Below are 288358 nucleotides of genomic sequence, written 5' to 3'. Positions count from 1 at the left end.
GAGAAGAAGGAGGCGGTAGTTAGAGGTGACTGGAATGAGATGATGTGGGATCAAAAGAGGAGAGAGCAAGCTAGTCAGTAGTCACTTCCTTGTGTGCACTCCTCAGTCTGAACCCCTCAGAGGTGTTCATGGAGTTATACAGGGAAGAGGAGAGGGAGGAAGTAGACAGATGTGGCCAGGAGGATAAAAGAGGGAAATGAAAGGAGAGAGACAGATCCAGCCAGTAACCAGTTCCCTAAGTGTTCTCCATCGTCTGGAACACACAGAGATTCACAGAGTTGGATAGAGAAGAGAAGGGGGTGGGAAAAGACAGAGGCCACCTGATGGAGAAAAAGGAGAGTCCAAAGGAGGAGAGTGTGGTCAAGCCAGTAATCTTGCTCTCAGGTAAACTTGGGTACTGAAGACTAGGTTTTTAAATGTACAAAATTGACAACAAATACCAAAAAGCAAAGATTAAAAATCTAGAGTAGAGGTTGGATTTTCAAAAATACAATATTAAAGAAAAGAAGAAGAACAAGAAAGAAAAAAAGAAAGTCATGAGAATTATTAAACAACAACAACAACCACACAAAAAAATATATATGGCGTTTGCTTTAAAAATAGGGTCTTTTTTTTTGAAAAGTGATAGTAGGTTATTAAAAATTAAAATTAAAGGAGAAATAGAGGACTTAAAATTTTTTTAAAGTTAAAAAAAGGAGAAGAAAAAGAAAAGAAGAAAAAACAATCAAACAACAACATCAACAACAACAACAACAACAACAAAAGAGAGAATGGTCATAAATATAGTAAAGATATTTCTGAGACTTTCTCTGGTGTTGTGGGCAGTGTGGGGTCATTTCCAAGGCGGTTCCCTCTGTTTAGCTTCTTCTGTTTGCTGACCTCTTCAGTGTATGATTTTCGCCCTGACACAAGGGGGGCAGAAGTGGACACTTTTTTTTTTTTTTTTTTTAGGCTCACTTGTTCAGTTGTGCTGTGGGGAGGGAGGGATGCTGCAAACAAATAACACTGGCGTGTGCTCACAGCATCTCAGCCACACTGGGCATGCCCCTGCACATGGTGCACACCATTCAGGCTCTACGTTGCTCCACCGGAAACCGTCTGAGGCCAGCCCTAGGCTGCATGCATCTCCCTGGTCTAAGCTGCTCAGGCTTGGCTCTCAGGTAGCCCTCAGAGGCACAGATTTGGTTGGGCCTGTGTTTTATGCCCTTTCCAGGACTGAGTAGCTCAGGTGTTTGGCGAGTGCGGTCGCTGCGACTTATCACCTTTCCTTGCTGCTTAGTTTTCTGGGTGTACCACTGGCGCCCCTTGTCAGGCAGATGGTGACTGTCCAGAACCCCAAGAAGTCTTAGTTAGCAAAGAAGCCTGCTTGCAGTTTGGTAGGTAAAGTCTCTCCAGGGCTGTGATTACCCCCTTCCAGCCCTTACGGCTCTGGCTGCCTGTCACTGGCAGGGGATGGTCTGCAGCTGGCTATTTCTGTTCCATTCTTTGTTCTGTCCATGGTCCTAGCAGTGTCTTATGTTAGAGCTTTTCACGTGGTAGCTATCCCACAGTCTGGTATGCTAGCCCAAGTTAGTTTGCTCTGGTTACATTCGGGGCATTCCAGCCCGATTCTTAAAAAGCACTGCCTTCCATGCCTCCCGGCTCAGCCCCCACTTGCTAGTGATAGATGCAGGCATCTGCGCTGCTTCTCTGCTGGGGGAGTTACCGTTGGGCTCGTAATCTGTTGGTTTTAATTATTTATTTGTTTTTCTTCCCTGTTATGTTGCCCTCTGTGCTTCAAGGCTCACCACAGACTCGGCAGTGAGAGTGTTTCCTGGTGTTTGGAAACTTCTCTCTTTTTAAGACTCCCTTCCCGGGACGGGACTCCCTTCCCAGGACGGAGCTCCCTCCCTACCTCCTTTGTCTCTTTTTTTGTCTTTTATATTTTCCCTACCTGTTTTTGAAGACAATGATCTGCTTTTCTGGGTGCCTGATGTCCTCTGCCAACATTCAGAAGTTGTTCTGTAGAATTTACTCAGCATTGAAATGTTCTTTTGATGAATTTGTTGGGGAGAAAGTGGTCTCCCTGTCCTATTCCTCCACCATCTTAGGACCGCTCCCTGGGTGTTCTTTGGAAGGAATGATGCTAAAGCTGAAACTCCAGTACTTTGGCCACCTCATGGGAAGAGTTGACTCATTGGAAAAGCCTCTGATGCTGGGAGGGATTGAGGGCAAGAGGAGAAGGGATGACAGAGGATGAGATGGCTGGATGGCATCACTGACTCAATGGACATGAATTTGAGTGAACTCCAGGAGTTGGTGATGGACAGGGAGGCCTGACATGCTGCAATTCATGGGGTCGCAAAGAGTCGGACACAACTGAGCAACTGAACTGAACTGACGTTTACTCAAACTCATGTTCATTGAATTGGAGATACCATCCAAGCATCTCATCCTCTGTCGTCCCCTTCTACTGCCTTCAGTCTTTCACAGCATCAGGGTCTTTTCTAATGAGTCAGCTCTTCACATTGAGGGACCAAAGTATTGGAACTTTAGCTTCAGCACTGGTCCTTCCAGTGAATATTCAAGGTTGTTTTCCTTTAGGATTGACTGGTTTGATATCCTTGAGAGTCCAAGGGACTCTCAAGAGTCTTCTTCAGCCCCAGAGTTTGAAAGCATCAATTATGGTCCAACTCTTGCATTAATACATGACTGCTGCAAAAACCATAGCTTTTAGTATATGGACCTTTATCGGCCAAGTGATGTCTTTGGTTTGTAATATGCTGTCTAGGTTAGTCATAGGTTTTCTTCCAAGAAGCAAATGCCTTTTAATTTGTAGCTGCAGTGTCACTGTCTGCAGTGATTTTGGAGCCAAAGAAAATTAAATCTGTCACTGTTTCCCCTTTTCCCAGATCTATCTGCATGAAATGATGGGATCAGATGCCATGATCTTCATCTTTTGAATGCTGAGTTTTAAGCCAGCTTTTTCATTCTCCTCTTTCACCTTCATCAAGAGGCTCTATAGTTCCTCTTTCCTTTCTTCCATTAAAGTGATATCATTTGCATACCTGAGGTTGTTTATATTTCTCCCAGCAATCTTAATTCCAGCTTGTGAGTCATCCAGCCTGGAATTTTTCATGATGTACTCTTGGAGAAAAATAAAAAGTCTTCAATGGAAGAAACATCATTGTGTTTCTGAAACATGGGCAGATAAACTAAATATAAACAAGAAGGTCATGAATAAAACATAGCTTTTATGAATTCAATAATTTCAGTGTTTCAAATTAAATTAATGAGTAATAATCCAGTTATTTTAAATGTAATTATACCTATATTAATTTATGACATCTATTTTTTTGGAGTTCAAACATCTGACATTTGTCCTATTTCTGAACAAGTCAATCTTTCAATGACCAAAGGGAGGGGGAAAAAACTGATTTTAGTAAAATAAAAATCACTAATGCAACAATTTTATTCTAGTTATGACCATTGAAGAATTTTTTGTTGTTATTGTTTTAAAATGCTTTATTTTTTAGAGCAACAACACGTAGAGGAAGGTACAGAGATTTCCCATATGTCCCCTGTCTTGTACATTCATAGCCTCCCCCACGATCAACATCACTCACCAGAATGGTACATTTGTTGTCAAAGATGAACCTACATTGATTGATACATAATAGTCACCCAAAGTCTTTAGTTTACTTTAGGATTTATTTTCGGTAAATTCTGTGGGTTTGGGCAAATATATAATGACATATATCCATCAGTACTGTGTTGAAAATGAGTGGTGAAAATACACATGCTTGCCTTGCCCCTGAACTTAGTGTGAAAGTTTCAAGTTTCTCACCACTAAATATGATGTTAGCGATAGGGCTTTTGTATTTTGTAGTCTTTATCAAGCTGAGAAAGATTTCCCCAATTCCTATTTTACTGGGAGTCTTTGCCTTCTGACTGTGAAGTTGTGAATAAGGAAAAAGAAACATGTGCTGGTTTTGCTGTTGTACCTCAAACTGCAAACTTACGAACAGTGTGTGGTAAATGCTTAGTTAAAATGGAAGAAGTATTAAATTTGTACAAGAAGAATTTTTTTAATTGTCGAATAATTGCTTAACAATGTTGCGTTGGTTTCTGCTCTTAAGCAGCACAAATCAGCCATGATTATACAGACAATGTCCCCTTCTTCCTGAGCCTCCTCTCCTCAATCACATCCCTCCAGGTCTTCACAGATACCAGGCTGGCCTCCTTGTGTTACATGGCAGCTTCCCACTAGCTGTCTGTTTTACACGTGGTAGTGTATATATGTCAATGCTACTTTCTCAGTTCGTCTTCTCCCCTCCTTCCCGCACTGTGTCCGCAGGCCCGTTTTCTATAGCTGTTTCCATTCACTAAGATATTTTAACAGAGAAAGAGAGAGAGGCCATATTTACATAACTTTTGTCACAATATGTTGTTATCATTGTTCTATGTTATTATTAGTTGTTGTTAATCTCTTATTGTACCCAAATTCTAAATTAATTTTTGCCATAGGTATGCATGTATATAAAAGATATAGCATGTAGTCGGTACTATACTCAGTATCAGGCATCTGCCAGGGGATCCAGGAGGAACACATCACTCACAAAGGGGTGATGTGGCATTCAGTGGCACAGATTTCCCCCTAAGCACTGCTATCATTGAGTTCCACAAATTTTGATGCTGCATTTTCATTTAGTTCAAAATATATTTAAATTTTTCTTGACATTTCTTCTTAGAAGTGTGTTGCTTATTTTCCACATATTTTTGGATTTCCCAGTTATCCATCTGTCATTGATTTCTAGTTTAATTACACTGTGATCTGAGAGCAGACATTGTCTACTTTCTATTGTTTTCAACTTGTTAGAGTGTGTTTTCTGTCCCCAAATGTGGTCTGTCTAAGCAAATATTTCATGGCCTCTTGAGAAAAATGTGTAATTTGCTGTTGGATGATGTATTCCATAGATATTAATTCTACAGTTGATTGACAGTGTTGTTATGTCCAGCTACATCCTTCCTAATTTTCTGCTTGCTGGTATGTCCATTTCTGAGAGACTGGTTCTGAAGTCTCTAACTATGATAGCAAATTCATCTATTTCTCCTTTCAGGTCTATCAGTATTTTTGCCACAGGTAGTTTGAGGCTCTGTTGTTAATTACATACACATTAAGAGTTATTATGCCTTCTTAATAGGTGGTGAATCACGGCCTTTATAATTATACAATGCTCTTTCCTAAAATTCCTTATAACTTTCCTTAGTTTGAAGTCAGCTCTGTCTACAGTTAATTTTGCTCTTCTTGGTTTCTTTTTATTAGTGTTAGCATGGTATATTTAACTTATATACAGAATACATCACAAGAAACGCTGGGCTGGAAGAAGCACAAGCTGGAATCAAGATTGCCAGGAGAAATATCAATAACCTCAGATATGTAGATGACACCACCTTTATGGCAGGAAGTGAAGAGGAACTAAAAATCCTCTTGATGAAAGTGAAAGAGGAGAGTGAAAAAGTTGGCTTAAAGCTCAACATTCAGAAAACTAAGATCATGGCATCTGGTTCCATCACTTCATGGGAAATAGATGGGTAAACAGTAAAAACAGTGTCACACTTTATTTTGGGGGGCTCCAAAATCACTGCAGATGGTGACTGCAGCCATGAAATTAAAAGACTCTTACTCCTTGGAAGAAAAGTTATGACCAACCTAGATAGATTAAAAAGCAGAGATATTACTTTGCCAACAGAGGTCCATCTAGTCAAGGCTATGGTTTTTCCTGTGGTCATGTATGGATGTTAGAGCTGGACTGTGAAGAAGGCTGAGAGCCAAAGAATTGATGCTTTTGAACTATGGGGTTAGAGAAGACTCTTGTGAGCCCCTTGGACTGCAAGGAGATCCAACCAGTCCATCCTAAAGGAGATCATTCCTGGGTATTCATTGGAAGGACTGATGCTGAAGCTGAAACTCCAGTACTTTGGCCACCTCATTTGAAGAGTTGACTCATTGGAAAAGACCCTGGTGCTGGGAGGGATTGGGGGCAGGAGGAGATGGGGACAACAGAGGATGAGATGGCTGGATGGCGTCACTGACTCGATGGACATGAGTTTGAGTAAACTCCAAGAGTTGGTGATGGACAAGGAGGCCTGGTGTGCTGCAATTCATGGGGTCTCAAAGAGTTGGATGTGACTGAGCGACTGAACTGAACTGAGCATGGTATATTTTCCTCTATCCACTTACTTTTTTGTAGAAATATAATTTTATTGATTATTTGTCAGTTCAAAGAATAGATCTTAAACCAATTAGCAGGAAAATATATTATGGCTTCACATAAGAGAGGTTTTTAAAGATTAACAAAACTTACTTCACTTAAACAATTTCTATCCATTTACTCTTAATGTATTATATGTATATGTCCTAATATTTAAAGTAGGCTTTGTGTAGACAACATATAGTTGTGCCTTGGTTTTGACCACTGTGACAATCTCTGCCTTTTAATTGGTGCATTTATACCATTGAGGTTCAAAGTGATTATTAACATAATTAGATCAATAGTTACAACCCTATATGTGAGACAGCAAAAGAGACACAGATGTAAAGAACAGACTTTTGGACTCTGTGGGAGAAGGCAAGGGTGTGGGATGATTTGAAAGAAGAGCATTTAAACATGTATATTACCCTATATGAAATAGATCACCAGTCCAAGTTCGATGCATGAAACAGGGCACTCAAAGCCAGAGCACTGGGACAATGCTGAGGGATGGGATGGGGAGGAAGTTAGGAGGGGGATTCAGGATGTGGACTCATGTACACCCATGGCTGATTGATGTCAATGTATGGCAAAAAACACTATAGAGCTGTAAAGTAATTAGCCTCCAATTAAAATAAATTAATTTATCTGAAAAAATTATCTGTTTCCTACCACCAAGCTCCAGTTGTGGGAAGATTGATTAGTTTACTGCTATAGCCCTAATTTTTCAGAACACAAGTGCTATATAGTGGGTCAGCTGTGCTGCGCTTAGTTGCTTAGTCATACCCGACTCTTTGCAACCCTATGGACTGTAGCCCACAGGCTCCTCTGCCCAGTGGGATTCACCAGGTAAGAATACTGGAGTGGGTTTCCTTACCCTCCTCCAGGGGATCTTCCCAACCCAGGGATTGAACCCAGGTCTCCCTTATTGCAGGTGGATTCTTTACTGTCTGAGCCACCAGGGAAGCCCATATAGTGGGGAGCCAATAAATATTTAACGAATGAATTTATCTCCATTCCCAGATTGCTAGAACTCAGTAGTTATCCATATTGAATTTGCTGCATCTTGATCTGGGTGGAATTACCTCCTATTCCTGAGGTTTGGGCGTGATTCTTCTCTACTTCTGCTTTACTGCAGGATCATTTCACTCCAGATGCTCTGTCCTCCTGGTAGGCTCATCAGCCCAGCCCTGTCAGCTATTTCTCCAAGACATGTATGGACTTTTTGACATTTCCATGCCACTCAAGAGTGTGTGTACATACAGGGATTGGCGGGGGGAGGGGGTTAGGAAATAATCATATGTTCTCCATCTGCTCAACCATGTCAAATATTAATTTTACTCAGATTTTCCTATTCCAGTTAATAAACACAGAATCCTGCAAGACAGATTCCCCTTCGAGTCCCAAGTGGGAAACCTTGCTTTTGACTCACCCCTTGACCTTTCCTAGGTCCAACTCTAGGATTCTAGACAGCAAATGAGGCACATAGGAGTCCAGTTTCATGGTTCATGTATGTATCCTCTCTCTGCCTCTGCTTCCATTTGTGGTCCCCTTTTCTGCCCTATAATTACCTTTGACTGGACATTTGGGATTTTCATATTCCTTCATATCAAAAGCTGATTTCTCTCTTGTATAGTAGGCTTCCTCCCCAGCTTTTGATATGTTAAATAGAACACAAATAATATATATTTTTAAAATCCATTATCTTTTCAATGAAACCTGGAAACTATTTTCATTTTGTAGTCTCTAGAAAGTCATTTTGGGATGCCAAGCTGATCATTGACCACCCCCCCTTCCCATGTGAGACCATTCTACTTTTCTCAGCAAATAAAATGCTTAGATCAGACTTGATAATCAAAGGCCATGAAAGGATATCAATCATGAAGAAGAGAAAGTGTATTTTTCCCCTCATTATATGTATTTAATAGCAGGGTAAAAATTCTAACCAATAGTCCCTTCCCTTACTTGTTTTATGAAGTTTACACACCTGACATCCATACAAATTAGTGATCTGAAGAATCATCTCAGATGATGACTGCAAAAATACAGTTGGGATAAAATGTACAAATTTCAATCCTTTGCAATCTAGGAAATAAGCTAATATTTATTTAGTATCCCTTTCCTTTCAGTAAATTTTGGATGTGGTATAACATGCATAGTAAAATATTCTCACTAACATGATAGAATAAGATCCTTCAAACTTTTATCTGTTGTAAGTCTTCTCGCTGCATCGCTAACCAGCTCTTGTAAAAACCAACCTTCTTTCTCTGTGTTGTCTCTTAACCAGTGACACAGTTGTACCCTCTTTGTCTTCAGCATTTGTATCCCTCTTTTTCTTGAATACTTCTCCCTTATATTGCCCATCTTTGATGGACTGTTTGCTCATAGCTTCATTCTAATCATTCCCCATTTGATAGGACTGGTTTTCCAGACATTACTCCCTCTCTCTGAATTTTCACTAACCTCCATGTCAAAAGAGTTGTCTATATTGCTACTGGCTCAAAGTCCAGTTGCTTCTTGGAATTGTGTTGATGTTTCTCCTCTCCCTGTCTAGCTCAGACATTCGGGTGCACTGGTTCTTCAAAGTTGTGTAATGAATTGTTTGGAGAGCCAATTAAGAACACAGAGGCACAGGCTTCTTCAAGAAGCATAGAATTCTGTGCCTGCTTAAGTCTCTCACATAGTTCTGTAATACATCAAAATTTAAGAATCATTGTTCTAGTGATTTTTAGGATCAGAACTTCATAGTCTCCAGTGTACGTCATTTTTGTGGCCTTTCCTACCTCAGAACTGGCTCCCCTTTCTTCCCTTCTCTTCTGTAGGACTCTCCTGGATCTGAAACCATTTGGGCAGTCTTACCCACAGTAGAATCTCAGGAAATGTTTGTTGAAATGAATTGCGTAAACAAAGACCTTATGAAAAATCTGGTTTTTGGTCTGCTTCATTCTAACTCAAATTTCATTTCCTTTAAAAGTTAGTCAAACATTATTACTTTTTCAGAGTAACAACCCTGATTTTATTCTATAAGCAAATCATTTAAAATCAAACCTATAAGCAAATCAATTAAAAATAAAAATCCAAATACTACTATAGTTCTTTTCCATACTAGGCCGCGTTCATATTGGCATATATGAATAGGAATTTAAACAATGACAAATTTGTCCAAAGAAAATTTATTTAATATAAGTTTATAAGGCTCTATTGCTACTTGGCTGGTGACCGGATAAAGAACGTGGCATGTGGCTCTGATTCACAAGTTAGACGTTTCTAATTCAGAGACATATTCAACCAATGAAATATAGTTTTTAGGTTAAATTTCAGAACGTATTGAAATATCTGATAGAAAATTGAGTTTTGGGGGCCTATAGCTCTGTTCCCCTCAGAGGGTCCTAATTGAAGCCAAATTCTAATGAAGCTAATAAAAATTTAGTAGATTGACAGTTGATTGCAAGAATACATTTGTTGCCAACTTACTAAAATTAATCTGTTCCATATGTAAAAACAGCCTACGAGACTATTCTTCTGTTTGACTCATGTTATTTTAGCTTTAATACCCACCTTAGGACCCGAGGACTCTTACCAGACTACCTCCCCTGCAATTGCTTGTGATAATCCACACATGGATTTCCATGGCTGTGCAGGACTGTGTGTGTGTATTTGAGGGCTCCTGTAGATGTGAGCACACACCTATGTATTCATATGCACATACTGCCATTAACAGATCACATGCATATAAGTCTAAATGTAACAAAGTTATACCAGCGTTAGGCTGAGATGTTGAAGCCTACATAAATCAGAAGATTCAGAAGTTAGGTTCTCATAGCAACTTGAAACTAGCACTGGTGTTATGCACTGTGACAGGGTTTTTCCATTACACAATGAGATAACCCTGTATAATGTGACATAAATATTTGGCAGATCTTCACTTTGCAAACATACATTTACTGTGTCATGTTGTATAACAGGCTTCTATAATGTGGATGATACTAAAAATGAAAGTTCTTGGTTTTATACATTATGTGTAAATATTTTGCTTATGAGACATGCATTAATTTTGAAGGCATAACAATATAAATAATTGCTCTTTAAAAGACAGTATTTTGTTTTAACAATGCATTGCTAATATCAACAAAAAGAACAAACATTGAAAGATTAATTAATAATCACAAATGATACATGAAGCATACATTTGGTAAATATAAGGTAAACAATATCACTTTGCTCATGAAGTTTTACTTTTAGTTTATAATCTCGTAAAAAAGCTAGAGACTTGGTCATACAATAAGGCAAAGGAAAAGATTTTAAGTGTGGGGGATAAAAATACAATATTAAATCTTAGTCATAAGCTTATTAAACCTAGATTTTTATAAACCTAACATATAATCAAGTTCTGTGAAACTATGAGTAAAAAGATCTTTTTCATGGATGGGAAATTATCTAAACTGTAAGAAAACAAAGAATAGAAATAAACAAGAACATGTTTTGATATATAGCCCTCCAATATCTCCTACGGTGGATACTGAATCTGGTGTTATAAGAGATTTTTATAAGTAATCTGGAAGAAAGAGGCTGCCATAAAATCTATACATCTGTAGAAGGTGCATTTCCAGAACTTTTAAATGCATATCAATGTAAAGAAATTACAGAGTTTCATCAAATGAGTGATTTCTGTAGCTATGCTCTGCCCTTTCACTTGTCAATGCGTGTTTCTACCAAGCAAAGTTGCTATAAAATAAGATGGTAGTATGACAAATTATGCATATATAGTTGTTGTTGTTCAGTTGCTAAGTTGTGTCCAACTCTTTGTGACCCCATGGACTTCAGCCCGCCAGGTCTCCCTGTCCCAGATATCCCAGGATATCCCAGAGTTTGCCCAAGTTCATGTCCATTGAATCGGTGATGCCATCAAACTTTCTCATCCTTTGATGCCCTCTTTTCCTTCTGTCTTCAATCTTTCCCAGCATCAGGGTCTTTTCCAATGAGCTGGCTCTTCACATCAGGTGGCCAAATTATTGGAGCTTTAGCATCACTCCTCTCAATGAATATTCAAGGTTGATTTCCTTTCAGATTAACTCCTTGATCTCCTTGCTGTCCAAGGGCTTCTCAAAAGTCTTCTCCAGCACCACAGTTTGAAAGCATCAATTCTTCAGCACTCAGCTTTCTTTATGGTCCAACTCTCACATCCGTACATAACTACTGGAAAGACCACAGCTTTGGCTATATGGATCATTGTTGTCATATATTTATTAAATATTGTTTTAAAGTAATTATTGAATAATATTTATCAACTGTTATGTGCTACTTTACATTATAATAAGATTATACAAAAAATGAGACGCAATCTTTACCCTGAAGAAGTATGTAGTCTAGATAGGTAATATCACTAGAAGAGAGAGGGTCATAACATTACAAGCAGTTTTAAAACTGTGATCAGGGCTTTTAAGATTTCAGAGAAAATGCCTCAGGGGCTATTATTGGCAAAAGTAGGAAGATCTGAAGGAAAGGAGAGGATGCTCTAAGGACACTACCATACTTTAACCCAAAGGATGAGGCAGCTAACTGAAAACTGATGGAATACTTTGATAAGTAGAAGGAAGTTTTGGAATATTATAGCTGGACTGTTTGAACTCAAAATACTAGAAATGAAGGTGAGTATAGTGAGTTTGCTACTGTTAACTGCTACTACTACTATTATTATTATTATATAATTTAAAAGTTTATGTAAATGTCTGTATAGTCCTTACTATATTATAACAGGAAAATAATTGTAAACTCCTTAAAAGTCAGAGTTAGTGGGTTTGTGTTTATATCAATAAAATTGGCCAGCTGTTAGGTTGTTTCAAACAGAGAACTGTAAAATTTCCCTAAAAAAGAGATTAATCTATAAGATTTGAGTAACACAAATTAAAATTGGGAGAAAGTAAGAGAGAGACTAGTTAGTCACTTTTTGCAGTAAATAATCATGTATCCTAAAGCTGTTGTTGACAGTCACAATAAAACAGATGTAATATATGTGAGAAACACTGGAATTAATATCTGTAATATCTGACAGTAAATTACATGTGGGAATATGTAAGCAAAGACAGGATTCTTTCACTTCTCTGAGTTTTCGTGCCTGAGATGTGGGAAAGATGGAGTCAGGATAGAGCAGATTCTGGAGGAAACATAATTCTTTTAGATTCACTTTTGAAAACTAAAACTTTTGTAATGCTTAAAGCTATGGCATTGCATGATTCTATGAGGTAGCTAATTTGGATAGCAAAAAAGGAAAGATGAAAACTTGACCATTGCCTAACTTCAGGATATAAGACAGAAACAAAAGCCAAATGTTATGGAGAGCAAATGAGCTTTTAGAAGAATTCAGCAAAAATTGTGTTTTTTTTTTTTTGTTTTTTTTTTTTACTTCTGAAAGAGCCAGTTCATTTGCCAGAGGGAGAAGTCCTTATAAGGCAGTAGAAATAATAATAGGCATTCCCCAAACATTCAGAATTTCCTATATGCTCTGAAACCCAAACTTCTTCCGTATTTAGAACTTCATTATGTAGACTTAAAATGAACATCCATAATAATCTACAACCATTCTCAAGTATTACACAAGCATGACTACTGTAAATTTCCCCAAACTGTCTATCAATAATCTATGAAATACCTTTCCTCAATGTGTTGTTTAATGAACTTCCCTGGTGGCTCAGAGGTTAAAGCATCTGCCTGGATGCTGGAGACCCTGGTTCGATCCCTGGGTTGGGAAGATCCCCTGGAGAAGGAAACGGCAACCCACTCCAGTACTCTTGCCTGGAGAATCCCATGGAGGGAGGAGCCTGGTAGGCTACAGCCCATGGGGTCGCAAAGAGGCGGACATGACTGAGCAGCTTCACTCATAAAGTGAATAGATCTGGTATGATACCATTTTAATCATAAAAATATCAACAAGGATCTTTAATGGACATGATATTTTTAAGATTATGTTGTTATTGTTCAGTTGTGCCTGGCACTTTGCAACCCAATGGACTGCAGCACACCAGGCCTCCTTGTCCCTCACTATCTCCTAGAGTTTGCCCAAGTTCATATTCATTGCGCTGGTGATGCCAACCAGCCTCTGACACCCTCTTCTTCTGCCCTTAATCTTTCTCAGCATGAGGGACTTTTCCAATGAGTCATCTGTTTGCATCAGATGACCAAAAATACTGTAATGTCAGCTTCAGCATCAGTTTTTCCAGTGAATATTCAGGGTTGATCTCCCTTAAGATTGCTGGTTTGATCTCCTTGCTGTCCAAGGGACTTTCCAGAGTCTTCTCCAGCACCACAGTTTGAAGGCATCAATTCTTTGGTGTTCTGCCTTCTTTACAGTCCAGCTCTCACAGCCACACATGACAATTGGAAGACCATAGTCTTGACTAAATGGATCTTTGTTAGCAGAGGAATGTCTCTGTTTTTCAACATACTGTCTGGGTTTGTCATCAATTTCCTAACAAGAAGCAATTGTCTTCTGATTCAGTGGCTGCAGATGTTAACCATCAAAATTAAGATTGGTCCCTCAATATTATCAATATGGATATTCTGTTTTTATTATTTTTTTCACAACCATGTCAAAAATATCTTTGTAGAGTAATATTTTTTTAATTATAATCTCAGTTTGGGCCTTCTCAGGTGGTGCTAGTGTTAAAGAACCTACCTGCCAATGCAGAAGATGAAAGAGAAACAGGTTTAGCCCTGGGTTTGGAAGATCCCCTGGAGGAGGGCATGGCAACTCACTCCAGTATTCTTGCCTGGAGAATCCCATGGACAGAGGAGCCTGGCACGCAACAGTCCATAGGATTGCAAAGAGTTGGACATGACTGAAGTGACTTAGTATGTAGCAAAGTCCATTTTCCAATTGCTTGGTGTAGCTCTGAAACCAGTTTTGATGATAAGTTTTGGTTTTGTAACTGCATCATTTGGTCTGGAGATTTTCAGCATTCTGCATTTGGCTGAATGTGTCCCCCTGGTGTCATTTAACCTGTTGTCATTTCCCATCCCATGTATTTCCTGCATACTGGCAGTTAGCTCTAAAGCCTTGACTATACTGAAATCTTTTTCTTTTTCTGGAAAGACTATCCCAAAGGTCATGCTGTGTACTTCCTCTTATGTTTCCATCAGGAAGAATATATCTGTCTGAGTCACTTCAAATCACTTTTTTGAGGCCCAGTCATTTTACCACTTTAAGACACATTCCTGAATGCTTCCACCACTCCTCTGAACACACATGGCCTCTTATCAATACCTCTTCTTACCAATTAGAACTATTTTCTGTGCATATTCTGCCATCTTGGTTGTAAAATTTTCCATCTTAGTGATCATGCATTCACCATCTTTGTATCTTCAGTGTCTAACATTGGGTATTGCATACTACAAGGCATGATCATTTGAGATGAAAAAATGGGATTGTATGCATATAATGCTTAACACTTTTTTTTTAGTCTGATCAATGCTAATAATTGTGTACCAGTTACATTAAATATACTTATGTGATTCGTTCACTCTTCACCATCTAACTTGCCAATATTATACTTCCTTATAGAGGAAATATAGCCTGAAATAGTCTATAGTAGTCCCCTGTTAGGTAGTCTGTTAGGGAGTTAGTCTCCTGTTAGTCTCTTGACCTTTGCAATGATTTTCCTATTGCTGCTGTGATAAATGACCACAACTTAGTGGCTTAAAGCAGTCTCATTTACCTCACACTTTCCATTGGTCAGGAGTGCAGGTACAGTTTAGCTGGATGCTCTGCTCAGGTCTCATAGGCTGACATCAAGGTGGCCACCAGGACTGCGATCCTCACCTGAGGCTAATGATCCTTTCCCAGGCTCACTGATGGCTGGCTAAATTCACTCCCCAGTGATGGTAGAGAGGAGCCACCCTGTACCCTTGCTTGCTGTGGATGACAGTTTGCTCGCAATTCTAGAGCCCTCCCTTCTTCACCAGCAGTCCAGAACTTGTTTGTGCTTCCTTTCTCAAGGCCAGCAGTCTCATCCCTCTGACTTCTGCCAGCAACCAGAGAAAACGTCAGCTTTGAAAGGGCTCTCCTAGACTATGTCCATATTTTGAGCTCAGTTTGGTGCTCTGTAATGACCTAGAGGGATGGGGGTGGGGAGCAAGGCTCGAGGGAGAGAGGGATATATGTACGCATATAGCTGATTCACTTTGTTGTAGAGCAGAAACTAACACAACATTGTAAAGCAACTATACTCCTATTAAAAAAAAAAAAAGATTAAATGACTTGGAACTTTCATTACATCTGAGAATCCCATTCCCAGCGGCACCCAGTGCGCATGCTGTTGCTTCAGCTGTGTCCGACTGTGCAACCTTATGGGCTGTAGCCCTCCAGGCTCCTCTGTCCATGAGATTCTCCAGGCAAGGATGCTGGAGTGGGTTGCCATGCCTCCCTCCAGGGGACTTTTCTGATTCAAGGATCAAACCCACATCTCTTATGTCTTCTGCATTGGCAGGTGGGCTCTTTACCACTAGCGCCACCTGGGAAGACCCAGGGGGACCTAGATTAGTGTTCAGTTGTATAAACAGGGGACAGGGATTTTGTCTTCTGATTTTGCCACCACAAGCTTGTTAAAGAAAATCTTTTCCCTAGGTCTCCTTTGTCTATTTGTCCCATCTCATTGAGCTCTCACCAAGCTTTTATCACACTTGTTTCTTTCTCTTCCTTCAAGTCCCAGTATAAACATCGCTTCTTCAGAGACATGTTTCTTGATCACCTTATTTAAGTAACTACCCAAACGCAACCTTCATTTTCTCATCACAACTTCCTTCTTCCTTTCATCAAATTAATCACAATTTTGATTATTTCACTGATATATCCATTTACTTCTTTGTCTCTCTCCCCCACTGGAATATAGAACCTGTGAGGCAGGGAAATATATATATATATCTTAATGTAATTCTCAAGCCTAGCTGAGCATATAGCATCTTTGCAACCCTATGGACTATGTAGCCTGCCTGGCCCCTTTGTCCAGGGGATTCTCCAGGCAAGAATACTGGAGTGGGTTGCCATTTCCTTCTCCAGGTGATCTTCCTGAACCAGGGATCAAACCCACGTCTCCTGGGTCTCCTGCATTGGCAGGCAGATTCTTTACCACTGCGTCACCTAGGAAGTCCATTTAGCATCTAGTATGTGCTTATAAATTATCTTTTATTGACTGAATAAAGTCTCTGAATATGTACATAAACGTAAAATAAAATTTATGCTCTGAAAAATAATCAATTGCTGCTCACAATGTAAAAACAAACAAAAAAAACTGAAATAATTGGAATTATAAAGTCCTTGAAATTGAATATCTGTTTATCTCAAAAGCATCAAACTTGGCATTAACTTGTAACTATAAAAGCAAACTTGCCACTTCATAAAAGAAAAAAATAAACTAAAAAAGGAAAAAGTACTGAGTGGTATTATGAGCTCTTGATAAACTGCCAGGTTAATCTCTTCTGCTCACACACATACAACTTGTGAGGCTTTCTTTTGCTTGGAAAAGGTGATGCATGAAAACAGCACACTGGTTATAGAGTGGGAAACTAGGGGAGGAAGTCATAATTTTTCAAAGCTGGTGACACTAATTCATTTCCATTTTCGATCAAGAGAGCGGGATTTTTCACACCCCCATAATCTTGTTCTTTAAAAATGCTTTCAGCATTTTGCATTTATCAGTGTAGAATGTTGGGACCAAGCACCCCTCTGTGCTTTTTTGGTCTTCTAACTGAGGAAGTGGGCAAATTAAGGGACCAGCTTTTGGCGGTTTACTGTGTACTGTTCCATTTGTCTCCTCCTCTTCAGAGAATTATGCTTAAGTGATTGTTAACACTTCACAGTGAACACTAAAGCTTACTTTGCTCTATGCAATTTTGTGTTTATTTAACAAATCATATCTTCACTATAACTCAAAGGAGTTAAGGGATACAAGGCATGCATTTCTGGCCTTTTTACCCTTGCTCTTCATCATCGGATCCCTGAAGCTTACAAATCTTTTATTTAATCCTTCCTTTTATCAAGATATTTGAAAGGGAAGCTGTGTTATACCCCAACCCACCCACACTGCCCGGGCTTCCTGTGTGGCTCTCGCAGCCCAGTTTCCTTCTGAGACAAACTTCTTCCATCTCCCTCTGGCAGTGGGAGGCCCCATAGCTTAGACGACTGCCCTGTGCCTTTCACCAACCATCAATAAACTGCAGTATTTATAATAACCAAGTCTACTCCAAGGATTTTGCCCTCTTTGTCTTATTAAATTATTTTAATCTGTGTGACCTCCAAAATTTCACATCTAATTCTTCTTTCTCCCATATTCTATAAGATTATTTTCCCTCATTCCTTGTCCTTTTCTTGAAATGAGAGATATAAATTTCCTGTTTGATGTAGATAATTTTCTCTGAGTTTCTTGCTAGCTTGCATTCCCTTTCTGCAGTGGCGTGGAGTAACCCTGTGCTCAGAATAAAAGTGCTGAGTACAATGTTGTACACCTGAAACTAATGTAACATTGTAAATCAACTATAATTCAATAAAAAATTAATAAAAGTGACCATAGAGAGCAGGAAAGTATGGAAACTATAGGCTAGAATTTTGCGGATGTAGAAGTAGCGCTTTTTGTTTCTTTGTTTTAATTCATGGCTCTTTCAACATCTTAAGTTTCATTGTTTTCATTAAGGAAAAATACATGTATCATATGTAACATAGGTATTTTAAATTATGTGCTCATAGTTGTGATAAAATTATCACAATATATCCATTTATAGGTTAGGTGTTTAAAAGAAAAAATATATAAGAAAAGCCATATATTATTTCAAGATTTCATGATCATTCAATCATAATGAGTATGACTGAAGATAAAAAGAGAATGATTATCCTTAGTGATGAGGATAATTTTATATTTAATTCTTTAGGTTTCAGAAGAATTCATCACAAATCTTAACCCTTGCAAAAGTTCCTTATCTCTCAACACACAGAATCCGTTAAGGTAATTTAAATTTTGATGAAGACCTTTTCCCACTGTACAAATGTCAAATAGTCAATTAATATTCCACATTAGTACCATCGATTACCTTCTGCTGCTGCTGCTAAGTCGCTTCAGTCGTGTCCGACTCTACACGACCCCATAGACAGCAGCCCACCAGGCTCCCCCGTCCCTGGGATTCTCCAGGCAAGAACACTGTGGTGGGTTGCCATTTCCTCCTCCAAAGCAGGAAAGTGAAAAGTGAAAGTGAAGTCACTCAGTCATGTCCGACTCTTAGTGACCCCATGGACTCTAGCCCACCAGGCCCCTCCATCCATGGGATTTTTCAGGCAAGAGTACTGGAGTGGGGTTCCATTGCCTTCTCCATCGACTGCTTTAGTCAGCTCATAAAATTAGAAGACTCTTCATATTCCCAGGCTTGGGTAATATTCCTAAACTAGCATGAGATCCAGAATAATTAAATTAACATATAGATATTAGAACATTAAAATTAAAATTAAAAATTCTGGAATGGAGAAAGAAAATCTTCAAAATTATTAAACAATGTTTCAGAGAAGGAAATGGCAACCTACTCCACTATTCTTGCCTGGGAAATCCCATGGACAGAGAAGCCTGGCCAGTTATAGTCCATGAGGTTTCAAAGAGTTGGACATGACTGAGCGACTGAGCTCAAGCAACATTTAGAACTTCTTTATGCTGAAGTAAATTATTGGTATATAATTTAAGTCTGTACAAAGTTCCAAGCACTTTATAAATGGATTATAATTATATACTGCTTTATCAACAAAACAGTTCCAAGAAATATGTTTTATAATTATAACCATTTTTCAAAGAATAAAACTAAAGAATGGAGAAGTGAAATAATTTGTCCAATGTTATTAATCCATAAAGCAGTAATCCCAGAAATTGAACATAGAGGATTTGATTCCAAAGCCCCAAATCAGCCATGGTGTTCTGCACACTGCCTCTAATTTGTATGTTTCCCTTCTTCCAAAATACACACACATCTCTCTCTCTCTCTCTCTCTGTCTTTCTCTTTCTCTCTCTCACACACACAACATATTCAGTTGTTTTTTAAAATGTTTGCCACTATGCTTGCTGCTATATTATATACTGTATTTTTACCTTCCCAGTAACACTGTAAAATGAGTATTATTTTCTTCCTATTTTATAATTTAAAAAGCTAAAATTTAAAAAGGTTAATTAATTTGTGTAGAATCACAGAATAGAGAGCCCAGAAATAAACCCATGCATAATATATAGTCAGTTAATTTATGAGTAAGGAACCAATTTTATACAGTGGGGATATGTGTGTGTGTGTGTATATATATATATACATATATATATAATATATATGTATATATATATATACATATATATATAATATATATGTATATATAAACAATGGAATTTTATTCAGCCAGAAGAAAGAATGAAATCTTGCCATTTGAGACAATATGAATGAACCTCAAGTTCATTATGGTAAGTGAAATAGTCAAACAAAGACAAATACCATATGATCTATCTTACATGTGGAATCTAAAAACCCAAAACAAGCAGAGAACAGAGAACAAATTTGTGATTGCCAGAAATGTAATATGGGGAGGCGGTCTGGTAGGTGAAACTGGTGAAGGGGGTCAAAAGGCAAACAAAAAAAAAGGTAAATAGCCCCAGGATTTAGAAGGGTCAGTTAATTTGTCTAGAATCATAGGTGAGTAAATAGCTGAATCAGGATCTGCAAAGCACCTTCTGACTCCAAAGCTTGGCTTTTTAACTTGATGCTACTGTTTCATTCTTAAGCAAACTCTAAGGCTGTCTCTGAATTGTTTAAAATGAAGATCTCTGCAGGACTCTACCTAAGGGATTTTATAAACCAGAGGGCTGAAATATAATTGTATAATTCTAATCCATTCTCTCAGTTACTTGTGGCAGATGCAACAAATTACCAAACACTTCGAGTCTTAAGACAAAAGAAATTTGTCCTATCAGGGTTCTGAACAAGGGAATCAACATCAAGGTGTTGGCAGGGCTGCATTTCCCTTGAAGGCTCTGCGAGAGAATCTTCGCCTTGCCTCTTCCAGCTTCTGGTGGCCATTTGCATTCCTTGACTTGTGGCTTCATCCATCCAGTCTTCAAGGCCAGCATATTCAAATCTCTCTCTCTCTCCGTCTTCATATGGTCCACTCTTCTGGGTGTAATAAAGTCACACTGTGTCTCCCTTTTATAAGGATACATTTGATTGCATTTAGGGCCCACCTAGATGATTGAGGGTAATCTCATCTCAAAAATCCTTAATTTAATCACATCTTTTGAGACTCTTTTGCCATATAAAGTAACATTCACAAGATCCAAGAATTAGAAAATGAATATATAGTTTTTCAGTCATCATATACTCCAATTCAAACTTATTAATATCAATATTATTTAATATTTTATTATTAATTTTGGCCCTGGTTACCACATCCTTTTGGACTCCAGGAAAAGAACAAGCCTTCTTTTTTCAAGAATAATCCTAATACTTGTTCTAGTGATCAAATTTCCTCTGGTTTCACCTCCAATCTTGTCCCATCAATTATCCTCTTATTCTAAGTGTCAATCTATTTCTCCGAAATAGGGGTGTTAATTCCTTTACAAATCTCCCACCACATACACGTGCACACCCACACACACACACACACACACACACTCCTTTAATCTAGATAGGCTCTATGATGGTTCTCACCAGTGAAAAATGATGCAATAACACTATGCCAGTGTCCAGGCTCGGAGAAGGCAATGGCAGCCCACTCCAGTACTCTTGCCTGGAAAATCCCACAGGCAGAGGAGCCTGGTAGGCTACAGTCCATGGGGTTGCAAATAGTCAGACACGACTGAGCGACTTCACTTTCACTTTTCACTTGAACGCATTGGAGAAGGAAATGGCAACCCACTCCAGTGTTCTTGCCTGGAGAGTCCCAGGGATGGGGGAGCCTGGTGGGCTGCCGTCTATGGGGTCACACAGAGTCAGACACGACTGAAGCGACTTAGCAGCAGCAGTGTCCAAGTTCAGGTCTTTACAGACTGGCAGCTTCCATGTCTCCCTCTGGAAATGTTCCCTCCAGGAGCCCTCATCTGCCACATAAGAAGTCTGATTATCTTGACAACCATGCTTGGGGTCCGTGCGCAGTTACTGTTGTTAATAGTCAAAGCTGAGTCTATCTTTCCTGTCCTCCTTGACAAAGTGTCAGACATGTAAGTGAAACTGCTCTGGTCCCCCCCGGACTGGCCCATCCACCAGCTGGTTACTATTGAGTGGCCTCAATTAATACCACATGGAGCAGGAGATTTGGCCAGATGATCCCAACTTGAATTTCTGCCCCACAAAATCATGAGATAAAATAAAATTCTTATAGTTTTAAGCCTCTAATTTTGGAGGTAATTTGTTGAGCAACAAAAGATGGAATTTGAAAATAGCACTGACTTTTGGACTAGGTGGTAAGCAGTTGGATGGGCCTAGAGGAGATTCTTAATACAATCTGGAAGTATCTCAATGAGATTATTGGTGAGGGCTGAAAGGACACAGTGGAATTTGTAGCTGGTGGTTAGAGAAAATGATATCCTCATAATGTGTAGCAGAAAATCTGGCATTAATGTGGAAAGTAAAAAGAGTACCTAATTAACTTACGGATCTCTCTCTAAAGATTTTTAAGCAGAAGGTAAAATGTGCCAGTTCACTTCTCTTGGTTCTTGTGAGAAAATATGAAAGGCAATAGGAACTGGGGAAGGACCTGCTCAGCTGTCGAGCATAGTATACAGGAAATATAAAGGAGAAAATTCTTTCTGGGTTGGAAAACAAGTCATCTGTTTCTTATCCATGCTCTCTTCTAGCAAAACAATTTTAAGTTTAAAAAAAAATAATGGCATCAGGACAAATATCACATCCAGCATGGAACCGTAAAGTTCTTTGTTAAGACCTCAGGAAGATCTAAAGAGGAGGAGAAAAGGGTGACAGAGGATGAGAAGGTTGGACGGCATCACCAAGTCAATGGACATGAATTTAAGCAAACTCTAGGAAATAGTGAAGGACAGAGGGGCCTGACATGTTGTAGGCCATGGGGTTGCAAAGAGTTGGATACGACTTAGTGACTGAACAACTACAGAAAGATCTGTGGCAGTACAACATGCTTCCAGCTAGTCAGAAGCCAAAGGGATTAGTTGATTAATCCTCTAAGTCCAGAAGGCTTCTAAGAATCCTAAAGACATCATTTCACAGATGCCTTACAGGCTGTCTTTCACAAGATTGAAAGGGTCTGTTATATAATCTAGTGACCTAAGAATAGTCATTGAAAACCTGTAATGTTTTTAAAGAGAATTATATCATCAGAAGCAACAATAGCTTAGACTAAAAGGGATGGAGAAAATACAAAATGAAAAGAGATCTTATGCCCCCTTACTTTTCCAAACAGGCATAGAAGGCCATATGGTTGCAAACATGTGCCGAGAAGGATAATTCAGAGGGCAAAACCATGAGTCCATGAGATAGAACCAGGAACCGCAGAAAATTTTCAGGGAGAAGGATTCAGAACTAATTGAGGATTGGGTAATATTTTCCAGGTGGAATCTCAGAGCTTCTATCAAACAGTGACTGCCATGTGCTAAGGTTTTTTTTCTTTTTTTGAATAGGAATGTCAATTGTAGTTTTCCTGTCTCATTCTTATCACTATGGAATAGGATTTTTGTTGAGAAGGGAAGAAAGGGTGTGGAAAACTTATCAATTGAGTTCACCCAATTTTAGAGTGAGAAGAACCATACTCAAGAAAAAGATACCTAAGGAGCATCGTAACATCTGGATCTAACTTAGGTGATAAGATCCAGAACTTTGAGCTAATAATGCTGTATTGGAATGAAACTTTAAGGATCTTGGGATGGAGTGAATGTATATTTTTAGGGGAAGGAGGCCAGAATGTAAATAATATATGACTAGAGAGAGAACTATGGTGAATTAAAGATGGCCAAGGGTTCTTTGAGATTTCCCTCATCAAGAGACATGGCTTGCTTCCCATTGCTTTGACTACTGGAGGAATCTCTGAGTACTTTAACCAGCAGAGTAAGACAGAAATGAAACTGTGCTAAATTTTTGTCTCAGGCCTTATGGCACTGGCAGTATATACTCCTATCCCGTGAAAGATTTGATTTTAGATCCTAGATAGCATGTTCTGAGAAGCTGAAGCCACACAGAAACGCTGAATAAAGGCACCCTGGTAGACAGGACTCAGTTCCTAAATAGCAGTAAGAATTAACTTCAGCTCTGTGAGTGAGTAGATATTCAGCCCAGCTGAGCCTTCAGATGATTTCTTCCCCAGTCACTAATTGACTGTAATCCCCTGAGAGACTCTGATAAGACCCACCCAATCTGCTCCAAGTCAAACCTCAGTACCATGAGCAATAACTACAAATTCTGGTGGTAAGGCACTGTGTTTTTATGAGGTATGTCACACAGCAGTAAACAAATAGAAAAAGGAACGATTTTACTTTGTTGCTGTCCAGCAATTTCCATAGTCTCTGTAAAACTATGTCATTTTTGCTGGAAATAGCTGTGCAGCCATGAGCTATATTTTGTGGGTATTTTTTTTTTTTTTTTTTTTGGATTCGGCAGTCCATGAGATGATTTTGACTATCTGAGTGTGAGCAGAAGCACATTACCCACTCGATCCATACTGTCTCTATTCTAAACTTAATTCTTGCCTGAAATAGCTCAATGTCATTTCCCCCCCCATCTCCCCCACAAAATTCATTTCTTAGGATCATTTGACATCTCACGTGGCTCAGTAGTAAAGTATTTGTCTGCCAATGCAGGAGACATAGGTTCGATCCCTGGATCTGCAAGATTCCCTGGAGAAAGAAATGACAAGCCAGTCCAATATTTTTGTCTAGGAAATTTCATGGACAGAGGAGCCTGGTGGGCTACAGTCCATGGGGTCACAAAGAGTTGGACATAACTTAATGACTGAACAACAACAAAATCTCACCCCCTTCTAGAAGACCCCTTCTCCCACACATGCAGATTCTTATCATCTCTTCTGCCTGTAGGAATCAGTACTTCTCTGTGTTCCCAACACACTTTAAAATCATTATTTTTATTTACCTCACAAAAATAATTGCATGAATTTCCTCATTTATTACTGTTTTATTCTTCTCAGACTACAGCAACAAAGTACCACTGACTGGGTGGCTTATAAACAACAGAAAGTTATTTTTCACAGTTCTGGAGGCTGGAAGACCAACATGGATATCGATGAAGGCCCCAGCTCGTATATTCACATTCCAAAAGGGGTTTGGGAGCCCCATGGTATCTCTTTCATGAGAGCACTAATCCCACTCCTGAGGATGGAGCCTCTCAAAGACCCCACCTACTAATACCATTGCCTTTGGAGATTAAGAGTTCAGTATGAATTTGGGTGGGGGACATAAACATTCCGATCTAGCAAATATGGTAACATCAAAGAACTAAATCTCTAGTGCTTACCAATCCCAAATACATCCTGAAGATTTTATGTTGAATAGAAGAATACATTAATTAGCTACAGTTTTCATTTAAATTCCTTAGAATCTATTAAGTTTAAAAAGCCAGGTTTTAGATACTATATTTTATCTTTTGTTACTCAAATAAGTAAAAACTTCTACTTTACATTTTATAAAGAAAACTTGGGTGTTTTCTTTATAAATTGAGGTCTGAAACAAATTTATACATTATAGTTTTGAATAGATTCAGTGAAAGACATGAAAAAGTATTGAGAAATTTACTTGGAAATAAATTCACTTTAATTATCTCCCCCTACATTGTCTTCAAATTGCAAAACAATTAAGACCATACCAAGAAACTAGATAAATTATTATATATCTATTCATATTGTTATTTCAGTCATAATACTATGAGCTTAGAATTTTTTTTAAAAAAAATTAAGGTTTTAACTCTGTCAGCAACAGTATATCCATTTTATTATTATAACTTTGGCTGAATAAATTTCACTTCTTTAAAGCTAATTATGTCTTCTCTTTCATATACTTTGAGAACAATCAGTATATTTTTAGATAGAAAACAGAGAAAGACAATTTGAAGCTTGAAGGAAATTATGCATTTTATATTTATTGTACAGTAATATTCATCAGGATATGTACTTAAAGCTTCTGTGAAAGAAAACACAGACTATTTCAAAATGTATCTTCCTGAAAGCCATATGTAATTAGCATAGGTATGGAGAAAACTCGGTATTGTTAGGATAATAAGTTCATATGAGAGACAAAAATTGTTTAATCTCGTTACTATAATGCTTTACTATTTGACTGTACCTTGGAATGTGGACACAGATTATCATTATTTTGCAGGAAAGTAGACTGATAGAGTTTTAGACCTTTCAGTTTGGATGGTTATCATGTATCATTTCAAATTAACTCTTGGAATCAAAGCTAGGAAGGAAGATCATGTCAGCACCATGAGCTTGAATTTGAACGAGATAAAACAGTTTCAAAAAGTTATTTGCATTTTCTTTTTCCAAAGCTTTAGAAGTTCTTTACATTCCAACAATTTTATATTTGAGGAAAACAGTATTACACTCTGACCTTTTAAGGATAAAGTATTACTCTTTTGACTGCCAGCAAGGCAATATTTTCTTAAACAGATAATATTAAAAGAAGTATATATGAATAGAGTTATGAAATACAGAAGTATATGTGAATATATACCTAATTATTTTTCAACTAGGATATGAAAGATGCTTTGACCCATGAAGTGATTAAATAGTAATGTGCTGAGAGATAGAGCTGACCCTTTCATAGTTCCAATTTTTAGAAATCTTATTTAGGTAGATGTAACTAATTCTACTTTGAAATTCTCTCCTTCCTATGAGAATCTAGTTTGTTATTGTTTATATACAGAGCTAAAAAACTCTAAACTCATTTCCTTGTACTTTATCCTAGGAAGCATATTTTTCTTTCTTTTATTCTCAAGTCTTAAAGTGTTCTTAACATGTAATTCAATTCCCAATATTTTTATATATGTATTAGATATACATTTACTTTCACTTATTTGAGAATTAAAAAGTTATGCTTCTCCTATGGCTTATAAGATACATTCAGCTAAGTTCAGTTCAGTCACTCAGTCGTGTCCCACTCTTTGTGACTCCATGGACTGGAGCATGCCAGGCTTCCCTGTCCATCATCAACTCCTGAAGCTTACTCAAACTCATGTCCATCGAGTCGATATGCCATCCAACCATCTCATCCTCTGTCGTCCCCTTCTCCTCCAGCCTTCAGTCTTTCCCAGCATCAAAGTCTTTTCCAATGAGTCAGTTCTTCACATCAGGTAGACAAAGTATTGGAGTTTCAGCTTCAGCATCAGTTCTTCCAAGGAATATTCAGGACTGATTTCCTTTAGGATTGACTGGTTGGATCTCCTTGCAGTCCAAGGGACTCTCAAGAGTCTTCTCCAACACCACAGTTCAAAAGCATCAATTCTTCAGTACTCAGCTTTCTTTATGGTCCAACTCTCACATCCACACATGACTATTGGGAAAACCATAGGTTTGACTAGCTGGAACTTTGTTGGTAAAGTAATGTCTCTGTTTTTTAATATGCTATCTAGGTTTATCATAGCTTTTCTTCCAAGGCACAAGCGTCTTTTAATTTCATGGCTGCAATCACCATCTGCAGTGATTTTGCAGCCCAAGAAAATAAAGTCTGTCACTGTTTCCACTGTTTCCCCATCTATTTGCCATGAAGTAATGGGACCAGATGCCATGATGTTAGTTTTCTGAATGCTGAGTTTTAAGCCAACTTTTTCATTCTCCTCTTTCACACTCAAGAGGCTCTTTAGTTCCTCTTCAATTTCCGCCATAAGGGTGGTTTCATATGCATGTCTGAGATTATTGATATTTCTCCCTGCAACCTTGATTCCAGTTTGTGCTTCATCCAGTCCAGCATTTCTCATGATGTACTCTGCATATAATTTAAATAAGCAGGGTGACAATATACAGCCTTGATGTACTCCTCTCCCAATTTGGAACCAGTCCATTATTCCATGACTGGAGGTTTACAGCAAAGGCATTTAGTTATATGCATACATATTTCCATTCTTTTCCCATGTAGGGAATTATATAGTATTGAGTAGATTTCTCTGTGCTATACAGTCAGTCCTTGTTGTTTATATGTTTAATAAACATATCCCAAGCTCCTAATTTGTCCCTCTCCCTTCCACCTCTCCCCTTTGGTAACTGTAAGTTGTTTTTCTTAAATCTTTGAGTCTGTTTCTATTTTGTACATAAGTTCATTTCTGTCCATTTTTTTCACATAAAAGTGGTATTACGTGGTATTTGTCTTTCTCCATCTGACTTACTTCACTTTGTAGGATAATCTCTGGGTGTATCCAAGTTGCTTCACATAGTATTATTTCATTCTATTTTGTGGCTGAATAATATTCCGTTATATACATATATTTATACCACATGTCCTTTATCCATTCTTCTATTGATGCTCATTTAGGTTGCTTCCATGTCATGGCTATTATAAACTGCTGCAGTGAACACTGGGATGCAGTTTATCCAATTATGGTATTCTTTGGATATATGCGAGGAATGGGATTACTGAACCATATGGTAGTTCTATTTTTAATTTTTTAAGGAACCTTCACTCTGTTCTCAACAGTGGTTGGAAAAATGGGAGAAAATATTTGTAAATGAAGTGACTGACAGGGGATTAATCTCCAAAATATACAAAGAACTCATACAACTCAGTATCAAAAAAAAAAAAAAAAAAACAGCTGAATTAAAAAAAAAAATGGGCAGAAGATCTAAATAGATATTTCGTCAAAGACATACTGATGACCAAAATGCATATAAGATCCTGAACATTGCTCATCATTATAGAAATGAAAATCAAAACTACAATGAGGTACCACCCCATACCACTCAGAATACCTATCATCAAAAAGTTTATGAACAGTTAATGCTGGAGGTGTGGAGAAAAGAGAAACCTCCAAAAATGTTGGTGAGAATGTTAATTGGTACTATCCTCTTAAATTTTTAAGTAATTAATGCTAAGAATATTTTCATTCCATTTCAGATAGATAAGAAGAAACAATCTTTAGAGAAATCAAACTTAATACATAATATCAGGGTATAATTCTTCAGTAAAGAATAATAATTATATGGCTGTCTTTTCTGACCACATTAGTTTGATTATAATTGTATTTCATGTTCCACTGTTGTATTTTTTAAAGAATAATGAAAAGATTCTTTTAAATTTTGCTTTTATAAAATGAGAATTACAAAATACATTTTCTGGAATGATAATTAAATTTAATTTTCTACAAATTATTTTCTCTGTCCATATTAACTTCTAATTCATTGATTTCCTTTGTTATATCCAGCTGAAACTTCTATTTAGGATACTCTTGTCTCATATAGATCAGAAATAGTCATTTCTTGTGTTAAGATTTCAATACTAATTGCATTTCATTGCAGCTTTGTGCTCAAAATGCCAGGCTTGTTTTGATTATTATCTAGAAATTTTATTCCTTATTATTCTTATTGCTGACACTTATTCTCTTTTTTTTTCTGTTTTCTGAGCCCATTTAAGTGTTGGTAAGGGGCCTAATATAGTATTTCTTTTTATTGGAAGAGAAGTTTCCAGACTGAAAGGAAGAATTGCTGCTTCTTCCATAATACTCTTAAATTTCCTTTCTCCTGATGAAGATAATTAAGCAAATGGACAATGATTTGAATGACAGCTTGAAATGCCAGAAGAATCATAAATGCAGTGAACTCAAGGCTGGAATTATATATCATGTGCTAGATACCAACTGATAGAAAAGAGGAACATTTCTATGGTGTTCTTTAAATGCTTTTAAGAAATGTGGTTTGAATAGAAAAATGGTGCATTCATATGTAGATCATTTCCATCATCTTTGGCTTCTAACAGAAAGGTTAATATGCAAACAGTTGTTGCTTTGGAAGTATATCAACTTTCACATCTTTCACATCTTGCTAGAACTGTGTAGAACTGTGGAACAGTTCCCAGAACCTCAAGCAAAACAAAACAAAAACAGAACAAAACAAAAAGCAAAGAAGAACCAATTTATTTATGAAGACAGTTGTTAAATATTATTTCAGAGTTCAAGAGCAGTTTGACTGAGCATCTAGAATGCTTTTTCTTTCTGTAAACAATCAAATTATGCAAGGCTTTAAAGTATAAAATGAACACAGGATATTTATTTGACTCCTAAAAAAATTGTCAAGTTTTATTCAACTTAAAATCCAAGTGTTCTTTATTATACACTGAGAAATAATATAGTTTGAAACAGTTATTCCCCACAGTACAGTCTTGAATCAGCAGGCCTTGATTACTCACTCAGTAGGATGTCTTTGAATTGGTTAAATCAAATAACTGTCATGTTGGACAATTCATGAAGGATTAATGAAGTGGATGGAAACTGGAAAAAAGCCAAAATAGACTTTTGAAAAGGAAAACGATGACCATGGAAATTATATATCATCCAGTTTAGGTGTAAACATCCATCTGTCCCTATTATGTTATAATAGTTTATTATTCAAATACATACTGTAAAGGAAGATTCTCAACTGATAAGCAATTGTTTTAGATTCTAAAAAACACCAAAAAAAAAAAAATAGGATAAAAAATTTAGTTTAGTACAAACCATCTGTGTTTGATTAACCTGAAAAACTAGAGTGAAGAAACTTATGAGAGTAAGTTTCTGTTAAATTTTTCCATTTATAATAAAGAAATCACCAGTATCTGAAACACAAGTGCGTTTTACATTTATTTCTTTGCTACTGGCAATAAACACGAATTAAAAGTAAAATTTTACAATATTTTGAACATTATAAAATGTTTATACACAAAAGAGATACTTATTTATATTAAATATTTATGGCTATTAAAAAAGGAGAATACTTTCTTTATGACAGGGAAACCATTTCTGGATTTAATTAGTAAACTCAAAAATTCAATTTAGTTTCTCAAAATCAAACTCATGGTTGGATTCAATTGAATACTCCATAAAACATAAATTTTGAAGTTATTTTATTTATTATAACTTTTAAAATTTGCATTGAATTAATGAAATTTTCTGAAAGACCTACAGGATTTTTGTTGTTAGGCTTTTTATTATATGCCCTTATTAAGAAAATGTTGATCTTTGCAATCCCTTCTAGTTAAAGGTGACTCAAAGTTTCTGTAAAGAAGAAGCAGTTAAATATGCTTAATGTTTTAAGTTTACTGATATTGAAATATAGAAAGTAAAAAATAAATAAATATTGAATTTTGATGAATTCTTCTTTTATAATATTTTTCAAATTTTTCACTTTCAAACACTTTCATTATCCCTAGCTCAATACCATTTTACTAAATACTTGGACAGTTGCTATAAATTCTTAACAGGTTCTTTGTTTATTCAGTGTGCCTTTTTACAAATACAGATACATTGTTTAATACATTATCCTATGAGGAAAAACCTGTAAAAAAATTACAATAACTATTATCTAGCAGATCAAACCATAGCTGTTAGTCACAATGAAAACTACTCCTCTGATATTAGTTTATGTTACAAAATTTATTTTGAAATTTTTTCTCAACAAATTCTCCATTCTTAGACTTTATCTGATCCCTATATATATGTTCTACAGTTTTAAGACTCTTGATACCTGTGGCCACATTTTTCCTGAAATATTGTAGACATTATGGAGATGATTGTGAGTAAGGAATGAAAGGATGCGAAAGATCCAGTCATATGACTTTCTTTGGATAGAATATTTTCAGTTCAGTTCAGTTGCTCAGTTGTGTCCGACTCTTTGCAACCCCATGAATCGCAGCACGCCAGGCCCCCCTGTCCATCACCATCTCCCGGAGTTCACTCAGACTCACGTCCATCGAGTCGGTGATGCCATCCAGCCATCTCATCCTTTGCATCCCCTTTTCCTCCTGTCCCCAGTCCCTTCCAGCATCAGGGTCTTTACCAATGAGTCAACTCTTCACATGAGGTAGCCAAAGTAATGGAGTTTCAGCATTAGCATCATTTCTTCCAAAGAACACCCAGGGCTGATCTCCTTTAGAATGGACTGGTTGGATCTCCTTGCAGTCCAATGGACTCTCAACAGTCTTCTCCAACACCACAGTTCAAAAGCATCACTTCTTTGGCACTCAGCCTTCTTCACAGTCCAACTCTCGCATCCATACATGACTACTAGAAAAACCATAGCCTTGACTAGATGGACCTTTGTTGGCAAAGTAATGTCTCTGCTTTTCAATATGCTGTCTAGGTTGTTCATAACTTCCCTTCCAAGGAGTAAGCATCTTGAGAAAAAGAAATCCTAAAGATGATGGCAGTGTATGCCTAGAATATTCAAGAGACAGTAAGAGTAGTGAAAGTGAGAAAAGGGGAGACCAGGTACAGGACATGAGCAGTGAGGTGGGAAGCTGATGTAGGGTTTTGACTAATAAAATCTTCTGATGTGTCTAAACAAGCTCTCTCTCTCTCTGCCTGTTCTACTGAGAAAATATTTAAGGGGGAAGGAATAAAGAAGGGAGAACCATCGAAATGTCATTTTAATGATATAGGTAAAAACATAATAGGAGCATAGATCCAAAAGGTGGCAGAAGAGTTGGGTGGAAGAGAATGATATAAAGGTAGACTGTTGAGATTCATCAATGAGTATAAGCTGTTAGAGAAAGACAAGAATCAAGGATGATTTAAGGGTATTTGAAGAAAACAACTGAAAGAATGGAGTCCTCATTAACTGAGACAGAAAAGATTGGTAAAGGAGTAATTAGGAGGACAGGCCAGTGGGAGATATATGAGGAGTTCAGCTCCAGGCATTGAAGCTGAAAGCAGAAAAGTCTGCTAGAATCCAGTCACTTGCCATGCCTTCCTACAGTAACAGCTAGTTCAGGCCAACCTCACCTCTCTAGACTACTGCAATAACTCCTGACTAATGTTTTCCTTCTGTACTTGCCTCCTACAATCAATTCTGTCAGCTCTTGGTGGCAACTAATGTGAAAATTATAGAGTGAGTCAAATCATGTCATGCCTGCTGCTCAAAACCTTCCTATGGTCTCTTTTATTTGGCCTGTAACATCCTCTCTGGTCTCCTCTCTACCATTCTCTCCCTTTGTACTGGGCTGTGGACATTCTGAATCCAACTTGCTTAGGCCACTCTTCAGCCACATATCCAGGGCCTTTGGGTCTGCTATTTCCATTGCCTGGAATGTTCTTCACCAATACCTCAAGACTCAATTCATCAATTTTTTGTTATGTCTCTACTCACATTAAACCTTTATTAGAGACACCTTTCCTGATCATTTTTTCCTAAAATACCAAGTTCCCCACTCCCTAATTACCCTAATACCTAATTTCTTTACTCTCACTTATTTTAAAGCATTTAATAACATACTTAAAAAAATATCTAACATGCACTTTGGTAGTGCTTATTTTGGCACCAGGTTCAGTTCTAAGATCATTATAAATATTCATTCATTTAGTTTTCATAACATTTCAGTGAGATATATACTATGATTCTCTACCTTTTACAGAAAAGATAAAATAAGTGAGAGAAATTGAGTAATTTTCCCAAGAAAACCACATCTAGAAAATGATGGAGCCAGTACTGCCTACCATGTTCATTTACTTATTGATCCTGTATACACCATACTGTTTATCATATTTATTTACTTATTTTTTATCTTCCTATTCTACTAAAATGTAAGCTCATTGAGAGGAAGAATTTTTTCTTCACTGCTATATCGCCAGGGCCTAGAAGAGAGTTCCATACGTATAAATATTTAAACAGATATACTTTATCACAGGAGAATATAATAATAGGAATAATTATTACACTATTTAAAAACATGAAAAATTTTCAGAGATAGCTGTTACTTCCACTGAGGTCCCAGTGCCTCCAGGACTTCAGTTTAGGAACCATTGAATTATACATACACAAACCATTTTTATTGTTTGCAACAGTATAGAATAATCTTGAACAGCCCAGATTTAGCTTCAGTCTAACCCCAGCTCTGATATCTACTGGTTTTGTGAACTTTGTAACTTGAAGTTACTTCATACTTATTTTTGTAATTTATAATTGAAGATAATACTAATAACTTACCTTAGGAGCCATTGAGAGGAACAGTGGGTTTATACTCCTAAAGAACTTAAACAGTGCTTAGCAAATAATAAGCACTCAGTAATTGTTGCCAGTGAGATTATTTTTACTTTATTTTGTTATTTTAAAAAAATCTATAGTCCCATTTGTTCAGCAGAGGCTTACCTTAAAAAAAAGTAATGGAGATTCCCCCTTCCAATTGGCATCCTAATTAGACACTCTTGAACTATTTCTCATTTCCCACACCACACTGGCTGTTTTTCACTACATAATGTAAATAAAATGAAAATGCACAAATAAATATTTTCTTTTCCATGTATTTAGTTATATCTATGTCCAAAAGTGGGCTTCCCTGGTGGCTCAGATGGTAAAGAATCCACCTGCAATGCAGGAGACCTGGGTTCAATCCCTGGGCTAGGACTATCTGCTGGAGGGGGGCATGGCAACCCACTTCTGTATTCTTACAGCCCATTGGGTCATGAAGAGTCAGACACAACTGAGCAACTAAGCACAGCACATATCCAAAAATATTTCCTGAGGCTGAATTTTAATTTTGCTTGTTCTAATAAAAAAGCTCTTATTATTTGTAAGAAAAGACCAAATATTGAGTATTGACATAAAACACCTTAACTTTCTTTATAGTTATATAACTTATACATATCTATACATGTGTGAGTGTCTACATGCATGTCAAATATGTCAAGAGGGCCATGGCATAATCTTATTTATCTAATTTGTTAGCTTGTTTCAAATATCTTTTATGCTATTCTTATTTTTTTATTGCTATAAATTCATACAGTTCTAATTATTATTGACTTTTTATGTTGTAAAAAATTTCATTTCCTCCCCTCTCCAAAAAAGAAGTCCCATCAACCCATTTCTGATATAGAATAGTATAGAACATGTGAACTCATGGATATGCCCATTTTTGGCATAAAATTAAGACACAGAAATATAAATATGTATATGTATATTTATATGCATAAATTCATATTCATGACACAATTGGAATTTGGAGCCATGTAAAGTGAGATGTGTTTTGTACTGGTGATGCAAATAAAGGGGATAATAAGAATAAAAAGCAAAAGACACAATGATAAATATCAGTGATGAATGGGAGAGAATACTACAAATCACTCACATGAAAATGATATTATATTATTTTAATTATATTATTGTATCATTGATATATACATTAGACATAATGTATAATAATAATATAGATGATCTTATGCAAGTTAATTTGCAAATTTAGATGAAATTGAACAATTCAAAAACAAAACTAACAATATTGACAAAGTAAAAAATGAAAATCTGAATGTTTTCATTAAAATAAAAATAATTATAAACATTAAATTTCACAAAGGAAACCCTGTGCCTAGATGATTTCACCCACATTTACTACTAAAATCTTAAAAAAATAAGTAATGCCATTTTTCCAGAAACTCTTCCCAAAAATAGAAGAAAGAACACTTGACACATTGTTTTTATGAAGTCAGGCTTTGATGTCAAAACATGAAAAATATTTTTAAAAGTTCACACAGCAATCTCTTCATCAACTGGATGCAAACATTTAAACAAATATGTTAAACCAAACCCAGCAAATATTTTAACGGATAATACTGTTTTACTATTTGGAGTTTAGTTCATAATTATAAGCTTATTTTAATATTTGAAAAATCTGGGAAATTCATCATGTTAACATAACAGGAGAGAAAATTATGTAATCAACAAAAGATACAGAAAAGCATTTGATATATTCAAGAATAGCTTATGATAATGAAAAAGATTACAAAAATTATACATAGGAATTTCCTTATAATAAAGAATATAACAATATTTTACAAGTATCATACTTGATAAGTTGATCTAAAATGATATATAGCAAAGCACTAGGAAAATACTTTTTTTTAATTGGAAGTAGTCCAGTCAATTTTATGAATTTATAGTAATTAAGAGATTGTACTATAAGAATAGACAAATAATATAACAATATATAAAAGAAGAAGCTCAGGCATAGATTAAACAGATATAAGGACAGGACATAAAATAAATTTGGCACTACACAGTAGTAGGGAAAAGATGAAGTTTTCAATAAATGGTGATGGCACAATTGGAAATTCATGTGGAAGAAACCTGACCACAACTTCACACCAAACACAGAAATCAATTTGAGGTAAATTATAGATCAATGTGATTTAAAAAAACAATACAGTTTCTAAAATATACTATACAAGAATCTCTTCACACTATTAGAGTAAGGATATCTCAAACAGGACCCAAAAAGCAGTCACGATAAAGAAATAGACCTATAAACTGAAATCAAAATTTTAAATTTCTGTTCATTACAAGAGAGTACAAAGAGAATAAAAAGGCAAGTCAAGGAGAGGAAGGAGTCATGTGTTACATGGATGGACAAGGGGCCTATGTGCATAATATAAAGGGAACTCCTAGAAAAAAAAAAAAACAACAAAAAGAAAAACAAGTCCAAAGAAATTGAGAAAAATACTTGAATAGTCACTGGGTTTATGAGGTTAGGGTCATAAGGAAAATTCTGGGTTCTGGCCATTATTGATTTCTTGACCTGAGTGATGGTCCCACAGACGTTGACTTTGTGATATCATTCATTAAGCTACACAATTATCTTGAACATTCTTCTGTATTGTTCCATTTCATGTATTCATTGGAAATGTTTTAAAAGCAAGATTATTCAGATTCCAGTGTGAAAATAAGCACTGCAGAGTGTCTTCAAAAATGAAAAAGAAACTAGCAACGGAGAACAAATTTCATGAATGCCTAAGAGAGGGAATGAGAACATAACAAAGATAGTGGAAGTAGACACTGAGAAGAAGGAAATCATCATCGAGCTAGTTAGGAGGGAGTTGTAAATACGCCTTGATGACTTACTGAAAAGGGGAAGATGAGACAGAGCGAAAGATTTATTTAGAGTGATGCGTAAGTCTTCAGTGCATGCAAGGACAATGATTATTAATTGCTAGAAGTAGTAATAGATTATATTTATGTCCTGATATGAATACAGAGAGAGAACTAGAGATGCAGATAGAAATTCAGTAATCTTACATTTTATTTGCAAACTGTTGAAACTGAACTTCAAGCTGAAGTCATGAGAATAGAATTCCTAAACCCAAAATACCCATATAGACTGGCTTGGAGTAAGCTAAAGAAATGGTTTCATTATTGTACAATGACGTTCCCATTCAGCTTGCAACGGGGATCTTATCAATAATCAAGTTTCTTTACAGTATAAATTAAAAAAAAGAACACAAAATGAGTAAAGATGATTCTTTTTGGAAGCAATGGTGTTTAATTAGCTCTTTATAAGTGGTGTAATAATTGGCAGCATTCAAATTGCTGACAGCTTCACTTTCTCAGTCCTTTCTTTCCCTCCCTTCTTTTCTCCCCCTAGCTTCTTTTAAAGGAAGATCAAAGCCTTTATAGCTGAGTGAATGCTAATGGTGCATACATTTATTTGAAAAGCTTTAAGCCCTTGAAAATCTGCAAATAACATTTTTTTTTTTATTCTCACATGTCTGCCTGTCAGTGTATTTGATACTATTAGAGGAATTATCTCCACTTTTTTCTCCTTCCTGTTCTTTTAAAAAGAAAACAAGCCTACTTTAACATTTTGCAAATGTTGATGAAAATGAGAGTTACATAACCTTTTTTGACCCTCCATAAAATAGATACTTTGAACCACAGACTTGCCATAGAGTTAATGAGTTTCTTCCTTATGCATATGGACTTCCCTCCACATTGTACCCGGGATAAGGAGGGGCCTGAGCCTACCACACAAGCTTGGGAAAATGATTAAGTCCTCTTGTTGGTGTATATATAACTCTGACAGGTGGGAGGTGTTGCTGCCGCAGTTTGTAAAGAAAGAATGGGATATTTTCAACTGAACAAAAACATTTTACAGATTCTTACAAGAACAGAATGCCTTTCCACTCTTTTAAAAATAATAATAATTACCCATGGTAACTTTACAAAACTGGCCCAGAGTTCTTTCAGAAAACTGAAGCTGATAAATACTACTGCTGATGGAATGGTTTCAGAGGAACTAATTTCCTGAAGTACTGGCTAAAATGTTTAATGATTGATTTTGGGGTTTCAGTCTCTGGATATACATTATAAGGGGATATTTCGTGTTGCTGAGTATTAAGCTTAGCCAAATTTCAAGGAACACTGTCTATATCTGGATACTTTGCCCAAGACACAGAAAGTCTTAAGTTACTAGTAGTTCTTGTTGTTTTTGTTAAAGGAGAAAGAGGAGGAGAGAGGGAGGAAGTAGAAGATTTAAAATACCTACAGTACAGTACTCAGTGATTTAGGGAAGCTGTATTAATTTTCCTGGTTGCACCTCACGTTTTCTGCTAACATCACTGAGTGAAGAATAACTGTGTTATATTAAATGACACTTCCCTGGTGGCTCAGATGGTAAAGAATCTGCCTGCAGTGCAGGAGACCCAGGTTCAATCCCTGTGTCAGGAAGATCCCCTAGAGATGGAAATGGTTACCTACTCCATTATTCTTGCTTAGAGAATTCCATGGACAAAGGAACCTGGCAGGCTATAGTCCATGAGGCAGCAAAGAGTCGGACATGACTGAGCAACTAACACTTCACCAATTAGAAAACATACAAATTGATCTAGTTTGGCTAAAGTGAACACTTCAGTAGTTCAAGAACTGGGGAAAAATGCCATAAAATATCTGGCCCTTGTCGTATCTAAGAAGATCTACCTTCTAGAATATCAGTTTATACAAGAGTATTCAAAAGGAAAGAATTTCAACCAAGGCCTTCAAACATTAAACACTAACTTGTTCTAAAGTCCATAAAGAGATTCAAGAACATCTGTGGTAGACTCTCTAGGAAAGGGAGTGAATGCCTTTATGGTACTTGGCTCTTAATCATCACCTTTCTAGAATATAAAGGAGGATAAAATGAAAAGGACAGGAGGGCTGCGAATTGGGAGGATTTCTTTAGAGTAAAATTATTGTGTGTCTCACTCACTCCAACCTGTAAACACACCCAAAGCTAGTAGTTCAGTTCAGTTTCTCAGTTGTGTCTGACTCTTTGTGACCCCATCGACTGCAGTAGAGTCCAGGAGATAAAGCTAGTAGAGTCCAGGAGATTTTCTTTTGAAAAGAGTACATAATTTTCACAAATTTATAGTACTAAACATATTAACATGAAAAAAGAATATTATAAAGTGAGACTGGTTAGAGGATTAAAGTCAACAAAATGTATTTATTTTCTGAGAATATCCAGAAAATTTTCTTTTTTTTAATAGTATCAAAAATCTAAAATTTATTAGCCTTAAATGCAACTCAATTTTATGACAAAACTAAGACAATTTGAAGAAAAAATATATTTTTTAGAAGTTATACCATTGATACATTAGAGACAGATTCAATGAAATTGATTAAATAAGTATATTTTTGTCTTGTTTGCTGTTTAGATGAGGTATTTGACAAAGGGTGCTACTGGTGGTTGGTTTATGCTGCGTCTTGTATTCAAGTGGTTTCCTTTGTGTGAGTTCTCACTATCTGATGCTCCCTAGGGTTAGATCTCTGGTAGTCTAGGGTCTTGGAGTCAGTGTTCCCACTCCAAAGGCTCAGGGCTTGATCTCTGATCAGGAACGAAGATTCTACAAGTGGTTTGTTATGGCATTAAGTGAGATTTAAAAAAATACCCAAAAATGAGAAACGAAAAATGAACCCCAGACAAATGGCAGTTACAAAATCAGGCAAATAATAATTAAAATAATAGAATATACACATACACACATAAGCAAAATCAAAACAGTCCAACAAAATTAAAGTACAGTAGGTTGACATAGTGAGCAAAAGAAATAAAAAATTATATTTACCAGTTAAGAACAAAACTAACTAAAACATAAACTGGAACACAAAACTAAAGCAAGGTGCCAAGTGGGTAATAAAGCAATGAAAACGAAACTAACAAATATGTTGAGAGGAAAGGAAAGAAAGAAAAGAAAGAAAGACTAGGTATGCGAAGTTAAATAGAGGTAGAGGAAGAAGATTCATATACATTAACGATTAGCTGCAAGGGGAAAAGAACGGTAGGAAAGGGAAACAAAGGAATAAGTAAAAATAAGTAATAGTTTTTAAAAAATTAAAAATTAAAATTAGAAAAAGAAAAGAGAAAAAAAAAAGAAGAAAGAAGAAAAAAAGGAAAACTCCACAGAACTACAAAAGCATAACGTAGAGGCAGAGGTTTATAATAACAATTAAAAATGTGACAGGGGAAAAAAAAGTTCAAAAGCTTAATTAGATTTCATAGTGCAAACAAAATTGACAACTACATAAGTATAAAATAAGAATATTTATCCTGCTTATGTTTATGTTAGTTTAATTTTTAGATTATGACTTTGAAGGGTCTTTTATTGTTTTAGTATATACAGATATACTTTTTAGAAAGAACCTTACTATAAGAAGTGGTTTCTGAGAGGGAAGTGGGAAGGGGTACTGGGAAGTTCAGAAAAATTTCTTAATTGTGTTTTAAAAGGTAGGCAAGTATCACCCCTGTACAGAATAGCTAGGTAGAGGGATCATTATAGAAGAAAGTATAATTTCTGGTTACACCCGATGAGACCAACTTATTCAGCGTACTGACTTTACTATATTGCAAATACCAAAATTTGCTTTATAATTAAACTTGCAGAATCCTCCATAAATTCAAATCAAATCTCCTTCATGGTCATTTTCTGGCAAAAAGAAATCTAATTCAGAAATTTAAAGAGGAGTGTTTCATTCTAACTTCTATTCTTGTTGAGCAGAATAGAAGAATTCTATTATTGTTTGTTATTTAATATACGAATATCTCTATGGGTCTCTATGGTAACAAAGAAGTGTTTTGGTGGTGATTGGAGTGGCTCAGATGATTGAAAAGGTGATAAGAATCATTATTTTTAAAAAATTCCAGGCCCCCTGCCAATATTTCAGAAACCTATCTCTCTCCAAGCTTATGATTTTACTTAACTGCAAAACTTTTTAAAGGAAGAGCTCCCTTACTGGAGAACACTGCTTTGTAATGAGGACAGTTCTAAAACATTTCATAACATGTTGGCCAAGAATTTATGTCAAGGTGTTTACTCATTTGCTGAACTAAGATTGTGAACTGATTAATTAAAAACATAATAATTGTTATTAAGTATTAAATATGTTCAAAGCTCTGAGCTTTGCTTTTTACATGGATCATCTCATTTAACCTTCGCAGCAACCAACCTTTTTTTTCTGGATTGAGGAAACTAGGGTGTAAGAAGTTAGGTAATTTCCTCAAGGGCATGCAGAATTAAAATTCTCTTTAGTCTGACTCTAGACCCCATATCCTCAACTATTTTGCTATCTTATTGCTCTTCCTCTTCTGTTTCAAACATGGCTTGTTTGGAACATCCCAGAAGTCTAATAAAATAAATGTGTACCTTTTCTGTGAGATGTTGAAGGTGTGGTGTGTGTTTTGTTGAAGGTGTGGTGTGTGTTTTGTTGTCGTTGTGTGTGTGTTTCTATACATCCTGCAGTCTTCTAGGTATCTAACCTAATCTTTTCTGTCAGAACCCTGTAGGATCACTTTTCTGCTTTATGAGTTTACCGAGAGCAAAATTAATTATCCCCAACATCTGTCTCTTAAACATGAAATTTATTACTCATATATCAAAGGATAATTATTACAGCCATAGCCCTCATGATGGGATCAAGTCTTGGCTTATACTGTCTCTGAAGACCGAGAGTTTCCTTGAGTGCCTTTGTTTTCTCTTTTGATTTATTTATTTTTAATTGGAAGATAATTGCTTTACAGTGTTGGGTTGGTTTCTGCCATATATTAACATGAATCAGCCATAGATATACGTATGTCCTATCCCTCCTGAAGCTCCCTCCAGCCTTCCACCCCTTCCCAACCCTCTAGGTTGTCACAGAGCACTGGATTTGAGTGCCTTTCTTCTCTTGCTTTGACTGCACAGTTCTTGTTCTGCCTTACGTATGGCTTCTGGGTCCAGTGGAATATGGCTGCTGAATGGGAGTCCAATGTCAGGCTGGATCTGCTATTCTCTTTGGGGCTGCTCCTTCCTCTCTTGAAGCTGTCTATAGATTGGTGAAGGGCATGGTCTCCCAGCTAACCCAATCATCTAATATCCAACATGAATCTTCCATCTCTTCCAGCACTGCCACTATCCTGGGCAGCACCTTTGTATTTATTAGGAAAAGGTTGCTCTTCCTGCGTTAGGTAGGACTCCCTGCAGAAGGGAGCACAGGCTAGGTTTCATCACCAGGTATGTGTCCTTGTGCATAAAACCTCTTGTGGAACATACAGCAGCTATAGCTGCAGACAAAAGCACCTACACCTAATGAAGACCTCATGTCTCAGAGACTTTCATTCCTTGTTTGCAATTCAATGGGAATGCTTTATAATTAGAAGGGTCCCAGGTGGAAAGAAAATATAAACCCAGGCTGCTTGATGGAAATATTTGAGGAAAAAAATAAAATTTGCTTCCTTCTATTCTTTCTGCCCATTTCTGACAAGGGCATTCCACTTTTAGATCTTTTATTCTTCCTTTAGGGGCTTCCCTGCTAACTCAGTGGGAAAGAATCTGCCTGCCAGTACAGGAGACCCAGGTTTGATCCTTGAACTAGGAAGATCCCCTGGAGAAGGAAATGGCAACCCACGCCAGTATTCTTGCTTGGGAAGAACCCATGGACAGAGGAACTGGGTGGGCTCCAATCCACAAGATCTCAAAGAGCTGGACACGACGTTGGCAACTAAACAATAAAACAGCATTCTTCCAGTAGCCTAATGGTTCTTAACTTTGGCTGGATATTAGGATCACCGGAATAACCTGGACAACAATTGATCCTCAGACTTAACTTTGGACCAGTTAGATGAAACACGGTAAGGGTAGGACCTAGACATGTATATTAAAGTGCTTCAGGCAATTCCAGGGAGCTAAGTTGAGAATCACTGCAGATATAAATCACTGAGCTTGAGGTGGTGTAAGGATAAAAACCATGCACTCTGCTCCCTTCCTTCAGATCACACCTCCTTGTAATGAGTTTGTGTGACTTTATTTATAACATAAAGGCTGCATTTTATTACTTCAAATTTCTTAACTACAGAATTCAACTCAACCTATTATTTGCAATTTCGTATCAAAATGGCTAAATCTATGTTGTTACTAATCAATTAAAATGTATTATAAACATTACAATTTTCTCTCTAGAAAATTCTATTAGAGTGGCAGCAAATAAACATTACTCAAGTGTAAAAGAGCAGCTTCTTACAACATGAATGTTCCTGAAAAAATAGCCCTTTTTAAAAACCTTAGAGTATAATAATTACCAAAAAAAGAAAAAAGAAAGTCTAGCAACAAGTCAATAATCCCCTTTGAGAAATAGCTGTTTAAATAATTTATAAAATATCCATCTGTGGAAGATGTAATGGTGCAATGCCATCACTGGATTCTGAACTATCATACCATATCAGAAATCCACAGTTAACAGAACAAATACTTTTGACTGAAGAGAGGTAGGCTCTCCAAACACAAATTAATCTCTTTAATGGATTTTCCTTACCTTCATGAAAAATACATTATGGGCTCTTAAGTCACACTCAACACATTGTTAGGGTTTTATATGATGTGGGGTTGGCACAGAGATGATTTTTCTTTCACACTGTGGGTAAAAAAAACAATGAGCTGGGTGGTTGGAGCCAGACTATTTAATCACTAGGTAGAGACTGGTGACCAAGAGAAGCTGAGTAATTCTTACCACCCCTCTTCCTGCGTGAGCTCCTTAAACTTTGTTGAGAAGTAAAAGTAAATTATATTAATAGGTTTAATATTTGTGAAATTTTAAAGGTGTCAAAAAATGAGTCCTAGTTGGCCTTTTAACTAACTGTTCTGATTTTCTTAAAAGTTGATGAAAGAAAGATTGTCCTAGCACACTCAAAATGCTCACGTTCATACCTAGATTTCTTTTTGTAATTAAGTTGTTGTTAAGTCTCTCAGTCATGTCTGACTTTGTAACCCCATAGACTGCAATACACCAGACTTCCCTATCCTTCACTATCTCGTGGAGTTTGCTCAAACTCATGCTCATGAGTCAGTGATGCCATCCAACCATGTCATCCTCTGCAATCCGCTTCTCCTCCTGCTCTCAATCTTTCCTAGCAACAGGGTCTTTTCCAATGAATTGGCTCTTCCACATCAGGTGGCCACAGAATTGTAGCTTCAGCTTCAGCATCAGTCTTTCCAATGAATATTCAGGGTTGATTTCTTTTAGGATCGACTGGTTTGATCTCCTTGCTGTCCAAGGGACTCTCAAAAGTCTTCTGCAGCACCAGAGTTCGGGCACATCAATTCTTCAGTGTTAATCTTCTTTATGTTCTTTTTAAATATTGTTTAGATTTGCCTGTATTTACTTATGGACATAGATGTACTATGTGAATGCACACTCATTGCGGAACGAATGCCCACATTAACCAGGTCACGTGCAGTACATAATGAAGTATATACTGCTTCAGATACATCAAGATTCACAGAAGAATTTTGTTGTCATGGTCCTTTGTTGCCAGAATTGTTGCAGGTGTGCAGAGATGCTGGCTTGAAATAACAGGAGCCACACTGAGTTTGTAACACAAGATCTGCCTAGTGGGGCTATTTCTAAGGATCTGGATCATTGAGAATATCAAGGATTCATAGGATGTCCAAATTTCAGGCCAAGTACCTTCCAAAGATATCCCAGGAAGAAATTACATGACCTAGATATTTGGGATTGTCAACCTGTGGTATGACTATATTTCATCACAAAACCAAGTGAAGTATTAGGAGGGCATTTCAAACTTTCATAAGCATTCAAGTAAGTCATGAGAGTGGAACAATATTCAAATTAAAGAGGTAATTTTAATGATGGTGGAGAGCTACTGCTGTGACTATGATATCTTAGAGTAATTGCTTTGAGTTACATAACGTTGGAACTTTTTTTTTTCAATTAACTGTGTGCAGCAACCCATGCATTTTCGGTGAGTTTATCACTAAACTCTAAGCTCACATAAAATCTAATGTGTAGTATGCCCTTAATTTCCCAAATTTCACAGTTAATAACTTTTCTAGTATAGAGGCTAAAAGTCAATGCCCCTTTTTACAGTGAACTAAGTTTGTAAAATATTTTACCTCACAAACACCAGTTTAATTGCTACTTATTTCATTTCCAAAAGCATATACGAAAATAGAGAAAACAAGTAAGCCTTTATGTTTATTCTTGCTTCACTCCGATCCATTGTCCACAGAACAGGTGACATACATTAGGCGACATAAATTTCTTGATTAAAAAGAAAAACTTCAAGTACTCCTCATGTTGTTAATAATAAATCCACACTTTATACAGGAGTCCAGTTTAGAAGAACTGATCCTCCTCAGTCACCAACCTCTATTTGCACCACTGTCCACTCCTCAATCTCAGGTCATTGGTCACTGAAGAGTGGTCCCCAAAGATGTCTACATTCTATCCTGGGAAACTGGGAGTACATTACCTTACATACAAATTTTACAAACATGGTCAAGTTAAGAATCCAGAGATAGGAGAATGGGTGTGTCTGTTAAGTCACTTGAGTCATGTCTGACTCATTACAGCCCCATAGACTGTGGCCCACCAGGCTCCTCTGTCCATGGAATTCTCCAGGCAAGAGTACTGGAGTGGGTTGCCATGCCCTCCTTCCCAATTCAGGGATTGAACCCAAGTCTCTTGCATCTCCAGCATTGGCAGGCAGGTTCTTTACATTTGTGCCACCTAAGAAGCCCAAGTAGGAGGTTATTTTACATTATGCAGTTGGCAATGTAATCACATATATCCTTATAGGAAGGAGGCGGGAGAATCAAGTCAGGGGGAAAAGATGTAAAGTTGGATACAGGGGCCAGAGAGGAGAGAAGATGCCAAGATGCCGGATATACAGATGGCAGAAAGAGCTACAAGCCAAGGATTCTGAGGTCTCTAGGGACTGGAAAAAGCAAGGAAATGGATTCTCCCTCAAAACTTACAACAGTAACACAGGCCAGCTGCCGTCTTGATTTCAGCCGAAGGAAACTGATTATGGATTTCTGATGCCCATTAATTGTATGATAATAAACTTATGTTATGTTAGACCCCTATTTTTATGGTTATTTGTTGCAGCAGCAATAGGAAACAATGCTAGCACAGGGCCTATTTATTATAGCAGCAATAGGAAACAAATGCTGTGTCCTCTTTCATTTTTTTCATATGCCCAAAACTCTTCCTTGACTCAGAGATTTGCAGCATCTCTAGTCTCTGAGACATACAGAGGAGAATCTCTCTCTTCTTCATCTTTGTGTCCTTCATAGACAAGGTGCTGAATAGAAGTGTGTTAAATAAATGAATGATTGACATAGAATGAAAGTGGGACTTCCCTGATGGTCCGATGGTTAAGAATTCACTTTGCAGTGCAAGGGACCCGGTTCCAATCTGTGGGCAGGGAACTAAGATCCCATATGTTGCAGAGCAGCTAAGCCTGTGCAGCATGACTAGAGAATCCATGTACCACAAAGATCCTACAAGATGCAATGAAAACCCCACGTGCTGCATCTAAGACTTGAAACAAACAAATATTTTTTTAAAAGAATGTCAGAAGGTAAACATATACATTTGGAAACTGATTCAGGAGTGTGATTTTTCTTATTCCACACAGGATCCTAGGAAAGTAACAGGAAACTACTAAGAACCTGGTGCATGTAATTCCCTGGAAACTTCTCAGTTTTGATTCCCTTCACTCCATCCATACAGAATGTCCATTGTTGAAAGTACATAGAAAGGGAATGATGAAAGCAATGGGATACGAATTACTCATCTTTCTTCGAAAGTGACAAGTTAATTCCTGATGGCTACAAACACAAGCAACCCACCCCTCTTCCAAACCCTGATATCCCTAACTGCTGAATTCTCAGAGGACTTGGTATCCCTTGATGAAGAAAAATATTACAAGGAGGAATTACTTCATGTTTTCAGAAATGTTGTAAATTAATCCTAATTGTTTTAAGACCAACTGACCAACTTGTGCTAAGACCTTCTCTTGTGCCTCCTCCTCCTGTCGTGGTGGTTGTTTTTCAGTCTCTATGTCCAACTCTTTGTGACCTCATGGACTGTGGTCAGCCAGGCTCCATGGGGTTCTCTTGGAAAGAATACTGGAGAAGGTTGCTGTTTCCTGCTCCAGGGGATCTTCCTGGACCAGGGATGGAACCTGAGTCTTCCTCATTGACAGGTGGATTCTTTACCATTGAGTCACCAGCGAACACCACACCTCCTCCTACAATCTTTTTTTATCTGATAAAATAACTTCTCAGTGTTCAGTTAGTTTCATCAGACAACATACTGTCCTTCTCTATTATTGTTTACATGAAACTCTTTTTAGAAGCATTGCTGGCATATACTATTTATGAAAAGGTGAGCTTGAGCTTTTCTTATTTAACAAATTATAATTTAACATATCTAAGTATGAGTACCTATATGAAAATGTTTGTACTATTCTTTTTTATGCAATATGTTAAGAAGGATATTAGATTTGGATCTTAACTATAACACATGAAATATCTTGACATATAATATTAATTTGCTGTTACTTTTTAAATGATGGTTTTAGAGAGTCATTTGGCTATTTAAAAATGGGAACTACACTTTTTGTGCAAAAAAACAACTTTCATACTTAGCTATGTTTCAAGCTATGCATGAATATAGTGTGAAGCCACACTATTTTACATGATGAGTAACACTTATGCCAGGTTTGAAAGTGTTGGGCTTTTTCCTTTCACAGTGATGTATGAAAACTATTTCTTATTTTGAAAGCAATGCTTTTCATTAAAATTTCACAAAAAATACTATTCAGTTTTGTCTAGTTTTAAAATCTTTTACATTCATTGAAGTCATACTATTTCTTATTAATGAACTAAAAGTTAGGAATTATGTTCTTCAGGATTATTTATGAAAATTGTCATAAAATCTGAGATCCTCTTTTTGCTTGATCTAGTCTTACTGAAATAATATTTTCCCAGAAATTCTCCATCTAAAGCAAGATATTATAATATTTTTAAAAACTCTAGCAAGAGTTCATGGGGATTTATGATGACTTCTTGACTATGGAAAATGACTATAAAATAAACAAACAAACAAAACCCCTTAAATCCAGACTTTTCTGCCTAAGGAGGATAAAGACAGTGAATAAGTGTTTTCTCTGAGTATCTTAATGAGAGTCACAGGAACACAAAGAACTATTTTACTATTAAGATAAAATACTCATCCCTAAAAAATTGTAATGGAAAATCTGTTGAGCATTCAAGACTAGCCATTGTTATCCTCTGGGACACAGAACATTTAATGGATTTTCAGTTCTCTTCTAAACTTTTTTTTTTTTTCCTGTACTCCATTAGTGTTGTGCAAAATATCAGGTTTTCTTCAGTTTTCTTTTCTTTTTCCTTGGAAACCTTTGGCCTTTGTAATTGTTTGGAGGGAGAAAAGATTTCATCTCTCTACAGGAAGTCCAGCTGAGTGTAAGGTACTGGGATCCAAAACCTTCAAAGATCATAACAAATGTACAAGTATGCATTTAAAATTTATCTAGTTTGCTACCAAACTATAAAACTTCAGCTGACTCAAATTATATTTGTGCCTTGAAAATAAAATAGTCAGGAGGTTAATTTACCACTAAATGAGGGGGAAAAAAGATTAGCTGGCAACAGGATTAAATTTTGCCTTTTGTTCCAAGTACTATCTTTTTTAAAAACCAGGCAGAGACTAGTTAATCAAAATATTTTGAAATCATTGGAGAAACTTTGTTCTGGGCCTTTTAGTTTTGATGCCTAATGTCCCTGACTTTTAAGTAACAACATTAATTAGTGAATTGAAATTCTGTTTTATTAAAATAGCAAAATCTGCTATTAGATTTTCTGGACCATTGTTGATTTTTCTGTCCCTTCACTAAGAGCCATTGGAGAAATTTCTATCTCAGCCAAAGAAAATTATGTAGTTGTATTCTGTTATCAATTAGAAGGCTGAGAAATAGAGTTAGGAGAAAACAAAAATATCTACAAGGGGCTGTATGTCTCTTGGTTGTCTGAATTAGCTGTTAAGACAATCAAGTTTGTTTTACTCTAGACTGAGTTTGCCTACCTAATTTTGAAGTAGTTTCAAGCATTATTAGTGCGTATATAACAGAGAAGGCTAATTATCCTCTGCTGAATGTTTTAATGTGTTGCTCTGCAATGCAGTTCTTAATGATAGAGAATAAATTAAACTTATATTACAGGAGGAAAGAGAACCTACAAACTGGTGTTTCTTAATTGTCACCAAAGGAAAAGAAGCAGCAACACACTGATTCAGTGGGCGTATTAATAATTCAATCAACAGATGGCTAAGTGTACCTCTGAAAAATGCAAACAAATTAATTCTCACTTGCTCTCATCTATTGGGAGATAAAAGTAGAATTATGACTTTCTATCTTAATACTTTTACATTATCTATACGTCAAGATATTTCAGTGAAATAATCTAAGTGATAAAAGAGTATAAAGGGTTATTCTGAAATTTCTATATCGCATAATATCCTCATTGCAATTAGTTCTAATAATATCTTACCTTATTAAACTTGAAGTTCAGAACTATTCACATCTTTGTTTCCTGAGCTTATCTGTATCCATTTGCTTTCAATATGCTACACTACAATAACATATCACCCCAACATCTCAATGGCTACAACAAAGGAAGGTTTTTCTCTTTCTCATTAACACTCATTGCAGCTCTGCTCCAAGCGCTCACCATTCTGCTATCTAGGGGAAGGCTCAGCTTCTGTCTTGAATAAGCTGTCCTCATGGCAGAAAAAAGAAATGATGGTGGATCTGCTGCTGCTGCTAAGTCGCTTCAGTCGTGTCCGACTCTGTGCGACCCCATAGATGGCAGCCCACCAGGCTCCGCCGTCCCTGGGATTCTCCAGGCAAGAACACTGGAGTGGGCTGCCATTTCCTTCTCCAGTGCATGAAAGTGAAAAGTGAAAGTGAAGTTGCTAAGTCGTGTCCGACTCTTAGCAACCCCATGGACTGCAGCCTACCAGGCTCCTCTGTCAATGGGATTTTCCAGGCAAGAGTACTGGAGTGGGGTGCCATTGCCTTCTAGGAGATGCCTTCAAAACATTCGCTCAGAAGGGTCATTGTTTCCATTCACGTTTAATTGGCAAAAGTAATTCCCATGGCCAAATGTGATGTCAATAAGATGAGAAAAGTTTCCTGCAGAGATCGTCCTTGCAAGAAGATGCAACCACAATTCTGAGATCACACAATCAATCTCATGATTATCTTTTTCCAAAATAAATTTATAAAACTTTTCACCTGTCCTAAAACTAAGTCCTTAAGGCTGACAGAACAACTTTGAGTAGACATGGCAGAAATGAGGAAATATTACAGCTGATTCCAAAATATGCTGCCATGGATTTACATGTTTCCTGGTCTGGCTTCCATGTAGATAAACTTGATATTATCATACAAGTATCTTCCATTAAAGGAAAGATATTTTTATTAGACTCTTCTGGTTGTAGTTCTTTTTTAGTCTAAGATTTATATGGCTATATCAACAGATTTTAATGAGTCAGTTCACTTCCTATACTGAAATTTAATCAGTAATATGGATTAATGCATGGATAAAAACACAAATAAATTTATGTATCTTGTACCAGTGGGATAAAAAGTTTTAGAAATAGGGTCAATGAAATGGCTCTCCTGTTAATGTAAATAAAGAAATTGTGATAAAAATGCTTATATTAAACCCATATTTTAATCTTAGCTCTAGGCTTCTTTAGAATCATTGGCAATATTTTAAGAACAGCTCACAGTTTACTAAATACCAAAGCACTGTCAGAGCAAAAAGATACTGCTCCAACTATGAAGTCATCCATAGAGTCTACCAATTCATCACCCAAAGCAATCAAGACTAGCTTCAAGCCAAAGAAGTGGGATTGCAATTGGCTATTGCTAAAGTCAGAACATGACCCCAGGAGCTCACTTCCAATGCCTGAAAGCAATGTTTTCTGTCTTTAAACTTAAAAGAAGAAGAATAACATTTATTAATGTTTTAATTAATATCCCATCGTGTACAATAAAGTTACTTTAAAACCCCAGAAAATCTTATGTCCTTTCTCCACCTACTTCATCTCTTGTCCAAGGACAGACACTATACCCTAATCATCTATATTCTTTAGTCAAAAAGAAAAAAAATACAGTAACTACATCTCAAAATATCTTCTTTCTCTTCTACTTAGGGGCCACATATTATATCATGAAATGAAGAATTCAATAAGAATTAGGTTGTATATTTTCTATAGTAGACTGTGTCCTTACAACTAATTCAAAATAGGAAAGTGTAATGCATTACTTTGAAGTGAATTCTAATTAGATGTTTTAAACCATTCCCTTTTCTATTGAAAAATGATTTATCTAGTCTTTAGAAAGATTTAAAAGAAAGTATCCATCCATCCAAGAATCAAGTGTTGAAAATAAGGTATTTGTGAAAAATGAATGTTAGTCACTCAGTTATGTCCCTGACTCTTTGAAAGTCCATGGACTGTAGCCCTCCAGGCTCCTATGTCCATGGAATTCTCCAGGCCGGAATACTGGAGTGGGTTGCCATTTCCTTCTCCAGGGGACTTTCTGGACCCAGGGATTGAATCCAGGTCTCCGGCATTGCAGGCAGATTCTTTACTGTCTGAGCCACAAGCCCCATTTGTGAGGCAATCCTAAATATATTTGTTTTTTGCTTTACAGTGTACATTTGTCTTTTCATATATTCTGTTTGCACGGGTGGCATTTCCTTGGTGGCTCAGGTGGTAAAGAATCTGCCTGCTTGCAATGTGAGAGATCTGGGTTCAATCCCTGGTTCAGGAAGACCCTCTGGAGAAGGGAATGGCAACCCACTTCAGTATTTTTGCCTGGAGAATTCCATGGGCAGGAGAGCCTGTGGGCCAAAGTCCATGGACTTGGGAAGAGTCGGACACAACTGAGTGACTAACATATTCATTCATATATTCTCTTTAAGTTTTTCAATCACTGGGAGCGTTAAAGACACTATCATTCAGAAACCTTGAGTAACTGATAGAGTGGCAAAGGGATTTTTAAAGGAAGATACGAGATGAGAGCAGACATCAAGCTGAGAGGTTGCTCTACAACCTGAACCCCCAAGAGGTTGTGTTGGGTGAAAAAGGAGTCCAATGGGCAGCGTCAAGGGAGCAGACCCCTAGTCCTCAGCTTCCCAAATCCCCTTGTACTGTCACCTACACCCAGGAGAGAAGCTTCAACAAGAGATACAGCCGTAATTATTATGAAACATCAATCGGCTAACCTTCTCCCAGGAGAAAATAAGAACAAAATAAGTTACCAAGAGAGAACACAGGCAATCAAACAATGAAGACAGAGAAATGAGAATTCCAGTGCAAGATTGAAACAGCATTAAAAAATCCATGGAAGGTAAATGCTGCTTTGCGTTTACAAACCCCAGTTTCTGCTGAAGTTAGTATTCAATGACATTTCCAATTTGTAGACAACTGGGCACAAGGAAACTCAGGATTTTATAGCAATACAGTTCCCTAAGTAACTGTTCTCTGTAATAAATTAAAGCTCTTTTTTTTTTCTTTCTAGGCCACAGTTATTTTCACTGTAACATCTTTTGACCCCTAAGAGAAAGAAGACTACTCAAGGTAGATCATAGAACTCAGAGAAACAGAAAAAAAAATTAATTTATGTACAATAGCAGTCAGCTAATGCTAATTTAGTATTCAATTCCAGTAAATATGGATAATGTAGCTTTTGAATAGTAGTTACTAAGGTGGGCTTCATACTATAATTTAGCATTACTTAAGTAAGAACAAAACTCAGACAAGAACTTTTGAACAATGTGTGAAAAATGGTTAATCCTTATTAGCTTTTCTTTTTGTGATTTGCTTGAAAATGCTCCTTTGTTCACCACATTTTTATTATTTAGAACTTATTTGTAAAATCTGAAATGTTATAAGAGGCAAACCATTAGAGAGAATGTAAGTTAACTTTCCTAAGGCCTTGTTATTTATCTAATTATTGTAGATAACTTCAAAGAAGTTTAACAGCCTTGAGAGTGCCACTACCTTATTTAATGTATTCTTATAGCAAAAGTTTTTTAAAAAGTCAGCATGCTTAGATTTTAAAGTTTAAATTAAAAAGTAAAATTGTGAGTGATGTCTGTGTTCACATAAAATATCTTAAGGAAAAGGTGAAACATTTATACCTTTATGAATAATTGATTCTTTTATAGTTTTTTATATCTAGAAAAAGGCCTAAGAAACCATCTGGGGCTTTAAATTTGTAGGTTTTGTTGTTGTTGTTGAGTCTCTCAGTCATGTCCAACTCTTTGCCACCCCATAAAGGTTTTGTAGAGTTTATATTATTTTTTTCTCAGCTGCATTTAAATGCAATTGACATACAGCATTGTTTTATTTTTATTTTTATTTTTTTTAGAAACGAATCACCAGTCTAGGTTCGATGCAGCATTGTTTTAATTTAAAGTGTACAAAATAATGCTTTCTAAAAATATGTATAAATAAAACTGTATATAGAGTGACATGATTACCACAAAAATGTTTAGTTAATGCTTACCGTCTTACATAATAACACATTTTTTATTGTGATAAGAACTTTTATGATTTACTCTTTTAGCATCTTTCAAATATGTAAGGCAGTATTGTCAACTATAGTCACCCTGCTGCACATTTTGTTTCCAGAACTTCCCTATCTTTAAACTGGAAATTTGTACCTTTTGACCACATTCACTCATTTCCCTCACCCCCATACCCCTTGTCTCTGGCTACCACCAATCTGTTCTTTGTTTCCATGAGTTCACTTATTTTTTAGATTCCACATATGTGAGATCATATAGTATTTGTCTTTCTCTGCCTGACTTATTTCATTTGAATCTTTTTAAAGTATTCTATTATTTCACAATAAAAATTGAGGAGCAATATTATATACACATGGCTCCCCTTCACAAGAGCAATGATTCTTCCAGGGACCATGTGATGATTTTTAACTTTAGTGCTTGAGAAAGATAATAATTTGGCTGCTCTAGAAATCATTATGTTTACTGAATGAGCTTGCTATTTATTCTTGGCGTGTGACTTATCAGGTGGCACACTGTTAAGGGCAAACAATTTCATCTCAGTATAAGAGAAACCTTAGATTTAGCAATGTAAAACAAAGCATCAACAGTAGCTTCCTGAAAAAAAATACATTTTTGACAAGGTGTGGCTCAGCTGGTAAAGAATCCACCTGTAATACATGCAGGAGACCTTGGGTCAGGAATATCTCCTAGAGAAGTGAGTGACTACCCACTCCAGTATTCTTGCCTGAGAATTTCATGAACAGAGAAGCTGATCTTCTCCAGCACTACAATAGGAAAGCATCAATTCTTCAGTGCTCAGCCTTCTTTATGATCCAGCTCTCACATCCGTACACAACTACTAGAAACACAGTTGCTAGGTCGTGTCCAACTCTTTGCAACCCCATGGACCGGAGCACATCAGGCTTTTCTGCCCATCACCAGCTCCTGGAGTGTGCTCAAACTCATGTCCATTTAGTTGGTGATGCCGCCCAACCATCTCATCCTCTGTTGTACCCTTCTCCTCCCGCCTGCATTCTTTCCCAGCATCAGGATCTTTTCCAATGAGTCAGTTCTTTGCATCAGGTGACCAAAATATTGACGCTTCAGCTTCAGCATTAGGCCTTCCAATGAACATTCAGTACTGATTTCTTCTAGGATTGACTAGATTGATCTCCTTGTAGTCCAAGGGACTCTCAAGAGTCTTCTCCAACACCACAGTTCAAAAGCATCAATAATTAGGGGCTCAGCTTTCTTTATAGTCCAACTGTCACATCCATACATGACTACTGGAAAAACCAAAGTTTGACTAGACAGCTTTTGTCGGCAAACTAACGTCTCTGCTTTTTAATATGCTGTCTAGGTTTATCATAGCTTTTCTTCCAAGTAGCAAGTGACTTTTAATTTCATGGCTGCAGTCACCATCTGCAGTGATTTTGGAGCCCAAGAAAATAAAGTCCCTTACTGTTTCCATTGTTTCTCCATCTGTTTGCCATGAAGTGATGGGACCAGATGCCATGATCTTCGTTTTCTGAATGTTGAGTTTTAAGCCAACTTTTTCACTCTCTTCTTTCACTTTCATCAAGAGCCTCTTTAGTTCTTCTTCACTTTCTGCCATAAGGGTGGTGTCATCTGCATATCTGAGGTTATTGATATTTCTTCCAGCAATCTTCATTCCAGTTTTTGCTTCATTCAGCCCAGCATTTCACATGATGTACTCTTCATATAAGTTAAATAACCAGAGTGACAATATATACAGCCTTGAAATACTCCTTTCCCAATTTGGAATCAGGCTGTTGTTCCATGTCTGTTTCTAACTGTTGCTTCTTGACTTGAATACAGATTTCTCAGGAGGCAGGTGAGGTAGTCTGGTATTTGCATCTCTTGAAGAATTTTAGACAGTTTGTTGTGATTACACAGTCAAAGGCTTTGGCATAACCAATAAAGCAGAAGTAGGTGGTTTTCTGGAATGCTCTTGCTTTTTCTATGAGCCAACAGATGTTGGTAATTTGATATCTTATTCCTCTGTCTTTTCTAAATCCAGCTCGAACACCTGGAAGTTCATGGTTCACATACTGTTGAAGCCTGGCTTGGAGAATATTGAGCATTACTTTGCTAGCGTGTGAGATGAGTGCAATTGTGTGGTAGTTTGAGCATTCTTTGGCATTGCTTTGGAATTGGAATGAAAATTGACCTTTTCCAGTCCTGTCACCACTGCTGAGTTTTCCAAATATGCTGGCATATTGAGTGCAACACTTTCACAGCATCATCTTTTAGGATTTGAAATAGCTCAACTGGAATTCCATCACCTCCACTAGCTTTGTTTTATAGTGATACTTCCTGAAGCCCATTTGACTTCTCATTCCAGGATGTCTGGCTCTGTGAGAGTGATCACACCATTGTGGTTATCTAGGTCATGAAGATCTTTTTTGTATAGTTCTTCTGTGTATTGTTGCCACCTCTTCTTAATATCTTCTGCTTCTGTTAGGTCCATACCATTTCTGTCCTTTATTGAGCCCATCTTTGTGTGAAATGTTCCCTTAATATCTCTAATTTTCTTGAAGAGATCTCTAGTCCTTCCTATTCTATTGTTTTCCTCTATTTCTTGCATTGATCACTGAGGAAGGCTTTCTTATCTCTCCTTGCTTTTCTTTGCAACTCTTCTTTCAAATGGGAATATCTTTCCTTTTCTCCTTTGCCTTTTGCTTCTCTTCTCACAGATATTTGTTAAGGTCTCCTCAGATAACCATTTTGCCTTTTGCATTTATTTCTCTTGGGGATGGTCTTGATCCCTACCACCTGTAGTGTCACAAACCTCTGTCATAGTTCTTCAGGCACTCTGTCTATCAGATCTAATCCCTTGAATCTGTTTGTCATTTCCACTGTATAATCATAAAAGATTTGATTTAGGTCATACCTGAATGGTCTGGTGGTTTTCCCCACTTTATTCAATTTAAGTCTGAATTTTGCAATAAGGAGTTCATGATCTGAGCCACAGTCAGCTCCTGGTCTGGTTTTTGCTGACTGCATAGAGCGTCTCCATCTTTGGCTGCAAAGAATATAATCAATGTGATTTCAGTATTAACCATCTGATGATGTCCATGAGTAAAGTCTTCTCTTGTGTATTTGGAAGAGGGTGTTTTTGGAAGAGGGTGTTTTCTGTGACTAGTGCATCCTCTTGGCAAAACTGTATTAGCCTTTGCCCTGCTTCATTCCACATTCCAAGGCCAAATTTGCCTGTTACTCCAGTCATCTCTTGACTTTCTACTTTTGCATTCCAGTCCCCTATGATGAAAAGGACATCTTTTTTGGGTATTAGTTCTAGAAGGTCTTGTAGGTCTTCATAGAAATGTTCAACTTCACCTTTTCAGTGTTACTGGTCAGGGCATAGACTTGGATTACTGTGATATTGAATGGTTTGCCCTGGCAACAAAGAGATCATGCTGTCATTTTTGAGATTTCAAAAACCATACCTTTCACTATATGGACCTTTGTTGGCAAAGTAGGTTTCTCATAGCTTTCCTTCCAAGGATCAAGCATCTTTTAATTTTGTGGCTGCAGTCACCATGCCCAGTGATCTTTGTAACCTAAGAAAAGAAAACTCTGTCATTGCTTCCACTTTTCTTCATTCTATTTGCCCTGAAGGGATGTGACAAGATGCTGTGATCTTTGTTTTTTGAATATTGACTTTTAAGCCAGTTATTTCACTCTCTTCTTTCACCTTCAAGAGGGCCTTTAGTTGCTCTTCACTTTCTGCCATTAGGTTGGTGTCATCTGCATATCTGAGGTTGTTGATATATCTCTTGGCAATCTTGATTCCAGCTTATGATTCATCTAGCCTGACATTTCACATGATGTACCCTGGCAATCCACTCCAGTACTTATGTCTGGAAAATTCCATGGATGGAGAAGCCTGATGGGCTACAGTCCATGGGGTCGCAAAGAGTCAGACACGACTGAGCGAATTCACTTGCTCTGAATTTAAGTTAAATAAGCAGGGTGATGATAAACACACTTGTACTCTTTTCCCAATTGAACCAGTCCACTGTTCCACGTCCAGTTTTAACTGTTGCTTCTTGACCCACATAAGATTTCTCAGGAGAAAGGTAAGGTGGTCTGATGCTCCTATCTCTTTAAGAATTTTTAACAATTTGTTGCCATCCACACAGTCAAAGGCTTTCACATAGTAAATGAAGCAGAAATAGATGTTTTTCTGGAATTCCTTTGCTTTCTCTATGATCCAACGAATGTTGGCAATTTGATCTCTGGTTCCTCTGCCTTTTCTAAATCCATCTTGCACGTGTGTTATTCCTCAGTTCATATACTGTTGAAGCCTAGCTTGAAGGATTTTGAGCATAAACTTGCTATCATGGAAAATGAGGGAAATTGTACAGTAGTTTGAACATTCTTTGGCATTGCCCTTCTTTGGGATTGGAATGAAATCTGGCCTTTTCTAGTCCTGTGGCTTCTGCTGAGTTTTCCAAATTTGCTGACATATTGAGTGCAGCACTTCAATAGCATCTTTTGGGATTTGAATAGCTCAGCTAGAATTTCATCACTTCCACTAGCTTTGTTTATAGTAATGCTTCCTAAGGCCCACTTAATTTCATAGTCTGGTGAGTGACCACACCATCATGGTTATCTGGGTCACTAAGACATTTTTTGAACAGCTCTTCTATGTATCCTTGTCACTTCTTTATCTCGTCAGAATCTGTTTGATCCTTATAGTTTTTGTCCTTTATTTTGTCCATCCTTGCATGAAATGTTCCCTTGATATGTCCAATTTTCTTTTCTTTCCTATTCTGTTGTTCTCCTCTATTTTTTTAAATTTTTATTTTTACTTTATTTTACTTTACAATACTGTATTGGTTTTGCCATACATTGACATGAATCTGCCACAGGTGTACATGAGTTCCCAATCATGAACCCCCCTCCCACCTCCCACCCCATATCATCTCTCTGGATCATCCCCATGCACCAGCCCCAAGCATCCTGTATCCTGTGTCGAACATAGACTAGTGATTCATTTCTTACATGATAGTATACATGTTTCAATGCTATTCTCCCAAATCATCCCACCCTCTCCCTCTCCCTCAGAGTCCAAAAGTCCGTTCTACACATCTGTGTCTCTTTTGCTGTCTCGCATACAGGGTTATCATTACCATCTTTCTAAATTCCACATATATGCATTAATATACTGTATTGGTGTTTTTCTTTCTGGCTTGCTTCACTCTGTATAATCGGCTCCAGTTTCATCCATCTCATTAGAACTGATTCAAATGTATTTTTTTAACGGCTGAGTAATACTCCATTGTGTATATGTACCACAGCTTTCTCATCCATTCATCTGCTCATGGATATCTAGGTTGTTTCCATGTCCTGGCTATTATAAACAGTGCAGAAGGTCTTCTGTCTCTCCTTGCTATTCTCTGGAACTCTGCATTCTATTGGGTATATCTCTCCCTCTGTCCTTTGTCTTTTGCTTCTGTGAATTTAAATTGCAATTCTACTCTTAATCAGTTATATGACTTTGAATACAGCCCTAATCCTCAATATCCTTGTATGTCAATCAGAGAATGAAATCACTGCTTCATATGGTAGTTGTGAGAAATAAAATCAATTCAATTAAATAGAATAAGGTGCATAAAGTGCTTAGCATGTTATGATGACTTCTGTATATTGCTCTGTATTTTTAACTTCTTAATGTCATATTTTGTTTATAGATTCTTTAATAAAGTTTCCTAATTTCCAATAACATTCACTATTGCCAGACTCATACACCAACACTGTTATTTGAATATGATAATTGCTGGCTCAGTGTTTCTTAAATAGTTGAAGTTTAATGTCAAACATATCATGCCACTGTTTTATTCTGTCTATGACTGTGTGGATCACAATAAACTGTGGAAAATTCTGAAAGAGATGGGAATACCAGACCACCTAACCTGCCTCTTGAGAAATCTGTATGCAGGTCAGGAAGCAACAGTTAGAACTGGACATGGAACAACAGACTGGTTCCAAATAGGAAAAGGTGTACGTCAAGGCTGTATATTGTCACCCTGCTTATTTAACTTATATGCAGAGTACATCATGAGAAATGCTGGACTGGAAGAAACACAAGCTGGAATCAAGACTGCCAGGAGAAATATCGATAACCTCAGATATGCAGACACCACCCTTATGGCAGAAAGTGAAGAGGAGCTAAAAAGCCTCTTGATGAAAGTGAAAGAGGAGAGTGAAATAGTTGACTTCAAGCTCAACATTCAGAAAACTAAGATCATGGCATCCGGTCCCATCACTTCATGGGAAATAGATGGGAAAACAGTGGAAACAATGTCAGACTTTATTTTGGGGGGCTCCAAAATCACTTTATTTTGGGGGGCTCCAAAATGACTGCAGCCATGAAATTAAAAGACGCTTACTCCTTGGAAGAAAAGTTATGACCAACCTAGATAGCATATTCAAAAGCAGGGACATTACTTTGCCACCTAAGGTCCGTCTAGACAAGGCTATGGTTTTTCCTTTGGTCATGAGTGGATGTGAGAGTTGGACTGTGAAGAAGGCTGAGCACCGAAGAATTGATGCTTTTGAACTGTGGTGTTGGAGAAGACTCTTGAGAGTCCCTTGGACCGCAAGGAGATCCAACCAGTCCATTCTGAAGGAGATCAGCCCTGGGATTTCTTTGAAAGGAATGATGCTAAAGCTGAAATGCCAGTACTTTGGCCACCTCATGAGAAGAGTTGACTCATTGGAAAAGACTCTGATGCTGGGAGGGATTGGGGGCAGGAGGAGAAGGGGACGACCGAGGATGGGATGGCTGGATGGCATCACGGACTCGATGGACATGAGTCTGAGTGAACTCCGGGAGTTGGTGATGGACAGGGAGGCCTGGCGTGCTGCAATTCATGGGGTCACAAAGAGTCAGACATGACTGAGCAACTGAACTGAACTGATACTTTATAATATACTGGTGAAAATACACAAATGGGGCTAATATGTCTATTTGCAAACAAGTGTTAACTTTGTCAGTTATTAACTGTGATCTGAGCAAGTCTCTTTAAGTCTTTGTTTTCTTCTCAGTTAATTGTGATAATTATTATTGTCTAGTCAACCCCACAGGTGTGATATAATGCTCACATTCAATAACTCATTTGAAAATCCTTTAAAATCTGAAAAGATATATGTGAGTGTTTGGTAATAGTGTAAAAAGAAGTAACTTTGAAATCTAGTTCAAATTCTAGCTCTAACCCATATTAACTTTGTGGGGATTTGATCCTTTGATCCTTAGTATTTATAAATATTACTGGGAATAATAATCTCTACTCTCAAAGAAATATCTTATTGCCAAATATTGTAGGGTTATTAAATTTTTGAGATAAGTATGTCTTATCACATTTTCCCTCAGGCTTAGCCGTTGATTTGTACCATTCACACATGCTCCCCTATGATCAGCACAAGACAACATACAGCAAATGCAAAACAAAAATAACAAGCAAAAGAAAAACCCCTGATAGTCTAAGAGATGATTATTCTCCAAAGTGTGAGCCAGAGCCTACCCTGATTCTAATAGGTTCCTGACTCCAAAGGAAGGAAATTCACTGGAGTCGTAAATAAAAAAGAAAGGGGGATTCTTTTGTAGTCCATGACGTTTTAATTATGCAGCACAACTATAAAGAGTGAAATTTGTTTACCATGACATGATTTCATTGCATTCGAATGGTGTAGAGAAAGGCTATCAGTAAGGCCTAGACAGCTGTCATAAAACGGATGAAATGGGTTGGCTGCCGGCAGTGAGGGCAAGCATCAAACACTGGCTTAGCCAAATAAAAAGAGTTGACAAGCCAGCCTGCTTTGAAGCAGGAAGGCATTAGTTTACCATTCAAAAACGAAGAATCCCTCATGATGCTGAACGCAAAAGGCAGGGTTGCAGAGGATGATGATCGTGACAGTAATATGACAAGCTTGAAGAGCTGTGGCTCACAGTTGCATATCAAAAAAACATCTTAAGGTAAATTGTGTGTGAAAGTTGTTTACTGTTTAAACTATCACAGCCGTGCACCTATGGCAATTATTGAGAAGAGATTTATTCCAACTAGTGACAGCACTAAACTACAAAAGCCAATTAAGAGTTAAATGTAACTTAGAGAAACATTTTAATTTCATGGATCTTAAAGATTTTGTAATAGGAATCAAGTGCTGGATAATCAGTCTTGATGTAGACGGATGATGCTGTGGCTTACACAAAAGAAGGATCCGTGAATATTCAGTGAGTGGTGTGGAGGAAAGACACTCGCAATGAGTTCTTAATGCTCATTCTTCAAGAAAGATAGACATAAATAACTCAGATTCATGTACTGCCTGTGTGTCACTTTTTTTTTTTTTTGTAAAACTAATGCCAGAAGCCTCCATTATTAAAATGTTATGTGTAGCTTCTAAGACTCAGATGAAGGGAACAGACTTGTGGACACGGGGGCTGGCAAGGGGAGGAGGAGACGAATTGGAAGAGTAGGATTGACATATATACACTAGCTGCTTAATATAACACAGGGATGGTCAGCTTGATGCTCTATGATGCTTAGAGGAGTGGGATAGGGGTTGGGGAAGGGAGGTCCAAGAGGGAGGGGAGATATGTGTATACCTATAGCCGGCTAAGTTGTACAGCGGAAACTAACACAACATTGTAAAACAATTATTAATTCATGTAAGCTGCTCAGTTGCGTCCAGCTCTTTGTGATCCCATGGATTGTAGCCCATCAGGTTCCTCTGTCCATGGGGTTTGCCATGCAAGAATACTGGAGTGGGTTGCCATTTCCTTCTCCAGGGGATCTTCCTGACCCAGGGATTGAATCTGGGTCTCCTGCATTGCAGGTGGATTCTTTACCATCTGAGCCACCAGGGAAGCCCTAAAACAATTATATTCTAATTTTAAAAATGTGACTTTGAGCAACTAAAAATATAATTGAGAGTAACCAGACTGTTTTATCAAGAATGTTTAAGAGAGTTTAGAATAAGAAGCAAATCATCAGCCCAGGCTCTGTGTGATTTGAAGGCCACTTCTCCTTACCCCTGGATGGAGCATCCCCTCACCCCTGGAATAACTTTGTTCATTGCACACACTCTGTGTGAGATGATCTGCCTTCACCTGGTAAACATCTGTTCTGAACCTTAGCTTCAGTAGTTTCTGAGCAGGGGCCTTCCCTAATCACCCCTGTTTGTAGCTTTTTTAAAAAACATCACAGCTTTTTAGAATTAAGAGAATGGTTGGTATATTTACTGAAAATTTATGGTTTTTAAATCCTTGTTTGAGAAGATGAGAATATTTCCTCATCTCTCAAAAGTATCAAATTGGCAAAACTACTCAAGAAGCTTCGATTTAAAAAAAAAGTCTCAAGTGACTTTATTAAGTGTGTGTGAACATGTGTCTGTATCGGTGTGCATTCACAAGATATTATATCTCAACTGTTAGATTTACTGCCATCTTTCACTTTATTAACCAATCTTATCTGTATGCTGATATTTTAAAACCAATTTTAATATTAGGGGAAATATTAAAGAAGTCATCTTAGCTTCAGTTCAGTTCAGTTCAGCTCAGTCACTCAGTCGTGTCCGACTCTTCCCAACCCCATGAATCACAGCACGCCAGGCCTCCCTGTCCATCACCAACTCCCAGAGTTCACTCAGACTCACGTCCATCGAGTCAGTGATGCCATCCAGCCATCTCATCCTCTGTCGTCCCCTTCTCCTCCTGCCCCCAATCCCTCCCAGCATCAGAGTCTTTTCCAATGAGTCAACTCTTCACATGAGGTGGCCAAAGTACTGGAGCTTCAGCTTTAGCATCATTCCCTCCAAAGAAATCCTAGGGCTGATCTCCTTCAGAATAGACTGGTTGGATCTCCTTGCAGTCCAAGGGACTCTCAAGAGTCTTCTCCAACACCACACTTCAAAAGCATCAATTCTTCGGTGCTCAGCTTTCTTCACAGTCCAACTCTCACATCCATACATGACCAAAGGAAAAAGCATAGCCTTGACTAGACGGTCCTTAGTCAGCAAAATAATGTCTCTGCTTTTGAATATACTATCTAGGATGGTCATAACTTTTCTTCCAAGGAGTAAGCGTCTTTTAATTTCATGGCTTGCAGTCACCATCTGCAGTGATTTTGGAGCCCCAAAAAGTAAAGTCTGACACTGTTTCCACATCTATTTCCCATGAAGTGATGGGACCGGATGCCATGATCTTAGTTTTCTGAATGTTGAGGTTTAAGCCAACTTTTTCACTCTTCTCTTTGACTTCCATCAAGAGGCTTTTTAGTTCCTCTTCACTTTCTGCCATAAGGGTGGTGTCATCTGCGTATCTGAGGTTATTGATATTTCTCCCAACAATCTTGATTCCAGCTTGATGAAACCCAGAATTAATATTCTTGTACTTATATCTGAAATTGCTCCAAAATTACCCATTATCCTCAAAGGTAAAGGACTTTACTAAAACACATCAGGGTTCTGAGGTGGTGCTAGTGGAAAAGAACCTGCCTGCCAAGGCAAGAGGTGTAAGACACAGAGGTTGGATCCCTAGGTCAAGATTATCCCCTGAGGAGGGCATGGCAACCCAGTCCAGTATTCTTTCCTGGAGAATTCCATGGACAGAAAAGCCTGGGAGGTTATGGTCCTTAGGGCTGCAAAGAGTCAGACATGACTGAAGTGATTCAGCATGCATGCAGAGCACATTATGAAAGCCAATATTTTAGACACTTCAAAAAATTTTTCTATGTTTGATACTGTAGACAATTTTTTTTTTTACATCAGGTTGCCCCATTCATTATTCTTCATATTGTCTTTGTTACAGAGTACTACCATTAATGTTATCAGCCTTTGTTTTGTGTTAAGTCACTTCAGTGAAAGTGAAGTCACTCAGTCGTGTCTGACTCTTCGCGACCCCATGGACTGCAGCCTACCAGGCTCCTCTGCCCATGGGATTTTCCAGGCAAGAGTACTGGAGTGGGGTGCCATTGCCTTCTACATTGGCCTTTACTAGTACTTATTAAATAAAGTGTAACTGATGTTGATAGGATTATAAAGTAAAATGAAGTTTTCTGACTAATACTATAAAAATGCAGCAACGGATTATCTAAATTGCTTTCAGAGTGTAATTCAGTGTATAATGATATATTTCTTGTTTTATGATATTAATGCTGATGATATTATTTATCTCTGACAACATTAGATTCTATTTTTCAAGTTATCTCATGATGATGACAGAGAAGGCAATGGCACCCGACTCCAGTACTCTTGCCTGGAAAACCCCATGGATGGAGGAGCCTAGTGGGCTACAATCCATGGGGTCACTAAGAGTCGGACACGATTGAGAGACTTCACTTTCACTTTTCACTTTCATGCATTGGAAGAGGAAATGGCAACCGACTCCAGGGTTCTTGCCTGGAGAATCCCAGGGATGGGGAGCCTAGTGGACTGCAGGCCATGGGGTTGCACAGAGTCAGACACGACTGAAGTGACTTAGTAGCAGCAGCAGCAGCAGCAGCAACAGCATGATGATGAATGACCCTATAAAAATATTTTTGCCAGTTATTTCATGCAATACCTTTTAGGAGATATGCAATTTGCTAAAATGAAATTTTTTTAATGTAACATGAAATTATATTGAATACTCCAGAGGAAATTTACAGATGAAACAAAAACACATAGAGGTATTTTATTCAGTTTCTTAAGAATAATTAGAAAAAATATATGGTTGTAAAATCAAAAATGTCAGGAAAAAAAACAGGAACCATTTGATTATTCTTTTTTTCTTCACAGTTTTGAATGTTTCCTTTCCACAGAATGCAGCCAAAAATGGATTGTATGACAATTTGAATAGGGTACAGAGAAATTAAAATGAAAAATTAAAAGCACTGGAATTGGAAGGCAAATGGAAGTTTGAGATAGTTAGACAACTTATCAGAGGTAACTATTCAGTCATTTTACCCAGATTATACTTCAGCCTTATTTGCCATAAACTCAGCAAAACATGGTGAATCTAGATAACCTACTTTTTGCTGAGGATGGATGACACCAAATTCTGTGAAAAAGTATAATCCTGAAACTAAATGAACCAGTTTCAAAATAAGTGGTAAAAGATAAGACAAAGCTGATAATGGTTAGTTCAGAGCAAAAGCTTTCAAAGGCCAGGAATTTTAACTAAGTCTTACATAATTAGACAATGAAGGAACTGCTGAAAGATGTTAGCAAATTTCCTTAGTTCAAGAACTGGTGTTCTTAAAAACTCAGTAAACTATTATTTTGTTACTTTTGAAAATGCAGATCACCAAAGTTTAGGTTATTTTTAAAACAATTTTATGATTTTTTTTGATATGGACCATTTGTAAACTATTTATTGAATATGTTACAATATTGTTTCTGTTTTATGTTCTGTTTATTTTGTTGCTTTTTTTGGCTGGGAGGCTGTGTGGGATCTTAGTTCCCTGACTAGGGATCTAACCTGTGTACCCTGTATTGGAGGGCAAAAGTCTTAACCACTGGACCAACAAGGAAGTCCCTAGAAGGTTACTGATGATCAATTGTCCAAAAAAATGTATGTAAAGCACACCTGAGTACAAATGGAAATGTTTTTGGAAATATTGAAATAATTCTTTGAAAACAGAATTGGTTCTTTGAAAGGATAAATAAAATTGACAAACCATTAGCCAGACTCATCAAGAAACAAAGGGAGAAAAATCAAATCATAAAATTAGAAATGAAAATGGAGAGATCACAACAGACAACACAGAAATACAAAGGATCATAAGAGACTACTATCAGCAATTATATGCCAATAAAATGGACAACGTGGAAAAAAATGGACAAATTCTTAGAAAAGTACAACTTTCCAAAACTGAACCAGGAAGAAATAGAAAATCTTAACAGACCCATCACTAGCACGGAAATTGAAACTGTAATCAGAAATCTTCCAGCAAACAAAAGCCCAGGTCCAGACGGCTTCACAGCTGAATTCTACCAAAAATTTCGAGAAGAGCTAACACCTATCCTACTCAAACTCTTCCAGAAAATTGCAGAGGAAGGTAAACTTCCCAACTCATTCTATGAGGCCACCATCACCCTAATACCAAAACCTGACAAAGATGCCACAAAAAAAGAAAACTACAGGCCAATATCACTGATGAACATAGATGCAAAAATCCTTAACAAAATTCTAGCAATCAGAATCCAACAACACATTAAAAAGATCATACACCATGACCAAGCGGGCTTTATCCCAGGGATGCAAGGATTCTTCAATATCCGCAAATCAATCAGTGTAATTCACCACATTAACAAATTGAAAAATAAAAACCATATGATTACCTCAATAGATGCAGAGAAAGCCTTTGACAAAATTCAACATCCATTTATGATAAAAACTCTCCAGAAAGCAGGAATAGAAGGAACATACCTCAACATAATAAAAGCTATATATGACAAACCCACAGCAAACATTATCCTCAATGGTGAAAAGTTGAAAGCATTTCCCCTAAAGTCAGGAACAAGACAAGGATGCCCACTTTCACTGCTACTATTCAACATAGTTCTGGAAGTTTTGGCCACAGCAATCAGAGCAGAAAAAGAAACAAAAGGAATCCAAATTGGAAAAGAAGAAGTAAAACTCTCACTGTTTGCAGATGACATGATCCTCTACAGAGAAAACCCTAAAGACTCCACCAGAAAATTACTAGAGCTAATCAGTGAATATAGTAAAGTTGCAGGATATAAAATCAACACACAGAAATCCCTTGCATTCCTATACACTAATAATGAGAAAGTAGAAAAAGAAATTAAGGAAACAATTCCATTCACTATTGCAACGAAAAGAATAAAATACTTAGGAATATACCTACCTAAAAAAACTAAAGACCTATATATAGAAAACTATAAAACGCTGATGAAAGAAATCCAAGAGGATACTAATAGATGGAGAAATATACCATGTTCATGGATCAGAAGAATCATTATACTGCAAATGGGTATACCCCTCAAAGCAATCTACAGATTCATTGCAATCCCTATCAAGCTACCGGCGCTATTTTTCACAGAGCTAGAACAAATAATTTCACAATTTGTATGGAAATACAAAAAACCTCGAATAGCCAAAGCAATCCTGAGAAAGAAGAATGGAACTGGAGGAATCAACCTGCCTGACTTCAGGCTCTACTACAAAGCCACAGTCATCAAGACAGTATGGTACTGGCACAAAGACAGAAATATAGATCAATGGAACAAAATAGAAAGCCCAGAGATAAGTCCACACACCTATGGACACCTTATCTTCGACAAAGGAGGCAAGAATATACAATGGATTAAAGACAATCTCTTTAACAAGCGGTGCTGGGAAAACTGGTCAACCACTTGTAAAAGAATGAAACTAGAAAACTTTCTAACACTATACACAAAAATAAGCTCAAAATGGATTAAAGATCTAAACGTAATACCAGAAACTATAAAACTCCTAGAGGAGAACGTAGGCAGAACACTCTCCTGAACATAACATCACAGCAGGATCCTCTATGACCCACCTCACAGAATACTGGAAATAAAAGCAAAAATGAACAAATAGGATCTAATTAAAATTAAAAGCTTCTTCACAACAAAGGAAAATATAAGCAAGGTGAAAATACAGCCTTCTGAGTGGGAGAAAATAATAGCAAATGAAGCAACTGACAAACAACTAATCTCAAATATATACAAGCAACTTATGCAGCTCAAGTCCAGAAAAATAAATGACCCAATCAAAAAATGGGCCAAAGAACTAAACAGACATTTCTCCAAAGAAAACATACGGATGGCTAACAAACACATGAAAAGATGCTCAACATCACTCATTATCAGAGAAATGCAAATCAAGACCACAATGAGGTACCATTTGACACCAGTCAGAATGGCTGTGATCCAAATGTCTACAAGCAATAAATGCTGGAGAGGGTGTGGAGAAAAGGGAACCCTCCTACACTGTTGGTGGGAATGCAAACTAATACAGCCACTATGGAGAACAGTGTGGAGATTCCTTCAAAAAAGTGGAAATAGAACTGCTTTATGACCCAGCAATCCCACTGCTGTGCATACACACTCAGGAAACCAGAATTGAAAGAGACACATGTACCCCAATGTTCATTGCAGCACTGTTAATAATGGCCAGGACATGGAAACAACCTAGATGTCCATCAGCAGATGAATGGATAAGAAAGCTGTGTTACACATACACAATGGAGTATTACTCAGCCATTAAAAAGAATATATTTGAATCAGTTCTAATGAGGTGGATGAAACTGGAGCCGATTATACAGAGTGAAGTAAGCCAGAAAGAAAAACACCAATACAGTATACTAATGCATATATATGGAATTTAGAAAGATGGTAATGATAACCCTGTATGCGAGACAGCAAAAGAGACAGAGATATATAGAACAGACTGTTGGACTCTGTGGGAGAGGGAGAGGGTGGAATGATTTGGGAGAATGGTATTGAAAGATGTATACTATCATGTAAGAAATGAATCGCCAGTCTATGTTCGATACAGGATACAGGATGCTTGGGGCTGGTGCACTGGGATGACCCAGAGAGATGCTATGGGGAGGGAGGTGAGAGGGGGGTTCAGGATTGGGAACTCATGTACACCTGTGGCAGATTCATGTCAATGTATGGCAAAAACCAATACAGTATGGTAAAGTAAAAAATAATAATAATAATAAAATAAAATAAAAAATAATAAAAAATAAAAGAAAACAGAACTATGCAAATTTTAAAGTATTTTGGGAAAGGAGAGTAGAGTGACCAAAAATCACAAGCCTCTTGAAGGCAAAAGTCATCATTATTCACCAATTTCTTTCCAGCACTTGGCATACAATACTGAACAAAGTTTTGAAAATATGCATTAGTAAGACCCACTTACTGACTAATTTATAGGGAGTAGTTATACTTTAATTTGAGGTCCCACAAATATCTATTTAGAAGGGCCCATTACATTCAGAGTGGCCAAGAACTATGCTTTAATTTGGATAAAAAGCTGCCTATAAATTATGGATAATTGACTTTGCCACTTCAAAATTTCTTGAACATTTTTTGGACTCATTCTGTTCTTGATCTGAAGCTGCATAAATTAAGACAGCTTTAAATGTGAATGTACTTTTCCTGTCTTATAATACTGACAGTCCAAACCACTCTCTTGCATGAAACACTATTCTATAATTGCTATCTATAAAACTTAAAAGAAAAAAAAAAGATCCTGGTTTTGATTCACTCTCCAGATACATGTATCAGTGTGTGCAGCACGTGCAATCATAAGCCTTTTGCATCTGTTGGAAGAAATATGTTAAAGACATGAATGGTTTCCTGTTAGTAGAGATCATCAAATCAAGCTTCATGATGACAGTTCTCCCAAAGCCAAAGAGGGCAGCCATTTTTTCCATTCTCTGGTTACCCAAAGCCATGTTCCATAGAGAGTCCACCTTATCTTCTGACTTTCTGATGAGCATTACCCCAGATTCAGTACATGACATCTTCAGACTCATAGCTCTAAAAGAATTAACACATTTTTTGGAGTAAGCTATGCGGCACTTATTGTCTTATACTGTTTCCTAAAGGGATATCTCCCTGGTGACTCAGACGGTAAAGTGTCTGCCTACAATGCCAGAGACCAGGGTTTGATCCCTGGGTCAGGAAGATCCCCTGGAGAAGGAAATGGCAACCCACTCCAGTATTCTTGCTAGAAAATCCCATGGACAGAGGAGCCTGGTAGGCTACAGTCCACGGGTCCACAAAGAGTCGGACACAACTGAGCGACTTCACTTTCAAAGGGATATTTCCCTAGGTGTCTTACTTTTCAACATTGAAATCAAGCACTAATAGCTCTGCTCTCCATAGCGTTCTGGTCTAAGACTGCAAATAGAATAAGGAAAGGATGACTTCAGTGAGCAGACTGCTGTGGCAAAACAGAGCCTTATTTTGATCAACATCTGTACCACACACAATATGGTTTCAATTTGAAACAGGGAACTCATTGACGTTGCCAAAGAACTTTGTACATTGGTGGTTATTTTATTTGGGCTAGAATGGTACACAGATTAAGATTCCAACTTTCTGCCAGAAGACCATGATGACTGCACTTTGTACTCTGCAAACTGATTTGGGACTCTGGCAACATGATTCATAAACTAATAAAATTGTAAGTATCCAAATGGATCACATGGAAATTGTGTCCCTTTATACAGTGCGTTTTTAAATATTCTGTGGGCCTTTTCATTTTCATTATATATCTTCAGATACGGAGATTCTCTCACAAGTATTTCTACCTTGAATATATCACATGACATATGAGGACTTGATGAATCTGTCCATCCATTCAGCATAATCTTTTAAGAGATACAAAGAGTCCTTAAGTTACCTGTATGATGCCAGTCACACATTTGTCACAATTGTCTATGTGAATTCTAACATGAGTGTAACATATGTACATTGTACGTGTCATATGTACATAAAAAACTTCCAAGAATTTTTCTGATAAATGCTGAGAGTACCTCTTTATATCTTAATCCTGGTTCACTACACTCAACTTGGATCCTTATTAAGATTCTAACAAACTTTGAAAAAAAGTTTATTAATAATGTGAAGATGGAGGTTAACTGCACTCATTATGATCGAAGACTCATTAGAAGATATTTGGACAAGCTTTAGTCGCCTAAAATTTAGGCATAGATTTATTGTCCTGTCTTATAAATACCTCATTTGCCATTATTTCCCACCAATATAAATCTATCTCCTCCCACTTAAAATATTTTCCTCATAAATTATTCCCTTTGTAGAAACAGAAGTCAATTTTTAAAATTAAAATTTATACAGCCTTCTAATCAGTAAATATTACATACTTCAGATATATCAATGCCTCAGCAGGAAAGAAATAGGTTACTTTACTATTGTATATCTTAATATGCTTCCTATTAATATGCCTACCAGTTTGGATTGGTCATGGAGGATCGGATGAATCAATCAGTGTTAGCACAGACATTCATCTCAATTAAAAACATCTCTCCTTTTGTCTTTTGCATCTTAGACATCAATGCAGAGTGAGCACATACTCACATTCCCAGGGTTTGCTTTGCATTTAGAGATGTACTTATTTGGCAAGAGAATATACACAAATGAAGGTTTGCTTCCACAACCATTCTGTCTCTGGGCCTGTTCTGAATTACCATTCTTACTCTTTAGCCTCACATCCATTTGACCCTAAGGTTTCTGTGGTGCAGTCTTTGTTGATGTGTTGACAATGGTCTGGCCTCAGTGACTCGCTGGCTGTTCCTTGAACATGGAATGATCTACTGGGGGATTTCCCATACCACTGCCTCTGCCTGCAACAGCATCACCCACACGTGTCCACAGCTTGTTTTTCTGCTTCACTGAGCACTCTGCTCAAATGTAACCTCCCCAGAAAGGCCCTCCCTGGCCAACCCGTTTAAAATAGCTTGCCAGAATCACTCGGTGGTCCAATGGTTAAGACTCCATGCTTTAACTGCTGAGGGCTGGGGGTTCAATCCCTGGTCAGGGAACTAAGATTTCACAAGCCTCACAGCAGGGCCAAGCAAAATGAAATAGCATGCACACTGCCATGTCAACATCTAGCCCTTATGCTGCTTTAGTATTTGTCTCCTCTACCTCTAGACATGACACTACATAATTATTGCTGTATTTGTCATTTATTGATGGGTTTCTAGCTCCATCTAATAGAATGTTATCTTCCATCATTATGTTCTTTGTCTAGTTTTTTTTTGTTTCACCCCATAATCTAGAAGACTGCTTGACATGTAGAGAAAACTTAATATTGCTTGTGATTAAATGGATTCACCCAGGACATTGAACTTCTTTATATCTCTATTTCTTTGTTGACAGAGAATGCTGTACTTCATGGTCTTTGGTCTAACATATATTTGTTTGCAGTTATTATCATAGATGCATAGCTCATGTTAGAATTGAATCACTGATATTCATCCATATGCATGAAAATTGTAAGCACCAAAATTTATTAGAAACTAGTGCCTTTTGCCTTATTAATAGTAAATGAAAATACTGAATTAATGTATAATACTGATCTATAACTCTTGGGCTGATAAACTATTAAAACTTCTGGATGGCTCAGTAGTGATAACCATATAAATTACTAATGATGTGACATTACACCCAAAATATCTTTAAGGAATACATACTAGATTAATCATAGACTTTAATATTTTATTTCACACTGAAAGCTCTAATAAATGTATGCCAAAAGACATTTCATTTCTAGGCTTATTTTTCCTTAAGGGAATGTAAATTTAGTCATCTTGGAATGTTAGTCCTTTTTAAATTGAATCTATGACATAAAATAATAAAAAAAGGGAAAAGTGCATTGCTGAATTATTGATTCAAAATTTAGCAATAATTTTCACATTTTACACATTAGTTTTATCATAATGTTGACTTCAAGTAAATAAAAAAGCATTTGCATGAACATAGTGATTCCTTAGATGGGTTTTCTGGAAGTAATAAAGTCACAGGGTGATATAGTTTGTTTTTTCTTATAAATAAAACATTTATAAAGACCATAGATTTCAATAGTTTAAGTCAGTTAATCTCATCACCCTTCACGTGGGTAAAAATTTTAAGAGCAACATGGGAGACAGAAATTGTGTTCCAGTCCCTTCTGGTACTGTTTTCCTCAAATGTCTTGAACATATCTGAACAAGTGATTGATGAAATCAGCTAATTTAGAGAGTTTTGGAAATGGTCTTGACAGTAATAGCAATGTTCTCCTTAAGAGCTGAGTGACTTGAGTCCTGCACAATGTCACCAATCTAAGCCTACAGATCTTGTAGCTGAGTAACTCCAAGCTGCCTTTCCTGGCAACAAGCCCACTAAGGTATTTTCTGTTTGCACCTGAAAGAAAGCAATGTTTTCTTTACAACAAACATGCAGTAAGAGCCCCAGAGAGTGACTATATTCCAGGCAATCCAATATACTCTTGCAGGGCTGGATTAACATTCTGAAGGCGTGGATTTATTGTGAAGCAGGTCACCACTAACGATTAATTTGTGAGGAATGGTACCTTGACAGGGCTTTCCAGGTGGCACTAGTGGTAAAGAACCTACCTGCCAAAGCAGGAGACAATAAGAGATGCGAGTTCAATCCCTGGCTCAGGAAGATCCCCTGGAAGAGGGCATGGCAACCCACTCTAGTATTCTTGCCTGGAGAATCCCATGGAGAGAGGAGCCTGGTGGGCTACAGTCCATGGGGTTGCAAAGAGTCAGACATAACTGAAGCAACTTAGCATGCATGCATGTTACCCTGTCAATTTGTCTTCAACCCCATTTCACTAGAATAATATTATGCCACTTCATTATTTCAGTAAGTATTCATTTGAGTGAAAATTTCATTTCATACATTTCTGATTTGTTTTGTAATACAGTGTAAGTATTGTTCTTGCTTCAATGGAAAACATTTAAAGAAGGATGAAAGACTAGAAATTTTCCAATAAAAATCCTGTTTTACGCAGAAACTGGGATTGATTAATCAAGGGAATAGTAATTCTCTATCTCACAAAGAATTCTTAGAGAATTAGAATAGAGAATCTTGGCAAAAGATTCCTCACCCTTAACTCTCAGCTATAATCATGTTTATCATTTTACTTTTAGCTCTGTTCTCAATTATAGAGTTTATATCCTTGAGGACATTGAGATGCTTCAGAGTTTCTTGGAAAAAAAAGATGTATCCTGTTTTGAGTTATGCAAAGCAATCAACATGTTCCCATATTTGGTGCATAAATTCATAATACTAAAATTCATAGGGAAATACTAAAATATGTTGGCTCATCCCAGGTGACAAAAAATTGCCCCAAATTAGATTAACATCTTACACTCAGTCCCTAAATCATGTTACATGAATATTATAATTTAGGTTATACTCACATTTTATTTTCTACTTGAAGGAAAAATAATCATCTCAACATTATTAAATAACAAAATAATTCTGGTACATATATCAATCTGTTGTTATTAATAAAATATTTTATTTACTAAAGGCTTTTCCATATTTTAAAACTTTCACAGATTGTTAAAATTTCTATTAGTAAGAGACAGCCAGTGGGAGAGGATAATATTCTCAGCAAATATTAGGTATGGGACAGGTATTTAATTATAAAAAGTTCTGAGATTGTGACATAATTTGCAGAAGTCCTGTTATTTCAGATACAGCTATTTATACACCCATGGGTTTGTTCTAGGCTCGTCTCTTCACCTGGATTGTTTCACTCTTGGGTGACTATGTGAAAATAGGGGTTTGTCTTGGCTAAGATAGCATGTAAAATTTGTTTAGAATTTATGCAGCAGAGTGATCAATAAATTAAAGACAGGTATGCATAAGGAGAGTTTTCGCTGTCATTCTTCCTAACCACCACTGGGTATAGAAAATTTGGAGTTGAATCCTTGGAGAAAATGAGACCCAGACATTTTTCCATAATTAGCTTTAATTCATTGCCTCTCCTATTATTATAAGCCTGGTTGAAAGCTGGCCTTTAGTGAACATGCTCTACTGGGAACTTCCAAGCATTTATTGCCAGAATGCTTAAACCAGGTTCATAATAAAGTCAGTTCCCTAAGACCCAACTTAGTCTAGACTCATTATGCTCTAGGGAAGTCCAAGAACTCTGACAGGTAGGAATGCACTAAAGCAACCTTAAAATATCTGTTCTGGCAATCATCCATATTCATGTTTTTAAAAAGAAAATGATGTTGCCCATATATCATTCAACTTGCCATACCCTATTGACAAGTGAAGACTTTTCTCAGTTGGGCATGGAAAGAGTCTGGAAGAATGAAAAATGAAAATTACTGTATGAATGCAAAGTATTTTAAATAAATATTTTAATTCTATTGTTGGCATTTAAAAGTAGAAAGCATACAGTATGTTACAAATATCAAACTGTGAAAAATATGAATGTTACATAAGTAACAATGTAAAAAAAGTATTTTCTTACCTTCCCTGAAAGTAAGAAAAATATTCAGCATAGGAAAATATCAGTATCAAAAACACAGCTTCGGTGTAAAAAAAGAAAAAAGTTTTTACATGGCATTAAAAAAAAAAAAAGATCTACAAAATGACAGAAAGTAAGACTTGTTGAAATTTGACTTTACATAAATTATAAAAACTGGGTACTTGGGGTAAATGTTAAACGGTTGAAAACTAAGTCCAATTACAGGCTTTCTTTAGGTCAATTCTTCAAAATTTTCCAAGCATAGAATATTTTTCAATAAATAACTTTAAAAAATGTCTCTGAGAAGTGCTGCTAGGACCTCATTCCTTGCAGGAGAGCGGCAGTGTCCTGGTGACAACATGCAGTCATTTTGTTCCAAGTGGAAGCCTGATGAAAGTCAGAAGACCAAAACTGTTTACAAAAATGTTTTAGAATTTTTAACAAAACTTTGTAAAAAATAAAGTGCTGAACAAAATGACTTAATTTTAGTACCCACTGTCATGAAAAGCATTCAATTATTCAGACTTTTCAGAGCAACATTGAATACAGAATCTATAATTCTGAAAAGTGTTAATACTTAGTCTTTCATTTAAGGATAGGAGGGCTCTTTCTACACTTTACAAAGATGGGTTAAACCTCAAGGATCTTGCAATGCAAAAATAACAATAATAATACAATGGAAACAATACACATACCCCCACGGTGAAGCACGAGTTCATTTCAGCAACGGTATTCATTTCAAAAGTCACAAATCAAACACGGGTAAATAAGGAAAAAACTTTCCAAATGCTGCATGCCACATAACTAGTTACAAAATACGATGCATGCAGGAAAAGAAATTTAACCAAGCATATTTAAATTAAAAGCGTTGTTTTGAGTCTGTTTCAGCAGCATTGTGGTTATTATTTTTAACTTTCCCTCCAACAACCAGTCCCTACTGGCCTCTTTTGCAAACGTGACCCACCCTAGTGGGCACCCTTACCATGGTCTGTTTCTCGCCTTTTATATTTTTGTAATGCCAGTACTCAGAGTTCACACATACTGTTCCGCCTCCCCATCTTTGGGGGATGGCTTAGTTGTCCCACCTTTGCCTTCCTCATTAGCTGCTGCTTTTTCTGGAAGAGATGCCAAATCTTTAAAAACATCTACATAGTGGCCGAAGCCAGGGCCCCAGTTCAAAAGGTTGTCCCAGTTGAAATTCCCTGCTTGCTGCCCAAGCTTCAAGGGCAGTGTGTTGTCAGCAACCCCCGGTGTTGCTGCCGGTGTGCCCACAGGTCCCCCCTCAGCCCTGCGGCCGTGATACCTTCTAGGCTTCAGTCTGGCTCCATAATTATCTTCATCATCTGCATCTGATTCATTGACTTGAGATAATTTGGGCATCCTGGAAGTATATACCATGGGCTTTTCCCTGTCATACTCCATTTCTGAGCAAGTGAAAGACTCGTGCGAGTCACTATCAGAAGAAGATTCTGGAGCCGGGATGCCATCTGCTGGATTCCGTGTTCTGGACAGGGGTCTTCTGCAGTCCTCTTCTGAAGAAGACCTCCCGTGATCTGCACTGCAGATACTTGGGTTTCTGGGGCGAGGCGTGTTGAGCCTCTCCACCTCTTCAATGGAGAGCCCTACTGGTGGAGAAGATTCCAGAGGGATCTGCCCAGTGGGCTGCTTCAGGCGACTCCCTGGTCTAGAGCCATGTGATGCCATGGCTTGAGGACTCTTGCTTCTCCTTCCCAGCCTCGTGGCATAGTTGAAAATGCCAGGCTGGCACGCATCACCATGCATCTCCAAAGTATTTCCATCCCTCATAGGGAGATGCAATTCCCTGGCCGGGCTGTTCCTGTAGAAAGTGGAGGACTTGGAGAAAGGGGCTGGACTGTGTCGAGACAGAGGGTTGGGAGTCGGGCAAGCCGAGTGACTAAGGGAACTGGATCTCAGACCTTGACTGTAGGAAGGCTGGTACGTCAAGCTGCTGGCTCCCAAGGGCATGGGGGACTGCCTGGCAAAACCCAGGGGGCTATGCCTCTGGATGGAAAATTTCGGGGTGTGACTGCGGAACTGCTTGTAGTGTTGGATGATGTCGGCATCCGAAGGGGCGATGCTGCTGGCATTGTCGATGTCGTAATGCTCTATTTCCTGCTCAGGTGAAGCCAGAGGGGCACTGGGGATGGTTTCTGAGTTGTGGGGAAGATCGGTCTCATCATAGATGAGGTAGGGGTTTTCCCTCTCAATGATGTCTGGTTTCGGGTTCCCTTCCGGCTGTTTTCTCACGGTCATGTCCTCCCCATAGGGAGGGATGTTGTCGGGGTCATCGAAAGCAACATTCTCACTTCCCTTTTTCTTCTTCTCCTTCGGCTTCTTCTCCTCTTTGGGACTGTTGGCCTTCTTGCCCCTGCACTGATTACACAGGATCAGGCTCAAGACCAGGAGGGCCAGGACGGTGGCACAGCTGCCCACGATGGCGGGCACAGCCCACAGGGGCAGGGAGATCTCCTCAGGGCCTGGACTCAGGACACAGATGTGGCCTCCAGGGCTTCCAGCCTTGCACACCCTCCCCAGAGGACAGGAGACGCCAAGACAGGCCACCACCATCTCACATGTCCTCCCTGTGTGCGACTCCGGGCAGCTACAGGTGAAGCCGGAGTGCAGGCCTGGCTCACAGCTGCCCCCGTTCTGGCACGGGTGGGAGGCGCAGTCCCCGGGGGGCACGCACTTGTACGCGTACCACTGGTTGATGCACAGCAGGTCTCCCCAGCACGGGTTGCTGGCACAGATGTTCGGGCCGCGGCAGCCAATCTTCACAGAAGGATCCGTCTTAGAAATGGAGGCCAGGCTGTGTTTCCCACTGAAAGGAAGACTCTCGCCACCATACAGCACAGAAGCGATGCAGCCATCAAACCCTGCAGGGGCAAGAAGGAGCTGTAGGTGTTTTAGGGAAAACCAAATGCTTAAAAAGGCTCCACTCATCTGGCAAAGGGAAGCTTTGCAATCACATCATGAGAGTTGAGAAACCACAACCTCACAGCCATCTCCAGTTGTAAGGCAATAAATCTGTGCCTGTTAAAATGTAAGTTAGCAAGATGTGTAAGACTGCCATGGCCAAAAGGTGGAGCAGATTGATGGGATCCTGCTCTTTCTGAAGATTTACGAAGGGCTCAAACAGGCTGAGTTTTCGTTTATCTCTCCTTTCATTCAGTCATCTATTGATTTTATTTTTACAGTTTATATACAAAGAATTACCTAAAAATCAATTTTAATTTAAAAATACTTTAAAAAAACCCAAAATAGGCCAATAACTTCAATCATTAGCTTTTGCGGTTTTAATGGAGGTGATATTGCTCCCAAGGAGCTGAACATAAGTTCCTGAAGAACAAAAGAAAAATCTTAGCCATTACCATGGCTTGTGGGCTTCCAAAGGGCAGATATAGAATATACCTGTAGCATTAACATTTCATACAGTAGTGATGGCAGGGATTAAGAAACAAGGTCTAAAACAGCTCTTTAGGGGATGGTGATTTTTTAGAAAAATGTTTAAGAAAGACTTTATTAGATAAATATTTGTGTGCTAATACTGCTAACACTTCAGTCACAGAGTTCAAGAATATATCTTGCCACTAACAAAAAGGAGTGATTTACATTGGCTTATTTTCTTACAACATCCAAATGAATTAGTGTCCATATTCTAAAACAAGTTAAATATGTAAGAACTAATCAGGACGTAGGCTTTACGTTTTGTGCTTTGACTATGCTACTCTGTCATACATTTGTCAACGTTCCTTTTATTTGATGCATCATTCCACCCTCGTGTCATGTCCACCCCATTTCCATCAGCTCCTGGGACATCTGCTTTTGTTCCTACTCTCCTGGTTTTCTTCCTATGAAGTAGTCCCCTTTTTGTCTCATTTTTTACTAAACAAACACTGACTCTTAGAGTTACCCAAGTAAGGCCTTAGGCTTTCTTTTCAGTCTACACCCTCACATTTGCTTATCACATCCATGCCTAGTGCTTCAGTTACCTGCTTGACACGAGTAATTCCTAAAGATGTATCTCCAACTGGTCTACTCTGGATTTCTAGCCCATCTACCCAAAGGCCTTTCTCAAAGATGCTCCAAACTCGGAGAACCCCAAACCAAAACCTTGGTGTTCCTCATAGATGTGCTTATTTTTGTACCATTTGCAGTTTTCTCTCATAGTGGCACTACCCTTCTAGTTGGAAGGTCAGAAACCTCTCTGAATTTTATCAAAATCATTAACATTTTATTTGACTGTCATTCCTGATATTATTCCCTATCCCCTTCTTGTAAATCTCCTGCCACCACATAGTCAATCCTCACAAAATACATTGGCTAGATCACTGCAGTATCTTCTAGCTAATTTACGCAAGTCCCCTCTTGTCCTTCTCCCATGCACTTTCCAGAGTGTAGCCCCAAAGATCTTTATTATCACTGAATATCTAACTTTGATACTCCTACGATTAATTTTTCAGGTATTTTTCAGTAATTTTGATACTCCTGTGATTAACTAACTTCTCACTGTTCCAAGAACGAGATCAAGATTCCCACATGCTCTAGAAGAACTGTCATTCTCCAACTTCATCTTTGATTTGTGACATCAGTCCTCAGTGTTGTGGGTCCTGTGATCCTGACTATTTTTCCCTCTTTCATTCTCATCAATATAAATTAATTTTTCATTCCCTGCCATCCTTGTTTTCATGACAGTTTCCAGAGAAGTCTCCCTTTCTCCCTTTTTGGCAATCTCTTAGAATTCTATGTTCTTCCTCACATCATTTTTCGTAGGTTAAAATAATGTATTTCCTTGTGTAATGATTTGATTGATGTTTGTCTTCCTTACAGGACCATGCATTCTATGGAAAGAGTCCACCACTGTAGTTCATGCCAAGTACCTACAGGGCTCTGTAAATATCTGTTGTGTGAATGCACAAATGGATGAGTAAATGAATGAATGTATAAATAAATGTTCAGTGCACAAGGAAAGGATCAAAACATCCTGGACTGAATTATGAACTTGGTAGAAAATGGCTAAAGAAAGTGATGGCCAATAATTTATTACTAACCTTCTAAAGATATTTATGATGGTCTTGAAAAGTAAAAGTGGACGTATCAATTGCTCAGTCGTATCCGACTCTTTGCGACCCCATGGACTGTAGCCCTCCAGGTTCCTCTGTCCATGGAATTCTCCAGGTGAGAATGCTGGAGTGGGTTTTCATTCCCTTCTCCAGGGAGTGTTCCTAAAGGATGTTATCAGGCATCTAGCTACTTTTATAGGAACAATTTTACCTTTCTTTTGTGCCTCCACTCAGCACAAGCATTTACCTGTTTGAGCATCTCGATGAGCTTGATTGGGAGGAATTCCTCCAAGAGATATAGTGAGCACGTCCAGGCCACCAAAATCCTGAGTAGGGTGAAGGATGTCTCTGTTATGAATTCTGTCAACGGACAACACTGTGGCTGTTCCATTTTTCCCAATTAGGAAAGTATGCCAGTGGCCATCAGCAACATACACCTCAGGAATATTTCTCTCCACTTTGCCTGCAATTCCGGCATCTGATGTAAAATGTACTTTGCCATTCTTAATCTGTAAAACATATGACAAATAATGTAGAATTCAACTATGATATAATTGAATAAAAGCAGAAGTATAAAGACACTAAGACACTGATCAACTTAAAGCAGAGAGAATACTTGAGGAGTCTGGTTGTATGAGAGTATATTTACTTATATTGCCTTTACAATTTTAAGTAACATATACCTTCATATTTAATAGGTTCACATTTAATATTTTTCAAGGTATTCTTATGTTTATAACTAGTTTTTCCAGATGTATATATTCATTTTCCAGAACACAAGTGAGATAATAATAGAGTGAATACTCCTCTTAGGATAAGTAAATCACACCTTTTTATGATTACTTATATTTTAATGGCAATTGCAAGTTTAAAAAAATTGTTTAGTAAATGGCCCACGGCTATCAAAAAATACTAAAACTACATCCAAAAAGAGAAATCAGTGCTTAACTAAAAATGAAGAATAGTTGGAAAAGTAAAAACATAAATACATTGTTTTACCTGTCATCTATTACACAGTGGAATTGTATTTTTAAAAAAATCATGCTTATTATTTATATCATTTATTGAGATGACAAGTATGATGAATAAAGGGTGAGTTCTTAATAATGAGGTGTCTGGGCAAGTCTTTATTTTGGCTGTCTTTTAATATTTATCTAAGGGATATTTGGTTTCTTTTACTTTGCCCACTAGAACATTGGGTAACAGGAAGCTCTTACTCCAGTTTCCAGCTCCCAGGTTTCCAGTTTTCTAAGTAGACACTTAGAAAATGAAATAATTTATAAGTAGGATGAAAAGAGCATAATCCCGTCACTACTGCCAGAGGATAAAGTGGCACTGAGCATCAAATGACGGGAATGAAAGGATGGATCCGTTTATTTTGTCACTCAGATCAAATGTTATTTATACATGCAACAAACACATCTGGTAGAACTAAAAATGAGTTCATTTTTACTTTGTGGAAAATATGCCTAACATATTTACATACGTTATTCATAATGTAATATTTTATTAAAGCTGTTTCTCCAGATAATAATATATCCCAGTACTGAACCCAGGACAAAAAAAGAAAATTGTGGTTAAATGACAGTAATATCATCAAATGGACAAAGTCTCATGAAACACACAGGAATTATAGCAATTCATCTTAGGTTCTAGCCAGGGTCCTTTTTGGAAAGAAGCCTTCCGAAAAGACTTCTCCAAGCTTCATGTTTCTCTCCTAATTGATCACACCCTGTCATTCTTTCATGTGACCAATTTCTGGTGAAAAGGTCCATGGAACACACCATGTGTGGAGCAGGATGAATAAGAATCTATGTTTCCATTACAACATTCTTCATGTTCTACCTCTCCCCAGTAATACTCTACCTAACTCTTCTATCCACCCTAGCTGTCAAAGTATCATGTGCATTTTTTGCTTGGTTTCATTTATTCATAGATTGATTTGCTCATTTATTTATTTATTTTTGACTCTATAGGGCTTGGGATCATCCAAAGTCTGTACAGCATACCTGGCCTTACTTCAAAACAAAAACAAGCAAACTATATACCAAAACCAGAATGATTTGGAGTAGACACAAAGCCCATCGCCTAACATTGCATTTCCAAATAAGGAGATAAACCAAGTGAGGGGAAAGAGAGATATGTGAAACACTTTAAATACAGTGTAAAACCCATGATACATAAAAATGCTTTTCTTGTGTTTTTCTCTCTGAATTTTTCTCTCAGTTTCTTTCTTTCTTTCTTTCTTTTTTTTTTAAATCTGAATAAAGAAAGAGAGAGAAAGAGAAAGCAACTGTCAGAAACTAAGCCAAAAAAGAAAGAAGAAAACCAGGACCCATGGTCACTGATAAACTAATTGATAAGTAACAGTACATTCTAACTAGCTTCCTCGCCCGGATAAGCAGATCGTATTCCTGTCATCCAAGTAACTTGCCTGCTTACAACAGTCACTCTCTTCCTGTCTGTTCAGTTCTCCTTAATCACTGTTGTTTTTTTTTTTTTTCTCTAATCTATTTACTCTACCTGCCAAACCCCTTAATCTCTGAAAAGCTACCTTTCAAAATTTTCATACAAAGGAAATGTGAATGGCCTGCATTAGTCATTATTTTGATTCAATTTCCCTTCAGGAAGAAAAGAAATCTCCAAGTGCTTGCTACCAATGTAACAAAATCTGGAGAAGTTGCATGCTGCTGTCCTGTTGGAAATGCAAGATTTTTATGGTGGTAAAAATGGATCCTGACATTCAGCTTCTTCCTTGAGGAAGAAAAATATTCTGTCTCTGACTTCTCCAAGCACATTGTTTTTGTATCTCTTGGCTTAAAGAGATAACATACAGAAATATTTCATATGTCATTTAAATGGCACGAAGACTTGGAAGAAGCTGAACAGATAATGCACAGACCTCAATGTCAAAGCCTCTCAATGCGTATAAAAAATGTTTCTTGTAAGAATATGCAGGGCTACTGCTTTCTTTACTTCCAATACACTTTTCAATGAAAACTTATAAGCACCAAATAACATTAAACAGTGACTTAGGTGTTTTGTTTTGCAGTTACTCTATTACTTCTGGAACTGGGCTCTTTGTTTCAATAATGGAGGTAAAATTAGAACTTGAAGTTATTCTCCAACTGGGTTAGGGCAGAGTTTCTCAGTCTCAGCAGCACTGACATTCAGACTGGATGGTTCTTTCTTACAGGCTATTGTGTTGTGTGCTGAAGGATATTTACCAGCATATTTGACTCCCAACCACTAGATGCCGGTAGTAGTGCCCCTCTCCCCTGCCCCCAACAACCATGACAATAAAAAATGTTTCCAGGCTTTGGCAAATCAAAATAACCCCCAGTTGGGAATGGCTAGACCAGGGAGATTATGAGAATCTTAGAAACATTTCTTTTTGTACTGAATATTTAAAGGTATATACAGGCTTGCCTGGTGGCAGTAAAAAAATGTGCCTGATAATGCAGGACACACGGGTTCAATCCCTAGGTTGGGAAGATCCCCTGGAGAGGGAAATGACAACCCACTCCAGCATTCTTGCCTGGAAAATCCCATGGACAGAGGAGCCTGGTGGGCTACAGTCCATGGGGTTGCAAAATAGTCAGACATGACTTAGCAACTAAATAAGAGGCCACGTACCAACCAGAGTTCTCTTGGATAGTGAGAAATTTTGAGAATAAAGAGGCTGAAGTTTAGAGGTGAATGTCTGTTTTTCTTTTTAGCATTGTATGTGAATTGAACCTACTAATTTTCTAAGCATATTGCTTCTTTCTTTATAAACTAAGCTTTTGGTAATTTTCAAAATATTGATATATCAGTGGAAATAATTCAGGAAATATGGATTTGTTTTCTTAAGAATTTATTAATATAAATTCTAATAATTCTGCTGTTAATATAAAAATACAAGTGGAATTATACTGAATATATATATATAACACATTTACAGCTGAGAAAAAAAGGTATAAAAGAATAATGATAAATCAACCATGAAATATAATGTTGCAGAAGTATTTATTTAGAAATTATTTGGAGATGCTAACTGAAATTTTACTTACAATAAATTCCAAAGATATTTAATTTCACAGGTGTTACATGGATAGTGACTCAAATATAAATATGTTCCAGAATAAAGGCAGAAAATTAAAAAAATTATTATTGTCCTGCCAATCAATATATACATACAAGTGTTTGGAATAATTCTTAGAAAAAAGGTATTTTTTTTCATTTCAAAGACACTTTTTTGGTTTTACTTTGTTTTAAAGTAGGGTTAAAAACAATATAAATTTTTTGTCTGGCAAAATAGATTGCAACAAATTCTTTCTTTGCTGGCCTACCCAGCAGTAGTCTCTATTCTAAACAAAAGTGTTTAGAAACCAAACCATTCAGATCTTTGTTACTCTGGCCAATGCCTGAGGAATAGTTAAGATAGATGATATTGGAATAGTGCCCAGCATTAGTCGGAACTCTAATGGATTGTAAAGAAAAGGATAGAAATTATGGGAGAAGTGATTTAAACCATGACACAGCAGGCGGTCTAATCAAATGAAGTCACCATTAGCTTTTATCTTACCTTCACAGTAGTGTAATTGCTGCTTTCTTGGATATGGATTAAAATGCCATTCTCGCTTCTTGTCCTGAATTTTACTTCCAGACTGTTCACACCAAAAGGCTCCAACATGGCACCTCGGATGCTCTGTCTCAACAAATATTCCCGCTTCTCATTCTGACTCATGTGGTAGTCCAAGCGCCCTTTGCCTTCTAATGATAAGGCTGTGTCCGGGGTAATAGCTGAAAGACAACAAAGAAAGATAAACATGAATGCATCCAACAGGCATTTTTTAGAGTTTCTTTGGTGATAAAAATTTATAAAACTTAACAATGAAATTATTAAGGATTTGGAATCAGTGTCCCCTAATCCTCCTCTGAGAAAATAATTGCCACTTGAGAATTATTGTGTGAGTTGATTTCAAATGCTTAAATCTATGTCAGGACCATGAAATGTAAAACATTTTGTTACAATTATTCATTTAGAAAATATTCTTTAAAATATTTGATATATGCTATATACACTATGAATACCTGGAGAGATAGCTACACTTTAAAAATATATAGTTGAAAAATTTAATGACAAGTTTCACTGTGTTTCTAAAATGAATAATCTTTAAAGTCTCTAACATGGAAAATTTGAACAAAGAAGGGTACAAACATTCATATTTGCAACTAACTTTATTAATACTAATAAGTATGTAGATTTAATTTGCAACCATGTATAATTAGAATATATATTATATTTTCATAATCTAATAAATCTTCACACTTCTGAAGTACATAAGTGTGTTATAGCTAACAGATCTAAAGAAAGAACATGAAGAAAATGAGCTCAAAAAGATTTCAGCAGTGAACAGTACACTTTAAGAAGGTAAACTATGTAGTATGAATTATACCTCAATTTTTAAAAAATAACCACAGGCTTTTCTCAAGTGAGTGGCATTTTATTTTCCAAATATAACTAGATTTCTACTTACTAAATACTCATTACTTTAAAAAAATATCATGTGAAAATGCACTTTTTCTGTATTTTGATTTTATCCTAAATAAACACAAACATACCTCTGCTACTAAGATCTACTTAATCATAAATTTCTATTCATTCTCATAGCAGAATCAAATGACTACTTGAAAAGTGGTCAGATAGGTGCAACGATTCAGGTAGTAACCACTTATCTGACAACAAAGCAATTTTATTAAAAAGATCCCATTAGAGTTAGTCATAGACAGCCAGAAATTAGAGAATACCGTTCTCTAATGATGGAGAAGGAAATGGCAACCCACTCCAGTACTCTTGCCTGGAGAATCCCATGGACGGAGGAGCCTGGTGGGCCACAGTCCATGGGGTCACAGAGATCGGACACGACTGATCAACTTCACTTCACTCACTTCATACTTTATCACTGGAGAAGGAAACGGCAACCCACTCTAGTATTCTTGCCTGGAGAACCCCATGGACAGAGGAGCCTGGCTGGCCATGGTCTTTGGGGGCCACAGAGAGTCGGACACGACTGAAGTGACTAAGTATTCTCTAATGAGCTCTTGAATATCATTAATATCTTATAATAATATTAGGGTTTAGAAACAACTAATAAAAGAATATTAAAAGTAATATTCAAAACCGATTTCAATAATTGCAATTTAAAATTTAAGTATCACCTTTAACTATAATAGATTTTATTGCCATTGCATGTTTTGAACTTAGTGTCCAGCAATTCAGTACTTTTACTTTTCAACCAAACACAACATGTTCACCAGAGAAATATCCCATAAAGGTAGATAATATTAAACCAAAACCTGAATATAGCTCTGGTCTTGTACATTTCCAAGCATCCCTATCGGTAAAACAACTAAATAATATGTTTATAAAATGAAAACTAAGGACATATTTAGTAAATATTTCTAAAAGGATTTCATGCTCCCTTGGGTTGAGAAGATGAATTAAAACATGTCACTCTATTTTACCAATTAGTCCCCATTTAACATTTTCAATAGCATCAAAACATAATACTTTTAATTCAATTACATATTTAGGTACATATATTTATACTTTTCATGGTCATTAGAATTTCCAGCGGAAGATAAAATAGCTTGCATACATTTTTCACAGTATTTCCCAGTCAGTCCTTCCCTGCAATGACACTGCTGCCATGACCAGTAATCTGTACACGTGCCACCATGTTGGCAGGGACTGTGAGTACAAGCGCCTTCTAGCCTGGGGCATCTAAAATAAAATCAGAGTAAAGACACATAAAGCACAAAGCCGGCAGGGGGAGAAATTTGATAACATTACATATAAACTTTTATTAACCTGTTCAGTTTTCATGAACTCAATTCTTTGAAACTTAGGTTGCAGCTATATTTGGAGCATCTCATCAAACGAAAAGTTGCCTTGTAACATATGCCCTGCCTCATTCATAAAAGACAAGATCAAGCAAAACATCTTAAACAGTAAAGAAAGACGTGATAATTTCTTCTTTAAATTAATTTTTAACTGAGCAAAACTTCTTGGTCAAATAAACACTTTGGTTCATGTGCTCTCAGGGCTACATGTTTGAGTACCCAGCTCCTCCATTAAATGACTCATGCAACTAATCTTTACTGAATGGCTACTACATGTCAAACGTGGTTCTAAGCATGAAGATAAAATGATGAAAAAAATCCACGTGTTCATGGAATACTTTTTTTTTTCCTTGTAGGGGAGGCAGACAAAAAACTTTAGATAAATGTGTAGTATGTTGAGAAAGAAGGAAGTTCTGTGGGAAAAGTAAGGCTGAGAAGAAGGACTGGGAAATGTGAGGGATGTTCCTGGATCTCTGGTTTAGAGGTTAGACAGTGAAGGAAGGCTTTGTCTTCATGAAGTCCTAAATAAAGTGAGAGAGCAAAGTATATCTGGTCAAAGATCATTCCAGGCATAGCAAAGAGCCAAGTGAGAGAGTCCTGAAGTGAAAAGTGTCCTTGGCAGGTTTGAGGAACACCAAATGGCAGAATACAGTCAGAACAGCGATGTGAAGAAGGAGAAGAGGTAGATAACGGTAAGGAAGATAAGGATGCGAAAAGAGCTCTGTCAGAAATGGCTGGGACATGACCTGAGGACTTCCATGTTTGCTGTCCGTGCTGGACCTTTGCTGAACACTACATTAAAACTGCTGAATAGTTGCTGCGTTGCAAAAAGGAAAGAATAATGCTGAGAAGCAGACTTTCTCTGGATTAAAGAAAATACACTTTCCCCTAGTAACAAATGAGGTGTGCTCCAGAATCCAATCATACGTGTAGAATAATTTTACTCTCCAGTCCAAAGTTTTGGTAAGTAACTTGTGTAAGCCTGCATTAATTTCACTCTTTCTCCTACCAAATAAACAAATAAACAAACAAAATGCTTGTTCATTTTCTTTCCAATGGGACATGACTTTGGGCTCCTCTGGAATCTGTGACCCTTAAATTCCAATCTGAAGATCCCAAATAAACTGCCTTTATGCCTCTTTACATTCCAGGTCCTTTTGGTTGAGGTCAGTCAACCAAGGGGAAGTCAGTCATATAAATCAGGATAAGAACTGATTTCTGTTTTTATTTTCTTTAATTTTTTCTTTGTTTGGTTTATATTGGAGTAGAGTTGATTGACAGTGTTGTGTTCAGTTCAGTTCAGTTCAGTCGCTCAGTCGTGTCCAACTCTTTGCGACCCCATGAATCGCAGCATGCCAGGCCTCCCTGTCCATCACCAACTCCTGGAGTTCACTCAGACTCACGTCCATCGAGTCAGTGATGCCATCCAGCCATCTCATCCTCTGTTGTCCCCTTCTCCTCCTGCCCCCAATCTCTCCCAGCATCAGAGTCTTTTCCAATGAGTCAGCTCTTTGCATGAGGTATCCAGAGTACTGGAGTTTCAGCTTTAGCATCATTCCTTCCAAAGAAATCCCAGGGTTGATCTCCTTCAGAATGGACTGGTTGGATCTCCTTGCAGTCCAAGGGACTCTCAAGAGTCTTCTCCAACACCACACTTCAAAAGTATCAATTCTTTGGTGCTCAGCCTTCTTCACAGTCCAACTCTCTCATCCATACATGACCACAGGAAAAACCATAGCCTTGACTAGATGGAACTTAGTTGGCAAAGTAATGTCTCTGCTTTTGAATATGCTATCTAGGTTCGTCGTAACTTTTCTTCCAAGGAGTAAGCGTCTTTCAATTTCATGGCTGCAATCACCATCTGCAGTGATTTTGGAGCACAGAAAAATAAAGTCTGACACTGTTTCCACTGTTTCCCCATCTATTTCCCATGAAGTGATGGGACCAGATGCCATGATCTTCGTTTTCTGAATGTTGAGCTTTAATGTTGTGTTAGTTTCAGGTATACAGCAAACTGATTCAGTGACATACATATTTCTATTCTTTTTCAAATTTTTTCCCCATTTAGGTTATCATAGAGTGTTGAGCAGAATTCCCCATGCTATCCAGTAGGTCCTTGTTGGTTATCTATTTTAAATATAGCGGATTGACATAACTTCTGTTTTTTAAGCATCATTCTGTTTGCCGGTTGGAGAAGGCAATGGTACCCCACTCCAGTACTCTTGCCTGGAAAATCCCATGGACGGAGGAGCCTGGTAGGTGCAGTCCATGGGGTCACTAAGAGTTGGACACGACTGAGTGACTTCACTTTCATTTTTCACTTTCCTGCATTGGAGAAGGAAATGGCAACCCACTCCATTGTTCTTGCCTGGAGAATCCCAGGGAAGGGGGAGCCTGGTGGGTTGCCATCTATGGGGTCACACAGAATCAGATATGACTGAAGTGACTTAGCAGCAGCAGCACCTATTTGCTGGTGGATTGACATACCACATTTTGTCAGAAAGAGAGGAGGCAAAGGTGGTACAGAAACTGTGGTTGACCAAGTGCGTAGACTGAGTTATTATTATCTGAGATGAGACAAAATACAAGGAGTGGGTTTGGGAGGAGTCAGGAAGGAAGGTCAGAAGTCCAGTCTTATAATTAAGTTTGAAAGACTTGTTAGACATATACCCTGGATATTGTGTATGCTGTCAGATATGAGGGTAAGTTCAGAGGAGAGGTCAGGTTTAAGATAAACATTTCAGAGTTATCAGCTTTAGAGACAGTACTTAAAACCAAGGGCTATATAAAATGACTTAGAAAAAATTTTTTAATGACTTAATGAACATAGATACAAACAGAAGAAGTTAAGATGAGAAAAATCAGAGTATTTACAGTTTTCTTTACAATAGTAAGAAATGAGGTTGCCATACTGATCTAGGATCCCTTGCGCTGCCAAAGCTTGGCTGGGTTCCAGAGGCCTTCCATTGACTGCAAACTCCATTATACACCCGACAAAATCATGACTTTCTACGTGTCCTCGCCTCTGAAGGATTGGCTCTAGTGCTCTAATACCACCAACTGTGACTCGATTAGGCTGAACATCCAGAGTCCTACATAAGAAAGGAAAGATATGGATTGGCACAGCATTGTAACTTAATTATACTTTAATCAAAAATAAGAAAGGAAAGATATGTATATTAGTATCAAAGCAATAGATTCCTGTAGAATATTTAGTTTCAGAAAGGATGACTGTAACTTTTCCTGGCATATATTAAGACATAGTACATATCAGTGGAAAACCTTACTTACAGATGCATGTTTTCTAAACAGATACCTAAAGGATTGTTAGATTTTTCAGGGTACAGAAAATTACAAAACTAGTGGAAATAATATTTTCAGTTAGTCAAATGAGATGTATATAACAATGTTAAGTTTTTGAGAAGGTCCATACTATCAGAAAGAAAATAAAATGAGGTAGAAGTAAAAACGTTAATATTAATGTCAGATTACATTTTTCCTTCACTATGTAGATAATAAGGAGTCGAGTAAGTCAATTAAAGCAAATGGATGATGTATCACTATTTCTTTTTCTCTCTCTGTAACTATTTCTATAAAAATCACTTATGTTTTAGGTGAGGTAAGATTGTATTTCACCTTCAGGCACTAGTGAAAAATATCTGTCAATCATGGTCACATACAACTTTCAAAAATACGTTTAAAAGAGGATGGGATCCTTATCCTAACCTTCTTGCAGGATCCTGGTCACGTGCAACTATTTCACGGAGCTTCTGAAAGAGGATAGGCTATGTTAAGCTTTCCTTCCTCTAGCTTTATCCTCATCTGTACCACTTCATTTTTACACCATTTTTACACATTTTGTAGACTATTAACTTCTTGTTGTTTAGTATGAAAATGCCTTTAGAGAGGACAAAATATCTTCAACTTTTATATAATACTTAGCATGGTAAAATTATTTTAAAATATAATTTCACTTTGAATTTGAATTAGTAATAAAGATCAAACTAATAATTTTACTTACCAGTCATCTGAAACTGCCACATTACTAACAGTGCAGTATCCTGCTTCTTGGTTATCAGCACAAGAGTCCACAGTTAAAGAAGCTGCCTATAAAGCAAGAGAAAGAAATGTTCAGTATGAACTATATCATCCCTGTTGTTCTTTACAGCTAACACTATCCAGGACTTTTTTCTGCATGGATATGATCTTTAAATTGAAATAAAATTTTGATGTATTGGGTGGCCAGAAAGTTCATTTGGATTTTTCCATAAGATGTTATCCAAATGATACTTTCTGAGTAACCCAATAGTATACTGTAATAGTTTGTTTCTACGTGGACATGATTTTTAAATTGAATTAAAATTTTGATGCATTGAGTTGGCCAGAAAGTCCACTTGTTTTTTCCATAACAACTTACGGAAAAATTCAAGCAAGCTTTCTGAGCCACCCAATAGTATAATACAATTATAATTCAGATGAAGCATTGGCAATATGGACTGTGGCGTGCCAGGCTCCTCCATCTGTGGAATTCTCCAGGAAAGAATGCTGGAATGGGTGGGCATTCCCTTCTCCAGGGGATCTTCCCAACCCAGGGATCGAACCCAGGTCTCCAGTATTGCAGGCAGATTCTTAACTGTCTGAGCCATCAGGAAAACCTACAATTATAATACATGATCCAATTAGGAGTACACATTTCCTTTATATACCTAAAGCTAAAACTGTGAAACTATTACATGTAAGAAGTGGGAAAGTACTTTAAAAAATCTTCTCCAGCACCCTTGTTTCACAGATGAAAGAATAAAAATGTCATTAATATCTCTAAGGATATCATACGTTAGGTGTGAGACATCTTCCTGGGATTACAATCTTAAGAAAAATGCTTATCCTACTATCTAGCTATTCCAAAAAACAAACAAAAAAATAGATGTCTAATTTTTAAAAAGTTACATCCAATAATATTTCAGTCATATTCACAAAAAGATTTTGGAAGTATACTATAAATACTACTACTGCAACCTATGAAGATTGTAATACTTTTAATAAAGATAAAGTTTGAGATGATTTAAACAAGTCATATAGATGCTCTTTTCATTTTTAAGAATCATCTTTATAAATGGCATATTACAGCATATTTATCTATAGTGTGAATGCATTATTATTTATTATTATATAGTAGTAAATCAGCAATATCATTTAAGTCACAACTTACAGTAATCATTTTTGTATCTTAAGAGATGCACATTCCCCTGAGAAAAAAACCTTCTGTTTAGTATGACATATTAATACTCCATTTGATCAAGAAAAAAAGTCATCAAGTCATGGTCATCAGGCTCAAGAATATGGTGGAATTCAGGGCTCTCCATACTGGGCAGTGGCCACTGGGGATGGCAGTGATCCACTTTAAGACCAAGCTTGTTGCATATTCATGTTGCTCTGTGCTCTGCAAGGCTGTTGTGATGCCCCTTCTTTGTTTTCCAAACAGCAGTGAAATTCTGCAAAACTTCGCATATTTTCACTGGTGAAATTATAAAGTTGATACTCAGAGTGTGGACTTTCACAGCATGGCTACTAAATAAAAAGAGGCCTGATCCCAAATCCAGAAACACAGAACTGATGGTTTCTCCTAATGCAGAACACCAAAGACTACCTAAATTTACTTGAATACCATAGGACAAGACTAATCCAACTTTCTCCACTTCTAGAGAAGAAAAATTAATACTATGAAAGCATTTATAAGAAGGATTGTCATTTGAGGTAAATTTTAATTAAAGCAAAGCAAAGGTAGGAAACATAAAACAGGGTGGTTAAGCAAGTTAACTAACATTACCTACAACTTAAATGCAAAAGAATCAGGTTTCCTGTCTTTCATTATGTATGGAAATGCTTTGTTTCTTGAGTATAACATTTTTATCAATATCGCAGATGATTTTGTGAGACTGACCATAAAAATATATACTTAGGTGGGATTTGTAAAAGTAGATCTTAAATACTTCACATTTCAGAAATAATAAATAGGGCCGATTTATACTTACTGTGCATCAAATGTTACTGGCTAAACTATTTAAAAATTTTCCTATAAGTTAATTACTGTAACTGACTATAAACTTCATAAACTACGTAAATTTCTTTCTTGCCACTTTCTCAAAGAAATTATCAATACTATCAAGTTTAGGAAACATTTACATTCTCAATTTTATGTCAAGTCTTTCATGCCTTTTTTAGTTAACTATTTTAAATGTTAATTTTTCCAGTGATCTATAAAACTGAGTGACATTCAATCTCAGAAGAGGTATTAGGTTTTCATAATACAATATATGCTTATTTTGACTATTAATTTAAGCACATTTCCTTTCAATTTATTTCTAAGACAAAATGGTAACACATCTCTATGTATACTATGTAAGTACCCATCCATTCTAGAGATTCCTAAACTTATCATAAGCTAGAGAGTCACGTGGACATTTACGAATGCTTTAATTAGGAAAACTTCCATATGGCATCATATTTTCAACAATGTTAACACTTAACATATTTTTCTTATTTTCTAAAAGCTTGGTGACACAACTCAAAGGAAAAATACTTGCGGGGAAAGTTTTATTTGAACAAAAGCTCATTCAATTTCATCTTCACAGTTAAATGCACCTTCTCTTTTACTGTTGAATTTTTCTACCAGTACTGCTGTAAATTGAGATGTTTTTATCCTGTCTTTGCAATGATTCAGATCTGAGAAGTTAATGACTTTGCCAGTTTCCAACAAAATCCTTTTGAACTGTAGAAAGCGACAGATTCAAAATCCAGTAGGGGCCTTACTTTGGATGTATTCCGAAATAAGGGGAATTTTTTCCTCTGACTGAAGAAATAATGACAAGGGGTTTTCCCCTCCCCACTAAAACCTGATGACTGTGGTGATCCATTACAAATGAACTGAAATAGCTTTTTTCTCTTTCCTGTTGGGTATATCTCATGGTACCTCTTTCTTTGTCCTCCCTCTTGCTTTCAAGTCCTTCTTTGATACAATCAAAGAATGCTCACGAAGTTTAAAGGGACCTTAGAGGTCATCAGGTAAAATCCTCTATTCTACACAAGAGCCCATGGACAACATCTTAGCAATATGGATACCTTATATATGCTTGGAGGGTTGTGATCTACTAAACCCCATTAGCTTCAACTCTCAGTGTTAGAAAATCACTATGGCAAATATAAGCTCCAATCTATGTATATCACCAGACTCCATGTTTGTTCTAATTCTGTCAGATTCAATATGACTGGGTACATCAATAAACAGGGACACTGCAATTTTCTAAATCCCTGTTCTCCCGGGAGATTTTTCTCTAAGCGAATATGTACAATTCAACTTAATTTTCACCACAATTCATGCTTTAACATTTCAAGTTTCCAGCCTGGTTGACTGGATATACAACAATAAAGCAAATTTTAATGCAGAGTGAATATCTTACCATTCCTGCTCTCCGGGCAATCACAGTGTGAAAATGTCCGTCTGACACCTTCTTCATGGTGGTGAGTTTATAGGTACCACTGCCTAAATTATAAGAGAATCTTAACCTTTCTTCAGCAATTTCAAGGGCCAGAAACTCAGCCCGATCCCCTGTCTGGTTGTCATAGTTGTAAAGCAATAAAGCATGACTTTTAATAGTTGCAAATTTGACATAAATATAGTTGTTATTGGGATCCAAGCTGGGGAATTCCATGTATGATAACTCCTCAAATCCATAACTATTCAACTCGCAGTGTTTTCCAAAGACACCTGCAGATGGGAAAATTAACATTTTGACACATCACATTCAAGTAAAGATTTATTATATGACTTTTATTAAAGTATATTAAAGTTACAATAATAGGTCATACTTTTAACAAATTTTTATTACTCTCCAAAGAATACTGTCTAAATTTAATTGAAATAGAAATAAAAAAGATTTCAAAAGCATATAAGAAATGATAAACTGGTAAAATTGTTTTTCTTTGGCGAATTAGGGAACATATCCTAATTAATCTAACTATGCTTAATTTTTTTTAAATAAAATTAGTGGAATGGAATATGTCTGAAGAGGTTTCTTTCCTGGAAAACGTTCAAAGTAATTTTGTCAATCTTTTTAAAGTTCAATATGCTATCATTTTCAACCCAGTTACTTCCTTCATAATATACAATTCTTGAAAACAACTTTAATTCAACTAAGGATTGTAAATTTGTTTTTGACTAAAAACAAAATTAGTTCCTGCACTTGTGGTATTTTTGAGTCACAAAATTAAGAAAAGGAATCATTGCTTTCAGGGATGAAAATAACTGTCTAAGTTTTTATCTCTATCTCTCTCTATCTCTCTCTCTCTCTCTCTTTTTTTTTTTTATACCCTCTTTGGGTATAATTTACAGCAGTTACTTTGAAATAGCTTTCTGTTTTTCTGAAATTCAGCATTCCCACTTGTTTGTGCTGGTTCTTTTTCAAACTTGGAAAATGAGTTTTATTGATGTTACAATGCTATGCCAAAATTCTTTTCCCACAAATATTAGTAGACTGTAGCAAATGATCGGAAAATTAACCCATGCCAATACATCATAATTCATATTAACTTGCAAAGGTTTCATTCCTTCATTTTGGCTGTACATCTCATGTAAATGCATTAAATTTAGATTCAGGGAATTGTTCTGCTAGAAGAAATCAATGTCATCATTTTACAGAATATTTAAAACTTGTCCAAGGTCATGGAACCATGAGAAACAGAGCCAAAATTTGAGGCCAGATCTACTGATCATCTGGTTGTTTTGACTATGCTACATCTTATATTCAAATGTTCTTTAAATTAAAATGGCCTAGAATTTCCTTGTATCATTTATCTTTTTTCTGTAAAGGATGAGATAATATTATAAATGAGTAGGAAATCTATATAATTAATTTTTAATCATTAACACAAAAATTTATCAGAATTATATGTATTATATATCATATATACTATATATAGTACAAGGAGATCCAACTAGTCAGTCCTAAAGATAGTCAGTCCTGAATATTCATTGGAAGGACTGAGGCTGAAGCTGAAACTCCAATCCTTCGGCCACCTGATGTGAAAAACTGACTCACTGGAAAAGACCCTGATACTGGGAAAGATTGAAGGTGGAAGAAGAAGGGGAAGACAGAGGATAAGATGGTTGGATGGCATCACTGACTCAATGGACATGAGTTTGAGTAAGCTTTGGAAGTTGGTGATGGACAGGGAAGATTGGCATGCTGTATGTAGTCCACGGGTTCACAAAGAGTCGGACACAACTGAGTGACTGAACTGAACTGAACTGATATTATATATGGCATATGTTTATTTGTGTATGTCATAAATATATCTATCATATAAATTTCATATATAATAAAATTTCAAATTATATTAAATATATATTCAATTATATACAGATTATTTAAACATGCAGAAAGAGTAATCAAAGTTAAATACAAAGGAAAAATAAGGCATACAAAATGAAGTAGATTGTTAAAGAGAGATTTTGAGTTGTTCCCTTAGGTCTCTTATGATTAAGTTCTAATAAATCTATGAAAATATACTTAAAATTTGAATATAGGTTACCGGGAAGATGTTCTATATTTTATTTAAATTGATACTGTACTTTCAAACATGATAGTATTTTTTATAAAATATATTATCTTTTTAAGGATTTTTGTTATCATTTCTAGAGAAATGTAAATTTTTGTCTTTGAAATCATCTTAATGAGGATTCAAAACTGGCTTTCCAAATGGAATGCTATGAAACAAATCTACATAAAGATCAAAAGAAATTATTCAAATTACTTTAATAAGAAATATCAAGTGTATACAAAGCTCTACACATATTTAAACATAACTATATAGGCTCTCTTACAAAGACTTAAGTACTTATGTTTTCTTTCTAAAACATAAGCTTATAAAAAAATTAAGTCTAAACAACAGCTCTTTCGCCTATGAGAAGGTAAACAGTGCAAAAGTTTTTCCAACTTCAAAATTATAGTTAAAATGTTCTTTTATAGGATTCACATGTAACTACTTCCAGCTATTTATTTGAAGTGTTCCATTTACCATTTTTATTTGTATGTTTCACCTACATTCAATTTATACTACTTTTTTCTTTTAATTCTATTTCTTTTTTCTCGAATCTGTATTGTTTCAAGGTTTTTTGTTTTGCTTTGCTTTCTCTTGTAAGGCTTCAGTTTCCAGCTGACAATATGCAAGTTTAAATAATGTTTCTTTTGCCATTTCCACTGGAAGGAATAGGGGCATAAATGCACACTGCCAGTACATGTGATCTGTCTCTATTTTAATTTACATTATTATGCTAGTCCCTTGCCCCTGAGGATCTCTGGGATGGTGAGAAGGTTTACTTGGACCCCAAAACCCTTCTACCCAAAAGGCAATGACTGTTGTATCAGCTGTACTGCAGCAACAATTTGTTCTCACTTATTATCAACTATATTATATCCTCATATGTACACATGAAATACAAAGGAATTTTTTAAAAGGTAAAAACCTTTATTCAGTCACTTAAAAATAATTTTTCCACTCCAATCCCTTTATCTTTCCTTCCAAAACACAAGTTAAACCATGAAATTTGATTGTGGTTATGTGCAGAAATTTAAAATTTAAATTTACTTAAAATGGATAACCAACAAGGACCTACTGTATAGCACAGGGAACTCTGCTCAATATTATGTAACAACCTAATAGAAAAGGAAAAGAAGTTAAAAAAGAATAGATGCATGTATGTGCATAACTGAATCACTTTGCTGTTCACCTGAAACTAACACAACATTGTTAATCAAATATATTCCAACATAAAATGAAAGTGATTTTTTTTTTTTTAAAGAGATCATTGAAAGAAAGAAATTTTAGGAGATGTAACATTGTGGTTATTTTTAACATGATCTGCCTTTTACTGCTTCAAGTGCATTATTAGATTCAACCAGATGATCAGTAGATCTGGCCTCAAATTTTGGCTCTGTTTCTCATGGTTCCATGACCTTGGACATGGGATTAGATTATTATGAGATTATCAAGGATTTTTTTTTTTTTTAAAGAGGTACTGTGAATATCATCCTGGACTGAAAATGAAATTGTGTTATAGTCACTATATCATTTTGGGATAGTTTTTTTTTTTTTTTTTTATTTTCTTTGTTTGACTATAGACAAATCCCTCAATTCCCAGGCCTCAGAACCATTGCTACAACACAAGGCTTACAATTAGATATTTTCATATTCTGTTTCCCTTTATCATTCTTTTGATATTGTGTTCTAGAAAAGAAAAACTGGATAGTCATGGAATTACTTGAAAATGAATTATTGTTACATTTACTGATTACTGTAGCTCAGCTGGTAAGTAATCTGTCTGCAAGTAATCTGTCAGTAATCTGGTTCATTTCCTGGGTTGGGAAGATCCCCCGGCTTCTCCACGACCCGCTACCCACTCTAGTATTTATGGGCTTCCCTGGTAGCTCAGATAAGGAGACCTGGGTTCAGTCCCTGGGTTGGGAAGATATTCCAGAGAAGGGAATGGAAACCCATTCCAGTATTCTTGCCTGCAGAATTCCATGTACGGAGGAGCCTGGCAGGCTACAGTTTATGAGGTTGCAAAGAGTTGAACATGACTAAATGACTAACCACAGCACAGAAACCTCAGATTTTTTTAAAGTTCTCTTTTCTGCTATACATTGAAATTCATTTTTCAGGTCGATGTAACTCTGTAATAAATATATTCAATAAAAAAATAGAAAAAATCCTTTCCTCTCTTTCTTATGGAAAATAGACAGGATCTCTAACTACCTGCAGGACCTCTAGAGATGAATACCATATTATGGAGCAAAGCAGCCTTTAAATAAATGGAATAATCACCAACCTAAGAAACAAACCAAGTTAAAAGCTTCCTGCAAAGCTGTTCTCATAGTTCTTGGCTGTCCCAGGGCTGGGTAACATTTGGGTGAGACCTGGAAGGAATCTTTTAATTCATTCTGCTATGATGAATAAATATGTATGTATACAAAAAAATTCTTTTCAGCAATTTTCTTCCTTAGCAGAATACATTATTCTGAATTTTGATTAGTTACATGATATTATCTACAAAGCCTATATAAAAAATGCATGTCAAGTTACCAAATCCTTCTAACAGAAAAGGCTGAATTAATGCAAAAAACAAATGTAAAAAACAAAACAAAACAAAATGTTTCAACTATTCTCAAAGATTTTAGTAGAAAGTGATGTTAAATTGCACTTAAAGGGTTTTTCATTTGATAAGCTGTAGGCTAAAAAGCAGACATTGATGAGGTTTTGTGAGGAAATGTCTTGAAGAGACAACCTCAGATTTATCTATCTTGGACAGATTATTTTTCTAGTAAGAATCAAAACAATATACTCAATGGTATTTCCATAATTAACTTAGAACATATTAAACCTTTGAGATTTTCCTTTAATAAAACCTCCTGTGTGAAACTCTTAATATTTTCTTAGTCACTCCATGACAAAATGAAACAAAACTACTAAACTCTGCCAAAATAGATTGATATTTTGTATCAACCACTAAATTATACTTACCAAATGGACAATGACAATAGTAGGACTCCACACCACTTTGACAGGAACCACCATTGAAGCAGGGGTTACATTCACAGTAATTGACTGAAGATTCACACATTTTCCCTGAAAAGCATCAAATTCATTTTTAAAAATTTACATAAATACATTAACACCATTTCTGCATAACCATATGTAATAATGTATCCTGAGAGATCCTATCATTGGAGAAAAGAAATAAAACAGAATACTTGTCATGAGAACATTGGAATATTGTATGAGTTCAGTCTTATTTAGTTGCCCCGTTGTAAAGATGTGCATTGTAATATTTAGGAAGTAATTTGCATAATTATGTTGGAAAGAACTACTGTTTTCAGGGAAATCACAAATGGTGAACATATTTAAATGTTTTCACTGAATTTATTTTCTCTTGTCGATGCCACTTCATTTTTTATATAGTGTAACTAGAAAGCTGAAACTTTTACATCATAATTTTCACCATAGAGACTTCCTTAACACAGATTTTTCAAAGGTAGGAATGAATCTCATTTAGCTTATTTGCCAAATTACAATTCTTTCATTCGAGAAATATTCCTTAACTTTGACACACATGTTGTAAAGCAGAATCAGAAGTAATAAAAACCCATCAAACACATTTTCAAATGCTTAGGAAGATTTATTCTTAACTATAGATTATGTATGTATGCTTTGTCTTTTTTTCTAAAATAATAACACCTAATCTGCATATATTTCAATGTATAAAGACTTTTCATGCATCGTTTTGTTCATTGAATCAGTTAATATTGACTGAATGTCTATTATGGGCCAGGCATGCTAAAAGATGAAGGTGTAACAGTCAAAAAGTAGACAATGTCTTTCCATAGTATCTCCATTTTAGTGGGGAAAATTGATCTATACATACAACAGGAAACATTTATATTTCACAGATGGAGGAGAAGAAGTCTTTGGAGGGTAATCCCTTGTCTAAAAAATTATAAAACTATGATATTGACTGCTCTGAAATCTAGGTTTCAGACAGCTATGATAGAATAATTAATCACTTAGTAGGCAAAATTAAAGGTTATAAGGCTAGTCCCATCTGTGTTTTGTTATTCTTGTGATGTTGTATGGGTTTTTTATGCGAATATAAATTTATTATAATACCACTATTCTGTAACTGTAAATTATTATAATACCATATTTGTTAGAATAGTTTTTAGTTTTCCAATCTTAAATGAAATCAGATGTTTCTTAATTTCCCAAGAAAGTAAAATATTTCTTAGAGTTCTTAATTTCCATTCATTGATAGGAGGGAGAGTTATTTCTGTAAAGCTATTTCCTACTTCCCAGTGTGACTGCACTAATGCCTTTATTAAATGTCTTATGAAAGCACATAGTTTTACCTATACAACTAGACAATGTTGTACATAGATAATCCATTTCTTCATAATAAATTAATAAATATGCTTGGAACACAAAGTTTGTATTTAATTTAGTTCTGATATTGTGTCTTGATTATGTAGCCACACTTGGTCTGGTTTGTTTGAAATTTTAAGTGAGTCAGGTTTTATGACACTGCTAACTGAACACAATTCTCTGTATCACAGGGTCATAAACAACATTTTTCCTTTATATATAAAGTTGGGAACCTCATCTTATAAGACAAAACAATACAATTTCAGAACACCTTCCTATTTTAAGGGGAAATAATGAAAAATAAACAAGTTACCAATCTAGAAGCACAGAAATGAAGTTTTAAGTATTTTTGTAATAGGTCATACTGGAAAAACAAGGAGGACAAATTTATCCTAAGCTCATACAAACTATCGCACCAGAAAGCTGCTCTGTCATGGGAGAACTCTTTTCTCTAGTGTTTTCTAAGTGGATTTGTCACAGATTGTTCTAGAGAAGTGTATTTTTTCCCCTAATACAGTATCTGTGTTACTCCATAGAAAATAAAGAAAGATCTATTGACTATACTACTCATTATCTATTTAGTATTAGGAAAGTCACATCCCACTCCATTTATTTTTTTCCTCACATATGCTATGACACTCATTAAGGATATTTCTTTTCCTTTCATTTTTTGGGAAAATTTATTTTAGAGCTGTGTTAAAAGTCCGTGTTAAAAGTAGCAAGTAATAAGCGAAAGTGAAGTCGTTCCGTCGTGTCCGACTCTTCGTGACCCCATGGACTGCAGCTCATGAGGCTCCTCCATCCATGGGATTTTTCAGGCAAGAGTACTGGAGTGGGGTGCCATCGCCTTCTCTGACACCCTCATACCTCTGCCCTATTTGAGGCAAGTAGCCAGATGGGGGACCAAGGAACGGGTCTGGCTAACTGAGGGCTGTTAACAGGGACCACATGCAATCACAGAAAGCCAGAGTGAGGGTGGGGAAGGGGCTCCCAAGCAAGGTCAATGCCTTACCCGGGACTCTCTCAGAGACCCCTGGCTCTGGGTCTCAGTTTCTTCCTTGGAGAAATGGGTACTATCGTGTAGCTTTCTTTTCCTTGACTGTTGTAAAGATGAGAGACTGTAAGTCTGAAACCAATCTTGCCATTGGAGAGGAAATCAAGTGTTGGAGGTAGCACTGGATGTCTTTCTTCAGAGCCAGGTGTGTCCATACCTGGGGTGAGGCAGGGCTGCTCTGGATTGCCCCCTCCTCACTGTCAGGGCAGAACCCAGCTGGCCCTGGGCGCTTGGCATTCATCCTCTGAACCAGGGTTCCATCATTGATCAGCCTCAACTGCCTGAGCATTTCCTGGGTCTGATAAATGAGTTTAGACCCCAGGTTCTCAGGCCTGGGCCAGGAAGAGCTAGCCACCCCCCCCGCCCCAACCCCCCCTGCCCGGATTGCCACCCTGGAGGCTGCCCCTTGACTAAAGCTATAGACTAATATTCTTTGTAGGTATAGTTAGTATAGCATTCATATTGTAAACAGATATATGTAGGTTACAAAATCACAAACTTTATTCTTAAAGACTGGAAATGTGGAACAAAGGCTAATCAGTTTAGGGTGGGTGGCCATGTTCACTTACTCAAATATTTTGGCATATGTTCTCTCTAAGAAAAATGTATGAGTATTAAAACCCAAATCATTGATCCTATAAATCTCAACCGTATACTTGTTTGAATCCTGTTGGAAAAGACCACCTTAAATTTAGGTTTAAAAAAAAAAACAACCAAAGAAAGTTTTTTTTAATTATATAAATTAGTTATCTTATTTACGCCTTACAAAGTAAGATATTAACAAAGATATCTGAGTTTAATTCAAACTATAAACTATTTCTGTTAGTCTAAAGTGAGATGTGGAAAGAAACCTCAAAATAAAGACTTACTCATGTATTAAAACATACAGTGACTACCTAAATAGAAGCAGATACAAACTGAGAAAATATTGGTTTGAGAATGAATTTCTTTTAAAAGCTAAACTAAACTATAAGTAGAATTTGATTCTTTAAGTAAGCAATATAAATACACACTGGCTGGAGAAAAAAAATTCAATCTTTTATTTGACAGTTTAAGCCAGAGTTTTATTTTCTTATTTGTCAAAAATTTAAGAAATAACTTTTCTACAGGTTGTACAAATGAATTTATTGTTGAGTTTGGGTAAAATAGCCTTATCTGTTGGTATTAGAGCATGGTGTTAGAGTATGTATGTACCAAAATAATGGTAAATTATTTACCATTAAAATCCAGTTTGAGTACTCTATTTAATTAGTAGTATTTTTATTTTATAATTATTATCAAAGAGCTTGCCATACTAGATTTAAAGATACAGTTTGAAACTCAATGTTGCAATTTAAGTTATTATTAAAAAACTTTTTTTGTTTATGTGACAGAGAGAGGTCCTAATTTTACTTCAAATCAACATAAAGCCTTTAAATGCATTATTCAAGGGCTTGGAAAGTTTATGCTCTATTACCCAATTCGAAGTCAGCAACAAATTCTGTATTGTTCTGCACACATTTACCTACTTAAATGTTAGTGCTGATGGCATAATGAGTATCAGAGAATGCTGCAGTTTGAATTACTCTAACATGCTTCTTGTACAAACAATCTGCTGTGTTGTGCACTGTGAAACAAAATCTTGCATCATTAACTTAGTGCTGCAAGTCAATTAACAATATTTGTCATTGCCTTGAGCCTTGAAATATGCTGATAAGGCTTGCACAAAGAGAGGCATTTATGTCTCTTGAACTCAAGGAGTCTTTTTCTATTAAGATATGTTAACTGTCAGAGCAGCTGTTTAGAGGAATAAACTGATCTCATTGCTTTGATATTCATCAATTAACAGTGTTGATATACATTATTTATTATAGATAGCTTCAGGAGATGTAAGCTCCTAGCACATGGAGAAGAGGAATTGCTAAAGATGAAAATGAACACATAATAGGAGGCAAAGGTATATTCAAACTTTCCAAAATTACAGTTTAAACTTACAGGAGAAATTTAGCATGTGTCTTCATGTTCTGGGGCAGAAGGTGGGATGAAATGTTGAACATAAATAGAATATGATGTGACCATCTATGATCTTTTCCACAAGGATATGTATTCAAGTTTCTCTTGTTCCAATAGCACATTTTAATGTTACATTAGAGAAAGTTTAGGGCTTCCCAAGTGGCTCAGTGGTAAAGAACCTGCCTGCCAATGCAGGATCTCCTTCCGGAGACACAGGTTCAATCCCTGGGTCGGGAAGATCCCCTGGAGGAGGAAATGGCAACCCACTCCAGTATTCTTGCCTGGGAAATCCCAGGGACAGGGGAGTCTGGAAGGGCTACAGTTCATGGGGTCACAAAAGAGTTGGGCACGAATGAGTGACTAACACTTAGAGAAAGTTGACCTAAATTTATTCTAACTTGTTAAATTTAGCCACCCAATGGAGCTATGATTTCTGATATCCCATAGTTTGTGTAGGCTTCAATTTAATCGCTTAGGTCATATATGTTAGATGTTTAGTCACTGAATCATGTCTGACTATCTTGTGACCCCATCAGAAGACTGCTAGACTCCTCTGTCCATGAAATTTCCCAGGCAAGAACACTGGAGTGTGTGCCATTTCCTCTTCCAGCGGATTTTACTGATCCAGGAATCAAACCAGGAGACTCAGGTCTCCTGCATTGGCAGGTAGGAATTTTACTACTGAGCCACCAGGGAAGACCATATGTTATTAACAGATACCACAAATAATATTTCTCCATCTCTTGTATTTATAGACAGAGAAGAAGGAAAACCATGTGGAACTAACAAAGTCCATTTTTATCTAAACTGACTATTTTATTAACAAATATAATTCCATAATATATACATGCTATTTATTCTGAATGTTTATGCTTATAAGCTTTTTTATTATTTTGGTAGAAAGTAGTTGGTTTTTTTTGCATGAGATGTAAATGTTTCCTATTATTATGAAAGGCACTATGAAAAGAGCTCATCTAAATAGCCTGATCAATTAGCGTTATGGTTTTTCATGTGGAAACAAAGCAAAAATAGTATGCTTAAATAAGGGTTGCTAGCATTAAAAAAAAAAGAAAAAAAAACTGTCTTCCTTTGTATTTTAAAACATATACAAATATGATCTAAATGTGACTACAAATGATTATATAATGATACACATAATATCTATAATATTTATAAATACACACTTACTTTCCATAGAAATTAGAAGTTTCTAGACTAATAGAACCTGTTATTAATGTTTTAATGGAGTTAATGTATCATTTGAGGTAAATTGTATAATTCTGCTCTTGGAAATAAAATCAAAATAAGAATTGAGCTCTTTACCAGTCTTCTAAGAACAACAATTTGTATTTCACACAAATTTTCATTTCATATCTATCCAGTAAAGTTTGTTTATATTCTTTGGTTTCCAGGTCACATGATCATTGACAACGTTAATATATGACTGCTGTGATTTCTGAAAGAATGACTCTTAGTTACAACTCCCACTTTCGTGAAAGCAAATGTTTGCCAAGTTTCTTGGTAAAATTACTATGCGCGACCTGTAAATAACTTTACAGCCCTGGAAAAAAAATTCCTTTTTATACTGTCAAGTGACATAAAAGTGATGAATGGACAAATCTCATTCTCCTCTGAAATATCAGGACTTACTAGAGAACATAGAAAAACCTCCCCCTCTGGGAATACACTCCTGGAATTACTCCAAATACCACACCTAAAATGCATCCAGATGTGTGAAAGTGAAGAGGAAAGGGTAAAGGGGCTCTGAACTAATTCTGTTAAGAGAGACCCAGATTTGGAAATAAGTTCCATATCCATGCTGCCTTCTCTAATGTCATTCATTACTATGAAGGATCGAATGCAGGGTGTGCTGAAAACAGAAATCCTGGGAGCAGGAAGACAAATGCTATATGGCTACTGGCTATAACTGTACTTTCTAATTAGTGTTCTAGTAAACACAAGAAACTTTCATTTGTACAGGAAATGAAATACTAGATTTGTAGTTGTTAGACTGCTGTTTTCCTCCAGGATTCCCTGAACTTCTGAGGCATAAATAATAGGAAAGATATTTTCTTTTGATTTACTGGGGCATATTGACAGTTGATTCAATTTCTTATACTATTAAGCTTTGTGAAAATCTAGACCTTAAGTTTTCAGATGTTCTATACTATACTATAATGTATTCATCTTGTCTAACATACTCTATGTATAGCTAATCAAAGCCCCATTGAGTGATATAAAATTAAATTATAGGAAAATGCTCTTAACAATGAAATGAAGTGATTGTAATGGAAGACGAAGTCTCACTATTTCTTTTTTCAGTTTCTTTTTAGTTCTTTTTCTAGTAGTGAAGAAAAACTGATCTGAGAGACAAGTTACACAAACAAGTTTGTTTTCCCTCAAGTTCTCTAAATTCATCAAATAAAAATATTCTTATTCCATGTATATGATGTGACCCTACCATCACAAACTTGAAAATAAAAAATAAATATATCAGGAATATTATGGCAATAGGAATAATAACTATATCTCTTCATATCTTTTTGTTGTAATCACTCTACAATTTTCATTTTTATACTTGCATCTTTACAGGATGGTCTGCACAAAAATTCCCTGTTGAGCTAGCACTTAACCACTCCTGTGAGGCTTCTTAGGGTAAGTCCCTCAGCTTCCCTCAATTCATAAACACTTACTTTTCTAATCTTGAGCACAATTTTTGACTTCACATGAAATATTCAGGTGTGTGTGTGTGTGTGTGTGTGTGTGTGTGTGTGTGTGTATTTGAGACAGAGATGGGGCAGTGGCTGGGAATTATTTTAAGCAGGAATTTCATAAACTCTCACAGCTCCAATTTGCAATATCACAGACTTTAAGAATCACTGAAAACATAGCAGTGAAAGTCCACAAAAATAGAGTAGGAAGATATAGGTGCTTTGAAATAATTCTGATGATCCAAAAAATATCTGAATACATACAGACTTTGAGGACAGCTTCACTATAGCACTTAATGCTAACAGAAGTAAAATTTAACCAGAATGAATACTTAAAAATTCATTCTGTGAGGTACACGTGTGCTTCAATATGAATTTTGTCTTATGGCTTACTAGCTTTGATTGGTTCTTTAAGACATTTTAGTGCATTAGCTCTACATTTCTAAGTCAGGTTACCTGGTAAAGACTAGCTGGAAGAAAAGGAACTCAAAATGATACTTGAGGGATTACCTCTCCAGAGAACATTAAATATATATTATAAATATGTATTAATCCATTTAAACAATGCATTTCTAATTTAGTGTGTGGATTAACAATTTGTCACCATGATTTTTGATATACTGTTTGTATATCAAAATAGTACAAAGAACTGCAAAGCAAAACAAAGAAATAAAACTATCAGACTTTACTCAACTGCCTGCTTTACTGGATGGCCTATATATATATAGAATTTGGATACAAATAATTATATTAATTAAAAAATACAAGATTTACATGAAGTATTCAACTGCATGCTTGTTTACATCATCCCTGATCAATTGGATTATCCACAGTTATGCAAATGGAAACTGAAGTGAGCTCTAAGGAGGGACAGTATGTACAATTAATACATTACTTCAAATGACTTCTTTACAAAAAGAGGTTATGATGGTTATAGGCTCAGCTTCCTACAATGTAAAAAGTAGCAATAAGAGGATCTTTCTGTCAGACATTCTCTGTTGACACTCAGATCCACTTGTATCTTTCCATACAGTCAGGGCTGGAAGTTAGAAAACTATCATCTTTCCAGACTCCCTTCCAGCAGGACTCAGGTTCAGCTTGTGCAGTGGGTGAGAGGTGAATGATAATCTGAAGGGTAAAATGAAAGCAGTCACTGTTCTGGGAATCACTCACTACAGCCCTGCAAAGGTGACCAGGAGTGCTTTCTGGAAATACTTGCGATGTCTTTATGGCTGAGGTTATTGGTGAATTTTCCTGACTTTCATACTTAGCCAGTTTGAAGCTTCTAATGCATGTCTCAGAGGGTTGCTGTGCAGTTTAAGTAGAATAATGGACAAAAAATTCTAAGAAGGCTCATATCACAGGCTCACCATAATATTCTCTAGCAAGTGCAGATCAAAGCATGATGAGGTGTGACAGGCATTTAAAGAGCAGAGGACCTGGAGTAAAGCTTATCATCAAAACTCAGCTCACTTTCTTGTGCCGTGCTGGAGGCAAGTCATTTAACTGTATTCTCTCTAAGATCTCATTTGTTGTCTTTCAATCAGAAGGATAAGAATATTCATTTAATAGATTTGTAAGAAGAACTTAATAACTAAATGAATAATGATGTCTATGATGCAAGGAACTTTAAGCAGTATTGCAAGTAGCCATTTGATAAATGCTATTAATATTTCATAATGAAGGACGGGTATGCTTAAAAGTTTCAACAACTACATTTAGAAAAGGATGCAGTGTATGTTTAAATATAATGAGAAATAAAGAAACAGACTAAGAGAGAAGTAACATGAAAAGGCTAGTTCTATGCCCCTGCCTTAAGCAACATTTCTGCTGAGATCAGCATGTGTCCCTCGCTCACACTCATGTCATTTTCCGTCTTCCCCATGTACTACCTAATGCAGTCACCCTTTCTTCATTCTAGGACTAAGTGTAAACTCACTCTAGGTGTGAAATAGTGTATCATACTAAAATGGAACAAATAAATAATCTTATTGTTGAATTCACAACAGAGGAAGTAATTTGGAGAGGCTGGGGGTGGGAGAGGTGGACGACAGAGTGAGGAAGGTTTTCTGGAAATCCTGAACTCATAATATGTATGTAACCCTGTTATTCATAATCCTAAGAGTACAACTCTGGTAAGTCTTATGCCTACCTTCTGCCACTGAGGCTTGTCTTTATAGAAATTCTATAGCATACCTCTGTATCGACCATTATATTAATACTACTACTAAAGCTACTAATTAGCATTGCTACTTACTGGAAGTTGGAATCTGTGCTAGGTGTTATACAAATATTATTTGTACTCATTACAACATCCCTAAAAGATAAGTAACTATGACTATTCCCATTTTATGTATGGGGGAGTTGAAAGTGAGCAAGATTAGGGGACTTCCCAAAAGCTATAGCTAAATCAAGTTTTGTTAAATCCCCTGATTCTTTCCATACATATGCTTGCTGCCCCTTTTCTTCATTTATATTTTAAGGACATTATTTTGTCAAAAGGTAAAGCTTATATGATCTGCTTTGGCTTATTAAAACTTGCTGTAAAGAATCATCAAGAGATTCAGTTCTCCAAATATAAAACCATGAAGTATACACACGATAGGCTTCATTTTAAAATACGATATACAAATACAATTATCTTAAAAACTTCTTTTAAAATTGTATTCTGCAATATACTTACAAAATTTTAAAAAGTATATCCTGGTTTTACCGATTTCACTGTACTTTACACTGAGTTAATAAACACTACAGGGCAACCCAATCTAACATATATGTACTAAAAAGGTATAGTGTACAAATTATAGAAAAGAAATTGCCTCTCCTCAAACATCTACAGCATCAATGTATACACATTTGAAGGTACACTAACCACAGATCAGTTAATAAACAGATGATGGATAGATAGATAAGTAGGACTAGAAACAAAGATCTATTTATAAGCATATATCATGTTCTATTAGAATGACAAAGAGTAGTCAAATAATTTCTCTATATATTTAATTCTGCTCCCAAAATATCAAGGTATATTCTGACTCAGTTTTGCTCTCACTAACCTGAGAAATCAGCCAATGATACTTTCTACCCGACTACTAGAAATAACAAGGCATTTAGATCTCAATCTAAATTACACCTGTTGCTTCATCTTTTCACAGTGTGGGTCAAATTTCAATAATCAGAGTGATAGTTATGGTGAAAGTCATGAAATTGATGATGATTAAATAATTTACAACAGTGACAGTTCTTTAGAACACAGAATAGTCCAGATTTTATACTTGAAATACACCATGTCCTTTAACTGTAGAACACTTTTTTGAAGATAAGATGCTCTTTTTGCTCTTGTGCAAGAAACTCAGTAGCTGGACTAAGAATTTAAACTCCAGAATGACCTGTGTAAGCTCACATCCTGACTCTACAACAAATCAACTGAGTCACCTTAGACAGCTCAATTTCTCTCTATTTTTCTTAAGAAAAGTTTCCTTTTCTTAAAGCTTGTAAAATCATTATCCCTACCACTTGTCAGTTTTCTCCTGAGAAGTGAAATTAATACAGATAAAGTTCCTAGAACAGTGTCTGGCCAATAGTAATTGCTTAAAGCATTTGCTATGATTCTGCCTATTCTTTAGAGAAAATCATTTGAAGATAACAAAGTTCACAGCTTTCTATCATATTTGATATGACTAGGGTCTTGGTGGGCAAAAAAAGAACTTAACACCATCATACCTGTGTATCCAGTTTTGCAAACACAGTTGAAGCCTCCTGGAAAGTTCTGGCAAATGGCACCGTTCTTGCAGGGACTAGGCAGGCACTCGTTGATGTCTCGCTCACAGGCCCGGCCGGTGAAGCCATCCGGGCAGCTGCAGGAAAACCCTCCCACTAAATTGTGACAGGTCCCACCATTGTGGCAAGGAGATGGAAGACATTCATCTATGTCAATTTCGCACCAGCTGCCTGTGTAGCCTGGCAGACACTTGCATAAGAAAGGCTGCAGAGGTTCGTTTGCCACGATGATGACTGGAAGGCTCTCGTGGCTCTTCAATTCAGTGCTCACGGCTAGCCTCCTGACACAGCTCCCTCCGTTCTGACACGGGACAGGAGCACAGGCGTCATGATCCACAGACTCCACCTTCACGCCGCTCTGCCTCAGGAGGATCTCCTTGATGCTTTCAAAGAAGGTGGCTACACCACTGGGATTCACATACTGATTGTGGTTTCGCTTCACAGCTGCCAAAAGAAACGTTCTGTTGTGCCCTTCATAAGCCCCATACAGCTGCACAGCAGTCCCGAGGCCCGTCAGCTGTGAACTGGCAATGCGCAAGAAATGAAGGTAGTGGTTGGTCAGGAAGTCCTTCACGGTCGGTACACCAAGGCGCAGTAGGATGCTGTTATCCACCGTCGCGTTGGAAAATCCCGTGAAGAAAACTCGGATGTTGCTGGTGACCGTGCTGTGGACACCATCGTTACTAAGGACGGTCAGATCAAACGTGCCGTCTGTGGACCTCGGCTGGGAGCTCAGATCACAGGTGCCCCTTGGAATATTGAAGAGGCTGGTCACTCCCGAGGTCAGGGAGCAGTGGAAGGTGTCTAGCACATCGGGATCCTGTGGCTTCACGGAGCCTAAAACTCCACCAGGAAACAAATTACCATAATAATTAACAAATATCTCCACCGTCCGAGACTGCGATGGGTTGTCATTTTGGTCTATGACTGTGATATGCACGGTCCCCGTGGAAGACATCTGAGGCACGCCAGAATCCCTGGTGACCACGGACAGATAGAAGTCGGAGATCTGCTCTCTGTCGATCTCTCGGGTGGTGCTCAGAACTCCCGCAGTGTTCAGACTGAAATAGTTGGTGGCAGGACCTGTGCTCAGCAGATAGTAGGTAAAGGGGCCTTGATTGGGAGGGAGATCCGGATCTGTGGACTGAAGGGTCATCACCAAAGTTCCTGGGCGTTTGTTTTCCATCACTTCCCCCTCGCTGATGGTCAACATAGGCCCATTATCATTTATATCTTCCAGGGTAACTAATAAGGAGGCACTTCCGGTAGCAGAGGGCGTCCCGGCATCCACAGCCAAAACCGTGAGATTATAGATGGGTAGGGTTTCTCGATCTAACTCTGCAGTAACGGTGATCTGTCCTGTCTGTGGATTAATGGAAAAGGCACCGTTTTCATTCCCTGATCCAATGAAGTAAGAAAACCTACTCCAGCTGGGAACAGAGTCTGAGTCAAAGGCACTGACAAAGGTCACGTGAGTCCCTGTGGGCACCCCTTCACTGATCTGAACGCTGTAGATGTTTAGACTAAAAACGGGGGGGTCATTGGCATCAAGCACAGTGACATTCACAGTGACCTCATCTATGTCTGCCCCTCGAATGCTGCCAAAATTCTTGGCCAGTACCTTCAAAGATACCCTTTCTTCTTTTTCTCTATCAAGAAGTCCAGACACATAAATCTGTCCCGTCTTCTTGTTGATCTGGAAACCCTTCTTTCTACTGTTACCAAAAATCAAATAATGAACCTCCCCATCACTGCCCAAGTCACGGTCACTGGCAAATACCTCTCCAACAATAGTACCTTTAGGAGCTGCTTCTGAGATTTCAAAATAGTAAAGTTTGGAAACAAAACGAGGCACGTATTCATTTGTCCCTTTTAATTGGATATTAACAGTGGCAAAACTGCACCTCTCCTCATCGGGGACATTGAAAGCTTTCACAGTAAGGTGGTAGCTCTGCTTGGTTTCAAAATCCAAGAAGCCTTGAGTGGTGATGACTCCAGTGTTGGGGTCAATGACGAAGAGGTCACTATCAGATGACTGTATAGTGTAGGCAATCACAGCATTGGTGCCAGAGTCAGCATCTGTTGCATTTAGGTGGATAACTGTTGTCCCACTGGGGGCATTTTCCAAAACAGTGGGGAAATATTCATCAGGGAGAAATACTGGAGAATTGTCATTCACATCAATCACATTTACAGTCACAATGCAGTAACCAGTCCTTGAGACCCATCCTCCGTCTGTAGCACTAACAGTCATCTCATGTTTCTGGCAGAGCTCATAATCAAGGGCTTTGGCGAGTGTTAATACACCTGTGGAGGAATTGATTGCAAAGATGCCTTCTTCATTTCCAGAGGAAATACTGTACCTAATCAAGCCATTCATAGCTCTGTCTCTATCTCTTGCAGAAACAGTTCTAACAATGGCTCCAACACTATGGCTTTCAGGGATGGTCGCACTCATGTGACTTTGAGAGAATTCAGGTGTGTGGTAGTTTTCCTCCGTTACAATTATTTGAACAGTTGCTTGGGATGAAAGTGGAGGGTTTCCCTTATCTTTTGCAGTGACAGTGATCAAAAAGTTCTGATTCAGGTCAGATGTCAGGGGAGCTGCTACCGAAATCCACCCTGTATGATTGTCTAACTTAAATTTTCCCAAATGATTTTCATTCAAAATGAAATACTCCACTTCAGAATTCAAGCCAAAATCTTTATCATCTACTGCAGTAACTTTGATTAACTTTGTCCCAACTTTAACATGTTTGGTGACTGGAGTAAAATATGTAGTTTTAAGAAATTGCGGTGCATTGTCATTACTGTCCACCGTGTTTATGGTAACTGTCGTCTCACTAAGTAACGCAGGATTACCTCGGTCTGAAGATGTCACTATAAAACTATGTCTGTTGATGTTCACGTTGCTGAAGCCACTGACATTTTGATATTTTAAGACCTGTTTATTGAAAATCTCTCCTGTGGAGGCATTAATCCTGAAGTACTCTGACTGAGATTTTATAAAATAAAACACTTGTCCGTTTGATCCCTCATCAGGGTCTGTCGCAGATACCTGAGTCACTTTGGAGCCAATTTCAGTAAGTTCAGGGCAATCTAAATAATACGAGGGTCTGCTAAATCTTGGAGCATTGTCATTGACGTCTGTCACAAATATTGTGACATCTGTACTCACAGTCCATCCAGAGTCATGTGCAGAAACTCGGATTCTGTAACGGTCTGTGTCTTCTCTGTTTAAAGGTCTGCTAATTACAATATCCCCAGTGCTGGGATTAATGGTAAATGGAAGACTTGTGTCCATTATAGAGTATCTACTAATTGCATTTACACCAATGTCTTCATCAGAAGTTGTGACACGTGTAACTGTGTACCCTAATGGGGAATTTTCAGGAATATGGGCACTGAATATCTGTGAAAACCTCGGGGCATTATCATTTTCATCTAAAATGTTAATGATGACTTTTACTGAGGTACTCTGAGAAGGGGAGCCTCTGTCTGACGACTTTACAATAAGCACATACTGAGATATTTTTTCCCTGTCTAAAGGTCGAATGCTTCTAATTTCACCAGTGGCATGATTGATACTGAAACTATGTTCTTTGTTGCCATTAATGATTTCATAATCTAACTGTCCATTGGGCCCACTGTCCTTGTCCACTGCAGAAACAGTGAGTATTTTTCGAGGAGAAAGGTTTTCTAATATTTCAGATATAAATGGATCTTCCTTAAAGACAGGAGGATTATCATTGACATCTAACACTGTTATGTCAAGTTTCTCATAGGAGGAGAAAGGAGGAAAACCTCCATCTCTGGCTTCTATCCATACAACATATTTTTGTATCTTTTCAAAATCTAGAGGCTGACTTATGGAAACCTGTCCTGTTAACTGATCAATCTGGAGTGTGTTGCCAAGATTGCCACTTGCAATATAATAGGACAAAGGTTCTCCTCTCAAGGAGGACCCTGTTACAGTAGTGACAAGAGTGCCTACTGGTTGGTTTTCAGGAAACATGAAAGTCTGTTCTTTGGCTTTGACTTTAGGGAAATCTGCTTTGTTCACAAATCGAACAGTCACTGTGGTAGAATCTGTTTTGGGGACTGAGCCACCATCTTTTACGTGGACAGAAAATGTCACTTCTGAAGTGCCATTTAGTGGTCTGGCTGCCATAATAGCTCCTCTCAGTGTGTCAATGTGAAATTTTTCAGAGTTTCTACCCGAAAGAGAGTAATGGAGTTCAGAATTCGGTCCAATATCGGCATCCGTGACAGTAACTGCAAAGACGAAGGAACCTATAAAAGAGGGAGTGTGCAGTTATAAATCACATGGAACCCCAATAAAACATCTGATGGTAAGTTAAAACAGTATATTAAAACTATATATTAAACACTATATTGCTACCTGATACAACTTTATTTTCTCACGACTACTCGGGGAGAACAGTATATCTTATATTGTCTCGAAATTTCCCCAGTCAAATCTACTTAACAGTAGTCTTCCGGGACTGACCTGCCATTATCTACCTAAAAGCCAGACGATCTATGGAATTTAATATTTTTCAGTGTACCTTTGAGAGAAGCACAGCGAAGAGCAATGGCTAATCATTCCAAATTATAGTTCTTAGGAGAAAAATCTGTACATAATTTCCAACAAACACAATAATACATGAGTTCTGCTAAGAACTATGTTTCTGCCCAACAGAAAAAACACTCGAAAAAATTGCTCTATTATGTCTTAAAATACTTTGAATTACATTTTATGTAATCATATAAACAAAAATAATATGCTTAAAAAATAATTGTCAGTTCCTTGTGCCCAATGTTCTATGGGAAAAGTTTTTTAATCTGTGAGCTATTCTCATATGGAGATAAAGTATATATGTGAATGTGTGTGGAGATACATGTGTGTACTACAACAATTATAAAGTATATGCACATACATATATATGAACAACTATAGTGTAGTAAGAAATAAGAATTGAAGAATGGACTCAATTTGGATTCCAAAAGTTAGTGCTTGGGATGAAGGCCAAAGAGGAACAAACCGTAGAGGAGATAACGCTGAAAAGCTGCCATAAGGATATGCTTTTGATAGACTTATTCAGAAACCTTTCCCAAACCTGCACTCCTAGCCCTGCAGAAGAGTTTGTGACACAAGTGAAAAGTAGTCTAGTTTTAAGAAGGCCAGTGATTCTACTAAATTACCATGTTTAATGAGGGGGAAAAATGCCTAAGTCTTACTCACTTTGTATAGGAGGTGTTATATTGCATCATTACACCTTGGGTGTAACTAGAATCATGCCTGCTAGCATCATTTCAGCTGAAGGCCCACTCCAAGGATTCATGACTTTGATACTGGCTTTTTCTTTTGATAAAAAGTTGGCACAAAAATTTATGGATTTTATACCTTCAACTGGTAGCAACTAGACCCTCTCAAGTGAATAGAAGATCAAAATTCACTAGCGGCAAAATTGTGGATCTGTTTTTTTCTTTTTTTCTCTCTCATTAAAAATATCTTAAAGGAGAAAAAATTAAATTAATTATAACTTCATTTATTTATTATCCAGTCTCAAAATCCATTTCAAAAATTAACAATGGCAGATGATTTGTGCAGTTCCTAAGAGAGCAGGACATTCTTAGCCAAGAAACAGATAAACCCAAACTAAACTTAAAATAGGGTTTGAAAGATAAATACATATTGTCAATTTGAACATGATTCATTATTGCCTCCATACACATATTATAGAAAAAACTTCATCCATTAAAATTGAGTTAAAATATTTATAGCAGTAATTAGCTAGAAGGATTCTTTCAATAAATCTTTTGAAAATTTGTCTGTGAACCATTGGATAAAATATTAATTTTCTATGAAAGAACACAGTTGAGAGCCTAGTACCTCTAAGATAATGTTTTAGGTATAATGTAAGGACATGGCATGAAAAATACATAATGTCTGTCCTATCAGGGCACACACAAATTACATCTCAGGACAGAAACCTACCTGACTACAAAGTGAAATCTATTTTCATATTTACCAATATTCAATTAAAATTCAGAAACAGCACTAGGAAAGCTGTGGCAATTATGAAATCTTAAATACAATTGGTCTGAGAAGAAAAAATTAGTTTGTAAGAGTCAATGTTCCTTCAATTGCTTTAATCAAGAGTTTAATTTTAGAGGATTTGCAAACTTTGGCTATGTCAGAAATATACCTGTAGAAAAAAACAGAAATTTAATTATAGGAAGTGCCCAATGCATATTTTTTATTTCTCTGTGAGACATGAGAGGCAGTTTGGTTACCTGGCAGAGTAGGAGACGGGATATGCGTGACATACGGGTGATGCTGAAATCTTGGTGGGTTGTCATTGACATCAGTCACCGTGACGAGCACACTGGTAGAACTGGAAAGGGGTTCCGGGGACCCAGCATCACTGGCAACAACCACTAAAGTATAATTCTCTTTTGTTTCCCTGTCTAGCAATGCACTGGTGATGATTTGTCCTGTGGATGGGTTGATGGTGAACTGAGAATTTCCACCAATGATCCTATAACTAAAGCAGAGAACAGACATGGGCATATTTCTTCCAGTTTTAATGCTGCAACATCTATTTACTAGAATTTTAATGAGGGAGGCAGAAAAGTCAGGGAAAACATTACAAATAAGATCACAGAACAATGAAAGAATATGCTAGTTCACATTTTATGTGAGCATCACATTAACAGTCTTTATGGCAAGATGTCCTATGACCTCAGGCTGGTCTTCATAAAGTTTGTGAGCTTCCTAAACCATGCAAGACCCTAGAATATACCCAGAAGACTATCATATTTTAAATAAACCAGCCTGAAAGCATAAATCAGGCTCTTGCTCTAATATTGTGGTCAGTGGCGAGGATCACAGATGAACATCTGTTAAATACATCTAAAAAGTATTTATCTGCTGTGTTCTGTAATATACCAGAAAAGATCAGTGGAAGGTCTTGTTCTCTAAAGACCAAACACTGTATATGACACATATTGAGAGTTGGACTGTGAAGAAAGCTGAGCGCCAAAGACTTGATGCTTTTGAACTGTGGTGTTGGAGAAGACTCTTGAGAGTCCCTTGGACTTCAAGGAAATCCAACCAGTCCATTCTAAAGGAGATCAATCCTGGGTGTTCTTTGGAAGAACTGATGCTAAAGCTGAAACTACAATACTTTGGCTACCTCATGCAAAGAGTTGACTCATTGGAAAAGACTCTGATGCTGGGAGGGATTAGGGGCAGGAGGAGGGGACAACAGAGGATGAGATGGCTGGATGGCATCACCAACTCGATGGGTGTGAGTTTGAGTGAACTCCAGGAGATGGTGATGGACAGGGAGGCCTGGCGTGCTATGGTTCATGGGGTTCCAGAGAGTCGGACATGACTGAGCGACTGAACTGAACTGAACTGAGTATCCAGAGCCACTCAAGAACTGATTATTTATACAGAGACATTCCTAGTTACTAATTCTCTCATTTGCTATTCCTCATATGGCCAGCTGCTTTGCTTTCCTGTTGTAAGGAGTGGTATGACATCTTCATGGATATTTTGATGCTAACCAGATTGGTTAGTGGGCAGGAGTTTTCACTGAGAATAGCTTCTCTCTTCTGTCTAAAGAAAAGGCTATCTGTGTATATTTCTGAGAGCTCAGCTAGGAAAGAAGTAGCTAAGCTTGAAGGTTCAGAAGTTGGCTGTGGTCCAGAATGTTTTCTGTTGGAGGGTAGCAAGGAAATGAGGAAATGGATATCTTTCAAGTCTTCTCCTTCATGCCAACAAACAAATGCCCTTGTTGGAACTAACGGGTGTTTCTATAGTTTGCTTTGTGTCCATAAAAACATAGCAACAGCAAGTGTCTAATAGAAACAGCAGGAAAAACTTTACATCGCAGCCAGTGCACATTCTTCCTATTAAGTTCATTGTTTAAAACAAACATTTTGGCACCTTCATCCTATTTTAGAGACATTAGGAACAACTGTTAAGGAGCTATGTGTTCTTTTGTTTGTGTGTTTGTTTTTAAACAAAAGAGGTTCTATAAAATGAGAGCTAAATAGATGGAGCATAGAGAGGGAGTTTGGTTGAGAACTGATTTCAAAATTGATAAAATACTTTGTATCACTCAGATTCGAATGTCTTATAGCAACTTCAAGTGCAAGATCAGGAGTAAGAACAACAAAGACTGCATTTCCTGGACCAGAAGTGACTCTTCATAAAAGTATTATTACTGATTATTAACACCCTTACACAGTAGACAATACCTATTCCCAATATTAAAATAGAAATATCATAGGTTTGGAAGTTAGAAATACAGGAGTCATGAAATAATCACATTGTCTTACCTTTTAGAGAAAGTCTGTAGAAACCTGGGTTATGAGAAGTATGTGAGTTTATTTTGGGATAACTTAATAGGGAGAGAAAAAGTGCTTCATAGTGCCACAAGCTTTTTTTATGACAGCAAAGGTCAGGGTTCAATCAAATATTTGTTCCCTTAAGCATTCACATATAAAAATAAGAAGGATGCAAAAAGCATGCAAATTTGATTTGGATGTCTTGTATATGAGAAGGTCATGGTATATTAGATTGAGCAATGTGTTGAAAGGCAAATGATGAGAGTTCTGGCCCATGCTGAACTCAGTAATCCATAAAATAACTTTGAATTGTAAAGTCTTTAGTCTTTATTTTATGCTATTGCTCTTTAAAAGTAGCTAATATATTTACTATTTTCAAAAAGTAAAGACTAAATTGCCATGTTAACATGTGGTTAATTTTATCTAGGCTTTCTTTGTTTCTGAAATGTATGAAAAGTGTATCCTAAATACTAGATATCCTTTACTATCTCACAATATCTATAATACCAGTTTTAATCAAATTTATACTTGTAAGTTAAAAAAAAAAAGAAAGAGATAAAAGAAGCATATGTAACAATATAAAATGAACAGACTGCCAAGATCATATGCCTGGGTTTTCCCCACTTCATTCTTTTCTTTTCCTTTTTTTTTTTTTTTTTTTTGAGTTTTGGTTCACTTCTCATCTTTGATGAATCTCGGTACTGATTCTCTGATCCAAATTAGTTTTTCTTAATGGTTATGAATGCTACCTTCTTAAATCTAAACACCTATGCTTCTCTAATGGCTCAGATGGTAAAGAATCTGCCTGCAACGCAAGAGATCCACGTTTGATCCCTAGTCAGGAAGATCCTCTGGAGAAGGGAATGGCTACCCACTCCAGTATTCCTGCCTGGAGAATCCCCATGAACAGAGGAGCCTGGCAGGCTACTGAATGACTAACACTTTCATTCTTTCCTTCATGCTGTTCTTTACAGTTTTGTAGCATCTTATTGTGTTCTTAGTGTGTACTCAGCAGACAAGTATTTCATTTATTTCCTCATTTAAGCCTCAGAACCATCCTAATAGTGTGGTACTAGATTTGTACTAGATTTTTAATTGATAAGGAAGTTGAGTCTAAGGGAGGCTAATATAGTTGCACAAAGATGCATAAAGTCTATAAATGGCAGATGAAAACTTCGAACTTCTGTCTTTATGACCTCAACGTGCACTTTTCCCATTATCCTACAGTAGAAAAAAGCTGAGACACAGCCTGGGAGGTTTCAGGGGAGACAAAAAATGCTGCAGCTCATGCTAAGCCCAAAAGCAACTCTTGTGAAGGTGTGTGGATGTGGGGTTGGTTTACAATGATTTAGTTCTTTTGTTAAAGAACCTGCCTCCCAGTGCAGGAAACATAAGAGACACTGTTCTGATCCCTGGGTCAGGAAGGTCCCCTGGAGAACAAAATGGGAACCCACTCTAGTATTCTTGCCTGGGAAATCCCTTGGACAGAGAAACCTGGCGAGCTACGGTACATGAGGTCTCAAAGAGTTGGACAGGACTGAAGAGAATGAGCACACACACAGAATTCAATGCCAGTCCACAAAGATCTTCAATTATTTTCTGACTCAAGAAATTTACTGTTTCAAATTGCTGGTATAAACAGATCATTATGATCTAAAATCTCAATCAATCGTTGCATTTGTAAAGCTGAATTATCCCCATTTGATTTTGTGAATCTTTTTTTAACCTCTTCCTGAGATTTACTAAGATCATAAGGAACTGTGTTGTGGGCTGCCTGAATATGATGATCTAGTAATGCATTGGAAAAGGAAATGGCAACCCACCCTAGTGTTCTTGCCTGGAGAGTCCCAGGGACGGGGGTGCCTGGTGGGCTGCCGTCTCTGGGGCCGCACAGAGTTGGACACGACTGAAGCAACTTAGCGGCAGCAGCAGTAATAGTTTAGAAACTGAACTGTGGAACATAGTTCCCTTGGACATGACTTTTGATCTCACTCAAGTACATAAATTCATAAAATTTCTTAACCTTTCTAAGTCTTCTCTATCTATAAAGTATTATGCATGTATGTATTCCTTTCATTTGGTAGTTTTTGAGTGTTAAATGTAATTTCTTTTGAAAAGCACCTGGCATTGTAATTAGTATGTGACACGAATTCAAAATTTAGGTTTATGTTCATAACAGTATACGCATATAGCTATAATAAACTATTATCTTTATTATAATGCATCTTTATATTTGGGTGCATGCATGCATGCTAAGTCAAGTTAGTCATGTTCAACTCTTTGCAACCCTATGGACTGTAGCCCACCTGGCTCTCTGTCCGTGGGGATTCTCCAAGCAAGAATACTGGAGTGGGTTGCCATTCCCTCCTCCAGGGGATATTCCTGATCCAGGAATCAAACCCACATTTCTTACGCCTCCTGCATTGGCAGGCGGGTTCTTTAGATTTGCACCGCCTGGGAAGCCCTTATATTTGGGTAAGATGAACTAACAGATAGAAACATGGATTGAGTAGGTAAAAAAATTCTGAACTCAAGCTTATATCCTAGATAGAAGAAAGATACATCAAAGTAAATGCAAAACCAGGCCATATATTTAAGGGCAAAGTGTTCTGAAGCATTGTTTCAGGAATTCAGAAGACAAAGAGATTGCTTTTTTCTTTAAATTTTATTATTATTATTATTTTTTACTTTACAATATTGTATTGGTTTTGCCATTCATCAACATGAATCCACCATGGGTGTACACGTGTTCCCAATCCTGAACCCCCTTCCCACCTCCCTCTCCATACCATCTCTCTGGGTCATCCTGGTGCACCAGCCCCAAGCATCCTGTATCCTGCATAGAATCTAGACTGGCGATTCATTTCTTATATGATATTTATACATGTTTCAATACCATTCTCCCAAATCATCCCACCATCTCCCTCTCCCACAGAGTCGAAAAGACTGTTCTATACATCTGTGTCTCTTTTGCTGTCTCGCATACAGGGTTATCATTACCATCTTTCGAAACTCCATATATATGTGTTATTATATTGTATTGGTGTTTTTCTTTCTGGCTTACTTCACTCTGTATAATCGGCTCCAGTTTCAGAGATTGCTTTTGACTAGAAAAGCCTCTCCTGGAGAACAGTAAATTTAGGTTAAGATTTAAAGGGGTTACTCATTTAAAAGGTTACTCATCTTATAATAGGGCTTCCTCAGGTAGTGCAGTGGTGATGAATCTGCCTGCCAGCGCAGGAGATGCAAGAGATTCCCTGGGTCAGGGAAGATCCCCTGAAGTAGGAAATAGCAACCCATTTCAGTCTTCTTGCCTAGGAAATCCCATGGACAGAGGAGCCTGGCAGGCTACAGCCCATGGGGTCACAAAGAGTTGGTGGTGTCTGAGCACACACACATCTTACAATAGTAATGAAAAGGGAGAATGAAGGTATTCTAGGCTAGGAGTCAACCACTTGCTATAAAAGATCAGCAAATATTTTAAACTAGTAAATATTTTAGTAAGTATTACTAAATTACTAAAATGATGATGTGATCACTAATCTAGAGCCAGACATCTTGGAATGTGAAGTCAAGTGGGCCTTAGAAAGAATCACTAAGAACAAAGCTAGTGGAGGTGATGGAATTCCAGTTGAGCTGTTTCAAATCCTGAAAGATGATGCTATGAAAGTGCTGCACTCAATATGCCAGCAAGTTTGGAAAACTCAGCAGTGGCCACAGGACTGGAAAAGGTCAGTTTTCATTCCAAACCCAAAGAAAGGCAATGCCAAAGAATGCTCAAACTACCACACAATTGCAGTCTTCTCACATGCTAGTTAGGTAATGCTCAAAATTCTCCAAGCCAGGCTCCAGCAATACGTGAACTGTGAACTCCCTGATGTTCAAGCTAGTTTTAGAAAAGGCAGAGGAACCAGAGATCAAATTGCCAACATCCGCTGGATCATGGAAAAAGCAAGAGAGTTCCAGAAAACATCTATTTCTGTTTTATTGACTATGCCAAAGCCTTTGACTGTGTGGATCACAATAAACTGTGGAAAATTCTGAAAGAGATGGGAAGACCAGACCACCTAACCTGCCTCTTGAGAAATCTGTATGCAGGTCAGGAAGCAACAGTTAGAACTGACATGGAACAACAGACTGGTTCCAAATAGGAAAAGGAGTACGTCAAGGCTGTATATTGTCACCCTGCTCATTTACCTTATATGCAGAGTACATCATGAGAAACGCTGGACCGGAAGAAGCACAACCTGGAATCAAGACTGCCGGGAGAAATATCAATAACCTCAGATATGCAGATGACACCACCCTTATGGCAGAAAGTGAAGAGGAGCTAAAAAGCCTCTTGATGAAAGTGAAAGAGGAGAGTGAAAAAAGTTGGCTTAAAGCTCAACATTCAGAAAACGAAGCTCATGGCATCTGGTCCCATCACTTCATGGGAAATAGATGGGGAAAGAGTGGAAACAGTGTCAGACTTTATTTTTTGGGCTCCAAAATCACTGTAGATGGTGATTGCAGCCATGAAATTAAAAGACGCTTACTCCTTGGAAGAAAAGTTATGCCCAACCTAGATAGCATATTCAAAAGCAGAGACGTTACTTTGCCGACTAAGGTCCATCTAGTCAAGGGTGTGGTTTTTCCTGTGGTCATGTATGGATGTGAGAGTTGGACTGTGAAGAAGGCTGAGCACCGAAGAGTTGATGCTTTTGAACTGTGGTGTTGGAGAAGACTCTTGAGAGTCCCTTGGACTGCAAGGAGATCCAACCAGTCCATTCTGAAGGAGATCAGTCCTGGGATTTCTTTGGAAGGAACGATGCTGAAGCTGAAGCTCCAGTACTTTGGCCACCTCATGCGAACTGACTCATTGGAAAAGACTCTGATGCTGGGAGAGATTGGGGGCAGGAGGAGAAGGGGACGACCAAGGATGAGATGGCTGGATGGCATCATGGACTCGATGGACGTGAGTCTGAGTGAACTCCGGGAGATGGTGATGGACAGGGAGGCCTGGCGTGCTGTGATTCATGGGGTCGCAGAGTCAGACACAACTGAGCGACTGAACTGAACTGAACTGAACTTAGTAAGTATTAGTAATATAAGTAAATATTTTCAGCTTTTTACACCATCAGATCTCTGTTGCAGCATTCAGCTTGCCCTTGTAATGCAAAATTAGTCATAGACAATACACACATGAATAGGCGTGGCTATGTTCCAGTAACACTTTGTTTACGAAAGTAGGCTTTGGCTGGAATTTGGCCTGCAGGTTGTGTTTGGAGAACCCTGCCCTAGGACAGAGAAGGACTTGAATAAAGCCAGAATGCTTGGGAAAGCACAAATCCTTTTCCCAGAAGCAGAAAGTGATCCAGTGAGGCTGAAAGTTTGGCTATACATTGAAGATTTGTACAGAACAAGCTTGGAGAGATGCTGGGGCCCTTTATGGAGTGGCTGGAATATGCAGACTAGGCCTTATCCCCTAGGCAAACTGGAAGTTAAAATCTTTTGAGGATGGGGGAGTTTCACTGTTAAAGCTGAAATACAGAGCAAGGGGGTTCATATTACTGCCATTGTTCTTTCATTCACTGACTGACTCTGCTTCATCCAAATTGCTTCCTACAAAGTTGAGAGGAATTATCATAAAATGTAAACTAGTCGTGTTATTGGCCACCTTAAAACATTTCAGTTGTTTCTCCAACTAGATGCAAAAAAAAAAAAAAAAAAATGTGAATCTTCTCATATGGTATACAAGGCTCATTCCTAACCCACACCAACCATACTGATTAGCTTTATTTTTCTGATGCTATGTTTTTGCATAGCTTTACCTTTGTACCTGTTTCTGTCTTTGCCTAGAATGTCTTTCATCCTTTATTTGTTCATAAACTATTCCTCTGTCTTTCCCCAAATCATCACTCACAGCTTCTACTTATTTCCTCAAGTTTCACTGACTATGCTCTTGATTCCACACATTCTGTGTTTAAATTATGCTTGTTACAAGGTACTCTAATTGTAATACAGCAAAATTACCTTCTATATTAAAAAGATTTCTGCTTATGAGAACTGAAGTGCTTAATTTCTCAGAACTTAACAAAGTACCTGGGATGCTGTAAGGGCTTCAAAATTATACAGGATGCATGCATACTAAGTCGCTTCAGTCGGGTCTGACTCTTTGCGACCCTATGGACAATAGCCCACCAGACTCCTCCATCCATAGGATTCTCCAGGCAAGAATATTGGAGTGGGTTGCCATTTCTTCCTCCAGGGGATCTTCCCGACTCAGGGATTGAACCCGAGTCTCATAAATCTCCTGCACTAGCACGCAGTTCTTCAACACTAGCGCCATATAAGAAGCCCTTACACAGAAGAGTATGGGATAGGGATTGGAAGGATCATAAATCTGAGTCAGAAAAGTAAGCTGAGTTTATTATGTTAATCTGGGCATGATATAATTATGGACTGAATGAGGATCTTGGCAGGAGGAATACACGGAAAAGGTATACAGAGGTGGAAAAGATGACTGTTAGCCATCAGGACAGGAAGACAAAGAAACTGAGACAGTATCAGTGAAAGGAAGCAGAATGCCAAGATGAGAAACGGAAAAGGTTAGGAGTTTCTGATATGTTGTGCTTATGGTTCCAGCAGACTCTCTAGGTAGAAGTGCTCCTGGAGAGTTACAAATATGGGTGGGAATCTCTTGGAATCGAGTTAGAGTTGATAACACAGGTTTGGAGGTTTTCTGCCTAGTTTTCTGGGTGTTTTCTGCATAGGTGCAGCCATGGAAATGGGTAATCCTCTGTTTTTTCTTTCTCTCTCTGTCTTTCATACACATGGAAATAAAGAAAAGTGCTGTGGGGAATGTCCAGATTACTTTGAAGAGAGAAAGGAAACACAAAAGGCAAATTAGAAAGTGTGGTTAGACATACAGAGTGAGAAATAAGAAATAATATTGACACAGACACTGGGGAAAAAATAAAATGCCAGTAAGAAAGGACGACCTATGATGTAAATGGTAAAGAGAAATAAGGATTCAGAAATCACTGGATTTGAAAAATTTCAGTAGAATATTCAAATAGTCTTTTTTGGTAAAGCAATAGCAGAGAAATTTGATTGAGAGATTTTAAAGAATAACTGGCCGGAGAAAGTTTTGAAGTAGTAAACCACCCTCTCAAAAATGAGGTGTTAAAAAAATGTGAGTAAATAATATTCCAAAGTTCTAAAGAATATTAGAATTACTCAATTAATGAATTTCTTTAGGTTCCAGTCACTATTATGTTGGAGATGTTTTTTCAAGAGTGAATATATTAGGAATAAAATAGTTATTAGAACGCTATAAAGAAAAACACATACATTTAGCAATTTTAATATCACAATTATGTGTAAGAGAAATTTGCACACATTAACTGATTTCACATATGGGTTTCCCCAGGTGACACTAGCAGTTAAGAACCTACCTGCCAACACAAAAGACATGAGACATGGGTTCAATCCCTGGGTCAGGAAGAACCCCTGGAGAAGGAAACAGGAAAATACTTGGCACCGAGTAGGTGGTCAATATATATCAATATTTAATTCTCACAAATTGGAAAGCAGCAATTCTAAACTCCACTTTTACTGATGGATATACTGAGCCTTGGGAGTGTGCACACTGTTGCTCAGCTGTGCCCAACTCTTTGTGACTCCATAGACCAAAGCCCGCTAGGCTGCTCTGTCCACAGAATTCTCCAGGCAAGAATACTGGAGTGGTTTGCCATGCCCTCCAGGGGATCTTCCCAGCTCAGGGATCAAACCCATGTCTCTTATGTCTCCTGCATTTGCAGGCAGGTTCTTCACCATTGGCACCACCTAGGAAGCCCCATAGTGAGCCTTAAAGATACTAAAATGACTTTCCTAAGTCATGTAAGGAAATAGGAACCAGAACTTAATACCAGATATTCTGAGTATTTCTGTAGGGATAAAGATGTGATCCAGAAAAGAGGGATTATCTGAAGATCCAGAGAGAAATGTAGTAACTATTGAATTAAAGATCTGAAGGAAATCTAATGGGATGCAATCAAGAGCACAGAGTAAGGGATTTACCTTTGGACGTTCACTGTGCTGATGCAGTTTTGTGACTTTCTCCAATGTTATGACATAAAAGAATTAAAAGTGAGGTCTGAATGGACATTTGGTGAGTTGGAAGAAAAAAGGAATACATTTTTATAAAAGCTAAATTCTGGGATGGGTGTCTGGAAAGCAAAGATAAAAACTAGATAAAGACTGGGAAATAACACAGGCTGGTTTACTACAAGGGAAAATATTAAATGTTATGTAAAGTGTAAAACTGAAAATAAGTACACCATCCATTAAAAGGTATAACTTGATCAAACTGGTGGAAAGAATAATATAAACAAATATTTGTTGGATAGCTGTTGTGTAAAAGATCACATTAGACTACACAGGAAAATTAACATCACACATTAAAAGTTGTGCTTTTAGAGAACCCATCAGTAGTTGGTAAAATGGCTTAAATATGTAATATTTAAGTAGCTAAAATGGAAATTAATACACAAAATCTCTATTAACCAGGCTTCCCTGGTGGCTCAGAGGTTAAAGCATCTGCCTCCAATGCGGGAGACCCGGGTTCGATCCCTGGGTCGGGAAGATCCCCTGGAGAAGGAAATGGTAACCCACTCCAGTACTCTTGCCTGGAGAATCCCATGGACAGAGAAGCAAATCTCTATTAACCAGAGGAGAAGATGGATTTTCTCCAGGATTCCATGAGTAGCAAGAAGATATTAACATCCAAAATATATATTACATTAAAAACAAAGCAAGCCAGAGTATAAAAGGTTGAAGGTTGGCATAATGATTTAATAGAATGGGAAAATATTTTTCATTTAAATTGTAATAAGATGGGAATACCAGACCACCTGACCTGTCTCCTGAGAAATCTGTGTGCAGGTCAAGAAGCAACAGTTAGAACTGGACATGGAAAAACAGACTGATTCCAAATCGGGAAAGGAGTACGTCAAGGCTGTATATTATCACTCTGCTTATTTAACTTATATGCAGAGTACATCATGAGAAATGCTGGACTGGATGAAGCATAAGCTGGAATCAAGACTGCCGATAGAAATATCAATAACCTCAGATATGCAGATGACACCACCCTTATGGCAGAAAGTAAAGAGGAACTAAAAAGCCTCTTGATGAAAGTGAAAGAGGAGAGTGAAAAAGTTGGCTTAAAACTCATTCAGAAAACTAAGACCATGGCATCTGGTCCCATCACTTCATGGCAAATAGATGGGGAAACGGTGGAAACAGTGACAGATTTTATTTTGGGGGATTCCAAAATCACTGCAGATGGTGACTGCAGCCATGAGATTAAAAGACACTTTCTCCTTGGAAGAAAAGTTACAACCAACTTAGACAGCTTATTCAAAAGCAGAGACATTACTTTGCCAACAAAGGTCCGTTTCGTTAAAGCTATGGTTTTTCCAGTAGTCACGTATGGATGTGAGAGTTGGACTATAAAGAAAGCTGAGCACCTAAGAACTGATGCTTTTGAACTGTGGAGTTGGAGAAGATTCTTGAGAGTCCTTTGGACTGCAAGGAGATCCAACCAGTCAATCCTGAAGGAAATCAGTCCTGAATATTCATTGGAAGGACTGATGCTGAAGCTGAAACTCCAATACTTTGGCCACCTGGTGCAAAGAACTGACCCATTTGAAAAGACCCTGATGCTGGGAAAGATTGAAGGTGGGAGGAGAAGGGGACGACAGAGGATGAGAGTGTTGGATGCCATCACTGACTCAATGGATATGAGTTTGAGTAAACTTCCCGGCATTGGTGATGGACAGGGAGGCCTGGTGTGCTACAGTCCATGGGGTTGCAAAGAGTTGGACATGACTGAGTGACTGTACTGAACTGAACTGTCTAATTTAAAAGTGAATATGATAATTTTTTGCAAAATAAAAATAGCATCAATTTGTATTATATTTGACTGTATGAAACAAAAGTTATTTGAAGAGTTTTCACACATAGGTTTTAGCCCAGGATCTCTGGGCTGGGCATGGCAGCTATGACAAAGTATTCCAGAAGTGATGCACTGCCCACTTCAAGTCCTGGCTTTTAAGAACATTAGCAGCTTTCACCTGAGGTCCTTGGAACCCAGAGGTTTCTCTACCATATAGAGAAGTCCAACTACTCTGCTGAAGAATCACATTAAAAAGCCCTGAGACCACAAGAGCAGAGAAGTGGCTCAACGGAGCCTGCTGTTCCAGCCATCCCTGCCAAGGCACCATGCATGTGAGTGAAGCCATCTTGGGTCCTCCAGACAGTCACCAGGCAAATACCACTAAGTGACACTAGTCAATCACATGAAGCATGAAAATCTCCTCCCCCTGACCTGTGTCCTAATTCCTAAAGTACCAAAGAATGAAATGCAATAAGAATATAAATAAAGTTAATAAGGTAAAATTTTTATTTTAATCTTCATTTTAGGCATAGTTGGTTATTTAGCAATAATTCCTAGTGGCTTAGACAGTAAAGAACCTGCCTGCAATGTAGGAGACCTGGGTTCAATCCCTGGGTCAAGAAGATCCCCTGGAGAAGAGAATGGCTACTCAATCCAGTATTCTTGATGGAAGAATTCATGGACAGAGGAGCCTGGTGGGCTACAATCCATGGGGTCACAAAGAGTTGAAGATGACTGAGCAACTAAATCTTACTTTCAATCACAATAGGGTTAGGTGTTAATATATGACATTTCCAATGAAATGAAGCATTATATGCATTTCGTTCAAAGACGTTTAATGAGAAAAGTAATCAAAATTTACAAAGGAAAAGGCACTGACCTGATAACCGCATTGGTTGAAGCATCAATATCTGAGGCATTTACCAGTATAACATCTGTCCCAGTTGGTGCGTCTTCAGGAATTGTCGTGAAATACATTTTACTGGCAAAAGTCGGGACATTGTCATTGACGTCATCCACTATGACATTGATTGTTCCAGTTCCGGTCAGGGCAGGGAATCCTAGAGGGAAAAGAAAACCAAGTCTTAATGTTCATAAATCACAAAAATAATAGCAAGCTTAACAATGGGTTGTAGACAGAACTACTAAAGAGAACGTAGAAAACACCCCAAGGTAATATTTGTGAACACATAGACAGGTGATTGAGTAATTTTTAGTTTTGTTACAAGAAAAATATTTTTATTTAGGGACTAGTATTCCAACTCTTTCCTAGTGATACTGCACAAAAGAATATGTCAATCTCCTAGTCTATTTTAAAGGTACTCACTCAGCAATCTGGAGCACAACAATATCATTTAAATGCCACAAAAGAGGCACTACTGGTTTCTCTAAAATTATAGTAAAATAGATCAAGCCAGATTTGGAGCATCCCTCTGTATCTGGACTAGCTGGTCAGCTGACAAAGCAGAATTAAAAACTGTATTCCTAGATGTGACTATCAATGCTATCATAAAGAAAAATTAACTGTGTTTTGAGGTCTTTAAATCCCCTTTTCTGTACTAACATATTTCTTTGCAGAAAATTTAAAAAAGAAAGCACTGACCTTTCACTTGCTGGAAATAGCATGTCAATGAGATGACTTGAAATCATTTCTGTTGCATTTATTTAATGTTTAAGGTAAATATGAAATGATTCATTTTTATTCCCTGTTCCAGTGCCTTTATCAGCATATAGTGAAAATGCAGCATTTAACAAAACCCTGGACTACACTGTCTATCGTACACAGAGTTAGAAGACTCTTGTGTGGTGAAGGTCAGATATCATATTTAGTTGATTCTGTGGGTTATCTCAAAGGTAAATGGCAAATCATCTGCTTTTAGTTGTTTTTCAGAATCATATTCAGACTTTAACATACCAAAATAGAAACAATGAAGGTCTGCTTACCTATTCTTATCAAAAATAAAATAAGGCCCTGGACACGCTCAATTTTAAGATACAACTTTTCTCCCCATAAATTATTTCCCATTAAATGAAGCTTTAATTCTACTTACTTTTAGTATTCTATATTTTGTAAATAAAGTCATTCTCTCACTTACTCATTCACTTCTCTGTAAAATGTTTATGAATATCTCTCTAATATCATGGAATGGTGTTGAGATTCACAACCTTCTAATATTAACTTTTGTAATAATATTCTTATGATTTGCTAATATGTCCTTATTGCTATTCAGACTTCTCCCTGTGTTCTTAGATTGTCATTACTGATGGCATAGTACCAATCAATTTTATGTTCCAATGTATGGGAACCAAAAATCAATGGACTAGAAAATTATGGAATGCAGTGGTTTTTGTGCTTATGCAAGGAAGCTCAAATTCTACATTAGATGAAAAATTTGTATGACCACTTGAACTGGGCACTATGACAAGGCATGATATCTCCTGGAATATATTCAATTAAATTTAGGCTGCAAGCTGATCTCTGTTGCATTCTCTGTGATATTATTTATGTCAAGAATTCCATTTATATTAACATATTTTAAAATTAATTTCTGCAGATATCTTACCTTTTAGGTGTTGGATTTTATATTGAATAAAACTAGTTCTCACTCTTTGCCTTTTCTGCATCAGTTCAGTTCAGTCTCTCAGTCGTGTCCGACTCTTTGCAACCCCAAGAACTACAGCACGCCAGGCCTCCCTGTCCATCACCAACTCCCAGAGTTCACCCAAACTCATGGCCATTGAATTGGTGATGCCATCCAGCCATCTCATCCTCTGTCGTCCCCTTCTCCTCCTGACCCCAATCCCTCCCAGCATCAGAGTCTTTTCCAATGAGTCAACTCTTCACATGAGGTGGCCAAAGCATTGGAGTTTTAGCTTTAGCATCATTCCTTCCAATGAATACCCAGGACTGATCTCCTTTAAAATGGACTGGTTGGATATCCTTGCAGTCCAAGGGACTCTCAAGAATCTCCAACACCACAGTTCAAAAGCATCAATTTTTAGGCTCTCAGCTTTCTTCACAGTCAACTCTCACACCCATACATGACCACTGGAAAAACCATAGCCTTGACTATATGGACCTTTGATGGCAAAGTAATGTCTCTGCTTTTGAATATGCTATCTAGGTTGGTCAAAACTTTCCTTCCAAGGAGTAGGCATCTTTTAATTTCATGGCTGCAGTCACCATCTACAGTGATTTTGGAGCCCCCAAAAAATAAAGTCTGACACTATTTCCACTGTTTCCCCATCTATTTCCCATGACGTGATGGGACCAGATGCCATGATCTTCGTTTTCTGAATGTTGAGCTTGAAGCCAACTTTTTCACTCTCCTCTTTCACTTTCATCAAGAGGCTTTTTAGTTCCTCTTCATTTTCTGCCATAAGGATGGTGTCATCTGCATATCTGAGGTTATTGATATTTCTCCCGGCAATCTGGATTCTAGCTTGTGTTTCTTCCAGCCCAGCATTTCTCATGATGTACTCTGCATAGAAGTTAAATAAGCAGGGTGACAATATACAGCCTTGACACACTCCTTTTCCTATTTGGAACCAGTTAGTTGTACCATGTCCATTTCTAACTGTTGCTTCCTGACCTGCATACAGGTTTCTCAAGAGGCAGGTCAGGTGGTCTGGTATTCCCATCTCTTTCAGAATTTTCCACAGTTTATTGTGATCCACACAGTCAAAGGCTTTGGCATAGTCAATAAAGCAGAAATAGATGTTTTTCTGGAACTCTCTTACTTTTTTGATGATCCAGCAGATATTGGCAATTTGATCCTCTGACTTTTCTAAAACCAGCTTGAACATCTGGAAGTTCACAGTTCATGTATTGCTGAAGCCTGGCTTGGAGAATTTTGAGCATTACTTTACCAGTGTGTGAGATGAGTGCCATTGTGCAGTAGTTTGAGCATTCTTTGGCATTACCTTTCTTTGAGATTGAAATGAAAACTGACCTTTTCCAGTCCTGTGGCCACTGCTGAGTTTTCCAAATTTGCTGGCATATTGAGTGCAGCACTTTCACAGCATCAACTTTCAGGATTTGAAATAGCTCAACTGGAATTCCATCACCTCCACTAGCTTTGTTCATAGTGATCTAGCTTAGTGATCACACCATCATGATTATCTTGGTCATGAAGATCTTTTTTGTACAGTTCTTCTGTGTAATCTTGCCACCTCTTCTTAATATTTTCTGCTTCTGTTAGGTCCATACCATTTCTGTCCTTTATTGAGCTCATCTTTGCATAAAATGTTCCCTGGTATCTCTAATTTTCTTGAAGAGATCTCTAGTCTTTCCCATTCTGTTGTTTTCCTCTATTTCTTTGCATTGATTGCTGAGGAAGGCTTTCTTGTGTCTCCTTGCTATTCTTTGGAACTCTGCATTCAGATGCTTATATCCTTCCCTTTCTCCTTTGCTTTTCGCTTCTCTTCTTTTCACAGCTATTTGTAAGGCCTCCCCAGACAGCCATTTTGTTTTTTTGCCTTTCTTTTCCATGGGGATGGTCTTGATCCCTGTCTCCTGTGCAATGTCATGAACCTCAGTCCATAGTTCATCAGGCACTCTATCTATTAGATCTAGTCCCTTAAATCTATTTCTCACTTCCACTGTATAATCATAAGGGATTTGATTTAGGTCATACCTGCATGGTCTAGTGGTTTTCCCTACTCTTCAATTTAAGTCTGAATTTGGCCATAAGGAGTTCATGATCTGAGCCACAGTCAATGAACTACAAATATTAAAATATTGTACTTGCCTTTTCACTAGTCACTTAAGCAATGGTAGGATAATATCATATGTAATTCACATTCAGAACAGATTTAGAAGTATTATAAACATTGAAGAAGCACATCAAAATAATACTTTTAAAATCTCACTCAACATAAACATTAATTGAATCTTCAGGCATTCATGTACTGGTTTAAGAAGTTTACCTGAATTGTCTACTCTTCATAAGTTTGTATGGCTGTTACCTCCATTTTATATATAAATGACATTAAAGAAAGGGATAGAAAGATTGAGTAACTTTTTTAGGGCCATTGAACTGGTGAGGAATGGAACTAGGCTTTGACTTGCATGGGGAGCTCTTGAGCACTGACAGGAAAGCCAGAAGGTGTTGGCAGCAGGACACATGCTGCTCAGTGAGACGCTCTGGGACTCTGGACAAGCCAGTCTCAGGGAGCAACACGAGCCCCAAGCCAGAGGAAAAGGCCCATCTGTGGCGGACCTTAGCTATCGTCCAGGTTAAGCTTGTGTAGCATTTGGGGACATCTGTTTGGCCATAAATTTTTAATTTTTCACAGCACATGTTAAAGCCCAAGTCAATATTTTCTGAGTTATTATGGATGACCAGTGTTCGGCCCTAGGCTCTGAAATGTGTGTTTAATTATACACAATTTAATGAAATGGAAGTTAATTGTGTGAATGATGTTAGTATCTCTCTCATTGTCTGCTTGAAAAAAACAATAACTAGAGCTTGTTTGTACATTTGTGTGGACAAAAGGGGATGTCATGGGAAGGACGGGCTATATCTGATGAATCGTGAGAGGGGATAACTAAGTCAAGGTCCCAGATATCATGAAAGGCTCTTTTATCTCTATTACTGACACTGTATTCCACTCACTAAATCTGTCTTCTTATATGCAAAATGGGAATAATAAGAACAAACCTACCCCAATAGGGGTGTGGAGGGGAATGTAACATGTTTAGGATAGTGCCTGGTACATAGTTAGAACATATTCTATATTACTCTTCGTTGTTGTACTTGTTTTAGAAATTAGGAGAAAAAAAGGAAATTTGACATTTAAAAGATCAGTTTTTAATTTTACAGATTACTGTGTCATAATTCTCAGGATTTTTGTCCCCTGACAAAACTTTCAAGTCAGTCTTATGACAACATTATTCAGGAAAAAATTGTGAATCATTCTTTTCTTTTAATGATTTCTTTTTGGTAGTTATAAGTGTATGAGACTCAGGTTTCAAAACTTGCACAGCTTCGTATAAGGTGTGTTGAACTGAAAATTTAAAAATGCAAAATTTACAAATTGCAAGTGAGAGAAGATCTGAAAATGTCTGATATGCTCTCTAATCAACAATGCTTAAACTTGTTAAGAAATAGTTCAGTAACTGCCAAATGGTTTTATCTTTGGTATTCTAAAGCATCTGACAACACACATATGAAAAACTTCATAAAATGATGACTAACTCATTTGGTTAGGAACATGTGATTCCTTTCCTTGTCTATAAACTACATAAATATTGTTGCTGATGTGTTTTCTGAATTAGTAAGCAAAAAAAAAAAAAACACAAAACATTGTTTACCTAGGAAAATATTCAACAAATTCAATCTCATGGTTTCCATACCAGAGAACAACTAATTTTTCCACAAGCTCTTGAAAGCACACCAGCAACACCATATGATCCTGGCCTGAGAAGTGACCCCACAGTAATCCCATATCCTCATGGGGCATCTGCTCAAGCCAAGAACCATCACGAGTCCCTTTTCCTCCACTTGTTAGCAGCCACAGCCCACTTTAACAGCACTTGGGGTTCTTCTCTTCCTCTTTTCTTCAAGAATTGATAGAGTGACCCAATTTCTACAATGGCCTCACTTTCTTGTTGCCCCAGGGGATGAGCATGCAGGTCTTATTTACTTTTAAACTTTTACAAGGAAATTGTACAAAGACATAATTCTACATTTCTAAGTCTCTTACTGGGATTTAACTAACTCTGAACTCTGCCTCCAATATTTCTCTTTTATTCTTAGGATAGGGCCTTCTACCGCTCATCTCACTCTAGCCTCAGACTGGTCCTCCACAAGGCCCTGCCTCTAAGCTTTAGGAAGGAAGATGAAATCAAGGGACAGAAAGCAGGAATGCCCCCTGATTTTGAGCAAATTAGCCTCATATTCCAGGTGGCTTCATGATAAAGAACCCACCTGCCAATGCAGGAGAGGCAAGTTTGATCCCTGGGTCAGGAAGATCTCTGGAGGAAGAAATGGCAACCCACTCCAAGTATTCTTACCTGGAAAAATTCCATGGACAGAGGAGCTCGATGGGCTACAGTCCAAAGGGTTACAAAGAGTTGGACTTGTCTGAGCACGACAACACAACAAAGACTTACATCTACAACAGACTTCTCAGATGAAGGACACAAGTTACCTAGCCCTTGGTACACACAGATTTTATCACTTCCTCATCTCCTTATGGAATGATGAAGCCATGTTTTGTTGCTTTTCTGTGTTTATTTGCTTGCTTTTGAACCCTTCCTCTTAACCTAGTGAAGAAGTGGTTCTGGTGCTTATGTTCCTATTTCCCAACATCTTTTGGGTTATGGTCCACGTGAAGTGCTAAATGATATTCACTGTAACTTTACCTTCAGTTCAGAACTTTCCAGGCTGATACTCCCAACTGACTCTTTGTTCTCTCCTCTTGCAAATTACTAGAGAGCCTCAATATTATATGCTAAAAACTCTAGTCTTAGTTAGTCCGTGTAAACTTAGCCTGTATATTTGTATATAAATTGACAAGCCTATGTGCATATACATGAGAAGTGAAGTCGCTCAGTTGTATCCGACTCTTTGTGACCCCATGGACTGTAGCCTACCAGGCTCTGCAGCCCATGGGATTTTCCAGGCAAGAATACTGGAGTGGGCTGCAATTTCCTTCTCCAGGGGATCTTCCCAACCCAGGGATCGAACCCGGGTCTCCTGCATTGCAGACAGATGCTTTACCATCTGAGCCACATATATATTTTTAGATACATATTATTGAACACTTATTTGATAATAGTATTTGAGTGGTGCTTCCCAGGTGGTATTAGTGTTAAAGAACCTTACTGGCAATGCAGGAGACCCAAGAGACATGGGTTTGATCCCTGGGTTGGGAAGATCCCCTGGAGGAAAGCACAGCAACCCACTCCAGTATTCCTGCCTGGAGAGTCCCATGGACAGAGTAGCCCCGGGAGCTACAGTCCATAGGGTTGTAAAGAGTGGACTCTTTACATGCTGAGGCGACTTAGCAGACATACATGTGCATGGGTATCTTTTATATGTATTACTCTTAATATACAGAGTCATGAAGCAGGTATCACTATTTAAGTTTTTTTAATAAAGAACTTTCAACTCAAAGAATTTAAACAATTTATTTACATTTAGCCACAGTGGACAGAGCCTTCTCTGGTGGCTCAGTGGTAAAGAATCTGCCTGCTAATGCAGGAGACTTGGGAGACGTGGGGTCGATCCCTGGGTTGGGAAGATCCTCTGGAGGAGGAAATGGCAACCCACTCCAGTATTCTTGCCCGAAAACCACATGGACTGAGAAGTATAGTCCATGGGGTCACCAAGAGTCAGAGATGACTTAGCGACTGCACAACAGTAGTGGACAGAGGGAAGGTCAACTCTGAACTCTTGAAAAAATATATTTTCTCTGTTCATTAGGCTCAGATAAAAGTATGCCACTCTTATTGCAGATGTTTTACTCATTATTATTATTAGTGATGTACTTCTACCATATTCTCTATTAAGTTATAAAATAATTGAGAGCAGAAATTATTGTTTAATTCATCGTTATCTAAACCAATAAGGCATAGGTTGTCTTCAATGTTTATTAAGTTCTCCTTTGACTCTATATATGGAAATCTGATCTAGTGACTACATGGGTGAAAGTTCAAAAAGCTGATCACTTCTGGGAATAAATATAGGTTTTAGCCTAAGGCTGGGGTCAGAGAACAAAACTTCTGACAAAGGTCAACATTTTGGAGATAGTCTACTACTTATAACAGAGGGTCCCAATTAATCCTGAATCCCATGAGAGGAATCAGAATACTAGGGGCCAATATTTTGCTTGGATAGATCTGATAATGATGAATTATATAGGTAGTGGCGTAATAGGGCAAGATTACTCAGTTTCATCTGGAATTGATTTATGAGAACCAGATGCAATCAGAAAGAAGAAGTAGGATGTAAGGACCTAGACTCCTGACAGAAGACAGTGAGCCAATGAATAGAGCTGAAGACAGAAGTGAAATGAAAGGACAAAATCTCAGAAATGTTTAAGTATAGAGGCAAGGAGCATACAGGAGACATGTGAAATACAATCAGCAGTCAGATGATAAAAGGAAGCTCAAATTCATTTTGTAAAAATATGTTGTATTTTATATATCATACATCTGTGCATGTACATATATGAGAGTAAAAGTGAAAGTGTTAGTCGCTCAGTTGTGTCTGACTCTTTGCGACCCTATGGATTATAGCCTGCCAGGCTCCTCCATCCGTGGAATTCTCCAGGCAAGAATAATGGAGTGGGTGGCCATTCCCTTCCCCAGGGAACCTTCCTAACCCAGGGATCAAACCTGGGTCTCCTGCATTGCAGGTGGAATCTTTACCATCTGAGCCACCAGGGAAGCCTGTATATATATTTTATAAAGTATATATATGTATACATATATACAATGGTGGTTCAGTTGTCAAATCGTGTCTAAGTCTTGCAACCCCATGAACTGTAGCCTGCCAGGCTCCTCTGTTCATGGGATTCTCCAAGCAAGAATACTGGAGTGGGTTGCCATTTCCTTCTCCAACATATATACAATAAACGTGGGTAAATAGATATTAAACTTCTTAAATTTTTAGAGCAACAGCAAAAAATACATATGATTCTGAAAAGCATTTTTTTAATGCGTAAAAACACATCACACACATACACCCACACCCACACCCACACCCACACACACACACACACACACACACACACACACACAGATTATTCACAGTTTAATCTTCTGATAGTCCATTACACTTGTGTAGTTCCAAACTTTGTCTTGAGTCATATTTTATGCTTTTAAACTTGGGAAATGATTAAACTGGTATTGCCTTTGAACATTGGTGGCTTAAAAAGATCAAACATATTAGAACAAAGTTCAAGGAAACCTAAAATAAGATTTTAAAAAGAAAAATGTTTCAGGCAACTGCTTTATCAGAAAATTCATCTTCAATAAGTGTAATGAATGAATCTAAAGATCTAATTAAAGTTCTAACTGCAGGCATTTTACATATTTAATGTTAGTCCCCATAAATTAAACATATTTTCCTGAAACATGAAAAACTGCTCAGCCACATTAGAATTTTGCTTAACTGAAATCTATTGCTTTGCCATAAAACTGATTTCATTCTTAACATCAAACATTTGGTGGAACAGTCCTCTTACTGGTTGTGTTTGTTGTAATAAAGTATTACCTTCTTTTTTATACTTGGAGTAAACACATATTTCTTACAGTAAGTAAGCCATCCCCTGAAAAGGTATTGAAACCAACCACTCAGTATTGACTTTTAATTATGTGATTTGGCTTAAATTTGAATCCAGAAAATATGTGAAGCAAGTAAATATGTAGAAGTATTTAAATATGAGCAATAGCATTTATCTTAAAATTTTCATTTTATAACATATTACCACTACATTAGTTCTACAAATATGTTTATATAAATTAGGTAGGTACATACTTAGGTAACATTTTATTTTTAATCATTTCTCAGGAATCTTTATCAAAAACACTATTTCCTTTTTATAAATTTTTATACTAAAGAATCTGCTTGTAATGCAGGAGACCCAAGTTCTATCCCTGGGTCAGGAAGATCCCCTGGAGAAGGGAATTGCTACCCACTTCAATATTCTTGCCTGGAGAATTCCATGGACAGAGAAGCCTGGTGGGCTACAGTCCATAGGGTCACAAAGAGTTGTACACGACTAAGCAACTATCATACTAAATAGAGGTGACAAAACTAAAGAAAGAACTTAGCAATATTATGTAAATAAGACTGAAAATTGCTCATAGTGCAAATGTAGTTAATGTCATTGAAATGTACACTTAAAAATCATTAAGTGGTAAATTTTATGTTATATGGATACATAATTTTTAAGAGTTTATAAAATAAAATATGATGTAAACTAAATATTTTATCCCCCACATAAAGTATGTGATAAAGACTTAATTTTGGAGAACATTAAAAAAAAGAACCCTAACAACACATGTTGAAACTCTGAAATACTACCAAATTCAAAATATAGACTGAGTCTTGCCTATTTAGTGAAACTATCAAATTATATATCTTTGGAATAATTATCAAAATAGGCTAGAAAGTAAGATTAAGTTTTAACATGATAAAATCAGAAGATTTTTGAAAAGGAAAAATTCCTCATACTAAGCTTACATTATTTTCTATTATATTTAATATCTATCCTTTAGGTAATATAATAATCTCTTTAATATTTCAAATAGTTTGTTTCCATTTCAAAGTTGGGTTTCCTTCATCTACTCGGATTTATAGTTTAAATTAAGTAAATGAGAAATAGACTGAAATTACTTCATCAAATTTTAATTGTATGCAACATGATAGCAATTCTAGCTATTATTTATTGGAATTTTGGAAGCTTGATCATCTTTCTTTTTGTATTTTTATCTTGCTGCTGCTGCTGCTGCTAAGTCGCTTCAGTCGTGTCCGACTCTGTGTGACCCCATAGACGGCAGCCCACCAGGCTCTGCCATCCCCGGGATTCTCCAGGCAAGAACACTGGAGTGGGTTGCCATTTCCTTCTCCAGTACATGAAAGTGAAAATTGAAAGTGAGGTCGCTCAGTCGTGTCAGACTCGTAGCGACCCCATGGACTGCAGCCCACCAGGCTCCTCTGTCCTTGGGATTTTCCAGGCAAGAGTACTGGAGTGGGGTGCCATTGCCTTCTCCATTTTTTATCTTATGACTATACAAATGAAAAGCTATGTAGGAAAAGTTGTTTCTACTAAAGTGTAGCTGATTTAAAGAATATTATGTAAATAAATGATTTATGATAACACTTAGTCACTAATGGGTTTTGTACTAAACTTATTGGAAATAAGAGGAAGTAAAACAATAACCAGTTATGAACCTTGGAAACAAAATGTCATCTAAGACAAATACTCCAATGGAAATAACAAAACTTCCTTTGACTCGAATATATAACTAAGTTAAATGCAAGTGATTTCTGGTAACTGAAGATTACCCTAGCACTGTTTGATTTATGGAATCATTGATATCTTACAGAAAGTTTTCAAGCATTTTTCATTACTAAGAATGTTCATCATAACAGACCAGGCAAGTTCTTCAACATCTTCCCACAAATAATACTGACAGAATGCAGTCTTTCTGGAACATTTAAAAAGCAACTCTCCTCAGATGTAAAATGTCATATTCCACATTTCTGACCTCTCTTTTGATTATAGAGACATTTGCAATGCAGTGACCCTCTCAGCTGAACAATGTGACAAACAGTTTTCATTCAAAATGTCATCATAGCCTCACCAAGAAAATAAGCATAGTGATTAGCCCTTTTAGATTTCAGGATTAACTTTTGCAAAAGCATCATGTTTCCCCTTCATTAAAAAGTAATTTCCAATCCCTGCATAAGAATGAAGTTTATCCCCTGTTTCAATCAGATGATAAATGCCCTTAATTAGGGATGCTAATAACTGAAAATTTCCCCTCAGACCTATTAATTATGCTGACACATAGTTCACTACTAGACTTTTTGGCCAAATCTATAGTCAGAATATCTCTTTAGCTTGTTAGCATATTAGACTGAGAACAGATAAATAAAGGTAATATATTTAATTTGTGCACAATTTAATCTCCCACACTCCATAAATGCAAATAACACAGCCCAATTGACTTACTGTATGTGCATGGATGTGTGTATCGTACATATTGTATATTCCAAGTATAGTATTAAAAATTTGCTTTGCACTCCGTAAAACTCTTGGATATGCATTTCTTGATCTGAGAACAGTAATCCTTTGATTTTGAATTCATGAATATTTTTATTTTACTCGCTGTTTCAATGGCAGAGAACTGAATGTTGTTTCTTTTTTTGCTGCAAAAACCATTTCTCTTTTTAATATAAAATAATATTTAATCCAAAGAGAAGACACTCATAAACATGGTTTATGTGAAACATAATATGTTAGATGAGCTAATCTATGGGAAAGAGTGAGTCATAGTTAAACGGTCTCCTTGATCAGGTTTAGTGGCTTCAGATTCTGTTTCTATTGATTAACAGCTGCAGGTCTAAGTCAAGTTTTTTACTTCTCTAATACTCAGCTTTGTTTTAGTTTTTCTTTTAATTCATAATATTGGAATCCACTTTACAGGTCTGTTGTGGGATTAAATCAAATCCTATAGAAAGAAATCTGGTACAAACAAGCACTCAGCATGCACAGAATGAACATCATCTAAAGTTAGCCTACGCAAGTTGTATCTCTACTCAAACGTGTTTCCTGAGAATTAAACTTTTATATCTACCTGCCATCTCCACTGGAGATTTCATAATATCTAAAATACAGTATAGCAAAAAAATAATATCCCCAAATTTCTCAGGCCAGTACTCTAGGACTCACGCTTGATTTGTCTCTTTTACTAATTTCCTATACCTCCAATTCCATCATCAAGTCCTAGTGGCTTAACCTTCAGAACGGATGAAATGTTTAGCTCTTTCACACCTTCTCCATGCTGTGGCCTAATTTCAGACATTCCCAAGGGCTGCTGTCATGGCCTTTCAACCATCATCTCTATTTCCAGTGTAGTTTTCACCACTGCCACAAAACCAGGTCTCTTTTCCACAGAAGCAGGCCACTCCAAAATTCCTTGTTGCTCCCCTGTCCAAAGCTTTAACAAGACTTTGCCTTTCTCTTTGAATAAAATTAAAACTTCTTTCCCTGGTCTAAAACGCTGAGATGATCCAGCCTCTGCCTAATTCATTTATCAAGATTTCTCCTTTCTTTCACTCTGGTAGAGCCGTCCAAGCCTTCCAGTTGTCCTTTGAATAAAGGCAACCTGATCCCTGTCTAGGAACCGTTTCACCTGCAAATTTACCCAGATTTTCACATTTCACTGTCCTGACTCTGCTATTAAAAATAATACCAGCAGTTTCTTCCTCTCTAGCCACTTAACCTGCTTTATTTAATTACATAGCACCTCATATAACTCCCGACCTATATATTACATTTTGTCTAGCTTTCTGACTGGAATGTAACTTCTGTGAGGACAGAGACTGTCATTTTTTCACCACTATATCTCCAGTTCCTAGAAGAATCCCTGGTAGAGACTGCTCCACAAATGCTTCCTGACAAAACATTGTCCAGATGCTTGCTACATATTGACAGCCCATAGAAGCACATGAGTCTCATTGACTCTAATAATAATTCACTTATAAGATCTATTAAATTACCATTATAGTTTGGTTTTAATAAATGTAAATGCAAAATGACAATTGGTTAGAATAATTGGCAATATTATCATCTTCTACCTGTAAAGCCTAGTGAATTTTTTTTATCTTCTCCTACTTAGCAACTTAATTTGAACAATGTCTAAATTGAAGCTCGTCTCAAACAATCAGTATTGAAATTACTGATTCCAGTTGATTTGATGCCACTTAAAATATTTTCAAACATTTATTTATTTGGAAAAAGAAAAATAACAGAATGTTTTATTCATTAGAGTACAATGGATCGCATAGAAGAAGAAAAGCTTTCTTAAAACTGTGTTTTTGGAAATTTATGTTTTGCAGAGGGTAATCAGATTCTGATTTTTTTTTTTCAGATATACCATAAGTGAGCAAGGGCTCAGTTGGAAGGCATAAATCCTGGATATTGTTCTTGACTCTGATATTCTCTGGGTCTGTAAGCTCTGGCAAACTGCCTAATTATTCCAGGCCTCAATTTTCTTATCTCAAAATAAAGGAAATGGACTGGCTCATTTCCAAGAAGACTTCTGGCTATAAAATTAGCATTTTAAGTCAGATTTTTCTCACTTAGAACTTTTCATATATAGCTGTCTTTTAAAATCCTTCCATATTACACAGTAGGTTATAACTTCAATAACCCCTTATAGTCACATCTTGTTTTACTGCTTTCTCTTATACTAATTCCTTCCTTTAAGAGTAGTAGTAGATTTTAATAGGTCACAGACTATGAATTTACTGGTGAGGGCAGAAGATCACCAAAGGTTAAAAAAATTCTAAGAGACTTGGAAAATTCCATGGATATATATCTATTGGAAATGCTTATCTAAACACCAAAATCCTCATAACAAATAAGTAAAATTTTTCACATTACGTTTATGTGAAGAAGCATAGGCCTTTATTATTAACTATGTGAAGTCAAATACCACATATGGGATGGAGATATAGATATAGATATATATATATATATATATATATATATATAGGTAGCTAAAAAGGTATTCAGTTTTTTGCTGTGGGAAGTCCAGATATAAAAGTATTGCCAAATGCCAAAATTTTTCAAAAGCACAGTATCTGTTTATGCAGATTCTGAGTTAGCAAGCCAGACCAAGAAAAGGTAGGCAGGGCATCACAAGGTAGAGATAAGACCTACCTAGAAACATCTACTAGATAACAGAATTGAATAAGAGCCAGAAAGTTCAGGGGAGAGTCATGAGAATATAGCTCAAGCAGTATTTTTAAGCATCTGAAACTGAATTAAAGCCATAAAACGCTTCAGTGGGTCTTTACATATGACTGCAATTTATCACATCACACTAAACACCACAGAGCCTTAAATGCTTATGCTGCTTTTCAAAGCAGGGGTCAATTTGAATGACCACAACCAATGTGGCAAAAACTTCTGGAATTTCAGCCATCAGTTAAAAAAGATTGGCACTTTTCCTTTTTTGTAGGTCCTTTGAAAAATCTGCAAGTAAATACATAATAATAATCTGTATTTAAGTATGGTAAATAAATATGAAATAATAGTTGCATAATAACAGGATGGTTTGATAAATAATTATCATTTTCACTCAGTAAATCATTCATTCATTCAACAAATATTTATTCAGCAAATGTTATATTACACATTCTGTTCTGAGTGTTTCTGGGAATTCAGTTTTGAACAAGACAGAAACTTTCCTGGCAACTCAGCTGGTAAAGAATCTGCCTACAATGTGGGAGACTTGGGTTTGATTCTGAGTCAGGAAGATCCCCTGAAGAAGGGATAGGCTACCCACACCAGTATTCTTGGGCTTCCCTAGTGGCTGAGCTGGTAAAGAATCTGCCTGCAATGTGGGAGACCTGGGTTTGATCCCTCGGTTGGGAAGATCCCCTGGAGGGGGAAAGGCTACCCACTCCAGTATTCTGGCCTGGAGAATTCCGTGGACTATATAGCCCATGGGGTCACAAAGAGTCAGACACTACTAAGCAATTTTCACTTTCATTTAGGAAGCTTACATGATACTGGAAGTATGAGAGCTATTGATGAGGTAACCAAACTGTAGCCTGCCAGGTCCCTCTGTCCATGGGATTTCCCGGACAAGAAATACTGGAGTGGGTTGCCATTTCCTTCTCCAGGGGATCTTCCCAACCCATGAATGGAATCCACATCTCTTGTACTGGCAGGCAGATTCTTTATTGTTGAGCCACCAGGAACGCATTATATTCTATATAAGCATATAACTTTAAATGGCAATTAATGTCTAAGAAAAAATTCACAACACAGTAATGTGATAGAAATACTGGAGAGATGGGAAGTGGGACCTATAGACTGGCAGTCAGATAAATCCTCTCTGAGAAGTTGACGTTTTACTTAGATGCAATGACAAAATGACAGCGACACAGATGTCGTCTGCACCCCCCCCCCATTAAACAATGGGAAAACAACAACAACAAAACAGCCAGCTACTAAGTAGAACACTCCAGATAGTGAGAACTACAGGTACAAATGCAAAGGGCCAAGGATGAGAAAAAGGTTGGCATTTTTAAAGGGGCCAGATTAACCGGCACTAGCAATTTGCTGTCAGTATTTAGTGACTACTCTCCAGCAGTAAGTCACCTGATCCGTAAGCTTGCTGATTTTTTTAGTGTAAATACTCCTACATTAGCTGATTTCAACCAAACCAATGTGGAGATACTGAACAGAGTTGAGAGGTGATAATGACCAATGGAGATCAGCCCTGGGATTTCTTTGGAAGGAATGATGCTAAAGCTGAAACTCCAGTACTTTGGCCACCTCATGTGAAGAGTTGACTCATTGGAAAAGACTCTGATGCTGGGAGGGATTGGGGGCAGGAGAAGAAGGGGACGACAGAGGATGAGATGGCTGGATGGCATCACCGACTCGATGGACGTGAGTTTGAGTGAACTCCGGGAGTTGGTGATGGACAGAGAGGCCTGGCATGCTGCGATTCATGGGGTCGCGAAGAGCTGGACACGACTGAGTGACTGAACTGAACTGAGCTGAACTGAATGACCAATGGTGGAACATAATAAAGGAAGGCAGCAGCAGATGATGACAGAGGGGTCAGATAGTAGACAGAGGCAAGGTCATTTAATGCCATGTGGTCAATGGTAAGAAATTCAGTTTTTATTCTTGGAAATCACGAAATGGCTTTAATTAAGCAACAGGGCATAATCATTTTTTATGGCTTTAAGGTTCATGAGCTGCTTGTTGGAGAGCATACTGTGCGGGAGAAAGGCAGTTAGAAAGCTATCATATTTTCCCTGGCATGGACTAAAGTGGGGGCTTCCCAGGTGGCGCTAGTGTTAAAGAACCTGCCTGCCAATGCAGGAGACATAAGAGATGCAGGTTCAATCCCTGTGTTGGGAAGGTCCCATGGAAGAGGGCATGGCAACACACTCCGCTGTTCTTGCCTAGAGAATCCCATGCACCAAGGAGCCTGGTGGGCTACGGTCCATAGGGTCACAAAGAGTCAGACATGACTGAAGTGACTTAGCAAGCACACATGCACACAGACTAAGGTGGTGGTAATGGAGATTATGAAAATTGGATCAATCAGGACATTTTGTGAGTCAGAGTCTAGTTGTCAATGGACTTGTTGAACAAAGTTTGCCTTGAGCAATTGTGAAACCGGGGACAGAGAACAACTTACGGAGAAGCATAAAAGTCAGAAATTTTATTTGGCCTTACTAAGCTTAAGATGTTGGCAATTTGATCTCTGGTTCCTCTGATGAACATGAGTTTGAGTGAATTCCGGGAGATGGGGATGGACAGGGAGGCCTGGCATGCCGCAATTCACAGGGTCGCAAAGAGTTGGACACGACTGAGTGACTAAATTGAACTGAAGCTTAAGATGTTCAACAAACATGCTGACTAATATTAACAACTAAAATGAATCATTTCAACATTTATTCCTGCTAATACATTTTTCATGTAGGAATTAGTGTTTCTATCAAATAGATAACAATATAAAGTTAACTGCCTTCCAATATAGATGTGGATTGCAATCCCTAAGTCAGGAAGATTACCTGGGGAAGGAAATGGCAACCCACTCCAGTATTCTTGCCCGGAAAATCCCATGGACAGAGGAGTCTGGTGGGCTATAGTTCAAAGGGTCGCAAAGAGTCAGACACAACTGGGCGACTGAGCACACACACTCAAAGGTAACTTGTTCAAGGTCACATACCTTTAAATTGTCAGAGATGGAATTCGAACCTTTTTTTAACCACAAAGCTATGTGTTTACCTTTATAATATACTTCCATTTTGTAAATTAATTCTTAGGATTAATTTTTTGGAAGTATAAAGCTCTGAGTTCCCTGATAATTCCCTGCTACTTATGGTACTTAAAACATATTACTTAATTTATTGCACTTATGAGAAAATGGTAAGGAAAATTTTTGGAAGGAAGGATCTTTGGGAACAGAGTATCAAAATATGAGAAGGACAATAACTGCTTTAGGGCCAGCTCTCCTCTTAGGATGAACCACATGTACTAGGTTCTCTGCAGTACTTTCATGACTACACCTGGGTGAAGCCTTAGCCTCCTGGGAGTGTCTACTTGGTACATATTTCTAGAAGAAATAACACTGAGTAATTTGGACTGAAGGCAGAACATCCATACTTTTTATTATATCAGTTGAACAAAATATTATCTTTAATTGAGTTTTAGCCTCACCTCTTTAAATTAATCTTTAGTAAGTAAATACTATGGGAGAAAAAAAAAGTGAGGTAGAATTGTTGCCCTCTGTCCTGGTTTCGTTATTTAACAATGCAACACTTGGTCCCACACATATAGGATAGTGTGGTTGTATTCATTTTAAGCAGTGGACAGGAGTCCTTAGAGAGCTTCCAGATGTGCTACTCTACAGCCATGCAGTCAGTAAATAAAAATACGATGAAAGTGGAATGCTAATATCTTCTCCACAAACATTCAAAGATTTAGAGGTCTGCTGATAAAAATAAGCTGCTGCTTCAATTGCTGCCATATTGCCAAAGCTGACCCATCTTTGGGTTGCCATCAGGTAAGAATTTCAAAAGAGCAAAGGAAAAATGATTTGTGAGCTAAGGAATAAAACTGTCAATTTTTTTTTTCTGTTTAGAACACTTTGATATTTTCCTGGTTCTCAGAACACTGCCAATTTGAGAATAACCTGGCATCTGGGACTTAAAAGCTGCCATATTTTCCTGAATTTTCTCATGTCATCTACTAATTTGACTTTTAAATCATAGCAGTGAATAAGTATTTTAAATCCTGTGTCAGAGACTTCATTCTTGGAATATAAAACTGCAAATTCTGAAGCCTGATATGTGAAGCTCTCACTGTTCTACACAAGTGGATATTGATGACAGTGGAAGTACAAAAAGGAATTGGATATAAAATTATGGTTACACATGAGTTTTAATAATTTTAGAAACATCTAGTACAACATACCTCACAATTTCTGATTGCTTTATATGTGATTCATATTAAAGGATTTCCATGCACCTACTTGTATGTATCCATACATACATGTATGGATGTGAGAGTTGGACTGTGAAGAAGGCTGAGCACCGAAGAATTGATATGTTTGAACTGTGGTGTTGGAGAAGACTCTTGAGAGTCCCTTGGACTGCAAGGAGATCCAACCAGTCCATTCTGAAGGAGATCAACCCTGGGATTTCTTTGGAAGGAATGATGCTAAAGCTGAAGCTCCAGTACTTTGGCCACCTCATGCAAAGAGCTGACTCATTTGAAAAGACTCTGATGCTGGGAAGGATTGGGGGCAAGAGGTGAAGGGGATGACAGAGGATGAGATGGCTGGATGGCATCACGGACTCGATGGACGTGAGTCTGAATGAACTCCGGGAGATGGTGATGGACAGGGAGGCCTGGTGTGCTGCGATTTCATGGGGTCGCAAAGAGTCGGACACGACTGAGCGACTGAACTGAACTGAGGCATATTTAACAAATATTGTATCAGTTAAACATTGTAATAAACTACGTTGTAATTACTATTATCCCCATTTTACTGAGAAAAAACTGAGATTGAAAGAGATGATAGAGTTTGTCTGAATCACAAAAAAAATTTTGAGAGAAACAGAATTTAAATCACCATCAGTTCAAATTTAAAGCTTTTAATCAGTCTATTATATAGACAATTATTGGGTTTATTTTGCAAATAAAATTATTTTGGAAATTAATATATATTTTTCAAATTTTACTTTAACTCAACACTAAAACCTTCACATACACTAAACTTGGAAGTCAGATATACTAGGGTCTGAATCCTACTCTGCGACTTCTTGGCTGTGTGTGTGTGTGCTTGTGTGTGTGTGTGTATGAGTGCTCAGTCGTGTCTGACTCTTTGCAACCCTATAGACTGTAGCTCTCCAGGCTCTTCTGTCCATGCGACTTTCCAGGCAAGAATACTGGAGCAGTTTAGCCATTTTCTACTCCAGGGGATCTTCCCAACCCAGGGACTGAACCCATATCTCTTGGGTCTCCTGCATTGGCAGGTGGATTCTTTACCACTGCACCACCTCCTGAGCAAATTACTTAATTACTCTGAGGAGTTTACTGTAAGTAAAGTGGAAACAAAAACACCATAGTCTCTGAGATAATAAAGTAATGTGTAGAAATGGGTTAATATCTGTAAAATCTGGCAAACTGCATGACTCCGATTGCCAAATGTCAGAAAACAACCATTCCCTTCCCCTGCACAATATCTCCCTCTTGGCTCCACAGGCGCACAAAAAGATTTTTAAATTCTCAGAATGATCTGATTGAAAACATGCACTCTTGTCTAGATGTCTACATTCTTTCTCTGACATGGCTTTTGACTTAGAATGTTCCAAATCACAAATCCCCGATGGAGAGCTTCTATGAGTTGTGCCCTGTCCGTCCAGGGTCACCCTACACTGCATCTCTGATTCTCACAATCACAATCTGCTCCTCGCCCTGGGGTGACCTTTGTGTGACACACCATCTTGTGCAGCAAGTTTTATAATGACGGATGCCTTAGTAGCCAGATTCCTGGGTCTGGTTTCTCCTCCCCCAAATGATCTGCACAAAGACTCTGTTTCTGGGAGTGCCTAGAATTGACTGCACATATCCCGCAACTGCAGAGGACAGCTGAGTCTGCGGTGTTTTCATAATAAAATCTCGCCTCTATATATCTGACCCTCTACTAGTTTGTACACCTCTTTATCCTTTCTTTTCTCCAAATGACTCTTGAAATACGGATTGACCTGAGCCATGTGGCAGTGACTGCATTTGCCACATGAAAATGTTTATCTACTGACCGAGAAGTACTGCCTACACATATAATGAAACATGTTTCAGATCAACTTGGTTTAAGTTTTATATGGTTACCACACCACATTCTGCTCATCATTGCCTGGGATTTTATAGTTTGCATGAAATGTAACACAGTCATTCACATGCATTAAAAAAATAAAAAACTAGAATAGTGCTTTCTTTCACAAAACAATAGTCTGAGATGAAGTAAATGGCAAATAATATAGACAGAGCCATCTTGATAAATAAGCAGTGGCACTATCATTAGCATACTTAACATAAATTTATGATTACTCTTAATCTTCAAATCTCCTTTTCTTATGAAGTGTTGACATGAAATTGTATACTCTGAAATTGGTCACAAATAACAAATATATCAAAAAATTATATTCATCAAAAACATTTCAACCACAGCAAAAACAGCTCATTTGAAAATTCAGAATAATTCTCCTATAGCAGTAGCCACACATCTACATAAATATCCATATACCAAAAATGTCAGTCCTTTGAAGTTCCAACAAACTGCCTGTTCTTAAAACAATTTCAACAAATTAATAAAGAGATGTCAACATTACTAACTTCCTCAATAATTAAAACAGTAAGTTTTAACAATTTTTATAAATGAGTGTTACATAAGGACTGCTGCTGCTAAGTCGCTTCAGTCGTGTCCGACTCTGTGCAGCCCCATAGACGGCAGCCCACCAGGCTCCCCCGTCCCTGGGATTCTCCAGGCAAGAACACTGGAGTGGGTTGCCATTTCCTTCTCCAATGCATGAAAGTGAAAAGTGAAAGTGAAGTCGCTCAGTCTTGTCCGACTCTTCACGACCCCATGGACTGCAGCCCACCAGGCTCCTCCGTCTATGGGATTTTCCAGGCAAGAGTCAATGCCTCATAATTCCCTGAGACTTTTGAAGATCGATGATTTATTCATTCATTTGTTTATTCAACACATATTTAAGCACATCTACTTTATTCAAGGCACAGAGGTTCTTTAACAAATTGTAGTTGTTTCAGCTTTGAATTAGAAGTGCAAAACAAAACAGTGGTTAGCAGGAATGTTACTTTTTGAATAGATTGTATTTTATGCTACTTGCTCTATAATTTTATGCAATTACTATTTCCAAACAGTGAGAGCTAATATATATTGCTTTTCTTTCTCCCTATCATAGTTCATTACACTGCTACTCAATGAGAAGCAGGCTCTCACTGACACCCTTTTTGGAGTTCTGTGGGGCTTCATCAGATGCTTATCATATCTACTTATGATTTTGCAGAACCTACAGGATTAATGAAGCAGAACTCTGGACCCACTCTCTTATCTCCATGACCAGTTAGAACCATCTGAATGTTTTCAAAGCTAAGGTACTTGAAATATCCACAGTCCAGGGGGAGAGTATAGAGTCACCCCCAGAGATACTGTGTCAGCCTACCAGGCAATGATATATTGTGTCTTATAGGAATAGAGCTTTGTTTGTAATGTGCCTAAACCCTTACCATTTACATATAAATTTCATAAAGTGATATATGTTTTATAAAATGATGTGGATACTACTGAAGTTCCAAGCATTAGTAAATTAAAAAAAAAAAAAAAAGATTAGTTTGGTGGTAGAAAAACGTACTTCCATTTACATATATTATGAAGAAATTTTTCACTGTCGAACAAGGTTATTACAGATTTACCTGAATCTGTAGCTGTGATCAGCAAGACAAAATGTTCCTTTGTTTCACGGTCCAAACTCTGTGTTACTTGAAGTTCTCCACTAGCTGAGAGAGTGAAAGCATTGTCTTCATTACCACCAAATAGAACATATGAGAGTTTGCTGTTGGAACCTTGATCATCATCTCTTGCCACCACCTACAGGAGAAAACAATATAGGACATGAATGTGAGTAATACTCACAAAATGTATATCATGAAATAAAGTGTATTATTAAAAATAATAGGGTAGAGCCATTCAGACCAATATTAAAAGGTTTCAGAGACATGTTTGTAAGTTTTAGGTAAAATATTAAAATGGCGCAGTGTACAATATATAATTTGTATACAACCAGGTATAAAATCAACACATTGCATTTTTTGGAAGACCTCACAAAAATTTTTTTTAACAGCAGATCCATCCCGGTAGTTGGATTTGTAAAGAGGGAGTGAAGAACAACATTTGTAAAAGTTGTCAAACTTTAACATCATTTTATTTTCTTACTATGTATAGAATAACTGTTACAGTGAAACAAAATTCAGAAATGCACAAATGCATAAATGTGTGCAGCAGAGGTAAATGCAAAAGGATATAACTGAAATACAATATTTCATCTACAAGGAAGTCAACAGGTCCTTAGGTGTAGTTTTCATAAACCTGTCCTTTTCGAGATCTGCTGTATCAGCAAGTAAGCGTTTTTGGATGAGAATGAGGAAGAGAGTGGGGCAGCATGACCACTGTAATTAAATGAATTGTCTTACAAAAAGCACAATATTTGTTTGATTTAAATATAATTACCTGAAGAACTGTTCTGGGTAATGTTCCCAGATTCTCAGGGACATTTACAGAATATGGAGACAGCTCAAATACGGGGACAAAATCATTAATATCCAGCAGAACAATGCTGACGGTAGAGGTATCGGTTCTGGGAGTGCTGCCCCGATCTGTTGCCTGAACAGTTAAAGAGTAAGTAGGGGTCTTCTCTCGATCCAAAGGCTTAGCCACGGTGATTGCCCCTGTGACCAAGTCGATCCGAAATTCCTGATTGGCATTACCATCGACAATGCCATAGCGGACCTGTCCATTTGTACCTTCATCTCCATCTGCTGCAAATACTTGTATTATATCTGTTCCAGTAAGTGTATTTTCATTGATCTCCACTTTATACATGGCCTGTGCAAAAACAGGGTTATTATCGTTGATGTCAAGTACCATAACTACCACCTCTGTAGATGAAGACAGAGATGGATGACCTTTGTCCGTAGCCACCACCGTGAGAGTATAATTGGAAACCTCCTCTCTGTCTAGCTCTCCAGTGAGCCTTACTTCTCCATCGATGGTCCCGATAGTGAACTTATTTCCCAAAGGGTTCAGTAGGGTATACTCAATGTAGCTGTTTGGGCCGCTGTCTGGGTCAGTTGCTTGTGCTTTGAAAACAATGGTATCAATAGGTGTGTTTTCTGGAATGTAGGTCAATTTAGGGGAAAGAAAGGTTGGGGGGTTATCATTGACATCCAGCAAAATAATGGAGATTTGAGCAGTGCTTGTGAATCTGGAGGCTGGAAGCTGCGGCAGGTCATGCACTTGAACGACCAGATTGTAGAAGGACTGACTCTCCCGATCCAAAGGTTTTAGAACTTTCAATACCCCATTCTTGTCGACTGTAAACTGCCCAAGGCTATCGCCAGAAGCAATACTGTAAGCCAATTGAGAGTTGATGCCTGAAATGGAAGGGGGAAAAAATTAAATTTTCTGAACTAAATGCTGACTGCAAACTAAACTGCACCAAAAATTTCATCATATGAACTTGTGTATTTGATACACATGGCTGCCAAACTTATGAATGATTTAGCCAGAGTTAATTTTCTTTCCAAGGAATATATAACCCATAACTCTTTTCTTGGTATCATTTGATTTGAAAAGATGTTTACAATCTGGTGAACAAATGATCTATATACTGCTGGCTATTTACCAAGGTGTTGAAATGCTAAATTAGGAAAGTGAAGAGGAAAAAAAATATACTAGAGAGTGGATATTTTTCTATACATTTCTTTATTTCTGTCACATAATTCCTGAGAGTTCAACATTAACAGTGCCACACTCTACTACTGGCCAAACATTTATCACATTAGTAATTTATTGAGGCCAACACCAATTTTCAGAGAATGATAATAACATTTAGTCATGGATGCTTTAAGTCTACTTTTACGTTTCTTGGCAGAACCAACAAATACTTTTTAATTCCTATTAAGTGTCTGGCTAATACCTCTGAGAAAATAATTCTCTTTCAAATTTTATTATGTTTATTTACTGTGGTTTAAAAGTATTTTTGAAGAAAATGTTAGCAGTAAATGTATGCATAAAAGACTCCAAATATAAAGATTCACACTATTATTGGGCTATTTTTAGATAATGTTTTATCAGTTTTTCCCAGGAACATATGTCACATTTTAATTTAAAAAGGCATATATAAATCGTTTCAGAAAATGATTGTAGACATTTTCTCACAGAGATGATGTGGAGAATCGCTCAGCCTACTTACTGGTTTAGTAAATAATTTAAAGCTAAATTACAGATAAGCAGTGCAAGCACAAAGAAAAAATTATATTTCCTGCCCCAGAATAGCATTTTCTTCACTGGTCCATAATGTTCATGTGTACTTTTATATTTTATCATAAACATGTTGGGCAATTATAGGATGGCCTAAGAATTTCTAAGAAACATATCTTATATCTAGATAATCCATCCTTAATAAAGATGCTCTACTCTGGGATCTTATGCTATGAAAAATCCATTGAGTTATATAAACTACTTACAAATGGCTCCTATATTTATGAACTTTAACTATTCAAGTGTCAAAAATGATGTCCACTCTTTGCCAAAAGGCTTCTAGAACAAGTGGATTACCCTTTTCCTGAAAAATACTCTTTCTTAGGATTCTGTAGATTCTTCAGTTAGCTTCTGCCTTTTCTTGAAGCCCATTAAGTCCTTGTAAAGGCAAGTTTTAGTTGAGTAATACAATTTTTTTTTCCTACCAGGTAGTGCCTGCTTATTTTTTTTTTAATGCTAGAATTACTATTTTCCCATGCTTTGATAGTTTCTTATCTGATATCTTTTGTCTATATGTTGATGCAGAGGAAACTATTTATGGAGATAACTTTCAGGCACTGGCTTATTCACAAAAATTTCTAGGATAAACAAGGATTGAGCAGATCTTTGAAAAGGTAGGGGTTTTCTCCTCATTAAGAGTTGTGGCTTTTAATCTTTGCAGTTTATTTAAGACCACTCACAAGAGAACAAAGCAGAGGTTATAAAGTTCAAAATACTTAGGACACTGAGGATCAGGGAAAATATGAATAAATAAAGCTAATGGAGGCCACAGGTCAATTCGCCAGCAGGAGATAAAGAGAATTTTAAGATCTGGATAGAACAAGGTCAACAGCCTACTTCAACTCTCTGACTTAAAATTCCACAAGTTTGGGGGAAGAAAAGTTCTATCAACTGACGCAAAAAAAAAAAAAGGTTTCATCAACTGGTGCTAAATATATTACTGAGAAAGTAATTTGATTTTAAATATATATATATACATATATATAGTGATATATATTTAATATATTTTTAAATAGAATTACTCTCTTAAGAATTTTTTTTGCATTTCCTATGGCTAACTCTGTCAGTAAATATTTAGTTCTTATTCTCAGAGGTACAAATTCAGACACAATTATTATTGAGAAAAAGTTATGAAGACACCTGGATAAAAATAATACCAATGAGCATTTCTATGTAAGCATATAAACCTTTCATGCCCAAGATCAAAAGAAATTTAAAATACTGACAAAACTACACATGGCTACAAAGTGATGGTCTAACATTTCTACATAAATCAACTGGAAGGCAAGCAATTAAATCTAGGATTGGAACAACCCTGGTCCACTGTGTATTCTACTTCCTGGAGTAAACAATTAACCTGCCGAGGCAAAAAGAGAACACGATACCAAGATTTTATAGCCTTGTTGTAAACAGCAGAACAGCCTCCTTTTGCGGGAGAAACTTTGCTGGGTAGGTGGGTGGTGGAAGTAATAAATATTAAATACAATTATGAAAAGATAAAAGTGATTTTATATTTAAATTCATAATGATGAATATATTAGATGATAACATTAAAAATGAACTGGTAATGATAACAGTCACTATCTTTGAGAACATAAACATAGAAATACAACTTGTTTTGCACAAAATATTGCAGCACAATCTAAGAAATAGCTTTCATCTCAGGAACTGAAACTGTACTGCTGTAATTACAGGTCATAGAAACCATCTCTATGGACTTTACTGTCAAGAAAAGGACTTTTCATTCCTGTCACATCTAAGTGACTTTGGACATGTGCTCTACATCTAGAAAATACATGTAGACATATTGAGACTCAAAATTCTCCCTGAACCTTTATACTATCCTGAAAAATAAAGAGTTCAGGCCATTCTTCTCTCTCGACTCCTTGCATCAAATATCCCAATCATGAATCAGTAAACATATTTTAACATTCCATAATTTATTCATATGTGCTAGAACTTGAATTTAGTGGGCTTTTACAGCCCCTAGATCTTTAAGCTAAGAACAGTCCATATTTCTAACCATTTATGTTCAGTGTTCTGAAAGTGGTTTAGTTACATGATTCTTTCTGGCAGTTTTATTGTGTGTGTGGTTGTGTTAACTTCTTTTTTTGGTTGGTTTTTATTTCGGTCTTGAGAATAATTTAGTTCCAGGAAATACAGCACATAACTGTAGGTATGTGGCTCTGTTACAAAATGTGCATATTTATTCACAGTCCATAAATGCCTAATTATTTCTATGATGAACTAGTATTTGTCAACTTATCATACAGCTGCAACACATGGAACTCTTGCAAACAGCATTCACTTTTATGAAGCAGTTCTGACAAGGTCATCAGGTCACTGGAATATGAAACTCATTTACAGGTCAATTGATCTGCGTTGTGTACCAAGTGTATATCAGTAAATTTATTCAACAATAATTATAATTACTTTATTCTCAAAGTACTCTATGACTCCCCAATATTTTCAAGAGTATATGAATTTATTTCTAGGATAATATAATAATTATCAAAGCTAGACTATTTCCATGAAACTTCAATTTATAATGTGTGTGCTCAGTCGCTCAGTCCTATCTGACTCTTTGCAGCTCCATGGACTGTAGCTTGCCAGGCTCCTCTTTCCATCCATGGAATTTTCCATGCAATACTGGAGTGGGTTCCCATTTCCTTCTTCAAGGAATCTTCCCAACCCAGGGATCTAACCCACGTCTCTTGTGTCTCCTGCATTGGCAGACAGGTTCCATACCCCTAATACCCACCATACTTTGCCTCAATATAATACTTTCTTAGCTGTATGAATGAAAGCCTTGAGATTAATACATGCGCTACTTATCTTGTGAACACAGTAAAATATTTGCTTTATTCTTATTAAATGGTTATGCAATCTAAAATTTTAGGTTAAACTTAGAGAATTTAGATATAAGTAACTGAAAATGTTAATTTATTTTCATATAAAATGTCTTCATTTAAGATGACAATATTATCTCCTCTGAAAGCTCTTGGTCTGAGATTAAAACTAAATTGTTAATTAGAAAAGTCTAAATAACATTGTGAAACACGTTGGGAGCTATTTAGTATAACTGAGTTGGCAGTTTTAAACAAAGAAGGTTACCCTTGTACAGTCTTATCATGATCCTTGAAATTCAGAGAGAATAGAAACTGTGTCCTATATTTTAGGTCAAGGTGCAGGAAATTACACTGATAAAAGTATTCAATACTAAAACAATGGAAAAATGTAGCTTGAAACTTTTATCTAACACAATTAAAGGAAAAAAAATCCATAAAAAGTAACTTGAAGTCAATGGTTAGTACATTTCTGTGAATATGCTTGCATGGAATATTCCAGCAGGTTTCACAAAGGAAGTTTCTTATTTGCTATTTTCTCAGTTCTCTACAGTTGAATTTTGAGAATAAATGGAATTTACTCTAGACCTGCACACAATCCTATGATACAATAGGCTCTCTCTAATGCTTAGAGTCACAAAGAAACTTGGCAGATAATTCTTCACTGCAGAAAAGTTAGGACAAATTAAAAAATGTTCGTATCCAGAGATCAGGTAAATTAATTAAGTTTATAATAATAGATAAGCCAACATTCAAAATAAAGATTAACCTAACCTCAACTATGCATAAAGTCTAATGGGAGACACTTACATGTACAGAACTAGGCTGATGTACATGAAATAGACTGTGCCACATTCTCAGGCCAGGACTGGCTACATACTAGGGACAAGTGGTCCATCATATTTGCTGGTCCCACATCCAAGGATTCAACCAACATAGACTGAAAATATTTTGAGGGAAAAAAATTCCAAAAAGTTCCAAATTTCAAGAAAAACTTAAATCTTCTGTGCTCTGGAAACTATTTATATAGCATTTATATTGTAGTAGGTATTGTGAGTAATCTAGAGATGATTTATAGTATATGGGTGAATGTGCATGGGTAGCATGCAAATATTACACTATTTTATATAAAGGACTTGAGCATCTTGGATTTTGGTATCAATGAGGCTTCCCTAGAGGCTCAGAGATACAGAATCTCCCTGCAATGCAGGAGACCGGGGTTTGATCCCTAGGTCAGGAAAATCCCCTGGAGAAGGGAATGGCTACCAACTCCAGTATTCTTGCCTAGAGAATCTCATGGACAGAGGAGTCTGGCGGCTACAGTTCTTGGGGTCGCAAAGAGTCGGACACTACTGAGCAACTAACACTTTCACTTCACGAACTTTCCAGAGGTCCTGGAACCAATCCCCTGCTGATACAAGGGATGACTGTATTTGACAACTGTCAGTTGTTGTTTTTAATATTATTAGCAATTTGTGGTACTGACATTACAGGCACTTCTATTTTAGGAATATTTATGTTTTCATTATTAACTATGCTTAAATAAGAGAGGAAAACTTCAAAATGCACTTAATGAATTCTAAAGAAAGCATTTTCTATTTCATGAATTGAAAGATATATAAAAATACTGTGCTCTGCCTCTCATATCTTTGTAAGTGGCGATTCTAGACACTCTTGAAAGGAAACTAAGTATAGAGCAGAATGGGATGAATGGTACTCTGAGATCACATAAATCATTTAAGTCAGCAAGAACCAGGAAATTCTAAATTAAGGTTGATATGCCTATGCCACGAGACATATCCTTGGGCTAGAGACTGGTTTCCTCTTAAAACACTGTCCCTTGTTTTCTTAACTAAATGAACATTTAGCTGCATCCAATGGAAGGAAAAACAAGGTATTAACTTTCTGAACAAAGATTGACAATCTGTACAATGTTCCCTCTAAAGGCTATATTATCTGGTATGTGTATTTACAAAATAAGTCTTAAAGAAAGACCAAGGGAGTCATACTTTAAAGTTTTTCAAATAAATAAAAACCAAACAAATATCAAACATTGTAAAGTCTAGACTTAATTTAAAATCTCAACTAGATTATGTAGCATAAAAATTAAAGAGATCTGAGACCGTCCTTTGAGTCAAAGCATGAAAGCTTGCTGAGATACTCTGAGCCATTTTCGGTCAGAAATACAAAACTAATCATGCATTCTGAAGTATTTTTTGAGATTTGGTTTTCCTTTAGCATCCACATTTTATCCTTTTTATGTTAAAAGAATATATGTAAGCAAATAGCTATCTGAAGAAAACCAGCCAAAAAGCTGCTTTCTGACTTCTACATTGCTAAACTGCAGTGGTGTCACACATTTAGAGAGAATAAAGGAAGATAAATGTATAAAGCTTATAAGATGCACACAATGTATGCTGTGTTAAAACCCTTAGTCTTTTAATCCTCTATAGTTAAATTATAAATCTATTCCTCAACTCTGGATCTATATTTACAAAATGCAATTTTGTGACAGCTGCACACAGTAAATAAATAGGACATAAATCTAATGATTAATGTTTAATAAACTTTAAGTATGCAAAATAAAGTACATACCATCATCTGCATCGGTAGCATTCAACACAAGAACAGTAGATCCTAGAGGTAGATTCTCCATTAAAGATGTGCTATATGAATTCAAGCTGAAAATGGGTGGATTATCATTTACATCTAGTATGTTGAAGTAAACCCTGATGGTAGTAAATTGTCCCCCACCATCTTCAGCCCGAACAGTGAGGATATAATATTGCTGTGCTTCATAATCCAACATTCGAGTCAAATTAAAGACTCCAGTAACTGGATTCAGGAAAAATATGCCATCTTCATCATCTTCATTCACAATATATGTAATTTCTCCATTCACACCAGAGTCATCATCTGTAGCTAAAATAGCTGCTACCAAAGAACCTAGAATAAATTGAGAATCTAAAATTAATGGGACAGGGTATTGCTAAGAGACTATATATGATACCAAAACATTTATTTGTACAGTAAAATATTTTAACTAGAATCACTATGAAAATATAATGAAAACAACACTCTGTAGATTTCTACATTAACATGGATGCCAACATTCCCAAATATCCAGTAGATCTTATGTGTGTGTGTGTGCACACTCAGTTGCTCAGTCATGTCTGACTCTGCAACCTCATGGACTGTAGCCCACCAGGCTCCTCTATCCATGGAATTTTCCTGGCAAGAATACTGGAGTGGGTTTCCATTTCCTAGTCCAGGAGATCTTCCCAACCCAGGGATTGAACCTACGTCTCTAGAGTCTCCTGCATTGACAGGCGTATCCTTTATCACTGTGCCACCTTGGAAGCCAGTAGATCTTATGTTGCAATGTAAATGTTCTGGGAAATGAACACAACTTCTGACATTATTTTTCTACCTACCAATTCATGAACATATTGATGAATTCAGTGAACATATATTGAGGCCCACTGCTAGTGTCAGGAACTGGCAATTCCAAGCAATAATACAGAATTATGCTAAGGGGATACCACTGAACAGCTTATATGACCATTGCTAGAAATGAGGTGAGAAAGAAATGTGACGGGAATTTCATGAAGGACATGAACAATTCATCTTGGTGAACTGACTGCAGTGAGATTTTAGTCCTCTCTAAATGTTTCATTTCTTTGTCAAATGAGTTTCTAAAACATATGCCTTATTTTACAAACTCATTCAAATATAATTCAAAATATAATTTCAGTTTTAGATAAGAATTTCTAATAGTGGAAATGAAGCCAACCCATACCAGAAACAGGGATATTGAGTACTCACATGCAACAGTCACAACATAGTATATTCAAAGAAGCAAGGTGAAAATTCAGGATTCCTATTCTACTAACATTTATTCAGCATCTGCTAATCCTCAAGCCCCATGTTAGCAAACTCATACATGTTTTATCCTAACAAGAATTATTGTTTCCATATACAGAAGAAAGAATTGAAGCTAAGAGAAATTAATTAATTGCCCTGGTTCACACAGCTAGTAAATATTATAACGAGTATTCACAGGTTTTCCTGTGCTTTTTTTTTTTGCTTTCTATGCTCAGGAATATAATCACATCAGACATCCTTACAGTGGAAAAACAGTATCAAAACTGCGGTTGCCAGGAAACTTAACAATGCATGTCACAGATACTTTCAGAAACAAATATCTATAATTAAGAAGTCAGATGGTTAGCTTATCTCATTTGCTCTCAAAAGTCTGGAAATTTGTTTGGGAATTGTAGCAAAGACAGTTAATTAAAATATTAAAAAATCCAATGTTTATACCCAGTAGCACATACTAGTCACAATTTAAGAGCAGCCAAAACCTAGTCCGTGTAACTGTAGTCAAAGGTGACCCTTGCAAAATATACTTCAAAGTGCCACCTACCTGGGGTTGTGTCTTCTGGGATGTCGAAAGAGTACACAGGCCTGGAGAACTTGGGGGTGTGGTCATTCACATCACTGACAGTAATATTTATTCTCATATCCGAGGACTGAAGGCCATCATCCGCACGAACAAGCAAGGAATATTTGGAACGACGTTCTCTGTCCAGTCTCTTGGTAGCTATCAGATCTCCAGATTCAGGGTCAATTCGGAAGCTGTCATCGGCTCCACTGATGATCGTATATGTGACAAGAGCATTTGCACCCTAGGGAAAAGAGAGCAGAATCGGAACTGCTAGAAGCAGAACAGTTAAAGTGCTGCTCCTTGTGCTGAATGTATACTTGACAAAGTGAGGCTCCAGGGTTTAATTTCATATGATACTGTAATATTTCAAATAGTAACAGTCCAGTGTAGTTAACTAAATAGTCTTTCACTGTTCATTTCATTAAATAACACAGCGAATCTCAACCTTCAAAATGTGTGTGTGTGTGTGTGCACGCATGTGTGCGTGCTCTATGCATGCTCAGTCAGGTCTGACTCTGCAACCCTGCGGACTGCAACCTGCCAGGGTCTTCTGTGCATGGGATTTTTCAGGCAAGAATACTGGAGTGGGTTGCCATTTCCTCCTCTAGGGAATCTTCCTGACTCAGGGATCGAACCAGCATCTCCTGTGTCTCCCGCACTGGCAGGTGGATTCTTTAAGACTTGAGTCACTTGGGAAGCCCATATATATGTGTGTATGTGAGAGAATGGTAACCCACTCCAGTATTCTAGCCTGGAGAATCCCATGGACAGAGGAGGCTGGCTGGTTATGGTCTATAGGGTCACAAACTATTGGACATGATTGAGCAACTAAGCACAGCACACACACACACACACACACACACACACACACACACACACACATAAATTCTTAAAATATACATATAAAGGGGTCAAACTGTCACTGTGGAAAATACAAATGATGATAATACTATTAACTACATATCCAGAGGTTTGCCAGGCCCAGGGACAGCACTGTGTATGCATTATCTTGCTTTAGCTCATGTTCCCTGGTGGCTCAGACAGTAAAAGCGTCTGCCTACAATGCGGAAGACCAGGGTTTAATCCCTGGATCAGGAAGATCCCCCTGGAGAAGGAAATGGCAACGCACTCCAGAATTCTTGCCTGGAAAATCCCATGGACTGACGGAGGAGCCTGGTAGGCTATAGTCCATGGGGTTGAAAAGAGTTAACACGACTAAGCCACTTCACTTTCACTTTTTTTCACTGGGAGATACTATTTCTCAAAAGAAGATGCGAAGTTTGGAGATGGTACTTAACTTACCCAGAGTTATACTGGGGGTGAGTGGATTTCAAACCCTAGTTTGTCTGACTCTGAGCTCATGTTCCTCTGGTTCAGCATGAGAAGGTAATTAAATTAAGCAAGCATTAAATGGAAGCTTGGACTTCCCTGGTGGCTCAGACAGTAAAGAATCTGCCTGCAATGCGGGAGACCTGGGTTCGACCCCTGGGTTGGAAAGATCCCCTGGAGGAGGGCATGACAACCCATTCCAGCATTCTTGCTTTGAAGATTCCCATAGCAGAGAAGCCTGATGGGGTTGCAAAGTCCATGGGGTTGCAAGGAGTCAGACAAAACTGAACAACTAAGCACAACACAGCACAAATGGAAGCTTACAATGTGCACTATAAAAACCAAGGAGAGGGATTGCTATGACAAGTTTGCTAGTGTGAAGAGATTTGTTTGTTTAATTAATTAATTAATTTATGTATTTTATATACTTTTGGTTGCATTGGGTCTTCCTTGCTTTATGCAGCCTTTCTCTAGCTGCAGCAGGTGGGGCCACTCTTTGTTGCAGTGCACAGGCTTCTCATTGCGGTGGCTTCTCCTGATGTGGAGCACAGCTTCTAGGCCCACTGGCTTTAGGAGTTGCAGAACATGGGCTCAGAAGTTATGGTTTGCGGGCTCTAGGGTTTGGGCTCAGTAGCTGTGGTGCACGGGCTTACTTGCTCCACGGCATGTGGAATCCTCCTGGACCAGGGATCAAACCCATGTTCCCTGCAGCGGCAGGTAGATTCTTATCCACTGTACCACCTGGGAAGTCCAGTGTGGAGAGTTTTAACGTAGAACAAAAGAAGGAAAACTGAGCTAAAATATTAGATTATGGGTATAGATTGGATAGGGGCTTAGCTGGTAAAGAATCCACCTGCGATGCAGGAGATCCCGGTTTGATCCTGTGTCAAGGAGCTCCCCTGGAGAAGGGCATGGGACCCCACTTCAGGTACCTTTGGACTTCCCTGGTGGCTCAGATACTAAAGAATTTGCCTGCAATGCGAAGACCTCGGCTGGAAAGATCCCCTGGAGGAAGGCGTGGCAATCCACTCCAATATTCTTGCCTGGAGAATCCCCATGGACAGAGGAACTAGGCAGGCTACAGTCCATGGGGTAGCAAAGAGCTGGACACAACTGAGCGACTAAGCACAGTTCAGCACATACACTGGAGAATCTCAGTTACAACACATATCGAACTGTATGACCAAGATACCACTGATCTTGTTTTAATTGGAAACAATCTTTTAAGGCTCTTGATGGTATAGGATGGACTAGAAAGAAGAGAGGCCAGAGAAGGAGTGAGAGAGTAGATTTTGGCCCCAGGAGACTAGGACTTCATTTCCTCAAGAGGAAACTCTATATAATCTGCATTATTTTCTGGTTCCAAGTCCCTGTTCTGTAAAATGAAAGCAGAGATGCATTCTTGCGTTCACTCAGATCTTTGAACTGTAGCACTCAAGATCTGAAGTATAAACTAGGAATTTGGCTGAAGGAATGGAAAAGAAAAATAGAACATTTATTAAGTGTTTATTGAGTGCTAAGCACTGCTCCGAGCACATCACTTCATGGGCACTAATTGATTTGATACTTAAAAGCAATCCAGTTGGGTAAGCACTATTATTATCCCCATTTTGAAGATAGAGAAACTGAGACAAAGAAATCTGAACCCTGGTTATCTTGCCCCAGAAGTGAGACTTTCAATCATTGTGTACCAAACATAATATACACAGAACAAATTAGTAAGATCTGATGGGCTATTGGATACAGAAGTAACTGATGATAGCTCTCAGTTGTTCAACATTCTCTTTATTCTCATTTCTTTCTTTTATCAACTCTGCAATGGGCATAGAAGTGAAAGAGAAAGAAAAAAATTTTCAAATTACTTTGGCTAGGAATTAGGAGAATGTTTTTGCTGAAGACATCTCAGGATAAGGTCTGCTTGGACGCAGGAGACATTATGCATTGAAATTTTATAATTTTATGTATGGTATGTTAAGAGTGAAGGATAGCTTCGTAAAAATGGTTATGTGGCAATGGTTATAACCATAGGAATGGATGTGTGGTCAGAGATTTGAAAAACGGTTTGATAAAACTATTTGAAGGTCAATATATGTGGCTCACAGTTGAAGCCAGAAGATTTGTTGATGATTTATATGAGAATAGATAGTAAAAGGTACAGCAGCATAAAGACTGAATATCATATTGAAAGAGTGGGAAGTAAGGGAAGCGACTGAGGGAAGGAGAAGGAACCTTGGAGACCCAGAGGACAGCTTGCCATAGAGGTTAAAGGGAAGGTTTCAGAAAGAGTAGATTTTAGCAGAGTCAAAAGAGTCTGATTCTGGGATCCTTGACACAGGATCAAACCAGGATCTCCTCCACTGCAGGTGGATTCTTTACCAGCTAAGCCCCTATCCAATCTATACCCATAATCTAATATTTTAGCTCAGTTTTCCTTCTTTTGTTCTACATTAAAACTCTCCACACTGGACTTCCCAGGTGGTACAGTGGATAAGAATCTACCTGCCGCTGCAGGAAACATGGGTTTGATCCCTGGATCAGAGGATGAGATGGCTGGATGGCATCACTGACTCGATGGACCTGAGTCTGAGTGAACTCTGGGAGTTGGTAATGGACAGGGAGGCCTAGCGTGCTGTGATTCATGGGGTCGCAAAGAGTCGGACACGACTGAGCAACTGAACTGAACTGAACTGAACTGAACTGAAGGCAAATTAAAATTATAATCACCATCTAGATTTGACAATGAGGGATGGTAACTTTATAGTGTTCAAAAAATCTCTTATAAACTTATTTGTATATTATTGAAATAATGAACAGTTTGATTTAGATATGCAAAATCACTGCAGATGGTGACTGCAGCTATGAAATTAAAAGACGCTTACTCCTTGGAAGAAAAGTTATGACCAAACTAGATAGTATATTCAAAAGCAGAGACATTACTTTGCCGACTAAGGTCCGCCTAGTCAAGGCTATGGTTTTTCTTGTGGTCATGTACGGATGTGAGAGTTGGACTGTGAAGAAGGCTGAGTGCTGAAGAATTGATGCTTTTGAAATGTGGTGTTGGAGAAGACTCTTGAGAGTCCCTTGGACTGCAAGGAGATCCAACCAGTCCATTCTGAAGGAGATCAGCCCTGGGATTTCTTTGGAAGGAATGATGCTAAAGCTGAAATGCCAGTACTTTGGCCACCTCATGCGAAGAGTTGACTCATTTGAAAAGACTCTGATGCTGGGAGGGATTGGGGGCAGAAGGAGAAGGGGACAACCGAGGATGAGATGGCTGGATGGCATCACTGACTTGATGGACGTGAGTCTGAATGGATTCTGGGAGACAGTGATGGACAGGGAGGCCTGGCGTGCTGCAATTCATGGGGTCACAAGGAGTCGGACACCACTGAGCGGCTGAACTAAACTGAACTGAACTGAATCACATGTATATTATAGTTGGAATTCTGAGTTGCACATTATACATTGTACTGGTTGAGACTGCATGCTCTGGGGCCATAGTTTTGGTTTTGAATCTCTGCTCCACTACCTAATAATCATGTATCACTGGGCTACTCCTTAACCTCTATGAGCCTATGTTTCCTTATCTAGACAATCTGGCTGGTAATAATATCTGATACATGGGACTGTAATGTAGCAGTACTTGATCTGTATTTAGTCTGAGGATTAAAGGAGTTCACACATGTAAAGGACCTAGAACAATGCATGAAAAGCTTTAAGTGTATGATAGTTCTAATTGTTTTTATTCCTATTTTAATTCTTTTCTTATAAAAGGAATATAACAAGTTAGATACATTTGATGACAGAGATGTTTACAAATGAATAATTTAAATCAAAATTTGATTAAAGTTGCTATATATCCCAGGAAAAATATTTTCTGATTTTCTGTTATATTTAGTATTACATCCTGACACTGATGTATATGTAGTGTTGGAATTGTCAACTTCAAAAATTACTTTTTGATTTAAATATACTCATATAAAACAAATATGTGTGTGTATATATATGTATGTATGTGTATATATATATATATATATATATATATATATAAAACCATATCAGCTCTAGAAATGTATTTATTAAAGTATCCAGGCTTAGAACTCTCAAGAAGCTACTAGGAAGAACATAAATTTAGGACATTTAGACTCTAAAGCTGACATGCTGGGAAACTACAGAATCTGAAGTTTCCATATATCTTTTCCATCATAGATTAAATATGCTTTATTCTCAAGATTAAATATATAAGGGCATGACTGCTAACAGTCAAAGGCAAAAGTACTCTTTCAAAATTTATGTTTAGAGGTATTTGCTATATTTGTACTGCATTCCCTAAACCAAACTTAAAAGTTAGTAATGTGAAATCCTCAAAGCACATTTTAATTTAGTAATGACAGCTAGATTTAACATACTATGCACATTTATCTTGTATATTCAGGTGTACATAGACCATCTACTGTATTTATTGTAACTGTATGGTTTTACAAAAACATTCAATAAGAATTTTAGACTTTGAATCTAACCACATTCTGTACTTTTTGTTCTATTTCACGAGGAATTCCACTATTCTGGTGAAACAGTCCAGAGAAAAACAGCTACACTCAATTCTGAACTATTAAAATGGAATTTGGAAATTAGGGGAAAGCCAAGATGCAAAACCATATTTCAAGCTATTATATAAATGGTTCAAAATTTAGAAATATCCCATCTACAAAATGACCATAATAATTAATACTCCTGAACTTATAATTCTTCTGAACAGAAAAGCAAAGGCATCAGACTGTTGATAAACAATAATTTTTCACTTTCAAAATCAGCTGATGCGGTGCATTAGTAGTTCCAGTGAATGTCTGAAAATGCATGGCCAAGAGTAATGATTTAATGGGGTCTTTTGAAAAGTCTATTTATTTATTTAGTATCCCAAATATGCAGTATCAGCAATGCTACAAGAAACAAATATCATATTTCAGCTGTAGCACAGTGGAAATAATGCTGTTTAAAAACATTCTACTCTCCTGAGGAACCACAGAGACAAAAGTACATGGAAGGAATTCTAAAAGTAAATAGCTATAAATTGTAAATGCATTTTATAATCTTAAGTAGTAGTTTCAAAAGCAAGTATGGTACCATGGAATAAAGCTTGAGTGTCCTGGCCCATTACAAGCATAATAATTCGTTTATCAAAGGAAACAAGAGACAGACAATCATGTCCTTCTGAGAGATGTCTATCTTGATCCAACATATGTTTCAAATGATATTTAAATAATGCTTAATATGTGCATATTGCTTTCAGATTCCTTTACCGGGCGTTATTCTTCAGTGACCTACTACAGGCTTTCTAACATACTAATATTTTATGTTTGATTTAGTAATTAAGGAAAAGCATATAAACTACATAATATGTGGACTTGCTGATGACCTATGTAATCTTAGTGTTTTAAAGAATTCTATTAATGTTTCAAAATCAACCTGCAAGATAGCTGGGTGAAAATTTAATGCTGGCCACAAAGTAAAAGAAACTCCTTGCATTTCAATATTGATTCCTACTCAAAACTAGATGAAGAAAGAAGACAGAACCATGATTTGGTAAGAGAGAAATCATTTCAAACATGTGCATATTTTCAAATTTAACCTAGAGGTAAGGAGCTGAGAACAGAATAGAAGATAAAAGGTTTATCTAAAAACATTAATAATAATTTATTGTAAACCACTCAAAAGAGGAAACAGCCAATAATTCTGAATGTCCTAGGAAGCCTAGGTAGCCATTCCACTTGGCATACAGCCAAAGAAATGTTGGTTCCTCATGTCAGGAGTGGACATAGTTTGTAGTCATTAAAACATCACTAAAAAGTTAAAAAAAAAAATATTCAAGAAGGAGAAAAGGATCTCATGAGCTTAATCTTTTAAAAATAATAGTGCCAAAGCACTTCTACAAAAATGTCCTTCTTTTCTTTAAAGTTCCAGGTGAAACTACTTCCTTCCTTCCAGCCTCTACTGTCTTTTTCCCCTTCCACCTTCACTCTCCCCGCCCCCATATACAGGTCCTATTACAAAATACGCGGTGGTGATTTCTACCACTCCTTCCTTGAATTGCAAACAGTTTTCCTTCCTTTTCCCTAGACTGTTCCTGTTTTATAGTTTTGCTCCTTTGTGCCTCTTTAACTTCCCACTGTCTCAGCTCAAATGCACTTCTTGCACATCCCAGATATCGTCACCTTACATTTAGTACTTAAAACAAAAAAAAAACACAAACCTAGAATGTCTAAGTGATAACACTGGCATAGATACAGTTTTTTTAACGTGAAAAGGGAAATTCAATAGAAATAAAACAAAGTACACTAAAATCGTGTTGATGTAAATGCCTAGATACGTAATGACCTTCCCAGCCTTCTTCAAATCTCATACTAAATATAACCACATCTCAAAACATAAACTTGAAGACAATGCAAGTGTATGCAGGTGCACATGTACACACACACACACACACACACACAGAAAAGTCACGGAGAGAAAAATAAACATACACGCAGCATTGCATTTGTATTAACCCTTCTTTGTCACATTTTAAAAAGAGAAAAAGTAAGGAGAAAAGTAAAATTATAACACAATTTGCATAATATTATCATAAGGGTTGAATGTTGGCATTTCTTTCAAATAATCACTGAATAATAAATCATATATAATGTAATTATTATATATTATATTATATATTTATAATCAAATAATATATTGTATATTATATTTATAAAATCTGTAATATATAATGCATATTATATACTTATAATATTATAATCATATGATCTTGTATATTATATTATTAATATATGTATTATATATTACATTATATATAATATATAATGTATATTATATATCTATATACAATTATATATATTATAATATATTATATAAATTATACAACATATAATTATGATATATAATATATAATATAATTATATATAATACATAATGCATATATAAAAATATATATGTAATTATTAAATATAATAATAATAAAGTTGAGGACCGAATAATAATTCTTAAGAGAGTAGTGCTCAAAATTCTCCAAGCCAGTCTTCAGCAGTACGTGAACCGTGAACTTCCAGATGTTCAAGCCAGTTTTAGAAAAGGCAGAGGAACCAGAGATCAAATTGCCAATATCCGCTGGATCGTCGAAAAAGCAAGAGTTCTAGTAAAACATCTATTTCTGCTTTATTGACTATGCCAAAGCCTTTGACTGTGTGGATCACAATAAACTGGAAAATTCTGAAAGAGATTGGCATACCAGACCACCTGACCTGCCTCTTGAGAAATCTGTATGCAGGCCAGGAAGCAACAGTTAGAAATGGACATGGAACAACAGACTGGTTCCAAATAGGAAAAGGAGTACGTCAAGGCTGTATATTGTCACCCTGCTTATTTAACTTATATGCAGAGTACATCAAGAGAAATGCTGGGCTGGAAGAAGCACAAGCTGGAATCAAGATTGCCAGGAGAAATATCAATAACCTCAGATATGCAGATGACACCACCCTTATGGCAGAAAGTGAAGAGGAACTAAAAAGCCTCTTGATGAAAGTGAAAGAGGAGAGTGAAAAAGTTGGCTTAAAGCTTAACTTTCAGAAAACGAAGATCATGGCATCTGGTCCCATCACTTCATGGGAAATAGATGGGGAAACAGTAGAAACAGTGTCAGACTTTATCTTCTTGGGCTCCAAAATCACTGCAGATGGTGACTGCAGCCATGAAATTAAAAGATGCTTACTCCTTGGAAGGAAAGTTATCACCAACCTAGATAGCAGAGACATTACTTTGCCAACAAAGGTCCATCTAGTCAAGGCTATGGTTTTTCTAGTAGTCATGTATGGATGTGAGAGTTGGACTCTGAAGAAAGCTGAGCGCCAAAGAATTGATGCTTTTGAACTGTGGTGTTGGAGAAGACTCTTGAGAGTCTCTTGGACTGCCAGGAGATTCAACCAGTCCATTCTGAAGGAGATCAGTCCTGGGTGTTCTTTGGAAGGAATGATGCTAAAGCTGAAACTCCAGTACTTTGGCCACCTCATGTGAAGAGTTGACTCATTTGAAAAGACTCTGATGCTGGGAGGGATTGGGGGCAAGAGGTGAAGGGGACGACAGAGTATGAGATGGCTGGATGGCATAACCGACTCAATGGACGTGAGTTTGAGTGAACTCTGGGAGTTGGTGATGGATAGTGAGGCCTGTGCTGCAATTCATGGGGTCGCAAAGAGTTGGACATGAATGAGTGACTGAACTGATTTGAACTGAACTGAAGAGGGTAGTGCATTTCACTAGAATATGTATCTTATAATTAATGTGATTATTATTTCCTGCCTTGAATAAATCACTTGAAATAAATGAGTTTTACTTGTTCTGTTCCCACAGAGAATATCATAAACTTTCATTATCTTTTATTTAGCAAAAAGCTAAAAAACAAAAAAAGGAAGCTCATGTAATTACTATAAGCTCATGCAAATTATACATCAAATAGTTGTAGCAACTGCTCTAATTTATGTATCATTTGCATGAGCTTATAGTAATTCCATGAGCTTCTTTTCTTTTGTTTTTTAGCTTTTTGCTAAATAAAAGATTAAAAATGTTTATGAATTAAGCTATCCAAATATATATGACCAATGATGAGATTTAAAAAAATCTCAGCAGCATTTACTAAATTATAGCTGATGATATTTCATATGTAAGAATAATAATACAAATATTCTACATACAACTCTTTTAATGGTAGCTAAAGTTTGGAATAAACTTTCCTCTACATAAAATTGCCTAGAAAGTACTAAACATAAAACACAAAATCTTTTTAATAGAAAACTACAATTACTTAAATGTACTTGTTTTATTTTGTTTCCTTTTCCTAAATTACATTTTGGCAAAATGTATAAATGACTAATGAAGGAAGTACAAGCTGGAATCAAGATTGCCAGGAGAAATATCAATAACCTCAGATATTCAGATGACAACAGCCTTATGGCAGAAAGTGAAGAACTAAAGAGCTTCTTGATGAAAGTGAAAGAGGAGAGTGAAAAAGTTGGCTTAAAACTCAACTTTCAGAAAATTAAGATCATGGCATCCAGTCCCATCATTTCATGGCAAATAGATGGGGAACAGTGGAAACAGTGGCTGACTTTATTTTTTGTGCTCCAAAATCACTGCAGATGATGGCTGCAACCATGAAATTAAAAGATGCTTACTCCTTGGAAGGAAAGTTATGACCAACCTAGACAGTATATTAAAAAGCAGAGACATTACTTTGCCAACAAAAGTCCATTTAGTCAAAGCTGTGGTTTTTCCAGTAGTCATGTATGGATGTGAAAGTTGGACTAAAAAGAAGGCTGAGTGCCAAAGAATTGATGCTTTTGAACTGTGGTGTTGGAGAAGACTCTTGAGAGTCCCTTGGACTGCAAGGAGATCCAACCAGTCCATCCTAAAGGAGATCAGTCCTGGATGTTCATTGGAAGGACTGATGCTGAAGCTGAAACTCCAGTACTTTGGCCACCTGATGTAAAGAGCTTACTCATTTGAAAAGACCTGGATGCTGGGAAAGATTGAAAGCGCGAGGAGAAGGGGACGACAGAGGATGAGATGGTTGGATGGCATCACTGACTCAATGGACATGAGTTTGAGTAAACTCCGGGAGTTGGTGGTAGACGGGGAGGCCTGGCATGCTGCAGTCCATGGGGTCGCAAACAGTCAGACACGCTGAGTGACTGAAGTAAACTGACTGATAAATGACTAAGTCATTATATTCTGTACTGGCTGTTAAAATTAGTCTATTATTGAATTATTCACCCTTTTTAAGTTAAATAAGCCAAAAATCAAGTTTTAATATCCTTCTGGAGCTTAAATGAGGGTAAGGAAATTATTATCTGTTTGGGGCTTAGCAAAAAGGGAAATGGGCTACTAGTGTATGGGAACATTATTCCTCTTTCCAAAATCCTAGAAATTAACTAAAACCTTTACCTAGCAAGGAGGAGAAAACAAGTGATGTGGTTTTTTTTAATGGGAAAAATATAAATTACAAATTATATAAGTTGTCATGCTGTTTAGAGCATGATGATTGCTTTAAACGTTAAACATAAACATGGAAGACAGAAATCTAAATTGTGCCCCCCAAATTCAGTTGACTGCTAGAAAACGAATTTCTGTTTATTAATGGAATTCAAAATTCATTGGCTTCCTAGATAATTTCCTTAAAATATATAAGGCTATTACTAAGTTATACACTTTATGTTGGCATATATGTATATATGTGGGGCTTTCCAGGTGGCGCTAGTGGTAAAGAAGCCACCTGCCAATGCAGGAGACATAAGAGATGTGGATTCAATCCCTGGGTAGAGACGATCCCCTGGAGGGGGGCATGGCAACCTACTCCAGTATTCTCGCCTAGAGAATTCCCATGGACAGGAGAGCCTGGCAGGTTACAGTCCATAGGGTCACACAGAATTAGACACGACTGAAGAGACTTAGCCTGCACACATGCATATATGCAAGTTAAATGAAAACTTTCAAAGTTGTCTTATATTTGTTTTAATTTTCAATAATTTGCTTTTTTCAAATACAAATAAAAATAAATTCTTAGCTATATATGCTATAAGATAGCAAATGGGAGTGATGGGGCATTAAAAATAAGATATTTCTGTAAATATTTTTTATCCTTTGAGAAATTAAAATAATTTGGCTAATGAATCTAAGATGTACCAGCAATTAACTGAGTTGTGAATTGCTGTTCAAAGGAAAGTTGCCTCTAGACAGTCTCTATCTTAGCATTCCTATGTCACATTTCAAGAATTAATGTCCTTTGGAAAAGAGCACTCAATGCCTAGCCTTAATTATTAGTTAACAAGTGTTGTCAACATACAGTAGAAATTTGATAGATCACTGGAAAATTATGTTTCAAAAAGTCAGAGACAAGGTCTGAGCTACCTCATCAGCATCCATCGCTGTCAGCTGCATAATCTTAGAACCATCTCCGATATTCTCCTCCACTGTGAGATCCAGCATGTCTGTTGGGAACACTGGTGGATTGTCATTGATATCTTGAAGTGTTATTTCTACCTACAAGAAAGAAAAGGAACAATATATGAATGCTGCATATGTTTGCAAAATACCAGTTAAATTGCATATCAAGAATCCACTCAAATAAGCCTTCCAAAAGAATCAGAACCTTTATATATAACATCCCAGAAAATACCCTAGAGAAACTGTGAATTATTTATAGGAAAAGAAAAGCCAAGAAAGATGATTTGACTTATTGATAGTAACTGATTTTAAATGATCACCTAGGAGTTTAGAACAGAATAGGTCCAGAGATCAACTGTCTTCTAAATTCCCAGATTTGTGCACCAGTGAAGAATTGTTCAGATTGGCACTGTCTTTCAGCCATGAAGTGCTGCCTGACACACAGATGACATAGGATAAAATTTCTTCCTGAAAGGTTTCGGTATTGGCAACTAATGTCCAGGGAAAATAAAGAAGTTCACATCTTGTTTTAAGAAACACTCTGCATTTTCCCCTTTAAAGTCAACTCTCAATCTTTGGGGGAAGAAAATTATACATATCTTTTCTTTCTCTCTTCACTCCTATCAATACTTCTTAGTGTGACTAAAGCTAAACAATCATCCTGTTCATACGTGGTATTCAGATAGGTTGCAAATACTAACTTTCCTTGAAAGATCCTCATCAGAAGTCCAGAATTATTTGAAATAATTAAGAAAGTGCTTCCCTGCTAGCTCAATTGGTAAAGAAAATTCTGCAATGCAAGAGACCCTGGTTTGATTCCTGGGTCAGGAAGATCTGCTGGAGATGGGATAGGCTACCCACTCCAGTATTTTTGGGCTTCCCTTGTGGCTCAGCTGGTAAAGAATTTGCCTGCAACGTGGGAGACCTGGGTTCAGTCCCTGGGTTGGGAAAATTCCCTGGAGAAGGGAAAGGCTACCCACTCTAGTATTCTTGCCTGGAGAATTCATGGGGTTGCAAAGTCGGACACGACTTTCAAAAAAAAAAAAAAAAAAAACCTAAGAAAATTGTTTAGAAAGAACAATCTGTGACTATTAAATAATAACTTCAAACCATGTGTTTTATCTTTTGAGTTAGGTGCTAAAAGCTGAATATCTGATAAGAAAAAGGGGGACAACTGCTAATAAAACTGAAAATTTCTCCAGTTGCATCACAAAATTAAGTCATGGAGGAAAGTCCATCCACCCATTTAGCTTGGATGTAACCAGGACATTTTTCTTCTAGGATGAAATGTCATCTTTTATAGTTATACTGTAAAAACTCCATCAGATCAAGAGTGATGAGAGTGAATATTAGGAGACAGCAAAATAAGTCTAGTTTTTTCTTTTCCAGGAAGAGGAAAGGGTGGAAGGAGAGGTAGTAAATAGGATTGTCAGTATTCTCTGGCAAAAAATGAGTGGGAAATACAGGAGAGCTAGACAAATAAATGGATGAGCAATTGATGAAAAGAGAAATGCAGAAAACAATATACAGAATTCAGTACTAAGTCATTATTGTAGTTCCACCACTTAACAGGACAGTTTTGTTCATAGCTAATGTCTCAGATTGGTCTAGGAAATGGTTAGGGCAGCCTTAGTAGTTAGAAATCTGCTATTTTGCTTTTGCCTAACACCATTCTCTACACCACTGCCTTTAAAAGAGATCGAGATCATTAAAACTGCAGCTTGTAAGGAGAATTTCCAATTTCCTTGCAAAGTTGTAAATAACATGAGTTTTTGAATTAGAACAACCAGAGTTTAGATTCTGTCTCTGCACTTATTAACTGGGGAAATTTGAGCACTTAATTTCTTTGAGCCTCACTCTCCTTATCTTAAAATTGGGATAATAATGTATCTTAGAGCATTTTATGAAGACTAAACCCTGATGATACTAGCAAAATGCTTATCACAGGGGAAGCTTTCAATGAAAAGTAGATCTTGGTTTTTAAGTTATCAGAACAGAACTAGGCATTCCTTAGAGCCCTGGACGGACTGTATTTGTGATAGAATATGACTCCTGAGAGTCCCTTGGACTGCAAGGAGATCAAACCAGTCAACCCTAGAGGAAATAAATTCTGAATATCATTGGAGGGACTGACTGATGCTGAGGCTGAAGCTCCAAAGCTTTGACCATCTGATGCAAAAAACTGACTCAGAAAAGACCCTGATGCTGGGAAAGGTTGAAGGCAAGAAGAGAAAGGAACAACAGAAGATGAGATGGTTGCATGGCATCACCAACTTAATGGCACGTGTTTCAGAAAGCTCCGGGAGATGATGAAGGACAGTGAGGGCCTGGTGTGCTGCAGTCCATGGGGTCACAAAGAGTCAGACACAACTGAGAGACTGAACAACAATGTACTTCTAGTGTGTGGTACAGGTCCTGCTATATCTTTGATGTCATGTTTAATTGGTGTCATTCTGGATTCTCTTTATCCTCAATTTAGTGTTCTTCTCTACACATACACACACATTCACATACACTTACATACACACACACTCATATATGCATCTGTGTTCAGTCGCTCAGTAGTGTCTAATCTTTCCTAGCATCAGGGTCTTTTCTAATGAGTCAGCTCTTCACATCAGGTGGTCAAACTATTGGAGCTTCAGTTTCAGCCTTTGCCCTTCCAATGAATATTCAGAATTTGTTTCCTTTAGGATTGACTGGTTTGATCTCCTTGCAGTCCAAGGGACTCTCAAGGGTCTTCTCTAACACCACAGTTCAAAAGCACCAGTTCTTCAGCACTCAGCTTTCTTTATGATCCAACTCTCACATCCACACATGACTACTGAAAAAAACATACATTAAACTATAGGAACCTTTGTTGGCAAAGTTATGTCTCTGCTTTTTAATATGCTGTCTAGGTTGGTCATAGCTTTTCTTCCAAGGAGCAAGTGTCTTTTAATTTCATGGCTGCAGTCACCATCTGCAGTGATTTTGGAGCCCCCCAAAATAAATTCTATCACTGTTACCATTGTTTCCCCATCCATTTGCCATGAAGTGATGGGACTGGATGCCATGATCTTAGTTTTTTGAATGTTGAGGTTTAATCCAGCTTATTCACTCTCCTCTTGCACCTCAACAAGAGGCTCTTTAGTTCCTCTTTCCTTTCTACCATAATGGTGGTGTCATCTGCATATCTGAGGTTATTGATATTTCTTCTGCCAATCTTGATTCTAGCTTATGCTTGCTTCATCCAGCCTGGCATTTTACATGATGTACTCTGCATATAAGTTAAATAAGCAAGGTGACAGTACACATTCTTAACATACTCCTTTCCCAGTTTGGAATCTGTCCATTGTTCCATGTCCTGTTCTAATCATTGCTTCTTGACCTGTATACAGGTTTCTCAGAAGGCAATTAAGGTAGCCTGGTACTTCTATCTCTTTAAGAATTTTCCACAGTTTGTTGTGATCCATACAGTCAAAGGCTTTATCATGGTCAATGAAACAGAAATATATGTTTTTCTGGAACTCTCTTGCTTTACCTATGATCCAAGAGATGTTGGCAACTTGATCACTGGTTCCTCTGCCTTTTCTAAATCCAGTTTGTTAGGTATGGTAGATTCTATAGTAGAAACATGTTACATATAGTAATTCTTCATTATGGATGATGAGTGCATGAATTGAACAAGACCTTTCTATATTTTAATAGTTATAACTAACACGAATGTGCCAAACCCTGTTGTAAGTTATATGTATGTGCACATTCATATACAGACACACACATAAATGCATAAAAAATCCTCAAAAGAGCCCTATGAAGCGAGTACTATTATCTTCCCATTAGAGAAATGAGTTATCCAATGTACACAGGTTAAGTAATTATCCAATGTCAGAGAGCTAGTAAGTCAGTAGTAAGTTTCCTTTACTACAATGCACCTGTCTATCTCTCTCTATATAAGCACACCCCTCTCTCTCTTTAGGCATAAACATAATGAACCATATTTGAAAAGTATGTCACAGCTTTATAAATATATTTTTATAAATGTGCATATTATTCCTGTCTGCAATTTGGATCACTTACATATGAACCTACTAGCCATATAATCTTGGGTCAGTCTATAAATCTTTGCCAGAATTAAAAATAAATCAGCTAGGTGATCCCTAGATTTAGTGCTAGGAATCTGTGACCATGTATGCTCTATGAAATTTTGGCCAACTCCATCATTTCAGGTACAAAAAATTATTTCTGTCTTTATTAGCAAGAATAAACTTAGTTAAATACTAATAGACTCAAAACTAAACATTTCTGAATATATCTATAGTCTACCAGTTATAGACACAGATCTAGGACATTTCATCATTGGATGTTGGTATACATAAAGGTTATATTTTGATTAAAGACACCAGAGGTCATCAGTTTAATAGGTCAGGCTATGCTTTTTCCAAAATCAGTATCAGCTTGCCAATCAAAAAATTGTAACTTTGTATTCTTCTTCAAAGAAAAATCTAGATATTCTCTCTAATTTTCCAGTCTCTCTGCTCCACTTCACAATTTCTCAAGTATTCCTCAAAAACTTTCAGCATGACTTCTCTAGATTCCCTCACTAGCCAAGAGTATGAATAACCAAGAGGAGGAGATCTGAACTTACTGGTGTAGTAGATTTCATCTGGCAATCCCTTCACTTCTGAATCAGTGTGTAAGTTCTTTGGTTTCTACCAAGAGTTCCAAGATCATGAACACTGTTTGCCTATGAAGTGGTCACTGATTCCCATATTTATTCATTTAATCTTTTAGACTCTATTACATAAAAGGTATATGTTAGTCACTATATAGCAAATATATAAGAAAATAAAACAGGCCACCATCTCTTGTGGGGAATAAATGAAGTCTGACCATGGAAATATGTACAAATAGAAACATCTGTTCGGAAAATACACAGTTGACATCTTGATTCCAAGCAGTTAGTCCCCTACACCATGGGTAATTCTTCAAGCAGTCCTGTATCTTGCCCTTGGAAGTTACCATTTTTCCTGATGAGTCCAGATTCTAACATGTACTTGGCTCACTGTCTTGGATCTCCCATCAACCTAAGAGTCTTATTTCTTTATTATCCTCATTTTGGACTAAGACTTGGTATGGTTTTTTAAAATATTGTCATATAAAACACAAGAATCAAGCATTAACAATTTAGAGAAGATATCTAGAAAAAAAATATAGTTTATTAAATATAATAATAAGTTATCTAAAGGTATTAATTAAGACACTATAATTTTAAAGAGTCCTTTCTGTACAAATCAGATAACTTTAAATAATGCAGATAAGGGCTATGAATGGTTTATTTACAAATTATCTGATTATAAAAATTGTCTAAAATATAATTCCTAAACTGAAGAATGTTGATAAATGCATTTCATTCTTTTAAAATACATACCCAGAACTACTGCATAGCTTTTAGTACTATCAATGCCCCTCAAATGTTTTACATTTTTTTTTTAATATTTGTTTGGACATGAAATAAGCAAAACAATTGCACTATTAAATATTATTTTGCAAAAAATAATCACATTTTGAACTCAGAAGCTTCCCTTCACAAGTGGCTGTATTTTAAATGAAAGCAAAACAAATAAAGACTGCCAATAGGTTACATAATTTAAGTCCAGGGGACATTTTCAAGGTATCAATTCTATAAGTTTGTGAAAACTGACCCTCAAAGATGAAAGAAACATTACACTATGAAGATAAGGTACTTGTATATTTTATGCCTGCCTATCAGATGTTGACCTTTGTGCTTAGATAGTAGGCCCTTAGTGGATATATATGGTTTCACCTACCATTACAAGGGCAGTTGGTAGCTTTGTGGTTGACTCGTTTATAACAAAATATCAGCTACACCGAATGACAGGTATTGTCTGTGACCATCACTGCATTACCATTCAGATACTTTCAGAATAATGACTTTCTTGGCTAAGACACCTCATCCCTAGTCAGGGAAACCCTCGTAAATAATGATGTTTAAAGAAAAATACATGACTGAGATTAAGGGAGCTAACAATAAATTAATTAAAAAGTGTCTGTCTTACAGTAGTTTTGTAAAGGTAAAAGTTTATTTAAAAATATGGCTTTAAATAATGTCACCAAATTTTTATGCTGAATAGCTAAATAGATCTTTAAAAAATAAAACGTTTACTGTGTAAATTGTTGCTGTGAAATGGGTACAATGCTTTACTCCTAAAAATGTTTCCCTATTATATGCAATTTATCATTTTATTCTGCACTGCATCAGGAATGATGTTATATTTTGGGAATTTACTTTTACTATTTTAAGTAAAAAAAATCAGAATTCAACTACATCATAAATGAGCAAGTTCCTAATTAGCAATAGGAATTATCAAATCATTACATGTCTAAATATAAAACATGGTATTTCACTAATATAAGTTGATATTATGAAAGTAATACTCTATATTCAAGGCTAAGGAATCAACTAAAATATTAAGGTCCATTATGAGCTCGTTCCTCAGTTAGTAAACTGACAATTGCCTTGTGGTCACTATCTCAACCACAATTAAAAACATATTCTTAGATTCATACTCTCTCTGCAAGCTAAATGAATTGATTCTTAATGTATCAGGATGAAAAATGCCCCCAAACATATTTTTAACTCACAATCTTCCTGCAACCTACATAAAGTGTTCTTAACGAACAAGGATGAAAAGCAATCTTTTTTTTTTCCTTTTAAAAGATTGTATAATTTATAATACAACAAAAGATTGTTATGTAGTCTAAGTAGGAAAAAAGGAGTCCAAAAATGTCAGCTAGAAAAAGCCCAGGAAAAGAGACAAAGGAAGAAAATCCAAGGACTGGAATGGGAACCTTGGATGGGAAAAAACACACCCAAATATGCCCCCTTCCTGATAGGTGGTGGACACAAGCCCTATTTTGTATAAGACAGAACCAATCAGGCTCCAGGGAGGGGAACAAAAAGTATAAAAAAGGAACCCAAGCAGGGTTGAGGCCACTCCTACAGGGTCCACTAGCTCTCATGTCTTGGGTGTGTACTTTCTGCTGTCTGCCTAATAAAATCCTGCCTGTGTGAGCTGTAACACTGGCCTGTTGTTTCAAATCTTTGCTGTGATGAGATAAAATAGACTGGAGTAGACTTAGAAAATAGAAATAGAAATCTATGCATTTGCAAGAAGTAATATCAAAATTCTTAGAATCCCAGATATCATCAAGTTCATCTCCCAGTCAAAAGCAAGGCACTGAACTGTCAGGTCATTTATCTAAGAAAAAACAACAGTCAGACTCTTAACTCCAGCCCACTGATTTTTGCAGAGATCTGTGGACAGGTCTGGGGAGGAAGCAGCATAATATGCCTTAGACCACTCCCTCTAATCTTTGTCAAAGACAGTGAGTGTTCAAAAAAAAAATGCATTTGATGTGTACAGAAAATTAATTTTTTTAAAAATTAATGTTTGATTAACTATCCTACAAATACTATTTTTCCACATGCTTGCTCACTTTAAGTTCCTTTATATTCATATTAATGGAAAATAATCTGTGAAGGTTTGCCTAAGTGATGCCACTGCAAGACTATTAAACAATCAGCAGATAGGTGGTGGGTATACACTGCAAGTAAAGAAACTATAGCTAAATTATCTAATTGTTGTTGTTTAGTCACTCAGTTGTGTATGACTTTTTGTGACCCTATGGACTGCAGCACTTCACTCTCTCCCAGAGTTTGCTCAAATTCATGTGCATTGAGTTGGTGATGCCATCCAAACCATCTCATCCTCTGACACCCCCTTCTCATCCTGCACTCAGACTTTCTCTGGAAATAGCACTAAAAGTTATTGCTTTGAAAATGTCTATAAAGAAGCTATTTCTTCCATGTCCTGGCCATTATAAATAGTGCTGTGATGAACACTGGGATACTTGTGTCCTTTTGAAATATGGTTTTCTCAGCATAAATGCCCAGTAGTGGAATTGCTGGGCTATCCAGCAATAGAACTATCATAGGATAATTTTATTTTTCTTTTTTAAGGAACCTTCATACTATTCTCCATAGAAGTTTTATCAAATTGCATTCCTATCAGCAGTGCAAGAGGGTTCCCTTTTCTCCACTCGCTCTCCAACATATACTGTGTGTAGATTTTTTGATGATTGCCATTCTGACCAGTGTGAGGTGATATATACAGCTGATTCATTTTGTTATACAGCAGAAACCAACACAAAATTGTAAAGCAATCATACTCCAATAAAATAGCAATACAATCAACACACAGAAATCCCTTGCATTCCTATACACTAATAATGAGAAAATAAAGAAATTAAGGAAACAATTCCATTCACCATTGCAACGAAAAGAATAAAATACTTAGGAATATATCTACCTAAAGAAACTAAAGACCTATATATAGAAAACTATAAAACACCGGTGAAAGAAATCAAAGAGGACACTAATAGATGGAGAAATATACCATGTTCATGGATTGAAAGAATCAATATAGTGAAAATGAGTATACTATCCAAAGCAATCTATAGATTCAATGCAATCCCTATCAAGCTACCAGCAGTATTTTTCACAGAGCAGGAACAAATAATTTCAAGATCTGTATGGAAATACAAAAAACCTCGAATAGCCAAAGCAATCTTGAGAAAGAAGAATAGAACTGGAGGAATCAACCTGCCTGACTTCAGGCTCTACTACAAAGCCACAGTCATCAAGACAGTATGGCATTGGCACAAAGACAGAAATATAGATCAATGAAACAAAATAGAAAGCCCTGAGATAAATCCATGCACCTATGGACACCTTATCTTTGACAAAGGAGGCAAGAATATACAATGGAGAAAAGACAATCTCTTTAACAAGTGGTGCTGGGAAAACTGGTCAACCACTTGTAAAAGAATGAAATTAGAACACTTTCTAACATCATACGCAAAAATAAACTCAAAATGGATTAAAGATCTAAATGTAAGACCAGAATCTGTAAAACTCCTAGAGGGGAACATAGGCAAAACACTCTCCAACATAAATCACAGCAGGATCTTGTATGACCCACCTCCCAGAATATTGGAAATAAAAGCAAAAATAAACAAATGGGACCTAACTAAAATTAAAAGCTTCTGCACAACAAAGGAAAATAGAAGCAAAGTGAAAAGACAGCCTTCAGAATGGGAGAAAATAATAGCAAATGAAGCAACTGACAAACAACTAATCTCATAAATATACAAGCAGCTCCTGCAGCTCAATCCCAGAAAAATAAACAACCCAATCAAAAAATGTAAGACCAGAAACTATAAAACTCCTAGAGGAGAATATAGGCAAGCCACTCTCCGACATAAATCACAGCAGGATCTTCTATGACCCACCTCCCAAAATATTGGAAATAAAAGAAAAAATAATCAAATTTTGTATTTTTGTATTTCCATACAAATTGTGAAATTATTTGTTCCTGCTCTGTGAAAAATACGGCTGGTATCTTGATAGGGATTGCATTGAATCTATAGATCACTTTGGATAGTATACTCATTTTCACTATATTGATTCTTCCAATCCATGAACATTTGTTTATTTTTGCTTTTATTTCCAAAGAACAAAATAGACATTTCTCCAAAGAAGACATACAGATGGCTAACAAACACATGAAAAGATGCTTCAACATCACTCATTATCAGAGAAATGCAAATCAAAAGTACAATGGGGTACCATTTCATGACAGTCAGAATGGCTGTGATCCAAAAGTCTACAAGCAATAAATGCTGGAAAGGGTGTTGAGAAAAGGGAATCCTCTTACACTATTGATGGGAATGCAAACTAGTACAGTCACTATGGAGAACAGTGTGGAGATTCCTTAAAAAACTGGAAATAGAACTGCCTTATGACCCTGCAATCCCATTGCTGGGCATACACACTGAGGAAACCAGAATTGAAAGAGACACATGTACCCCAATGTTCATTGCAGCACCGTTTATAATAGCCAGGACATGGAAGCAGCCTAGATGTCCATCAGCAGCTGTGGTACATATACACAATGGAGTATTACTCAGCCATTAAAAAGAATACATTTGAATCAGTTCTAATGAGGTGGATGAAACTGGAGCCGATTATACAGAGTGAAGTAAGCCAGAAAGAAAAACACCAATACGGTATACTAATGCATATATATGGAATTTAGAAAGATGGTAACAATAACCCTGTATGCGAGACAGCAAAAGAGACGCAGATGTATAGAACAGTCTTTTGGACTCTGTGGGAGAGGGCGAGGGTGGGATGATTTGGGAGAATGGCATTGAAACATGTATAATATCATACAAGAAATGAATTGCCAGTCCAGGTTTGATGCAGGATATAGGATGCATGGGACTGGTGCACTGGGATACCCCAGAGGGATGGCACAGGGAGGGAGGAGGGAGGGGGGTTCAGGATGGGGAACACATGTACACCCGTGGTAGATTTATGTTGATGAATGGCAAAATCAATACAATATTGTAAAGTAATTAGCCTCCAATTAAAATAAATAATTTTAAACTAAAAAATAAAAAAGAAGTCATTTTTCTCAAAAGATGCAATAAGAATCATTTTCAAAAATGACAAAGATTTAAATGGTTTGTGAGACAGACATAAAATACATATACTATAAAACAGTAAAAGAAGACGTATCACAGCAAATAGTACTTGATCAGTTGCTTTTTGTTAGCGCCAAATATAATTATTTACATTATTGCCTTTTTATTTTCATGAAACTGACACTCCAAATTTCCCAAATATGACTATTACCATATGAATTGTGGCAAAGCATTGCACCAAAAATAATGCTTAGACTTCACATGTATTACCTCCAAAAACATTATGATAATGCCACCAAGTTGTATTTAAACAATCTTTTAATTAACAAGTCTGCCAATAATTATTTATTTCACCAGAAGTATTTTTGCTCCAATTTCTTTAATACATTTACAAATTACAGAAATTGGTCATTTGGAAAACTTCTCAGGCTAACAGATAATTTATACTGTTCAAATTTGTGACTTTCAGAATTTTGAGGTCAGAAATTGTCTTCTTCTTTTGCATTCTCACAACTTATCCATCTCTCGCATATAACTTTTTCTCCAGAAATATTTGTTTTCAAAGAAAACCCAGGTTAGTTGACATTTTATTAGAGTCACAGGTTCAGCAACTTTAAAAAAATTTAGTATGTTACTGGTGTGGGCTTCCTTTGTGTCTCAGACAGTAAAGCAGGAGACTTGGGTTCAATCTCTGGGTTGGGAAGATCCTCTGGAGAAAGGAATGGCTACTCACTCCAGTATTCTTGCCTGGAGAATTCCATGGACAGGGGGCCCTGGTGGGGTATGGTCCATGGGGTCACAGAGTTGGACAAGACTAAGCAACTAACACACACACACAAACACTGGTATATAAAAAATGTATTATCAACATTGACCTATATTACAATAATATTTAGTATCAATCCAATCCCATTGATTTCCTAGTTCTTGTGTCCCCATCATGTTATCATCTATAATTTATGATATAAAATCATATTTGATGATAATTCAATAACTTTATACTCAGGTGATTTACAACAACTTCAGAAAAACCATCTGTTGTAAAAACATATACAATAACAATTCAGGAAGTCTCCCACCTGGAAGACTAGAGTATAGAATCCTATGAAATGCCCATCACTGTTTCAGAAACAACTACACTAAACATCACAAAGTCATGAATAAACCTACAAAAATAATTGCGGTCATTCAAATGTGCATTACCCTTAATAGGTTATTACAATGTCACTCCAATAACACTTTGCTAAATGATGCCTTACTTTATACTGTGTTGGTGCTACTGCAATTGAGTGAGGACAAAGTCATCTTTCACTCAAAACAATTTTTATTTCATCAGAGTGAAACAAAATGCTGAAATCTAGCATTTAATTTTTCTGTATGGAGGTTCAAGTGAGGAGTTGAAATTGAAAGCAAATTAACCAATTTGAAATCCACACCAAGATCAGTACAACCGTCACCCCTGAGCTGTCACTTCCTTTGGCTCTGAAAAGGAAAACTCCACCTTTCCTGTCTGAGAGGAGGCTGTGTGTGAACATGAGTCTGCCTGCACTGCAGTGAAAGGCTCTGTTCTGGGGGACGTCTGGGTTGTGTATGCAAAGAAAGTTTCTATGACTTGACTTTAAACTTGGAAATCAAAAGCAACATTCGTTAAAAAAAGACATCAGGCTAGAAATATGAAAGCCATGGCTCAAGCAAATAATCAAACTTAAATTTTAAATGTTTGGCAATAACTTCCCATTCGCTCACTTCAAATAAAGCCAAATACTATGTGATTCACTCAAGTCAGTGGGACTGACATATTTTGCATGTTATATTGGCTTCCAATGACAAGGCTTTATTTAGTAAATTTATGTTAAATCCTGTATATACACTGAGATGAGATAGAAGGGCTTCCCTGGTGATTCATATGGTAAAGTATCTGCCTGCAATGCAGGAGACCAGGGTTCAATCTCTGGGTCAGGAAGATCCCCTGGAGAAGAGAATGGCAACCCACTCCAGTAATCTTGCCTAGAGTTCCATGGACAGAGGAGCCTGGCAGGCTATAGTCTATGGGATTGCATATAGAGTTGGAGACGACTGAGCAACTAATATAGCAAAAGGTTTAATTACATCTCAGCAGAAAGCTGGGCATTCTACATTAGCTTTTTGGTAGAACTAATCACATAACTTCATTTGGAAGGGCATATATCTCACTTCTTTTTAAGATTTCAAGTATGAGGTTAAGTTCAGTCTTTAAGAACAAGAAAATTCAACACCTATTTGCACTATCATTTATGAGTTTAATCTCCAAGCACTTCCACCTCTTAACAACAAGAACAGAGCTGTATTGCCATGAAAGGATGATGCCAGGGTTTGCATATTTCCTTTAATTTTGTTCTTCATTTCTTTCCCTATTTTGGGTGACCACTGGGAATTCTGCTGCCATGAGTCTCGGCAAAATGTGTCACTACATCCAGAACACTTCATCATGTTGCAGAGCCAAAATCTATTATGGTTTGCAAGTGACTCATATTTTAGTTATGAGAGAGCCCTAGCAAAGAACAGTTTACATCTAAAAGTCCTAAATGTCAGGAATGTAATGTTTGGACTGCATAGGTATGCAAGGTCCGGTCATACTCTGCAAACAATGCTTTGAGGTATTTATTTATTTATGATGTATAACCAAACGTTTTTACAAGAGTCTATGGTAGCTATAACAATAGTGTACTGTCTCATCTTGGTGGTATTTCTGTACTTTTGAAACTGAAATCTTGAAGAAAATGGGGAAAATAAAACTACGGAAAAATGACCTATGATTTTATATTATGAAAGACCAGCAAGGGATAGATGTAACCGAGTAGAAAAAAAATCACTAGAGCCACTGCTACACATAAACATGAACCAGAAATTCTTGAGAATACAGGTCTGTTGCAGGACCCAACTTTACTGAAGTTTCAGGGATCATCAGAAAGTGAATCTTTGTATTTAAGAATAGGTTTTCTTCAGAATGACAAGAAAGAATAGAAAATATGTATTTCACAGAAGCTGAGCAGTAAAATGTTATATACTAAATGTTATTTGGGCTTCCCAGGTGGAACTAGTGGTAACGAACCCGCCTATCAATGCAGGAGACCTGAGACAAGTTCGATCCCTGGATCCGGAATATCCCCTGGAGGAGGGCATCCAACCCACTCCAATATTCTTGCCTGGAGAATCCCGTGGATAGAGGAGCCTAGAGGGCTACAGTCCATAGTGTTGCAAAAAGTTGGACCCGACTGAAGCACCTTGGCATGCAAACATTATTTTGCTATATTTTTAAATAAAAAACAGCTTAGTAAAAGAAACATTGATAATATTTGAGGAAGCAACATTTAATTTGGGAATTAATTGGAATACCCCTTTTTAAAATTTTAGGCTAACAAATACTTTGTCATTTCAAACTTTATACCTGAAATTTAAATTAAGCTTTGTGTATATTTAGATATCTGCATTTATTTCAGATAAATTTGTACTTTTTTCCATTCCAAGTATTCTGGAATAAGAGGAAAGAAGGAAGCATACATATTTTAGATTTTTGAAACATTATATTTTAAAAACAAAGTAAAAATTACTTTAATGAGTTTTAAAACAGAACATATTTTACATATAAGCTACATGTATGTAACTGTGACCAATTATACTTCTCAAACAAAAGCAATTACATTAATCTCTCACCACCAAAACTCATCTAGCAGTCAGCAGCATATGTTTCTGGGATTTCAGTGCATTTCTTACCAGAAAAGAAATATGTATGAGTCACAAGCAGGCTTGGACAGTAGCCAGAAATGACAAGAATGGCTTGAAGTGCGGACAAGACATAGTTAACTCCATTCCTGAAATAAAATGCTTTCCATAACTCACCAAATGTGTGGTGACATAATAAAAAGCTAGTTTTGTTGTGCTTTCAATATTGTTCAAATTAGAACCAAATAAGGATTTCTTTTAAGGCAAAGGCAATCATGTGTAACCACTTCAACTTTTCCTGAAATCAATACTGCATAATTTCTGCATTTTAACAGATTCTTAAGGACGCCTAAAAGTAAATGCAGGATAAAGGATCAAGTTAAAATATCTGTGGTTGCATATGAAACTTATGGAAATTTTTATACCATTCTTTAAAACAAACACCCTGAAAAGCATCCTGGGGTATACTTTTCAACAGTTGTTCATCTGAACGTGGTAAACATACCTCAAAAGGAAAAGCTAGTATAAGAAAAACAAATAAAAATATTCTACCAATTTTTCCTCACTTTTTTTTACATAATAGATCCTGTAATTTTTTTTTAATAGATAGGGCTTCTTCTATTAAGACTGCTGCAAAATAGAAACATAGTTTGATTTATATTAAAGATACTAGCTGCGGTAGTTCGAATTATTGATCCCGATTCTTCACCCCTTCCTATAAAGTGACTCCACAGTCCCTCCCAACTTTAGGGGGAGTTTCTCTCTCCACCTCTTGACTTTGGGTTTATCCATAATTATTTCATTTATTGGGATATTTACAAATATGATGCAAGTAAAGACTTGAAAGCTATTTGCCTTCTTGTACCTCTGCCATAGTTACTAGAATACCATATCCATGCAAGTTTACTAGTACCAGAAAGGGGACAACAGACGTTGAATAGAGGAGGCATTGACGTCGAGATGTATAGACTGAAGCAGGCTTTCCAGTTGAGCTCAAGCCTAGATCAAGATAACTGCCTACTCAAAGACATGTGTGTGCTCAGCTGCTCAGTTGTGCCCGACTCTTTGTTACCCATGGACTGTAGCCCTCTAGGCTCCTCTGTCCATTGGATTTTACAGGAAAGAATACTGGAATGGGTTGCCATTTCCTTCTCTAGGGGATCTTCCTGACCCAAGGATCAAACCCATGTCTCCTGCATTGGCAAGAGAGTTCTTTACCTCTGAGCCACCAAGGAAGCCCCTACCCAGAGATGCATGAGAATCCATGTGTATTGCGCTAGTCCTTTGTCCTTCCCAGGTGGTGCTAATGGTAAAGAACCTGCCTGCCAATGCAGGAGACATAAGAGATGAGGGTTCAATCCCTGGGTTGGGAAGATCCCCTGGAGAAGGACATGGCAACCCACTCCAGTATTCTTTCTTCGAGAATCCCACAGACAGAGAAGACTGGTGGGCTACAGTCCAAGAGGTGCACAGAGTTGGATGTGACTTAGCACGCATGCATGCAGTAGTCCTTTGAGGTTGTGTGCCTCTTTGTTATGCAACTTTACTGTGTCAATAGCTAACAGACACATATACCAAAAGGTAGATTCATTTAGTGAAAATCTTACTTAACTTTCATGTTTTAAATAATGGATTGCTCTTCTGTTTAACATGAGGAGTAAGAAGAAGAAAAAAGATAATGTATACTGGTAACTGTCATATACCTTGTACTATTAGGTAACTTTTTTTTTCTTTTTAAAGTAACAGCTCTCAGTTCAGTTCAGTCCTTAGTTGTGTCTGACTCTGCGACCCCATGAATCGCAGCACGCCAGGCCTCCCTATACATCACCATCTCCCGGAGTTCACCCAGATTCACGTCCATCAAGTCTGTGATGCCATCCAGCCATCTCATTCTGGGTCGTCCCCTTCTCCTCCTGCCCCCAATCCCTCCCAGCATCAGAGTTTTTTCCAATGAGTCAACTCTTTGGATGAGGTGGCCAAAGTATTGGAGTTTCAGCTTTAGCATCATTCCTTCCAAAGAAATCCCAGGGTTGATCTCCTTCAGAATGGACTGGTTGGATCTCCTTGCAGTCCAAGGGACTCTCAAGAGTCTTCTCCAACACCACAGTTCAAACACATCAATTCTTCAGTGCTCAGCCTTCTTCACAGTCCAACTCTCACATCCATACATGACCACAGGAAAAACCATAGCCTTGACTAGACGGACCTTAGTCAGCAAAGTAATGTCTCTGCTTTTGACTATGTTATCTAGGTTGGTCATAACTTTTATTCAAAGGAGTAAGCGTCTTTTAATTTCATGGCTGCAGTAACCATCTGCAGTGATTCTGGAGCCCCCCAAAATAAAGTCTGACAATGTTTCTACTGTTTCCCCATCTATTTCCCATGAAGTGATGGGATCAGATGCCATGAGCTTCGTTTTCTGAATGTTGAGCTTTAAGCCAACTTTTTCACTCTCCTCTTTCACTTTCATCAAGAGGCTTTTTAGCTCCTCTTCACTTTCTGCCATAAGGGTGGTGTCATCTGCATATCTGAGGTTATTGATATTTCTCCTGGCAATCTTGATTCCAGCTTGTGTTTCTTCTAGTCCAGCGTTTCTCATGATGTACTCTGCATAGAAGTTAAATAAGCAGGGTGACAATATACAGCCTTGACGTACTCCTTTTCCTATTTGGAACCAGTCTGTTGTTCCATGTCCAGTTCTAATTGTTGCTTCCTGGCCTGCATACAGATTTCTCAAGAGGCAGGTCAGGTGGTCTGGTATTCCCATCTCTCTCAGAATTTTCCACAGTTTCTTGTGATCCACACAGTCAAAGGCTCTGGCATAGTCAATAAAACAGAAATAGATGTTTTTCTGGAACTCTCTTGCTTTTTCCATGATCCAGCAGATGTTGGCAATTTGATCTCTGGTTCCTCTGCCTTATCTAAAACCAGCTTGAACATCAGGGAGTTCACGGTTCACGTATTGCTGAAGCCGGGCTTGGAGAATTTTGAGCATTACTTTACTAGCATGTGAGATGAGTGCAATTGTGCAGTAGTTTGAGCATTCTTTGGCATTGCCTTTCTTTGGGATTGAAATGAAAACTGACCTTTTCCAGTCCTGTGGCCACTGCTGAGTTTTCCAAATTTGCTGTCATATTGAGTGCAGCACTTTCACAGCATCATCTTTCAGGATTTGAAACAGCTCAACTGGAATTCCATCACCTCCACTAGCTTTGTTCTTAGTGATGCTTTCTAAGGCCCACTTGACTTCACATTCCAAGATGTCTGGCTCTAGATTAGTGATCACATCATCATGATTATCTGGGTCGTGAAGATCTTTTTTGTCCAGTTCTTCTGTGTATTCTTGCCACCTCTTCTTAATATCTTCTGCTTCTGTTAGACCATTTCTGTCCTATCGAGCCCATCTTTGCATGAAATGTTCCCTTGGTATGTCTAATTTTCTTGAAGAGCTCTCTAGTCTTTCCCATTCTGTTCTTTTCCTCTATTTCTTTGCATTTGTCACTGAAGAAAGCTTTCTTATCTCTTCTTGCTTTTCTTTGGAACTCTGCATTCAGATGCTTATATCTTGCCTTTTCTCCTTTGCTTTTCACTTCTCTTCTTTTCACAGCTATTTGTAAGGCCTCCCCAGACAGCCATTTGGCTTTTTTGCTTTTCTTTTCCATGGGGATCGCCTTGATCCCTGTCTCTTGCACAATGTCATGAACCTCATTCCATAGTTCATCAGGGACTCTATCTATCAGATCTAGACCCTTAAATCTATTTCTCACTTCCACTGTATAATCATAAGGGATTTGACTTAGGTCATACCTGAATGGTCTAGCGGTTTTCCCTACTTTCTTCAATTTGAGTCTGAATTTGGTAATAAGGAGTTCATGATCTGAGCCACAGTCAGCTCCTGGACTTGTTTTTGTTGACTGTATAGAGCTTCTCAATCTTTGACTGCAAAGAATATAATCGATCTGATTTTGGTGTTGACCATCTGGTGATGTCCATGTGTACAGTCTTCTCTTGTGTTGTTGGAAGAGGGTGTTTGCTATGACCAGCGCATTTTCTTGGCAAAACTCTATTAGTCTTTGCCCTGCTTCATTCCACATTCCAAGGCCAAACTTGCCTGTTACTCCAGGTGTTTCTTGACTTCCTACTTTTGCATTCCAGTCTCCTATAATGAAAAGGACATCTTTTTTGGCTGTTAGTTCTAAAAGATCTTCATAAAACCATTCAACTTCAGTTTCTTTAGTGTTACTCATTGGGGTATAGACTTGGATAACTGTGATATTGAATGGTTTGCCTTGGAGATGAACAGAGATCATTCTGTCATTTTCTTGAGAGACAATTCATATGTCATAAAATTCCCCCATTTTTAAGTGTACAATTCAATGACTTCTTCCCCCTAGGATTGTAAAACATTTTTTTTCCAATTATATATATATGCATGCATTTATTCTTTTTCAAATTCTTTTCCCAGTAGACACATAGACTGAGAGAATGAACTTACGGTTACCAAGGGGGAAGGGTGGAGGGGAAGGAATAGGTTTGGGATTGACATGCACACACTGGTATATTTAAAATGAGTAACCAACTAGGTTACTACTGTGCAGCACAGAGAATTCTGCTCAGTATTATAGGGTAATTTTTAATGTTATGAACAAATCTTCCTACCCTGTATAACTTCTCACTCTTAACACCCATGCCCTTTTAGAAGGACAAAGCAAAACAAGACATGATCCCCAAGCTCTCCTGTCCCTCCCATAATCCCCAGATTAGAGGAACAGGGTTGGAATACTTGACTCAAAAACAAATCATGGCTGGGTTGAGTCAATGAAATTGTCTTTCTTAAAAGGGTAGAAATTTATGAAAGAAAATGGTAAACTCTATAAGAAAACAGTAGCACAACTACAATGAGACAATGTAATTTCTATGAATGCTTGGTCCCACCTTTAGTGGTTTTCTAGTGCCCACCTGAGGCCTGGCTAAACTTTTCTTATGGAACTGTGGCAATGCCAAAATGATCCTTTAGCCCCATTTCACCTTTGCACATTACTTTTTACCCTTAAAGAAATTTCTGCTACTCTATGCAAAAGACATGTTTTGACTTATGGCTCTTCTATTCCATTTTAGTTAGTTTATGGTTTATATTGCTTATATTTCTTTATATATATTTAAACAATTATTTCACAATGTTAAAATTAAAGTCCCATTTAGAGTTTTTTTTTCACTTCAAAATGGTAACAATTTTTAAACATATGAAACAGCATTACCTCATCAATAATCAAGAATGAATATAACTTTTATCTAATTTAAAATGTAGAATACATTAGAAAATTTTGAAATCACTGTCAAAGTAAAAATTTTTGCAGTGCACTGTGCTTTATTTTAAAAGCCTATTTCCATGAATTCAGAGTGGTTTTCTTCTAAACTTCAAAGGAATGTTTAGTTTCTGCCATAGTGTCTAGTATGCAGTAAGCACTTAATATATTTATTCACTGTTTTTAAAGTCAATATAATTATTCTGGTAGCATATTTTGTTGTTACATATGTAAAAATGAAGAGAATGGTATTTTATATGCAAAATTAAGAGCAGAGAACACTAGTTGGGATGAACCATGAAATATTACAATAATCAATACATTGGGTAGCAAAGATCCTAATAATGATTCCCTGATATTTACTGAAGTAAAAGCTAATTAATAGGAAAGGATACTTTTAAATGTAAAAGATCAATAAAGAAATGCAAAGCACATTTTCTTTAAAAAAATATTTCAGTTTGGAAAGCTGTCTTTTGTTTCTCATTGTCAAAACCAAAGTACCAAGTTTTTCAGTGTAGTAACAGTATCAAAAATTTTAATGTGTCATTTTTTTAAAGTATTTCATCTTAAAATCACTGAACTGCTACAGAAGTATACTCTCTCCATAGAGAAAAAATTGTGCAAAATACAGTAAAAATCTGTATACTTTTTAAGATAAGAAATTAGACTCAAGAGTAATGAAAAAGATATGCCGATTATAAATACCTACTGACCACAAGTAATCATCTCCATGATGTAACATGGTTTGATTATTTTGTCCAAATATACTCTCACTCTTTGTGATTTTATGACTGTACGCTATGAGTAGAATGACATCAATAGAAGCTTTGATTTTATTTTGCAAATAAAGAGATATTCTCTTCATTAAAACCAAAACAAAAGAAAAAAGTTTCAGGTAATCTTCCATTACTAGTTTTTGGGTTTTTTTCTGCATTTATATTTGAGAAACATGTTAAAAACCCATTTTGAAGCATTTTTATACCTATGGTAAATATTCAAAAGTTAAACTATATAAAAGAATGGGACTTTATGTAAACCTGGCAGTGTAGAATTGCAAACACTTTAAATCTGTCAGAATTAATAAGAAAAACAAAAGAAACAGTGCAGTTCTCCTGTCTAGACTAATAGAATTCTCATAGTCTGCTTATGTTAATAAATTTTATAGGAAATCTATCCCTTTCCTCTAGTGATTGTATTTAGATTTTAAAGCCTGGGAGTATTTTTTCAGTTAATCAGAGAATGGTTTTTAAGAGAATAAACTACAATTTTAATAGTCATTATTAACTGTTTTCCTATTGCAAAAGTGTGATTAAGCATTGTCAAACCTGTTATTATTAACAATTTTTAATATTCTATGTGTATTACAAAAAATCATCATGCAATTTTTCATATAAAATTTTTCTTCTCACCATAAACATTTGTACATTACACTGTATAGTCTTTCCTTTAAAAGTATTTCCTAAAAATTTTTAAAAATTTAAAATAGACTATTGATTGTGACAAAAATGACCTTTATAAGTTAATGTTTTTATTTGCATTAATGTTATTAATGCATTAATAATATTTATAAGAGCTAAGTAACCTCTTTTACTTTATGTCTTTTTAAAAAATAACCATCTTCACCCGTCTAGTTTCCCTAAGGATAAAATCCATAAAAGCATAGGAAATACAAGTTAGAAATTTCATTCCTTAAAATATAACAAATATGAATTAAATTCAAAATTCTGTGAGGAGAAAGATTAAATATATACAATTTACTTACTAGAGTGGGGTGTCAATTCCTCCTCCAGGGGATCTTCCCAACCCAGAGTTCAAACCCGCATCCCCTGTGTCTCCTGCATTGAAGGTGGATTCTTTACCCACTGAGCCACTAGGGGAGCCCTTAGAGCTCTGTTGTTGTCGTTGTTCAGTCATCAAGTCATGTCCGACTCTTCATGACTTCATGGACTGCAGCACACCAGGCTTCCCTGTCCGTCACCATCTCCTGGAGTTTGCCCAAGTTCATGTGCATTGCATCAGGGAAGCCATCCAACCATCTCATCCTCTGTTGTTCCCTTCTCCTCCTGCCTTCAATTTTGCCCAGCATCAGGGTCTTTTCCAGTGAATCGGCTGTTTACATCAGGTGGTCAAAGTATTGCAGCCTCAGCATCAGTCCCTCCAATGAATATTCATGGTTGGTTTCCTCTAAGATTGACTAGTTTGACCTCCTTGCTGTCCAAGGGACTCTCAAGGGTCTTCTCCAGCACCACAGTTTGAAGGACCAATTCTTCAGTGCTCTGCCTTCTTTATGATTCAGCTCTCACAACCGTACATAACTACTGGAAAGACCATAGCCTTGACTATGCAGACCTTTGTCAGCAAAGTGGTGTCTTTGCTTTTTAACACACTGTCTGAAAGTGAAAGTGAAGTCGCTCAGTTGTATCTCTTTGCGACCCCATGGACTGTAGCCCACCAGGCTCCTCGGTCCTTGGGATTCTCCAGGCAAGAATACAGGAGTGGGTTACAATTTCCTTCTCCAGGGGATCTTCCCGACCCAGGGATCAAACCCGGGTCTCCTGCATTGCAGGTAGACGTTTTACCCTCTGAGCCACCAGGGAAGCCCTCTCTAGGTTTGTCAAAACTTCCATGCTAAGAAGCAATCGTCTTTTAATTTCATGGCTGCAGTCACCATTTGCAGTGATTTTAGAGGTCAAGAAGAGGAGATCTGTCACTGCTTCCACCTGTTTCCCCTTCTATTTGCCATGAAGTGATGGGGCTAGATGTCATGATCTTAGTTTCTTTAATATTGAGCTTTAAGCCAAATCTTTTTAACTCTCCTCCTTCACCCTCATCAAGAGACTTATTAGTTCCTCTTCCTTTCTGCCATTAGAGTGGTATCATCCATATATCTGAGGTTGTTGATATTTCTCCTGGCAGTCTTGATTCCAGCTTGTAACTCATCCAGCCCAGCATTTCTCATGATGTGTTCTGTGTATACATTAAACAAACAGGGTGACAATAAACAGCCTTGCTATACTCCTTTCTCAATCCTGAACCAGTCAGTTGCTCCATACAAGGTTATAACAGTTCCTTCTTGACCAGCATATAGATTTCTCAGGAGACAGGTAAGATGGTTTGGTATTCCCAACTATTGAAGAGTTTTCCACAGTGTATTATAACCCACACAGAAAAAGGCTTCAGCATAGTCAATAAAACAAATGTAGATGTTTTTCCTGGAATGCCCTTGCTTTCTCTATGATCCAGTGAAAGTTGGCAATTTGACTTCTGGTTCCTCTGCCTTTCTAAGCTCAGCTTGGACATCTGGAAGTTCTCAGTTCACATAATGCTGAACCTAGCATGCAGGATTTTGAGCATAACCTTACTGGTATGGGAGATGAATTCAAGTCCAGTGACTTGAATATTCTTTATTACTGCCCTTCTTGGGAACTGGGATGAAGATTGACCTTTTCCAGTTCTGTGGTCACTGCTGGTTTTCCAAATTTGCTGACATATTGAGTGGAACACTTTGACAGCATCATCTTTCAGGATTTTAAATAACTCTTCTGGAATTCCATCACCTCTACTAGCTTTATTGACAGCAGTGCTTCCTAAGTCCCACTTGACTTCACACTCCAGAATGTCTGCCTCTGGGTGAGTGACTGCAACATCTTGGTTATCTGGGTCATTAAGATCATTTTTGCATAGTTCTTTAGTGCATTGTTTCCATTTCTTCTTGACCTCTTCTGCTCTATTAGGTCTTTACTGTTTCTGTCCTTTATTGTGCCCATTATGGGAAGAAATGTTCCTTAGATATTTCCAATTTTCTTGAAGAGATCTTTAGTCTTTCCCCTTCAGTGTTTTCCTCTATCTCTTTGCCTTGTTCATTAAAGAAGGCCCCCTTGTCTCTCCTTGCTATTCCCTGGAACTCTGTGTTTAGTTGGATGTACCTTTCCCTTTCTCTCTTGCTTTTTGCTTCTATTTTCCCTTCAGCTATTTGTAAAGCTCAGAGTTTTACGATCTATTAATTCACTTTTCAAAAGTTGCTTAACATGTTAATATATTCCATTCTCTTTGACAAAATGTTTTTAATCATGTTAATAAAATAAAATTTGTTCTCACTTAAAAAAAAAGTATATTCTTTGTCAAACTAAGGCAAGACAAGTTTTATGTTTCCAAATAACTGCAAACTCAAAGAAAATAGAATGACCTTTAACCATTTTCCATACTTTGTTTAATCAAGATTTTTCTGTTGATCCTTCTGTAGATATATTTCTAATTCACAAAGCACAGCATTAATATTTTTGTACATCATGAACTTTCAATAAAGCCATTGAAACTGCAAATTGAGCAATTTTTATAAACTTTTTATAAACATTTTATAATAGATGACAAAATTCCCAGTTTTTCCATTGCCAATGAAAACACCCTTTAGAAAAACTCAATCTTAGTGTAGCCTAGGTCCTAGATTTAATCTTTTTCATAGTAGCAATTAAGAAAGAAATCTAAGTTATATTACAATGGTGAATATTGAGCATGAAAATTTTAATATTTTATTGCATAGCATTTTGAATGTTGTTTAATTTAGAGCATACACTCATATCTATTTGGAAAATTGCATTGCAACATTTGGTGAGCAAGAATAATGATAAATATTTATTTTGTCACAGGAAAAATAAATTTACAAACCCAAAGATTAGGAGATATGTATAAAATTCTTGGAACCAAGAAATCTGTAACACAAATATTACCCCCTTAAAAGAAAATAAAGTTAATCATTGTGCATTTGGGGACCTAATTTGATAGTTTTATGATTCATCTATGATAAGGAAAAAAATTTCTCACTCAGTACCCATTTTGAGAAATAATATCAAATTACAGCTTATTTTTATACTAAAAATGACTGATGTGTCATATATTGTTATCTGAGAAACAACTATACTATACAACTATATAACAAGTATACTTTTGTAGTTGTATTTAGTCAATTTATCCAATAAATATTTATCTAGGGTGTACTATGTGCTGTTCAAGTGATAGATGTGCCCATCAGTCAGTTTAGTCAGTTCAGTCGCTCAGTCATATCCGACTCTTTGCGACCCCATGAATCGCAGCACGCCAGGCCTCCCTGTCCATCACCAACTCCTGGAGTTCACTCAAACTCACGTCCACTAAGTCGGTGATGCCATCCAGCCATCTCATCCTCTGTCGTCCCCTTCTCCTCCTGCCCCCAATCCCTCCCAGCATAGATGTGTAGCAATGATAAAAACCATCTTTTCTGACCTCACAGACCCAATGACATTCTTAAAGTTAATCTTTTATCTTGGGTTCTTGCTGCTGCCAACGGTTTAGGTTCTTGAGAGTATATTCCTAAATTCATTGGTCTTTATGTCCAATTCAATACAATATATGTAACCAGTAATATATGTGTAAATTTGGAACAGAGTACATACATTTTTTATCTGGCAATAGCTATTGTCACATCTATGAATTTTTTTAATTGTGTTTGAGAGAGGAGTGCTTTATCTTAGGTTCTAGGTGTCAATAAGCTTCACAGTCTTTTTTGTACCTGCAATATGCTTTCAGGTTTTCTGCTTGAGCAAACTGTTTATTAAAAGAACCCACAACATATAATTTATACTCAATTGCCTACTAGAGAGAATAGTTGTCTGAATAAATGAACAAGGTTTTTTCTACTTTTAATAAATGTTTTTAAAACATCATATTTCTCTTTGTTAAGGCAATATTAAAATCAACTATAATGTCCCAATTTTGCTTTGTTTTTTGAGGCTTTCCCAACATTTTAAGATTTGTTTATTCATGATTAGAGTAGATTTTAACTCTTGGAGTTTCAGTGTTCTAGAAAAGCAAAGTTTACTATAAAAACATAAAATTTTAAAGTTTAATTTGATTAATAACTTGTCTTTTAAGAACTGCACAACTACTTAGAACATACATAACAAAAGAATAAATAACCACTCAGTTATGTACAATATTTGTTAACAGTCATAAAATAGTATACTTAAGACTTCCTAGTGGTTTATACTTAAGCAAATCTTAGCAAAACCACAATTGTCTGGTTTGGGGCCTAGTTTCAGAGATAATATTAATTGTAAAGCAAGAAAACATAAGGATAGGGAGAGCAGATAATCTAGAGTGGAGACAGTACACACTTAAATATGTAAAAACATAAACTTAGTAAAAACTTTGTAAATGTCTTGCTTACACAAATGTGGAATCTATAAAAATTTGCAAATTAAATGTTTGCTCAATAAAATAAAAATAATAGCCATAACTGGTATACAACAGATGTTGTTTTACTGAAAATAAGATCTCTAATAGTTAGCAGGGTTAGATTTAGCAAAGGCACCTCTACATTTTGTTGTTGTTGTTGTTTAGTCACTAAGTCATGTCCGACTCTTTAGCGACCCCATGGACTGTAGCCTGCCAGACTCCTCTGTCTGTGGGATTTTCCCAGCAGCACTTTACTGGAGCAGCCGTGAAGAGATACCCCACACCCAAGGTAAGAGAAACCCAAGTAAGATGGTAGGTGTTGCAAAGGGCATCAGAGGACAGTTCAGTTCAGTTCAGTTCAGTGGCTCAGTCATGTCCGATTCTTTGCGACCCCATGAATCGCAGCATGCCAGGCCTCCCTGTCCATCGCCATCTCCCGGAGTTCACTCAGACTCATGTCCATGAGTCAGTGATGCCATCCAGCCATCTCATCCTCTGTCGTCCCCTCTCCTCCTGCTCCCAACCCCTCCCAGCATCAGAATCTTTTCCAATGAGTTAACTCTTCACATGAGGTGGCCAAAGTACTGGAGTTTCAGCTTTACAATCGTTCTTTCCAAAAAATCTCAGGCTGATCTCATTCAGAATGGACTGGTTGGATCTGCTTGCAGTCCAAGGGACTCTCAAGAGTCTTCTCCAACACCACAGTTCAAAAACATAAATTCTTCGGTGCTCAGCCTTCTTCACAGTCTAACTCTCACATCCATACATGACCACAGGAAAAACCATACCCTTGACTAGACAGACCTTAGTAGGCAAAGTAATGTCTCTGTTTTTGAATATGCTATCTAGGTTGGTCATAACTTTCTTCCAAGGAGTAAGCGTCTTTTAATTTCATGGCTGCAATCACTATCTGCAGTGATTTTGGAGCCCCCCAAAAAATATAGTCTGCCACTGTTTCCACTGTTTCCCCATCTATTTCCCATGAAGTGATGGGACTGGATGCCATGATCTTCATTTTCTGAATGTTGACCTTTAAGGTCAGACACACTGAAACCATACTCACAGAAAACTAGTCAATCTAATCACACTAGGACCACAGCCTTGTCTAACTCAATGAAACTAAGCCATGCCCGCAGGGCAACCCAAGACGGGTTGGAGAGGTCTGACAGAATGTGGTCCACTGGAGAAGGGAATGGAAAACCACTTCAGTATTCTTGCCTTTAGAACCCCATGAACAGTATAAAAAGGCAAAATGATAGGATACTGAAAGAGGAACTCCCCAGGTCAGCAGGTGCCCAACACGCTACTGGAGATCAGTGGAGAAATAACTTCAGAAAGAATGAAGGGATGGAGCCAAAGCAAAAACAATACTGAGCTGTGGATGTGACTGGTGATAGAAGCAAGGTCTGATGCTGTAAAGAGCAATATTGCATAGGAACCTGGAATGTCAGGTCCATGAATCAAGGCAAGTTGGAAGTGGTCAAACAAGAGATGGCAAGAGTGAACTTCGACATTCTAGGAATCAGCAAACTAAAATGGACTGGAATGGGTGAATGTAACTAAGATGATCATTATATCTACTACTGCGGGCAGGAATCCCTCAGAAGAAATGGAGTAGCCATCATGGTCAACAAAAGAGTCTGAAATGCAGTACTTGGATGCAATCTCAAAAACGACAGAATCATCTGTTTGTTTCCAAGGCAAACCATTTAATATCACAGTTATCCAAGTCTATGCCCCAACGAGTAACGCTGAAGAAGCTGAAGTTGAATGGTTCTATGAAGACCTACAAGACCTTTTAGAACTAACACCCAAAAAAGATGTCCTTTTCATTATAGGGGACTGGAATGCAAAAGTAGGAAGTCAAGAAACACCTGGAGTAACAGGCAAATTTGGCCTAGGAATACGGAATGAAGCAGGGCAAAGACTAATAGAGTTTTGCCAAGAAAATGCACTGGTCATAGCAAACACCCTCTTCCAACAACACAAGAGAAGACTGTACACATGGACATCACCAGATGGTCAACACCGAAATCAGATCGATTATATTCTTTGCAGTCAAAGATGGAGAAGCTCTATACAGTCAACAAAAACAAGAGACTGTGGCTCAGATCATGAACTCCTTATTACCAAATTCAGACTCAAATTGAAGAAAGTAGGGGAAACTGCTGGACCATTCAGGTATGACCTAAATCAGATCCCTTATGATTATACAGTGGAAGCGAGAAGTAGATTTAAGGGCCTAGATCTGATAGATAGAGTGCCTGATGAACTATGAAATGAGGTTCATGACATTGTACAGGAGACAGGGATCAAGGCGATCCCCATGGAAAAGAAAGGCAAAAAAGCAAAATGGCTGTCTGGGGAGGCCTTACAAATACCTGTGAAAAGAAGAGAGGCAAAAAACAAAGGAGAAAAGGAAAAATATAAGCATCTGAATGCAGAGTTCCAAAGAAAAGCAAGAAGAGATAAGAAAGCCTTCTTCAGCGACCAATGCAAAGAAATAGAGGAAAACAACAGAATGGGAAAGACTAGAGAGCTCTTCAAGAAAATTAGACATACCAAGGGAACATTTCATGCAAATTTGGGCTTGATAAAGGACAGAAATGGTCTGGACCTAACAGAAGCAGAAGATATTAAGAAGAGGTGGCAAGAATACACAGAAGAACTGGACAAAAAAGATCTTCACAACCTGGATAATCATGATGGTGTGATCACTCATCGAGAGCCAGACATCCTGGAATGTGAAGTCAAGTGGGCCTTAGAAAACATCACTATGAACAAAGCTAGTGGAGGTGATGGAATTCTAGTTGAGCTATTTCAAATCCTGAAAGATGATGCTGTGAAAGTGCTGCACTCAATATGCCAGCAAGTTTGGAAAACTCAGCAGTGGCCACAGGACTGGAAAAGGTCAGTTTTCATTTCAATCCCAAAGAAAGGTAATGCCAAAGAATGCTCAAACTACTGCACAATTGCACTCATCTCACATGCTAGTAAAGTAAAGCTCAAAATTCTCCAACCCAGGCTTCAGCAATACGTGAACCATGAACTTCCTGGTGTTCAAGCTGGTTTTAGAAAAGGCAGAGGAACCAGAGATCAAATTGCCAACATCCCCTGGATCATGGAAAAAGCAAGAGAGTTCCAGAAAAACATCTATTTCTGTTTTATTGACTATGCCAGAGCCTTTGACTGTGTGGATCACAATAAACTGTGGAAATTTCTGAGAGAGATGGAAATACCAGACCACCTGACCTGCCTCTTGAGAAATCTGTATGCAGGTCAGGAAGCAACAGTTAGAACTGGACATGGAACAACAGACTGGTTCCAAATAGGAAAAGGAGTAGGTCAAGGCTGTATATTGTTACCCTGATTATTTAACTTATATGCAGAGTACATCATGAGAAACGCTGGACTAGAAGAAACACATGCTGGAATCAAGATTGTCGGAAGAAATATCAATAACCTCAGATATGCAGATGATATCACCTATAAGTCAGAAAGAGAAGAGAAGCTAAAAAGCCTCTTGATGAAAGTGAAAGTGGAGAGTGAAAAAGTTGGCTTCAAGCTCAACATTCAGAAAACGAAGATCATGGCATCCGGTCCCATCACTTCATGGGAAATAGATGCGGAAACAGTGGAAACAGTGGCAGACTTTATTTTTTGGGGGCTCCAAAATTACTGCAGATGGTTACTGCAGCCATGAAATTAAAAGACGCTTACTCCTTGGAATAAAAGTTATGACCAACCTAGATAACATATTCAAAAGCAGAGACATTACTTTGCTGACTAAGGTCCGTCTAGTCAAGGCTATGGTTTTTCCTGTGGTTATGTATGGATGTGAGAGTTGGACTGTGAAGAAGGCTGAGAGCTGAAGAACTGATGCTTTTGAACTGTGCTGTCGGAGAAGACTCTTGAGAGTCCCTTGGACTGCCAGGAGATTCAACCAGTCCATTCTGAAGGAGATCAGCCTTGGGATTTCTCTGGAAGGAATGATGCTAAAGCTGAAATTCCAGTACTTTGGCCACCTCATGCGATGAGTTGACTCATTTGAAAAGACTCTGATGCTGGGAGGGATTGGGGGCAGGAGGAGAATGGGACGACAGAGGATGAGATGGCTGGATGGCATCACTGCCTCGATGGACGTGAGTTTGAGTGAACTCCAGGATTTAGTGATGGACAGGGAGGCCTGCTGTGCTGCGATTCATGGGGTCGCAAAGAGTCGGACATGACTGAGCCACTGAACTGAACTGAACTGAACTGATACTGGAGTGGGTTTTCGCTTCCTCCTCTAGGGAATTTTCCCAACCCGGTATTGAACTCACTTTTCCTGTGTCAGCAGGCGGATTTTACATCACTGAGCCACCTGGGAAGTGGACTTGGGTTTTAATCATGTTGCCATTATCCAGGCAGCTGTCACCTTTTTAAGCCTCAGCTTCTTCAAATGAAGAAGCTTCCAAATGTAAAAAGAATGATGTTTTGTATAATATCAGACAAAGAGAAGTCATTAGACAGTGATGGTGACTCTAAACATACTCATCCTTATAGTGTCAGTGACTATAAATCTAAGTAATTTCTTATTAAAATGAAAAGCTTACTAGTAATTATCACACAGAAAATATTTGCTAATAAAATTTTACAATCAGCTAAAAATCATGATTTAGTAGTCCTTAAAAAACTTTTGTGAATAGCACCAAAGTCAGGAAAACCCTTATGTCAAGTTACAAAGACATGTAGGGCTTCCCGCGTGGCTCAGTGGTAACAAATCCGCCTGCAATGCAAGAGTCACAGGGAGACATGAGTTCAGTCCCTAGATCGGGAAGATCCCCTGGATGAGGACATGGCGGCTCACTCCAGTATTCTTGCCTGGAGAATCCCCGTGGACAGAGGAATCTGGCAGGCTACAGTCCATAGGGTCGCAAAGTCAGGTACAACTGAAGCAACTTAGCACGCACACACAAAGACATCTACTGGATAATGAAAATTACTGAACCCAGGGCAGAGATATAAGAGTTCACTTATTTTCAATGCAGTGAATAGATGTACAGTTTAGAATCACGACAGAATTTTCAGAATACACACTTTCAGGCCTAAACCCCAGGAAGCCCACTCATTAGGGTACCCAAGCAGGTTGCCAAGGCCTGAGTAAATATAAAAAATAATCATTCACTGAAATAAAGAGGAATACTCAGGCAAATGTTCATAGAGCTAGGGGTATAATAAGAGAGGGAATAAAACTTTGACCTCTTTTTTTTTTTTTTTGGTCTTTTCTATAGTAAAACTGCCTCAACCAAATATACACATGAGAAGCAACTAAGCTGTTTTTGCCAAATGTGTTGTACCATTAAAATTTCAGATAAAGGAGACTGCCTATGAAAATGTTGTTACTATATTTTGAATTTAGAATCAACAAGGAAACTAAATAAGGATCAAACTTTCTCTTTGTTAGTTTTATGAGTTGCCATAGAAAAATTTCAGCCTTTGCCAGTAAATGTTATGATGTCGCCCTTTCTCAAGTGATAATCTATTTTTTTTAAATCCAAATAACTCTTGAGTGTTAATTCATTTTGCTCTGAAGATACTAAGATGTGTCTATGAATTTGTCCCACATAAAGTTGTTCCAAATATACGAGACAAATGTCATACTTGGCAACTTATCTGATGCTAACAAGCCTACATTGTTTCTTTAGGTGCTAAAAATCGCAATAAATGTGTTATTTTAATCACCTATTTGCATGCTTCTGGGAATCTATATCTGAATACTTAATTATTCCTTGTGTTTTTACAAGCCATTTCATGTGCCTTTAGCTAGGATTATCTGGCTCCCTCTGCTATACCCTTATAGTCATGAAGTGGTTTATTTGGCAAGTACTGGTAGAATACCACTACTAAGCACCTCATTAGGAGAGACACTCTTTAATAAGCAAAGAAAGAAAATAAGGGTCAATTTCCACCGTTCTGTGAATATATGAAAAACTAGTGAATTTAAAAGGGTGACCTTTGTGATAAGTGAATTACATCTTGCCACCAGAGAAGCCCTTACATCTTGCTACAGTTCTTAAAAAATAGCTAAGAGGGCTTTGAAATCAATGTATCCATAGAATAAGGAAGTGATGCTTATTTCATATAATTTATTTATACTGAAGCCAACCAAGATGACTCTTAGCACCTTCCTTTCTGAGTTTTTCTAAACAGTATTTTTAGTGATGTGTTATGGAATACTGTCAAGTTTATCAAATTACACTGATGCTTCGTAACTTCAAAACAGGGACTTGTGTTACTATAAGCTTATCATTCTTTCATTATATTCAGCTTCACCTTAAAAGTAAGGATACAAGAAAAATGAGTGGAGAAGGTTGAAGCCATGACTGCATTCACTGACGTACAATCAAATGATAACACAGAAGGTGATTTAATAGAGTTTTAGAATTGGTAAAGACTTTATAGAGATCATTCCCTTGATTCCCTTGATAAAGAATTCCAGCCAAAGGGTTAAAGCTGATCTCTATTTTCAGGGTTTTTAGAGATCTGTGACTAGAACTGATATTCTTTCCCTACCATTTCACACTTTTAACAAATATATCATTTATCCTAATTTATTTAAAGTTTAGTAAAGGAAAAATAGCCTGAAATAGAATGCATATAGTTCCCATTATTTTCTAATACATTTATTATCTTCATGTGCTAAGTTGCTTCAGTTGTGTCTGATTCTTTGTAACCCTATGGGCTGTAGCCTTCCAGGCTCCTCTGAACATTGGCGTCTCCAGGCAAGAATACTGGAGTGGGTTGCCATCCCCTTTTACATATCTTAATGTAGATGCTATTGATAATTAAAAATGGATATTAAATTAGAGTTGTTCCTTGCCCTCCACTTATTTCTAAAGATAAATATGAATGCTATTAGTGAGTTTAAATCCTGGATTTGTCATTTTAATCTATATGATCTATATGAACCTACAAAGTTATTTAACCTGTATGTGCCCTTGTTTCTTCACCAGTAATTTTGAGATAATAAAAGCACCACATTCAGTGGGTTGCTGTGATGATGAAATGAGATCGAGTTTACAGCACATAGAATAGTGTATGGCACACATTTAGTGCTCATAAAATCACTGCAGACAGTGACTGCAGCCATGAAATTAAAAGATGCTTGATCCCTGGAAGAAAAGTTATGACAAACGTAGATAGCATATTAAAAAGCAAAGACATCACTTTGCCCTCAAAGGTCCATATAGTCAAAACTATGGTTTTTCCAGTTGTCATGTACTACCTCAGGTCATTCTAAAGATTAAGTAACATGATATCTATTAAAATAGCTTTAGAAAGACATTTACACTTATAAAGCATTATCATACTATGCTACCAAGGACCAGGTTCTGTACTATGCTTGGATATCTAACCAACGAGGAAAACATGATTCTCAGCCTGATGGAGCAGAATAGTTCAATAATTTATGTTAATGATGCCACTTTCTCAGAGGGTAGTTCCCTGGTGACTCAGACAGTAAAGAGTCTGCCTGCAGTGCTGGAGACCCAGGTTCAGTACTTGGGTTGGGAAGATCCCCTGGAGAAGGAAATGGCAACCCACTCCAATAGCCTTGCTGGGAAAAGGCCACGGCCAGAGGAGCCTGGCAGGCTACAGTCCACAGGGTTGCAAAGAGTCAGACACAACTGAGCAATCTCACTTTCAGTTCTCTAACTGACCTAATATAAAGGGTATTCTCCACATACCTCCATCATTCTCCAGTATATCACTATGTTTAGTATTTACTCATAAAATAGCTCATAATTGTCCAATTTATATGTTTGTGTAATTATCCTCCAACTCTCTCAGAATTGATCCCCTCCTCTGCTCGCAAAACAGACATTTTTCATCTTATTCATTTTTATGTTTCCAGCTCCTCGGACAAAATCTAGCAAAATACTAGGGACTCTTTCATTATTCACTGAATAAATGAAATTGTAAGCCAACTATTTCTATATCATTACTTATGATACTCATAGCAGATAGCAGGAAATCAAGTTGATTTCTCAGTTGGATATGCTCTGGTACATCTCATCCCACCCACCAGGCTCTAGCCCTCAGTTACCTGCTGCCCTTCACAGCAGCTATCCTGGGAGATTTCATGGTTCTCCATACTCTCCATTGTTGGTTTTTGGAAGGAAGTTTCTTGAAAGGCACATCCAGTTACTTTTTAAAGACTCATTAATACATATCAATGAATCAATATTTATGTTATATATTTCATATTGTAGTGATCACTATAAAATCACTCAGAAACATATCAGGTGATGTTTCAACTGCTTATTAATGAAGAGATCTGTAATGATTTCTATAAAATTTTGACACTAGATAGACGATATCTACCCTCCCTTACCCCACCCTCAGTCATGCCATCATCATGAAAACTTTGGTTCTATTGGGAAATAAGATTTACCTTACACAATTTTAATATTATTAACATTTTGAATATCATCTGCATATAATATAGAGCTTTTGTTTTCATTTATTCTTTTTTTAAATTAAATTCATTGGCATACAGTTGGTTTACAATGTTGAATTAATTTCTACTGTACAGTTTATGTGGAGAAGGCAATGACACCCCACTCCAGTACTCTTGCCTGGAAAATCTCATGGACGGAGGAGCCTGGTAAGCTGCAGTTCATGGGGTCGTGAAGAGTCGGACATGACTGAGCGACTTCACTTTCACTTTTCACTTTCCACTTTCGTGCATTGGAGAAGGAAATGGCAACACACTCCAGTGTTCTTGCCTGGAGAATCCCAGGGACGAGGGAGCCTGGTGGGCTGCCATCTATGGGGTCGCACAGAGTCGGACATGACTGAGGCGACTTAGCAGCAGCAGCGGCAGTAGAGTTTGCTCTTTAGTTATAATGATTATTAATTGAATTGCATCTCTTATCAACAACTTATTTTCAAATGCCTGCCTAGTGTGCTGCCTACAGCTGTGAAACAGAACTGCTTTTATTTTCCAATAGTGTATCTTGAATCTTTTACCAGGCATTGTGGAGAAAGTAAGAATAACCTATTACATGGGTTAGTGCTTTGTAGTATAATAGGAAGTTTCTCACGTATGTCACAATTTCACAGCAACTCTGGGAAATGGAACTCTCCCTACTTTATAGGGATTCTGTCAGAATACAATTAAAAAACATGAAAGTTTAATAATTATTAGCTATAACAATAATACTATAAAAACAATTGTATCCCTACTTTACAGATTAGAAAACTAAGAGAGAAATGACCTAATTTATCTAGTTGTGACATAACTAAGTCTAGCTTTTCTGTTTCCAAATCTACCATGGATCTTATTGCCCCATGCTGCTGCTGCTGCTGCTGCTAAGTCGCTTCAGTCGTGTCCGACTCTGTGCGACTCTGTAGATGGCAGCTTACCAGGCTCCTCCATTCTAGGGATTCTCCAGACAAGAACATTGGAGTGGGTTGCCATTTCCTTCTCCAATGCATGAAAGCGATAAGTGAAAGTGAAGTCGCTCAGTGGTGTCTGACTCTTTGCGACCCCATGGACTGCAGCCTACCAGGCTCCTCCGTCCATGGGAGTTTCCAGGCAAGAGTACTGGAGTGGGCTGACATTGCCTTCTCCGTATTGCCCCATAGCTGCCCTCTTTAAGGATCATATAATATTAAAACTCAATGCACATAACAACAAAAGATAAAAGCAATCCAAGTACCTATCAACAGCTGAATGAATAAATAAAATGTAATATATACATACAATAGACTATCACTCAGCCTTAACAAAGGAAGGACATTCTAACATATGCTACAATATGGATGAAACTTGAAACCGTTACATTCAGTGAAATATGTCAATCACAGAAAGAAATATATTGCATGATCTACTCATATAAATTACCTCAAGTGGTCAGATTCATGGAGACAGAAAACTAAAAGGTGGTTGCCTGGAGTTATTAGGATTTGGGTGAAAGGGAGAATGAGGATTTAACAAATACAGAGCTTTAGCTGGGGATGGCAAACAAGTTCTGGAGGTAGATGATGGCGACAGACTTGTACACTTAAAAACAGTTAAAGAGAAATTTTATGTCATATATATTTTATCAGAATTAAAAAAAAAAACCCTCAATGGTATAGCCACAGCTTCACCATTTATACTAAACAACAGAATAAATTAATTAATACAGATGATAATAATCTCCCAAGTTGTTTCAGGAAAAGCAGGCATTTTTCTTGGCCATTTTTGACTGTAGACAGTTGTTCTTGATCCCTTAAAAACTATGTCAATAAGATTTAAAACATTACATTTAGATAAGAGCTCTGCTGATTTTATATTATTTACCTGAAATCATATCTCACTTATGCCCTCCAACCACAGTTTATGTATATCAGATATCTGATGTGCATTTATTTTAATAGAAAAACAAAATGCTGATATCGATTTATCTAACATAAGGAGACACACATATCATACATGAAAAATAGAACTCAAGCTACATAATATGATTCTCTCTTGGCATATTTATTCTCAAAGTATTCTAAGGTTGTGTAGTGCCAAATATAATATTTTTTTTTCATCCCTTTGCCAAAGTGAAACTTGACCACCGAAGTCTGAAAGATGTACAACAAAAAGGCACAAATAGATGAGACTTTAAATTCACTCCAGGAACATTAGGGGCTATGCAAGCATGGAGAACATGATTACCTTAAAAAGTACAGTTTCCAGAAATTCTCATAAGAATTCCTCAGCAGGCACTTGGCTGGAATCCAAGTTTCTCTTTTTCTCAAAAAAAAAAAAAAAAAAAAAAAAGCTTTTGGATATTTTTCTATCTTGACATTTTAGAGAGATCTCAGGCACTGCCAAATGTCATGTGTGCATGTGATATTTCTTTAATCATACATTTAAAAGCATCTTAATTTGCATTCAGTTTTCAGTTTCAGGATCAAGAAAGTCTCAGATTCAATGGAAAGAGTTAACATTTTTCATCCAATACCACATATATATATCCTAACTAGAGAAATATCACAGACTCCCTGGCTTCCTTCCAATGACTCTACCAGTCAGGCTCATTGGCTCAATTCCCATTCTACTCTAAAACGTCTTTTTGGTTTGCTTTTCTTTGTCTTTTTCATATTTTAACTGCATAAGCTGTTTACTACAAATGCTATGGCGCTTCCCTCTAAGCGATTCAGATAAAAAACACAGCTCCTTAACAATCACTCAGTCACACTGGAAAAATTGACTTTCTCAATCTTACACGTTACTTCCACAAACCTACTCTTAACTCTCTACAAATCAGGATTTGCACTTGAATCTGTTCAAGCTCTTCTGCCACAGTGAAAGGCCATTTCAAGATTCTCTATAGTCTTTGCCAAAATTTCTGTCTATAAATACTTAACACTTCATACTGACTCCAGAAAAATAATTTCCAAACTAGTGACAAATACTAAATTGACTATTTAGAAAGCTCTATAAAACCTAAAACAGAAGGGGGGAAAAAACTGGACTGGCAGATTTAGAGAGTTCTACACCATCAGGTAGGAAATTGCCTTTTCCTCTTTTGTTCATAATATCTACCTACCTGAGACAGGGTGGAATTTCCACACATAGATACCCTTTCTCCTGTTTAAAACTATGGTAGATTTGTTGGCAGAAGTCTCCAGACCCAATTTTGTATAGACTAGTTTGCAGCTGTTCCTTATGTGCCGCTTAAGAAAATGTGAATGCTGTAGATGTCTGAGTATAACTGGTAATGGTCACCATCGAATTTCCCTGCAGGAAAACTTTTTTATTTCAACCATCTTTCACTGAATTCTATTCACTTTGAAAAACTAAACAATTTCTTCATTTTCTAGGCTACATGGTTTTAAAGCTAGTTATAGAGTATGCCCCTTTTTTCCCCAACCTGGTACTTAAGCTGAGTAGACTTTTTAAAAATTTTAGCACTACTGAGGCATAATTAACTTATAAAATTGTAAGCTATTTAAAGGATAAGTTGTGGTGATTTGAGATATGTATGCATTGTGAAAGGATTCCTCCATCTAGGTAATTAACACATTTATCACCTTACATGTTTATCTTTTTGGTTTTGATAAGAATATTTAAGTTTTATTCTCTTAGCAAAATTCAATTATATGATACCCTGTTATCAACTATAGTCTCGATATTTCATAATAGATCCTCCAACCTTATTCATCTTAAAGCTGAGAGTATGTAGCATTTTACCAACCTCTCTTTATTCTTACCATCTTAGGCCCTGGAAATCACTTTTCTACTTTTTGAGTTTTTCAACATTATGTGTCAATAGATATTTAAATATCTATTAGATATTTATGTGTATTTAATATTAAGTTATGCATTTTTCATATACCCCCTTATTTCTTAGCAGATACACCATCTGCAATCTTTTATTTTGCTGGGTATGGGTACAGACTTTGGACACAGAACATTTGGGTTTAAATACATTTCTGACAGTTACAAATTGTATGACCTTTGGATAGATATACCATAATTTCCTGTTCCTGAATTTCCTCATCTGTTCAATGTGTAGTGTAAGTAAATGTCTCATAGAATTTGTAAAAATATTAAATGCTTTAATACATGTGAAAAGTTTAGAAAAATGTCTGGAAAATACTTATTCTTACCTCTATCAAAAATTGTTTCAACTCAATCTTACTTGAAAGAATTGTTATTGCTAGATGAGGCTTGCTTAGAGCAGTGTATCAAAATAAATTGACATCACTTGATGCATATTTGCAATGCTAAAAATGAAGGGGAACACGTTGTAGTATACATATATGCTGAGGCATTCCAGATGTCTCCCCTATTAGTTTTAATCAGATATTCACTTTCTGTTCCTCCTTTCCATATTCTGCATTTCTTAACTTTTGCCCTCTTAACCTTTTTACCTTCTTAACCTTTACCCTCCTTCCTCACAGGTAATATTCTTGTTCAAATGACGGTCACAAATCTCCCAGTTTATTGCACAATTCTATTAATCTGACAACCAGTCTTGCTGTCCTCAAAAAATGTAATAGCTCTGGTGAGAAATATTAACCTAACTAGACTATTGGGAATCAAAATTGTGTTATAAACAGGAAGGAAAATGGAAGTTAAACTGGTTAAGACTAGACAATTGACTCCATATAGGAAGCAAGCAAGAAAGAGAAAGATGAGTTACAGGATAAAGTAGTGGTTTTAAACTTGCAGTGATGATGTTTAATATCAGAAGAGAGCCCACTTTCATTTGGATAATACATCTGCTCTTATTGTTACTTTCATGAATACCAAAATCCAGATCTAAATTTTAACCTGGACTTCTCTGTCATGTTAAAGAGGCAAATTTCCACCTAACTGATACTTACCTTGGGTGTCTCAGAGTAATTTCACATTCACATTTATCACCTTTCATGTGTTGCCCCTTCTCCAGGGTTCTGTTCAAGACAGAAACTTAGCCATCATCTCGCCACTCCCAACATCCTTCCATCATCCTCAATATCCACATCCAATTCATCACCAAGAAACACCAGTACCACCTCGTCGACACATATCAAACCAACGCCAATACCTCTAATCTCTCTGCCTCTTCCTACTCCATGGCTCTGTGTTTCCTAGGCTGAACTGCTAAGGCCACAATGCCTCTGACCTCTAACTGGTCTCTGCATCTATTCATGGTTCCATTCAGCTAGAAGACTTTTAATGAAACACAAATATGATCAAATCAATACCTGGATGAAAATTCTTCAACAGCTTCTCCTTTCGGCATGAGAAATTCAAAACATTTAACCTGATGTCTAGAGTTTTTTTACACTCATACCCAAGCTAATTCCCCAGAGTTATCTCTCACTTCTTTTCTTTCAGCTCTGTCACTTGAATAAACCTCACTTTTTTCTATTACTCAGCATTGTACTCTCTCAGGGCATTTATGCATGGTATTCCTTTTGCTTGGAACACTGCCTCCTAACCACTGAACTTGGCCTAATTAATTTCAAGTGATCCTTCAAGCCACAGTGTAAATATCACTTCCATAGTGACTCTTTCAGTGATCCATACTCTAGTTTTAATTTCTTTCCAGTTTTTTCTTAAAGTGCCTGGTTTTTCCATCACACACCCATCATAATGTATTGAAATATCTTATCAAAAACTGTTTTTCTCAATGAGCACACTGAACTTGAGGTATATTGATGGTTAAATTTCCAGATAGAAATCCAGCAAAAAAAAAAAAATGTGATGCTCTTGAAATAAAGAGAGAAGGTAAACAGCAACCAGCATAAATGTGACAGTTGACACTATGAGACTGCTAAGGAGATACTGTGGAGAGAGGAGGGGAAGTCCAAGGAAAGGGCTTTGAAAAAGCTTCCGTTTCATTTGTAGCAAGAGGGAGATATGGGAGAAAGAGAGGCTATAAATGAAAACATTCAGAGAAGTAACCAAAGAAAAGGCATGTTTTAATAGAGTAATGCTGCTGTTGCTAAGTCACTTCAGTCGTGTCCAACTCTGTGCGACCCCATAGATGGTAGCCCATCAGGCTCCCCCGTCCCTGAGATTCTCCAGGCAAGAACACTGGAGTGGGTTGCCATTTCCTTCTCCAATGCATGAAAGTGAAAAGTGAAAGTGAAGTCGCTCAGTCGTGTCCGACTCTTCGCAACCCCATGGACTGCAACCCACCAGGCTCCTCCACCCATGGGATTTCCCAGGCAGGAGTACTGGAGTGGGGTGCCATTGCCTTCTCCGAATAGAGTAATAGGATGACCCAAAACTGAAGGAGCTCATCCCAGCACAACACTCTAAAACAAGGAACAAATTAGAATACATTATAATTAAATATGAATATTGCAAAAGTATTTACATAAGTGCTGCTAGTTTATTCTTCACACTAAATTATTTATAGTGTAAGTACTCAATTTCATTAATATATTGTTTCAGTACAGTTTAAAATATAACTAATACATGTAAATTATACTTCAGTAAAAGTATGCATTTATTCCTATCTACTTAAATGCCCACATATGTAGATATATACATAGTTGGTATTGTGCATCATTTCAATTACTCTGAAATTTCGTTCCATAATTTGTCTTATTTATAACTCATGGAAAATTTATTTTTATTTAATTGAATAATTTTTTCTAAGCACTCTAAGAGGTTCACAACTTTTATATAAACCATCCAACTAATACTAAGCTAGAAAAAAAATTATTAATGTCTTCTTTTTGACTTGGTCACAATAACTGGATCCATTCAAATAGACTGTGAGTATTACATATTTGATAGAGGTTTTTCTGTATTTATTCTTTTTTACTTGACCAAGTTCTCTTTTTCACTTGACAAAGAATATGTAAATTAACAGATAATCGTCTATCAAACAGTAATTTTGGATATTAATAAATTCATATTGTATTCAACCATATAATAAAGCTCACATAGTAACCCTGTTCATCTTCATATATACTGTAAGCTGAAGTGTTCCTCTTACAGATTCTTTACTTTCTTATCAGAAGAATCATTTCTCTTCACCAAACTTCATACAGTATTCCTTACTTTGGTCATAATGATAACTCTAATTACTCTTTCAATTAATATCTTTCAATATCTACCTGATGGCTACCTCATTTCTCAGAATGTTATACTGAAAAGAATCTGAATCTTGCCCTCAAAGAGTTTGACTTCTATCTTCTTGAAAGAAAATGTAGAGCCTGCATTTCTCTACAGAGTTGAGAAAGGGGGAAACTGCATGTGTGAACACTCCCGCAAACACCCACATACACACACTCTCAATCAGTAATCTTTCTTGGTAATAGAGGGGGGAATATTATGGAATAACAATGGAAAGAAATGTAAATAGTATCAGCAGTGGGTCATGAATCCAGTGTGGAGCAACAAGCAAGAGCTTCCACCAAGACATTCTACTGGATGTCAGAAAACTGCAAAGTTCATCCACACTGGACTGCTCAGTCACTTCAGTCATGTCCACCTCTTTGCAACCCCATGGACCGTAGCCCACCAGGCTCCTCTGTCCATGGGACTCTCCAGGCAAGAATAGTGGAATGGGTTGCCATGCTCTTCAACAGAGGATCTTCCCGAACCAGGGATTGAATCTGCATCTCCTGTGTCTCCTGCATTGCAGGCAGATTATTTAACCACTGAGCCACCTGGGAGGCCCCATGCTTAATCAGGAGTAAAACAGAATGTAAGACTCAAAATAAACGTTCTACCCTAGCAGTTGAAGTCTGGTTTGAACCCAACAGTCCTTTTCTCCCATTTCTTGTGGGAGTCCCTGTGCTTCATGTGTGACTGAAGTTCACACCAGTGAACCTGGGGCATGCACATGAGGATAACTGAATGGAGCTCATGACTGATGGAGAAGGATGGGCAATCAGCAACAATTACAGGGATGAAAATGATCACATGTCTGTACAAATGTTCTTGCTTCCTACAACATCTTCCCTGCTGTATTTTCCTATTCTGTATCACAAAATGCAGGGCAGGCAGCATCATGCTTGTCATATCCTATTCTGCCAATGAAGTAAATAACCCCTTCTCTGTGTGGGTTTCAAACAATTTCCCAAAGTTTGAAATTATCACAGCTTTAAAATCAATTGTTTATTTGTCTGTGCTCCCTATTAAGGCAAAGTTAATCTCTCCTTTTATACTCTCTAACACTGTCCCTTGCTCAAGGCAGCAGGTTTTGAATGGATATTTGTTAGATCACGTCTCAGCATTACTGCCTACACACCATCCTAGGTTAAAAACAAAGACAATGACTAGATTTCCCAAACCTGTCTTGGGTATGCAGGTCCCTACTCCATCACTAACTACTGATAATGCATCATACTTTGTTTACTCTGTCAAATGCCATCTCCCTGATGGCACCTTCCAGATTCCCATTTGATGGATCTCATTCCCTTTATTCCCCCTGCACTTTGTTATATTTCATTCATCGTACATGCCATACTGACCTGCTTCATATGTGTAACTGCTATATATGCTTAGCTAATAATTGACTGAAATCCCAAATAACAGAGACACTACTTTTTATTATCTCTGAATTCCCTCCAACATCTATCACAATACCTCTGTGAGAGAGTTGAGATCTAATACATATTCATTACACCTAATTGATTTGAACTTGGTCCCATAGGGGGAAAAAATGCATATTTAGCCACACAGGAACTAGTAATTTGACACCGAAATTAATGAAAAATACTTAAACAATACATATTGTTATATTTATATCCATAAATATTTACCTCAGATTTATGCAAAACCATATTTCATATTTTTATCATCTTTAGTAAGTTAAAGTTTTAATGAAATAAAGATGGCTATGCCCCACTCATTATATATGCCATTGATCCTTCCTCCTCCCCTAAAGTTATGTTGAGTTTTGCAAGTATATTCAGGGGTATGACTAGTTCCTGAATTAGTTAATTATTTCAGAAATAATGACTTAACTGAGTGGTTATTCTGCAGGAACAATAATAATAATAATAGCTAACACATGAATCCTGTATTTGTTACATAATTTTATCCTCCTTACAAGCCTCAGAGGGAAATGTTGTGATCCATGTCTTCAAGATGAAGAGATAGAAGCTTAATGAAGTTAGTTAATTTGCTAAGGTCACAAAAGCAATAAATTGTGACAGTGGGATATGAAACCAGACATTATGACTCCAGATCTCTTAACTGCTTAGGAGAGAGGGAAGGAGATGGTAATTCCTAGGGTGGCAGAAGTGCAGGGGCTCGTAAAGCATAAGGGAGGAACACTGTGAAGGAATCTGAGAGCTTTGTGAATGTCAGGGGGTAACTAGAAAAGAATAAAAAATGAGCTGAATTCGAGTGAAGAAAGTGAGGGAAAGATGGTGTGAAGCCAGGAGGGAGAAAAATGTCGAACTTTGGAACACTCAAATATAGGCTATTGTGTAAGTGAAAATTCATCTAGGAATATGCGGGTGAAAGGATTCCAGTGGAGGGTCAATATGGAGTATTTTTAGGAGTAACGTTAAGCAGCATAAACTTTGGAATTATTTCTCCCCTGAGATACAGGCTAGGGCCCATACATAAAAGAAAGATAAACAAATGAGAAAGTAAAACAATAAATCAACACACGAATCTAGGCAAAACATAAGGGCATTCATTCCTTGTATGCTACTATGACAGTCATGTCTCATTATTAACGTATATCCAAGTATTATTTTCTTCTGACAATCACTCTCCACAATTTCAGTTTTTGCTTTGCAGCCTCTATTTCCTTTTGCATTACTATACTTATACCAACCAGAAGGCACAGTTTTTGATTTAGAAGGAAAATTAGAGAAGAAGAGAATTATAAATAATGATCTCATGAATAATTATTTTTCAGGACTGATAAATCTTACACTACTTATTAGTTGATTTACCAAGGAACAATATGACAAGCCACAGTGAAATAAACTACTTGCATTAAAAAATGAACAGTGTATTGTCTTAAAATATACCATTTAGCAAAGATGTATGAACACAGTGTTCTTGCCTGGAAAATCCCATGGACAGAGGAGCCTGGTGGGCTACAGTCCAAGGGGTCACGAAGAGTCAGACACAACTGAGTGACTGAGCACACACAGATGCATGAACCCAGTATATCTGGGGGATATATTGGCTTTCAATATGTATGGGTGTTTTAATACAGATAACTCATTTATTAGAAAAACAATAATATTACTAAAATCAATAATATTTAATAATTAACCTAATTTACTACAGTAAAAATATTTTTTATTTGTCCTTAACAATCTTCAGTTAGTAACATACACATGTCTATGGTGATTTTCCCAACAGAAAAATGGAGAGAATAGTGGTACCAACCTCACAGGACCATTGGGGGCATTAAATGTGCTATTATGTGTCAACACAAGGGAGCAGAAACTACTGTATATATAGATGTTTGTACTGCTGTGTCTATGTTAAATGTTCATTGAACATTTAACTTCTAAGTTTGATCACAAATGTAATATAGACCAATCAACAATGGTGACTATTATTAATGCACAATTAACTACCTTCTAAATAAAACAAAAGTAAAATAATCATTTCATATAATGAACATGTTTGTATGATTTATAATACCTAGAAATTGAGTTATAAACAGGACAATGTACGTGGCCTTACTTCCACTTTGAGTTGCCTTCCTTCTTGTACAAGATATAATTTTTGGCTCCTAAATTCATCCATTTGTCTGTCCATACTCGTGCTTCAGTTTAGATCAGTTCAGTCACTCAGTCGTGTCCGACTCTTTGCGACCCCATGAATCGCAGCATGCCAGGCCTCCCGGTTCATTACCATCTCCCGGAGTTCACTCAGACTCACGTCCATCGAGTCAGTTATGCCATCCAGCCATCTCATCCTCTGTCGTCCCCTTTTCCTCCTGCCCCCAATCCCTCCCAGCATCAGAGTCTTTTCCAATGAGTCAACTCTTTGGATGAGGTGGCCAAAGTATTGGAATTTCAGCTTTAGCATCATTCCTTCCAAAGAAATCCCAGGGTTGATCTCCTTCAGAATGGACTGGTTGGATCTCCTTGCAGTCCAAGGGACTCTCAAGAGTCTTCTCCAACACCACACTTCAAACGCATCAATTCTTCGGCGCTCAGCCTTCTTCACAGTCCAACTCTCACATCCACACATGACCACGGGAAAAACCATAGCCTTGACTAGATGGACCTTAGTCGGCGATGTCTCTGCTTTTGAATATGCTATCTAGGTTCGTCGTAACTTTTCTTCCAAGGAGTAAGCGTCTTTTAATTTCATGGCTTCAGTCACCATCTGCAGTGATTCTGGAGCCCCCCAAAATAAAGTCTGACACCGTTTCCACTGTTTCCCCATCTATTTCCCATGAAGTGATGGGACAGATGCCATAATCTTCGTTTTCTGAACGTTGAGCTTTAAGCCAACTTTTTCACTCTCATCTTTCACTTTCATCAAGAGGCTTTTTAGCTCCTCTTCACTTTCTGCCATAAGGGTGGTGTCATCTGCATATCTGAGGTTATTGATATTTCTCCCGGCAATCTTGATTCCAGCTTGTGTTTCTTCCAGTCCAGCGTTTCCCATGATGTATTCTGCATAGAAGTTAAATAAGCAGGTGACAATATACAGCCTTGACGTACTCCTTTTCCTATTTGGAACCAGTCTGTTGTTCCATGTCCAGTTCTAACTGTTGCTTCCTGACCTGCATACAGATTTCTCAAGAAGCAGGTCAGGTGGTCTGGTATTTCCATCTCTCTCAGAATTGTCCACAGTTTCTGTGATCCACACAGTCAAAGGCTTTGGCATAGTCAATAAAGCAGAAATAGATGTTTTTCTGGAACTCTCTTGCTTTTTCCATGATCCAGGGGATGTTGGCAATTTGATCTCTGGTTCCTCTGCCTTTTCTAAAACCAGCTTGAACGTTAGGGAGTTCACGGTTCACGTATTGCTGAAGCCTGGCTTGGAGAATTTTGAGCATTACTTTACTAGCATGTGAGATGAGTACAATTGTGCAGTAGTTTGAGCATTCTTTGGCATTGCGTTTCTTTGAGATTGGAATGAAAACTGACCTTTTCCAGTCCTGTGGCCACTGCTGGGTTTTCCAAACTTGCTGGCATATTGAGTGCAGCACTTTCACAGCATCATCTTTCAGGATTTGAAACAGCTCAACTGGGAATTCATCACCTCCACTAGCTTTGTCCATAGTCATGCTTCCTAAGGCCCACTTGACTTCACATTCCAGGATGTCTGGCTCTAAATGAGTGATCACACCATTGTGATTATCCGGGTCATGAAGATCTTTTTTGTACAGTTCTTCTGTGTATTCTTGCCACCTCTTCTTAGTATCTTCTGCTTCTGTTAGGTCCAGACCATTTCTGTCCTTTATCAATCCCATCTTTGCATGAAATGTTCCCTTGGTATCTCTAATTTTCTTTAAGAGATCTCTAAACTTTCCCATTCTGTTCTTTTCCATTTCTTTGCATTGATCGCTGAAGAAGGCTTTCTTATCTCTTCTTGCTATTCTTATACTCGTGCTTAGTTGTGTCCAGTTCTTTGCAACCCCATGGACTGTAGTCTGCCAGGCTCCTCTATCCATGGGATTTCCCATAGCAAGGATTTCAGGCAAGAATACTGGAGTGGGTCGCCATTTCCTTCTCCAGGGCATCTTCCCACCCCAGGGATCAAACCGTGGTCTCCTGCATTGCAGGCAGATTCTTTACTCACTGAGCCATCAGGGAAGCCTAAATCCATAACCCACATCAAATCTTCACAAAAGACAGAAAATGTGGATGTAAATGTGACAGAAAATCATATATCTAACAACATAACAGGTGATTTCTGTATAATAAGTCTGAATTATTTCAAAATAGAAATGTAAAATTAAACACTATTATTTTAAAGAAAAAGAAAGAGGGGGCTTGCCCGTCAATCAAAGTCCCTTTTGCTCTTTTCCTAACTATGCATGCACAATAATAGTGGGGCTTTTCCCCCCTTGCTGTCTTACTTAAAATAACTCTAGTTGGATTTATGTAATCAAAGATTAAATAACCACAAAAGAAACTAATACCAAAGGACAAGAGGAAATAATCTTAGAGCTTTATGAAGCAGTTAGCTATTCCTTTCATAAGTGAAGGGGATGGGATATATGGCCCAGTTCATTAATCTGTAGGATTTGGCAAGCAATGTCGAGAGGTTTTCGAAGCTATACCCCACAATGAACAAGAGCATCTGTGGCAAATGACAGCCCCCTAGGAGGAGAGTCTGAGCCCTTTGTACAGACTCCCTTGATTCAAACATACCCACAAAGCACATGCCAGCAGTGTTCGACAATTTACCTTTAGCTGTAACACTTCACATAGGAGCTGCAGTGAGGAGATAAAATATCTTGTTTTTTGTCAGTGAAAGGAGTAAAATCCACCAGAATGAGCATTAAAATAACATCTTCTCTGTCTTTGTGTGAAAAGCTAATGTTAGTAAATATTGCTGGGATGTTCAATATATCTTGGTTAAATACCAGTGTGTATATTAGTAAAATAATTTCTATTGAAATTCCATTTGATTCCTTTGCTTTGTTATTGTTACTTAAGGGTCCAAAATTGTCTGGGTTAAAGTATAAATCTATCCTGGATCTTGTAGCTCTATAGGAATCTATCAATTTAAGTAAGCAACTGACTGTTTTTATTGTAGAGCAAGAGATTGTATATCTGCCTAAACTCATAAAAATTGGAATCAAGAATATCTTATTCAGAAATTTTTATTTGCTTGAAGCAAAGTTAGCCTTTCATCCTATGATCTCTTGTTACCCCTGAGATGTTCTAATTTTTCTTTTTATTTACAAATGCTAAAAAACACCAACTTTACACTTAGCACATTGATGGTTAATTATTGTATTTATTCAAATATTGCTTTATGTTGCCTTTTATAAAATACATCATATGGTGTATTCACTTTTTATTTTATTCATTCATCATTAGTGCCATGTGCTTTGTATAATAAGAGGTAATGGGGGATGTTGACATTGCAGTGAGTGTTTGCAATAAGAATATGAAATAGAAGAAATGCAAAAACATAGTCACACCCTCAGGGAATTTAATTTCCACTTTCTTAGATTCCTGAATGTTCAACATGGAACTATTAAAGACTGAATGCAATGCCCTACCATCTATCTTGGTGAATGATTTTCATTTATATGTGTATTGGGCTAAATTTATAAAATATTCTCTAACTCAACTATAACTTACTGTATTCTCTGGTCTTTGCAACTGTATACAGTGGAAAGACCAGATAATATGGTCATATTTTAAAATAATTCTCATATAAGGCCTTTCCAAATATACAATCACTTTTAAAATTAATTCTCATATAAGAGCTTTCCAAATACATAAACATGGCTCATGGTTTACAAAATGGCGAAAAATAGATCTACAATTTTAGAGCAGAATAATATCACTACAATGATCTTCTACACATGTAGAAGACTTCTTTTCATATCCTTTTAATGAGTTAAGTAAAAGAAACCCCTTCAGATTGTGTATGTAAATACCAATCTGTTACATATTAGTTTAAGTATCTGTTTAATATAAATATTGATTCAGACGTGCAATAAATTCATAAACAGCATTTCTCTACATTTACTTTGAAGACAAATTACCCAAGGAGGTAAAAATGTCAGGCTGTTTATCACAGATCCAATTTTAAGACATGTCAAGGAATAAAAATGTATGTCTCTTAGGCAACTTTGCTCTTCTCAAGCTGAGGAATGCAAGCCAGGGTGTACTATTATTGTTAGGACTACAAAGATAAGACCACCCTGAGTGGCTCGTGTGAACACTGTCACAGCTGCTTCTTTTCGCTTTGAAATCATTCAAAGTGATGCATGAGGAACGAGCCTGCTTTTATCAGCCTCCCACTCGGGGTCTGTTTAGCCCACTGAGGAAAATACTTGTGATACACTGCTGACAGAAAACAAAACATGATCCAAACAGCAGGGCTGCTACTCACAGGATATTATTATGTCAATCAAAGGATGCAGCTGTGATAGAGAACATCCTCTAAGGCAAATATATTTGAGGGTAGGAGGAGACTTCTCGTGCTTCTCTATATCAGAGCTAGGCAAATTGTCAGTGGCCCTGTATTTTAAAAATCTTGGAAATCACTTTCATCATCATCACCATCATTATCATATATTTTTCTCTCCCATGAAGGAAAGCCCCACACATCCCAATGCACTTGAGTCCATTGATTAGTGAAGGAAAAAAGAAAAAGATGAACCACTGTCTAGACATCATCAGACACAATTGAGGTAAAGTTGTAAAATAGTTCACAAAAAATCTGAAAGGCATCGTTCTTTGCACACTACATACATTAAATCCTTTAATCTTTACAAAAGCTTAAATGTAAGAGTCTTCCTCATTTCACAAATAAGAAAGCTGAAGTTCACAAAAACTAAGAAACTTGAGCAAGATCATAGAGCTGGTAAAAAGCTGAGTTTCAAACCACATCTATAACCATTTTCCCATCATTCCATCACCCCAAAAGGATCAATTCTTTCTTTTAATTTACCCAAATGCATTTGGAGTCAACTTTGAAATGTATCTTGCAATGAGATGGATCAAAGACATTTTTACTTTGCTGTGTCTTGTTATATTAAAATATGTGGAGGTTTTCAATTTACTAAGAGTATCTTCCAATATTCTGTTATAGCTAGCCAACTCAAATAGATATTTGAGAAGCTATTTCACTTACTGTAAAGAATTGTGTTTTAGGAACAGAGGAAATTAATAGATACATTTTTAAATTATTTGCTTGGAAATCAATATTCCCTTAACTCTTATCATATGAAGGTCCTCTAAAACTAAATGGGATAAAAATATAAATTGTTAATGATATGCACAAAATCATTTGGAAAAAGTCAAGTATCAAAATTATTAACAAGTAGAGACTATAGCAAATTTCTTTTTATGTATATCTGAATAGAAAAATGTGTGGATCATGTCAGGAAAGGCTGCCATGATATAAATATACCTTGAAGCTAAACTATTATGATTTTCTCCCCATTTCTTAAATTCAAGAATTCAGGAAGTCTCAGAAACCATTCTAAGAATATTGCTTTGAACAGTTCCTTTAAGATATCATGTTTGATTTAGGATCCTGACCAACCGAAAAACTAAATTTATGTACCCTCTTACCCAGCTGTTCCAGTAAGTTATCTTCATGAAACCCTCATTGGCTTGTTCACTATTCTCCCATCTACCAAACTTTCTTTCCTTCCTTATCTCCTTTTTCCTGTTGGATTTGAGACTTGACACTAATTTCCCAGGCACAGCCATTGACCTTCCAGACCATTATTTCATTTCTCTCTCTGAACTGGCTTCTTAGGACAAAGAAGGGTGAACTCCATCACTATTTATGTTAGCCTGAGACTCTCTTTTCTTATTTGGCATACACTATTATCACATATTGGATGAGAAAAGGGAGTGGGAATTTGCTTAATATTCCATCAGAAAAGAAAGAATCACAACTAATTCATGGATAACCACATTAAAAAGAATCTACGTATAAAATTTGACAGTTAATTCCATCTACATTAAATCCCAAAGTATCTTGGTTATTCTTTCTGCACTTGAGTCAAAAACTGTTGCTGTTGTTCATCTGCTAAGTCATGCTTGACTTTCTGTAAACAACCCCATGGACTGAAGCCTTCCAGGCTTCTCTGTTCTCCACTGTCTCCTGGATAGTGTATGAAAAACTTTATCCAGAAGCAAATAAAATACATGCTGAGGGTTACAAATAGAAATGTTCATTAAGTAAAAAATCTCTTGTAAATTAAAATTTTCCATTAATTTTAACACCAGCAAATGACAGAAAATAAATTACTTGCTCATTTAATACCTATGAAAATATGGTGCAAAATATTTTAAATCCAGTTTGGTTATAGTGACTGCGAGAGTTTTTCTAAAATACTGTTAAGATCCAAATAGTTGCTTACCTTTTTCTTTGAAACAAGGACATCAGTTTTATAAATAGCACATTTTTAGTATTTACTTTTTCACCTTATAAATTACATTAAATCTAATTACATTAAATTACTACATTAAATTACTATAAATCTTAGAAAGATCTGTTGAATAACAGCATAGATATCTATCTGCCTACAATAATTAAAATTGAATTCAGTCTGAAGGAAGGATGATTGATCTTATAACATTTCTAAGACCTTTGGATCAATTTGAATATGATGGCTTTGCAAATTCTCAGACACCAGTCCAACCAAAGCATGTATTACATAGCTTTCATTTGCAGCTTTTCAGTCATTAAATATTTTGCTCTAAAGAGTAAAATCATCAAATATTAATTTATAATTAAAGATGTGTGCAACCCATATTACTGCTTTATAACTCAATACCATCACTGAGACTTACTATTTAGTAATAATACATATAATTTGACTCATGGTCCTCCCAAATCTATGTACCCGTAAGCTGTATGAGAGCAATGTTTTGTTCTAAAGACACATAAAATTTTCTGTCTTTAAAGACAGTGTCAAGTCCTCAGATTAACTCACATATTAACAAAGGACAGTAAACATTCTATGAAAAGAATTACTTTAAAACATATTTCAATGAATGCTGGAGAGGGTGTGGAGAAAAGGGAACCCTTTGCACTGTTGGTGGGAATGTAAATTGATACAGCTACTGCGGAAGATGGTTTGGAGATTCCTTGAAACATATTTATCTCATTCCTGGACCAATTCCAATGGGACAAAATGCAATTTTAAACCAAAAAGAAAACAATAAAATTTTAAATTTACATCATATTCTCAAACAATACAAATGGACAAGTCAATAGTGGACAGATGTTGAGATGATGCCTAACAGGCAATGAATAGATCCTTTGTTTGTGATGACGTAATGTTTGGGTGAAACTTCTGTAGACTATCATCGCTAAATGCTGGCTGGTTTTCATTTTCAAATTATTGTAAAACTGCTTGAATAAAAATGTCATTCTAACTGAATGCCAAACTTTCTATAGAACTGAACATTTCTTGAAAAATGAGATTTGGACTGGGTCATTTGAAACCTTTGTTAGTCATTAAGGATGTACCTCTTGCATCCTTCTAAATTTCACTTCCTTTTAGAATTTCAGAAGGATCTGAAACCTCTTCCAATTAGAGTGGAGTCATATTCTAACATTATCCACCAGAAGAGGGCTAATGATGAATTAAAAACACATTCATCAAAGGACAATTATTTGCAAAACACTGCTGGGGACAGGGAAATACAGGAATAAATTATTTTCTAATGCCAACACATTGGATCTAATAGAACTTATTTTAGTCTTCATGGTCTATATAGTTGCTGCGAGATTTTTTTTCCCTTTAGTGCCAAGGTTGCAGGATATTGAAAATGCATAAGAAAGCCCCAGTTTCATTTCACAAGAGGACAACTTATTCTTGTTGAACATGCAAAGGAGAAGACTGGTGGTGCTGACAGAGGAAAACACCCCTATCATTAGTTACCCACATGGGGAGGTGATCTGAAAAACCACTCTCTGAAGTCAGGGACCTCAGAATCCTACTTTAGGAATATCCTTACTGTGACAAATGGAGTACTTGAAAATACTGACAGATAGGCGTAAAAAGCAACAATTGAAAAAGAATTCTTTATTTAAGAGGAATAGCCAAGCAGAGGAGATATATTTCCCAAACTTGTTGGCAACCTGCATGCTGGTACAACTTCAAACAAAACACATTTTTAAAGAAAACACTTACCTATTCTGTTCAAACTTTTTTTTGGTCATAAAAAATGAGTCGTTATTTTAAAAATAAATGTTAGATGGAAGAAAACATTTGAAATAGTTAAACTGGAGCTATTCTGGCTGAAATAATGTAGAGTGAAAAAAATACTGGTGACAAAGCTCTACCTGGCCCTTGAGGCTTCTTCAGCTCTAGTTTGAAAATCACTGTATCAGGTGATCAAAAATGCTTCCTGGGGATTCTAATTTCCCTTCATATAATCACTTAGAATTATACTATATTTAAGGGCAGCACATCAAGGTCTGAGTCATTATCATAACTATTCTATATTATACAAATCCTGAAAAGTAAAGTAACAATTTTCTGCAAGAATATAAATTCCTTTAATAAAAAGTTTTGTTAGAGAAAGTAAGAGTTACACTATAAGAAAGTTAAATCTTAATATAAATCTGTTTGTTGAAATGTTGATATAAAACATTTGAGCAGGTACAATCAATCTTTCTGAAATGATTTGAATTGTTGTACCAAATCTAGTCCAAAATAAGAGATCCTTCAAGCCAAGTTTATCCTGAGGGTTGGGAAGACTCTAGAATTCTGTAGGAAGTGGAGGGATTAGAAAGAATTCTGAAGCACTCATCTTTCTTAGAAAGGAATTGTGAATATAAAAATTTAGTTACTGATCACGATCGAAAGGTAATTTGAACAAATATTTCTGATGTTCACTGATCAATGTTGAAAAATCTTAACAAAATCATTCCCTTTCACTCCATTACTTGTTAGCTTTATATGCAGGTCAGGTCTATATATTAGCACAATCAACTTATTACCTGAAACAGCTAAAAAGCTGTGGCATGAACAAGAGCTCTCATACTATAATAAAATTGAAGTTATTCTGATAAAAAGTGAAATGTGAAAATTCATCAAATTGCAGGCTATTAATACAAATAGTTTCTTAACAAAACAACAGAGGATAACAAAAGAAAATACATCACATTATTCATGGTTTCTCAAAAATGTAAAATTCTGTATTGCCCATTTATTTATGACCAATACTGCTGGAACTAAAAGTTGTCAGACTAAGTGTTAAAAAAAAAGGCAGACTGACCAAAATCAACAAGAAATGAAAGTTAGTATTTTAAAAGTAATCACTGCTATCAGCAATAGTTCTTGTATTTGATCTGTATATATGAATTCCAAATTGATCATGCCAAGCTTACATTCATAAATATTTTAATCTTCAAATCAGAAAGTCATGATTCACTGGCTTTGAGTGTAAGTTCGTTAAATAAAAATGATGTAAAACAGAATTTACTCCAATCTGGCCACTCAACCACATCACAGGACCATATGCAAATCCACTGAGCATTTGCTGGGGTTGACTGCCAAGTGATGCAGGGCCTGGAGTAAGGAATCTTCCACTGAGAAACCTCAGTAACCATTCCCATGCCTCTAATCCCAAAAGAGTAATACTAATTTTAATATCAATAATCATTTCAGGAACTATTCAGTCCAAATTGTCAGAGAGGGAAATGTGATGAACCACACTGCTTTAAAGGTCAGACATTTTTCTCCAAGTTTAATGGACAGCTTAGCTGGGAAGAATGAATAGACATCTTGGAAATCTTTCTGCTTAGGTCTGTCCCTAGTAACATTAAATGGCTTACTGCAGTGTATGAGAGAGAACTTTCAAGGAAATCAGCAGGAGCTCTGTAAACTTGTTCTGTTTTCCTATGGATGACAGCCAGTACCCATTTCCCCCAACTTGTACAGATCCAAGCCTTCCTGGAGGCCAGCTCTGGGGACAAAGGTGCTTCTCCAAAGCTGTTATAGATAGGGACATTTGGCCTGAATGAGAAACACAGTAAACAAAAGCAAAAACTACCAATTCGAAACACTGGCTATACAACACATACTTCCTTCCTAGTCTTTCACTGCTTACAAAGACCAAACTGGATTCTTTCTGTTGTACACAAGAAAGTAAGTCATTGAACTGATTTTTTTTTAAAAAAAAACAACATCAAGGAACAGAACTTTGGAAGACATCTAAATAAAGTAGGATGAAGTTTTGATTTTTGTACTTGGAAAATAAAGATAAAATTTCAGTGATCATAGGGCCAACTCAAAATCTACAGTTTTCTCATTAAAAAAAAAAAAAATTTACATGGCCCAAGTAGAGAAAAAGCTTCAATTATCTCATCTTGTTGAGGAGAAAGAAAGAAAACACTGAGTGTGACCAAAGATAAACACAACCGAGTTACTTTGGCATTCAACTGGTTCTAAAGTATGTGAATTGCAGGAGTCAAATTTACAATTTCTTTGTGTTCTTTCAAAAAGCTATATTATCCAAAAGAAATCATAATATAAATTATTTACTTATTCTGTGAAATGTGCATTTTTATGAAGTACCAAACAACCAGAAATTTACTGAATCTAAACTGAATTGATATTAATGGAGTCATATGTGAAAATCTGAAAATAGTTGCAAAATAAATGTAATGTAATCAGTAGTTGTAAATTCAATACACATGTCTGAAATTTCACATTGAGTTTAGGGTCCTGTGTAAGCACTCTGAATTGAATTAAGGCAGACTTTAATCAGTTTTTACTGTCCTTCACCTTTGTAAAAACTAAAGTTGTGATTTTATTTCTCAAATGAGCTTTTGTGCACCTGAACTTAGCTTTGAACTTGTGTGACATATGAATGTCAAACAAAATGATAATATTCTAAATGAATTCATCATTATATTCCAAATGTACTGCTAATATATTTAGAAGTTTAAAAGTGGGCATATATATTAAATTACTCCATTGCATATATTACATATATAATTCTATTTGTGTTATTTGTCTGCTTAAGCTCCTGTAAACTTCTCTTGGTATGAAGTTAACCTAGAATACAAGATCTTCAGTGCACTAGATCCAACATTGCACCTCTCACTATGGAAGCACACAGGACCATTTGTGGAAGAGTATGAAAGCTACTCACAAACTAATTTAAACCGCTTTTAAACTTACACTTTCAGCCCGTTTCATCTCAGGATATTGTAATTCAATCTATAATGTATGTATTAATATATCATCTCAGGATATTATTTTAATTTAACCTATAACATATGTATTAATATAGTATATGTAATATAATACTGTGTGTTGTGTTATGTGTCCTAAATATATTTCTTTCAACCTACAAGTACTAGCCATTATCTTTAATATACTGGGCAATTCTCATCAAATGCCAATTTCAGCAATATTTCACATCATACTATAAACTTCAACAAAGTTTTATTTTCTTAATTTCTTTTATTTTCTTCTCTAGATTTATAAGCCTTAATCTTTACATTTTCATTATACTTTTCTAAAGCCATCTGGATAATTTGTGTCCCTTTTTCAGTATCATTGTATTTTTCTCAATTATAGCAATGAAAATATTAATAAATATAATAATATTCCTAATGGACAGATTCATCATTATTTATGTGATGATATATATACTCTCTAATCTTCTTCCTAAATTTGGTTGGAATTTTGGAATAATAACTGCTATTTTCAGACTATTATCTATATGTATAAACTCCCAGATTCTTCCATATTCTTCAACTTCATTAAATACAAATGTACTTTTCTCTCAGATGTGATCATTTTTAAATAAATTATCCCCAATTTTTAAATAAACTTAGGACACTCTTTTATGGAAAAAAATGCCTTGCTCCAATCACAAGTAAAATATAGCACTCTCAATGTCATTTTGGCTGAGATTATCTATGTAGACAGCACCATATGATTCCAAGTTTGAATATTTACCTAGATCATCTATACATATTCTCCAGGATTATTAATTTATGTAACTACACAATAAAAATACAGCCCCTCCCATCTTCAATCTATGTTAAGAATATAATTTTCACATTAATGAATTTTTTCCCACTCTAATCCTGTGCTTTTTATCCATTTCCGCAATAAATCATTATTGATTGTACTCTAGCTGTCAGGCATTTTACTCTGCAGGGGCCACAGTGATGAGAGGACAAAAAGAGGACAGTAAGGATCCCCCACATTTCTGAAGCATTTACCCCAGATATTGTAAATATGCAAATGTTACTTAACCAGTTTTTCCATTCTTCTATTACCTTTTGCTGTATCATTTTTAACTAGTACCATTAATTGGTAGGTCTTCCCATCTCCATGTCTATATCTCTACATATAAAATAGCTCATATGGTTGAAATATATATAGAGAGAGAACATATTATTATATGCGTATATTATATGAAGTTGGTAATATATATCTATGGTTGAAGTTGACTAATTAAAATTACAGAAACCAAAAATAAGGCACTTTTTATTAGTTATTTTCACAAGATATCAATTCAAAGAACACTTTTGTTTTTTCATTAACTTTCAGAAAATTGCTTCATTCTAAATATTCATTTTCATCATTGTACAATATATTTTAACACTCATTAAAAATGCAACTAATCTCTATTCACTGTTAGCCACTATTTTCTCCATTACCTTGTCATAATTTATTGATTTATTCTCACTTGCTAAATACAAACATTGATTGAGTCCTAGTGAATATATTGATAATTGTCAGTACTGGATTCCATCAACATAATGACATTTCTGTTGAGTTTCCGAAAATTAGTTCACAGAAAATATCCATTGATCAAGCTGATGCAAAAGAAAAAAAATGTCTTTTAAAATTCACTAAGGCAAAACTAAATGCTGAGCCATATTTCCTATAAAATTGAATATATAATACAAATATTCACATTTATTAATGTCAAGATTTAGAAATCTAAAATAAATCTATACAAGGTTATGAATTCCTTTGGTTTGGAAAAATGAACCATTAAGTACTGGTATTTTTATATAGTCCTTGACCAGCCCTGAGCCTACCTCTCAGGCTCATGGTTTTTATAGCATTTGGAATTAATTGCTCCCACCTATTTCCTTCAAAGAGTTTAAGTGCTTCCACTGTTGAGAGTCACTGAATTGTAACCTAAATATTTCTCTTAGCACAGGATAGACCTTATTTAGAGAAATGGGTAACACTTTTATTAAGCTCTACATAGGAAAATCAGTCCGCTTCAGGACACAAGGACTACTGTTCCTATTCACAGCTTTGTTTTAAATCTTCCCTTGTTTTTCCTCAACAAACCATGGCACAATGCTTGCTGCATGTTCCCCTCCCAAACCGTGGCTGTCAATACCAGGTTGTTCGGCCCCTGAATATGCGAGCAGGCAAGAATCAGTCTTCCCATGAAAATCAAGTCAATGACCTGCCTCCCTGGCTTCTTGTGAACCAAAAGACAACCATAATTTTTTATCCTTTCCATTCTCACGTGTTGTAAATGTTCACTCAAGTCCACAATCCAATACAAAATGCATTAATTCCTCCAAAGTGAGTTCACCGTGCATGATTTAATTATAGCCAATTGGACATACTTTCCCTTTACTTTTTCTTAAAAAAATAAATAAATAATTCAAGGCTCTAGCTTCAAGTAATTCTTTATTCAATAGTTTTGCCTTATCTTTATCATCTAATCATGTGGGAAAAACTAAGGTTTTGTCCTACTGGTTTGTCAAAAAGGTAAGTATAGCCGTAAAAGTTTTATCCACAAACTTTTTATCCTCAAAGACTCAAGTTTAATCAAGTAACAACCTTTCTATTTCCCACCACTTACTGTACCCCAACTTAAACAACAGAAAAAGAAGGAAAAAACTACAACCGCTTTTATTTTAACCTATACATTTTGCAGTCAGTCAGTGTTGAAGTCAGATATACAAGATTACACACAGTTTTCCAAGATTTGCATTTAAAAGATTGTATACAAGCTTCAATACAGGTTGCTTTTCCGTGACCATAGAAACATCAGAAAAGTTGGAAAATTCAGTCCACTGAACTTCAAATGACTTTATTAAAGTGTCACTAATCAGAATAAAAAGACAGAAAGTTTTAGTGTTTGGCCTAACAAAGTGAATAACTCTCAAAGTCTAATGACCTACTAAGAGTATTTCTTAAAATTGAAAAAAAAAAAAAAAAGAGAGAGAGAGAGGTCTGGTTGAAAGCAAATTAAGTAAGAAAAACCTTCACTGCCTTCTTCAAAAGATTGATTTCATACAGATAACGACAGCTCAGCTGAACTGTGACACTGAGTAGAGTGCTCTTTGGCTGGGCAGCTGGGAAAATCTGCCTGGTTAACTATTAAAGCACTGTATGTATAGGTTTACTTAAAATATAGCTATCAGGAAGATTTAACTTTAAACATCATTCTGTAGCTCCATTTATAGCTTCATGTTTACCCTTTGAAACTCTAAAAGCATTCTAATTTAATTATAAGCCAAAAAGAAAGTCCAACATGCAAATGCAAATCTATTAATAATGCATGCTAGAGTAATATTCAGGAGTACTACCAAAGTCTATACCCTAGCTATAGACTTGAGTGAGATAAACATTTTGTTTAAAGCTATGCTTTCTCCTACTTTTCGGAAATGAAGGAAAATTAACAAACAAGTGATATATAGATTTTCTTTTTGTAGCATCAAAGGTTATCTTCAATATTAGCTATATTTAAATGGCTATAATATTAATAACAACATCCACAAAGAGCAGAAATATTAAAGGAAAATAACAGTAAAAGGAAAGTGGAAGTGTCTCAGCTGTGTCTGACTCTTTGCAACCCCATGAACTATACAGTCCATGGACTTCTCCAGGCCACAATACTGGAGTGGGTAGCTGTTCCCTTCTCCAGCGGGTCTAAAGGAAAACAATACGTATCATTATCATCACTTTTCCTTTTATTTTCCAATGGTTCCTAAGAGCTTCTCAGACATTTCTCTTAGGCCTTAAGCAGAAGGTTAACAGGGAAAAACTGGAAGTACACTATGTCATGTCAAACAAAGAGCCCCCAAATCAAAACTGAAGAAGGGGAAAATTTAGCAGCACTTTCAGTGCCCCATATTTCTATTTACAGAGTTGTTGTTTGTTTGTTTTTTCCCCCAGAATCCTAGTCTGATGTGAAAAATACACTGAGGTGATTAAGCAGGTCAATGACCTGCTCCATTCACTGTTTCCTCCAGGAGGCCCCTGGATGTTCACCTAATTTACCAATTTCATGAACATTTGTTGATCACTTATATTGTGTAAAAGAAAGTGTTAGCTACTATTAGGCTTTAAATAAAGAAATTCACATATGACCAAATTACAAATTTACAAAGGTCAAAGGGAAATAATAACTGCAACTGTACCAAGAAAACCAAACCCACACAATTTAATTCAGCTAATTCAATAATCTGGCATAAAGATGTCATAATTTGGGAAGGGAGGCAGTTGGAAATGCTAAGTAATTATAATTCAATGTGGTAAGCATGACATGCATAATGTGAATAAAATGCTAAGGAATTGAGGGGCAGGGAATAGTTAAGTCTACCTGGGAAGCAACTGAGGATTTTCTCATAGGGGGATTCTTGACCTAAACAGTAAATGATGAGAAGGAATCTTCCAAACAGGAAAAGTAAGTAATGTCCATCAGCTAAAGCATGAACAAAAGCAACAGCAGAATTAGGTACTTCCAGTGACTAAGCACACCACACAGCAAACTGGGGACTGGTGTTTGGGGTGTGCTCTCAAAGTTTTGAGGATAAAAACTTTGATTCCAATGAACTATCCCCACTTGAGTAACTTCACAGGAAAATACTGGCCTCCCTACTCTTTCTATGCACATGCTGTGTGTTCAATTACAATAAAAATGAAATAACTTACCTAATAAATTTATTTCTGAATTTTTCAAGGTAATTGGGAAAGTCATTCATCACAAGAGGGGTAAAATACATCAAAATAATAAATTTATCAATCAAATACTCTTTTTAAAAGTCCACATAAAATATGTCTTGAATGTACTCTGGCAAAATTATAGAACTGTTCAAGGTTCATCAGAAACTTTCTACACTGTAGTAATTCAACTATCAGAAGTTCCTCCAACTTAAAAAATATAGATTGTACTATTTAACAAGAAAATCTCTCAGGTCTAATGCACGGCTCCTGCTCAATTTGCCTAACTCGTATCACAAACCAAACCTGTATCAATTCTTCCATTACAACACCATATGGTCCTGTGATCAGCTCAATTAACTGTTTCTGGTTCTCATTTTACATAGGCCTAGGTTCAATTTACCCTTGAAAAATGCCTAGTGTTTCCTCCCTCAGTCTACGTAGGTCCAAGATCATAGTTATCTTCAAGAAGTCCTTTCAAATTAACTTGCTTAATAATATGGTTAGCTAATTTATTTGGCCATTTTTACACAACTTTTGCTACATTATTTTTTGTAGATATGTAGCTTTGGCTTCTCAAATTTTCTGTCAGATCAAGGCCAACATTTATTTTTAATTTATTTTCTTGAGCAGTGAAATTTTTCACATATTAGATAGTCAACACTCAAACACAGACTTTTAAAAATTGCTTCAAAAGTCCAAGATTAAATTATGAAATGCTACTAAAACAATATCAAGACACACAATTAAAGTCTTATCATTTTTTTTTTCCTTTTTTCAAAATGGAATTGTAAATGAGATGAAAATCCTTGACTGGTTTAGGGGTCAAGATAGAACAGTAAGTGGTTAATAACACATCCTGGAGATGAAGTGGGGGGTCTCTAGTCCTGGCAGTTGGAAAGTAACCAGGCCCATGAACTGAAACTGCTTAATTAATCATTGTCTTTAAACTAGTAGAGATAGTCCAAGGTAACCGGGATAAAACACTGACTTGTTTCTGAAAACGTCTTCACTTACAAAGAAGCTCTCAGTATGCACAAGAGTAGACACAGAGAATTTAAAGACATGTTAGCTTACACAGGAAAACATGGGGGCCTGATTATAAAAATCACACATTTCTTTACCAAGAAGCCACTGGATAGGATTTAAAACTGCAAAATGATTGATCACTTAAAGCTTACAGCACCCTTCTAACTTGTACTGAAGGCTGGCAGAACTTTTGTTATTTAGTAAATAAAACACTCATACAACTAACACTGGCCATATAGTTAGTTACAACCCATTGTGCAGTTTCAAAATCATATAGCAGTGATTTATTTACTTCAGAACACTTACTAAAAGAATTGCACACAGATGAAGCATTTCTCTGTTTAAATATCCTGATTTAATATAATAATAGTCTTTTTATTTTTTATTCAGAATATATAATGTCAGTCTGTAAAAGGGAACTGAAGTCAAGAAAAAAACTAATTGATAAAATTCATTCACTAATTGATAAAATTCATTCACTAATTGATAAATTCAAAATCACTTTCAGAATTTTGTTAGCAGTCCTAAATTTCATTTTTCCTGTTTTTCTTGGCTTAATCCTTTTGCCTAACCTTATATATACATATATATGTAATTATATAAAACAATTCAATTTGTTTAACTATGGAGATTTGAATGTGTCCTAACAAGAAATAAAAATCTATCTCACTGGTGACTACCCTGCATAAACATTTTGCATTAATATATTCCACAGAAGAAATAGCTCAGTTCTAATTTTGACTGTAAATAATGCATTTAACATTAGTTACATAATCTCAATAAAATTTTAAATTTTCAAAAAGTGAAATACCAAGAGCTATTGTAATAAAACAATAGCAATTTTAATTTCATAATATAAAAGGTATTTTTAATCACTTGAACTATAAGATTTAGCATTATTTATGCTTGATAAATATTATACTCTTAAAAATTCCTTTATATCAGTAAACTACTTCATATCGGTAAGACCAGATTTGTTTGATCCCTCACTTTTATCAACACTAATCATCATGCTGATATTTTAGAAATTTATAATCAAAAGTTAGAATTATTTTATAGTACTCTTCAATACATTTCATAAAAATAACCTACAGGCAAGATTAAGATAATCACATAGTTACTCATTTATTTATTCAATCAACATTTAATAACACCATGCTCATTTTTTTAAGTTTGGGAAAATTTACACTTTGTATTTGATTAATTGTTGAAACAAAATACTTTGCAATATTTCTGTCACCTTTGTGCATATAACCTCAAGGATGTCATTTTGCTTAACTGTATGTATTCTTTTTATAAAAAGAAAGAATGAAAGAACATTTAGGAAATCATTAATCTTTTGGATATGAGGGAAAGCCACACATAGTCTCAATAAATCAATGTCTTCGGAAGACACAAAAGATTTCTGGTTTAATTCAAAATCCTTTATTTAAAATGCCAAATGTCTTTATATTATGCAGAAGTGCTCCAGATGGCTAGGCACATGTTTCAATTACGCTAAATTGCATTTTTTTCCACTTGTTCTCTTACTCTTCACATCTAGAATGTTACTGATTGTATCTTGAGTGGACAGGTAAAAATAGTCTTATTTGTAAATGTAAATGCTTTTTGGATAAGGGAAAAGAAAACATACATGAATTAAAAGACATTGTGCAACATATTGTCAGAAGTTAAAAAGAGTAATTGAGCAAAGTAAGGATCCTAAAATCTTGTTAAAGTTTTATTAATTATTAATCAATTTTCTCATAAGTGGAAAATACTATACCCTGCATTCACTTCTCAGAAGACCAGAACTAATGATACTTTGGGCCTCTATACTGATAATAATTCCATAGTTACAGAACCATAATATGAAAACTAAGAGGTCTTTCTCAAGTCAGTAAAGTATATACTATATTATTTGTTATTAATGCAAATCTCTAGTATTAGCATAAACTGCTATATACCTACTGCCTCAGGTCACATCACGTATTTTGCAAAGCACCATTTATCCATTCTGTTCAAAGCAAAAAGTCTTTATTTAAGGTCCTTCTAAATATACTCTTCTAGGGTTGACTCATAGAGCCATTCCCTTGTACTTGGAACATTATTTAGTACTTGGAACATTATTTAGTACTTTCATATTGGTTTTTTTCCCTGGATCTCTCTGGGAATTATTGCCTTTCATAAGACAATTCAATCTCTGAAAGTTTAGCTGTACCAACAAAAATCTATCACTTTTATCTCCTTCCTAAATGTACCACAAATGTATAAAACAAATAAATAAATAGAAGCTATCTTGTGACAGGTAATTTTTGAGAAGGCAGTGAGGGGATTCTGAATGCTATTTAACTGTTTATAATATATTTACATGAGTTTAATTAATTAATAAATAGAGCTGTATGCATTTTTACTTATTCAATTAATGTTTTAGTATTTCATTAGTTTCTGGAGACATTTGTTATAGCTTGTCAACTAAATCCAAAGGAATCTAGTATTTTTGAGAGGCTATCAAAGAGGAAAAGGTAATTTTCCACTGGCGCTCCCTGTGTTGATCTTACTGTTATTACTATCACTTCAGAGAAGTTTCCAAATTTGCAAAGGTATAACTAACCTCTTTTTAAAAAACCTAACCAATTAAAGAAGAAAGGCTTTTCACAAAGACATCAGAGGCAATTGGCATCAGAATCACTTGAGGGGCTTGTTGAAATGACATGATCCAAGGACATTCCTTGAATCTTCTAAAAAATAATTTTCATTTTAAATAAGCATCCACATGAGGAATCCTCATGTGCATTATGTTCTGAGAACTAATCAAACTAAAATGTATCACTATATGAAAATGAAATATTTTTAATAGTTTGAATTTTGTTTATTGAATATACAAAACAAAAACAATAAAAGCTCTTGGAAAAATAAGTTGAAGAAAATATTTTCATACATTCTCATATTTTGCATGTTAGTGATATTTCAAAGACTGTCTTTCAGATTCATTTGATTAAAATTTTGCTTCTACATTCAATCTATCTTTTAATTTATGACTTATTCCCAAAAAGAATTAAAATGATCTCAAATTCTACCTATGCAATAAACACATAAAGTTATACAAACAATATACCACATATAGTGAAAATACTAATTTCTTATTTAAAAGTTCCCATACTAATGTCTATCAGAAACTTCATTAGCATGTGCTACTAATAGGGATAGGTTTTACAGTGCCTGGGCTCTGAAGAATCTAAGCTACTCCATTTTGTTAACAGAAAAACTCCATTTTGTAAGGTGCTGGGAAAAGAGCCTTTGGAAATCCAAGAGCCTTTGGAAATCCCCTGACCTCACCCCACCATTCACGAGCCAATCGGATCCCAGACCAAAATCTCCTGACTTAACGCTCAGGAACTTGTGGTCTACCTAGACAATAGGGACCAAATCAAGAACCAACACACAACCCTTCGAAAGAAAGTGACCAATCAGACATTTCCCTACCTAAAAATTCTTTTTTCCATGTATACTCCCTATATAAGCAATGTAATCCAAAACCCGGGGCTCCTACTTATAGCCACTGCGTCTGTATCGGTGGGAGCCCCAGCTCGAGCTGGTAATAAAAACTCTCTTGCTTTTGCATCGGATATCGGCTCCCTGGTGGTCATTGGGAGATTTTGCAACTTGGGCATAACAGCTCCAGTCTGGGTTTTATGCCTTGCTAATAGTATGACCCAAAAGGAGTAAATTGTTTTTAATATTTATTTATTGATTGGTTTGGCTGTACCAGTCTTAGTTGTGGGATCTTCAGCTGTGACGTGTGAACTCATAGTTGCATGGACCCCATGCACTGGGATCACAGAGTCAATGGACCACCAACGAAGTCCCCAAAGAGTGTAAAGTCATCTTTCCCTAGGCTTGGGTTTTCTCATCTATAAAAGAGTGGTGCGTGAGTGTGTGCTCAGTCACTAAGTCATGATGGACCCTATTGCAACCCCAAGATTGTAGCCCACCAGCCTCCTCAGTCTGTGGGATTTCCCAGGCAAGAATACTGGATTGGGTTGCCATTTCCTTTTCTGGAAGATCTTCCCAAAGCAGGAATCAAACCTGCATCTCCTGCATTGGCAGATGGGTTCTTTATCACAGAGCCACCAAGAAAACAGCAGTTATATCATCTATTTCACAATGTTATTTTGATATTTGAATTAAAGAGCACAATTCATCATCTTTTCTTAATAAATGGTTTAAATTATTTTAGAAGTAGTTTCTATTATTGTTTAATGATCACTGTTTAATAACCATGTTGTTATTGTTTAACAACATTATCAGAGACAGAAATACTGTTGAAGACAGATGAATCAATATAAGCATGCATAGAGGCTTCTTTGAGCAAAGGTTGCTCCTAAGGGCAGGCATAAGCCCAGAATGGACGAGTGTCCTAGTGGGAAGGGAGGACAGGAGGCTCATTAGGACTGAGGGGCAGCCTTAGACTATTTAAGAGCATTCTGATACTACAGTATCTCTGGGGTAAGGCTCAAGATGGATATACTTTAAATTAAACTCTGTTTAGTTACACAATGAGTTCTCATATAAAACATTTTAAAAATAGAAAAGTATTAAAGATAGGTTTGTCTTACAGCTTTCTTCTCAGAAGATAGACCAAATGGAAAGTGGAAAATGATTCCACTTCTAATAATTTAAAGTCTGCAGACAACCCCTTATGAAGTACAAAAACTGAATTCTTAAGTAAGATAAATAATCTCAATTGTGTGAAATCAGTCACTATGATCAATTGGTAAAACTTTATTTAATCACAGCAATCTTCTAATGTTCTGATAATGGTTTATGTGATGTTTGTGTTCCTGTTGGACTGTTTGTCTTCAAAGGCACAGATTTGTAACATGAAAATTTGAATCTCCAGTACTAAACACCATGTTTGGCATATTGAAGACTGGGATGAAAGTTAAGGATGGGAAGGCAGTACAGAGGGCAAATAAATTATTCACAATAAGACCAAGGTCCTTTCTTATGTAGAAGTCCTTGATTACTGTAGAAAAAAAGATTTTAGCAAGGTGAACATATCGGGAAAACAAGCGAAAGTGTTAGTCACTCAGTCATGTCCCACTCTTTGCAACCCCATGGACTGTAGCCCACTAGACTCCTCTGTCCATAGCATTCTCCAGGCAAGAATACTGGGAGTTGCCATTCCCTTCTCCAGTGGATCTTCCTGACCCAGGGATCAAACCTTCATCTCCTGCATTGTAGGCGGATTCTTTCCCATCAGAGCCAGCAGGGAAGCCCCAAGTTGAACACAAACACCTGGGCAAATGGACAGGAGTAAGAGCAACAACTCTTCTGTTTCTGCGTCCATCTTCCATCTTAGAAGAAAACTAGAAATCCTAAGTTTGAATTCTCTTCCGAGAAATACTGCGGGATAGCTCCCAAATTTGCTCTCATTTAAAAGCAGAGGTGAAAACATGAGGTGTCTTTTATGCGGCTCTCAATGCTGTAACCTTGCTATAATGCATGGTTTATGACAAAGTTAGCATCTACGCAAATGAAAAAGGTGAGAGGGAGATGAGCTATATACCAATTTGGGGTGAACATTCTGGGTACATTTATTTAATTTCTCAAAAATGCTCTGTGAAATAGACTTCACAAAGAGGTAACTGACACACTAACATATTAGACAGCTTCCCTAAGATCATGAATTGTACCCTAATGTGTCTGTACCAAAAGTACTTGCTCTTCCCACTGTTTGCTATATTTGAATTCAATAGTCTTCTTGTTCACCTGGCTTGATAATGAAGACTTTACACACAAAATAGCACTAATCTTCAATGCAATCTGCATATAAATATACCTGGTTATATATACACACATAGATGTTTAAATGTATTTATAAGTATAAGCTCCATATTGTCCCTTCTTCCATGTATGACTAAATCCATATTAATTATCAGTTACTAAATTGACATTGAATATGTTATTTTTTCTTTCTTCTAACCCATTATTAAAGGCAGAAATTGATTCATTCATTTTTGAGTGTTTAATTAGGATATCTGTTTAGGTATATCAGTGAAAGAAATGTCCCTTTCAAAGTTAGTTTAACATCTAATTTAATTCAGTTAATCATAAAATCCCTTGGATTGCAAGGAGATGAATCGATCAGTCCTAAAGGAAATCAACCCTGAATATTGGAAGGGCTGATGCTGAAGCTGAAGCTCTAATACATTGGCCACCTGATGCGAAGAGCCAACTCATTGGAAAAAACCCTGATGCTGGGAAGGACTGAAGGCAGGAGAAGAAGGGGACAACAGAGGGCTAGATGGTTGGATGACATCACTGACTCAACAGACATGAGTTTGAGCAAGCTCCAGGTTATGGTGAAGAACAGGGAAGCCTGGCGTGCTGCAGTCCATGGGGTCACAACGAGTTGGACATGATTGAGCAACTGAACAACAACAATGAATCATAAATTCAAATCTTAGCAAATAGATATTTTCTGTGATTTCTCAGCATGTCTTGCCTTTTAATGTGACTCATGGTTAATCTTTGAAGCAAGTAATATTCTTTGAAGGGAGATTATTAACTTCAAAAAAATCATTTGATTATATTTTTTAGTTTTTAAAAATTGAATATTCATTATATAAATATTTCAAACAAAAAAAGCAAGATCTGGCTGGCTATGCTATAGGTCAAGATTCAGATGCCTTCTTTTATATTTACGGTGGTTTTTCTTTTTATCTCACTCTTTCTATTACCTTAGCAGATAATGATTTATAATAATTAAACAACAGTAGAGTGTGGTAGAAAGAAAAAAGCTTTGAAACCAAATGAATTCAAATCCAGCTTTACCACAGAACAAGTTACTCAAATTGTTGTGGTCCTTGATACTTCATCTGTGAAATGGAGACACTGAGATGCACTTCAAAGAATTTTTGAGAGGAGTAGATGAGATAATATCTGTAAAGCATATAGTACAGTGTCTGACACAAGTTGGAAATCAACAAAAACTGGTATCTTCCTATCACTCCAGTTCTGTTTAAATTTATTTGCCTTCATAATCATGGTACATTCAAAACTATTGCAACGTGAGTGCCTTGACCTCAGATCAGACACATAAAGAGAGCAATACCATGTTTTATTTCCTCCATTAGGATTGAAAGAAGACAACTAACTAACTCAGAAAAGCACAGAGACAATGGAACAGTTTCTAAAACAATTTTTCTTAGAAATAAAACTTGTAAAATTGCAGTGCTTACTATGCATTATGGGAATATTTAAAATTATGTCTCTTCTAGATGTTTCAATTATGAAATAAAGGTATTTTGCACCTTATGTGTTCTGATGTCTAATTTCTAACAGCTTGTCTTTCAATAGCTTTTATTTTTATTGCATTTCTCAGGTAGCCTGCCTGTGTTTTAAAATGACGCTAATATTTGATACTCTTAACAGAACACGGTCCATAAATTGGATAACACTTATCTGGTTTCACATTATATTATAATTAAAAGAAGAATCCTGAAATTCATTTAAATTATAGTCAAATAAACAATGTAAAAACCACCTCCATTTCCTTGACTTAGGTAATAACCTTTCTTTGCTGAGGTATGTTTTTCAGCTTATTAGTCACCATCATTTAAAAAGTTATTTTTTGCCAGGTATATTATAATAGAGAAAATAACCAGAGAGTTTTTTTTCTAATGAGCTTCCTTAGTAATTTCCTTTAAACTAGGAAATATAATTTGTAAGTTGTGTTTTATTCCCTATCCACATGGCATCATTTGAAATGTCATCATAATTTCTGCATGAACAGTAGCTATTTACATGCCCCATAGCTGTTTACACTTTTTTCCTTTTTAATCATTGTCTTCTGGACCTCACAGGAGTAAATGAGTAAATAAGGAGTAAATAAGTGAATGTAGCACCAATAAAAGAAAACCAAACAGACTTTTAGGAAAATATGCGATGCTTCGTACAGTGGTTAAGGTAAGTAGTTAGAATTCTCTCCTTTTACCAGATGAAGGCACTGTAGCTCAGAGAAGTTTAACTTCTGCTTCAAGGTTACAAAGCTTGAAAAGGTACAGCCAGGATTTGAACAAAATTAGTCTGACCTTCAAATTCATGCTTATTTCAGTATTTAATCATGCAATGCACTTAATAATACTCAATATTAAGAATAACATAGAACTCCTTCAGAAATTGAAGTACATATTAAATCCTTTAATTAAGGATTGAAAATAATTATTCTTAGAAACGTTTAAGGTCAGAAAATAAAATTTAGATTTTTCCCTTTATCAACTGTTTACCCTGTATACTATAAGAAGTTATATCAACGAACAAAATGTATTTCTTTAGGCCACTTTTTGTTTCAAGTAGTATTTGAGGTACAAGGTAGGGACAAGCTAAGAAGTGAATGTATAATGTGATTTATTTAATTTTAGACATGTATAACAAAGACCTTTCTCCTGGAGAACTGCCTTTGCTTAATGTTAATACGTCTCGAAGAAACACCTCCTTATATCTTCTGCTATCCAACATCTAAAACTACCAATTTTTTTCCTTAACAAAAACTTTATTCTCTAAATGTATATTTTCTTGGTTGCTGAGCAGCAAAAATTCTTCATTTTAGTATAAACACAGTGACACATAGGCAGAAAAGTGCCCAGAAAAAAATACAGTAATAGACACTTCTATCAGCTATGGCCATCTGCGCTCAGTTTGACCCAAAGTTTTGGCAAGCTTATGTGGTCCCTCCCATCACAAAGCATCTTGTCCTATAAAGAAAATTTTTACTCCCACATCCTACATTTTCTAGCAAGTCAGGGGTCAAGTGTGTTCTAAATCTGCCAGGCCCTGGACTTGAAATCCTAAGGATTCATTACTTACTTGTAATTAACTACAACCTCAGTGGATAAATAACTTTGCCTGTTTTATTATGCAAGGTAATAAAATACTAAGCTGTAGATGCAACACAGACAGTTCTGTCCCATTTAGTCATACAAATAAATTAGTATTTTAATCTTTTCAGTGGAGAATTGAAGTTACGTCTTAAAAAAAGAGACTGAGTCAACTTTTTGTAGCAATTAAAGGGCTGGCATACAGCTAGTAGTGAGGAAAAACACTACAATAAAGCAATATAATTAATTCAAGTAAACTTTAGTAATTCAATTATGTTTCTAAGAAATGGTCACAACCTAAGATATAGGTTGCTAGATTTGGGCCAAGCCTTTTAACTAATTGTCTTAAATGAACCTTTAAAGAATACAAGTAAAGATCCCTCATGGATTGATTAAGCTAAAATCTTACTGAAACCCAAATGGTCAGGTTATCCCTGTGATGTGCTACAGAAATGCTAATGTGAAAGCCCCAGTAGGAATGTTCTTCATCTGATTATAAAATATTAATTCATACATGAAATAATGCCAAACAAGAGCACATTACCAATGGGGCTTCTCTTTGGATCCACCAATAGTTTGGTAGAATCATACTTTTACCATTTGTCATAAGTACATTCTAAAAGACATCAAAATAAGAGATATTGAAAATGTGTCACTGTATTAGTAAGAGTACCATTGAGAAAACCATCAGTTAAACATAGATCTCTTTTGAGCATCTGTGAGATAAATTCTTCTTAGGTCCTTGAGGTTTAGAAAATCTGTATTTCTTTTGTTAACTGCCTTTTATGTGTATGTGCTTGTTTAATTGAAGACACCATGGCTTACCTACCTGATCTTATATCTCTGTTTAATCTGGCCTTTAGCAAACTAAATATAATTTAGTGGCCTATCTAAGTCATACATTTTCTGTATGCTAATTTTATATAGTCCAGGATTATTTTTTTAGTTATACTTATTTTTGCTTCCCAGAGACTATTCCGTCATGCTTTTCTTTGTGTGTATATATATATATATATATGTTGTAACTTGCTTCAAACCCACTGTAGCATGAAGTGGATGTATCTATAAACATAAAGAGTAAATATTTTGACTAAAAGACAAAGTTACATACAACAGACCACTATGCCAAGCAGAAGGGAAGCATATCTACTATGGATGTTTGCTTATTTTGAACAATTTCAGAAAGTAATAAAGCATTTTTCTTTTCAGGGAAATGTTTTAATTATGAATTAGAAAATTTACACCAAAGAAGCTACCAGAATTTATATGTGTTAAAGAAAACAAAGTAGTTTTGAAGAAAAGATAGTTTTACCTTTATTTTATGGGACCAGTCAGTTTGACTTCAATAAAGAGAACTACATTAAGTAATGGACCAAAAAATGTCAAAATAGATTCTCAGGTAAATACACATGATTCCATGGTAGTCAATACTGACAGATTAACAATTGAGAGATGAACATTTCTCATCTAAATAAATGAGAAAGCTTTAAGATGAAACAGACACTGAATAATCTATTTTAATTTGATTGTTTCATAAGCAACTAAGCCTCTCAAAAAACTTTCCGGATTAGTAAATTAATTCCCTTAAGAGACTATAACTATTATTGAATTATGTCAACAATAATAAAATAATGAATGGATAAATAGCATCAACATAACTGCAGACTGAGCGGTGTGATTTAGTACCAAGCATGTGGACCAAAGTCAGGAAAACCTGAATGTTAGTTTAGGTTTGTAACCACATACAAGTCATGATATTCTCTGTGTCTCTTCCTATAAATGAAGCAAAAAGCACCTTATCTGCCTCCTCACAGACTTGTTAGGGAAAGCAAGGGGGAAAAAGGAAAAATAGTACTCTAAAGCACTTTAGAAATAGAAAGCTTTTTTTTTTTTTAATGTTAATACTTGTGTATATCTGTACTTTGGAAAGAAAGAGCAAGGAAATTAACAAATTTTAGTGAGCGCCTTTTTTTCCCCACTCATACAAGAAGCCTTGAAATAGGTAATCATATCCATTTTACAAATGAGGAAAATGAAATTCAGAAAGCAACCATGACAATGTTTGAATCAAGCTTCTTCCAAATAAAAAACCTGCACTCTTTCATCTAAACTTCAGTCTGAATGAAATGCTAAATAATATTTTCTTTGCTGTATTTTATTAGTCAAGTTGACTGATATCACTGATGTTAAATATTGAGCAAGGATGGTAAAACTGAAAAAAGAACGATAGCACTTAAACTTATCAATATCTAAAGTAGAATATTGCTATTCTGCTTCTTAGCAGAAAGAGCAACATGGTTCATAATAAATTAAGATTTGCTCTCTCAAGCAAAATTTGGTAAGTTCTAAGGATATGAGAAGCCATGGGAATACAGTGACATATATACATTGTTATATATATATATATATATTCTAAAATGTTCTACTTGACCAAAAATGTCTATAAAATAAGCATTAGTGATCTCACTGTACTTTAGGCAATACAGACTTCTAGAGGTTGAGTTACAGCTTTTTAACCACTCACATCATGCAGCCACAGTCATTTAATCCAGGAAAATCAGTCCTGGATAATTAGCTAGCTTCACTAATTTCAGAAGACGCTCCACGGCTTGGCTTGAGACATGAAAAATGACTCCTTTCCTTCAGCACGCTTCACTGACTGAGCTCCTGGCCCTTAGGCAGCCTATTTGCAGCATGTTCAACAGTAATTCCTTAGTTTATCAAAGATTTACTGAGTGTCTTCCCTGAGCCAAACATATTGAAGGTGCTGGGAATACAGCAATAATAAAGAGCAGAAAACCTTTCCCCTGGTGGAACATGTATTTTTGAAGGAAGACACACCACAAACAAAATAAAGAAGTAACATATGTATTCTGTTGGGTGATGATAGCGACTGAGAAGAAACAAGAAGAAGGAAAGAGAAAAAGGAAGGTGGAGGGAAGGAAAACTCTGCAACATGACTTTGAGAAAAGAGGTAAGAAAAGTGCTCAGCAAGCAGTTGAGGCTGAGAGCGCAGCCAGAACAAGGCATGAGACAGGAGCACCCGAGGCCTGGCCAGAGCCCACACTAGACTGCTGAGCAAGCTCAATGATGGAGATCCAGGGGAAGAGATGTCGGGAAGTCACTGATGAGAGGGTTTCATGGGGCCTTAGGGCTCACTCTAAAGATCTGGCTTCACAACAAGTGAAGTACAAAGCCTGGGGTTTTGAAAAAGTGAGTGAAATGCTCTCATCTATATTTTAAAGGATCACTTCTGCTAGACTAGATAAAAGAGATCAAAGACAGAAGCAGGGAGGTCAGTTGATCCGTTCATTCATTCATTCAGCAAAAATTTACTTTGTGCTTACTATGTTCCAAGTAACTTTCTGTGCTCTTGAGCTACATCAGTGAACATAGCATACCTCCATATACCTCCTCTTGTGGAAGACAGACAAAATATAACCAAAATTATGGATCAGCAAATCATATCATACACATGCACTTATATATGCACTTATCTGTATAGTGTATGTATGTTATTTAAAGCAATGAGATTGTTTGGACTCCTCACCTCAGGAGAAGAATTGATTAGAAAGAGAATTTCAAGAACTGATTCCAGGGCATTTCAGCACTGAGCATCTTGGGAGTTGAGAAAAAGCTAGTGAAGGAGGCTGATCAATTCTATGGGGGAGGAAGATGAAACACCACAGTAGGTAAATGAAGATCAGGCAGAATGGGAGAGGGTGGGGCTATAGGAATAAGTCAGAAAATAAAGGTTAATTCTCACTTAGAATGAGAGATACTGGCAAATATTTGAAGTGCGGGAGAAAACGATCCAACTAGCTATCTGGAGGAAAGGGCATTCTATGGAGAGGGAGGAGCCAGGAGCAATAGTTTTGAGGTAGGTGTGTGCCTAGCAAGTTCTGGGACCTAGCAAGAAGCCAGTATGAATAAAGTAAATACTCAAGGAAGAAGAAGAGTAGGAGAGAATGCTGGAGATCAGTAAGAAGATGTCTTCAGCAATCCAAGGGAAGGATGATGGTGTCTTGGACCAAGGGAGTTAAAGTGTAAGTGATGAGAAAAGATCAGTTTCCAGATATAGTTTTGAGAGAGAGCCAAGATTATCTGGCAGATTACACTTGAGAAAAGTGAGAAGTCAAAGAATAACTCCAGATTTTGACCTGAGCAGTTAGAAGATTGGGGTTACCATCAAAGGAGGAGGAGACGGTTAATGGTTGAGTTGGTTTTTATTGGGGAAGATACAGGAGCTCAGATTTGGAAATGTTAACTTCAAACATTTATTGAGAAACTATTCAAACATGTAAGTGTTTTTTATATGAATATGGAATTCAGGAGTGCTATACAAGATAAAGACAAAATTTTGGAGTCATCTATGTATATGTTATTTAAAATCATGAGTTGATCGAGATCTTCCAGGGGATAAGTATAGATTAAAAAGCACTAGTTTTTCAAGAATCGATTCCAGGGATATTCCAACATTTGAAATTTGAAGGCATGGAGAGAAGTTGTTGAAGAAGGCTGAAAAGGTCCAAGAAACGGAATAAAACTCCCCAGAGTGTGATGACTTAGAATTACATATACAATGGGCACTGGGAATTGCCCAATGATGTAAAAATGTGGCTATTATTGAGACATTGGTAACAGCAATTTCACTAGAGTTACAGAAGCTAAGCCTGATGAGGGTGGATTTATGAGACAAAGAGAAGAAAGAAGACAGGTATAGGCAACTCTTTCCAAAATTTTGCTGAAAAGGGAAGAAAGTGAATGAGGCAGTAACCGGAAGAATGGAAATATTTTTTCACTGAAAGCTGAAGAAAATAAAATGAAGAACAGACACTACATGTCCATTTATTCAAGTGTAACCTAGATAAAGATTAAGAAGTACCTATATAATCCTACTGGGCTTCCCACGTGGTGCAGTGGTAAAGAATCAGCCTGTCAATGCAGGAAACATGGGTTTGATCCCTGGGTGGGGAAGGTACCCTGGAGAAGGAAATGGCAACCCACTCCAGTATTCTTGCCTGGGAAATGCCATGAACAGATGAGCCCGGTGGGCTACATTCCATGGGGTTGAAAAGAGTCGGAACTGAGTTAGCGACTAAACAACAACAACAACAACAAAGTTATTGGGTCTTTAAATTTCACTTTACCCTTTATTTTTTCAGTCACTAGTATGAAGGAACATAAAAATATGAAAACAACTTTTGACACAGTAAAATCTGAATGCCTATGAGAGTACAGAAAGTATCAACCATCGTTATGCCATTCTGTACTGGGATTAAACATACATACTCAAGTCAGACTGCTGGGTTCAAATCCACTTCCACCATAAACAAGCTCCATAAACTTGACTTGACTTTCATTAGCCTCAGTATCCTCATTTGTTAAATGGTCAGATGTCACAGATTATTGTTAAGGCAGGACATTGCCCAGTGCTCACCAGTGTCTGACATAATGTAAGCACTTTATATATATTAGAATCTATATATGATAAAATGTTAGCCAAAAATGTCAATAACCTGAAACAAATAATCCATAACAATGCCATTGGCTCCCAAATGCCTGCTGTCAGAGTTTATAAATGTTGCTCAACATTTTCTGAATACCTTAAAACTTGGTTTTAACTCCCAATTGTTTCCTAAATATTGATATATGTCTGGATTCTGTGTCCCTATAGTCAATTTCTGGGTACCACTTAATAAAAGAAAGAAAGTGAGTCAATCAGTTGTGTCCGACTCTTTGTGACCCCATGGACTATACAGTTCATGGAATTCTCCAGGCCAGAATACTGGAGTGGGTAGCCTTTCCCTCCTCCAGGGGATCTTCCCAACCCAGGGATCGAACCCAGTTATCCCGCATTGCAGCTGAGCCACAAGGGAAGTCCACATATAAAGTATCTTCCAATTAGATTGTGTCATTTTCGTGACCTTATTGTCTTATTCTGTCTCAAGATTTTAATACCAGGGAAAATCCATCAACCTTTGTATGATGGTTGCATACAATTTTGTACAGTGGTTGCAGAGATGTTAGTACATGGCATTATGTATATTTTAATATGTTACATGTATACATTTTATAAACAATATTTGCTTAATAGAATTTTTTTCATTTTCATTTCTCTGCATTATTCATACTCTCTCCTCACTTATTATAGTATTAAAATCAGCCATATGTTGTCAAAGACTACTTAAAGCCTGAAAGCAATAGAATATATTTACCATATTCCATATCTAGGACACTTTAAGAAACTCTTTACTTTGACCATATCATTTGCCAGTTACTATTCCCCAATTTTCACTCCCCAAGCTCCTAATTCTGAATACTACTTAATGTCATGGTTATCATAAACAGCCGAACCTTAGATTTATTAATTCTTAGAAGAGAAGACACACTTCAGAGCCTGTGGAATCCTTTATAGTCACTAACTCAACAATCCCTCACAGCTAATGAGGTTCTTCGGCAGTTTTTCACTGTAATGATGACAAAGTGCAAGATGCAGACAATGCAATGAAAAATTGATTCCACAAAATATGAAGTACATAAACATCTTTTCAAAACTATTCTTAGGGTAGTTGCTTCAAAGTATAGTGAAATTAAAAAAAAAGGATTAAAAATAATTTGGGTTTTAATAAAGGCAAAAAAAGAAATAATAACTTTGTCAGAAGATAAATTATATCTATGGAAATCTGTAACCAAAAGAGAGGACACTGAGTATCCTGAAGCCATATATGAAATTATGCAGCATGAGCTTAATCATTCATCAGTATTCCTTATCTGTATACATGACTTGAAAATTTATAGAGCCCTTTAAGTCACAGTGTTTTGTTTAACAAATTCAAAAACATACCAACAGGGAAAAAACAAAATCAGAAAACAATCATAGATTATTAAAAAATAAACACCGTAGAAGTCAAAAGCTGAGAAAGTAAGAAAATGTTTTCCTCCTTTTCATATAATCTTCACAAGTCATCCACACAATTTCATCATTATTTCTTAAAAGAGAGTAAGATTTAATCATCTGAAAATCCAAAAATGGATCCTCTACCTTCATAATGTATAGCGACTGGTTCCAATCTGCAGAATACTGTGGGTGAGGAAAGTCACCGAATATGCCCTCCCTTTGTCTCCAAGGCCCCTCTCATGTTCTCAGCCTCTTCCCTGTTCCAGAAACGCCTCCACATGTCCTCAAACTGGTGTCCTCGTTCCTATCAGTAAGTGACCCATAGGAATGAACAGCATCTGCTGAAGGTCTTGATTGAGGCAGCAGAAGTCATACTTCTCTTGGTTCAGACAATACATAATACCACTTTTCAAAAAGACTTTTTAACACCAAAAAAAAGGGTATAAAAACAAGGTTATCAAAAGCTTACATATTCAGTTGTATCCATCAGATTAAATGTCCTTCTCTTGACTAAGGCCACAGACTGCCCTAGCTTTATAGGAGAGTAACTATGAACTCAGATAAGGGACTACAAGTCTGGATGTGGTTTTCTTTCTATCTATCTGAATTTAAACAAATCACTTAACTTTTCTGAGACTGCTTCCACAACTACAAAGAGGGAGTGATAATGACATGTTGTGAGGCCCAAATGATAAAATTGCTGAAGAAACACTTAGTACTCAGCTCAATCACTGAACATAGTAATACTCAATACAGTTTATAATAATTATTACCATTATTATTAAATATTCAACTCCTTGCTTATATTTTGCCTGTGAGGAATGACACACAAGATATACAGGCATTGAATGTAAGGCTCACTCACCTTTATCTTGAACAGTCTGGAAGAAAAGTATTTCTAAGCTTGATATTCAGGATTAATTACAAATGTTTCCACCATTTCTCTTGGAAATCTTGATGGTTTCAATGTGAAAATAAATTGGTTTATTATCAACTGCTAAAATTCATTTCTAATCTTTAAAAAACCATAATTTGTTCAGTTAATATTCTAAGCACACTTTTAATAGACTATTTCTAGTTGTCTTACTATCTTTACTGAATTGCAAAAATGTCAGTACTTAGACCAATGGTTCTCTCACCACAGAAGATGGTGCCCTAGGCATACCAGAGACCCATTAAAGACACCTGGGAAATCAAAACTGTATTCATAATAACACAAAGCAGTGTTTGCCTGTTCACTGCGTTGACATTTACACTAGAGGTGCAAAACTGATGGCTGGTAAAACTGCTGGCACCTTAGCACAAAGCCAAGCAGTAGCTCCAAGGTATTCCAGGTGTAACTGTATTATTCACTTACTAGTCACAGTGAAAATAAAACGCCAGTTTCACTTAAAAACTAAAGACTTTTCCTTGAGGAAACAGTAAATTATTCATTGTATTAAATCTCAACCCTTAAATCCCAATGTCTTTTCAATATTTGGGGTGACAAACAATGAAACATGAACAAAGAGCCATTAATCTGTACCTATGTACAGTGGTCTCAAAGAAAAGCGTGTGTGTGATGGATTGAGTTGCAAGCTGAACTAGTGCTTTATTTTTGGAATACAATTTTTCCTTGAAAAAAACAACTGATAGAGAAACCATGCTTTTTTTAAAAAATGGCAGATATTTTTTGTTTGTTTGAAAATGAACAAAGGGAGCCTGATACTTCAGGAAACAACAATATATGTTATTAATGATAAAATTTGAGCTTTCAAGTGAAAAAGCAAATTTGGAAAACTCTGAACCATTACCATGAGGTTGTGAGTCAATATATGTAAAGGCTCTTTCGACAATATCCTTATCAGTTATACCAATATTTTCCAAATGACCAGTACCTGATGTTTCTAAGTCATACATAGGTAAAATTTCCATTCATAAACCAAGGTAGATCAATGTTTTCATGCAACAAAGTATGAAAAATTCAATGGTAGGGTTTCAGATTCCTTATTGCAAGTAAGTCTTAAGAAACAGCCACTTGTGAAATTCTGATATAGTATCAAAAGAAAATCAACAGTTATCTGAAAAGGATATCAAAATATCTCTCTCTTATTCAGCTTTGTCTAAGAGAAGATAGATTATTTTCATATATTTTAACCAGAACAACATATTACAATAGACAAAATAAGATTTGAGAATCCAGCTCTCTTCTCTTAATCTAAATATTAAAAGGATTTATGAAAACATAAAATAATGTGTCTTTTTTGTTAGTTCTTATGGTTGACAAAATTAAGTTCTTTTATTAACAAATATATATTATATGGTTACAGTAATTTTAAAAGAAATTAATAAATATTTTAAAATGTTCTCAATTTTAATGTTCATAACATGAATATCAATAGCTAAGACACACCCAAGCCAAAGCTCTTTGGGGTCCTGAGGCCAAGCAATTTGAGAACTGCAACCTGGAAGTATATATAGGATTTCCTTTGATTTAAATGCTAAGTTCCATATGGGACCACCCACCTAAATTCTTCTTTCCTCTTTGAGCTTTCTGACAATTCTCAGTTCATTTGTAGAACAGAGATAACTGGTATGTCTTTATGTCCCTAGTTCAATTAATGATAAGATCAAACTTACTAATAGCCCCCTCCATTCCCCCTGCTTCTCTCTGTTGATTATTCCTGAGACACAAGAACACATGTACCAGCCTTAGCTCTTCTATCATCTCATATAGCAAACATGTACTGAGTACCTTCTATATATCAGGTAATATACCAGACTCTAGGAGAGATTATTATTATCAAAGAAATATTATACTAGGAGATCATAAAGACCAATGAGACAAAGCCTCTGACCTTCAAAAGTCCAACCCAGTCCCTAAGTTGCATGTTCCCATAAAACACATGTTAAAAAAGAAATGCCTGTGGATGTGCTACATCTCTATTTTTTGTTGTTGAAGGTAGAAAAGAGGTACAAAATGTATATGAGCTATTCTAACAAAATCAAGACTCTTCTGAGAATACAAAGATGCAAAATGAAAGGACAATAAACCTTGTGTCTGCAACACAAAGCCATCCTTCAAAGACACTGTTATATATACCAAAGTTTTAGCTATGATAGGTAGGGGAGGTGAAGGTGTACAACTGGACAGTCTCCAAAAGGAGCAGTACTGGAGCCAAATCCCCAAGGCCCTTCCCCCTCCACACAAGTGTCAGAGCTTGAAAAAGAATGCAGATTAAATCATTTCTCTTTTACCACTGACCCTCTGTCCATGGAATGTGATCAGCCATGACTCTAGCCAGAAACCTGAGTAAGCAACCCAGACTCCTATCAATGTACAGGAATAAATTGTTAAATGCACTGGAGCAAAGTTTGCACTTGGAAATGAACAATTGAAAAATCACCTCTGACAACCCTAGGTAACTTATAGCTTCTTTTTGCAGAATCATGGTAAATTAATTGTTTGAGCAGAAGGAAAAAAGAACTTTATTGTATACAATTGAAAGATACAACCAATAATAATATGAAATTCTAGCTCCCAACTACTGCTTTCAATATTCTTTGGAGAAACACATTTGCTTTTAATTTTAGGAGTGGTTGGAGCTTGGGAACTCAAACTTGGTTTACAATTTCAGCACTTTAGTTCACAGGAGATACCCTGACAAACAATTTTTTCTCATTAAAAAATCATCATGGTGAATTCTCTCCAGATCTTTAAAGAGGTTATAGCAAATATGAATAAGTTTTCATATTGGTGTTACTTGAGGTTAAAAAATAACAGACATATTATCACCTATTATTAACAAAATGATCTATAATTATTACTCTTACTCCTCATGTCTAATGAAGAGACAGCATTATTTAATAAGTTTAAGCCAAGTCAATTTTTGCATATCTAATGGGTAAATAGTAAGACTAAATAAATCTTCTAATGATAACAATGGACATTTATTCTTATTGCCAAGCAAAGGTAAACACTTTAACCAAACAACAACCAATAACATAATCTATTTTATAGTTTAAAATTTTTTTCTAAAGCCTAGAATGACTTAATTGCCTGTCTTTAATAAGTATTTCCATTTTTAAACTAATTAAATCTCTTCATCTAAGAAATAATTCCAGAGAAGGAAAATAGAGCCAGGAAGTGGGTTTAGCAGAGGAATAACCCCAAATCAAAATAAAATTACATGTAAATCATAGCCTGAGTTAAACCAAATAACTCAGTATGTAAGACCTATCTCAGATCATTAAAAACCTAATTAGGTAAAAGAGGACATATGGGTAGAAGTTTCTTCAGGGCTGTGTGTACAGATAAAAGTGAATTTCACTTAGAATGATATCTCTAAGAATTATGTCTCCATGAAGAATTACATCCCTAATTATATATCTAATATCCTCTAGGCCATGAATATACTGCTTCATCAATAGAAGAGCCATAACTACCTATTTTGAAAAAAAGAAAGATCACATGGGATTCGAAAAGATAATAATAATAAATGAACATTTTAAATGAAGAAACCCCTCACAGCTATAAAAAAGAAAAGAAAGCAAGAAAACAAACACATGAGCCTCAAATTCACTAGCATGTTGTGTCTGGGTTCCTGCCAAGTATCACAAACCACATTTGATAATTTGTGTTTTTGGCTAAGTGACACCAGAATATCTCTGAAGGGATATATTGAAGGGGAGAGAGAACTGAGGAACCAGCCAATGAGCCATCCGGGGTATAGCTGTATCGTTTCTAGTTGATGGTCAAAACAACATTGGAAGCAGTTCAATTAAAAAAGCAAATCAATGATACACTGAGGTAGTAATAGTCAAAAATATACCCCGGGAAAGGCCAAGCTTGAAATTCTTTGGCTTATGCTATGAAACATTAGTGTCTAACCTATCAGCAGACAGAACAACTTGTACTTATACCATGGCATTGAACCATATGGTATTGTCTCCAGAAACAGCTTCTAATCTCTGATCATTCACAGCACATTACATGCTTTAGTTCAAGGGAGAAGCGAAAGGATTATGTTAAGTCAGAAGATAGTGCCTTAAATGTGAAGGCAGATGAAATCAGGAATCTCCCCAAACTTGGCTCAGCACATTAAAATTAGTCACTGTCTATAAAGAAACTGCCAAGACTGCTGAGGATGTGAAAGTTAATACTGTCCTGATGTAAACTGTCAGCCCGTTGCCACTCCCCCCTAGAAAGCCACGCTATAATGCTGACTTCTACCAAAGTTCTTCATTGAGGAATAGAGATTTCTCAAGTCTGGAATTCCTCGTCCTCTGGTAGACTTCCTTAACTGTGAGGTATTTAGTTTAATAAGGTAGTTTAACTTGAATAAATGGATTCTTTCCTGAACTTCTGAAATCGCTAAAGAATTCTCCTCAGCTTTACACATAAGATAGCATGAGATGAAATACAAGGTAAAAAGGGTTCATACTTTGGTTCTGATCAGGTTGAAAGCTAAACTGTATGTATTTTTTGTTAGTCTGTAAGATAGAACATTTTTATATGGTCCTATCAGTAAAACGAACAATTTAACAATAAAGGTAAATCATTATAGAAAGCAAACAGAAAGAGAATGATCTTTCCCCCACCCCCTCAAAACATCAACAAATAATTCTTAAGGAATGATAAAATCATTACCTCTGCTCTCTGTGTTCTGGGAAAGGCAGTTGACTTTTCTATGGCATAGACATCCACCAGGTAAAGACATGCTCCTTGCTCCCGGTCCAGTATGGCTGCAGTCTGAATGATGCCACTCCGTCGTCCAATAGTAAAGAGCCGTCCAACAGTTTTTTCCTCGCAACGGACTGAGACAATATAATACTCCACTGGCGCTTCGGATCCTCTAGGGCTAGCCGCTTCTATTGATATCACATTGGTGCCAATGGGTTCTCCCTCCTTCAAAATGGTTATATATTTGGGTTGTGTAAAAACAGGTCCATCAAGGCCCTGAAGAATGACGGTCAATTCAGTGGTTGATTTCCTCCTTTCAGGGCCAAGGTCTGTTGCTGAAACTATGAGATTATAGATCAGCTGAGAAGGCACCAGCGCTGAAGCCACTCTCAGATCTCCACTATAGCGATCTACAATGAAGGTGTCTGTGTCACCATTGATGATCTCATACTCCACCTCTCCATTCGCCCCTTCATCTGGGTCAGCAGCCATGATTGTGGTCAGAACAGAACCAATCACAGCCGAAGGGTCTGCCGCCAGGGCATTTTGTGATATAAACACTGGAACATTGTCATTGAGGTCTGTAACCAAAATAGTCACGTTTTTCAAAGCATACCGTCTAGTTTCTATAGGCACAGCTTGATCATTGGCTTTAACGGTTAACTCAAAGAGATTAGCAAATTCCCGATCTATCTCAGCATTAGTATAAATAGTGCCTTTGACTTCATCTATGCCAAAGTGGTTGCCCCGTGGCATCTGCTGGATGATTGCATAGGACAGTTGCCCATTAATGTCTGCATCAGGGTCATGTGCAGTCACAGAAATGACAGATGTTCCAATGGGGATGTTCTCAACAATAGACTTGAAAATATCCCCAGGAGGGAAGGTAGGAGGATTGTCATTGAAGTCTCTCACGTGTATAACCACCGACATTGTAGATGAACGAGGAGGCCTTCCTTGGTCTTTTGCTGTTATATTTAATTTGTACAAAGACTGTGTTTCAAAGTCCAATTTTTTGGCAAGAAAAATACTCCCAGTGTTTGGGCTAATGCTGAAAGTTCCATGGTTGTTAGTCCCAGTGATACTGTAATGTAAGTCAGCATTGTCACCTGAATCTGAATCAGTTGCAGTAACAGAGGACACGAGTTCACCGATTCTCATGTTTTCCAAAACATCAACGAATAGTGTTGATTTAGGGAAAGAAGGGGTATTGTCATTTTCATCTAAAATATCAATATTTAAGGTACAGGTCGAATTGAGGGAGACTGCTCCTGAATCCACTGCTTGAATTACAAGGGAATAGGCAGGTGTGGCTTCATAGTCTAATCTGCCAATCAGTGTCACCTGACCAGAGGTGCTGTCTATAGCAAACTGTCTTTCTTCATTTCCTTTTATTACAGAATAGTGAATAAGTCCATTATTACCTTCATCAACATCTGAGGCAGATACTCTTAAAACCTGTGTCAGGTTGGCTGCCGACTCTGATATTGTTGCTTGGTAAAAGTCTTTTAAAAATTTGGGAGCATTATCATTTATATCCTTCATGTAAACATGTACCGTGGCCTGATCCTTAAGAGGCTGAGGGAGCCCCTGATCTGTTGCGATGACTATAAAGCTAAACACTGCAGTCCCCCTCCGCCTCATAAGAGACTCCCTGTCAAACTGATGGGTATTTGTAATTTCCCCACTAATTGCATGCAACTCAAAATCTGGCTGCACCATTTCAAAAGAATACCTTACTTCTCCATTTGGCCCAAAGTCTTTATCTATAGCACTTACTTTGCCCACAAACGACCCAGGTCTCTGTTCTTCTTCAAAGTAAAATGTGTAATTGGTACTGTTAAAAAGAGGTCTGTTATCATTTACATCTTCTAAAATTACAGTAACATTCACAGTAGCACTAAGGGGTTCCACCGCTCTGTCAGAAGCAACAACCAGCAAAACATATCTGTCTTGAAGTTCACGGTCCAGTTCACTTTTTATATACAGTTGACCATCTGGGAATATGCCGAAAGCATCCCCAGTATTGCCTTCAGCAATGCTGTACGCAATTTCACCATTTGCTCCTGAATCCTTATCAAAAGCTTGCACTTTAAAGAATCGAGAATTCACAGGTTCTGACTCAGAAAGGGTGACCTCATAAGAAAGCTGGTCAAACACTGGTGGGTTGTCATTTACATCATGGACATAAACTGTTAAGATGAAACTAGAGGAGAGCTGGGGAACACCCATATCAGATGCTAAGATCTCTATCTGGTAGGAACCAGCATGAACATCCAGGGGTCCTAGCAGACTAATATTACCATTCTTTTCATTGATAGTAAAGAGATTCTTGGGGTTTTGCTTCAGGCTATAGACTACCATGCCATTGACACCTTCATCTGGGTCCACAGCTTTGGCTTGGAAAATGCTGTGACCTGCCTGCCAATTTTCCACCACATTCACACTCTCTACTGCCTGAAGGAAATGGGGAGAGTTGTCATTCAAATCCTTAACTGTTATGTTAACCATAGAGTCTCCAGTCACTGTGCCCCCACTGGCTACTACTTTCAGCTGATAAAAGGATTGCTCTTCTCTGTCAATCACACTTGCTGTGGTAAGCTGCCCAGTAACCTGGTTGATAGCAAACATACCTTTCTGATCCCCAGTAGTAATGAGATAACTGATGTTGGAATTGAGATCCATGGTGGATGCGGACACACTACCCACATGATATCCCAGGGCCACATTCTCAAAGACCACGAAGCTGTAGGCAGCCTGGCTGAATACAGGCGGGTTGTCTTGAGTGTCCAACACAGTGATGGTTACTATTGCCTGGTTGGGAGACTGCAAATTGCCACCATCAGTAGCCACTATTTGCAACTGGTAAGCAGTTTTTTCTTCTCTGTCTAGGGCCATTCTTGTAGAAATAACCCCACTCTGAGCATTGACCTGAAACCGAGACCTGTCCCCAGCTGATATACTGTATTTGATGGTTCCATTGAGACCCAAGTCTGGGTCAGTGGCAGACACCGTGGTGATGTAGCTACCTCCAGGCTCATTCTCCTGAATATGAGCAAAGTATTGGACTGGGTAGAACACAGGGCTGTTGTCATTAATATCCAGGAGGCTCACATTTATGCGAACCATTGATGACTGGGGAGGTGACCCCAGATCTGTGGCCAGAACCAACAGGGAGTAGAAAGCTTGTTCCTCCCTGTCCAAGGAAGAGATAGTACTCAACCTCCCAGACACAGGATCCAGGCGAAAGGACCTCTGGTCGGTCTCAGCTTCCTGTAGGGAGAATCGCACTGTCCCATTGTCACCCAGGTCCCCATCGGTTGCCCCGAGCACCAGTAGTTCAGTCCCGGTAGGCGCATTCTCAACCACAGACACATTATATCCTTCTGGCTGGCTAAACACTGGCTTCTCATCATTCACATCCAAGAGAGTCACAACAAGCTGGGCATAGGAAACCTTGGGGTGAACCCCCTGGTCCCGAGCACTGATATTGAGTACAATCTGGGAAGCAAGTTCACGGTCCAAGCCCCCAGCAAGCCCAGTGGTCACTAGACCACTGTGTTCACTGATGTGGAACCAACCCAGTCCATTACCAGAGACAATGCTGTAACGCAGGTTAGCATTGAGACCAGAATCGCCGTCAGTGGCGGACACTCCACTCACATAGCTTCCCGGGGGCGCCTCCTCGCTCAGGTTCACTCTGTACACTTGCTGTGCAAACACAGGAGGGTGGTCATTGATGTCATTGACGAAAATCACCAAACTCGCCACGGAAGAGCGCGCCTGAACCGCTGCGCCAGGGGGCGCCCCGTAGTTATCCGAGACAGAAACCGTCAGGTTGTAAGAAGGGATGCGCTCCCGGTCTAGGGCGCTGGCAACTTTGATGAGACTCAGGTTCGGCACTTTGCTGCTCTGCACCTCAAAGTGGCGCTGCTCGTTGCCCCCAAGGATCTGCACGGAGATGTTCCCGTTGGCCGCTGGGGAGTCTGCGTCCGTCACGGTGAGCAGAGCCACCACCGTGCCCACTTGAGCATTCTCATCTACCGAGGCGTAGCGCGAGGTGGCAGGGAAGTAGCGGAATTTTACCACGGGGTCGTTGTCGTTGACGTCCAGAAGCTGAATCAGCGCCTCGGCACGCCCCGTGAGGGAAGGCACGCCTCGGTCCATAGCCTGCACCGTAAGCGAGTACTGGCGCCGGGCCTCGAAGTCCAAGGGCTCCCGCACCGTGATGAGCCCCGTTTCGGGGTCCATTTGGAAGGGGGTCCCCTCGTCCTGAAGCCGATAGCGGATATCCGCGTTGGTGCCCTCGTCCGCGTCCGCCGCCGCCACCTGGAGGACGCTGGAGCCCACCGCGGCGTCCTCAGGCACCCCCGCCTGGTAGTGGGAACTGCCAAAAACCGGGGGGTTGTCATTAATGTCCTGCACAGTCACGTTTACCTGAAGGTAGCCCCGCCGCTTGGGCTCGCCCTTGTCCTCCACTTCCACCAACAGCTGGTACTGCGGTGTGACCTCGCGGTCCAGCCCGCCCTTGGACACCAGGTGCAGGAATGCGCCCTCGCCGCTCGGGTTCAGGGTGATATCCAGGCGGAAGCGACCCGCCTCGTTGCCCTGGATGATGCGATAGGACCGGTGGTCAACGCCATTGGAGCCGATGTCCGAGTCGGTGGCGGTATCCAAGATGACTTGCCGCCCGCTGCTACTGTCCTCCTTGAAAGTGACCACAATCGAGGGTTCTGGGAAGACCGGGGCGTTGTCATTGAGGTCCCGCACCAACACCCGCACTTCGGTGGGGTAGGTGGGTGAGCTGGAAAGAACCACCAAGTTGATCACGTCGCTGGGCAGGCTCTCGCGGTCGATGGTCGCAGTGGTGTACAGGGCCCCGGTGCTACTGTTTATAGCAAACAGGGCGTGGCTTTCGCTGAGCCTGTAGGTGAAGCCTGGGCGCGTCTGGATGGTGCCCACCAGCGTGCCGGGAGGCTGCTCCTCCAGGACTTGAAACACCTGGCGCTGCTCCGCCCCGCTGACCCGGGCGGGCCCCGAGAGCAGTGACAGCAGCCAAAAGACACGAAGGAGCTGAAATGATGTTAAAGTGGGCAGCGGGAGCCACGGGAGGCCAGGAGCCCTGTCTGCTGCCAAGTCCATGGTCTTGGCTCCTTGGAACGGAGTGATAAAGAGAAGGAAGAGGTGAGGCCAAAAAAAAAAAAAAAAAGAGTGATAATGACAGGGATCAAGTAGCACCAGCAGACATGCAGCCGACGGCTCTGAGAGCTCTGCTATTTCAAAGAACTTCCAGTCCAGAAGAAGCAATTCGCACGAGCAAAAGCCTCCAGGTAGCCATTTGGACGCTTAGTGAGGAGGAGATGCCTTGAGGAAAAGCGGCAGGGCATTCCTCGGGCACTTACTCCTGCTTGTGGACGAGTTCCCAGAGAAGTTTCTCCAATCTCCTATATTTCCCCCTTCACTTTATTTTCGAATCCAAAGTCTGAGCGTTTTCGCCAGGGGTGGATAGGAGTTGGGAGAAGTTGCCTGTATTTAAGGTATAGGAGGAATTACCGCAAACTATTATCTTCAGAAATTTTAAAACTTACCCAAGGCGAAGAAACTGAGGAAGGAAGGACAAACTTCCGCAGCGGTGTGCAGAGAGGGGACGATGGGGAACCGAGGGCTATCGAATTCCTTTTCCAAAAGCTGGAGACAAGGAGTTTCCTCGAGTTCCCCTCTCCTCAAGAACAAGGCTGCAAAGCCCTTCAGCAGGGCTGCAGAAGTGGCGCGGAGGCCCAGGCGGCGGCGTCTAAGCTCGGGCAGCCAGCAAACTGCATTCCAAACGCTCGCCGGGCGCTCTGGAGCGCTCAGCTCCGTCCCTTCTCCTCCAGGAGGAGCTGCCGCCGCCCCTGCTGCCTCTTCCAGCCCTTAGGCGGGCACAGGCAAAATCCAGCGCTCCTCAGCATTTTTTTTTTTTTTTTACCTCTGCCGGGATGCCTGCCGACCCATTATTTGTACATCCAAATCAAGCGCAGGTCCCCCTTTCTTCTTGGCCTCGCCGGCGTCGGGCAGGAGCAGCGCGCTGTCCCCGCGTCCCCTCCCCTCACCATGCCAGGGGACTCCTTCTTCGGCAGTCCCAGTCAGAAGCCCACTCTAGTGCGCCTCGCCCCTGACCTCTTGCCCTTTGGTTTTATTGTCCCGTGTCAGTTTCACTTTGTAATCCACAAGGCTTTTTGTTTGGGGCGGGGTGGGGTGGTGGCCATCGGTCCCCCTTTTCTCCTGCACTGTTGACGGTGGAGGCGGGGAAGTCGGCGCTGGACTGTGGCGGCGCCCCCAGCAGCTCCGGACGGCGGCTGTCAGCGCTCTCCCTCTCGCCTGCCCGGGCTGAAGGTTGCAGCACCGCTGTGGAGCTGGAGCTCCGCGAGCCCCTCTCAACCTCCGGCTGGTCCCTCTCACTCTCCCCGCCCCTTCCCCGCCGCACGCGCGCGCGCGCGCGCGTACACACACACACACACACACACACACTCACACCGCGCCGCCGAAACACAAACAGAGGGGGAGGGAAGACCGCGAGCTGAGCAGGACTCAGAAACTTTGCTCGCCACTCATTGATCCCCGCACTTTAGTTCAGCCGGACTCCCCCTGGCTCCCGGTGCTGTCACCTACCGCCCCTCCCTCGCCCCAGCCCCATTGGACCCGAGCTGAAGCGGCCCCGCCTGGCACTCCTACCGCCCGCGCGCTCCGACTTTTTCGGCCTCGGACTGGCTTCTCCGGATGCTAATCACTCCAGCCTCCCGGAGGACGGTAGGCGGTCGGGTGTGGGAGCCCGGCGAGTAGGAGGCGCTGAGAAAGGGAGGGTTGGGGCTAGGGGGTTGATTCCCTCCCCTCTTTTTCTTTCTTTCTTTCTTTTTTTTTTTTTCTTTTTGGTCAAATCTTGGCCGGCATCTGAGCAATAACAGCAAAACGCTGCTGCCGAATAGATGGGGGTGGGGTCAGGTTTGCAGATAAATAACTTTAGGGACCGGGTCTGGGGGAAGACCGTTAGGTTGTTATGCTAGTAATAACTCAAGGGTAAGGGGGTCGAGAGAAATAAAAGAAAGGCAGGGGGTGAGGGTCTGTTAGAGCGGGAGGAAGGATTAAGCAAAGCCTGTCTGGGAATGCAAAGCGCAGATTTGCTTTAACCGTTTCCTGCCCTTTCTCTTACGAAGGGAAGGAAGGGAGCTGCTGTACAATAAGATCCAACAGCATCCAAACCGAACCTTCCCTATTCCTTCTCTGTCTACAGAGCGAGCCAACTGCAGTCCAGGTCTAACCCTAAACCTGTCTCCACTCGCCCCTCCCCTACCTCCAAGTGAGTAGGGGCACCAAGGCCTGGGCACCAACTGCACTTTGGATTTCCTATAGGAAAAGCCGAGGTGACTCCTGTTTTGTTTCCTTTCCCAAAGTTTAGAATTTTGATCTTTGTTGGGAGTATTGCCCTCTAGCCATTTTCTAGCCAAAGGAATCCTGACGAAATGGTTTCTTTCTGTTTTGGTTTAGTTTTTGTCTGGGGGAAAGGTAGATATGAGAAAAATTGAAATGAATAGAATGAAATTTAAATTTTAAAATTACCCACGTGCCACTCGAGGCACTCAGATTAACTCCCCTGCTATATACTGTGGCTGATTTTTCGGTATCACGCAGCACTTCAAAGGGAGGGCGTGGAATCAGGAATCAAGTCAGTATTATTTCCCCTTTAAGGAAAACCGCTTAGAAAATAAGAATTTAAGCCAAGTAATGCAAATATAGGGCGTAAGTCATACATTTCATCCACAGTGACCCCCTCCAAATTTAAAATTTCTGAGCTGGGAGATGATTTAGACATGAGTAAATACTGCCCTCTGCTGTTCTCTGTGAGTCTTACATTTTTAGTCGTCTGGTTTCTTGTTTAAAATTAAAGGCAGAGACTAGAAGGATCTGGTTACAAGGCTAATTCCTCCTTCTTGCCTAGGGATAGTAGCAGAGAAAAAAGATCTTTTGGGACTTCCTAGTGCCTTTCTTTACTTAGGTAAAAAAAAAATTTTTTTAAGCAATAAGGCACACAGCAAATGCAGGTCCTCTGATCCAGACAGCCTATAACCCCAAATTGATATATGTAAATCTGAATGGTAAAAAACACTATCAACAATTCCTTTGTTTAGAACATTTACTTCCGCGGTTTTCTATACCATATATACCAATATACATATATACACAGTATATATGATGAGTGAATTGGAAAAAGTCAAGAAAGTATTTCATCATTTTTGTATTTTCAGCCCATGAAAATTGTAAAAGCATTGGAAATTATTCTTTTAAAAGAGATATTTAAAAGCATTTTCTCAAAACTCATGTCTCTGCCAATAAATTTCAGGTTTTATTTTGATGTAATTTAACCCACAAAGATTTGTATAATTACAAAGGGAAACCAGAAATTTTCACAAGCCATGGCTATGATATGTGATTTTGAGAATATTGGGGTTTTTGTTTGTTATTGTTTACTAATGTGCAACAGTTCAGTCATTTGGGTAGGAAAGAGTAGAAAGAGAACATTTAGTTCCTTCTCAGAGATCAGGTATACTTTTTTCTGTTTTCCTGTTTGTTTGGAGAGCCTGTGGGGTAATCTTCATATTTAGTCTCAAGAACATTAATATTAAATCTGCATCATTTATGAGTTATGGGTTAACATTCATTTTGTGGAATAGGAGGAAGTGTAATATATATTTTTTAATTAAAAAATTCAAAATATGACAAAGTTAAGTAATACAGAAAATGTATATATATGCAGGACATAAAATCATTTATCTGAACAATTCTGAAAGAATATAAAAAATGATTTGGACAATGGCATGGTTGTATAAATAAATGGAAACATTCCATGATAACTAAAGTAACACCTTCATTTATAGATAAAACCTACACATAAAATTGCAATCTATTACACATAGGTGTGTAATTTAATGTATGGTTCAGAGAATGGTTTTAATAAAAGACAAACAATGAAGCTTTCCTTATATTTAATTTTTATTCTTTGGATTTCAGAAATTGTAGTAGTATAATGAGTAATGTAAAGTAAGGATGCCCACAACAAAATGAAAGGAAATAAAGACATATTATAACTGTATGGGTGAAAAGCAAATTTTATTTTTGCTTTCCATTGAAAGCTTATCTATTTTAAGAAAGGGATTACTTTGTGAAAGCGTTCAATAAACTTAAAATTATATACTTCTAAAAGAGAAGACATTCATCAGTTTTAATGGACTGTGGGGAAAATTTTTATTTTTTATGTCCAGACTTGAAAGGAGCTAGAATTGTAAAGCATACAGTAAAAAAAATAAAAAGATTTTGTGGCAATCTGCTATACTAATGTGTACACAGTTACCGTCATTACTTCATTAAAGGTCTGAAATTACTTTTTTTTTCATGTTTTAGACCCTAGGTGAAGAAGCTTAGGTTCATCATACTATATAATTCATTAGGAACATTGTCGCAGAAAAGGATTCTCCCTCTGCTTCTTCCTTTTCTGCCCTCTTCTCTTTTCTTCTCTTCTCTTCCCTACCTTCTTTCTTCCCTTCTCTCTTCTTCTTTTCCTCTCCCTTCTCTCCCTATTTTCTCTTCTACTTCCTTCCCCTCTCCTTCTCCTCCTCTGCTTTCCTCTTTTCTCTTCCTTTCCAATTCCTGCCCTTCTCTTCCCTTATCTCCATTCCCCTCCTCTCTCTCCCTCTCCCATCCTTCCCCTCCCATCCTTAACTTTACACTTTACTATATTTTGCTCACCTTACCTTATTCTGCCTTACTCTTTTCTCTCCTTAGCATTCTTCACTTCTGTTACAGGACTCCACAAACATTCTAATAAGTGGAATGTGTACTTTTTGGTTTCATGTTTTTGCAAAATATGTATTATTTAGTTGTGCTGTATTCTTAACTGAGATAAATCACTTGAGTTATATGGTATATGTGTCTCATCCTGTTTTTTCTCTTTTCCACCAAGTGCTGTTTTTAAGGTTTATACATGTTATGAGTGTACTGCTTGATTGTTTCTGACTTCTGTGGTTTTATAGTAACGTATATATCCATTTCTCTTAACCTGTCTACCTACATGGTTATAGACATCCAGTTTGCCTTCAACTCCCTGACATCACAGATTAATCTGCAGTGAACATCCTTGCAGTTTGTCCCCAAAAGGCAGTGAATATTTTGGGGATGTATAGTGGGGAATGGAAGAGGCCTTTATCACATACCTGAAATGAATAGCTGATTGTTTGCTAAACAAGAGAGAATTAAGTTTGTAGGATACAGTGTTTTGGAGCAAGATGTGAACTGATCCTAGAATTGGGAAGCATGAAGTTCAGAGATGGCAAACTTTTAGTAATAGCAAGGGTTAGATATCTGAAGTTAGTAGACAGTACTTTTTGCTGAGTGGCAGATTGTCTCTTGGTATCATTGACACAAGTGGGGTAGGATTTTTGTCCTTATCTATTTTATTTTTCTTACTCTTATATCTGACTGTTTTGCTTTCCAACTTCTTCTGCTAAATGTTTAACTCAGTATTTTAACATTTCTCATTTCCTGATAAATATATTGCTATAAATTTCCCTCGAAGTACCGTACTAGCTTTACTCCACAAAATATTAATTATAAAATGCTACATGCAGTGATGTCATTTTTATTCCCTTAAATTTGTAGTAAATTTATTTTATAGTTTCCTCTGTGGCACAAGATTATTAATATATAAATATATTTATAAATACGTATAGAGTAATAAAGAGCCCTCTTCTTGAGCAACCCCGCTGCCTTTTACCACCTTCCCTGGTACCCAAAATCTATATCCCTTTGTTGTTATTTATTCATTGTGTTATATCAAAGTATCTGTGATAGGAAGGGAAAGTGCCTACCATCTTCAAGAAATCCTACCATTTAAAGGACAAGGACTACTCATGTGAAGGAATATATGATAGCAATTAAAAGTGCTCAATTTTAATTTATAAGTGATTTCTACCTGCTTCTGCTTCCCACTCTTTGCATTTCCTCCTTTTTAAAAGTTGACTGTAAACCATTTTTTAATTGCAAATTTGCTGAACATATTCCAAATGAAACAGTAACTATGCATGTCTAAAAATGTAGTATGTGGCTGTCCCACAATCACTTTTAGACAAATTCCAAAATAAAGTGTTAAGTACCAAAAAACAAAACAAAGCAAAAGTATCTGTGATAAAAAGAAGTCTACAGTATCTTTTCTTTCTTATCTTAACCCACTCCAATCAATCTTACCCAAAGCTATCCAGTGAAATCTTTCTTATCAAAATCTCAGTTGATCATGTCCTTCTCCTTGATTAACTTTACTCATTTCCCTTCCTCGATGCCATCCTGCCTCATCTTTTCAGTCTCAGATGTTTTACTGTGCAGCGAGCACCCGAGGGTTCATAGGACTTAGTGATCTCGTCCTATATCAAGACTTCAAATAAGTTGATTACACTCAGAAAAGAATGTGAACTCTGCAGTTCTTAGATTCAATGTTCTGTCCATATCCATGAAATTGTTTGTTAACTATGCTATTCAGATCTTATATATCATTGCTGACTTTCTGTTGCCTTCATGTATTGATTCTAAAAGTGGCATGGAGGCATGTTAAATCTGCATCTGTGATTGCAAATTTAAATATCCTTGTAGTTATGTTGCTATTCTTGTTTTGCATGTTAAGACATTTTAATATATATTTTATATTTTATTTATTCTTCATGTTATACATTTTAGATTTGTAAATGCACATATATATATAATTTATATATTCATCATGAATTAAACCTTTCCTAATTAAGGTTTGATTTTCTTTATCCCAAATAATGTGCTTTTCCTTAAAGTCTGCTTTGGTCTAATACAAGTACAGGTAACCAGCATTCTTTGTTACTATCATGACAGATTTTTTTCCCCAAACTTTTATCTTCTATTCTCTGTACCCTAACGTTTTAAAAGTCTTTTGGACACAGCATTAAATTTGCAAATGTATTCACTTTTTAAAAAATTTATTCACACTTAATATTTATACTTAAATTCTATTTAAACCTGCTATCTAACTTTGTGCTTCACTATTTTTCTCTAGTTTTATCTTTTGTTTATCTCTATGCTTCTTACTGGAGAAGGCAATGGCACCCCACTCCAGTACTCTTGCCTGGAAAATCCCATGGATGGAGGAGCCTGGTAGGTTGCAGTCCATGGGGTCGCTAAGAGTCGGGCACGACTGAGCGACTTCACTTTCACTTTTTGCTTTCATGCATTGGAGAAGGAAATGGCAACCCACTCCAGTGTTCTTGCCTGGAGAATCCTAGGGACAGAGGAGCCTAATGGGCTGCTGTCTATGGGGTCGCACAGAGTCGGACACGACTGAAGCGACTTAGCAGCAGCAGCAGCATGCTTCTTACCTGTTTTTAATTAATTAGGTATTTCTTTCACTTTCTGCTACTACTTTGGGTGATATATGCTCTGTTTTATCTATTTTCATTTTACTTCAAGAAATTACAAAATTATTCTTCTCAAAGTCTAAACTAGTTCAATACCTTATGAAAAAAGGAGAGTTCTTCAACAATACATTTTAAATATACATTGGTTTACTTCCCAACTTACATCTTAATTTGGTATTGCTTTTTAATTCTTTTATTTAAATTTTAATCTTGCATAACATTTTTTATTTTTTAAAAAGCAATAATGTAACACAGTTTGTTGCATTTCCCTCTTTCTTCTATCACAAACATTCTATCCTGGATCTCCTGTATTTTGTCTGCAATATGGTTTTCTGAATTTCATTTTGGAATGGGAAGCTTTTGATAGAAACACTTAATAGTGCCCCTGTTCTTGAAATACTTTTTCTTTAAAGATAAATTTATGAATTCAAAATTAATTAGAGTCATTTAGACATAAATTTTTTATCACATGCCATACTAATGCAAATATGAAAAAAGACATTTAAAGAAATACATTAGGATATTTCTAATACTACACATTGATATTTTAATTCACATGAATTTTTTCAGAATCATCATTTTATTTATCAACACAATTTAATCATACAGAAGTTGGACTCTCCTTTTACTGTCAATCTAGTTCCTATTTTTCTTAATTTTTCATTCAAGGTATTTTGTGATTTTTTTCTCATTAATTCCTCTTGAAATGCCTCTGTTTTATGTTTTGCAGTTTTGATTTTTATTTATATGTAGGTGTAAAATGTTTTTTAATCATAGTTGGAAATTGAAGTCTTCATGATGCAAATCACACTTCCGTTATTTCTGAAAGGTGTTCAGCCTTTGTATTTGCAGATCTTACTCTTGGCTTTGTTCTCCTTGTTCCTTCTGGAACTCTACTTAGAGACATATTAGAACTTCACATGATATCTTGTAAATCTCAATATCAACTTAATATTCTCTTTTATTTTCTCCATGCTTAATTTTGAATATCTTTTTCTGAATTGTTTTCTAGTTACTAATTCTGTCTTTAGCTGTGTCTGCTAAGTTACTTCAGTTGTGTCTGACTCTGTGTGACCCTATGGACTGTGACCCACCAGACTCCTCTGTCCATGGGGATTCTCCATGCAAGAATACTGGAGTGGGTTGCCATGCCATTCTCAAGGGGATCTTCCCTGTGTCTAACCTACTTTTAAACTCATCTACTTACTATCAGTTTAATTACAGAATTCTTATACCTTAACATCTTGATGTGTTTTGAACTTAGCTATCCCCTGCAGACCTGGAGAAGGAAATTGCAACCCACTTCCGTATTCTTGCCTGGAGAATTCCCATGGACAGAGGAGCCTGGCAGGCTACCGTCTGTGGGGTCGCAAGAGTCAGACACAACTTAGTGACTAAACCACCACCATCCCCTTCAGATATTTTCAAGCTTGTTTTTCCTTCCTTTGAACATGTTAAACATAAATTTTGGTGTTATTTAGATAGGTATGTGAAGATTCCAGTATCAGACATATTTAATCATGTTTATGCTTTTTATTTTTATTGCTAGTTTTAGCTCATAGTAAATTGTTTTCTCGTGTGATTAGTTACATTTGAAAATAAACTGATCATTTTAATTGGTAAATTATTTGTGCTATTCCTTGAAGCTTAGGATTGGTGTGCTCCCATAAAGAAGAGCTGATTATACTTCCACTAGGTGCTTGTGGGTTACTGTTAGTCTGCAACAACTACTGTTGTCTTTGAAGCTAAGATGCCAACAGCAGAAGAGCAACATTTTTATGAATCACTAAGTAATGCTATCAAGTAAACCATAAAAAAATACTTTCTCATCACTTTGGACTTTTATGTAAAGATAGCATACACTCATTTAGCTTGTTGTCATGTCATTTTTTATAAAAAGGAAAGTATAAGCAAAATAAATTGAACAAGGCACTCTCAGATCCTTTTCACATTGAAAATCCAGCTCAAAGGTGTATAGCATTTATTGAAAAAGTATTCCATTTTGCTTCTGACTTTTTCTAACATACTAAAACTGCATGTTTGATGTTCATGTGTAGTCAATAATAGTTGTCACAATTGCTACCAGGCTTTTTTCCGATATGATGTATATCCTAACTACTAAATGTTAAATTAGGACCAAAAAAAGCCAAATCTTAGAACAATTAAATATAGTGAGTTTACAACTTGGGGTTTTTTTTTTTTCCCTGTACCTCTTCAGTAATGTGGGGGCTTCCCTGATAGCTCGGTTGGTAAAGAATCTGCCTGCAATGCAGGAGGCCCTGGTTCAATTACTGGGTCGGGAAGATCTGATGGAGAAGGGATAGGCTACCATCCACCCTAGTATTCTTGGGGACTTCCCTGGTGGCTCAGACAATAAAGCGTCTGCCTACAATGAGGGAGATCCGGGTTCAAACCCTGGGTCGGGAAGATCTCCTGGAGAAGGAAGTGGCAATCCACTCCAGTATTCTTGCCTGGAAAATCCCATGGATAGAGAAGCCTGGTAAGCTACACTCCACGGGGTCGCAAAGAGTCGGACATGACTGAGCGACTTTACTTTCCCTTATGGCTCAGCTGGTAAAGAATCAGCCTACAATGTGGGAGACCTGGGTTTGACCCCTGGGTTAGGAAGATCCCCTGGAGAAGGGAAAGGGTACCCACTTCAATATTCTGGCCTGGAGAATTCCTTTGACTGTAGAGTCCATGGGGTCATAAAGAGTCGGACACGACTAAGTGACTTTCAGGAATGTGATTTTGAGTGCTGCCTTATGCCTTCAACTTCTCCATACTTCAGTGTAAAAATTGCCAAGGCAATTTTATTTTCAGTTTTTTTGGAGAAGGCAAGGTGACTAGGTATATCTGGTTATGAAGATAACTAGTTATCCTAACATTGGACTTAGGAGCTCCAGCTTTAATAAGAAAAGTTCCCTATTAAATCCCACTTCCTCTGAAAAGGCTGTAGGTTTTCATCCTGTACCACAGCTTAAAAGTCAAAACCATATTAGTGAAGTTTGGCAAATATCCTTAGAGCCAAAGCTACTTCAGTGTTGGATTTTCCTCTATGGGTTCTCATCTAGACTAGATATGGTAATTCCTGACTATCATATCATGTTATCTCTTTGATCTTTTAAGAAACTATTTTAAAACTTAGTAATTTTAGTGGTTTTGAGTGGTAAATAATAGCCTAGCATATTGACAGAATAGGAAGTCTATTTACCTTATTTCTTCAAATAGTTTCCTTTTTCCATTTGTTTTTCCTCTTTTGGGCAATTTTATTATTTGATATTTACCTATAAGTCAGGTCTCTTTAGCTTTTCTTGAGGTTTTCTAGAAAATTTCTCTATCTGATGTTCCAATTTAACTAATTTGATATTCAGGTATATTCAATATATCACTGTTTACTCTTTTGTACTCTTTATATTGGGCTTTCCTGGTGGCTCAGAAGGTAAAGAATCTGCCTTTACCTTAATGCCAGTGTGGGAAACCTGGATTTGATCCTTGGGTCATGAAGATACCCTGCAGAAGGGAATAGCTACCCTCTCTAGTATTCTACTCAATTTTTTCCATACTAACCAAATAATTATACTTCATTCATTTTAAAGTGAATTTTAATTCTTGTTTTATATTGACAATATCTGTGCATTAATTGTCTATCTGTGCTGTTCTTTACTTGCAAAGCTGTGTCTGATGCTATGCAACTCCATGGAATACTGGAGTGGTTGCCATTTCCTTCTCTAAGGGATCTTCCCAACCCAGGGGCAAATTCTTTACTGCTGAGCCACAAGGAAGCCCCTATCTGTGCTGAGGAGTGATCAAAGGCCAGACCTCAGCCTGTGAGTTTAAAGTAGGGTTTGGCAATTTTTTTCTATAAAAGAGAAAATTGTAAATACTTTAGGTTTTGAAAGCCAGACAGTGTCTGTCACACCATTTAAACTTTCCCTATAACGTGACAGCAGCTATAGATAATTCGGAAATTATTGGGGATGATTGTGTTCCAATAAAAATTTATTTACAAAAGCAGGAACTAGGCTCAATTGCATAGGAGATAAGCTTGGTACTGAAATCTCTATCAGATGACCATTGCTAATCATTCCCATTTGTAATCCTTTATTTTTCCACCTATATAGGTACATGTATATAAAGTCAGTATTTTGAATATGATTCAAGATTTCTGTATGTTTTACGAAAACTGCTTTTCTAACCTTCTGACCTTTTGTGATCTTAAATTAAAAACTTTGAGGTATAGTATGATTGGGAAGTGACAATCTCCCTAAATTGTAATCTACAGTCAGAGATTTTTAGAGAGTAAGACAGAATATTCAATACCTAAGGGCAGCTCTTCAGAGTGTACTTATTTCATGAGAACACTGATGTCTTGACTGCTGCTACCAATTTCTGCAGGGAAGCAGGCAATAATAGCCTGAAGGCAACATACGGTAGAGGCAAAAGCTATTTTTTCCCTAAACATTCATTCTTTCTAGTCTTTATAAAAATTTTCTGGCCCTTATTACTTGATACTTAGCTTTTTCCTTCCATTTTCCATATCTCTTTTTTATAATATATATACATATATGTGTATATATAATTATATAATATATATGTTTACCCTTTTTTTTTTTCTGGCCGCTGTTCAATTTCCAAAGATTATGGAACCACAAGTGTATGTAAATAAATCTGAAACTACATGATGGAAACCAAAATCATATTCTGTAACATCACACTTATGAGAGAAACCAAATGAAGGGTTAGCTTTGGAATCCTTCATAATATAGTACATGTGAGTATGTGAGCAAACCCACTGGAATGGAAATTGCTTATACTAAATGTGAGACTAGGTTTCTGAATATTGTGGCATTTGCCACAGACTAGTAATTATGTACCATAATTTGGAGAAACTGCTCAGTCAAACAACTGTTTGTGACAATCTACTTTTTTGTTGAAATGTATAATGTATCATGGATTGGTTATCTTATAATTTTTATTAGGTATAGGTATACTGTTTATCTCAAACTAAAAATATATAAATATGGGTAATAGTTAATGGTTTCATTAACATTAAAATGAACCTGATGTTGAATTTCATGCTGGAATATAAAGAGAATTAAGGAAATGGATACCTCTAATATGACCAACCTAGGTAGCATATTGAAAAGCAGAGACATTACTTTGCCAACACAGGTCCGTCTAGTCAAGGCTATGGTTTTTCCAGTAGTCATGTATGGATGTGAGAGTTGGACTGTGAAGAAAGCTGAGTGCCAAAGAATATATGCTTTTGAACTGTGGTGTTGGAGAAGACTGCTGGGAGTCCCTTGGACTGCAAGGAGATCCAGTCAGTCTGTTCTGAAGGAGATCAGCCCTGGGATTTCTTTGGAAGGAATGATGCTAAAGCTGAAACTCCAGTATTTTGGCTACCTCATGCGAAGAGTTGACTCATTGGTAAAGACTCTGATGCTGGGAGGGATTGAGGGCAGAAAGAGAAGGGGACAACAGAGGATGAGATGGCTGGATGGCATCACTGACTCGATGGACCTGAGTCTGAGTGAACTCCGGGAGTTGGTGATGGACAGGGAGGCCTGGTGTGCTGCTATTCATGACATTGCAAAGAGTCGGACACGACTGGGCGACTGAACTGAATATGTATAGATAAATGTCTTAGAGAAGTGTTAAATAAAATGGTATGATAGTCAGTGTAGTTTTACTAGACTTTGAACATATGAAAACATTTGAAAATACAGGACAATTTAAGCTATAACTTCCATCTATAATACGGGTATGGAGAATTAGGAGAATCTTACCAGAAGTGTTGATTCTAATGAAACGAATAATCTTGACCCACAGCTAACATGTTATCTTATTTTGTGTTTTACCTTTATTTGAGATGATGAAATACAGACTAATATAAGACACCTTTGTGTTATTGCCTAATGAGCATATTCCCTTGCCATTATAATAATTATACATACATTTTAATTGGATGGATAATATTTATAATATGAATAGGCCAAAACTTATTAATTTTCTTTCAGTGTTGACCTTCAGGATGTTTTCAGGTTAATTTGCTATTAAATTCATGCTTTGATAAATATTAACCACTTCTCCAAACAAAATTTATTGAAAACTGTGTATCAGATACTTCAAAAGCTACAGTGGTGAGACAGTGGTGAATAAAACAGACATAGCTTCTGTCATCTTTAGTCAAATTGTAGAAATTTTTAAAAGAATTTAAACTTTTAAGGACCCTTTTTACTTATTGCCAAGTTGCCTTCTAGAAAGAATCTATCAGTTTGTAATTGAAACCAAAGTATATCAGAGTTGTCCTCCCAGAAAAACAAAGAAATACATTTGAATATAATATCTCTTAAATCCTGGTTTATTTATAGGGGATTAAAAGATGTCTTCTTCTATCATATATTTCTATTATATTCATAAATTAGCTATTTGTTTTCATTTTTTAAAGAAATTATTATTTGTTGTTAATCTAATTAGTTTGGGTCTCAAATCTGTTTTTCAGTTGTTGCTGCTATAGTTGCTAAATCAATTTATTTTCCTGTATAAATGCCTATCTTTGTTTTAACTTTGTAATTCTGTCCTTTATCCAGAGGCTAAAATAATTATTGATGAAACTTTAATTCTGGTTTTATCTTTCTGCTCTTCCTTCTATTAAATACTTCTTTATCCTAATTAGATCAAATGGCATAATGCCACCAGAGCAGGGACGATAAAACATTTTCTTTTCTCTAAAGATAGCATGATGTCTGAAATTCAGATAGCATTCAACAAATGTCTGCCCAATTTCATCCCAGATAGGATGCCTAAAATTAAAAATGCTTTTATAATCTTAAAAAGCAGTAATAAGTGGTTCGAATGGTATAGTTTAAAACATTGTTTTCTAAAATGTGGTAAAGGGTGGTACTCAGAGATAATTCCAGGAGGCTCAGAAGAGGATATTGAACAGCAAAAAAGAAAATGAGACTTAAAAAAAAAACAAAACAAACCACTAAGGTGCATGTTGTGGCTTGACATTCACCTTCCATTCAAACCTTCCAGCCCACCTCCTGTGCATTTCTAGAGGCTTTTCTTCAGACACCCTCTCAGCCGTGGTTGTTCATACAATGGTCCTTTGTTTAAATGCAACCACTTGGAGTCTGTTAGGTAAACATGGGCAGAGGCCATCTTCATTCTACTTCAGCCCGTTTTCTGCCAGCCAGCACAGCTGCTGTGAATGAAGGTCCACACTGGTGTGCCAGTGTCCGATCCATATGTATAGAGAAGTAATAATTGCATCATTTGCAGTTGCCACAATTTCTAACCGCTGGACCTCAGTTACTTGCTGGTGTTGGTGAAGTTAATTATTCTAGTGGTGGACTCCTGTTTTCCACCTTGTTGATTGTGGCAAAATTCACAGTGCTCATGATGGGGCATTTCTGTTTCTCTCACCATGCCTGCTACAAATCTGAGAGCACTCAATTCCCTAAACGTTCTTCCCGAAACAGCTGTACTGTCTAATAGTCCCTATAACTCGATGTTGACTGACACAATCACAAATTATAAAAATTATTCCACTTCTGTTTCTCTTTAAAATGAAGGAGAAATTCTATGATTGGAATTAGACTATTACCTCCTATTTAACATCACATATCTTTCTTCTGAATAGAGAGTGTTCTAAGTGAATAGACACATACGACAAGCATAATTCATGGAGATTTGATTAACATGAGACTGTTTGAACACAATATAGATTCTCCTTAATAAAGAATAAAGTCTTAATAAAGTCTTAATAAAGTCAAAAATGTCTGAAGCAATGAGCACAATATAATTGGAAAAAAAAACCTTTAGAACTTGGCGTATACTAGAAGACAAAGGAAAAATAACAGAGGATCTCAATAGTACTTAAGCATTTGATATTTTATGGTACTCAACGCTCTTATTAAAAGAAAGAGTGCATTATCTGTACTATTTAGCTGGAATATTCCAGATGTCTCTAGTCTTTATAAACATATCACAACATCTTAATTCTGTGTTTATTTGAATTGCTCCTTAGTCATGTCTCTTTTTCATTCCATTCTTAATCACTGAGTCTGTGATTAAAAATGGCAAACATGTGTTTTAAGAGAAACTAAGCTGTGATTTCAGTTGTGGGTAGTAATTTCAGAGTGGCAGAACACATTAACCCCTTCCTTTCCACCCTACACATGAATGCATAACAAGACAAAGGAAACAGGAAACACAAATAAATCAGCAAAGCATAGAAAAATGAGCTACTTTTCAGTTCAAATGCTTTGTATGGTTTTGCCAGCAGAAGATGAAAAATGGTTGAAAGGCATCACTGACTCAATGGGCATGAGTTTGAGCAAATTCCAGGAGATAGTAAAGGACAGGGAACCTAGGCAGGTTACAGTCCATGGGATCTCAAAGAGTCAGACATGACTTAGCCACTGAATAACAACAGCTGAGGAGAGGTTTCTGAAGGAACAAACAAAAGAAAAGTGACGGTTCAATATTTATAAAACAGTGTTCAGCTAAAATAACACAAGCAATCACAAATAGGATACTGTTGTGGTTAAGACTCTTGATTTTTGCTCTCAAAGAAAGATCAGTTTTAGAATCTGACAAGCATTGGATTCTACTGACTCTGCTTTCTTCTCTCTTCAGGGTCAAGTGTAAGTCATTTCACCATTCCAGGATGGACTTCTTCATTTGTAAAGTAAGAAAAATCAGCTCATGAGTTAACTCTAGGTTGATTATCATCAGCCAGAATATGAGATATATGTCAATTTAATTAGGAAAGTTTCTAGATAAAAGTTAAATACTGTTAATCATATCTATACTGGGAAAATAGTGAAAACATAATTTCAATTTTCATGGAAAGGAAACAGTTTTATTTATTTAAAAACAGCATTGAAAGTGAAAGTGTGAAAGTGTTACTTGCTCAGTTGTGTCCGACTCTGCAACCCCATGGACTGTAGACTACCAGTTCCTTCTGTCCAGGGAATTCTCCAGACGAGAATAACTGGATTAGATTTATGGAGTGTCATGAATTATGGTACATTTCTAAAACCTTGGAGCAAGAAAATAAAAATAATATAAAATAAATGTATTTGAATATTAATGGGTAAGGTCAAATGTTATTGTATGATTGTGTGAAAGACAATACTAATTGTATATTTATTTTTAAATAAATCTGAATAAGTTCAACGGAGTAGATTTAGACAGAACAATCTGTTAAAAAACTTAATTTAAAAAAATAGCCTGTATAAAGTTGAAGCAAAATCTATTTAAGTAATACATAGACAAATATAGTAACACATACAGAAATATTTCAGAAAATCTAAGTTTTGTCTCCAAATTTTTAAAAACACATTTAAAGAAATTCTAATGTTATGTTACTACTTTCAGTGAAACCATATATGTCCCTAAATTGCTATACTGCAACCAAAATGCTACTCTATAGTCCTATCAGTAAGTTTTTTTGAGAGTCGATCAATGTATTAAATTTGAACAATATTTTATAAAAATATTTTTTTTTGCTTTTGATTCAGGAAACTAATAGTAAGACATTTACATCAATCATGTTAAGGTCATAGTCCAAACTGATCTCCAGCTGGGCTGAGACATGTTATTTTTTCATTTTTAAAGAAATTTTTTTTTTAAAAAAAGAAAGCACTATGATTTGAAATAAGCATCTTTGCTTTGATAACTTGTGTTTCATCTTTGCCTGTTGAAGGGTACATTATGATGATTGCCTCATTGTAGACTCCTGCTTGCAAATGGTAAATCTGTCTCTGTTTTTCATCCCTTTTTGATGATTGCATTTATCAAATAGTTATCATAACTCAAGATGGTAAATTGATGCCATTAAGAAGATTGAATAAGATGATGTAACTGCCATACTGATTCATAGCCAGTTGTTTATGTCTATAATAATTTTGGCAAAGTTTGCAATAATTTTGCTTGTTTGCAGTGTTCTGTATTATTAATAGCACAGTTTTGTGCTCAGTGAATTCTAATCCTTACAGCCCACCAGATATCTCTTAGAATAAAGTGCTTTCTTTCCTATCTGTCCTGAAGGTAGATTGTGATTTTCAGATTGATTGATTTAATGAATGATGGTGGAGAGCTGTACCTTCCATGCTGGAAGACAGCAGTAGAGATAATGTCTGTAAACTACTTAGTGTAAGGAAGAGTTCAATAAATGTTAACTATTTTTCCCTATTTATGTGACAGAATTCAATAGGAGTGCTCATTTAGAACAAATGAATAAAATCAATCACAGAAGTTATGTTCAGTCTTTAAATTAGAAAGAACATAGTAAAACTCAGTGTATTAGTTATCTGCTGCTGCTTAACAATGACACTACAAACTTGGTGACTTAGAACCATACACATTTATTTCTTCTCTGAGTCGGGAGTCTGGGAGCAGTTTAGTTCAGTCCTCTGCTTCAGGATCTTTCAAAGTTGCAATCAGAGTATTGGCCAAGTGGTGATCTCATCTGAGGCTCAATGCGGGAGGGATCAACTTCTCCGCTCATAGCGTCATTAGCAGAAATCAGTCCCTTTCAGCTTTACCAGATTGAGGACCTCAGTTCTCTTCTTTCTCTGAGCTGGAGGCCACGTTCAGCTTCTTGTCACGCACTCTTCTCCACACAGCAGCTCACAAATATGGCAGCCTGTGTCTTCAAACCCAGCCAAAGAAAGACAGAGTCTCTTAGCAAGATAAGTAACAATCTTTTGGAGTGTATACACATAATCTAGTACATCATATCACCTTTGGCATATTCTGTTGGTTAAAAGCAATTCATGAGTCCCACCTACACTGGAGGGGAGGGTATCAGACAAAGCATCAATAGCAGAGGGCATGATGATGGATACTACCTTTAGAGTCTACTGACTACACTCCCTAAGAACAAAAATTACAAAGTGGTGGCTGTACTTCATTGTTTAAATTCATTAATTTCCTTCTTGCTTGCTGCCCTTACATAATAAAAGATAATTTTTTTCTAATTAAAGCACTTGAGAAAAAAGCAATATTGTAATTTTTTAAGCACTATAGCATTGGAAGGAGATTAGTATCTTGGGTTTGCATGGAACTTCACAGTTCACAATGTACTAATATTTATAAATATTATTATTTCAGACTAGAAAATGGAGAGTAGAACTGATATCAATTTCAAGATTACAACTCAAAGTTTAGATTCCATGTGAAGCCTTGATTATAGCATCCTGCTGTGTATCGGTTGATGAGTTCAATATGCGCCTCTCTCGATTCTGGCTATTTTTAAAAATAGCTTTCTTAGTTAAAAATAATTCATATTGGATAGGATGATGCGTAGGGGAGTGGGCAGTGGCCAGCTTTCACTGAAGCCAGATAAGCTGTTGGGGCAGGAGAATCAAGTGTAGAGAGCACTATATTGTGGTCATCAAGATGAAAGGTGCCATAGGTCAACTGGGAAATGTAGGTACACCAAGCATGAATGGAACTGGTGACACAGATCATTTCATTTCTTTGTTTGAAATACTTGGTATGAGTTATTTTCTAGAGCATATCTACAAGCATTGTGTGTGAAAGATCTGGTGATCAAGAGACTATTTTCATAGAGGACATACAAAGCAGAACTCCACATACAGCTTGAAAATACAACTCTCTTCTAATCTCAAAACTTCTTTGCTCTTAACTAAGTCTGTAGGACTTCTCTGGTAGTTCTGGTGATAAAGAATCTGCCTGCAAGGCAGGAAACCTTGATTTGATCCCTGTGTTGGGAAGATACCCTGGAGGTGGAAATGGCAACCCACTGCAGTATTGCTGCCTGGAGAATCCCATGGACAGAGGAGCCTGTCAGGCTACAGTCCATGGAGTTGCAAAAAGTTGGACATGGTGACTAACATTTTCACTTTCAAGACTGTAGCTCCTTCCCCAGAAGTAAACAGATGGCACCCATTCTTCTTATAGGCCTTTTTCTCTGGAATATTCTCTACTTGAAGTATTCTCTTCCTGGTTGTGTAGCAGAAGTTACTCGGTGTGTATGAGTAGCCACCTTATAACTCTTCATTAATGCGGTTCAGAGTAACATTCATATGGTAATAACTTTATCAAGATGACACACTTAAGTTTATAGGGTTATCACTGATAATTCTCAAGGTGATGACTGTCCATGATGAGGTTTGATACTTCTGTCTTTTACTCACTAGTTGATCTCAACTCAGGTCAACCAGATATTCAGAGAGCATTTGAAAAATGCAGGTGGAACCATAAACATAGTTGTTACAAATTTATGTATCCATGGAGAGTTGCAAAAGCAACCCTTCTAAAACCAAAGACTGCAATACTGTATAAAAAGATATTTAGCTTTATGAAAGAAAGATGCTTGACAATGTTAGTGCATGTACTTTGTGTTTATTTGATAAATATAAGTTAAAAGATCCTATGTATTTAGTTTTTCTCCATGAAATCCTTCTGTATGTGATGAACTCCTAGAAAAGATGCTATCTCATAAAAAGAAACCTGATGAACACCACTATAAAAGTCTTCAGGTTACAGAATTTCAGTGTTTAAACTCCAGTGTGCAAAGAGCTTATAAACTGTCATTCCTGTGCCTGCAAGGAAAGGAAGAACAGTCTGAAAATCAGTGACTTTTTTTGGACTCATCAGAGACCTGAGATTATAAGGAAATTTGTTATCCTGAAAGACAGGTAAATTCAGAGAGTCACAGATGAAATCTACTTACCTAGAGCAGAAGCTGCTGGAGTCATAAACTGGTAAGGACACTTAAATGATGATTTTGATGAATTGCTGGAGGCTGAGCGTGGACTAGCATGAAAGTGGAAAAACCCATGGGGGCTGTGGTCTTGGACTGACCCCAGTACATTCCCAGGTTTTATCTCCAGGAGCCCCACTGGGCTTTCAGAGTGCAAATTCTCTATCTTTGTGATTCTGGCAGGAGGAGAGGAAGAGTAATCATTGTGTGATTTGTCCAGAGGATCCTCCATAACAAAAGCCGCTTTTTAAGGGGAAAAGATTTTACCCAGAGCCTTATCCCAGGCAGCGGAAGGAAATTCTGCTTGACCCAGGTCACTCTTGCCTCCCTGCTAAGTTGCTTCAGTCGTGTCTGACTCTGTGCAATCCCATAGACGGCAGCCCCCAGACTCCACTGTCCCTGGGATTCTCCAGGCAAGAACACTGGAGTGAGTTGCCATTTCCTTCTCCAATGCAGGAAAGTGAAAAGTGAAAAATGAAAGTGAAGTCGCTCAGTCATGTCTGACTCTTAGCGACCCCATGGACTGCAGCCCACCAGGCTCCTCCATCCATGGGATTTTCCAGGCAAGAGTACTGGAGTGAGGTGCCATTGCCTTCTCTGCTTGCCTCCCTGTCTAACCTAAAGTGTGGAGAGAAGCTAAGCAATGATTGTGGAAACACCAGTCGAGGTCTGAGGTCTTAGCCCAGAGCTGTAGGTGCACTGGAAGACTGAGATTGAATCATAAGATGAAAGTATGAATCTCCTGCCCCACAACATATCACCCTCACACTGGATTCCAGTAAAATGACAGTGCAATACAGCTGACAGAGCTGTGAGATGCAGACTTTCCCTGAGGAAGGCATACTGAGGGAAGCCCAGAGTGGGCAAAGGAGACAAAAATCAGGACAATGGGGGAATATAAAGCCACTGGCCCCCAAAGCTACTGCAGGCATTAATTAATAAGCAACTCCTATTCATATTAGCATTAACCCTCATGCTAATGGCCTATTTACTTTAAAACCTATTCTCCAATACAGCATCATTGGCATTTAACAAAAAACTACAAGGTATACCAAAAGTCAATAAAAAGATCTGAAGAGGCAAAGCAAGCATCAATGCCAGACTCAGACAAGACACAAATATTGGAATTACTAAAAAGAGAACTTAAAATTACTATGAATTATATGTGTTCCAATTGAAAAAGGACAATAACCGAGGATAGACAAATAATGTAAGCAGACAGACAAAAACTGTAAGAATGTGTCAAAAGGAAATGCTCAGTATCAAAGACAGTATTATAGAAATGGAGATGCTTTAAGTGTCTCATCAGTATGGACACAACTGAAGAAGGATTTGGTGAGTTTCATTGACCAATAGAAACTTCCCAAACTGAAAAGCATAGAATAAAAAGAATTTTAAAAGTATAAACTCCATGAACTTGGGACATTTCTAAAAGTAACATTTGTGTATTAGGAATGCCAGAATAAGAAGAAAGGAAATATGGGAACAGAAGAAATATTTGAAGTAATAAAGGGCAAGATATTTCCAAAATTAATAGCAGACACCAAGCTACAGATCCAGGAAGCTCAGAGAATAACACAGGTTAAACACAAAATAAACAAACTAACTAAAACAAAACGAAGCAAAACCTCATAAAAACTACACCTAGACATAGCATATTCACACTACAGCAAAAGAAAGGCAAAGACAAAAATCTGTAAAGAAACCAAGGGAGGGAGAGGAAACACTTTACCTACAGAATTGCAGTGGACTTCGCATCAGAAATTATGCAAATAAGAGTAGAATGAAAGTACTGAAAGGAAAAAAACAAAAAACTAGAACTGAGAATTCTATATCCAGTGAAATTATTCTTTAAAAGAATGTCCTTCAAAAAGATGTTATGACTTTCTCTCTCTCTTTTTCTGGTGCATACACACACACACACACATCACACAAACTCACACAGAAACTTAGAGAATTCATCCCCAGAAGTCATGCTGTAAAGGAAATATTAAAAGAAGTGCATTTAAGAGAATGGAACTGATGTAAGTCAGAAACTTAGATGTAAATAAGGAAGTGTTGGAGAAGGAACAAATGAATAAAAATAACTTTATTTTTATTTTGATAAATATAAAATATAAAAAGAATAGTAACAGTGTATTGGATGATTAGAACATATGGTTAAGTGAAATGATTGACAGAAATATCATAAGAAATGGACAGAGGGATAAGAAATACTCTTTATAAGAAACCTGTGTTATGCATGGAGTGGCACAGTTACTTGAAGGTGACTTAGATTAATTTATTTATTTCAAACTCTAAAAAAACTATTAAAAAAATTTAAGTAGTATAATTGAATAATTGATATAGTAAGAGAGGAGACAATGTTCCAATTATATAAAGTACTCAATGAAATCCACAGAAAGCAGAAAAAGAAGGGGAAAGGGAAGCAAAGAATAAATACAAGAAATATTAAAAAGACATATTGCTGGTTCAGTTGCCCAGTCGTATATGACTCTTTGGGACTCCATGGACTGCAGCATGCCAGGCCTCCCTGTCCTTCACCATCTCCCACAGGTTGTCCAAGTCCATGTCCATTGAATCATTGATGCCATCCAACTATCTCATCCTCTGCCACCCTCTTTTCCATCAATCTTTCCCAGATTCAGAGTATGGTAGCTATTAACCCAACTGTACCAATAATCATTTAAGTAATAACAGTCTAAATATCTATATTCGGAATATACAAAGAATTCATATAACTCCACATAAAACACAAATAATTCTATTAAAAAATGGACAGAAGACCTGAATAGATTTTTTTTAAAAGAATGCATTTAGATGGCCAACAGACTTGTGAAAAGATGCTAAACAACACTATTCATCAGGGAAACACAAATCAAAACCACAATGAGGTGTCACCTCATACCTGTCAGAGTGGCTGCAATCAAAAAGGCAAATAAGTGTTGGCAACTGTGTGGAAAAGAGGGAACCTATGTTCACTGTTGGGGAGGTATATTAATTGATACAGCCACTACAGAAAACAGAATAGAAGCCCCTCAAAAAATTAGTACTTAAAGATTTACAGAATATTAGTATTATTTTTTTAATCAAAGTATAGTTGATTAACAATGTTGTGGTAATGTCCAGTGTACAACAAAGTGATTCAATTGTATATATTTATGTATACATATATATATATATTCTTTTTAACATTCTTTTTCACTTTAGATTATTACAAAATATTGAATATAGTTTCCTGTGCTAAACTGTCAGGCCAGGACCTTGTTGTTTATTTTATATACAGTAGAGCAGTTTGTATTTGCTAATCCCAAACTCCTAGTTTATCCCTACCTTCCTTTCCTCTTTGGTAACCATAAGTTTGCGAATATGTTTCTGTTTCATAAATCAGCTCATTTGCGTTGAATTTTAGATTTCACATATAAGTGATATGTGATATTTGTCTGTCTCAATATGGCAGTCTCTAAGTCTGCCATGCAAATGATATTATTTCCATATTTTTATGGTTGGCTTGTTGCGTGGTGTGTATGGACCACCTCTTCTTTATCTGTTCATCTGGCCATCGCCATTCAGGTTGTTCCCATGTCGTGGCTGTTGTAAATACCACTGCTATGAACACTGGGGTGCATATATCTTTTCAAATTATAGTTTGCTCCAAGTACATGCCCAGAAGTGGGAATACTGTATCATATGGTAGCTCTGTTATTAGTTTTTAAGGAATAACTTTAATGTTTTCCATAGTGGCTGCACCAAGTTAAATTCCCACCAACAGTATAGGAGGATCCCCTTTTCTCTACACCCTCTTCAGCATTTGTTATTTGTAGATTTTTTAATGATGGCTCTTCTGACTGGTGTGAGGTGATACCTCATTGTAGTTTTGATTTGCATTTCTCTGATAACTAGCAATGTCGATCATGTCTCTTCATGTGCCTATTGACCATTTGTATGTGTTCGTTTTGGATAAATATCTATTTAGGTCTTCTGCCTATTTTTATTGTGTTGTTTGCTGTTTTTGAGTTGTATGAGCTGTTGTATATTTTAGAAATTAATCCCTTGTCAGTCGCATCATTTGCAAATGTTTTTTCCTAGTTCATAGGTTATCTTTAATTTTGTTTATGATTTCCTTGTCTATGCAAAAGCTTATAATTTTGATTAATTCCCATTTGTGTTTATATTTTCTTTTATTTTTATTGCCTTAGGAGACTGACCTAAGAGAACACTGGTATGATTTATGTGAGAGAATGTTTTATCTATGCTCTCTTCTAGAAGTTTCACAGTGTCCTGTCTTATATTTAAGTCCTTAGGCCATTTTGAGTTTATTTTTGTGTATGGTGTGAGGGAGTGCTCTAACCTCACTGATTTACACATAGTTGTCCAGGTTTCCCAATACTACTTATTGAAGAGATTGTCTTTTCTTCATTGTATATTCTTGCCCCTTTTGTCAAAGATTAATTGACCATAGGTTTGTGGGTTTATTTCTGGACTCTATTCTTTTGCATTGGTCCAGATATCTGTTTTCGTGCTGGTGCTATGCTGTTTCCATTACTATAGCTTTATAGTATTGTCTGCAGTCCATTCTAAAGGAGATCAGCCCTGGGTGTTCTTTGCAAGGAATGATGCTAAAGCTGAAACTCCAGTACTTTGGCCACCTCATGTGAAGAGTTGACTCATTGGAAAAGACTCTGATGCTGGGAGGGATAGGGGCAGGAGGAGAAGGGGACAACAGAGGATGAGATGGCTGGATTGCATCACTGACTTGATGGACGTGAGTTTGAGTGAACTCCGGGATATAGTGGTGAACATGGAAGCCTGGTGTGCTACGATTCATGCGGTCGCAAAGAGTCGGACATGACTGAGCGACTGAACTGAACTGAACTGAAGACTGAGTGGGTTATGCCTCCAGCTTTGTTCTTTCTCCTCAAGATTGCTTTGACAACTGATGTGTCTACTGCTAAATCAACTTAAATCCTGAGTATTGCAAATACTAACACCAACAACATTGTACCCTAAACTTTCAAGGGTATATTTTAGACTTAGAAAACTGGAGAAAGATCAAATCAGAACAGTAAGTCTCAGATTTGGTGATTTTTCATTGTGACTTATGGGAAAAAAAATGTATTCATTTTTTTTTTTTTTCTCGAGTCCACACTTCTTGTCAATGATTTTTTGAGGGAAAGAAGATTACCAAAAAACCCTCTGTACTCTAATGTAAGATGTTTTAGACTGCCCCTCAACCTTTAATTTTTAAAGAGAGAGTGGAAATGAGTGGTAACTGTTCAGGATACATTTCTGCTATTAAGAAGAAGAAAGAAAAAGCATTTGGAATAATAAATTGATTTTCCTTGACTGATCCTTTACCTAAAGTATACAACAATTGAAATAACTTTACAATGAAATGTAAAGCATGTACAATTAGTTCCTACAGAAATAGATTCTTTTTTTCCCATGTGATTCTATGAAAGGAGCGACACCATTGTGGTATGAATTATTGAGGATAAGAAATAGGTGACCTGACCTGTACAAAATTTGTTTTATGTCTAAAACAAATATTAACAATTAGTAA

The 288358-nt window shown here is 37.0% G+C and overlaps 1 protein-coding gene across 1 annotated transcript; it reads right to left on the bottom strand.

Moving 5' to 3' along the window:
• On the bottom strand, positions 74026–262927 carry FAT4 (FAT atypical cadherin 4). Its single transcript, XM_018061516.1, has 17 exons — positions 257557–262927; positions 174311–174442; positions 162011–162272; positions 160180–160530; positions 152927–153849; positions 152113–152287; positions 129773–129953; positions 116886–117136; positions 110529–114878; positions 99654–99758; positions 94535–94842; positions 91099–91184; positions 89990–90169; positions 86834–86958; positions 84757–84974; positions 80437–80698; positions 74026–78002 (listed from the first exon to the last, which is right to left on the bottom strand). The coding sequence occupies exons 1-17, from the start codon at positions 262729–262731 to the stop codon at positions 76138–76140; spliced, it is 14949 nt and encodes a 4982-aa protein (XP_017917005.1). The 5' UTR covers positions 262732–262927; the 3' UTR covers positions 74026–76137.

The sequence above is a fragment of the Capra hircus genome, chromosome 17, assembly GCF_001704415.2.
Source record: "Capra hircus breed San Clemente chromosome 17, ASM170441v1, whole genome shotgun sequence".
In the NCBI taxonomy this organism is placed as follows: Eukaryota; Metazoa; Chordata; class Mammalia; order Artiodactyla; family Bovidae; genus Capra; species Capra hircus.
This window is presented reverse-complemented; position numbering and strand designations above follow the sequence as displayed.

What these genes read in the sequence shown, in the direction of transcription:
- FAT4 (XM_018061516.1), bottom strand. Translation starts at nt 262,731, where the DNA reads ATGGACTTGGCAGCAGACAGGGCTCCTGGCCTCCCGTGGCTCCCGCTG. An exon ending in GCGCAAGGGATCCTAGATCA is followed by an intron (nt 86,959 to 89,989) that starts GTATGGCAACCT and finishes ATTTTATTTTAG; the next exon opens with ATGCCCCAGGCTAGAAGGCG. An exon ending in GCAATTACACTACTGTGAAG is followed by an intron (nt 80,699 to 84,756) that starts GTAAGATAAAAG and finishes TATGTTTTACAG; the next exon opens with ATTAAGAATGGCAAAGTACA.